The sequence below is a fragment of the Mesoplodon densirostris genome, chromosome 13 (assembly GCF_025265405.1).
Source record: "Mesoplodon densirostris isolate mMesDen1 chromosome 13, mMesDen1 primary haplotype, whole genome shotgun sequence".
Taxonomy (NCBI): domain Eukaryota; kingdom Metazoa; phylum Chordata; class Mammalia; order Artiodactyla; family Ziphiidae; genus Mesoplodon; species Mesoplodon densirostris.
In genome coordinates, this window is record NC_082673.1 from 59,780,295 (window position 1) to 60,068,652 (window position 288,358).

Consider the following 288,358-nt stretch of genomic DNA (forward strand, 5'->3'; position numbering starts at 1 on the left):
AAAGGCTTAAATTCTTTTGTCCTAATGCCTCAGGAATTTTAGATTTTCCTTCAAACCTGTTGCTGTCTAAAAAGGAGCAGACCATTTGAAGGGTGGGAAAAACAAAGATATACAGATTTCACTTCTGTGCTACTCATGTAGATTTCTGCTGAGGAAGAGTTCCTGAGTTGGCTACCAGTTCACTCAACTTAGTTCAAAAATATAATAGCTGGTTACAGGATTAAACTGGCATTCTTGTAGCCCAGCAGCAGCTCTCTTTATCACCAAAAAGCAGTTAGTGACATTCAGCCCTTAGCTTAATCTGCACAAATGCAATTTGGGAATTCTGTGGTATGACGTTAGCATATTTAAATGTAAAATGCACAATTCTGAATATGAAAGAATTTATTTTTTAAATATACAAGTTATTGTGTTTTCTCTATAATTACGTTTTCCATGAACAAATGAAAACCAAAGTGGCAAAAGGAGCTGAAAATTTTGAATGTTCCAAAATGAGAGAACTGGGAAAATTTCATATATAAAGACATGACTGAGGTAAGCTTAAATTGTAAGAATAATTGTTTATTATTGTATGTAATTGAACAGCAAAACAGCCCTGTCTGAAAGCACTGGATCAGTCTTCCTGAGTCCTTCCAAGTCATGATTCTACATGGCTACAAGGAAATATTTTTAATAAATGCAATTTGTCATCAAACAACTAGTTTTTACATTCTTAAATAACCAACTTTGCTATAGCAATGATTTAAATACATGTGCTATTAAAACAAGAGTTATAAACATACTCTGAATTTTTTTCTTTGCCTGTCAGATAATATTAAAAAGAGATTCCACAACTTCTTGATTCCCTAAGAACTAAGAACCAAAACACTAAACATAATAAATAAATATGAAACCTGGAAGCCAGGAAAAGGGGATAGAATACTGAATATAATAAACCAGTGTATTAAAAATCCAGTATTTCAGTATTAAAATGTCATCTCAATACAGTTAGGTTTATTGCTACGATAAATAAGCTTCATATTAAGGCACCTGTAATTACCTGTGAGAAAGATTTGGATTCAAAACAAAGGGAATATGCAATATAAAACTTTTTTCTTGCATTCTGATGTCACTACCGATATTTTATCAATTTTAAGTGTAAGTTTTTGTATGGCAGTAGATGAATGTCTTTGAACATATTTCCTGAATATAGTTAAAATGTTTATGATATTATGATACTTTAATTAATGTATATGGTACCTTAATTAAAGTATGTGATAGTTTAATGGGAAAATAGGGAAAAGCAAGTGAAGATGGATGGCAAAGGACTAAATATCAGAAATATGACAACTTCTAAGAAAAAAAAATACATTGTAGGGACAGTGAGTACAAGCAGATCTTGACCAAGTCATTGAACTTTGCTGAGCCTCACTCTCTCCATCTATAAATTTCAATACTACCTGCTTTGTCAAGCTCATAAGGCTGTTGTGAGATCAAATGAGGTGATGCAAAAACACTTGGCAAACTATGAAGCCTTGAACAAATAAATGGTATTATCATAGGCCAAAATAGCTCAAGTTTCTGATATCCTCTCTAACAGATAAAGTTATGGCCTGTTCCTTTTGCATCCACTTGAAAACTTCCAGTTTTAATCCATTAGATAGTTGTGGAATGAATGGAGCAAAAATGTATGCAAAGGGAAAATTTCTAAACCTTATTAACCAGAATTGTATAAAATAATTTGCTGTGAGTGGGGAACCCCACTGCTTGCTTGGGCTCAGGCTACCTCTTGACAGTTCCCTATGATAGAGGGAGCAGACTTCTCAGATGCTGGCCTTTCCTCAGTCTCCCTAACCATCTGCTATCATGCAGCAGGCATCGTTCCATAAAAGAATTAAATCTCATAACAGCATATAAGAGGTGTAGGAGTATAAGAAATATAGCTGAGGTCAATCATAGGTACATTACTCAGCTTGGCACAAAGTTGAAATGGTTCAATAATCCCTACCAGGTTCTCCCTTGCTTGGTCCACAGGCCCTTCCTCCATGTATAGAATGGTTATCTAGGCCAGATTTTTCCAACCTATGTTCTGAGGAACAATAGTTAGGTGAGATGTTAACAGGTGAAAAACAGACCTTTGTTAAGTAGGTTTGCAATATGCAGGGGGAAATCAGTTTATGTACTACAGAATTTCTCAGTCTTTGAGTCTCAGTCTACTGACTATACATTCTAAAGAGGAATGGAGTGTACAATATTTCCCAAACTCATTTGACCACAGAATCTCTACCCACCACCCCACAAAATATCTAGAGGGGCTAACAGCTTTTACAGTGCTCTTTGGGAAATGCTATTCTAGTTAATTCACCCTGGTTTTAAACATTCCAGGGCTATGTCTGGCTAAAATTACCCTTTTAATTTCTGAAGGAGCAGAAGCGTTTTGCTTACAAGGTCAACTATCATGATAACCTAGATTCCACTCCATAAGTATCCTGCCCAAAGCAACTTAGAACTAAATTTCCTTAACTGAGAAATTCAAAGAAGTTATTCTCATGTTAATGAAAATTATAATCTTTTTAAGGAAATCTTTATGTTCTTCCTAAAACATTAAAAATACAAAGATCTAATTCTAGATCTTAGGACCTAGAATCACAATTACTTTGAGGAGATGGGAGTATTTTATCACATCACTGCAATTAATACTATTACTAACAACAACAATAATAATAATAGGAGGGGGAGATGGAAGGAGGAGGAGGCTGCAACAGCAGTATTGGCTAAGAACTTATTTTGCATCTTAATCCTCATACACACTTTATGAATTTAGGACCTACTATTACATTCCTTTTAAAGATAAGTAAACTGAGGTTTAGAGAGATTAACTGATTTACCAAGGGTCACACAAAGTAGGACAGAATCTCAAACTCTTATCTGACCCTTCACGCCATGCTCTTAACAAATATAATGCCATCTTTTATTTTAGTGATGAAACAAAAGCATTTAGAGGTCATACTCTGACTGTTAAACAGGAAGATTAAAGCATATTTCTATAAATCCAACTTGATTGATATTTGGTTTTGGATTTCCTTTTGAGCAAAATCCTGTGCCCTAAAGAAGATATTTTAGTTTTTTTTTTTTAAGCAGAGAAAAATAGACTGCTATTTACCAATGATAAGTTTAGATATGTATGGGGAGGGTTTTAAAAATCTGCATCTAACGTGAAGACATTATCTGTAGTTTCCGCCATAACTGCAAAACGTTGATACTCTGAAACTCGTTTCTCAAAGAAATTTGTTTTCCCCTCTAAAGAAATGTTTTCCATAAAATCAAAGGGATTTTCTGCTTGAAAAACCTGAAAAGAAAAGAAATATTGTTAGACATTCTGAAGAAGCCAAATTATATCCCACAAGAAGAACAATAGATAACTCAGGTCTCCCAACACCTGTCTAGTCACCTAAAGATCACACTATTCCCTAGGGTCCTGGAAGCACTCAAGGCTGATACATTTTAAGATGACTAAGATCACCTATTAACCTCTTAAAGAAACTATATGAGCATCTCTGGTATTCTAAGAAGCAGAAAGGAGAAAAAGACTATTTTAAAATGGAAATGAAAGATTTAATGCCAAACTAAAATGACTAAAATGTCTTCACTGCGTGAGAAATCTAAAACACCATAGATATTATAGGCATTTTTCACAGGTATTACCATTAGATAGTCACATCTACATGATACTACAAAATATTAAATTACCAACAATGTACTGTGGACATAAATATGTTTCTTAGTTCATAAGAGAACATATAATCATCAAATTGATGTTAAGGAACCATGATTGGGGAAGACAGAATAAATGCTGTCCATAGTAACCCCAAACAAAAAGTGGCACATAAGTTGACAAAACTTTTTTACTGCTTCTGAATTCAAGAGGCAGGCTTGGAGATAAAGCTTGATGGAAATGGAGATATTTCTGTGATCCATGAAGAACAATAAAAGAGGATTTTTTTAAATTAGGAATATTCCAGCAGGAATTATGAATACCACAGATAAGAATATATTCAAATAACCCAATTAAAAATGGGCAAAGGATCTGAATGGACAAACGTTTCTCTAAAAAAAGATATACAAAGGCCAATAAGCACATGAAAAGATGCTCAAAATCATTATCCATTAGGGAAATGAAAACCAAGACTACAATGAGATACCATTTCACACCTACTAGAATGGCTGTAATAAAAAAAGACAACTTATTGTGGTCATCATTTCATGATGTATGTAAGTCAAATCATTATGCTGTACACCTTGAACTTATACAGTACTGTATGTCAATTATATCTCAATAAAACTGGAAGGAAAAAGGATAATAAGTGTTAGTGAGGATGTAGAGAAACTGGAACCCTCATATACTGCTGGTGTTAATGTAAAATGATGCAGTGGCTTTGGAAAACAGTATAGTAGTTCTTCTAATGATTAAAAACAGAGTTACTATATGACCCAGCAATTTCACTTCTAGTTATATATCCAAGGTAAATGAAGACATATGTTCACACAAAAATTTATACATGAATGTTCATAGCAGCATTATTCATAATAGCCAAAAAAGCAAACCACCCAAATCTCCATTGACTGATAAATGGATAAATAAAATTTGGTATAATCATACAATGGAATATTATTTGGCCATAATAAGGAATAAAGCACTGATACATGCTAACATGAACGAAATTTGCAAACATTATACTGGCTTTGTATATACCATATACCAGTATATGGTATGTATCATATATTGTATGATTCCATTTATATGAAATGGGATTTATAGAACAGGAAGATCTAAAGAGACAAAAAATTAATAATGCCTAGGGCTATGGTGGGGATGGAGGAAAGAAAAGGAAATGACTGATTGCTAATGGGTATAGAGTCTCTTTGTGGGGTGATAAAAATATTCTCAAAGTGTTGTGATAGCTGCACAACTCTGCAAATATACTAAAACCATTGAATTGTACATTTATTAATAGGTGAACTGCATGTTCTGTGATTTATATCTTTAAAAAGCTATATGTATTTTTTTTCCAAAAAAAGTTCATATGCTGGGTGTGGTTGAGTTGTGGAACTCTGTGAAATTGCCTGTCAGAAATACTGTTAAGAGGCAGTGAAAAGGTGAGTTATCACTCACAGCAGGATACAGTGGAAAGAGCACAGAACAACAGTCATAGATTCACTGGATTTTAAAACTGGGTACCTTCCAAAAAATCTGATCCAAATAATTCATGTCATGGACAAAGTAACTAAGACCAACCTAAATTAAGTAGCTTGGTTTTGACACATAGAAGTACTCAAATATTTATTGACTAAGCCAAAACTAAAAGAAAAGTTGAAAACAACATTAATGTGGCTTCTATTTAGAATTCTGTATAAATGACAACCATTTGCTAATTTAAATAATCTCTTATTTTACCAAAAACTATCATTATACGAGTAATTCTTTTTGTAGTTCCTTGAGTTCAAAGTTTAGTTCATGTATTTTAAATTGTCTTGCTTTCTTTTTTTTTTTTTTTTTTTTTTTTTTTTTTGCGGTACGCGGGCCTCTCACTGTTGCGGCCTCTCCCGTTGCGGAGCACAGGCTCCAGACGCGCAGGCCCAGCGGCCATGGCTCACGGACCCAGCCACTCCGCGGCATGTGGGATCCTCCCAGGTGGGGGCACGAACCCGTGTCCCCTGCATCGGCAGGCGGACTCCCAACCACTGCGCCACCAGAGAAGCCCTTGCTTTCTTAATAGACATTCAAGGCTACAAATTTTCCTCTGAGGATCTATTTGGCTGCATTCTACAAGTTGTGATATATAGTAATCTTAATGGCATTTAGTTTATATTTTCTATTAGTTTATATTTTCATTTTTACTCCCATTTTAAAGAATATAGTCTCAATTTCTAAGTAGATGGAACTTTTTGGTAATCTTTTATTGTTAATTTCTAATTTTATTGCATTAAATCTAAGAGGTCAGTATAATTTCTGCTTTTTGGAATTTATTGAGATATTTTGAAGGCCTGTGGAGAAATAATGTCTTATACTACATCCAGATTTTCTTCTTAGGAGGCATGTTTTATATATCTACAGTTAGCAAGTTCCCAAAGGAAAAACTAGACCCAGGGGTGTGTAGTTTTCCAATAAGCAGGAGAATGTGGATGAGTGGGTGTGAGGATATGGTGGTGGGTTAAAGGATAGTGAGTTCACTTTAAGGTTTAAGTAAACAAATTAACTTTCCTATAACAAACATATTGTATAACTTAGGAAAAAAAACAATTTCTTTTAATACATAGCTTATAAATTTCAGAGATCATATTAATGTAATTATAATCTTTATTTCTCTCATTAATGATCAGTAAAAAGAGAGGATCTTGCAACTAAAATATATAAATAGTGATATTTTACAGTTTATAATTACAAAAAATCTTTGCCCCATCTGACTTTTTCATCATAGTATTTTTGTAGTTACCAGAAAATAAATGTATTACCAAGAAAGGTAATGATTACCCCAGCATCATGGATTTCATAATTCTTCTCATTAATTTAAACTTCCATTTCCATGCTGAGAAATCAAAACCTATAATTTCTAATTAACATAATAGTACATAGTAAATTTCTGTGAATGTTCCACTTATGATGAATACAACATGACCATTTAGTGTTCATTTACTGTATGTCTGACACTATTTTAAGTGCTTTAAGTATACCAACTCATCAACAATAATTTGTAGTAAGGATTATTATTACCTTCACTTTACAGATGAGGAAACTAAGACAGTGGTTAAGCAACTTGCCTAAGGTCACATTGCTAGAAAGTGGTGGAATCAGGATTAAAACCCAGGTAGTCTGGCTGCAGCCTCCACCCCTTAAGTCATGTGAAAAGCACACATCAAAATTCAGGTACATTATCTCTGATAAACAAAATGACAGAAATAACTTAAAGACAACTGAGTTCAAAGAGTCAAATTATGACAGTTAATGTCTTCCTAATAATGATTTCCTATTTAAAAGCATTAACCCACAAATTATAACATAGACACATGGGGATTTATCTGAGGGTAAACATATATTTGCATATTAAATCCAATTACTTAAAGATAGTCCTGTTAAATAGATACCTACAATTATGTATTACAATGTAATTTATTGAGCTTATTAGTTCTAAGATTTATCAGCATGTACTTCTGTTATGAATTTCATTTAAGTTTCATTTAAGGATTTTATAAAATCAATTTGTTGATGTAAAATAAGGCTGTCGTGGACAATTTTAAAAAATAGACTAGTATGTTACAAAAGCTTTCAGTGAAATATAGTATGTATTTTAGAGGCCTTACCTGACTATAACATTTTAGCTAGCAGTAATACGTTTTAAACACCTTACCTTTGAGAATCCAAGTTCTGAAAGCAATCTGTCAGCTACAAATTCAATATACTGTTTCATCAAAACACAATTCATTCCGATGAGGCCAACTGGCAAGGCTTCTGTTAAAAACTCCTGAGATATAAAGAAAAACAGAATAAAGTAGAAAGAAAGAACAATAAATTGTATGTGTTTTCCAAATAAAAAGAGGGTTCTAATTTTATTAATCTTCTAAGTCACTGATCTTGTTCAAGGAAAGTACACTAGGATAAATTCTTTCAACATGGCAAACAATGCTCATTTGCTTAAAAATGTTTGGGGTGTTACTATTCACATTATTATTTCACATTCTCATATAGCCAAAGTAAATTGAAACTATTACACTACCGGTATTTTTTAAAGTAGCACTTGGAGGACCTGAATTTATATGCTTTCTCAGTAGAAAAAAAGGAGATACTTTGTTCTGAAATACCCAGAAAAAGATTCACCTAAGATGATTGTTGTGGAGAACATGACTATGAAAGGGAACTGGGAAAGAGAGAAAGCTCAATTAATAGAGAAAATGAGAAAGAAATAGAAATGGATCTGGGAACTGGGAGATAAACTGAATGCCAATTATACTCAAACACAGTGGTAAAATTTTAATAAAGAAAAAAAAACATATTAACCATTTGGATTTAGTTCTAAAAGTGATTCAAGATTTCTGCCTTTTCTCTCTTTCCAATATGAAAACTATGGCTGTTAAAGTATGCATTATTAAAAAGAAGTTTAAAAACTTATTTTATTTTTCAACTAGTTCTTTAAAATGATAAAAGTACATTCTAAGTGAAGCATCCAGGTCTTTCTAGTTAGAGATCTTTACATGCCCTAAATCATACTTTAATATTCACTAATTCATTTATTTATTCATTCTGTGAACATTTGATGCATGCTTCAAGCTAGATACACTGCTAGTTTAAGAATACAAAACAAGAAACCATCACTGCTCTCTAGCAGCTAAAAACCTAGAGAGCTAAGATAATTAAAATAGTTTGTTATGGCATGAAATTTGACAGATCAATGAGACAAAAAAATAGTCCTGAAACAAATTATAGTATACATAAGATCTTAATATATAATAAAGACTGACTTATGAAGTTGACATAATAACTGCAATATATCATCTATTGGTACTGCCAGGTTGACCATATAATATTGCTGATACCAATTTTGACCTACAAAATGGCAATTTCATGTGTCAACCTAATGAAATAATGGTACAAACATCAAAGAAAGAGAGATGTGCTAATTATGTAAGCTTTCCTGCTTACCTGCTCAATTTCAACAGCATTAACAATGATCTCCCTAACCCTTTCTTCTGAAGGCTTATTTACTAAGTATTGAAACATCAGGCAAGCAAAGTCACAGTGAAGCCCCTAAAATAGAAGAAAAATATCACTGTCAAAGGACGTTTAATCAGCTATTTTCACACAGTAACGTATCAGGCATTATATAAAGCAGTTAGGAATGCAACACTGAACTTCTGGAAGACAGAAGAAGGATGAACAGGGCCAGGAACTTCTTTTCAAGTCTTATTAAAATGCCAATTATAATAACCTATAATGAAAAATTTTCAATGCCAGCAAATCTCAGTTCATTAACATGAAAGAAGAATTAATTAACAACAACAACAAATCTGCAACCAAAAGCATTTTGGAAAGGAAAACAAAGAAGAACCAAAATGCAAATTTGCTCATTTTTAGTGTTTTTTAAAAAATTAAGAAATGATTGAAAAACAATTAAGTATTTAAAGAACAGGTGAAACTCAGAGATTTCAAAAACACAAGTTATATTAAACAAGAATGGCTCAAGATAAAAATAAATTCAGGGTAATGAAAATAGAAACTGAAGAATTAAGGATACCATCTGAAGCTGTATAAGACAGAAATGACATTGCAGATAACTCAACGACAAAAGAAAGCAAAACTGTGAAATACCTTGAGAACAGAATACTTATGCAAATATATGAAATGATATAGAAATTAAATAATTGGAGAACAGGATAGTTATGCAAATATATGAAATGATATAGAAATTAAATAATTGGAGAACAGAGCAAGGAGGTTCAACCTACAATAATCGGGATTTCAAAACACAGAACAGATGGTATAAAGCTGAAAACAGCAGACGAAAATTTCAAAAAAAAAAAAAAAGAGAAAGGTCAGAGACATAGAAAGATGATGGAGTTCTAAACAAAAGTAACAATTAGAGACTGACAACAAGGCAGAGTCAATTAACATTTCTAAACTACAAAGAAAAAGAAATGAATCTGTAAGCTGACAAGGGAGAAGAAGGTGGAAGGAATACACACTTTAGAGGATTACAGATCAGAGCTGCTTAGCTTTTTCTAAATGAAACAACAAAAACCCAGACAATTGAAAGATAAGACTCAAATCAAGGTTTGTATTCCAAGGATTATTTACTTAGTTAAATTGTCATTCCTAGAAGAAACCATTAGGAAAAAAACCTCTTTAAATAGCTAATCTTAGAAAATTTACTAGTGAAACATACCCCCTCCACTTGACTCAAGAGGATATTTCAAATTACCAAAGGCTGAATTTCAAATGAACTGCTGAAAGGTGACAACGTAGTGTTGATTAGAACCGATAGCTAGCTACCTATTACAGAGATGAGTAAGTCAAAGGCAGGCACTTGTAATTGTTAAATCAATAAGGGAATAAAATTAATTTTGAGGTTTAAAGCGACTCTAATCAAAATCCTAGTGGGTTTTTTTGTTTTTTGTTTTGCGGTACGCGGGCCTCTCACTGTTGTGGCCTTTCCCGTTGCGGAGCACAGGCTCCGGACGCTCACTGTTGTGGCCTCTCCCGTTGCGGAGCACAGGCTCCGGACGCGCAGGCTCAGCGGCCATGGCTCACGGGCCCAGCCGCTCCGCGGCATGTGGGATCTTCACGGACGGGGGCACGAACCCGTGTTCCCTGCATCGGCAGGCGGACTCTCAACCACTGCGCCACCAGGGAAGCCCGTGGGGTTGTTTCTAAGTTTAAAAATTAATCTGGAAGACTAAATGGGCAGAATCTTTTAAGAACACTTTCAAAATAAAAGTTATGAGATTTAGCCTACTAATTATCGAAACACAAAAAACTACAATAATTAAAATAGTTTATTATGGCATGATATTGACATATAGGTTAATGAAAAAGAAAAAGCCTGAAACAGATTTTAGTATACTTGAAGTCTTAATATATAATAAAGAAGACATCACAAGTCAATGGAGGATTACTTAAAGAGAATTGGAAAAACTTCCGAAGAGTGTGTGAAATAAAATTAAGTTACATTCTAACTTATCCTATGCTTTATTTATATTACATTCCGTACTTGTACTAAACAAATTTCAATGGCGTTAAAGAGTTAATGTTCAAAAGCCAAAAACAAACTATTTAACTCATCTCTGAAAGTAGATCCCACAAATTACAGGGTTTTGTACATTAAAAGAACAAACAGGGGACACACAGTTTTTGAGGGCAGGAGCCCACTGTGTCCCCCTTTGCCTGGCAAAGTAATAGAGCTATCCTTTTCGACTTCACCCAAAACTCTGTCCCCTGAGATTCGATTTGGCACCGGTATACAGAGAGGCCAAGCTTTCAGGTAACAATTTTGGTGATCACCAGGGGACCGCCTCGGGGACGGTCCGGGGGGGTGTCCCTAGAAGCCAGATCACCTGGGACCCTTGCCTGGAGGCCGAGCCCCCAGTCATAGCCCGTCTGCCATCCTGGCAGCTGGAACTCTGAGGTGGGAATACACAAAGGAAGAGGGACCATCCTAGCAAGTGCCCGAGGCCATTTTTGCCTTGAGGACATTCCTCTCTTCCTCTCTTCCTCCTGCCTGGACCACTCTGGACTTCCTACTCCTAGGAATTGTTTTGGGGAAGCAGAAAAGATAGCGTCTGATGTCACAACACCTCTGCCAGAATCTGGGTAAGTCCCTGGGAGTGCACTCCCAGGCTCCTTCAATTCTGTCCCTCTGAGGAACTTTTGGTTCCATCTGGGGAACGTTTGGTTCCCATCTGGGGATTTTCTGTTTCAGAAATCCCATCTGTAAGGCGCCACTTAGACTAAGGTCATGGGATAAGTAGGACTTGGAAGCAACCACTCTGAGCTTTATGCTGTTTTTTTCTGGCATAAGGCTTCCATCTGCTGGCGAGGGTCCTGTTTTGTTTTCAGTCCGCTCGTGAGTGTTCTATCAATCAAAGATAGGAAGTGCTCCTTCTCTTTTTCTTCTCTTTCTCCTTTTCCTTCTCCTCCTTCCTTCCCCGCCTTCCCCTCCTCCTCCTCCTCTTTCTCCATCTGATAGCCCCCTGGGGAAAATCTTGGCAGACGCATCGACCTATAGTTCTAAACCTATAACTAGGAAAAAAATGAAATTCTATTGTAATTCTGTTTGGCCAACGTACATTCTTGAAAATGAGGGAAGATGGTCTTTGAATGGTAGCCTAAATTATTATACTATTCTCCAGCTAGAGCCGTTTTGTCACAGGAATAGAAAGACAGGAGAAATTCCATGTTTCAAGCATTCACGCAGTTACATAATAAAAGTGAGCAGCTAGGTAACAAGCTGATGGTACAAAGAGAAAGGAAAGTCATTTTGCCTAGAGCTGGTTGTTTCTGAAGGGAAAGGAAAATAAGGGAGACTCAGAAAAGAGTTGTACATGTTTTGTTTGTGGGACCATGTTTGTTGTATATATGTATGCATGTCAGTACTTACATTGACCGGTTGAGACATCTTTGAATAACAGGGCTCACTAACAGGGCTCACGTGTGACAACACCAGGGAATCCGTCCTATTGTGTCTGGTTTTGCCTGTGGCAGAATGTTGGCTGGGATTTTCCCTTCTGGACTAGCCTTGTTATGGGTGATCAGAGCTCTGTTCCATCTTATAACACCCCACCCAGGGTATTTTTACAAAATTGGGAGATCTTCAGCTATTCCCCCATGAAAAGGAATTGTTATTTCTCTCCCCCTGTGCCTGGGCCTGCCAGAACACTTATTTTATCTAGATCATCTCTAGTTCCTGAGACTAAAGAAAAAGGCAGGGAAAGAAGGCCTTTTTAATCTCAAGCAAAAAAACCTGAGATCTCTGGTTCAGTCTTTATGTAAAAGTTAACTTGTAAATGAGCTCTATCTAATTGACTTAAAAGTAAGCACTTACAAATTATATCTAAATGTCTAGAAAATTGGTCAAGATAAATTTTAGGACCACATGATCTGGGAAATATTCAGTACTGAATTAATATCTCCTATTGAAGGTGGCTTAAGCTTGTTGGTTTGATTAATATAGACATGTCTTTAGAGTCATCAATGTTAAGAAATGCAAGTGAGATAAGAGCTTTTGGGTAAACTCTTTAGGAATAATTCTCCATAAGAAAGCAAATGTTTTTGAAGTTGTGCATGATCAGGATTTTCAAAGATTGGATTAAATCTAGTTGGGTAAATGGATTTTGTTGGGAGTGGGCTAGGGCAAGACCAGATTCCTATTTGCCCTTGAAATCTTTTCACTTTGTATAAAATGAGTAAGTATTGTTTGGCAGTTTCTAAAGGTTCTTTTGACCTCCAGCTAACTTTGAGATTCTTCAGAGGGCCCTTGAGGCATCTCAGAGAGAAAATATTTAACTAGGATTATTTGGTATGTTAAATTAAATGTAATCAGTCAAGTTAAATGTAATCCTGGTAATTGTAACCAAGTTTCTTTACCAGTTACATTGCAGTCAGATGCTTAACTGAGCCCTTTTAAGTCTTTCTGTTGCTGTACTCTGATGCTTTTGCAAAGGTGCTCATCTTCAAGAAGACTTACGTGAAGAACCCCTTTTGACAAATACAGATCTCTGATAAATTTCATATCATACAGCTGAGCTGGTTAAGAAATTTAAAAATCTTAATGGAGAATCTGATGGCTTCATAAAAAGTTAGCAAAAGGATTAGTTACTGACTGGGCTGGTAAATAATGTTTATGGTTCTCCCAGACATAGGGAAGCCCTTCCCCTCAAGCTACTTATGACCTAGAACAACTGGGCAAATTACACCTCTGTAGGAAAAATTGAAATATTCTTTTATCTCTGCCTGGTCCCTCCAGAAATTGGAGACTCTTGGGTTATGAAAATGAGGGTAATTTTAGAGGAAAGGATTAATGTTTAATAGATATGAAATTCTAGTTCTGTTAATTGAAGTTTGAATTTATGAAAGTTATTGTGTTAACCACACTTTTGCCCTGATGTTTAGGAGGAAAGGAAAACTACCCAGTGAAGGTATCAGAGTGTAATTACTCATCATGCACCACTGCTTGTTTTAGGTCTATTGCTGAAAGCACATGTACAATGCTTGTGTGACAATTGGGTATAAATTATAAAATGTATAGCCTATAAAGCATGTCCTCATTAACATACCTCTGTGCTTGTTCACTATACTTGATTAGTTTTCCCCCAATGTGGATTGACTAGGCAAATACAAAGGAGGCCTAGCACCAAGGGACATGATCTACACCTGGGGCAAACAGCTGAATCACCCTGGCACCAAGGGACAGATATTTTGATCATCAATGTCTTCTACTGAAAGACTTGCAATCAAAAGGAGAAATGAAAGAAAAAAATCTGCATATATTGAGGTATGAGGAAGTCACTCTGGCCTATACATGGTTTAACTTTAAAAAGCGGTAAAAAGCGGCCTGTTTTGTGTCCTTTCAGACATGCATTGTACATCTGCTTTACCATTGACAAGGGGAATGCATTTGAGAGTCAAAATGGAGTAATTATGATAAAACTACACGACCATTGTGGATGTGATTTCAGACACATTCATTCCTGTATTGTTGCAAACTTGGAATTTTCTGAGCTATGTCAAACTCAGGGATGCCACAAGGATTTAAAAATTCCCCCACCCTCTTCAATGAGATTTTGGCTAAAGATTTAAGAGGATTACACCTGGATCAAGGTTGAGTAGAAGCCTTTCCAGCCAGAAGGGAAAAAGTAGTAACAGTAAAAAAGAGAAACATCTCTAACACAGGAAGAAAAAAATTAAACAGTATGTACAACTGATTGGTCAATTGTTAACTGTATGCATGGATGAGTTTATGTTCCACAGGTCTCCCCCTCACCTGGAAGCTCTCTTGCATCCCCTCAAAGCAGAAGACAAGGTGCTGCTGAAAGTATGGAAAGAACAAGGACCTAAGCAGCAGCTTAAAGAGAAACAGAAGGGATCCTAGGAAGGGATCCTATGACATTCTTCTTACTACTCACTTCTCTCTAAAATTGGATGGAGTAAAGCCATGGTTACATCACACCAGAGTAAGAAGATTACCAGAGACTGACCAGCCAAGCCTGCTTACAGCCAGCACGAGCAGACTCCCGAGAAGCGGACATCTCACCCTTTGGGAAACTTAAGTATTTGTTCCGACAAGCGGAATGAAAATTCTGTTTTTCCAGCCTTTCTCATACCTTCTACCTACAGATTCATATGCTGATTCTTTTTGATAATTCTAACTGCTAGATATGTGGTCAGCTTCCTATTTCCAGGTCTTCAGGATTGCCTTGATGGGTTTTCCCCATACAAGGAATAGTTTGGAAACAACTGGCTACAACAAGTCTCTCCTAAGTACCAGTTCCAAATTGGCCTTCAGACCTATTCTGAATTCCTAAGGGAATGAGATACATTCTGTCTACTAAAGTTCCAGTCATCACTCTTACCTCTAACCAGAGCAAGGAATTGAGATCTTAATCATGTAAGACTTGGATCCAGGATGTGGAACTCAAACATTTTTAATTCGGTATCTATTCATATAAGATTTGGATACAGGATGTGGAACTCAAATATTTTTAATTCGGCATCTATTCCCCAAAAATTAGGCAGGACTATGCCCCATCTGAGCAGGAAGTAGTCAGAACAGTCATTGCCCACTTCCCTGAAAGATCTGGGGAAAGATAAAAACCGAAGTGAGGATTAAAACCAAGTCTCCCTAAAACAGGGTTCCTCCGTTTATGATTAACATCTCTATCCAAAATGATTGTTCCCTTTCTTGTCCAATATCTGTCCTCAAGATTGAGGAGTATCAAAGAAAAGGGTGGAGTGAAACTGAGTGAGGCCCTGTGGGGCTCCCAGGCTTGGAGGCCCTTTTGTCCCCCATTTCTTGTAGGCAAGACTCCAGCCTCCATGACCTTCCCTGAGTTCCAAAGGGCAGATTCGAACAGAGAAATGTAGTTTTCTTCAAGGTCAGGAGCCCACTGTGTCCCCCTTTGCCTAGCAAAGAAATAAAGCTATCTTCTACTTCACCCCCCCAAAAAAAGGAAAGAAAAAAAGAACAAACAAAATTAAAGGACAAACTGGGAAAATATTTGCACTAAATATAATAAAATTCATATTTTATATTATATTCATGTGATAAATATAACAAACTCAATAAACAAATACTTATTAAAAGAGCCCAATCAGTTACTGTGCATTGGGAATATATACCGACGGGAATAAAAGCAAAAGGCCAGAACAGGTAACTACAGAAAAAAAGACAAATGACTAGTATCACTATGAAAACAATGTTCAATCTAAGCAGTAATCCAAAAAATGCAAGTGAAACTAATAATGAGATACTAACTACTCCTATCAAATTTATCCAATATTTAACAAGTAAATCTGGTAAGGGTATAGTAAGAAAAGACATGTTCATACATTGTTAGGTGGGGCTACAAATTGTTATCAGATTTCTGGAAAGCAATCTGCAAGTGAGTATGATGGCCTTTAAAATGTTCATGCCTTATACTCTAGTAGTTTTATTTCTAGGGAATCTAGCTTAGGAAAATAGTATGAAATTGAGACAAAGCTTATATACAAAGATAGTCATTTTGCATTATAGCAAAACAAACAAACAAAAAACCAGGAAACAACCTAAATTTCTAATTATAGTCAAATAAATGATACATGTACTCATTAGGATCTGTAATATATATCTAACAAAACTGTTTCCAGGGCTTCCCTGGTAGCGCAGTGGTTGAGAGTCCGCCTGCCGATGCAGGGGACACGGGTTCATGCCCCGATCCGGGAAGATCCCACATGCCACGAAGCGGCTGGGCCTGTGAGCCACGGCCCCTGAGCCTGCGTGTCCAGAGCCTGTGCTCCACAACGGGAGAGGCCACAACAGTGAGAGGCCCACATACCAAAAAAAAAAAAAAGAAAAAACTGTTTCCAAAAAATGCTTAATGTCATAGAATAATGCTCATAATATTCTGCTTAGTGAAAAAAGATGATCTTAGCTCAAAAAAATATGAAAAAAGCAGAATATCTCAACTTATAAAAATATGTTTGTATATATTTACATAGGTTTAAATGTAGGAAATTGTCCAGAAGGAAATACAAAATATGGAAGGTGGCTATCTCTGTGTGTTGAGACTGAATGATTTTATTCTCTTAATTCTCTATAATAATCATATATAACGTTAATAATAAAAATTATTAGAAATTTAAAGACACAAAACAACACAAAGTAATTATACAAAGCATTTTTTTTTCTTTTGGCCACGCCACACAGTTTGCAGGACCTTAGTTCCCAACCAGGGATTGAACCCGCTCCCCCTTAGCAGTGAAAGCACAGAGTCCTAACCACTGGACCATGAGGGGATTCCCAAAACGTGCTTTCATACATATTGTTTCATTGCATTTTAACAAAAGCCTGTTAAGGTGTATAACTGAAGAAACTGAGACTCAGAGAAGTTAAGTAACTTGACAAGGTCATTTTAGAAATAAGCTGAGGAGCCAGGATTAGTCAATCAATGTGACCCGAACGGCTATAATGGTCTAACACTGAGAACACAAAGATAAATGACAAGGTTTCTGCACTCAAGAAACTTGAGTCCAGTAGAGGAGAGAGACAAGTAGTGCAATAGAAAAGTACTAGAGCTAATCAATGAATTTGGTAAAGTAGCAGGATACAAAATTAATGCACAGAAATCTCTGGCATTCTTATACACTAATGATGAAAAATCTGAAAGCGAAATTAAGAAAAAACTCCCATTTACCATTGCAACAAAAAGAATAAAATATCTAGGAATAAACCTACCTAAGGAGACAAAAGACCTGTATGCAGAAAATTATAAGACACTGATGAAAGAAATTAAAGATGATACAAATAGATGGAGAGATATACCATGTTCTTGGATTGGAAGAATCAACATTGTGAAAATGACTCTACTACCCAAAGCAATCTACAGATTCAATGCAATCCCTATCAAACTACCACTGGCATTTTTCACAGAACTAGAACAAAAAATTTCACAATTTGTATCTTAACACAAAAGACCCCGAATAGCCAAAGCAATCTTGAGAATGAAAAACGGAGCTGGAAGAATCAAGCTCCCTGACTTCAGACTATACTACAAAGCTACAGTAATCAAGACAGTATGGTACTGGCACAAAAACAGAAATATAGATCAATGGAACAGGATAGAAAGCCCAGAGATAAACCCACACACATATGGTCACCTTATCTTTGATAAAAGAGGCAAGAATATACAGTGGAGAAAAGACAGCCTCTTCAATAAGTGGTGCTGGGAAAACTGGACAGCTACATGTAAAAGTATGAAATTAGAACACTCCCTAACACCATACACAAAAATAAACTCAACATGGATTAAAGACCTAAATGTAAGGCCAGACACTATAAAACTCTTAGAGGAAAACATAGGCAGAACACTCTATGATATAAATCACAGCAAGATCCTTTTTGACCCACCTCCTAGAGAAATGGAAATAAAAACAAAAATAAACAAATGGGACCTAATGAAACTTCAAAGCTTTTGCACAGCAAAGGAAACCATAAACAAGACCAAAAGACAACCCTCAGAATGGGAGAAAATATTTGCAAATGAAGCAACTGACAAAGGATTAATCTCCAAAATTTACAAGCAGCTCATGCAGCTCAGTATCAAAAAAACAAACAACCCAATTCAAAAATGGGTAGAAGACCTAAATAGACATTTCTCCAAAGAAGATATACAGATTGCCAACAAACACATGAAAGAATGCTCAACATCATTAATCATTAGAGAAATGCAAGTGAAAACTACAATGAGATATCATCTCACACCGGTCACAATGGCCATCATCAAAAAATCTAGAAACAATAAATGCTGGAGAGGGTGTGGAGAAAAGGGAACCCTCTTGCACTGTCGGTGCGAATGTAAATTGATACAGCCACTATGGAGAATAGTATGGAGGTTCCTTAAAAAACTACAAATAGAACTACCATATGACCCAGCAATCCCACTATGGGCATATACCCTGAGAAAACCATAATTCAAAAAGAGTCATGTACCACAGTGTTCATTGCAGCTCTATTTACAATAGCCAGGACATGGAAGCAACCTAAGTGTCCATCAACAGATGGATGGATAAAGAAGATGTGGCACATATATACGATGGAATATTACTCAGCCATAAAAAGAAATGAAATTGAGTTATTTGTAGTGAGGTGGATAGACCTAGAGTCTGTCATACAGAGTGAAGTAAGTCAGAAGGAGAAAAACAAATACCGTATGCTAACACATATATATGGAATCTAAGGGGAAAAAAATGTCATGAAGAACCTAGGGGTAAGAAGGGAATAAAGACACAGACCTACTAGAGAATAGACTTGAGGATATGGGGAGGGGGAAGGGTAAGCTGTGACAAAGTGAGAGAGTGGCATGGACAAATATACACTCCCAAATGTAAAATAGATAGCTAGTGGGAAGCAGCCGCATAGCAAAGGGAGATCAGCTAGGTGGTTTGTGACCACCTAGAGGGGTGGGATAGGGAGGGTGGGAGGGAGGGAGATGCCAGAGGGAAGAGATATGGGAACATATGTATATGTATAACTGATACACTTTGTTATAAAGCAGAAACTAACACATCATTATAAAGCAATTATACTCCAATAAAGATGTTAAAAAAAAAAAGAATTGCAATACATGTTATGGGCTCTAAGGTAGGGACAAGTTCGGTTTCAAAGGAATACATAGAGCACAGAGTGGTCAGTTTTACCTAATTGGGGTAGGAAAGTTTTAAGTGGCAACTTGTGAGAAGGTAATCAACAGATGAAAAAAAAAATGGTAGAAAAGATGGAAAGAGTGTTGCAGACAGAGGGAGACAAGATTTAGTTACTGATTGGATATAGCTGAAAAGAAAAAAATAGAAGCAATCAAAAATGACTCCCAGATTTCAAATTCGTATGACTGGGTAGAAGGTAGAGGTACTCAATGAGACAGAGAAAACAGGAAGAAGAACACATTTCAGGAGAAAGATGATGAGCTTGATTTCTGAAATACTAGGTTTGAGATATCTGTGGAGCCTTCCAGGAGAAAACGTCTATCATGCACTTGAATTTATGGGTTTGGAGCTCAGGAAAGAATAACCAGGCTAAAGATAAAGTTTTAGTTGTTATGAGCATCTAGGTGGCAGCTGATTCCATGGGAATAAATAAGATCAGCCAGGAGGTCATGTATAGGGAAGGAGAGCAACCAAAGTGGGAACCCAGGAGTACATTGGTACATAAGGATGGGCAGAGATTGAGGAGGAACAGTAAGAGAGGTAGGAAGAAAACACAGAGTCTTAAAATCCAAGGAAGAAATGACTTCCTGTTTTATTTTAATTAACAGGATATTTGTGTCACCATAAGCATTTTCAGCAGAAGGAAAAATAAATGAACAGCAGCTATGATTACAAATATAACTAGAAGAATACTTCATTCCTTACCTCATCTCTGCTGATGAGTTCATTGGAAAAAGTAAGTCCAGGCATAAGTCCTCTTTTCTTTAGCCAGAATATAGCAGCAAAAGATCCCGAGAAGAAAATTCCTTCTACAGCAGCAAAGGCCACCACCCTTTCCCCTGGGAGACAAAAAATAGTTTCACTTTCTGAAATATCATATACTGCAGACATTTTCAAGCTTATATATGTATAATATATACTTTTACATATATATTTCTTTTTCTTTTTTTTTTTGCAGTATGCGGGCCTCTCACTGTTGTGACCTCTCCCGTTGTGGAGCACAGGCTCCGGACGCACAGGCTCAGCAGCCATGGCTCACGGGCCCAGCCGCTCCGCGGCATGTGGGATCTTCCCGGACCGGGGCACAAACCCGTGTCCCCTGCATCAGCAGGCGGACTCTCAACCACTGTGCCACCAGGGAAGCCCTACATATATTTTTTAATAATAATACCACAACTGTTTTGCCAAGAAACACAATCAACAAGTTAGTGCCACGGCCAAGTCTTCAGAGAAGGAAGTTTGCCACCTCTACCTACTAGAGCAGAAAGGTATGTCAACTTCAGGTCTTATGTCCTTTGTTTTTCTCTAAAGCCAATGTTTCTCAAAATGTGCTTCTCAATCCACTTGTGAGAAAATCAGCTGGGTATAAAATGCAGATCACTCTCTGGTGAGGACCAGGAATCAGCAGGATTTTTCCACAAATTCTCCAGATGATTTTATGCACACTGAGAACCACTGCTTTTCTCATTCTTGAAATGAACTGAAAGCAATGCAGACATATATGTTTCTTCCCTGATACACTACATGCTTGCCCATATCTTACACTACATCACTGGTTCTCGACGTGTGGTCCAGGGATCCCTGGAGATCCACAGACCCAGGAGGTCTGTGAAGTCAAAACTATTTTCATAGTAATAATAAGGCACTATTTATCTTTTTTACCATCATTCTCTCATGAATATACAGTGGTGTTTTCCAGAGGCTACACAACATATTCACAACAATCTGAAAAGCCTGGTAAAATACTTCTCCTTTTTCTAACTACATATCTGAAGGAGGTTGGATTTTCTTTATATACTTCAACCAAAACAACATTCTGCAACAAATTGAACGCAGAAGCAGATATAATCCAGTTATCCTCCTATTAAGTCAGACATTAAAGAGATTTGCAAAAATAAAAAACTAGGCCATTCTCATTCCAGTGAGAATGGAATGGCCAAAACGAGGCCATTCCAATTGTTTGGGAAAATACAGTGTTTCTTTTCATAAATATACATTATTTATTTCAAAATGCAATGGGTTATTACTGTTAATTTAATATGCATTAATAATTAAATATTTTGAAAGTTTCTTGGTTTTAATTTCTAATATGAAAATATCAATAGATATAACCAGTCCTCAATAATTTTTAAGAGTGCAAAGGAGTACTTAGACCAAAAATTTTGAGACCTCTTTCCCCACATGATGAATAAAACCAGAAAGTAAAGACAATCAATTGTGAAATAAATAAGAATAAGAAAGGTACTTAGAGCTATTTAAATTAAATATCTGAATTTTTAATTAAATGTAATAAATAATTATTAACCAACTACTATATTATAAGAGACAATGTTAATCGCTTCTGTAAAAAAATGTTATTGGATCTCAACTCACCCAAAAGTGTGTCTGCGTTTAACTTATCTGTGAAAAATAAGCCTGTTATTGCAAACTGCTTCTTGCCTTAGTTGAGTGCACTAATTTACATATTTGTTCCCTGAAAAATGTTAAGACTTTGACTTGCTTTATTTTAGGGAAAATAAACATTACTGAAAGCATATAGTCTTGCTCTAATATTCTTGTCAGAGTCTATGTGACTGATTCTTATTTACCTGTAATTATGCGCTGACATTTAACCTTTCAACTTTCCGTTTAATAAACAGAAAAATAGCAGATTTAGATGACTTTTTCACCAGTTTCTAATTAATTCTTAGGAATAGTGATACTACACCATATAAAATAGAGTTGTATAACCCAAGGCAAATTTGATCATATATAAATTAAAGCTACATACCAAAAGTAGATTTTCTATCTGCTATCCATCGCAAGGCCCAATCTGCTTTTTTCTTAACATATGGCATTGTTTCAATTGCATTAAATAAAAATTCCCTGTAAAAACAAAAGATTAGAGGCAAAGTTATTCACTTGGTTTTTTGGTTTTTTTTTTTTTTTTTTTTTATCTTTGGCTGCGCCAGATGGCTTGCAGGATCTTAGTTCCTCGACCAGGGATTGAACCCGGGCCCTCGGCAGTGAAAGCACCGAGTCCTAACCACTGGACCACCAGGGAATCTCCAATTCACTTGTTTTTAATCAGACTATATTTGATTCTATGCAATTCTATGGTATGCAACAGACCTGTAGTTTTTCTGTATTTTTGCATGTCCATAAAATATAGAAGTGAAAGTAAAACTCAAATTAGTGCTTTGGATCTGGTCTTATACAAAATTGACTAAATTAGAATATTTAATTTCTAAACAGAATGTGCGAACAGTTTTTTAAGATATACTATCCAAAGATTTACTGGTCCTATACAAGTTTTTTTTTAATCTAACACATTATTAAGCAATAGAAAATATTGTACTCCTAAACTTCCATATTTGAATAATCTTTCCCTAATATTTAGTTCCCTAATATTAATATAATAAAGCAATAGGATAAACCTTTGTAAATAAAATCCCAGCAGTAATACCTTTTCTTAGGATCTCTGATGTAAGTGTCTATTAGCAAACTGTACATCTCTGAGTGAACATTTTCGATGAGAATTTGAAAGCCATAGAAACAGCGAGCCTCTGGAACCTGCACCTCCTGACTAAAGCGCTCCACCTAAGAAGATAAGGGAAAGAAATATATCCAATTCTATGGGCTCTCATTAAACACTGCAAATCAGAATCTGGACATCAGAATTATCACTTAAAAATCACCTGTCATGCCACAGACAGGTCAGAAAGACCTTATGAATTATTTTAAGCAGCATTGCTTAATCCATCAACCCTCCACAATTAGTTGCATACTATATTCTTAAGCAATTAAATAAACTGAACTATTAGGTGGAGATACTGCCTATAAAGCCAAATACATTTTAGAACATCTACCAAAAATAATTATTTTGCTTTGTAGAATTGACCTGAAGTAGATCTACTGAAGCCCCTACAAGCTTATAATGAAAGTTTGCATCTTCCCACTCTTTTTAATAAGAAAGCATGCCTCTAACCAACCATAATAGAAGTTTAAAGATGGGAAGCCAGACCCAGTGCTCTACTGTAGAGCTCTGGAAAGATTATTAAGGTGCAGGTTCTCTATTAGGATTACTATCTAATGGTAAAATCAAACTCATGCTTATGCCTTGTAAGTAGTTTTGATTGGTACAATATGCTTGATTTCATGATATTTTGGGGGGTCAAATAACAGAAATGTATCCTTGCCTCTGACACTTCATCAGAAAAAATTTTTCAAGAGTTAAGTTCATTTCTTAGACATCATTTTTCAGACTCAGTCTGATTATCTTACCACCATTACTATCATTTAACTGCTGAATGAGAACAAAAGTGGAAACAAAAATCTTACCAAATTTTCATTCACAATTCCGTCACTGGCTGCAAAAAAGGCTAAGATGTGAGAGATAAAATACTTCTCTTCTGATTTAAGCTTGTTCCAGTGAGGGAGATCCTTTGATAAATCAACCTGAAATAAAAAGATTTTCAAAAGTTTTAACTTAAATTCTTCTCAAAGTATGGAAAACTGACTTCCATTTCAAAGTTAAGGTGGGACATCTCATTAGCAGTAAAATGTGAAAAAGAAAAAAATTTCATCATTCTTGCTACAGACTGAGTATTTGTGTCCCCGCAAAGTCCATATTGAAAGCAATTCCCAATGTGATGATATTTGGAGGTGGAGCCTTTAGGAAGTGATTAGGTCACCCTCATGAATGGCATTAGTGCCCTTATAAAGAGACCTCAGAGAGCTCCTTTACCCCTTCTGCCATGTGAGGACATAGCAAGAAGACAGCTGTCTATGAAACAGGAAGCAAGCCTTCACCAGATATCAAATCTGCAGGCACCTTGATCTTAGAATCACCAGCCTCCAAAACTGTGAGTTGTTTGCAAGCTATCTACTCTATGATATTATTATAGCAGCTCAAACTAAGACAATTACAAAGGAACAGAACAAAATTAAAACATTATGAAGACATCTATCTTCTAGCTAATTGAGAAGCTGGCCAGGATGTCCTTTCAAAATATTAAAATTAACCTATTCTCACCACAAAAAAGAAATGGTAACTATGTGATGGGATACAGGTGTTAGCTTATACTATGGTGGTAATCATTTTGCCATACATAGTGTAGCAAAGCAATACGTTGTACAATTTATACCTATACAATGTTATATGTCAACTATATCAATAAAGCTGGGGGGAAAGCCAAAATCTGGAGGCAATTAAGGAGGGGGCAAAATGGGAAGAAAGAGTAGAAACAATCAATAAGGAACTGAGGTGAATAAACTAATGCCTTTCAGCAGCCATTTCTTTAACATTTTATACCTATTTACCATTGTGTTAGACAGATAACTAGGACTTGTTAAGCAATTGTAGCTGCTACCTTACTGCTGACTAATCTACTTTTATACCCAGAAGTAATGTCAGGCACGTAACAATCTGGGTTTTAAAACAATTTATAGATATGTCTTCCTCTGGAAATAGAAATATTTTGGAAAATGTTTATTAGAACTAGTCCTTGGAATTAATAGAAATGTACTCTAGAGTTTGGTGAAATTTACAATTGTAAAATAGTCTTTAAATGTACCATGTAGGTATCATTTTTTCTCAGGAAGATCTCTTAAGTATGTTTCATAATAACCTCATAAACATTTGAAATATGTAATTGTCTTTTGTCCTTCTTTTATTTATTCTAACAAAGCCCTAATCTCTTTCACCATTCCAAAAAAAGACTAAAGTTTCATCCTTTCAATCATTTGTGTTCTTTTCCAAAGTCCTTTTTCTCATTACTTTATTTTTTAAATGTTTACTGAGCACCAACTACATGCCAGACACTGTGCTAAATGTTGGGGATACAATGGAGCAGAGAGGAAATATTTGTATACATCTTTTAAAATATGTAAGCTAAAAATCAGGTCCTATTCTATTAAGAGTCCACTCGGGTTTAACTGACATCTTCCTGGTTTTTGTGTATTATACTCCTGATACTAAATTTTAATATTACAATATGCTCTCTTTTAAATATTAAACTTATCTACATTAGTTATTTTCCATTCCTAAAAGGTAAAACTTTTCGCCCAGCTTTATCTCATTTGAATAAATTCTCAATTTTACCATCTAAAGATTGATTACAAACTACTGGTTAACAGAACTGCCTGGGTAGCTTTGAAAAAAAACCCCAAACACCAGAACTTTATCTTCTGAATCAAGGCTTCGATGATCAGACATATTTAGGAATAAAGCTAAATCACTGATAAAACAATGAAATCTAGAGTTGATTAAACTGTAACTTACATAATTTGTTTAAATGAGTAATATGTGGAACTAAAAATGTGTTTGACTTCCCAATTAATTATGTATTTGAATCTTCCTATCAGCTGTCTATAAAACATGTACCAACTTTATATTTTAATTTTTAAAAATTAGTGTTTTTTAAGTCATAGTACTACACATATTACATTTCCTAAAAGATGTAAGAAATTTTTTGATGAATTTTAAAAACCCAGGTATCACAAGTACTTTTTTAACATGATGAATGAAAAAGCCACCTATGTACTCCATTTGTTCTCTTAACCACATCTCACAAAAAACTTTCTAAAAACCACAGTTAGAGACAGTCAGGTATGCCTAGCACTATGGCCCAATTTGAAAATGCTGAGTTTGGGTTTGGGTTGGTTTTTTGCTCTACATGCTAACTACAATATAACAAAGATGTTAATAACGTTAACAAATATAAAATAACAAAGATGCGTAGGTGGGTAAAATCAGTGTAACAGAAGCTTCAAAAATTGGCGCCTTCTGATTTCTAGTATAAATCTCCCCCATTCTGTGTAAAATAATAGCTTACATTTATTTGGTGCTTGCTAAATGCCAAGTAACATTCTACACATCTAATTAATCCTAACAACCAGAACTAGGTACTATTAGCCCAATTTACTGATGAGGATACACAGAGAGGTTTCACAGAGCAACTTTGCCAGTGGCACAGCTAGTACGTGGTAGAGCCAGGATTTGTACCTAGGCAGCCTGGTTCCAGAGTCTGCATTCTCAACAGCATAGGTAAAGAGTCAATTTCTCAAAAAACAGGTAAATAAACAGACAGATCCAAATATATCTAAAAAAATAGATATATCTATCTATATAGATAAACATTCACACACAGAGAACAGAGTGCTATACAGGTATCATCCATCGTATTCAAAAATGAAGACAATGATTATTTGCAGACTATGGAGCAACCGCTTGCATGACCAACTGCCCTTACCAAACCAGCGAGGATCTTCTGATTTGCTGTGTTCAAATCATTTCCTAGGCGGAAATTGCCACACTACAAGAAAACATTCCACAGCTGTCCTGTTGGCACAGCTGTGCCAGGTTTGATGTGGCTGAGGGCAGGGCCAGGCTGGGAGGAGCACTGTGAATTCAGGCCAGCACCATAGAAGTGAGTGCCCTGCCCAGGCAAACTCCCCATGTGACAGCTCCTTCTGCACCATCAGATAAGCCTCTCATCTGAAAGGAGGGTCTCTAAGGCTTTCACTATTTCATGCTTTAGCTATGGCTGCAATTTTATTTATTCCGCTAACCATAAGTAAAGACTAGCCTTATTTGGTCACAGCAAACCAAAACTCTGTTTAAAAATGGAAAATGTTCTGAAATATATTGGAGGTAAAATTCTGGCAGGCTGAGATGACATTTTTGCAGCAGAAAACATGTTTATAGACAGTAATCTAAACACAAAACATTGGAGAACCCTGTATTTAATCTCAGGAATTTCAAACTTTATCTTATACAGCTGATCTTATTCAATGTGCCTTATAATGTAGGTTAAACATTTTTAATGTCCTGCAACAGAAAATGTGAACACTGCACTAGAGAACATGTTTGCCGATGACGGTGCTGCTACTTACCTCTTCTGCTGTCCAGAAGGATGCCTGTGCCTGTTTATACATTTTCCAAATGTCAGGGTACTGGATTGGAAAGATGACAAATCGGCGAGAACTCTTTCTTAGGAGTGGCTCTTCATTTGACTTTGCTTCATTTTCGTTGTTATCTGAAGATAACCTCTTTGAAAAATAAAGTACAAGCACCCATTTTATGGAGAGATTTCCTCTTTATTCACATCTAAACACACATCTGGGGAAGTTCGAGAGACAGCATCGTTTTGGGAGCCAGTGTCCCCAGCTTGAATCCTTACTGTTATGTGGTAGCTGGTTCATGGTGTTTGCTTAGTTGTGTGGCTATAAGAAGTTCCTTAAGTTCTCTGAGCCTTGGTTTCCTCATCAGTAAAATAATACCTACCTTAGAGGTTAATTGTGATGATTAAAAGTGTTTTAAACAGAGCCTGGTGCATAGTAATCTCTCAAAATATTATTGTCATTATTGTTACTTTGAGGATAAGTATAAAATTAGACCCATAAACGTCACAGTGAGCAAATTTCTAAAGTTGTGGACAAAATGCCCCTTCAGTGCCTCTCACAGAGATAGAATGCTGGCATGAATAGGCTACTGTTATGAGCTACTTTTTAAATTTTAATGTTCTCTTTTCTAATATTAACTGAAATTATAATACTTATCTGAAAACTCCTTACCAAAAACTTAGCAGCCTTTGTTTGTCTGACCCTTCCCATGTAACAGTTGGTTTTTGCTAGTTACATGTTAACATTCCTTTACTGCATATGGTCTCACCGGGGCTGTCTCAAAGCTCTATAGGATAAAGTAAGAAACACATACCTAAATACATACTGCTTGGAAAGAGGATGGCACTCTAAAAGGGGACAGTGCCATATACGTGTGTATGTGTGTATGTGTGTGTGTGTGTGTGTGTGTATTTTTTAAAAATAATCAGCAAGAGAGCAGAGACCAGTTTTTATATATTGTGGTGTTCCCAGAGTACTGTGTCGAGTGTAACATCAATAAACATTAGCTAAGTAAGTGAATGGGCTGTTAATTTCTCTTTACCTTGTGCTCAGATTACTGGATACCTTTAAATTTTAAAAAATTTAACATAAGACCACAATACATTAGTGAAATAACCTAATAACCACTCAAAGCAAGCCTCCTCTGAGTGCCCTCACATCTCCTCCTCCCCCCACTACACCAAAGGCCTGGATTAGGTGGCTAACATAGCACAGAGCTCACTGCAATTTAATTCCCTGTTACTTCTCTACAGTCTCTTCTAGACCATGCTTCTTAACAGCAAAAACCAACTTTACACTTGCGGAATCCCTATAGCCTAGCATAGTACCTGGCACTTACTCAATATTCATTCCACAAATATTTAAGCAAATTTTTAAAACGGAAGTGGTCAAGTATTTTGTTTGTTTGTGTTGCCATTGAGGGCTCTGCAATCTCAAAAGAGCCGTAAGATCCTGACACTGCAGTTCCAGGCTCTAGAACAGGAGATACACATAAGAGCATGTCCTCTGGGTCTGGTATTGAGGCTGCTTTTGAACTGTCACCACACAGATGCTTTATATACCTTATTCTGCTTAATCTGTATAAGTCAGTCAAATAGTAACAGTATTCCCATTTTACAGATGGGACAACTAGGTCTTGAAGTACATAAATAACATACCCAGGATCCCACGAGTGGTAAGTGGCAGAAATAAGAGTAGAACTGAGATAGGTCTGAACTCAAAGCCTTGCCTTAAACTACATCTCTTGTATGTATGTATGGCAGCTAGTAGGGCCAGCCTACATCTAAAAACCAGAACTCAAAACAGTGAGATAACTAAAGTTAAAAAGAGTATACACTACAATTAACCCTTGAACAACACAGGTTTGAATTGCACAGGTCCACTTACATGTGAATTTTTTCCAATAAAAACTACAAAACTATTGCATCCACAGTTGGTTGACAATCAGTGGGTGCAGAACCATGGATACAGAGCGCCAACTGAAAAGTTATATGTGGATTTTCCACTGCACTAAGGGTCAGTGCCCCTAACCCCCAGGTTATTCAAGGGCCAACTGCAATATCTCCTACTAAGCAAAATTAATTTAACAAATGGTACTGATGTAACCAGTGAGATGACAGGAGGAGGAAATCACCAAATTTGATTTTAAGAAAAAGCAAGAAAAATAAAAATGATTTCCTTATAAATAAAGTTGAAAGAACCAAAGTGAGCCTTTGGTTCTTACCAGCCAAACTGATAAGGCTCAAAGCAGTGATTTTTAACTGGTGCAAGCTTCAAAATCTCAGAGTAAAACTTTCTCAAAATGCATTCGCCTTCTCCTTTACCAGGTTAAAATCACTATGTATAATGAGATCATGAAGTGTGTTGTTGATGAGGATGTATTTCATAGGTGAATGGTAAGACAGTAAAGATAAGATTGAAAATCAACATTTTGGAAATCGCCGCCTCTATGGCAGAATGTGAAGTGAACCAAATGACCATATTTCACTGTACACTGTCCATTAAAGTACAAAATTGTGTTCACTTACAATAAGCACAGAGTATTATTCATGTCTTTAGGCAAGTCATTTAATCTGATCATCATCACTTGTAAATTAAAGACAGTAACACTTGCCATACTTATTTGAAAGGAATGTTATAAAGATCAGAGGAGCTAATACAAATAAAAGTACTTTGCACACTCTCAAGTGTTATGAACTTTTAAAATTATTACTGTGTTATTATTGACTGCTGGGATATTTCTGGTTGGCCTTTTCTATAGGCTGTCCCTATACTTCAAAGAACTGATAAAAGAACTATTACAGTGGTTAATTATTTGATCAGTCAATATCTTCTATGACTGCTGTCAGGGAACGTTCATTCATGAAATAATTAGAAAACTGCTGGAAAGGCTTAAAAAGTGAGATATTCAAATCCCAATTTAAAAGGTTGAGGTCTGCAGTCGACAAATATTTCAAACTTGCCTTGGCCCACATTGTTCTTCTAGATTGTGCTTGCTTTTATCATTACCATGTAGCACTTTGATATGATTCTACATTTTTCTTTTTGTTATATATTTTGTCCCTCGGGTACAGGTATATATTGAGAGCTGGAATTCTTTACTTTACACTATATTTGCTGTGTGGGCCATCTTGCAAGTTGTGAAGGACATGATAAGCAGCAACCCTTCGGGACCAAGCACCCTTGCCCCAAATGGAGTTTGAAAATGCTGATAAATAACTGACCAACGTCAGGATCTATGAAAACTGCTGCAGAATGAAAGTCACATTTGGATACTTATATTCTTCCTGTCCAATCCTGATAAGATGTGGGTTGTTAAAAAAAAGAAGCTGGGCTTCCCTGGTGGCGCAGTGGTTGAGAGTCCGCCTGCCAATGCAGGGGACATGGGTTCGTGCCCCGGTCAGGGAAGATCCCACATGCCGCGGAGCGGCTAGGCCTGTGAGCCATGGCCGCTGAACCTGCGCGTCCGGAGCCCGTGCTCCGCAACGGGAGAGGCCACACCAGTGAGAGGCCAGCGTACCGCAAAAAAAAAAAAAAGAAAAGAAGCTGAATTAGGAGGGTATTATGAAAGATACTGCCATGTAAAGAGAGGGGCTTTCACGAACGTAGACTTTTGAACTGGGTTAGAGATGACATATTGCTTATTTTCCTGATGCTAAGAAAAATCCACACACATTTTAAAACAATGTCAGGAGAACCACACATCCCAAAGTTCTAGGCTCTGCAGGGTATTCTCTGTGGATGTGGGCTAAGAACCCATATTTTAGGAGAAAAAACAATATGAAAAAAGGCATGATGGCATATGACATTTTTAAGAATTGGAAGTCACTTTCTATATCTGGACTTTATGGTATGTGGAGGACGATAGAAGAAGATAAACCAGAAAGGCAGAAAACACTTCACAATGACTTTTCCAAGTGTGCTCTGAAGAACTATGTGGTCCCTCTAGTGTCACAAACATTAGATTTAAAATTTCACTCTAAAATGTGTTTTTACAAGGACCTACTGTATAGCATAGGGAACTATACTCAATCTCTTGTAATAACCTATAATGGAAAAGAATCTGAAAAAGAATATATATACATGTATAACTGAATCACTTTGTTGTACACTGTAAACTAACACATTGTAAATTAACTATACTTCAATTAAAAAATAATAAATGTTTTAATCATTTAAAACAGTAATAAAAGTAACTGAGAGAAATGTTTTATACCATACAGAAAGGTAACCACTAGTGCATGGACTTGTGTTTCCAGGTTGTCCTTTTTTTTTTTGGATGAACTCAGATGAAAGTTTCTCTAGCTATCTCTGCTTAACTGAAGAATAACACGAGATTAAAGACAGGCAGTTAAAAACAACAACAAAAACCCTGTAAACATTTGTCTCTATTTTTCAGGCGTGACCCAAGATTTTTTTTTCCAAAACCAAACAAAAAGGAGAAAAACAATAATGCTAATAGTAACAGGAACATATAGAAGCTCTCTTGTTCGAAGTTAAGAACTTAGTTGAAAACTGGATAAATTAAGGAATCACAAGAAAAGTATATATGCCTTAAACTATTTGATTTCACTTAAAACATTTACATTTATTTGCTAATCTTCTGCTATAAGGCCAAAACGTTGTCGTTGTCACACTGATTGGAGTCCCAGGACTTTCTGACATTAAGACAGCACAACGCAACACCTATACTTCCTAGTTTTAACACACTTAAGGTAGCACAATCTGAGTGCAAAATCCTTATCTCTTTTATGATTCTCCCCAATCTTTTTATACTTGTTTGCTTACATCTAATTCTATAGAATTTGTTAACAATTCATGTTTATTGAATTTTCCAAAGCTCTCAGTTTAAGTTTTCATAGAAACAACTTTCTTTTCATACTCACATATTACTAGTTTCCACATATTTAATTAAATTACAGTCACTACAGGACTTCCCTGGTGGTCCAGTGGTTAAGAATCCACCTTCCACTGCAAGGGACACTGGTTCGATCCCTGGTCGGGGAACTAAGATCCCACATGCTACGGGGCAACTAAGCCCACGCACCACAACTACTGAGCCTGCATCCAGCAAACTACAGAGCTCAAGGACTGCAACTAGAGAGAAGCCTGCATGCCACAACGAAGAGTCCACGCACCAAAACAAAAGATCCCATGTTCCGCAACTAAGACCAGACGCAGCCAAAAATAAATAAATAAAAATTTTAAAAATGAATAAATTAATTAAAGTCATTACAATACAAGTACTACTGGTATAAACAGCACTGGAAATAAAGACAGCTGATCCTGGTGGCAACAGAAGTACGTGAGTGCATCAGACAGCAGCATACTAGCCATATGCACTTTGAATGCTACAGGTATCCACATATTTTACAGGGTTGATAAATCCACAGAACTGGCCAGTAGTGAATTAAGAGAACTTCTGAAAAATACGCGAGGTAATTCTTTACTAAGTTTGATATAAATCTTCAACTATCATCTATACACCAATTTAAAATGATGGGTTCATCAAAACAGACTTACTATTCCATTGATTTTATAAGTAATGTTATATATATTAACTTAAAAAATTATACTAATAAAATAGACAAAAGTCAATTTTATCAATTAGTGTTGTACTTATGATTTTGTTTGGAAAATTGGCCCAGGTTTTAAACCATGCAAGGGCCTTGAATGTAAATATATATGAATTTTGCCATAGCTATTTTCCTATCGCCATTTGATACAACTATTTTGACAATTTCTTTTTTACTCAGTGTCATCATTTTGATGAAAAGAAACAAACAAAACATTTTTTGACTTTCAGCTTTTAAAATACATACTCCATCTCCAAGCTTTATCTGAGGTTAAGGGGGATGTGCCTATTTTTTGCATTTTAAATGGATATTAAGATGTTGATTTTTTTGAAAATGTTGGAGCAGGTCAAAGTGGTCTGCTTTGATATATAACACTTTGGCATCTGGCCTTAGCATGCAGTCTATTGGGAGCCATTGAAAGTTTTTAATCAGGTAAGGAACAGAATCAGATTTGTTTTATGATCACTTTTGGAGAAATGTGGCTAGATTAGAAGAGAAATTGGAGGTGGAGATAACAATGAAAAGATTATTGCACGGTCCATCTCTTGCCTGAACGAGGATATCAGCTGCAGAAACACAAAAGACTGATTTAAGGGATATTCAAAAGTAGATTTAATAATTCCTGCTAAAATTTGAATTCTGGACAACAGGATAAGGAAGAGTTGAAGATGCCCTTGAGGTTTCCAGCTCCAACAACTGGATGATCAAAATGAGAAATAAGAGACTCAGAAAGTGCTCAGCACCTGGAGAATAACTGAATCAGACAAAAACTCTTACTCCTCACATTAGATGTTTAAAGCTTAATTTGAATTAACTCCCCCCACCAACCCAAGCCATAACAAGTTACAAACACAGAAGCCTTTTAAAAATCACTTTGGTCGGGCTTCCCTGGTGGCGCAGTGGTTGAGAGTCCACCTGCCGGTGCAGGAGACACGGGTTCATGCCCTGGTCCAGAAAGATCCCACATGCTGCGGAGCTGCTCAGCCCGTGAGCCATGGCCGCTGAGCCTGTGGCCACAACAGTGAGAGGCCCGCGTACCGCAAAAAAAAAAAAAAAAAAAACAATTGCAGTCCCAGACCCACCCCAAGAGATTTTGATTCACTACATCTGGGGCATAGGCCCAGTAATTTACATTTTTTACAACGTTTTCCAGGTGATTCTGATGCAGGTGGCCCATGCTGCACCAATATATCTAGAGAAACAAAGTACTTAAGGCACCCTTGCATTTCGAGTTAAAAACTGTGGAACAGGTGCTCACTAAAATTCTTTCTAGATCTAAAGTACTGCCTCTGTCTTTGTGGGTCTGTATCAAGATAGGGATAATAAATAAAAATTAACTTCCAGGTCTTAAATCTCAATAAGTGTTGGTACTACTAGCACAAACAAAAATATCTGAGTTGTCCCATTACAGTGGGGAAATTGGTACTAAATATATTTGTTTCCCGAGGGGAAGAAAAAGTTTGAGGGCTATTTACAATTTGTTAACTAGCTATTAAATGTTTACAAAGTCAAAATAAAATAAAATCCCAAATCTGGAATCTACAACTTTCTGAAGAAATGTAGGGCTAAGCAAGTGTCTTTGTGAACTGAAACTCTATTAAAATAATCAGATACCACACACAGCAACAGGTTTAGAAGTATTTACAGAATAACAGGGTATGAAAATTATAGTGCAACAATTTGAACTACCCTACAACCCTACAATGTAATGAATCCCAGCTTATTTACTGTTGCTATGTAACTCTACTAATATAGAAGCAGAGAAGATGAACACGTTAACTAAGGTTTTTATTAAGCACCCACAACTTCCGTGGCACTTTGCATAAAGTATTTTACTTAATTCTCTGTGAAGGAAGTATCACTTCCACCATATAAACGAAGATAGTGATACCCCAAAGATGCACAGCTAGTTTAGCCGGGTCTGAGAAAACTGGCCTCCTAATCTGATCATTTCATTATTATGAGGATTTCCCGACGCCATTCTACCTATCATCTCCACCCCATCCACCTGTGTCAATTTCCACAGGCATCCTTCCAAGTCCTTTTACCGATCCCAGAGATGGCATGCATTTCTCCAGCAGAGCCACCAGTCCTCGGCCCTTGCCTCAATTTCCCCGGCTAGGGCTCCAGAACAGGGAAGGATGGGAGAGGGGTGCGCCTTGCGCCGGTCTGAAGTCTCAGAGCATTGCCTTTGGGTAGCCCCGGAACAGAGCAGTGGAGCAGAAACCCGGCTCCCTCCTCACTCCTCCCCGGGGACTGCCTCCCGGGCGCTCGAGAAGACGAAACCCGTCTGCAGCGAGGACTCGAAGCCGGGCCTACACCAGGTTTCAGAAGGCAATGAATAAAATTTCCCACAGCGCTCCTGCACCTTGCAGGTCCCCGCCGCAACCCGCAATCTAGAGGCCGGGCATGACTGTGGGGCGGGAGAGGAAGCAGCAACAATGTTTACCTCCTCCTGCTCGGGCCTGGCCGCTTCCGGCCTTTCCGGGTCTCCCATCGCGCAGACTCCGCCAGAGCTACGAGAGCAGAGGGAACCAAGTGCCTCAGGCCACCTCCACCTGGGACAGAACCCAGTGGGCGGCGGGTTCTCTGAGTCGGCCCCGACCCCTCCTACTCCTTCTGGCCCCGCCCCGCTCCACTCTGTCGACCTCACTTTCTCGCCTGCCCATTGAGGGACTGTCCCAGCTCTGGCCTGGCCCCGCCTCCCCGGCCTCAGGGACCCGCCTGCTCCGGCCAGCCCCGCCCCACTCCTCTGCGCTGGCCCCACCTCCCGCCTGTTTAATGCGGGTCCTCCCTGCGCCTGCCGGCCCCGCCTCTCCCGCCTCCGGGCCCCGCCCCGCTGCGCCGGCCCCACCTCCCGCCTGCCCAGTGAGTCCCCCTCTCTGCGCCTGCTGGCCCCGCCTCCCACGCCGCCAGGCCCTGCCTCCTCCGGCAGACCCCGCCCCACGCCGGCCCGCCCCCACGCCGGCCCCGCCCCCCGCTCGCTCCCTGAGGAACTCTCCCAGAGGCCCCCCCCGCCACGCCCCCCCCGCCACGCCCCCCCCGCCACACTCACCAGTCTGTGGCCTGAGGGGTTCGGCTTTCGGCCCCTCCCGCGAGACCGTCCTCTAGTCGCGCGGTGCAGGAGGTGCACGGACCTGCCAGGTCATCTCTCTTGGTCGAGACTCTCCAGCTAGCTCTCGCCGTGCCTCAGGTACACGGTGTGTCGCGGTAACTCGGCCTGAGAGACCGCCAGGTAGCGGTCGGACCACACACAGGAGCTAAAGAGGAGAGAGCGCTCTTCGCGTGTGGAGCGGTAGTGAGGAGAAGCCACGCTCTTGGTGAGAAAAGAGGACCGCACCGTTACACCACTGGTGAAGAGAGAAGGCTGCCCTGCTTTGTCCTTAAGCGACCGAGAAGAGGTCGGCAGAAGGTGTGCGGGAACGGGTCGGTGGGGCGTCGGGGTGAGGAGGGAGGCGAATGACGGAAGGCGGGGACGGGGTTTGAAGGCTCTGTGGAACTGGTTCAGCAAACTAAGCTTGTAGTGATACTTGCACTTAGCAAGTGCCGGGCGCCGTACCGCGCTGTGAACCGAGCCGCGGGGTCCCGGGACGCCCCTGTGCCGTAGACAGCGATGCCCCTCCGCTTACGGACCAGGAACTCGGGCTTGGGATAAACCACTGAGGTTACCCAGCCCGAAGGCAGTAGGCTTCCAGGCTCCCTGCGAGACGCTCTTTTCAAGGCCGAAAGTCAGAGTGTGGAGGGGGGAAAGACTCCTGGGCTGCCGATGGCCCGCCTCTCAGGGGAGCTATCTAAAGATAACTGCCCACAGAAAGAAAAAATAGTTGGGTCCAAAAACTAGGAATGAGGTGAAAGAGAGATTTCCTTAAGTATTTTGAAGCTGGAATATTGAGGGAACCTTGTCATGCCTTGAACAACATGCACCTGTTCTGTGATTAGCTGAGGGAAGTGTGGTTAAAACGGTAGAAAATTAAGCTTTGAAAACGATGAAAGCTGTTTCTCAAACCTGTCCTAGAGTTGGGGGATGAGAGATAGCCTTTCTTACTTAGGCAACTGCTAGGGGCCAAGTGCTGAGTAAAAACTTTTACAAATAGTAACTTTAAATAATAGTTAAATAAGTACTGTGAGGAAACTGAGTTTTAAGTTAGATAATTCATCGTAGGCCATGTGGCAGATAAACTAAGAGCAAGGATTCTACCATTTAATTAAAGTCATCAAACAGTATGTCTGCTGTATGTCAGGCATCATATTCGTATTGAAGATGCAAAAGTGAATGAGACTAGTGGAAAAGAACGTGGATCCTGGAGCCATATCATCGTGGGCCTGAATTCTAGCTCCCTTGTTTATTAGCTGTGCTACTTTGGACAAGCTACTTCGCTTCTCTGAGACTCAGTTTCCTCAATTCCTTCCTCATAAGATTGTTGTGTGGATTTACTAATATATTACTTGTAAAGCACCTACTGGGGTGGAAAATTACAGTGATAGCTTCCAAGTACACTAGTAATCAGGCCATGGAACAGGAAGGCTCAATTGAGTCACTCGAATCACACGTTTTATTAAATTAATTGAAAACATACATTAAGGGGAAAGAGATGGAGTAGCTAACCTATTGAAGATAGATTGTGGGGAGGGGAGGGAGTGGAAGGGCCATACTATTCAAATGTTAATCGGTATTCATATATCCTGTCTTTGTTGCATCAGCCTTCCTGGCTGGTGGTATAGTTACAAAGGCCAGAGTTGAGGATGAGCATGGGGTTCTCAGCAGTGGAGCCAACATACACTTGCTCTTTTGGAGGGATGCAGGAGCAAGTAGGCCTGGTCACAGCTGTAACTTGCCTAAATTAGCCTGCTGAGCAGCAATGAGTTTTATCTGTGTTTCTTGGGAAGCGCTTATGTGAGGCCGGAATAGATGTCACCAATTAGTGGTTGATTTAGGGGTAACACAGTTGTCAATCTGGAAGTGACATGATCCTTAAAGTATGAATGTTTAAGAATTACTTGGTCCTTGCAGCCCTTTCTATCTGTGACACTCTCATTTGTTCCATTATTTTTGTCTATGTTCAGCCCATTTATGTTCTGTTTATTCTATCTTTAACATGCCTCACAGGTTAATAACTTGTTTACTATTTATACTTAACATGTCTTATGAATCTCCTTATGTCTTGCAAGCTATTTGCTCCCATACTTAGTTTCTTTCAATTTTTATATTAGAATTGAATAATCTTAATACAGCAGAAGCACATTTCAGTGCTTATTATATTGCCTGAAGCATAGTAGGCAGTATGTATTAGTTTCCGTCAGATGTTTAAAGTTAACAGGAAGAGCAAATGTAAAATATTAAATGTGCAACTGAAAGATCTCTGGGAGTAGGAGAATTCTACATCTTCATAGATTCTGTGGCATATTATATTTTCCTAATATATTTGGAAACATTTCTCATCCCAAACACTTTTCCCATCAAAAGGTGGAGTCTTTTGTTTTGTTTAATAAATTTATTTATTTATTTTTGGCTGTGTTGGGTTTTCGTTTCTGTGCGCGGGCTTTCTCTACTTGCAGCAACCGGAGGCTACTCTTCATCGTGGTGCGCGGGCTTCTCATTGTAGTGGCTTCTCTTGCTGCGGAGCACAGGCTTTAGACACGCAGACTCAGTAGTTGTGCCTCACAGGCTTAGTTGCTCCGCAGCATGTGGGATCTTCCCAGACCAGGGCTCGAACCCATGTCCCCTACATTGGCAGGCAGATTCTTAACCACTGCGCCACCAGGGAAGCCCAAAAGGTGGAGTCTTATTCCCCTTCTGCTGTGTTATGAACATTTGTGTCCCCCAAAATTCCTGTGTTGAGAACCTAGTGCCCAAGGTGATATTTAGGAGATGAGGCCTTTGAAAGGTGGTTAGGTCATGAGAGTAGAGCCTTCATGAATGAGATTAGTGCCCTTGTATTGGATTGTTTGTTTTTCACTACTGAGTTTGTATGGGTTCTTTATACGTATTTTGGATATTAACCCCTTACCAGGTGTATGATTTGCAAATATTTTCTCCCGTTCAGTAAGTTGCCTTTCCATTTTGTTGATGGATTTCTTTGCTATGCAGAAACTTTTTAGTTTGATATAGTCCCACTTGTTTATTTTTGCTCTTGTCTTTGCTCTTGGTGTGAAATCTAAAAAGTTATTGTCAAGACCAATGTTAAAGATCTTACTGCCGGGCTTCCCTGGTGGCGCAGTGGTTGAGAGTCCGCCTGCTGATGCAGGGGACACAAGTTTGTGCCCCAGTGCGGGAAGATCCCACATGCCGCGGAGTGGCTAGGCCCGTGAGCCATGGCCGCTGAGCCTGCGCTTCCGGAGCCTGTGCTCCGCAACGGAATAGGCCACAGCAGTGAGAGGCCCGCATACCGCAAAAAAAAAAAAAAAGAGCTTACTGCCTCTGTTTATTATGATTTGAAATATATTTCAAAACTCAATATATTTTGAGTTAATTTTTGTATATGATGTAAGATAGTGGTCCAGTTTCATTCTTTTGCATGTGGCTGTCCAGTTTTCCCAACACCGTGTATTGAAGTGACTGTCGTTTCTTCATTAAATATTCTTGGTTCCTTTGTCAAATTAATTGATGAAATATGTGTGGGTTTATCTCTGGGCTCTCTATTCTGTTTCATTGATATGTGTGTCTGTTTTTATGCCATACTACAATGTTTTGATTATAATAGTTTTGTAATGTAGTTTGAAATCAGGGAGCATGATACCTCCAGCTTCATTGTTCTTTCTCAAGATTGCTTTGGCTATTTGGGGTGTTTTGTGGTTTCACATAAATTTAGGATTGTTTATTTTATTTCTCTGAAAAATGCCATTGGAATTTTGATAGGAATTACATTGAATCTGTAGATTGCTTTGGGTAGTATGGACATTTTAACAATATTAATTTTTCCAGTTCATGAGCATGGAATATCTTTCCATTTATTTGTGTTCTCTTCACTTTCTTTCATTAATGTCTTACAGTTTTTAGTGTTCAGGGTTTTTACCTCCTTGGTTAAATGTATTTCTAGATATTTTTCTTTTTGATGCAATTGTAAATGAGATTTTTTTCTTAATTTCTGTTTCTGATAGTTCATTGTTAGTGTATAGAAACACAGATTTTTGTATACTGACTTTGTATCCTGCAAATTTACTGAACTCATTTACTCTAAGGTTTTCTGGTGGAGTCTTTTGGGTTTTCTATATATAATATCATCTGTAAATAGTGACAGTTTTACTTCTTCCTTTCCAATTTGAATGCCTTTTATTTCTTTTTTATTGTCTAATTGCTCTTGCTAGACATTTCAGTATTATGTTGAATAAGAGTGGTGAGAATGGGCATCCTTGTCTTGTTCCTGATCTTAGACAAAAAGCTTTCTGCTTTTCACTGCTGAGTATGATGTTAGCTGTGGGCTTGTCATATATGGTCTTTGTTATGTTGAGGTACATTCCCTCTATACCCATTTTGTTGAGAGTTTTTATCATAAATGGATGTTGAATTTTGTTGAATGCTTTTCCTGGATCTATTGAGCTGATTATGTGGTTTTTATACTTCATTTTGTTAATGTGATATAATCACATTGATTTGCAGATGTTGAGCCATTCTTGCATCCCTGGAATTGATCCCACTTGATCATGGTGTGTGATCCTTTTAATATATTGTTGAATTTGGTTTGCTTATATTTTTTTGTGGATTCTTGCATCTATGTTTATCAGTGATATTGGCCTGTAATTTTCTTTTCTTGTGGCATACTTGCCTGGTTTTGGTATCAAGGTAATGCTGGCCTCATTAAATGATTTTGGAAGCGTTCCCTCCTCTTCTATTTTTGGAAGACTTTGAGAAGTGTTGGTATTAATTCTTCTTCGAATGTTGGGTAGAATTCACCAGTGAAGCCACCTGGTACTGGACTTTTGTTTGTTGAGAGGTTTTTGATTACTGATTCAATTGCCTTACTAGTAATTAGAAATAGATTTTCTATTTCTTCATGATTCAGTCTTGGTAGGTTGTATGTTTCTACATTTATACATTTCTTATAGATTGTCAAATTTGTTGGCATATAATTGTTCATAGCAGTCTCTTCTGATCCTTTATATTTCTCGAGTATTAGTTATATGTCTCCTCTTTTATTTGAGTTTGAATCCTCACTTTTTTTTTTTTTTTTTTTTTTTTTTTTTTTTTTTTTCTTTTTGCGGTATGTGGGCCTCTCACTGTTGTGGCCTCTCCCGTTGCGAAGCACAGGCTCCGGATGCGCAGGCCCAGCGGCCATGGCTCACGGGCCCAGCCGCTCCGCGGCATATGGGATCCTCCCAGACCGGGGCACGAACCCGTATCCCCTGCATCGGCAGGCGGACTCTTAACCACTTGCGCCACCAGGGAGGCCCAATCCTCACTTTTTTTGTCTTGGTGAGCCTAGCTAAAAGTTTGTCAATTTTGTTTATCTTTTAAGAGAACCAGCTTTTAGTTCCATTGATCTTTTCTCTTGCCTTTTTAGTCTCTTTCATTTATTTTCACTCTGATCTTTGTTATTTCCTTCCTTCAACTAATTTTGGGCTTCATCTGTTCCTCTTTTTCTAGTTCCTTGAGGTATAAAGTTAGGTTATTTGAGATTTTTCTTGTGCCTTGAGGTAGGCATTTATTGCTATGAACTTTCCTCTTAAAACTGCTTTTGTTACATCCCATAAGTTTTGGTATTTCCATTTTCATTTGTCTCAAGGTATATTTTTTAAATTTCTCTTTTGATTTCTTCTTTGACCCATTGGTTGTTCAGAAGCATGTTGTTGAATCTCTACATATTCAGAAATTTTCCAGTTTTCTACTTGTAATTCATTTCTAGTTTCACATCATTGTGGTCAGAAAAGGTGCTTAATATAATTTCAGTCTTCTTAAATTTGTTAAAACTTGTTTTGTGGCCTAACATATAATCTGTTCTGGAGAATGTTCCATGTGCACTTGAGGAGAATGTGTATTCTGTTGCTTTTGGATGGAATCTTTTACATATATATATATAAAAGATCTATATATATCATATATAGATCATTTATATATATTTTATATATATTCATCCGTATGATATAATATGCCATTTAAGGCCAATGTTTCCTTATTGACTTTTCTGATCCAATGATCTATCCATTGATGTAAGTAGGGTATTAACATTCTCTACAATTATTTATTTATTATAAATTTATTTATTTATTTTTGGCTGCGTTGGATCTTCGTCGCTGCACGCGGGCTTTCTCTAGTTGTGGCAAGCAGGGGCTACTCTTCGTTGCAGTGCATGGGCTTCTCATTGTGGTGGCTTCTCTTGTTGCAGAGCACGGACTCTAGGCACGCAGGCTTCAGTAGTTGTGGCATGAGGGCTCAGTAGTTGTAGCTCGCAGGCTCTAGAGTGCAGGCTCAGTGTTTGTGGTGTATGAGCTTAGTTGCTCTGTGGCATGTGGGATCCTCCCAGACCACAGCTCGAACCTGTGTCCTCTCCATTGGCAGGTGGATTCTTAACCACTGTACCACCAGGGAAGCCCCCCCCATCATTATTTTATTACTGTCTATTTCTCCCTTTAGGTCTGTTAGTATTTGCTTTATACATTTAGGTGCTCCTATGTGGGAGTGCATAAAAATTTACAAATGTTATATCTTCTTGTTGAATTGACCCCTTTATCATTATGAAATGCCCTTCATTGTCTCTTATTACAGTCTTTGTCTTAAAGTCTATTTTGAAGATGTTAAAAATAGCAATTATACTCCAATAAAGATGTTAAAAAGTTTAAAATAATAAAGTCTACTTTGTCTGGTATAATTAGAGCTATCCCAGCTTTCTTTTGGTTTCCATTTGCTTGGAATATCTTTTTCTATCCCTTCATTTTCAGTCTCTGTGTGTCCTTACATCTGAAGTGATTCTTTTGTAGGTTGCATACAGATGGGTCTTTTTAAAAAAAATCTATTTAGCCATTCTTTGTCTTCTGATTAGAGAATATAGCCTATTAGTGCCCTCATAAAAGGCTCCAAAGAGCTTCCTTGCCCTTTCCGCCATGTGAGGATACAATAAGAAGTCTGTGACTCAGAAGAGGGCCTTCACTTGATCATGCTCAGACCCTGATCCCAGATTTTCAGCCTCCAGAACTGTGAGAAATAAATATTTCTTCTTCATATGCCACCCAGTCTGTGGTAGTTTGATATAGTAACTGCAGTGGACTAAAATACCTCCCTTTGGGGACTTCCCTGGCGATCCAATGCAGACTTCACCTTCCAATGCAGGGGGTGTGGGTTTGATCCCTGGTTGGGGAACTAAGATCCCACATGCCTTGCAGCCAAAAAACCCAAAAAACATAAAACAGAAGCAATATTGTAACAAATTCAATAAAGACTTTAAAAATGGTCCACATCAAAAAAAAAAACTTCCTTTGAATGTGAGCTATCCTTAGTGACTTTTTTTTTTTTTTTTGCGGTACGCGGGCCTCTCACTGTTGTGGCCTCTCCCGTTGCAGAGCACAGGCTCCGGACGTGCAGGCTCAGCAGCCATGGCTCATGGGCCTAGCCACTCTGTGGCATGTGGGATCTTCCCAGACTGGGGCACGAACCCATGTCCCCTGCATCGGCAGGCGGTCTCTTAACCACTGCGCCACCAGGGAAGCCCAGTGACTTACTTTTTTGAAATAATTACTTAATTAATTAATTTTTGTCTGCTTTGGGTCTTCATTGCCATGTGCGGTATCTCTAGTTGCGGCAAGCGGGGGCTACTCTTTGTTGAGGTGCACAGGCTTCTAATTGCGGTGGCTTCCCTTGTTGTGGAGCACAGGTTCTAGGTGTGTGGGCTTCAGTAGTTATGGCACGTGCACTCAGTAGTTGTGGCTCGAGGGTTCTAGAGCGCAGGCTCAGTAGTTGTGGCACACAGGCTTAGTTGCTCCACAGCATGTGGGATCTTCCTGGACCAGGGCTCAAACACGTGTCCCCTGCATTGGTAGATGGATTCTTTAACCACTGTGCCACCAGGGAAGCCCCATGACTTACTTTTCCCCCCAGTTTTATTGAGATATAATAGACATTCAACATAGTATAAGTTTAAGGTGCACAGCAAAATCATTTGACTTATATAAATTGTGAAATGATTACCTCGAGTTTAGTTAACATTATAATCTCACATAGATACCAAGAAAAGAAAAAGAAAACCTTTTTTCTTTGTGATGAGAATTCTTAAGAGTTACTCTCAACTTTCCTATATATCATACAGTAGTGTTAACTGTAGTCATCATGTTGTACATTGCATCCCTAGTATTTTATCTTATAATTAGAAGTTTGTACCTTTTGACCATCTTCATTCAATTCCCTCTTCCCCACTCCCCTGCCTTGGGTAACCACGTATCTGATCTCTTTTTCCATGAGTTTGGTGGTGTTGGGTTTGGGGTGTTTTTTTGTTGCTTTGTTTGTTTTTATTCCACATATAAGTGAGATCATACAGTATTTGTCTTACTCTGTCTGACTTAACTTATTTCAGTTAGCATAATGCCTTCAAGGTCCATACATGTTAAGCAAACTTTTTCTTATGGCTGAATAATTATATGCCACAACTTCTTTATCCATTCATCTGGTAATGGATACTTAGGTTGTTTACATGTCTTGGTTATTGTAAATAATGCTGTTATGAACATGGGGTGCAGGTGTCTCTTCAACAAAATGTTTTCATTTCCTTCATATATATTCCCAGGAGTGAAATTGTTACTGACAGGACTTGGGTCCACTTACTTGATGCACAGCAAAGCCAAACTACTGACACCAGGTTGTGGTGAAGGAAAATACAGCATTTACTACAGGGCACCAAGCAAGGAGGATGGGCATCTCCTGCTCAAAAGACCCAAACTCCTCAATGAATTTTAGGGAAGGGTTTTAAAAAGAGTGTGAGGTAGAAGGTCATGGGGTGTGTGATCAGCTTGTGCACAGTTCTCTGATTGATTGAGGGTAAGGTAACAAGGTGGTACTACAGGGACCTCAATGATCAGTTTTCTGGCTCCAGCCAGTCTTGGGTCTAGTGCTGGTGGTCAACATGTAGTTAACTTCCTCCACCTGGTGGAGATTTTACTATCTGCAGAATAACTAAAGGATATGGCTTAGGATACTATCTATAGCCCTTGAGAGGAATGAAAGGTCCTTGACTTTGTTTTATAGCCAGGCTATTATTATTTTGTCTTGCTTGACTGCTTTCCTTTGTTTCTGCATTTTTTCACATCTCTGATTAAATTTGCTCTTTGGAACTCAGGGAAGGCTTAGGAGGCTAAAGCTTTTCTACAAACAAGAGTCGGGGGTCACAGGGGTTCTGTCCCTGGGAAGACCCTGTAGGGTCCTGCTTGGTTTCAGAATTGCTGGATCACATGGTAGGCCTATTTTTAATTTTTTGAGGAACCTCCATACTGTTTTCCATAGTGGCTGTATCAATTTACAATCCCACCAAAAATAGCACACAAGGGTTCTCTTTTCTCCACATCCTTGCCAACATTTTTAATCTCTTGTCTTTTTGATGCTAGCCATTTTAACAGGCGTGAGTTGATATCTCACTGTGGTTTTGCTTTGCATTACCCTATTGATTAGTGACGTTGAGCATCTTTTCATGTACCTGTTAGAAAACTATCTATTCCAGTCCTTTGCCCAATTAAAAATCATTTATTTAGGCTTCCCTGGTGGCGCAGTGGTTGGGAGTCCGCCTGCCGATGCAGGGGATGCGGGTTCGTGCCCTGGTCCGGGAGGATTCCACGTGCCGCGGAGCGGCTGGGCCCGTGGGCCGTGGCCGCTGGGCCTGCGCGTCCGGAGCCTGTGCTCCGCAGCGGGAGAGGCCGCAATGGTGAGAGGCCCGTGTACCGCAAAAAAAAAAAAAAAAAAAAAATCATTTATTTGCTTTTTGGCTATTATATGAGTTCTTTACATATTTGGGGTGGTTTGCAGATATTGTTTTCACATTCTGTGGGTTATATTTTCATTTTGTTAATGACTTCTTTTGCTATGCAGAGCTTTTTAGTTTGATGTAGTCCCACTGGTTTATTTTTTATTTTTTTGCTTGTGCTTTAGGTGTCATATCTGAAAAATCATTGCCAAGATCCATATCAAGGAGCTTTTTCCCTATGTTTTCTTCTAAGAGTTTGATGGTTTCAGGTCTCATATTTAAGTCTTTACTCCATTTTGAGTTAATTTTTGTGAGTGGTGTAAGATAGGGGTCTAGTTTCATTCTTTTACATGTGAATATCCAATTTTCCCAGCACCATTTATTGAAGAGACTGTCTTTTCTCCATTCAGTATTCTTGGTTCCCTTGTCAGATGTTAGTTGACTGTATATGCATGGGTTTATTTCTGGGCTCTCGATTCTGTTCCATTGGAGTGACTGACTTTTAACAAATAGAATCCATGGCTTTCAAGTCTAGTTCATAAAGGACAATATAGACAGCTTTTGCCTGGTTTTCCTTGTCTCTTTTGGAAAGTTTGCCCTTAGAACTTAGGTACCATTCTACAGGAAGCCAAAAACTAGCCCACAAACATGACATGGAGAAGCCTATGTGGGAAGGAACTGAGGCACCCAGTCAAGAGGTAGTATCAACTTCTTGATGTGTGAATGAACAAACCATCAGAAGATTCCAGCTACCAGCCATCAAGTCTTCCTTCCACTTGAAACCCCCAGACATCATGGAGCAGAGACAAGCCATCATGATTGTGTCCTGTCCAAATTCCTAATCCACAGAATCTATGAGCATAATGAATGATTGTTTTATACCACTAAGCTTGGAGATAATTTGTTATGCAACCGTAGTAACTGGAACAGCCTCCATTCCACTTACATAGATTTGTGTGGTAATGACTGAAGAAGGAAACTTAACCTATGGTACAGAAAACATATAATTTCAAGCTACTGGTGGCTTATTGTGTACCAATAAGATGGATAAATCCTCATTTCTCAAACTTGAATGATGTCACAAACTTTTTTTTTTTTTTTTTTTTTTTGCAGTATGTGGGCCTCTCACTGTTGTGGCCTCTCCCGTTGCGGAGCACAGGCTCCGGACGCGCAGGCTCAGCGGCCATGGCTCACGGGCCCAGCCGCTCCGTGGCATGTGGGATCTTCCCGGACTGGGGCACGAACCCATGTCCCCTGCATCGGCAGGCAGACTCTCAACCACTGCGCCACGAGGGAAGCCCCTCAAACTTTTTTTTTTGGCTGTGTTGGGTCTTCATTGCTGCACATGGGCTTTCTCTAGTTGCGGTGTACAGCTTCTTGCTGTGGTGGCTTCTCGTTGTGGAGCATGGGCTCTAGGTGCACGGGCTTCAGTACTTGCAGCACTCAGGCTCAGTAGTTGTGGCTCATGGGCTCTAGAGCACAGGCTCAGTAGTTGTGGTGCACGGCCTTAGTTGCTCCGCGGCATGTGGGATCGTCCCAGACCAGGGATCAAACCCATGTCCCCTGCACTGGCAGGCAGATTCTCAACCACTGTGCCACTAGGGAAGCCCCTCAAACTCTTTTTTTTTTTTCTTTTTACATCTTTATTGAAGTATAATTGCTTTACAATGGTGTGTTAGTTTCCGCGTTACAACAGAATGAATCAGTTATACATATACATATGTTCCCATATCTCTTCCCTCTTGCGTCTCCCTCCATCCCACCCTCCCTATCCCACCCCTCTAGGTGGTCACAAAGTACCGAGCTGATCTCCCTGTGCTATGCGGCTGCTTCCCACTAGCTATCTATTCTATGTTTGGTAGTGTATATATGTCCATGCCACTCTCTCACATTGTCACAGCTTACCCTTCCCCCTCCCCATATCCTCAAGTCTATTCTCTAGTAGGTCTGTGTCTTTATTCCCGTCTTACCCCTAGGTTCTTCATGACATTTTTTTCCCCTAGATTCCATATATATGTGTTAGCATACAGTATTTGTCTTTCTCTTGCTGACTTACTTCACTCTATATGACAGACTCTAGGTCCATCCACCTCACTACAAATAACTCAATTTCGTTTCTCTTTATGGCTGAGTAATATTCCATTGTATATATGTGCCACATCTTCTTTATCCATTCATCCGATGATGGACACTTAGGTTGCTTCCATCTCCTGGCTATTGTAAATAGAGCTACAATGAACATTTTGGTACATGACTCTTTTTGAATTATGGTTTTCTCAGGGTATATGCCCAGTAGTGGGATTGCTGGGTTGTATGGTAGTTCTATTTGTAGTTTTTTAAGGAACCTCCATACTGTTCTCCATAGTGGCTGTACCAATTCACATTCCCACCAGCAGTGCAAGAGTGTTCCCTTTTCTCCACACCCTCTCCAGCATTTATTGTTTCTAGATTTTTTGATGATGGCCATTCTGACCGGTGTGAGATGATATCTCATTGTAGTTTTCACTTGCATTTCTCTAATGATTAATGATGTTGAGTATTCTTTCATGTGTTTGTTGGCAATCTGTATATCTTCTTTGGAGAAATGTCTATTTAGGTCTTCTGCCCATTTTTGGATTGGGGTGTTTGGTTTTTTGTTATTGAGCTGCATGAGCTTCTTGTAAATTTTGGAGATTAATCCTTTGTCAGTTGCTTCATTTGAAAATATTTTCTCCCATTCTGAGGGTTGTCTTTTGGTCTTGTTTATGGTTTCCTTTGCTGTGCAAAAGCTTTGAAGTTTCATTAGGTCCCATTTGTTTATTTTTGTTTTTATTTCCATTTCTCTAGGAAGTGGGTCAAAAAGGATCTAGCTGTGATTTATGTCATGGAGTGTTCTGCCTATGTTTTCCTCGAAGACTTTGATAGTTTCTGGCCTTATATTTAGGTCTTTAATCAATGTTGAGCTTATTTTTGTGTATGGTGTTAGGGAGTGTTCTAATCTCATACTTTTTTTTTTTTTTTTAATTAGTTTCTGCTTTATAACAAAGTGAATCAGTCATACATATACATCTGTTCCCACATCCCCTCCCTCATGCATCTCCCTCCCTCCCACCCTCCCCATCCCTCCCCTCCAGGCAGTCACAAAGCACCGTGCTGATCTCCCTGTGCTCTGCGGCTGCTTCCCACTATCTATCTACCCTACGTTTGGTAGTGTATATATGTCCATGCCTCTCTTTCGCTTTGTCACAGCTTACCCTTCCCCCTCCTCATATCCTCAAGTCCATTCTCAAGTAGGTCTGTGTCTTTATTCCCGTTTTACCCCTAGGTTCTTCATGACATTTTTTTTTCTTATATTCCATATATATGTGTTAGCATACGGTATTTGTCTTTCTCTTTCTGACTTACTTCACTCTGTATGACAGACTCTAGGTCTATCCACCTCATTACAAATAGCTCAGTTTCGTTTCTTTTTATGGCTGAGTAATATTCCATTGTATATATGTGCCACATCTTCTTTATCCATTCATCCGATGATGGACACTTAGGTTGTTTCCAGCTCCGGGCTATTGTGAATAGAGCTGCAATGAACATTTTGGTACATGTCTCTTTTTGAATTATGGTTTTCTCAGGGTATATGCCTAGTAGTGGGATTGCTGGATCATATGGTAGTTCTATTTTTAGTTTTTTAAGGAACCTCCATACTGTTCTCCATAGTGGCTGTACCAATTCACATTCCCACCAGCAGTGCAAGAGTGTTCCCTTTTCTCCACACCCTCTCCAGCATTTATTGTTTCTAGATTTCTTGATGATGGCCATTCTGACTGGTGTGAGATGATATCTCATTGTAGTTTTGATTTGCATTTCTCTAATGATTAATGATGTTGAGCATTCTTTCATGTGTTTGTTGGCAGTCTGTATATCTTCTTTGGAGAAATGCCTATTTAAGTCTTCTGCCCATTTTTGGATTGGGTTGTTTGTTTTTTTGCTATTGAGCTGCATGAGCTGTTTATAAATTTTGGAGATTAATCCTTTGTCAGTTGCTTCATTTGCAAATATTTTCTCCCATTCTGAGGGTTGTCTTTTGGTCTTGTTTATGGTTTCCTTTGCTGTGCAAAAGCTTTGAAGTTTCATTAGGTCCCATGTGTTTATTTTTGTTTTTATTTCCATTTCTCTAGGAGGTGGGTCCAAAAGGATCTTGCTGTGATTTATGTCATAGAGTGTTCTACCTATGTTTTCCTCTAAGAGTTTGATAGTTTCTGGCCTTACATTTAAGTCTTTAATCCATTTTGAGCTTATTTTTGTGTATGGTGTTAGGGAGTGTTCTAATCTCATACTTTTACATGTAGCTGTCCAGTTTTCCCAGCACCACTTATTGAAGAGGCTGTCCTTTCTGCACTGTATATTCCTGCCTACTTTATCAAAGATAAGGTGACCATATGTGTGTGGGTTTATCTCTGGGCTTTCTATCCTGTTCCATTGATCTATATTTCTGTTTTTGTGCCAGTACCATACTGTCTTGATTACTGTAGCTTTGTAGTATAGTCTGAAGTCAGGGAGCCTGATTCCTCCAGCTCCGTTTTTCATTCTCAAGATTGCATTGGCTCTTCCGGGTCTTTTGTGTTAAGATACAAATTGTGAAATTTTTTGTTCTAGTTCTGTGAAAAATGCCAGTGGTAGTTTGATAGGCATTGCATTGAATTTGTAGATTGCTTTGGGTAGTAGAGTCATTTTCACAGTGTTGATTCTTCCAATCCAAGAACATGGTATATCTCTCCATCTATTTGTATCATCTTTAATTTCTTTCATCAGTGTCTTATAATTTTCTGCATACAGGTCTTTTGTCTCCTTAGGTAGGTTTATTCCTAGATATTTTATTCTTTTTGTTGCAGTGGTAAATGGGAGTGTTTTCTTGATTTCATTTTCAGATTTTTCATCATTAATGTATAGAAATGCCAGAGATTTCTGTGCATTAATTTTGCATACTGCTACTTTACCAAATTCATTGATTAGCTCTAGTAGTTTTCTGGTAGCATCTTTAGGATTCTCTCTGTATAGTATCATGTCATCTGCAAACAGTGACGGCTTTACTTCTTCTTTTCTGATTTCAATTCCTTTTATTTCCTTTTCTTCTCTGATTGCTATGGCTGAAACTTCCAAAACTATATTGAATAAGAGTGTTGAGAGTGGACAACCTTGTCTTGTTCCTGATCTTAGTGGAAATGGTTTCAGTTTTTCACCATTGAGGACAATGTTGGCTGTGGGTTTGTCATATATGGCCTTTATTATGTTGAGGAAAGTTCCCTGTATGCCTACTTTGTGGAGGGTTTTTATCATAAATGGGTGTTGAATTTTGTCGAAAGCTTTTTCTGCATCTATTGAGATGATCATATGGTTTTTCTCCTTCAATTTGTTAATATGGTGTATCACAATGATTGATTTGCATATATTGAAGAATCCTTGCATTCCTGGAATGAACTCCACTTGATCATGGTGTAGGATCCTTTTAATGTGCTGTTGGATTCTAGTTTGCTCATATTTTGTTGAGGATTTTTGCATCTATGTTCATCAGTGATATTGGCCTGTAGTTTTCTTTCTTTGTGACATCCTTGTCTGGTTTTGGTATCAGGGTGATGGTGCCCTCGTAAAATGAGTTTGGGAGTGTTCCTCCCTCTGCTATATTTTGGAAGAGTTTGAGAAGGATAGGTGTTAGCTCTTCTCTAAATGTTTGATAGAATTCTCCTGTGAAGCCATCTGGTCCTGGGCTTTTTTGTTTGTTGGAAGATTTTTAATCACAGTTTCAATTTCAGTGCTTGTGATTGGTCTGTTCATATTTTCTATTTCTTACTGCTTCAGTCTTGGCAGGTTATGCATTTCTAAGAATTTGTCCATTTCTTCCAGGTTGTCCATTTTGTTGGCATAGAGTTGCTTGTAGTAATCTCTCATGATCCTTTATATTTCTGCAGTGTCAGTTGTTACTTCTCCTTTTTCATTTCTAATTCTATTGATTTGAGTCTTCTACCTTTTTTCTCGATGAGTCTGGCTAATGGTTTATCAATTTTGTTTATCTTCCCAAAGGACCAGCTTTTAGTTTTATTGATCTTTGCTATCATTTCTTTCATTTCTTTTTCATTTATTTCTGATCTGATCTTTATGATTTCTTTCCTTCTGCTAATTTTGGGGGTTTTTCGTTCTTCTTTCTCTAATTGCTTTAGGTGCAAGGTTAGGTTGTTTATTCGAGATGTTTCCTGTTTCTTAAGGTAGGATTGTATTGCTATAAACTTCCCTCTTAGAACTGCTTTTGCTGCATCCATAGGTTTTGGGTCATCGTGTCTCCATTGTCATTTGTTTCTAGGTATTTTTTAATTTCCTCTTTGATTTCTTCAGTGATCACTTCGTTATTGAGTAGTGTATTGTTTAGCCTCCATGTGTTTGTGTTTTTTACAGATCTTTTCCTGTAATTGACATCTAGTCTCATAGCATTGTGGTCAGAAAAGATACTTGATACAATTTCAATTTTCTTAAATTTACCAAGGCTTGATTTGTGACCCAAGGTATGATCTATTCTGGAGAATGTTCCATGAGCACTTGAGAAAAATGTGTATTCTGTTGTTTTTGGATGGAATGTCCTATAAATATCAATTAAGTCCATCTTGTTTAATGTATCATTTAAAGCTTGTGTTTCCTTATTTATTTTCATTTTGGATGATCTGTCCATTGGTGAAAGTGGGGTGTTAAAGTCCCCTACTATGAATGTGTTACTTTTGATTTCCCCTTTTATGGCTGTTAGTATTTGCCTTATGTATTGAGGTGCTCCTATGTTGGGTGCATAAATATTTACAATTGTTATATCTTCTTCTTGGATCGATCCCTTGATCAGTATGTAGTGTCCCTCTTTGTCTCTTCTAATAGTCTTTATTTTAAAGTCTATTTTGTCTGATATGAGAATTGCTACTCCAGCTTTCTTTTGGTTTCCATTTGCATGGAATATCTTTTTCCATCCCCTCACTTTCAGTCTGTATGTGTCTCTAGGTCTGAAGAGGGTCTCTTGTAGACAGCATATATATGGGTCTTGTTTTTTTTTTTTTCTTTTTGTGGTACGCGGGCCTCTCACTGTTGTGGCTTCTCCTGTTGTGGAGCACAGGCTCCAGACGTGCAGGCTTAGCGGCCATGGCTCACAGGCCTAGCCGCTCCACGGCATGTGGGATCGACCAGGGCACGAACCCATGTCCCCTGCATCAGCAGACGGACTCCCAACTACTGCGCCACCAGGGAAGCTCTGGGTCTTCTTTTGTATCCATTCAGCCAGTTTGTGTCTTTTGGTGGGAGCATTTAATCCATTTACATTTAAGATAATTATCGATATGTATGTTCCTATTCCCATTTTCTTAATTGTTTTGCGTTTGTTATTGTAGGTCTTTTCCTTCTCTTGTGTTTCTTGCCTAAAGAAGTTCCTTTAGCATTTGTTGTAAAGCTGGTTTGGTGGTGCTGACTTCTCTTAGCTTTTGTTTGTCTATAAAGGTTTTAATTTCTCCATTAAATCTGAATGAGAGGGCTTCCCTGGTGGCACAGTGGTTGAGAGTCCGCCTGCCGATGCAGGGGACACGGGTTCGTGCCCCGGTCCGGGAAGATCCCACATGCTGCGGAGCGGCTGGGCCTGTGAGCCATAGCCGCTGAGCCTGTGTGTCCGGAGCCTGTGCTCCGCAATGGGAGAGGCCACAACAGTGAGAGGCCCACATACCGAAAAAGAAACAAACAAAACAAACAAACAAACAAAATCTGAATGAGATCCTGCTGGGTCGAGTAGTCTTGGTTGTAGGTTTTTCTCATTCATCACTTTAAATATGTCCTGCCACTCCCTTCTGGCTTGAAGAGTTTCTGCTGAAAGATCAGCTGTTAACCTTATATGGATTCCCTTTTGTGTTATTTGTTGTTTTTCCCTTGCTGCTTTTAATATGTGTTCTTTGTATTTAATTTTTTACAGTTTAATTAATGTGTCTTGGCGTGTTTCCTTGGATTTATCCTGTATGGTACTCTCTGTGCGTCCTGGACTTGATTAACTGTTTCCTTTCCCATATTAAGGACATTTTCAACTATAATCTCTTCAAAAATTTTCTCAGTCCCTTTCTTTTTCTCTTCTCCTTCTGGGACCCCTCTAATTTGAATGTTGGTGCCTTTAATGTTGTCCCAGAGGTCTCTGAGACTGTCCTCAGTTCTTTTCATTCTTTTTTCTTTATTCTGCTCTGCAGTAGTTATTTCCACTGTTTTATCTTCCAGGTCACTTATCTGTTCTTCTGCCTCAGTTATTCCACTATTGGTCCCTTCTAGAGTATTTTTAATTTCATTTATTGTGTTGTTCATCCTTGCTTGTTTCCTCTTTAGTTCTTCTAGGTCCTTGCTAAATGTTTCTTACATTTTCTCTATTCTATTTCCAAGATTTTGGATCATCTTTACTATCATTATTCTGAATTCTTTTACAGGTAGACTGCCTATTTCCTCTTCAGTTGTTAGGTCTGGTGGGTTTTTATCTTGCTCCTTCATCTGCTGTGTGTGTTTCTGACTTCTCATTTTGCTTATCTTACTGTGTTTGGGGTCTCCTTTTTGCAGGATGCAGGTTCATAGTTCCCGTTATTTTTGGTGTCTGTCCCCAGTGGCTAAAGTTGGTTCAGTGGGTTGTGTAGGCTTCCTGGTAGAGGGGACTAGTGCCTGTGTTCTGGTGGATGAGGCTGGATCTTGTCTTTCTGGTGGGCAGGTCCACGTCTGGTGTTGTGTTTTGGGGTGTCTTGGTCTTATTATGGTTTTAGGAAGTGTCTCTGCTAATGGGTGGGGTTGTGTTCCTGTCTTGCTAGTTGTTTGTCATAGGGTGTCCAGCACTGTAGCTTGCTGGTCGTTGAGTGAATCTGGGTGCTTGTGTTGAGATGGAGATCTCTGGGAGATTTTTGCCGTTTGATATTATGTGGAGCTGGGAGGTCTCTTGTGGACCAGTGTCTTGAAGTTGGCTCTCCCACCTCAGAGGCACAGCACTGACTCCTGGCTGCAGCACCAAAAGCCTTTCATCTACACGGCTCAGAATAAAAGGGAGAAAAAGTTGAAAGAAAGAAAGAAAGAGGATAAAATAAAGTAAGATAAAATAAAATAAAGTTATTAAAATAAAAATAATTATTAAGAAAAAAAAATTTTTTTTTAAAGGAGTGTTCTGAACCGTCCTCTCATTCATTCCACTCCTTGCTCCTTTTTGCTCCTGAATCCTTAACCTCACTCTTTTTTTTTTTTTAAGATGTTGGGGATAGGAGTTTATTAATTTATTTTTATTTATTTTTGCTGTGTTGGGTCTTCGTTTCTGTGTGAGGGCTTTCTCTAGTTGTGGCAAGTGGGGGCCACTCTTCATCGCGGTGCGCGGGCCTCTCACTATCGCGGCCTCTCTTGTTGCGGAGCACAGGCTCCAGACGCGCAGGCTCAGTAGTTGTGGCTCACGGGCCTAGTTGCTCCGCGGCATGTGGGATTCTCCCAGCCCAGGGCTCGAACCCATGTCCCCTGCATTAGCAGGCAGATTCTCAACCACTGCGCCACCAGGGAAGCCCCGAAAAAAAATTTTTAAGTAAAAATAAATAAATACATCTTGCTCTCAAAGTCCACCTCCTCAATTTGGGATGATTCGTTGTGTATTCATGTATTCCACCAATGCAGTGTACATCAAGTTGATTGTGGAGATTTAATCCGCTGCTCCTGATGCTGCTGGGAGAACTTTCCCTTTGTCTTCTTTGTTCTCACAGCTCCCGGGGCTCAGCTTTGGATTTGGCCCCGCCTCTGTGTGTAGGTCGCAGGAGGGCGTCTGTTCTTCGCTCAGACAGGACGGGGTTAAAGGAGCCGCTGATTCGGGGGCTCTGGCTCACTCAGGCCCGGGGGAGGGAGGGGTACGGATGCGGGGCGAGCCTGCGGCGGCAGAGGCCGGCAGAGGCCGGCGGGACGTTGCACCAGCCTGAGGCGCGCCGTGTGTTCTCCCGGGGAAGTTGTCCCTGGATCCCGGGACCGTGATAGTGGCGGGCTGCACAGACTCCCAGGAGAGGCAGTGTGGATAGTGACCTGTGCTGGCACACAGGCTTCTTGGTGGCGGCAACAGCAGCCTTAGCGTCCCATGCCTGTCTCTGGGGTCCGCACTCATAGCCCCAGCTTGTGCCTGTCTCTGGAGCTCCTTTAAGCAGCGCTGTTAATCCCCTCTCCTTGCGCACCAGGAAACACAGAGGGAAGAAACAGTCTCTTGCCTCTTCGGCAGGTCCAGACTTTTTCCCAGACTCCCTCCCGGCTAGTCGTGGTGCACTAACCCCTTCAGGCTGTGTTCACGCCGCCAGTCCTCTCCCTGCGATCTGAGATCTGATCGAAGCCGAGCCTCAGCTCCCAGCCCCCGCCCGTCCCGGCGGGTGAGCAGACAAGCCTGTCCGGCTGGTGAGTGCTGGTCAGCACCGATCCTCTGTGCGGGAATCTCTCCACTTTGCCCTCTGCACCCCTGTTGCTGCGCTCTCCTCCGTGGCTCCGAAGCTTACCCCCTCCGCCACCCACAGTCTCCGCCCGCGAAGGGGCTTCTAGTGTGTGGAAACCTTTCCGCCTTCACAGCTCCCTCCCACTGGTGCAGGTCCCGTCCCTATTCTTTTGTCCCTGTTTATTCTTTTTTCTTTTGCCCTACGCAGGTACGTGGGGAGTTTCTTGCCTTTTGGGAGGTCTGAGGTCTTCTGCCAGCGTTCAGTAGGTGTTCTGTAGGAGTTGTTCCACGTGTAGATGTATTTCTGATGTATCTGTGGGGAGGAAGGTGATCTCTGCGTCTTACTCTTCCACCATCTTCCCCCCCCCACCTCAAACTCTTTTAAAGAAAAGCAAATTTAGTATTGACTTAAACTGTATATATTGTTACGTAAGTATGCACAAACGTAAGACCAGTTATGAACTCCTTTAGAGCTTTATACAACTAAAAAATAAAAATAAACACAAAGAAGACTATAGAAATAGTAAAATTCTAATTTACGACAGTAAGCAATGGATGATGTTTTGCAAAAACTATATTGCATAGGTGTGAATTTTATAATGACCATTAATGAAGCGTGTCCTTTTGCATTCCAGCCATGGGATAGGTGAGTGTGTTTTCCCAAAACAGCAGCTCTCCTGTAGATCACTTGCCTTTCATGAGGAACAAGTGCATCATTTATATATTAAGTTTGCCTCTTTAGCTTTCAGTCATTTAAAGGAGTATTACTTGACATCAGTGCCATCATAAATGATCATCCTGATAATCCAAGATATATTTATTAAAAATAAAAATAGGGCTTCCCTGGTGGTGCAGTGGCTGAGAGCCCTCCTGCAGATGCAGGGGACCACGGGTTCGTGCCCTGGTCCGGGAAGATCCCACATGCTGCGGAGCGGCTAGGCCCGTGAGCCATGGCCGGTGAGCCTGCGCGTCCAGAGCCTGTGCTCCGCAACGGGAGAGGCCACAACAGTGAGAGGCCCACGTACTGCAAAAAATAAATAAATAAATAAATAAATAAAAATAAAAATAAAACCGTTGCACAAAATTGGCAGATCCTAAACCCTAGTTTGAAAAGCACTTGAGTAGATGCTTCTATATTTGAGGCATTCACTTATCACGCAGGAAGATCTCCAATGTGGGGGAAAAGGGTAAATTTGGAGACAAGAAAATTAAAGCCAGTTGAAATAGGCCAGGTGTAAGATAACACAAGCTTGAAATAAGACAGTAGGGAATGTAAGGAGGAGACATGCATGTGAGTTAAGTAGGTATATTCAAGATGACTTGATCAGTAATTAGATATGGAGTGTGTGTTAGAGGGATGATTCTAGGATGTCTGCAAGTTTCTAGTAGAGAGAGAGATTAGGCAGTTAGCAATGCCTTTCACCAGTGAAGGTTTAGTTGGAAATTTTTCATGTCAGGTTTAGGTACGTTGAGATCATTGTGCCTATGACAAACCCAACCAGAGGTGTGCAGTAATGCAGCCCAGAAGTGACTGGCTCAGCCATAGATCTGATCTAGCTCTGCCACCCTCAGAGCCATACTGAGCTATACGCACATCCACCATAAATAAAGCATTTGTCTCAAAAGAATTGGCAAGCAATGCAGGTTTTTTTTTTTAGGTTTCAAAGTACAGAAAAACGTTTTCTTCCCTTAACTATTTTAGGGTAAGTTGCTGCCATGTCTAAGCTAAATACAGAATAATGGAAGCAAGGCTGCTTTCTTTTACTCATTATAATAAGTGTGAGAGCACTGGAAGGACAGTAGTAGTATTTTGGTCACAGAGTAGCATAGTATGACTTAAAATTTCAGAGGTGCAGAGCTCCAGGTGATGATAAAAATCAACAGTGAGGTTACAACAGTATTTTCCTAAACTGGATTAAAGTTGGTCACTGAAATTCATTTATTTATTCATTTAATAGATATAAACATACTGGGTACTAGAGAGGCAAAGGTAAGTGAGCCATGATCTTACTCTTAAGGACCTTACAGACTAGAGGGGGCAATCAAGCAAGCATATGCTGTTCTGGGAGTATGAAGGAGGAGCATCTAAACCAGCTTTGTCAGGATGGAGGGAGAGCTTCTTGGAGAGGTGGCTAAACCGAATTTTGAAGTATGAGTAGGAATAAACCATTCCAAGATGAAGGGCCATGAAGAGAGGGCAGTAAGGTCAAGCATATCTGTACAGGCCTCAAGGTGACAGAGGACATACCCATAGGGGACTGCAAGTCTTTCAGTATAACAACGGGAGCAAGTAGAGATAAGGCTGTGAAGGGTCTTATCTGTTGTGTTAAGGAGTCCTGGAATTTACCTTAAGGGCCATGGGAAATCAATATATTTTAAACAAGTGAGTGAGTGACAGGATTAATATGCATTTTAGAAAGATTGTTCCCTCTACATATCAAAGTGGAGCAAAACAACAGAGAAACCAGCTAGTAGGCTGTGATGTAGGCAAGATGATGCTGACTTAAAGTTAGACAAGGACCTGGAAAGAAATAGGTGAATTCGGGAGATGAGGGTTTAATAATTAGAGGACTTTATGGCTAACTTGAATGTGGGGGTGAAGAAGAAGAAGTTAAGTATGATTCCATGTTTCCAACTTGGGAACTAGATAATTTATTGATTCATAAATTATTTTTGAGCCAGGCACCATTCTAAGTACTGGGTTTAAAAGAAGTAAACAAGGATACAGTTTCTGATGGTCTCTGCTCTTGAGGTCACTGGAGAAGTTAGACAACAAGCGAGTGAACTAGTTTTAGATAATGCATGGACCAAGAATGGTGGGAATTGCACCTGTGCCTCTGAAGCTTTAAAGGTAAAGTCAAAGCTGTAGGAAAGCAATGGCTAGGAGTTCTTTGTTATTCTCATGAGCTTGTGGTAGCGGAAAAGTGCAGAATGACAAAAATTGTATGAAAATCTTGGTTCTCTCCTTTCACTTTCCCAAATCACTTAAACCTTCAGCTCCTGTACCTTGAAATAATACCAGTAAGTTTTTGCCTCCCTTATTTAATGTTCCAAGGTAGTTCTGCTAAAATTTTATTTAAAAATTAATAGAATAAATCTGTTTTACAATCTTTAAGATGCTTCCAGAAAGTTCATATGATCAAGAAAACTTACCTATCCAATACAAGCTTTTCTCTATCTTGCTTTACTACCTCATTAATTGTAAATAATACAATAGTTCCTTATCTATTAGAAGCCTTTAAGGAATAAATTATTTCTTTCACTCAACACATATATGAGTGCTTACTTTGTTCCAGGCCCTGTATTTTAGGTTACAGAATTTCGTTTGACATCCTAAACCTTACCAACTTTGAATGTATCTTTTAAAACAACATGCATGCTTCTCTGCCTTTTTCCAGTGTATACAGAAGTTTTTAGTGAAATGAATAGTTATCCTGAGCTGAAGCATTGATAAATGTTAGTCTTGGGTGCTGTTTTTGAATTGGATGGGTCTCCTGCCATTTCATCTGTGTAGCAGATACATTGTTTGCAGTATTCAGATTTTCAGACCTGGTACTACCAAATGTTTCTACATTAAATGGCTCCATTCTACTTTTTGAATGTTTGCTAGCTTCCTTGATCCTAATTTGCCATTTCTAATCTGTCATGAAGCAGAAACCCAATGATCAAACATTCTAGGAATCAAAGCCTCTGCTTTCATAATTGTACTTAGATTTTGATGCCTGTTTTCTGACACAACTGTTAGCACTGTTTTTACTCACTCTTCCCCACCCCAATCCATTTCTTGGTAATTGAGAGGATTCTTTTGGTTTTTAGGTGGGCAGAATACTTAATGAAACATAACACAAATTTAGGTATTTGTTATTTAAAGGTACTAAATAAATGTGTAAAAAATGATCACATAAGCCTTCCATTTCTATAAGCAGTAAACAGTACCTTATGATTTCATTACACAATCTGAAAATTTTTATCTGAGAGCTTGACACTTTGTTTACAAAGTTACTTTCCTAGGGCTAAGTTGTAATACTCAAATGTAATCAGAATTATGCCATAATTTTGCAGTAGTGCATTTAATCTTCATAAATAGTCAAATTTCATCTTCCCCTTGAAGAAAGCATTTCAAATAGAAATACACAGCCGGCTCTTTTTCCCGAAGAGTTCCTGCACGTACCTACATGCACTACGTAAAAATACAAACCATTTTTTTTAACATCTTTATTGGAGTATAATTGCTTTACAATGGTGTGTTAGTTTCTGGTTTATAACAAAGTGAATCAGTTATACATATACATATGTTCCCATATCTATTTCCTCTTGCGTCTCCCTGGCTCCCACCCTCCCTATCCCACCCCTCTAGGTGGTCACAAACCACCTAGCTGATCTCCCTGTGCTATGCGGCTGCTTCCCACTAGCTACCTATTTTACATTTGGTAGTGTATATATGTCCATGCCACTCTCTCACTTTGTCCCAGCTTACCCTTCCCCCTCCCCATATCCTCAAGTCCATTCTCTAGTAGGTCTGTGTCTTTTTCCCATCTTACCCCTAGATTCTTCATGACATTTTTTTCCATAAATTCCATATGTATGTGTTAGCATACGGTATTTGTCTTTCTCTTTCTGACTTACTTCACTCTGTATGACAGACTCTAGGTCTATCCACCTCACTACAAATAGCTCAATTTCGTACCTTTTTATGGCTGAGTAATATTCCATTGTATATATGTGCCACATCTTCTTTATCCATTCATCCGATGATGGACAGTTAGGTTGTTCCCATCTCCTGGCTATTGTAAATAGAGCTGCAATGAACATTTTGATACATGACTCTTTTTGAATTATGGTTTTCTCAGGGTATATGTCCAGTAGTGGGATTGCTGGGTCATATTGTAGTTCTATTTGTAGTTTTTTAAGGAACCTCCATACTGTTCTCCATAGTGGCTGTACCAATTCACACTCCCACTGACAGTGCAAGAGTGTTCCCTTTTCTGCACACTCTCTCCAGCATTTATTGTTTGTAGATTTTTTGATGATGGCCATTCTGACCGGTGTGAGATGATATCTCATTGTAGTTTTCACTTGCATTTCTCTAATGATTAATGATGTTGAGCATTCTTTCATGTGTTTGCTGGCAGTCTATATATCTTCTTTGGAGAAATGTCTATTTAGGTTTTCTGCCCATTTTTGGATTGGGTTGTTTTTTTGATATTGAGCTGCATGAGCTTCTTGTAAATTTTGGAGATTAATCCTTTGTCAGTTGCTTCATTTGAAAATATTTTCTCCTATTCTGAGGGTTGTCTTTTGGTCTTGTTTATGGTTTCCTTTGCTGTGCAAAAGCTTTGAAGTTTCATTAGGTCCCATTTGTTTATTTTTGTTTTTATTTCCATTTTCTAGGAGGTGGGTCAAAAAGGATCTTGCTGTGATTTATGTCATGGAGTGTTCTGCCTATGTTTTCCTCGAAGAGTTTGATAGTTTCTGGCCTTACATTTAGGTCTTTAATCAATGTTGAGCTTATTTTTGTGTATGGTGTTAGGGAGTGTTCTAATCTCATACTTTTACATGTACCTGTCCAGTTTTCCCAGCACCACTTATTGAAGAGGCTGTCCTTTCTGCACTGTATATTCCTGCCTCCTTTATCAAAGATAAGGTGACCATATGTGTGTGGGTTTATCTCTGGGCTTTCTATCCTGTTCCATTGATCTATATTTCTGTTTTTGTGCCAGTGCCATACTGTCTTGATTACTGTAGCTTTGTAGTATAGTCTGAAGTCAGGGAGCCTGATTCCTCCAGCTCTGTTTTTCATTCTCAAGATTGCATTGGCTCTTCCGGGTCTTCTGTGTTAAGATACAAATTGTGAAATTTTTGGTTCTAGTTCTGTGAAAAATGCCAGTGGTAGTTTGATAGGCATTGCATTGAATTTGTAGATTGCTTTGGGTAGTAGAGTCATTTTCACAGTGTTGATTCTTCCAATCCAAGAACATGGTATATCTCTCCATCTATTTGTATCATCTTTAATTTCTTTCATCAGTGTCTTATAATTTTCTGCATACAGGTCTTTTGTCTCCTTAGGTAGGTTTATTCCTAGGTATTTTATTCTTTTTGTTGCAATGGTAAATGGGAGTGTTTTCTTAATTTCACTTTCAGATTTTTCATCATTAGTGTATAAGAATGCCAGAGATTTCTGTGCATTAATTTTGCATCCTGCTACTTTACCAAATTCATTGATTAGCTCTAGTAGTTTTCTGGTAGCATCTTTAGGATTCTCTATGTAGAGTATCATGTCATCTGCAAACAGTGACAGCTTTACTTCTTCTTTTCTGATTTGGATTCCTTTTATTTCTTTTTCTTCTCTGATTGCTATGGCTGAAACTTCCAAACCTATGTTGAATAAGAGTGTTGAGAGTGGGCAACCTTGTCTTGGTCCTGATCTTAGTGGAAATGCTTTCAGTTTTTCACCATTGAGGATGATGTTGGCTGTGGGTTTGTCATATATGGCCTTTATTATGTTGAGGAAATTTCCCTCTATGCCTACTTTGTGGAGGGTTTTTATCATAAATGGGTGTTGAATTTTGTTGAAAGCTTTTTCTGCATCTATTGAGATGATCATATGGTTTTTCTCCTTCAATTTGTTAATATGGTATATCACATTGATTGATTTACATATATTGAAGAATCCTTGCATTCCTGGAATAAACCCCACTTGATCATGGTGTATGATCCTTTTAATGTGCTGTTGGATTCTGTTTGCTAGTATTTTGTTGAGGATTTTTGCATCTATGTTCATCAGTGATAGTGGCCTGTAGTTTTCTTTCTTTGTGACATCCGTGTCTGGTTTTCATATCAGGGTGATGGTAGTCTCGTAGAATGAGTTTGGGAGTGTTCCTCCCTCTGCTATATTTTGGAAGAGTTTGAGAAGCATAGGTGTTAGCTCTTCTCTAAATGTTTGACAGAATTCGCCTGTGAAGCCATCTGGTCCTGGGCTTTTGTGTGTTGGAAGATTTTTTTTTTTTTTTTTTTTTTTTTTTGCGGTATGCGGGCCTCTCACTGTTGTGGCCTCTCCCGTTGCGGAGCACAGGCTCCGGACAGGCAGGCTCAGCGGCCATGTTTCCGGGCCTAGCCGCTCCGTGGCATGTGGGATCCTCCTGGACCAGGGCACTAACCTGTGTCCTCTGCATTGGCGGGCGGACTCTCAACCACTGCGCCACCAGGGAAGCCCTGTTGGAAGATTTTTAATCACAGTTTCAATTTCAGTGCTTGTGATTGGTCTGTTCATATTTTCTATTTCTTCCTGATTCAGTCTTGGCAGGCTGTCCATTTCTAAGAATTTGTCCATTTCTTCCAGGTTGTCCATTGTATTGGCATAGAGTTGCTTGTAGTAATCTCTCATGATCTTTTGTATTTCTGCAGTGTCAATTGTTACTTTTCCTTTTTCATTTCTAATTCTATTGATTTGAGTCTTCTACCTTTTTTCTCGATGAGTCTGGCTAATGGTTTATCAATTTTGTTTATCTTCTCAAAGAACCAGTTTTTAGTTTTATTGATCTTTGCTATTGTTTCCTTCATTTCTTTTTCATTTATTTCTGATCTGATCTGTGATTTCTTTCCTTCTGCTAACTTTGGGGATTTTTTGTTCTTCTTTCTGTAATTGCTTTAGGTGCAAGGTTAGGTTGTTTATTCGAGATGTTTCCTGTTTCTTAAGGTAGGATTGTATTGCTATAAACTTCCCTCTTAGAACTGCTTTTGCTGCATTCCATAGGTTTTGGGTAGTCGTGTCTCCGTTGTCATTTGTTTCTAGGTATTTTTTTATTTCCTCTTTGATTTCTTCAGTGATCACTTTGTTATTAAGTAGTGTATTGTTTAGCCTCCATGTGTTTATATTTTTTACAGATCTTTTCCTGTAATTGATGTCTAGTCTCATAGCATTGTGGTCGGAAAAGATACTTGATACAATTTCAATTTTCTTAAATTTACCAAGGCTTGATTTGTGACCCAAGATATGATCTATCCTGGAGAATGTTTCATGAGCACTTGAGAAGAAAGTGTATTCTGTTGTTTTTGGATGGAATGTCCTATAAATATCAATTAAGTCCATCTTGTTTAATGTATCATTTAAAGCTTGTGTTTCCTTATTTATTTTCATTTTGGATGATCTGTCCATTGGTGAAATGGGATGTTAAAGTCCCTTACTCTGAATGTGTTGCTTTCGATTTCCCCTTTTATGGCTGTTAGTATTTGCCTTATGTATTGAGGTGCTGCTATGTTGGGTGCATAAATATTTACAATTGTTAGATCTTCTTCTTGGATCAATCCTTTAATCATTATGTAGTGTCCTTCTTTGTCTCTTCTCATAGTCTTTATTTTAAAGTCTGTTTTGTGTGATATGAGAATTGCTACTCCAGCTTTCTTTTGGTTTCCATTTGCATGGAATATCTTTTTCCATCCCCTCACTTTCAGTCTGTATGTGTCTCTAGGTCTGAAGTGGGTCTCTTGTAGACAGCATATATATGGGTCTTCTTTTTGTATCCATTCAGCCAGTCTGTGTCTGTTGGTGGGAGCATTTAATCCATTTACATTTAAGGTAATTATCGATATGTATGTTCCTATTCCCATTTTCTTAATTGTTTTGCGTTTGTTATTGTAGGTCTTTTCCTTCTCTTGTGTTTCTTGCCTAGAGCAGATCCTTTAGCATTTGTTGTAAAGCTGGTTTGGTGGTGCTGAACTCTCTCAGCTTTTGCTTGTCTGTAAAGGTTTTAATTTCTCCATCAAATCTGAATGAGATCCTGCTGGGTTGAGTCATCTTGGTTGTAGGTTTTTCTCATTCATCACTTTAAATATGTCCTGCCACTCCCTTCTGGCTTGAAGAGTTTCTGCTGAAAGATCAGCTGTTAACCTTATGTGGATTCCCTTTTGTGTTATTTTTTGTTTTTCCCTTGCTGCTTTTAATATGTGTTCTTTGTATTTAATTTTTGATAGTTTAATTACTATGTGTCTTGGCGTGTTTCTCCTTGGATTTATCCTGTATGGGACTCTATGTGCTTCCTGGACTTGATTACTATTTCCTTTCCCATATTAGGGAAGTTTTCAACTATAATCTCTTCAAAATTTTTCTCCATCCCTTTCTTTTTCTCTTCTTCTTCTGGAACCCCTATAATTCGAATGTTGGTGCGTTTAATGTTGTCCCAGAGGTCTCTGAGACTGTCCTCAGTTCTTTTCATTCTTTTTTCTTTATTCTGCTCTGCAGTAGTTATTTCCACTATTTTATCTTCCAGGTCACTTATCCGTTCTTCTGCCTCAGTTATTCTGCTATTGATCCCTTCTAGAGTATTTTTAATTTCATTTATTGTGTTGTTCGTCGTTGCTTGTTTCTTCTTTAGTTCTTCTAGGTCCTTGTTAAATGTTTCTTGCATTTTCTCTATTCTATTTCCAAGATTTTGGATCATCTTATTATCATTATTCTGAATTCTTTTACAGGTAGACTGCCTATTTCCTCTTCATTTGTTAAGTCTGGTGGGTTTTTATCTTGCTTCTTCATCTGCTGTGTGTTTTTCTGTCTTCTCATTTTGCTTATCTTACTGTGTTTGGGGTCTCCTTTTTACAGGATGCAGGTTCGTAGTTCCCGTTGTTTTTGGTGTCTGTCCCCATGGCTAAAGTTGGTTCAGTGGGTTGCGTAGGCTTCCTGGTGGAGGGGACTAGTGCCTGTGTTCTGGTGGATGAGGCTGGATCTTTTCTTTCTGGTGGGCAGGTCCACATTTGGTGGTGTGTTTTGGGGTGTCTGTGGCCTTATTATGATTTTAGGCAGTGTCTCTGCTAATGGGTGGGGTTGTGTTCCTGTCTTGCTAGTTGTTTGTCATAGGGTGTCCAGCACTGTAGCTTGCTGGTCGTTGAGTGAAGCTGGGTGTTGGTGTTGAGATGGAGATCTCTGGGAGATTTTCGCCATTTGATATTACGTGGTGCTGGGAGGTCTCTTGTGGACCAGTGTCCTGAAGTTGGCTCTCCCACCTCAGAGGCACAGCACTGACTCCTGGCTGCAGCACCAAGAGCCTTTCATCCACACGGCTCAGAATAAAAGGAGAAAAAGTATAAAGAAAGAAAGAGGATAAAAGAAAAGAAAATAAAGTAAAATAAATTTATTAAAATAAAAAATAATTATTATGAAAAAAAATTTTTTGAAAAGTTAAAAAAAAAAATGGACGGAAAAAACCCTAGGACAAATGGTGAAAGCAAAGCTATACAGACAAAATCTCACACAGAAGCATACACATACACACTCACAAAAAGAGGAAAGGGGGAAAAATAATAAATCTTGCTCTCAAAATCCACCTCCTCAATTTGGGATGGTTCGTTGTCTATTCAGGTATTCCACAGATGCAGGGTACATCAAGTTGATTGTGGAGATTTAATCTGCTGCTCCTGAGGCTGCTGGGAGAAATTTCCCTTTCTCTTCTTTGTTCGCCCAGCTCCCGGGGCTCAGCTTTGGATTTGGCCCCGCCTCTGCATGTAGGTCGCTGGAGGGCGACTTTTGCTCAGACAGGATGGGGTTAAAGGAGCCGCTGACTCAGGATCTCCGGCTCACTCAGGCCGGGGGGAGGGAGGGGTACGGAAGCGGGGCGAGCCTTTGGCGGCAGAGGCCAGCGTGACATTGCACCAGCCCGAGGCGCGCCGTGCATTCTCCCGGGGAAGTTGTCCCTGGATCCCGGGACCCTGGCAAGTGGCGGGCTGCACAGGCTTCCGGGAGGGGAGGTGCGGACAGTGACCTGTGCTCGCACACAGGCTTCTTGGTGGCGGCAGCAGCAGCCTTAGCGTCTCATGCCCGTCTCTGGGGTCCGCGCTGTTAGTCGCGGCTCGTGCCCGTCTCTGGAGCTCCTTTAAGCAGCGCTGTTAATCCCCTCTCCTCACGCACCAGGAAACAAAGAGGGAAGAAACAGTCTCTTGCCTCTTCGGCAGGTCCAGACTTTTTCCCGGACTCCCTCCCGGCCAGCCGTGGTGCACTAACCCCTTCAAGCCGTGTTCACTCCGCCAGTCCTCCCCGGCGGGTGAGCAGACAAGCCTCTGGGGCTGGTGAGTGCTGGTCGGCACCGATCCTCTCTGCGGAAATCTCTCCGCTTTGCCCTCTGCACCCCTGTTGCTGCGCTCTCCTCCGTGGCTCCAAAGGTGCTCCCCTCCGCCGCCCGCAGTCTCCATCCGCGAAGGGGCTTCCTAGTGTGTGGAAACCTTTCCTCCCTCACGGCTCCCTCCCACTGGTGCAGGTCCCGTCCCTGTTGTTTTGTCCGTTTATTCTTTTTTCTTTTGCCCTACCCAGGTACGTGGGAGATTCCTGCCTTTTGGGAGGTCTGAGGTCTTCTGCCAGCGTTCAGTAGGTGTTCTGTAGGAGTTGTTCCACGTGTAGACTTATTTCTGATGTATATGTGGGGAGGAAGGTGATCTCTGCGTCTTACTCTTCCGCCATCTCCCTGGGCCAAGGGTGCTGCGCAGGCGAGGACAGGACGCTGAAGGCAGCTGTCACGGCTGGGGGCGTGGGTACTCGTACCGGGCCAAAATACAAACTATTGATTGAAAGAATCCAGTTCAGCAAGTAGAGATAATCAAAAATACATTCTGAAAAAGATTCAGAAAATTATTTTACCCATGAAAGACATTTACTTTAGAGCAAGCAGCTCGTTACAACTCATGAGAAAACTTGCAAACAAGAAATTAGTTTTTCATTATGTATGGTACTTTTCATTTTTTAAGACTTAAAAGTAGGTACCATGGTTGATTTTAGAAAATACCCAGATCTTCAGAGTTCTTATTATCCTCAAGGGAAGTTACTAAAAGACAAAAATGTTTTTCTTAGAAATCTTTAGCAAAAAACATATGAATCACTCTGCATTTTCATAATCAGCCAGACTCTCATTGGAGTATTTCATTATTCTATGACTGTGATACTGTGATTTATAATAAGCAATACATATTTGGTCTTTATCCCTGTTTCTGGTGCAGAGCTCCCCAATCCCTCAGAATTTTCTGATGAGAACAATGTTGCTTTTGTTATGTTAATGAGATGACTTTTGGACCACTCATAAGGATGGGGGCTGGTTGTCAGGGGAACCAACCTTGACTGGGTTGGAACTTTCAGTCCCACTCCCGACCTCTATGCAGGGAGAGGGACTGGAGGTTGAATCAATCACCAGTGGTCAATGATTTAATCAATCATACCTGTGAAATGAGGCCTCCATAAAAACCCAGATAGGCAGGGTTCAGAGAGCTTCAGGGTTGGTGAATACATGGAGATGTGGGGAGAGGACATGGAAGCTCCACACCCTTTCCCCATGCTTTGCCCAGTGTTTATCTTCTATCTGGCTGTTCCTGAGTTGCATCATTTTATAATAAACCAGTGACCTAATAAGTAAAATGTTCGAGTTCTGTGAGCCACTTCAGCAAATTATTCAAACCCAAGGAGAGTCATGGGAACCTCTGATTTATATAGCCAGTCAGAAGTATAGTTAACAACTTGGGCTTGCAATTGGCTTCTTAAGTGGAGGGCGGGTCTTGTGGGACTGAGCCCTTTACCTGTGGAATCTGATGCTATCTCCAGGTAGATAGTGTCAGAATTGAGTTGAACTGTGCATTGCTTGGTGGTATGGGGGAACCTCCCTCCATACACACACACCTACATACTGGAATTGGGTGCTCGGGACCTTTAATGACCAACTCAATTATAATCGTATCTTCCACAGAAGAGTGTAGCCCAATGTTCAGGAATGCAAGCTCCAGAATGCCTGGAGACATCTCACTTCAGCACTTACCAGCTGTGTAACCTTGAGCAAAATTTTTAATGTGTCGAGTTTCCTATCTCTGAGGATGGTAATAGTGCCGAGTTTCCTATCTGTGAGGATGGTAATAGTGCCTATCTCATAGAATAAAATGAAATACAGTAAAGCACTTGACAAACTGCCTAGCACATAGTAAGTACTCAATAAAATTAAGAGAAACTTCATGTTTGCAGTGATAACAATCCAGTAATTTTTTTTGAATCTCATGAGGTAACATAAGATTCTTTGCTTCTATTTAATCCAAGGTATTTTGAAATGAGTAAACACGTCACATTTAAAATACATTTCTACATTAATCAAACGATGTTTAGAGAAGAATTAATCTCTATGTTCATACCTACCTACTTAGGTTAATGTAAACATTGAAAATATTTTCAATCACTACCCAGGCACAGGAGGAAGAACCTAATCCAGGAGTAGATGATGAACAGAATTACCTTTCCATAGGTTTTAAGAAGGAAAGGTTTGGTCTGGGGCGTTTACCAACAGGGGGCTTTATATTCATGAAAAAAAGGAATGCTCTTTGGGCAGTGTTTCAGAATCACCTGGGATGCTGTTAAGAATAAAGATTTCTGTTCTCTACTTACGAGCTACTGAATCAGAATGTGATTGAGAGGATGAGCAAAGCTTAGGAATCTCTATTAACCAGCACAGGAGAATCACACAGTCAGAAGCCTAAGAACTACTGCCTCAAGGGGAGACCTCAGCTTGAGTTTAGACCTAGATATTGCTGACTACTCTAAACACACAAAAATAGTATCTTCAGGAGAGAAATCGTATCTTCAGGGGCAAGTATTAAATAGGGAAATTATGCTATTGAAAAATCCTCTCAAGTATGCCCCAGGAAGCCATTTATGCTGGGTTGTCTTGATATTCAGATAATTCAGGGGAAAGAAAGAAAAGTAGCAAAACTTTGAAAGCCTTCAGTAAAGTTCATTCTTGGTCTTCTATTCCTAAATTTGTTTTCAAGTCCATTAGATTTAATCACTAAACAAGACCAAAAGAGAACTTTATTTTACATGACTTTATTTTACATTTAGAACCATTTTATGCTTTACTTTAAAAAAAGGACAAAAACAAAAACAAAACCCTCTGCTTTTAATATTTCTAAAAGCATTTTAACCAAAATTTTGATTTAGGAAGACTTTAAGACATTGTGCATTATTTTAAATACTTTCATTCTTTCAATAACTATTAAAAATAAGTTCATACTTAGGGTTTCAAATGTCCTAATCATATCTAGTTTGTTTTAATATTTTAGCAGTTCCATCATGTGCATCAGGAGTTTTTATCTCTTTCAGACACATCAATGAAAATCAGCTCTTAACTCTAATTACTATTTCATTTATTCAGAAATAGCAATAAGACATAAAAACCAATGTCTCATTTTGTAAGGTAACCTTTGGTTAATTTACACATCTCATACATCTTATGTTGTGTATGTTTTAAGTAATACAATGAATTTCACTACTGTCACTTTAGTTTTTAATATTTATTGTGTCAGCAGGGCTGAAAATATCACATGGTTCAGTCTTCTGATGGAAGTTATATATATATAACTTATATATATATATATATATATATATATATATATATATATATATATATATAAAATAAAGCATAGTGCCTTTGAACGTGAAAAACATTCCAAAGGCCAGGAGTCCTATAAAGGAACTGAAAGGTAGGAAAGACTCCAGAGAATTTCTCTCCTCATTTTCAATATGTAAAGTGACTGGTTTAAGTCACTTTACTGAAGACATGGTGAAGAAAACAGTGTTCCTTATTATGCCATTGAATAAAGCTACTAAAACCACAAGAATGCAGAGATAATGGTCCTAAGCTACACAATTAATAGGTCATCAAAAAGAACCTCTCACTTAGTTATCAAATATAAGTGAAGTAACCTCCTATGCCAAGTAAGGCTCACTTTACTTCCCCCATTTGTAAAAAGAAAAAGTGGCCTGGCCAGTGCCATTCAGGATTCTCTGCTAACTGTAAAATGTGGACTGATTTTCTTCTGTTTCTTATAGTCCATGTGTATTGTACATTCAGTTCTTTAAATCAAAATTTTTATGCACATAACCGTGTTGGTATATTGCCCTTAGTTTAAAACTGTACAACTACATAAATAACTGTTTCTTCAGTATTACTTGACATTTCTTCTGTAATTTCTTTATTTAAAAAAGTAAATGTAACAAGATACTTAAAAAAGGCTAGATACAAAAGTAGTTAAGCTGCTCACGAACATTTAAAATTTTCCAAAATTTATCTTCAATAATCATGATCTTATAAAACATTTTACAGTTATCAGAAAGTGCCCAGGCTGAGTTTACATAACTGAAATGCCTTAGTACAAATGTCTAGTTAGAACTGAAGTGCAGTACACCTGACTGACTGCTCATTGAAATAGGGATAAAGGAAAAAAGTTGACTGTGATAAAGTATTGTGCATTGGCCCCCATCGTATGTACAAAAAAGTGCCCTCACTCAAATGAACAAATTACATGCAAAATATTAGTGATATCATTTAATATCCTAGAGCTCAATGCAGTCAAACCGCAATAAAAGTGGTTTTTATAGGTAAAAGTGATTTCATCTCTAAGATCTGAATGTTCAGAACTTTTTTTTTACAAGTTCCATATACATGATACACAATTGCAGCCAACCACAAATTAAACACCATAAAAAAAGTTAAAACACAGAACATACTTAATTTTTTATTTTGAAATTCCCTATTCCCTCTATACAAGAACCTTTGCTGAAACACTTTCCACAAAGGCAGCAGTGAATTTTCAGAACATTTTACATTTTTTCCCCTCAGCAAAAAGATAAATCACAGTGTAAATTATGTTGTTCTGCTGTCATCTTTGGCTGGGGTTAGACCCAGAAGTTGTTGACTAGCAAACCATTACAGTGAAATGTTGCTAGTGCTCCTCAGGCCTTTAAGCTACAAACTCAGCAAGGAATGTTTACATTTAATCTCTTTAAGGTACCACCACAGGGTGTGACAGCATTAACTTTCATAAACTTTTATAGACAAATGGAAAAAAATCTACAAAATAAGCTAGTAATATTACACAGCAGTACACACTTTTTATACTCTACACAAAACCAAAATTCTTGGTCTTAATGGCGAGTAGCAATTTCTGTTTGAGAATCTGTTTAGAAGAATAGAGTGGGACGTAAAGTCGAGAAATGCAAGTATTTGCAGTAGGAAGATGTTGGTCATCTGGTGGTCTTATTGTGATGGAGGGCATAGGCTGAAATCCTTCTTCACTGGCTGGTAATGATGGACTTGATGTCCAAAAGTAAACCTAAACAGGAGTATAATAATTACAAGTTTGGCTTTTAAAAGATTAACATTCAACCCTTAACTCTGGCAGTATATACATAGAGCCCAATTCTTGTGTTAAAACCTACAAAGGGGTATTATTTTGAACTGGGTTTTTAATTTATTTCTTGTATTAAAAAGGAAAGGTTCAGGGTCAGAAGAGAAAAAAATGTCAGGTATGTGGAAAAGTGACTATGTTTCAATGCCTCAGTTTCTCATCTGTAACATGAGGCTATTGGACCAAATGCTCTCTAAGGACCTTTCCAGTTTCTAAATTCTACAGAGTATCTCTTAGTGGGAATAAGGTACAAGGTCTCCAAAAAAGGTTCAAAATTCACAGAGGTTATCAAAGTTATTTTGCATTTTATCTACTAGCAAAACAACTCAGGGGCTTCCCTGGTGGCACAGTGGTTGAGAGTCTGCCTGCCGATGCAGGGGACATGGGTTCGTGCCCCGGTCCGAGAGGATCCCACGTGCCGCACAGCAGCTGGGCCTGTGAGCCATGGCCGCTGAGCCTGTGTGTCCGGAGCCTGTGCTTCGCAACGGGAGAGGCCACAGCAGTGAGAGGCCCGCGTACCGCAAAAAAAACCCCACAAACAAAACAAAACAAAAAAAACCCCAGTATTTTCAGTGGTCCATTGTGATACATAGTAATTTTATAGTAGTAATTAAGTGTTCGACAGCATCTACTGTACATCAAAATCCATGCAATAAGCCAGGTTAACATATTTGGGGTTTTTTTAGATTTTTTTTTGGTGTGTGTGGGGGAGATGTGGACCATTTTTAAAGTCTTTATTGAATTTGTTACAATATTGCTTCTGCTTTATGTTTTGGTTTTTTGGCCCCGAGGCATGTGGGATCTTAGCTCCCCGACCAGGGATCGAATCCGCACCCCACACACTGGAAGGCAAAATCTTAACCACTGGACCACCAGGGAAGTCCCAACATTGAGTTTTAAAATGCATCTAATTTGTGCAATACAGCATAAATTACTTTTTCTTTAAATTTGATAACCAAAGATATACTTTCCTGAAATATTTTCATTAATACAGACCATTCCTCACTGACAGTAAGACAGTGCCTATCTCTTAAGGTAAAGCTTTTAAAATCTTGCATTTATAGTGTACAACTAAACAGACAAAATATATTCATTATCCCAGAATGACTAGGAAACCTAAACTATTTCCTGAAGCATAGTTTTGTGAGGAATCTAATCTAGAATTCTGTAGAAGGAGGCAGGAAAAAAAAAAAACTCTGTGTCAGGGTCTCCAAAATCTTCAAAGAACTATAAAAGAGCTGGAAGGTACTGTAGAGGTAAAGCTGGCCCAATCTACTCATTTTACAGGTAAAAAAACAAACTTAATGTAAAGTGTTTCTCCAAGGATATGTGATTAACCAGACAGATGACTACATCGCTGGACCTCCAAGAAGTTAGAGGAAGAGAAATAAATACCAGAGGACCTCTCAGAACTTTTACTAGTGACCTGTGACTCTCCAAGAGGGAAATAAACTATGAAGTCTTACCCCACCATCCTGGGACTAATAATTCAAGGGAAAACAGTTTAGGAAACACTGTTATATATTCTGTCCTTGAGACACATAAGGAAAAACCCAACAATATGTGAAGGATAACCTCCCAAAAGGGGAAGGGCAAGAGGAGGAGGTAAAAGACACCTTGGTATAACAGGAGTTTAAAGAGTAAAGCTCACAAATTAAAGCTGCTGCTAAGACATTTTGAGGCCCCTACAGAGGGAGATTCTCTCTCATAAAAGACTGAATAGTTAACAGCTTTCTCTTCCAGTAGAAGGCAGAAATGCAGTGAGACTTAACTTGACCGACTGCACTGAGGTTTTGCTCTGAATCCAAAGATTGACTCAAGAACCCTAATATGCTATCAGGTACTCCTAAAGCCAACAGGGACAGATATGGTATTAGCATTAGTAGGGACTTTGGGGTTGGTCCACAAGATTGGGAAAGTCAAAGTACATGGAATTATATGGAATCAACCTAGAGAGCAACCTAGGAAACTACCATATGGCTAAGCCAAGAACAAAACCCAGCTGACAGCTAGGACTGCTGGACAACCTGTCTTGCTGTAGTGGAGAAATACTGGAAGGCTCTTGGAGCCACGTAAAGATGAAGGAATGCTAAATGCACGACCCCTTCCCCACAAAAAAATATCAATAAGTTACTGCCTGAATTACAGTTTTGTGCTTTCATGCACAAGTAACTTATTTCTCCCTCTCAAATGAAACTGGGGGATATATCTAGAAATTGGATCATTTATACATTCTATAAGAGGTCTGGTTTAGAGTACTGAGAACTAAGGCTGCATCAACAGGAGAAATGTCACAGGGAACTATGAGGAATATGAATAGAAAGGATCTCTGAGATTTTTCTGGGTAAAGAATGTCCCTCAATTTCTACAGGAAAGTCTAGACTGCCTTTCAAGGTTAATGGACAGGTTGACTTGGATATATACTCAAGGTTGGACATAGGTTCCACAGACTCGACAGACTTTTCAATATAATCAAAGTTTATATCATCTAATTTATGCTTCTATGTTAATAATAAGTAATAACATTAAAATCAGAGATGTAGTACTCATAATTAAGCTACTCTATTCATAGTATACAGAGCAATTAAGATACTATTCAAAAATTTTGCAAAGGTTTGCTGCTAGGCAAAAAGATTAAGGATGTACAAAAGAGGCTGCTAGCATATATAAGCACTATAGGGGGAAAAACATGTCTCAACAATAAGCTGGTATTATCTTCTGGGACTAAGGATGGCATTTTAATAGCTAAGATGTATTTCACTCTGCTTACAGTTTTACTCATACTTCTGTTCTAGAGTAGAGAAACAAAATGCTGTCATACATAGTATTTAAGGCTTTTACATTTTCTTCTACAAATCTTGTGAAACTTAACTTACAAGATCTTGTCGTTCTGTCATGCTCATCTTCTCTACAATTGACCAGAACCAACGCTTGAACTGCAAGAGCTTCTCAGCATTTTCTCCTACAAATGAATATAAATTCAATAAACATACTATATCAGTTGTAAAGCAATTATACTCCAATAAAGATGTTAAAAATACATATATATATATATACTATATCAGTTATATTTTTAGAATATTACTTCTTATAAAAGTAGGTATAAAATTAAAATGGGGGGGCGCTAACCCTAACAGAGGAAGTTAGGACCATTTGCATAATGTGAAACCTCTAGAGTTCATTAATCAATCCTAATGACCAAGATGACCAAGACAAGAAAAATGAACCACCAGCCTCAAAAATCACATGACTTTAATCCCATCTGTAAGTCATGAGTTTTCTCATGATCTTAAACCAGTGCTTCTCAAAGTTTAATGAGTTCACAAATCACTTGGATCGAGATCTTTTTAAAATGCAGATTCTCATTCACTAGGCATGGGCGAAGAAAGGGGAAAGGAACCAGAGATTCTGCATTTCTAAAAAGCTTCCAGATGATGCTGATGCTGCTGATCTGAGGATCATACTTGGAGTGTCTTTAGGTATTTTTTTCCCGCTTCTAGGTTTCTGGTTTGTAAATAAGCCAAGCTCTTATCTCACAAGTATTGAAAATTATATTAATAAGTGGCACAAAACCTACTACGCAATGATCTATACATTGCCAAGCATGAAGGAAAAACAGGAAAACGTATCCAAATTTAACTTACTATAATTTGGCTGAAGCTGTTTGCAAAATATGAAAAATAAAGGGGAAAAAACTGGTATCTTCATGTATGCAATAATCTTGGACTAGAGTTATAGTCCTCTCAGGAATTTCTTGGAGCTTCCAGTGTTTTATTGTGTAGTCACAGCTAAAAAGTCTATTCCTAGAATATGGGACTTGAAGAGTTGCAACAAATCAAGCACTAAAGATGAATGTTACTCTAGGATTATCACTACCTCTTGTTATTCTTTCTAGATTCTCCATGTGTTTGTGTGCTCTTATGTCTTTCTAAGTGTGCTTTGGATCCGGTTCTACAAAGCAAACACCATGTAGTCAAATTCTTTAATTAGAGTTCAAGGAACATGAATAGGGGAAGGCCAATAGAACTGTCACATGGATTATTTTTTCTTAATTATTAATAGTATATAAAAGTCCTTTTCACACAGTTGCTCACAAGGAATTTTTACTTGTATCATACTAAACCATGCATTTGTTAAAACAGAGAAAAATTAAACAATAAAAGAATTAAGAATGACCTAATGCTAAGCTATCATAGTTCAAACATATCTTAAAATATATATATAAAAACACCTGAGTAATACAGCATTTCCTAAGCCCCTGTAAATATGTAAGAACCAGAAGCTCAGAAAACTGACTGACTAAATTATCTATGTAGTTTATTCCTTAAATAAACATTAAAAAAATTTCATACCTGATTCATCATTGAAAGAGGTGAAACTGATCAGCATTTGCACATTAACTTCACCACAGCCATTTACCAAAAGCCTAAAATCTTCTGCTGTTAAGTCTTCTAATGAATTTTTTGGAAGCACATCCAGTAGACCTTTCCTCATTGCCTAGAGGATTTCAAAAATAACCTGTTTATTACTATCAATCAGTACTTTATTTTCTACATAGCATTTATTGTTAAAGTCCAATATCTAATTTTAGCAGCCTAAGAATACTAAATAATTCTAAATAATACTAAAAAATTAAGTTCTATATTTTGAGTTTATTAACAGATTCAAAAGAGTGGCAGAGAGAAAAACGGGCTACAGGTTCAAAAGTGAAGGAGTACTGTTACATATCAGGAGTTAACAAAAATAATTTTTTAAATTATGTTAATAACGAAAGTCATTAAGAATAGCTTCAATCTGTCAAACGTGCTATCCTGTCAACATCCTAGGAAGAGTATGATAATGACAAAAACAAACATCCCTGACACAAACCCAAAATCTAGAAGCTTACTGAGAAATTACCATGTGCCAAGAACTGTTCTAAGCAACTTACGTATGTTAATTCATTTAATCCTATCCTCATTTTGCAGAGGAGGGAACTAAGGCACAAAATACTTAAGTAGTTTGCAAATGTCATACAGCTAGAGGGGGCTGCAGCCATGATTTGAACCCTGACAGTATGATTCCAGAGCCCACACAATTATTCCCAGCACAGGGATCAGAAACATTTCATAAACATTCTTCAATAGGAGAAAGAGCGGGCCTGATGTTGCTCTTTAGAAGAGCCTGATTGGAGGAATGGTCCTTGGTTTTTAGAATTTTCCTTACATTACTAACTGATATGGCTATTTTGAATGCCTGGGACAATAAACCCTGCTGTACCAGGTTGCCTAGATTATTTGTGCAAAGAAGGTGATTTATGATGAACACATGTTTTTCCTCTGGGGGTCTGAACTGCTTACAGGAACTGGCCTCCAATAAAAACCCTGGGCACTGACTCTTAAGCAGGCTTCCCTAAACACAAACACTGCACATGCATTGCTTAATTCACTGCTGGAGGAAGACGTATGTTCTTTGTAACAACTCATGCCCCCAGAGAGAGAACTTTGGAGCCTGTATCTGGATTCCTCCAGACTCTGTCTGATGTACTTTTTTCCCCTTGTGAGAGTCCTTTTGCTATAATAAACCATACCGATGAGTACAGCTGCCTCCACGTCCTAGGAGTCCTTCTAGTGAGTCACTAGAGGTATGGGTGGTTGCAGGACCCCCCAAACAGTAGTCATTTCAGTCCCACAAAGCATCCTTACCAAATCTACTTTCTGATGATTACATGGCTTTTCCAAGGAGTTTTACCCAAAAGAAAGGTCTGGATTCATGTGTAATTTACATTGTATGTAAATTCATTTTGGTTTAAAATTTTTGACCTTTTATAAGCAAGCTGAATACACTGTGAGCTAGTTTAAAACACAGAAGACACAAATAGCCTCATCAGATCAAGTAACATTTTCCAGAAAACACTTACATGTAATGGCTGTTCTGCAACTACCAACATTCTGTGTTCAGCATACTTCCGTACATACTCATACACATTCTGAGGAGTGACCGGTATATTTACACCATTAGGAATAAGTTCCACCTGTGAAAAATTTAGCAGTGCCATTTAAAAGCAATTTTGCCAAAGCAGTAATAAGTTAACAGTTCATAAAACAATTTCCTAAAAATTTTAAATCTAAAGACAATTCTGTATCTGACAAGTATTTAAGGGATGCAAACATTCTAGGCCTAAGTAACTATAAACTCTTCGACCTCTCAGTCTGTCTCACTAACTCTCCATACATTCATCTCTTTCGCTCCATCTCCTACTGTGTCTTTTCTCTCTCTCTCTCTCTCTCTCTCTGTCTCTGTGTGTGTGTGTGTGTCTGTCTGTCTTGGTCCCTATTTATCTAAATTGTTTTTCTATATGTCAAGCACAACAGACTAACCAAATTCTCCTGCCAGAATCAGAAAATCACACATTTGCTTTACCTGTCCTCCACCCTCTTCTTTACACAGGTCAATTGCAAATGCCAAATCCATCGCTGAGAAAACAGCATCAGCATCTGAACTCTGAGAAGCAAGTATTAGTTGCCGCAAACTCTCATACATCACAGGGTCAAAAAAAGCAAAATCATGCCAATTGACCTAAGAAAGTAATCATATGAAAATCAATTATGAAAGAAACATCTTAACTGAATTCATTAGTAAGTTGAAATCTATGATAAAGAATTTTATCTAATTTGAAGATTATTCTTTATCTTCCACTAAATATAACTGATCTAAAGAGGTAAAATTTTAATAAGTCTTTGGCTCTGATAAATACATTTAATTTTCAAAGCATGAAAAATATGCATTTTAAAAAAATTTAAAACCAGGAGTATACTAGTTTTTTTTTTAAGTTGTAAAGTAATTTATTTGTAGAAACCAGCACTAATTATTGCAAAATGATTATGCCGAGCAACTGGTCCTAAGCTAAATACACATCCTGTTTAGCCTTGACAATAATCATAAAATACAGATTATTAATTCCAGATGATAAATCTGATGCTAAGAGGAATCCAGTAACTTGCTGAAGGTCACATCATTGGGTTAAACTTGAGTCTATTTGATTCCATAATCTTTTCCATAAACCTTGTTAAAGGCTCAACATTTCTATGTTGCTGAGCTTTGAAGTCCAGTTCTTCTTTCTCTGCACAAGAACATTTTAGCTGGAACACTTTAAGAAGTCAATAGAGTCAGAGTTTAAAAAAAAAAAAAAGAAGAGGAAAAAATATGTATCATAGTATGATATGCTGTAATAGAAAATAATATTCACCAATGGGTTTGAGTAAAGAAAGTTATTAACAGACCACAGCTTTAACAATGCTAATCATATCAGATGTGTGTTGTGCATCACTAGAAAAGTTTGTTGTTTTGTGATTATAATTAGTATTATGCATTAATTTAAAAGGATGTCGTTTCTCTCCCCCAACCCCCTGTCGTAAAGGAATGTACCAGCTGTCAAACTATCAAAACACATAAAGAAAATAAGCTAATTCTGTCACTCAGAGATAGTTATCAAGCATACTATGCTGTATTTTCTTACATCCTTTTGTCCCCTCTACCCACCTACATCTTATGTATATTTTTGAAACTGGGAATGCTCTTTTCAATACAATACTACTTCTATTGCCACTACTTGCTAGAACTTACTGAGCACTTACTATGTGCCAGGCACTATACTGTTTTCTTTACCATTTTATAAATGGGGAAATATGCCATAAATGTCAAGGGATTTGTCTGCAATAGGATCCAGGTCTGTCAAACCCTCCAAACCCACCTGTGTGTCACTCATTCTTCTATGCTCTCTCCTCCATGTATTCAGATTTTCCCCATGTCATTAAATGTTTGAAAATGATTTATAATGGCTCTAATGCTTTAAAATTTAATACTAATTTAATGCTATATATATAATTATTTTATGAAACAAATTTTTTGCAATGTAAAAGCGGTTAGGTTCATTAAAATCACTTACTTTCCTACCAAGCAACACTTTAATCACATGTCTATTCAATGTGATAGGACATAGTTCATTCTGTAATAGACACAGTCCAAGAATCCTAAAAATAAAAAACAGGCAAATAGTATTTAAATTCAAAAGTAACTCTAGAACACATAATGCCCCACACATACGTAATATACATAAAATATGTTGAGAAATTTTTATAGTAGAGCATATACACATTTTACAAACTAATATATTTTAGAAAGTCTCATAAACTGAAATATTAAAAAAATTCAAATACAAGATTATTTTACCTGCCAATGTTTCTGAAACAATTCAACCTTGCTTCTGTGTTTTTGCCAGGCCTTGGAGTGTAAAATCCTCTTTTTCCAGGTTGGTAAAACAAAGGGGCATTGTCATCACCATCATCTGTGTCATCTAAATCCATATCTACTACACTTCGACTAGAACCATGACGCTTTCGGTTTTCCTAATAATAGAGTATCAGAGATTAAGCCCCAAGATTGATTTTATTTATTTGTTTGTTTGTTTATATTTTAGTACATGTGTCTATAAGAAAAGGATTATTTTTTATTAAAAAATGCCATTATAACTCTCTTTAAAATTAACAATAATAATAATCCAGATACCCCCTCCAAAAAAACTAACAGTAATATTTTTGACATTACCCAAGATTGATTTTTAACAGCAAAACATATGAACTGGTTCTCTAAATCACTTAAAGTTCGATAGGTAAAGCCACATTCATATTTAAATGTAAATAAGCTTTAATCATTCTTTCAGAATTGTGATATACAAAGCTTGTGCCGGTTAACTTCTCTATCCATTTAAGTAAAACTATTTAATGAAACTCTGGTAGCTCCTTTCACCTTGATTCCTTAAATATATTTTCCTTGGATATAGAATTCTGGATTGACAATTCTAAAAGCACTTTAAGGATGATGCTCTCTGTTGTCTTCTCGCCTTCACAGTTTCTGATAAGAAATCCACTGCCTTTCAAATCACTGTTTATCTATATGTAAGGCACTATTCTTTGCTTCCTCATTAGTTTTACAGCAGCTTATGTATCTAGACACAGTTTTCTTTCAGTTTATCCTTTTTAGGGTTCACTGACCTCCTTGAATCTATAAATCTATGTCTTGCATCAAATTTGGGAAGTTTTCAGCTATTATTTCTTCAAATATTTTCCTGTAACAATCTCGTTCTCCTCTTCTGGGTACTCCAATGACATGCATGTTTGATATGGTCCAACAGGTCTCTGAAAACTGTTGTTTGTTTGACATCTTTTCTCCTTCTATTCTTCAGAAGGGATAATTTCTATCTATCTTCAAACTGACTGATGAATTTTCCTCTGTCATCTTTGTTCTGCTATTGACCTATTCAGTGAATTTTTTCTTTCATACATTGTACTTTCTAAAATGTTCCCTTGGTTCTCTAGTTTCTATTTCTCGGTTGTGAACCTCTACCTTTCCATTCATTTTTGTTTATTTACCTTTATCTCACAGAACATGAGATAATGTCTTTGATAATTCCAACAAGTGGGTCATCTCAAGGCTAGCAGCTATTGGTTCTTTTCCCAGGAGAATTAGTGAATCTCTGTTGGTTCTTTGTATGTTGAATAATTCTGGAGTGTATCCTGGACATTCTGAATACTAAGTTGTAAAACTCTGGGTCTTGTTAAAATGGTATGGAGAATGTTGTTTTTTTGGCTTTGGTAGGCAATAACCTGGTTACGTTCAGCTTGGAAGTGTCATCTTCTGTGTGCAGTGGTTCCATTACCAATTAAGTTTTCAAAGCCTTTTAATTATACTATTGGGTCTGCCCCACATATGCACCATATGGGATAGTCTGGGACTTGGACAGTGGTTTATACTATAGTTTATTTCTTAAAGCATGTACTACCTTCCAGTTAAGACAGAGTAATGGGGACCAGTTTTACTCTCCTGCCTGAAACAACGCTTCAAAATAAGTTTTTCAAATTTTGACTTCCCTCCAATCGGTGTGCTGTTGTTTACTTTTCAGAATCCTCAAGCAGTTCCTTTTTGTATTTTGTCCAGAGTCTTTAGTTGTAGTCAGTGAAAGAGATAAGATTATATCTTGGCTGGCACTGAAATTCTCAGGTAGCTTACAAACTGAAATACATCATGCCCTTTAAAAAGCCTTCTTACTGCTATACCGTATGTCACATTTTCTCTGGATCTCTGCTGCTTACTTGAGGAAGGAGACCTAGGAATCCATAGGACTGCTCTCCTTCTCTGATATTAATTAACGACATCTCTAATTTAAGCTTAATTCAGCCTGTGCTCAAGTGGAGGCAGCCAGTGAGTGGGGTTACACTGAACCCTAACTCAACCAGTCTTATTACTTGATTCTGTATATGACACCTTTATACTAATCTTTGCTTTTTCCTCTACTGTAATCAAGCATTTTACTTACAAAGACATAGTTTCTTTGTAAATATGCTTTCCTCTCCCTTCTGTAATTTAAATTCCAAGTGCTTATTATTAGCATATGTACAAAACGTCCCTTACCTGTACCTTTTCTGAGGAGTCTAATAACCCAAGATCCAGGATACTATCCGCTCCATTTTCCCTAAAAACAAACAAACAACCTTTCACATTTCAGATTAACTGAAATTCTAGAATTTAGTGTAGAGAAAATCATATGCATTTAAATTTATAAGAATATATAAATACATTTAAGTTTTGAAGTAAATAAATACCTAGGACACTTACTAGTCTTAATGTAGTTCTAGGAACAAAAATGTCAATAACATACACAAAAACACAGGATGCTACATGTATGATCCAAGACAATGAACTAAAGGCTACCTGATTTAAGACAAAATAAATGCAGTCTTCATAGGGGTACTAAAACTTGAGCTCAGGGGAAGCATTGTAAAGAACAGAAAAATGTTCAGAAAGCAACCACAATAGGAATCAAATGCTCTAGGGTATTTAATTATTCTAGAATACTAATAAATCCACTGTTAAATCCATAAAGCCAGGTGAAAGCAGTCAATATTATATTCTTGCATTCAACAGAAAACACTTCTAAAGCAGCAACCCTTACATATATTTACAAATATCTTTTTTATCAAAAACACACATTATTTGCAACTTTTTCTATAATGGGCTAAGCTATATAAGCTATATCAGTGTGTTGATACTTCCAGAAACAGGGAAGAGGAATAAAGACATAGTGCATGAAAGTCAAGAGAAGAAAAATAGAGTAGTAACAGCAAAGAAAATAAACTTCTACCAATAGTCTTTGGCTTGGACCATTCAAAGGCTCTGAGACAGGTAAATAGCTGGAATCAGTAAGTGGCTATTTAGTTTCAGGGCTTAGCCTACCCACTTATCCATCTCTAGGACTATATCTAATCTAAGTTCCTCATTCAATATCATGACTAGGAGAAACATAAACAGACATTTTCGTCTAAAATAACACTTCAAAGCCTTAAACTGGATATCAGAGTAGCCCCAGTAGGGCACAGATTAAGTATGGCATATCTTCCTGTCACTTTTACCTGTCACCTGGGGAAAGGAAGGGTAAGTAATTTAACTGATAGATATTCTTAAGTTTTATATTAAATATACTACACAACAGAAAACAAAAACTTGCATGATTTTTAAGATAAATCAGGAGGTCTAAAAGAAATTTCATGTTTATTGCAAGGACTCAGGGATTACACCCAATTCCTTGAGGTATTTGGCCTCTGCCATTAGGGGTATTCACGTGGAGAATGAGATGTACTTCTTTATAAGTTAGTTTCTAAATAAGGTTCGTAAAAAATCTTCAGAACCTAAAGTGACTGCTAAAATTCTGCCCTTCTAATACATGTGAAAGTCAGCTGTCTCACTCATGCATTTTAAGCCATCTCTTAAAAAGCCATTTAAAGTCTTGTACTATTTAGTATAAATTTTGAGCTATTTTTTTTTTTTAAGGTGTTGGGGGTAGGAGTTTAGTAATTTATTTATTCATTTTTGCTCTGTTAGGTCTTCGTTTCTGTGCGAGGGCTTTCTCTAGTTGTGGCAAGCGGGGGCCACTCTTCATCGCGGTGCGCGGGCCTCTCGCTATCGCGGCCTCTCTTGTGGCGGAGCACAGGCTCCCGACGCGCAGGCTCAGTCGTTGTGGCTCACGGGCCTAGTTGCTCCGCGGCATGTGGGATCCTCCCAGACCAGGGCTCGAACCCGTGTCCCCTGCATTAGCAGGCAGATTCTCAACCACTGCGCCACCAGGGAAGCCCTAGTATAAATTTTAAGATATGGTGACAGCCACATCCTAAAAATAAAGTAGCTGATGTTTAAACTAAAATGTCTTCCCAGTTGTATACATTACCGTCCATGTGCAATAATGAGTTCCATGGCTTCATCCACTCTTGCTCTCAGAGAATCTTCACTTGCTAGAAGAAGAAGAAGCTGAGCTGGGGATAATTCCAACAGCATGCCAGTGATTTTACTTGCAAATGCCTGTAAATGACAAACAAATGTTACTTGCCTCTACTCTCTGAAACCTCTTGTCTAAATCAGCAATCTTTTATCAGAAAAAAAAAAAAAAAGAAAGAAAATGTAAGAAACTTGGATAACAAATAGAAAAAAAAAATTTCTGAACCAGTAACGGATTTTATTAAATTGGAAGCTTAATTATAGAAAACATTTTGGTAGGGAATTAAATAGTCTGTGCACTAGCAGTCTTATTAAAGCTAGTTTAATATTGGTTGACAAGCCTTTTTTAAAGGTTTTTGATACCCATGAGTAAACAGAAAAATACTCAATTTTCATTTTTTTCCCTTCCTCATCAGAGACCTGGAAACATTTTTTTCATTTAGTGTAGCAAAAAAGAGGGAGGTAAGAAGTGAAGGAGGGAGAAGGAGAAAGAAAAAGATGCCTATATTTAATGCTAAGGATTCACTGAAATATAATTGGTTGACTCTGTTTTACTATTCTTTTGCTGTAACATGTATATATAGTTATGTATAAAGACAAAAAAACACAACTAGGTTATGTTTCTTATTCCATGAAAGAAACCTCTGACAGAACATTCAAAATAAAATCTTCCTGTCATACGTATCAGAGTAAAGTACATATAGCTGATTCACTTCATTGTACAGCAGAAACTAACACAACACCGTAAAGCAATTTTACTCCCCCCCCCCAAAAAAGAGTAAAGTACACTATTTGCAATGTGTTCTACCTGCAAAGTAACAATAATTTGTACAAATAAGGGTACAAATAAATACAATGAACAGATAATTCCTTGGCACACAAGGAAATTACTAGGTAGAATGCCAACCTGGCATAGGTAGTAAAAACAACATCAAGCTATATACAATTACTCTCCAGTAAGTCCTGCTTCTTTCCCTCCCTAAGCTTCCTTTTTATTGCAGTCCTCAACCACATGGCTTTCCAGTAGCTGGCAACTTTTTAAAATACCAGCCTTAACTGAAAACCAAAAATGGCACAGCCAGTTAAGAGGTAGCTAAGTACACCATACATACTGGTTGCATTGCTTGTACACGGGGATAAAGTCTCTCTCCGAGCGCCTGACGATGTGCTGGCAGAGGATCAGGATCATCACTAGGATTTCCTTCAGAGGCTGGTCTGAAGGGCCTAGTGTCGATGGAAAGCTGTCTTCTAAAATCCCTGAAAGATGAACAAAGCTATCATGACTTCATTTCCCTTGTCTGCAAAATGAAAATATCAGTGCAACTAGTAACAAAGTTGGAAAACCAGAGCATACAGTTAGCTCCAGTTATGGTACTAGGGTGGAAGAATGCCTAAAGAATGATGGTGGGGAAATAAAGATTATCTAGATTTTGTCACTTGAAAATCTATAAATCTGCAATGCATAGGTTAATTTGATTCTAAGGGAATAGGACCTTAAAATACCAGAAATCAAGAGCCCACCCATATTTACTGGAAATTTTAGTCAAAAGTAAAATGCTACCCCATCCTAACACATGAAAAATTAGAGGTTTAAATAACACAATTGCCACAATTAAAATTTTAAAACAAATTTAGGAAAGCATGATATGAAGTTAATAAAAATTTCAAGAAATTAGGAACTTGAGCGGGATAAATAAAAAGCCAATATAATTTCAACTGCCTCTGGGTTTTTAAAGCAGAATATTTTAATAACAGTTGGTTAGACTTTTTTAGTTACAATACATATATCCAATTATTAAAACTTTCATTTTCTAAAAGTCCATAATTGAGACTCTTACTTACAGGCCTACCTCCAATTCATCCAAAAAGATGGTACTCAATAAAAGACACAAAATTATCTCACCTATCCCGATCTCTCCGAGAACCTGCTCGCAAGCCACTACTCCTCCTCATCTCCCTTTCTCTCTCTCTTTCCCGATCCCTCTCTCCTCTGTTCCTTAATCTCTGCATTAAACCTGGAAAAAAATATGAAATACACTTTGTTTAGATGAATGTAAATGCAGCTACTTTAAATGTTAAAGTCAATGTGAGGACATGAGACAAACACAGTAAGAATATGACAACCGTAGATCATCTTCCTTATCATCTGTGTAAGTGCCTTTCTGTCACTCTCCGTATGGTTTTGAGGGTTGGGGGTGATTCTGTAGAATGAACCTGGTAGGTAATAAATGTTCACTCAGTATTTGTTTAATGAATTTATCCCCCTGTCATGTCAAAGCTGTGAAATAATACATAGCAACTGGGGCTATGTTAGTTCCACCATAAATAATGCTGAGATTTCTTACATATTTGAATATCTTCTCTATTCTTAGTTTCTGGCATTAAAGGCATTATAGCCACCCAGCTATTATTATTCTTAAAACCTTAAGCATAAACCAGGGTATGGTTTCCTAAAGAGTAAGCAGAAAAGTTATTTCTGAAACGTCATGACTTCCCAGGTTTCCTCATTCACACTTGACCATTTCTTTTTATTATAGAACTACAGAAAGTTAAATGGTGAAACTAATGATGAAAGGCTGAGGTACTCGCCCCATCTTTTCATCCTCAATTCTTTCCAGAGCTCATTCAGCTTTTTTCCAGACCTCAGTCAGCTTTTATGGTGGCAGTTTACAGAACCCCAGTAAGGTACAGCTACAGCCTAGGTAAAACACAGGATTTTGTTGGTAACTCCTTCTCCCTCAGTTACTATATCCATCCACCTACAAGACTGACGATCTCCTGCCCCTACCTTACATGAACCCCCAGTTTCAACCTTTTATAGTTTTCACACATTTTTTAATATGCTAATTGTAATCCTGAAAATTAGGTAGAATCCTAACCCCGAAGTGCTGATCCTCCAGGAGGCAGAGCTTACACCAGGATGTTAATACAGAAACCCTTATTACCAAAAAACAAAGTCTTGCTGTAAACAGTGAAGTTGGTGACACAGCCACCTGACATTTGGTTGCAAGCTCCATCTCATGGGAGACTGGAGCGACTCTGCAAATTATACTTTGAAAAGCACTGTTCTAGACCATAGCATTTTCTTCTAAGTATCTCTACTTATTAAATACGGGGATTGGGGAAATCCTGCAGTTTGCTCTTTGAATTTTTATATTACCATAGATCTTAAAACCTCCCACTCCCCAGGCGTTATAATTTGAGATGAAAAAAATAGTACAATCACAACCATTTATGGAAATAAGTGTGGCAGTAAAAGAGCAAACTGGTAAATTGTCAATTATAGTAGTTTATACAAGATTAAATCATTAATCTAGAATAAAATGGTATAAAAGTGTAAATATACATTAACCGTGATTATCATTGTTTCCATTAAACAAGGAAAGAATTTGTATGTGCTTGTTACCTGTAGAGTACTTACTTGTATGAGTGCCTTTGTTGGCATTTTGGATACAATCTAGATTTGGCAGTTTTTCATTGGACAAAAAAGCTTGTGCAATGGCTGTATAAAAACTTCGTGCTACACCACTGCCCTCTCCTGGTTCATCCTTAAATGTAACTTTCACCCTATGTACAGCCATAGGTGTAGTAGCACATCGTCGACCAAAGTGATTGTTAAGTTGCCTCATTGTCTGCTGAATAAGAAGATCTCGATCACGATCAACCTATTAAAACACAACAAAAATTAGTAAATTCAGTGTTGGAAACCACCTTGAAATTTTTCTATGTAAAATCTGAAAATCTAATTTTAGCTTTTCCTTGACAGCTGAAATAGCTACGAAGTATTTGGGTTCTCAAAAGCTTATATTCCAAATAAATCATACAAGAATATCTTACATTAAATCAGGATAATGGAATTTAACTCAATTATAACATTTTCTTAAAAGGTCTACCAATTTGGTAATACAGCAGGATAAACTGCAAGTTGATCAAAGTGTAAATTTTTTTTTTTAATAGTGAATCCTAGAAAAAAATCATAGGATATTCCTTTGGTGGCAGAATACCACAGCAAAGTAAAAGAAAAATGACAAACGGAAAAATATTTGCACCTTCTATTACCGACAAAGATTCATGCACAGTGTATATATACACCTAGCGTTTCTAAAAAAAAATTGAGGAAAAAACACTTTAATAGGAAAAATGGGCAAGAAATATCAACAAACAGTTCCCAGAAAAAGAAGCAGCCATAATATATGAAATATATGAAACAAAGTTTAACTTTGCTCATAATAAGAGGAAATACAAATTTAAATTATACTGCCTATCAGATTGGCAAAAACCTAAAAATTTGACAACTGCTGGCAAGACTTTGGAAAATCAGGCCTTCTTGTGTTGATGTTGAAAGTGCAAAAATATACAGACATTATGTAGAGGTATCTGCCAATATTTGACGAAATTACATATACACATGCCCTTTGACCCATGTCTATCTATCTATCTCAAAGACATGCTAGCCAAATACAGAAACACACATAAGGCTATTCATCACATCTCTATTTGTAACAGCAAAAGACTGGAAACAAACCCAAATGTCTATCAATAGGAAACTGGTGGAAAAAAATTGATACAGCCATAAAATGTGGTGCTAACACTAGGTAGCTGGAAAAAAGGAAGGCAGAACATCTCTCTATGTATAGCCATGGCTTTCTCTCTAGGATATACTGTTAACTTGGAAAAGCAAGATGGAGTAAAATGTATAATAGCATGCTCAGGGTGGGAGTGGGGGAGAGAGATGCGTAATGAATACACACACACAGGATTATATATTTTTTGAAAAGTGGGAGGGAAATTAAATAAAAACAAAAACAAACAAAAACCCGAAAGGGGGAAGGGGGAATACAAAGTAAAAGAGACAGGAATGGAAATTAGATTTCTCTGAATACAACCTTCTTCTGTAGAGTTGACCTTGCAACTGTAGATATTTTATATTAATTATGAAACATAACAAAGTCAAAAAAAGGAGAGAGCAATCCCTAAAAAGTGAAAGCAAAATGAACTGAAAGGCCCTAATTGTGTGGAGATGAGATGGTAGGTAGCAAAACCACACAAAAGGAATTATTTCAAGTGACTTTAAACAATGTAGTTTGACTGTACATCTCCAATTGGATATGCTCTAAGAACAAAAACTGCAAATAAATCTTAAGCTATTTTCAATAATCATTTTGTTGGTAGTGGTGTTGATGTTATGATTCTAAGACTATTGTATACATGCTGTGGGATAAAAGCAAATGAGTAACTTTATCAGTGTTGCTGGGAAGCTGGATATTATTCAGTTCAGAAGAAAGGAAGTAAAGACTAAAAGGTGAAAATAAAACAAACTTGTGGTCCTAAATCTTGAATTTGAATTAGGAATATCAGTATGAACTCATGAGATAATTTTCTTCTTCCTTTTTTAAAGGAGTATTTCCTACTAAAAGGCCTAGAAACAATGACAAACCCAACAGGCAGTGAGCAACCTAGAACCCATATTATAATCTCAAAATACAATTTCCTGCTAAAAGGAAGCAGGGCTTCTTGAAGAAATGGCTGATTTAAGGTCTGTGACAGAAAATAACAGAAAATGAGACATATCAAAACGTAAGGAAGTTGTCAAAGATTGGACTCTCACTAGCCACAGAAAAGATAATTTGAGCATCAATGAAATGAAGCACATCCAAACAGTTTTAATCCATGTGTTCATAATGATGCTTAAACGAACAAACCCATTGCTCATCATTACAGGATGTTAGGAAACCAACTGCCAGAGATAACCATTACTCTAAATTTGATGATTACCATTTATTTTCTTTAAATTTTTAATTACATAGTATATATCCCCTAAACAAAATTGTTATTTGTTTTTAAATTTTATATAAATAGCATACCATATGTATAGGATAAGAAAATCTAAATACCTTTACCTCTAGTGATAAATCTCTTGACTGCTGATTTCTCAGTTTTTCCATTTCTCTACGGAATTTTGATTCCTTTACCTCGAAACCACCCAATTCAGTTAGGATCTTAAAAAACAACAACAACAAAACAAATGCATGACAGAATTATCCTCTGAAATATGTTCGTATAAGGCAGAATAGAATGTAAAGTGCTCAAAATACATACTGATCCAGGTTCTGCTCCAACATCTTCCATGAATACCCGGCCGAACAGTTCTAAAGAAAGGCGCCAACGTCCTAGCAGCATATCATGGGAAATGACCATTCCCATGAAGCTACATTGTGGCCTGTAATAAGTTTAAGGGGAGAGGGGGAAGCAGTTTAGGCAACTCTAAAAATTTCCTGGTTTTTGGTCAATAACAGTAATTACTTGGTCTTTTAATATTCTGAGATCTTAAGTAATTCAAAACCACATCCTCTCTAATGGAGAACTTTTCTATAGCTACTCGTTCCTTGGAGAACTTCTTATTTTTACTCCATTATTCCTTCTGTCCTTTACGTAAGGATACATCCCCAGGCTGGCTTCTATCTTCATCTTTAATTTTACCTCCTCTCCTTGAAGTCCAATGTCTGTCTCCACTAGATGATTCCCAGACCCCTCTTTAGTTCACAATCGACCAGAACTTCATTGTGTGAAATATATCCACTTCAGTCATACTTAACTCATACTCAACATGGTGAAACTGAATATGGCCTCTTCACCACAGTGACAATGCCTCCTGATTTCTTTCAATAGTACCACCTATTTTCCTACTGCACGGACTTGAAAAGATTTTAATTTATTCTTCCCTTGGTCCCTCCAGAGTGATCAAGTCCTTCATAAGTTTTCTTTTCCTAACCATGGTTTCCTTTTCATCCCCAAAGGCAATATTCTACTTCAGCCCCCTTTTTAACAACTAGCCAGAAGGAATAACAGCTTGTCTCTCTACCTCTAATTCTTCTCTCCTTCAATCTATCTGCTTCTACACATTCGAACCATCTCAGCTCAAATCATATTGTCTCTAGGAAGCTTGAGCCATCCCAGTCCCTAATTCTTCCTTGCCTTTTATGGTTGTTAGACTGTGTACACAAGATGTATATAGTTTCCTAAACTAGTTTAACTCCTCCTAAGCAAACCAAAAAGAAAAAAAAATCTGATATTACATAAACAAAAATCATACAGCATAAAGCAGACACTCAACAAATCATTAGGTGATCAGCCATACTGAGTCACAGTATATACTAGGCAAATTTTTACTGGGAAAGCAAAGAACCTACCACTTGCAAGAGATTTACTAAATGTGAACCTGGCAAAGGAGTGAGCCCAAACAAATGTGAAAGTCCCAAATCTATAAAGCTCTTTTTTTCACATGTTCCACTCCCATAGCTGAGCTCCTGCTAACAAGTGTATAATTGGCAATTTGACAGGGATATATACTTTAACTCAGTACTGAATGTTAAAAACAGAGTCAGAATTTCTTCAGTAAAAGGAGGAGAAAATCAGAATGCCAATCAATGACAAAACAGTCACAAAAAACCAAAATCCAGAAAACTCTAATATTTAAATACCTGATTATAAACTAGGAAAACACAAATAATATTTCATCCTAGTATTTATATACAAATAAAATTATAAATTTTCTAAATAAAAACTCTTACAAAAATTATAATAGCCATAAAGTAATAGCATAGAAAAACTATCTTCACTTAGCAAGTACCTGAAAGATGTAAGAGGTGGCCCTTCACTCTCAGTCAGTCCTATTTCTGCGAGTAAACTGCTTTTCAACTGTGCAGCAAGATCGTGAGCAGATGGCCCTGGTTTTGAACTCTCAGCTTCTTCTGGCACCACATTCTGTTCTTCCCCTTCCTTTTTTTGCCGATTTTGCATGTTCGTTACATTTTTCAAATTGGCAGCATAAGACATTTTAGTTGGAAGAACCTATGAATTTTTACATTTACATGTTAGATATTAAAAAACAAACTGACTAGATTTCCTTTTCAACTTACTAGTACTCCACAGAGATCACATGGCAGTTAAATAATTCCCTTCTGGCACTTCAGCTACAAAGATGCAATCTATTTCTTGTCTATCTGACTCCCATGGACGAGCACCAATTCCAGTGCATTTACCAGAGCAGCCTCAGAACTTTTCAAGGTATCTTTATAATATCTATGGTTACTTAAGTGTCTTATGTGCATAAAATTCTCCTTTATCACTTAGATAATAAAGAAAATTCTACTCAAGTACATGTCTTCTATATGCCTGCTCTTAAATGGTGTTATTACTTTTTCACTGGAGAAACAGTACAGTATAATTTCAGGCTCTCAAATCAGACTTTCACCTAAAAACTAGATCTGTCACTTCACTAGTTGTATAACAACAGACATTCCCGCGTGAAATTTATGTAATCTCTCCAAGCCTTACCCATAAAATCAGGATAATAATGTTTTCTACCCAACATGGTTGTGAAGATTAATTGAGACAGTGCCCAGGAGACAGAATTATCCAACAAATGTTAGGTATCATCATTAATATTACTTTATTCCCATTCTAGACTCAAAAAGAAAAGTTACAAGCCAATATTATATATGCTCATATGTATAAAAATTTAAAATATTCAGCAGAATTACAACAATCAACTCCGGAACAGGCAAACACAGCAAGTTAGTCTCAAAGCAGACTAATGACAGTATTAGAATTCCTTTAATTATGTCATAAGGCAAGAATTTCTGATACTTCTGTTATTTGGGTAAATACAATATTCTGAATGCATTTCCAAAAAACGAGATGCTGGGATAAGCGTTCAACTCACAAATATTATATTGCAAAGATTTTTACTGTCTTACCTCAAGGCAGTTTCTATCCACTGTAACTTCCATTAAGCATTTTCCACTACTGGCAGATGAAGAATAAAGACCCTGACTTGGACGGCCAAAAAGATCCTCCTTTCTAGCATTTGGCTGGAATTTTAATAAAAATATTACAGTTACATTGAACACTTTAAAAAAGTAAATTCAACTAAAAAGAAACCTTAAGGCTAGTTTATGTGAATCACCTGCAACAGATGTGGCTGATCAGCCAAGGGGATGGCTTCAGCTAGAGGCACTTCAAATGGATTTGGGGGTATACACCCAAGGAACGTCATGGAGTCAGAGCGTCGGAAAAATGGATGGTTTTGGCCAGTTTCTGCGGGAAGAGAGTCATCATCCTTATCATTCAAAGTAGCACCTAAACATAAAGAGATAAAATGTTTTTTTAAAAAATTAATTATTGGGGAAGGGTAAAAGGATCTACATCTGCTCAATCCAAAATTCTTGTTATTTCTTTATAAAATTTTAATGCCACTCAAAACAAGTTGATAGTCCAAAATTTTGATATTTTAAAGTGGTAATTCAAAATATTGGTTTAAAATGGTTACAATGATAAATTTCATTTATGTGTATTTTAACACAATAAAAACTTGCAAAAAATATTAGCAGTAACCAATACTGTTCCATTTTGTATTGGACAGACACTACCCACATCCACCTCTTCTCTCTCTAGAGATTTAGACCTGAATATAGCTAGTTTCCTGAGCATGTTCAGGACCTGGCTCACTGATGACTCCACAAAAGGGGCTAAAATTTGAGCATCTGCTTACTTTTAAGTTCTGATTCCTCTATAAGAAGATAAACAGAGAAATGTCTGGGCAACTCATGCATCCCAACAGGAAATCAGCACACCAGCACCATCTCCCATTAATGGAATAAAACTTTTGTCAGTGCTTACAGTATGCTGTGAAAACAGCAGTGAGCTATGGCTGGGTTCTCAAAAAATAGCAGTTAAAGTTAAGTTGTCTTTCCCAGGCCTGAATAAAGTACTATGTGATAATAAGAAACAGGCAAGCAGACTATTTGACCCCACTAGAAAAGTATTTTTAATTCTACTTGAAATTATACCTGAAAGCTACAAATAAGAGCTCGGTGCTTTGTGACCGCCTGGAGGGGTGGGATGGGGAGGGTGGGAGGGAGGGAGATGCACGAGGGAAGGGATGTGGGAACAGATGTATATGTATGACTGATTCACTTTGTTATAAAGCAGAAACTAATTAAAAATAAATAAATAAATTTTAAAAAAAAGAGTGGAGAAAATCCCCAAATTTCCTGAATTTGGAATATTTTCTCTTTTTTATTGCATTAACTGTTGAGTTTTGATGAAACAGGGAGTTATAACTGGTATTTTCCATTTTCTTGACTCAAGTCTATTTTGCATCAGTACTAGCAAAGGTTGTGCTAAGATTTTATTCAAATGTATGTAGTACCAACACACTTAAGAATAAAGGTAAACATAAAACTAAAAGAAATGCAAAGGAGAGATACAAAGTCAAAATAGAAAAAATATTAACTGTTGAAAAGTTTATAATATTTAACTCATCCTTATTTATGAAGTAATTAATGCAAGGATATATAAGGAAAAATGGACAGAAAATGCAAGAAACGGGACATAGAGAAGAAAAGAGAAATTCCCACCCAGACAGAAAATAATGAAGTTAAAAAGCTTGAAGGGGAAATACTGAGGCAGCCATTTCTTGAAGTAGATTAGCAGATTTTCTGTACACTAACTTTGATTGGTGTCATCATCATTTTCATGTTCTGAATCTTCATTATCAATACCCAGTTCCAAGAGTTCTCGTGTCCTTTAAAAAGACAAGTGAGTCATTTTACATGAAGTATTTTGTGCTGTATGAACAGGAGCAATGGTGATGCAAAAAATACTGAAAAGGTTAGTTTAGTATCTAACCAATTTCAAACACTGGGATAAAGTTTCAGACTCTGGGAATGGGAGCTTATCAGCCAAATGTACTACAACTACAAAATAGGTTCAACAGAAGCAAAAGGCTAATCACACCAAGAAATAGTGAGTGCTTACACAAACTCTAATAGAAAACATGATAAAACGATCAGGACAAACTACCTCAGGCATAAAGCTTAACTGGATTCTTAGGTTTCATGTTTTAAGTGAGGAGTAGCTATGGAGAGCGGCTGGATGGACTCAAGCCCACCTGCCCACACGAAATGTTCCTGTTTGCAATGTTCTCCTTACTCCAAAAATCAGACAATGTACTAATGGAGACCACAGCAAGTATTTCTTAAAACAATCTCATGGCAAGGTATGGCTACCTTTTGCGTTCCAGCTGAGGTGTATCCAATGTTGTCTGCTGATTCATTGCTTTAATCCAATATATAAGGGCTTGAAAAACATATGCCACATGCTTCAATGAGCAAACATCCAAAACTGGAAGAACGTCAGAATGCTCATCATTATGAGACCGCATTAAAGACAGAGCATAATTTAGGAAGTCGCCTCGAGCAGACATCATTCCTTGACGGGCACTAAGCAACGTGGCACGTCTACAGGAGTAAAAAGAAATGAAGATGTTTACAAAAAGAACACAAATGTGAAATTTACCACTGTTATAAATATGCAAAATTAGGAACTGAGACTATCCGTAAATAAAAACTCATTACGCCTGGGCTCTGCGTTAGAAATATAACCACTGTATATTATTTACAGTACTGTATACATTTATAAAGGAAAGAAATTCCAGTGTCCTCTGGATTGGCAGAAGGTACTCCTTCCCCAGAGACAATGGTTCTCAAACTTCAGTGTCCACCAAAATCACCTGGAGGGCTTGTGAAAACAGGTTGTTGGACCCACCTCTATAGTTTCAGTAAGAATGGGTTAGGGTAGGACCCAAAATTTATATTTCTAACAAGCTCTTAGGTGATCTTGATCCCTGCTATTCTGGGAACCACACTGTGAGAACCTAAAAGTGTGCCTAAAATGACACCAAAGGCACAAGCAACCAATGAAAATACCGAGCACTGGACTTCACCCAAATTAAAAAACCTACGTCCTTCAAAGAACACCTTCAAGAAAATGAAAAGACAATCCACAGAATGGCGCATAATTTCTGCAAATCCTGTATCTGAACGGAACTTGTATCCAGACTATATCAAGAACTCATAAAATTCAATAATAAAAAGAGGCCGATTAAAATGTATAAAACATCTAAATAGACATTTCTCCAAAGATACACAAATGGCCCATAAGCACATGAAAAGATGCTCATTACCATCAGCCATTACAGAAATGTAAATCAAAACCACAATGAGAAACCACTTCATACCCACTAGGATGGCTATAATCCAAAAAACATATAATAACAGGTGTTGGCAAGGATGTGGAGAAATTAGAAACTTTATACTCTGCTATTGGGAATGTAAAATGGTGCAGTCTCACTGGAAAACAGTCTGGCAGTTCCTCAAAAGGTTAAAGAGAGTTACCATATGATCCAGCAATTCCACAACTAGATATATACCCAAGATAATTGAAAACACATTATCTACACAAAAAACTGTACACAATCTGTTCATAGCAGCATTATTCATAATAGTCAAATGGTGTAAACAACCCGAATGTCCATCAACTTATGAATGGAAAAACAAAATGTAACATGGAATACTAGGAAGTAATGTATTGATACATGCTAAACATGGATGAACCTTAAAACCATTATGCTAGGTAAAAGAAACCACATATTGTATGATTCCATTATATGAAATGTCCAGAATAGGCAAATCTATAGAGACAGAGAGTACATCAGTGGTTGCTTAGGATTAGAAAGTAGGGGAAAACGGGAGGTGACTGCTAATAGGTATGGGGCTCCTTGTGGAAACGAATAAAATATTCTAATATTAATTGTGATGATGGTTGTACAGCATACTCAAAACTATGGAACTGTATACTTTAAACGGGTGAACTGTATATGAACTACATCTCAATAAAGCTATTATATCAGAGTGAGAGTGGGAGCAAGAGAGAAAAGGGAACCCTATCTCCAATGAAAACCTATTCTCAGGAATCTGTGTTCTCTGGCGTAGTGACCAGCCTAATGAAGACAAGGCTGGTGTCTACTGGTGGCGCAGGTTTCCTAGGACAGGAAAGCTGCTGCCTCTCAAGTCTTTCTCTCTAATCCAGGTCTCTTTGCCAAGCATACTAAACATTTCCACTAAATCCTCTCCCAGTTCTCAGCATGTTCAAAAGCAGGTATGTCCACTCTACTCCTCTAGATGTTTCGTTTAATTTTCGTATTAGTTATTCAGAATCTAAATTCACAAGATGTCAATTCTGCCTCCTCCCTGCTCCATCCCCCAACACGGCCCTAAGTTCTGTTTGTATGAGTTCAGCGCTCTCTCCTCACTGGCCTTCACTGCCCTACTTCGGTAGCTATTACTTCTCTTGTAGACTCCAACCATAGTCTTGTTAAATTTCCTAAGCAGTCTCCTAGACCCTTGTCTTTCCTCCATTTATGGTCCAACCAAAGTAGCAAGGTTGTTTAGCCTGAGCCAAAGCTAGAACCAAATTCTAGGACTTTGACTTCAGGGATGGGACATTTTCACTAGATAGCACTGCCACTAATCTAGTTTCAATGTTTGGGCTAATTTCTAGTCCTGAAAAAGGTCATTTTATAACTGAATAGAAAGAACACAATAAATACATAAACAAATATACTTTAATTATGATTCAACAGGCTGGAGGAGATAGAAAAAGAAAATTGATTTTAGAAACCAAAGAGCAGCTTAGGTAATTACACAGACTTTCTCCTTCCCAAGTACAAAGTATATTCATATTTAATCATGGTCAAAGTAAGTCTTTCTATGAATATATGCCTTTTAAGGGGGGGATGCCTGGGGAATGAGACAAGGCTGTAGACCAACTACTTCAAAAATGAGAAGAATTTAGTATCAGAATGAGTGAATTTTTAAAAAATAGCTTAGATTATAACTTATTTTGCTTCAACTACACAACAATGTAAAAGAAGTAATGCAAGGCACGTATTTCCTCCTTTACAACAGAGTGAGGTCTTATGTAATAGCAATCAAAAAGCTCTAAACTTCTAGGCTATAAGGGTTCTGTCTAAACATACAAGCATAAACAAAGAATTTCATACCGTCTGCCTTCAAGCGTTCGTAAACTAGCCTCTTCTCGTGCAGTCATCCTTTCTCTGCGAGCTGAGTTCTGAGAAGCATGAAGAGGATGGTTGGGATGTCCCGGATCACCAGCAGATGCTAATGCAGAACCATAACGTAATTGAGCTTCAGTAGAATCCATAATACTGACCATCCAGTTCCAAGTGGGAATAAGCTTTTCTTCTACATAGTTCTATAAAGACCAAACTAAAACAGTTAAAACTATCCAGATAAAGTTAAGTTCGATAGAGTAGTATGATATAGACATTTAAGTACTTGTAACATTAATTCCCATTATACTGGAATTCTCATAACAGACAGCCAAAAAATATATTTGAATGAGTAACTTTGCAGTGGTTTCATACCTGTAAATTTACTGCATCTTGGTAAGTCAATTTCACAGCTGCTGGAATCTGAGAGTATACTAGGTGATTATACTTAGGAATAAGCCCCATCAAATCCGAGATTTGTCTGATGACAATGCTATAAGCCCTGGCTAAACTGCTTGCAGATGTTAAGTAGCTGCTGGCATTGCTAGCTTCCAAAGCAGCTGCTGCAGCTGCAGCACTCGTGCTGATGGTACCACTCCGGCGTAAGTTGGAAGGATCAATATAAATCAAACCTGCTGAACTTGCTATAAGGGAAAAAAAAAAGGACAACCACAATAAGCTAATGTTAGTTGCTAATTGTGTTTCACTAACACTGTATATATTTAAATAAACTAAAAGATCAATTACATTAGTAAATGTGGTAAATGAGCATTTTCTTAAACCACACTAATTTTAGGGAAGGGAATTTTGTATTTGAACTCAGCAAAACAATGAAGAACTATTCTGAAATTATTTTATTTGTTCTCTAGAGGAACATGCATAATTTTTAAACCTTAGGAACACCAAGTTTACAGACTTGCCTGCTGGTGTGGATGTGCTAGAAGGGGCTGTGCTAGCTGCCCGCTGGTGTTGGGTGTTGCGGACAGCCCACTGCATGGAACGGGGAGCTTGGGCAGCACCGTTGGCATGGGAGCTATTCGTGGTTCTCTCCAATGGCTCATCAAGCATAAAGGTCTCCTGTTCTATGTCGTCACTCTGACTACTGCTGCTATCAGAATCACTCGAGTCATTTGATTGCGAATCATCTTCAGAAAAGAAGGCAGGAACACTGCTCGCACCTAAGTTTTTAATTTTTAAAATCAAAGTCATTGTGAGTTTGTTGATATCTAAAATTACAGTGTACCCCCTCATTCAGGAAAATATACATATTAAACAGAATGCCAGACTGTATCCAATAGTCCACAAAACCCATCATTGAAATAGCTTAACTAGAACTCTTAAATGAACCTTAGAAATAATCCACTATTTAAAAACCAGAAAAGCAAAAAAAAAAAAAAAAAAAAGTCATTGAAATAATAATCTTCCTCACTAATATCTATGGAGAAATGGATGAAGTTAATAAAAGGGTTAGCTACCCCTGTGCATATTATACTGAGCACAGTTTAACCAATTCTACACACATAGCCTTAGTATAAGCAAGAAAGTTGCTAAGAGAAGGTAACATACCTGCTTCTGAGCCAGCAGTTGCTGCAGTGACAACACTTCTACGCCCACTAGCGTTATCTTGGTTGCTATGGTTACTTTCACTGTCACTTTCTGTTTCAGCTGCTGCTAACAAGTCCAGCTCCATGTCACTCCCTAGCAAATATATTTAAATAATAAGAAAAGGTACAAACTCACTGGATCAAGTCAGGCTGATAAGCTAGAATATCGTACGTAAGGGGGCGCAGAGAGAAGTGATAACTACTAGAGTATGCACGACTGCCCGCTTAGCAGAAGAATGACTAGGTAAATTATGGTACTGTAGACACAGATTCAAAATCTGGCCTGCATAGCCTTAGGTAAAAAATGTTAGGCAGGAGGGCTCCAGCCAGTGGACAGAGCTCTGGTAGCTCCACTGCTCCATTTTCATCTGTTTTACATATTGGGATTCCAAGAGGGGAAGGTTAAACATGTGTATCCTTTGTACTTCACATACACGTCAAAACATATTAAGTTATACATTTTCAACATGTGCAGTTTATTGTATGTCAATTATATACCTCAATAAAGCTGATCCCCAAAAGTCCATCCTATGGCTACTAATAAGAATGGTTATGATGACTACGTAGCAAAAAGGCCAAAGTCAAAAAACAAAGTAAAAGAAATTTACACATACAATATCTAAAAGACATGCTTGGGAATGGGGCAGTACAGGGGAGGACTGAAAGTAAAAATACAAACTTAGCATCTGGGTGGGATTATGGGTTATTTGTTTTCCTTTTCTCTAATTTTCAAATGTTACGTGGTTATGATTATTTTAATTTCTAAAAGCCTTTTAAGAAGAAAGTGTAAACCAAAAGGTAAAAAGGAAAGAGGATAAATTATTTTCTACATGTAAATATATAAAAGTATACATATTTATGTTTACATATATACATAGCTACCTCCTCAAATTCTGACATACTACAGAATCCCCTGGCAGAAATATGAACATTTCACTACACATCCAATACACTTTTCTATTAATCTCTTAAAAGCACCCGACTTCCTCATACTGATTGATTTCTCAAATAACCTGCATACCGTCTTCATCGTGCTCGTCGTGTTGTCCCTCTGCCTCAGCGTTTTCTTCCCCATGTTCTTCCTGTTCATCATGATGATCCTCTTCTCCAGCCACACCCTCCACCACCTCAACCTAAATCCAGATCTTATTTGTAGACAATCAAAGTACATAATAAACCCACTTCTCTACCAGTACTCCTCCACAGCATTTAGTAAACTAAAATACAAAGATCCCTAACTATAGGGAATTGTAACACTAAGCAGTTTTCAAATTTTTCAGTTGCTAGTGATAATTTGGTACCAAAAATTATGCCCACATATCCCAAAGTTTATGATTACTGTCCACATACAGAACCTTAAAACTAGAACTATAAAAATTATATTGGGAGTATATGTTTTTTTAAACTTCTGCAATTATAAAATTTATATAATAAATATGCAGTACCCTGTCTACCTTCGAATACATTGCACAAAACTACTAAAACCTCTTTTAACATTGAGAATATCTTTTCTATGAACCCTTAAGTAGAACAAGTTTATGTTTCTAATTTTTTATTATCCAGTAAATCAAGGGTTACTAACATATTTTAAGATGTATAACCACAAATGAGAACACATAACAAAAGCCTAAAAGGTGGAAGCATATACATGGAAGCTATTATTACTAGTAGTAGTTTATTAGCTATTAATAAACTTCTTGTGACTACTTTCCCCTTCCCTCCCAAATAAAAGCCTCTCATCTACCACAATTAAAACAATTAAAACCACCTCTTCCACATCTGCCGAAACAATATCGTCCTGTTCTTCATCTCTGCCCCGAACAGGCTGTGACTGGCTGATGCGCCTCTGCTGTGGATTCCGGATGATGTACGACGACTGAGATTGACTGGAGCTGTGAGGAATCAGGTTATGAGCACACTGCTGCCACACCTCTGATATACAGCTCAGACGTTTATGCTTCTCAGTGTTACTCAACGTGATTCACTTGCTAGGATGCCATTTTAAATCTGACCTAAAATTTCTTGGAAACCGACAATAACTAAGCTATGGTATATCAGATAATATGAACCCCAAAGAAATCATTTTACCAGAGATTTAACTTATATATCTCAGAATTGTTTTTACTTTTTAGTAAGTCATTTCAAATCTGTGTTAATGCACATACTTTTATGAGTCCTTCCCACTGAAGTGTTTCTACGGAGGAAATTTTTCCTTTTCCACTGCTAAACCTTTCAACTTCCAAAGGTTCTGATAGCATTCATCCACTAACGAAAGTGTGCTTATTACAAGTGACCTACTCTTTTTAAAAGACTTGACTGACATGACCTACTTTACTTAACCACTGACTTGCTGATGAGTACTGGGAAAAAAATAAGTTCAAAAGTATGATTTTAAAATAGAATCGTAACAGAAGATGATTGGTGGCAAAAGTTTCACTTTCTTAAAAATGTGACTTGGAAACAGCCAAGTATGGACCGATGCCTCCGTTATAAAAGAGGAGAACCAGAAAATGCAGTTTAACATGCAGGTCAGAGATCAGAAGATGGTTGTTTAATAACCCTGTGACCTAACTATTATACTTTATTTACAGATTAAGAAACACAGTCTAAAAGAGATGAAAGGACCTTTAAGTGTTTACACTGATAGTGTTCTTTCCTCACCTCAGTGGCTCTGAGAAATGAAAATCAAACCAGTTACATGTGAAAAGTCAACTTAGACACTCTGCTTTCAAATAAACAGAAATTTGCTGTTTAATACTAGAAATTTAAGTAACTGGTAATTCAGAGACAGTGGACTGAAGAGGCTAAAAGAAAATCTGAAGAGATAACACATGGTAACTGGTCTTAATTCGGTGATCATTTATAAAGTATAAATATATCAAATCACTGTGTTATATGCCCAAAACTAATATATATATTAATATTTTTGAAAAAAGGAAAATATAAATAGATAAGGATATTTCCAAGCACTAAGATTTCAACATTTTCAATATTAAAAAATAAAAGTCAACATTACGTCAAGCCACAGTCAATGAGTATTTCTTCTTTAAGAAAACATCCTGGAACAAACATCCACAAGACCAACAGTATTCTCAAAGTAGTTACTTTAAGAAGTTATGAACTTAGTAGGTAGGATACTGCCAATACACAGAACATATTATAACTCCCCATTTAGAAATGAGCTTCAGTTTTCTTTACACCATGATTTAATTCTTCCCCACTTCCTGGCACAATGAAGCACCACAGTCCTGAAATCCAGTCTAACAGAAGTTGTTAAAATACTTTCAAGTTTTGGGGACTCCTATTTCCAGTAGTTTGCCAGATTGTGCAGAGAAATCCCTCTTGCTACGGAACACCTAAAAATACTAAATAAAATATTTAAACAAAAACAAAGCACAACCATGTGCACCAGAGATATCTGCTGATGTCTCTTAGGCTAGAGTTTCAGGAGCCATAGATTTCACAGGAAAAGGTCTGGGGTCTAAGCAAAATAGAAGTTACGTCATAGAAATGCCCTCTTTTGTCCCCCCCTCACATACATAAAGCCAAATATAAATCAAGAAAGAGCAACAGGTTTCAAGAGATTTACCTACATCAGCCATGGCTAGATGGGGACAGGAAAAAGTCTCTTCAGAAAACTTCTGATTACAAGGCGGCACCCGTGAGAGTTTAGGACTGCAATTTTTGCTATGAAGTAGGGTGGGCTTCGGTGTTGGTTAATCCAATGCATCAACACTATCAGTAAGCACAAAGCAGCGATTTCTCTCTCTACTCTGCCATCTAATATACAGGGATATAGGAAAAAGGAAAATATCTATCTAGAATTACCTCCAAATATCTCTAAACTTTAATAGCTGTGTGACGTTGAGCAAATTATCTAACTGTTCTGAGCCTCAGTTTCCTCACTTCTAAAATTAGGATGATGGTGGGTATCTATTAGTTATTGGGAAAATTAAAAACAGATTTTAGATTAAATATTTAGATTAAATACATATATGATGCTTAAGAAAGTTCCTCGAGTTCGTACTAAAATTTCAGTAACCGCTGTTATTATGAGACATGGTTCTCTTTTTCTTTTTTTTTTTAAAGTTTTCATCTATTTATTAAAACAAGATGTGTCTAGGAGTTTAAAATACACTGGGCACCATTATCCTTTGTGAGTAATGCAGAGAGCCATTTAAAACGAAATCAACCTCACCATATTTTGTAACACTGGTCTATTAAGAGTGAATCCCTACCCAAATTCCTAGACTGTAAACAATGGTAGAACACATTAGGGATCATACATAGTAGACAAAACCCTTAAATTGTCTTATTTGGTTTATACAATAAATGCATATTTAAGCAAAACTGAATTCCTTATTAAGCAAACATTTTTGCATAAGTTACCTTCTCTTTATCTTTCCGTGCCTTTATCTTCTGCTTGACTTTCAGCAATTCTGCCTGGATAGCTTTATCCTCTGGTGCTACCTCCTGAGCTTTCTTAAGATCAGCCAATGCTTGATCATGTTTCTTTTAGTCCTTTCCATCCTTGGGCTCTACAGTACAGTGTTTTGGTATTTGCTGGATCTATTTCAAGGGCCTCCAAACAACTGTCGACTGCTCCCTGCCAATCGGACATCTTCAGTTTGCAAGCCCCGATATTCAGCACACAGCTCAAAGCGACAGGCTGCAGCTTTGCTCTACCTGTGTTCTCAGTAGCAGCCTTCGAGCCTTCCACATACCTTAAAACTTTTGTGTATTTTTTAATGGCCATCTCCCAGTTCTGGGATTTGAAAAAAGTATTTCCAATGTTTTTTAAGTCTTCCATTATTAATAAAATTTTATCTACGTCTTTTAAATCTATGTCTGCATCCTCGAGGAAGTCTGGATGACTGTCACCAGATCCATCCTTTGGAAATATTCCCCAATCATCCCCTCCCTTCAGTTCTCCACATTTTGCAATAACGCACCATTTGGCAGGTAGAGTAGAAACAGATTAATTAATAAGGACAGAAGAGTTTTAAAGAGGTGGAGGGAAGCAACATAAAAAGCAAAGCTATTCAACTCAAGACTTTACACTCAATGGAGTGACATACACCAGTGGTCCCTAACCCCTGGGCCGAGCACCACTCCTGGTCCACGTGGCCTTTTAGGAACCAGGCCCGAACAGCAGGAGTGGGGCAGGGAGTAAGCAAAGCTTCATCTGGGGCTCCCCACTGCTCGAATTACCACCTGAACCATCCCCCCCAACCCCCACTACCAGTCTGTAGAAAAACTGTCTTCCACGAAACCGGTGCCTGGTGCCAGAAAGGTTGGGGACCGCTGATATACACCATCTACCATCCAAGATATGGGAAATCCCAGAGACTGGTCAAGTGTGTACTTTTTAAATACATCCTTGGAACAGTGGTCAGAATACACCCTTATGAGGAGTGATTGTACTTTATTACAATGAAGGACTTCTATATTATATCAACAGTTATAGAAAACATTAGCACTATTATCTCTCGATTATCATGAGACCTTCTGGGAAGACATCAGAGATCGGCCAAAGAACCAACCAAGAAGAATGAAGAGGAAAGTTTAAGAGTGCACAGTATTTTAATAAAACGACTAAGAAGCAGGGCAAGCTGACAAAAAATCTTGAAAACAGTAGGAACAGGCTATGGGCATTGTTTATAGATGAGACGATCCCAAAATCTGTTCAACAGATAGAAATGTTTATGTTCTAGAACAAAACCAAGGGAAGGGTACAAAGAATTCACAAGGTGATACCACATAAGTAATTGGGGGGCTCCTCACAGGGGATCAGGGTCAGAAGCATCCCATGGAACACACAGAGATTCTGCTGGCAGAACCATTGCATAATGAGATGTGTTTGGCAAGTCTGAAAACATATAGCTTGATTTATTACAGTTTTCAGCAAATCCTGGAAGTATATCAGTGACAAGGCTACCACTGGAGAACTTTTATAGACAAACCTGGACTTTAATTCCAGGGTGACCTAGGAGACCAGACAATAAAGGCAAAGTTGGGATACATACTGGGATATGGAGGAATAATGAGAATAATGAGAGAGAGCAGACACTCAACAACAACACAGATGAAAACCAAAGAACAAGTCTTGGGAAATGGCCCAAATACTAAAGAAGGGCTTTATTAACACACAGTTGTTTTCCAGAAAAAAGGAATAAGGGTCTTCAGCTCCAACAGATCCTTATTAAAACACTAGTAACACATGCACACAGTAACAAAATCAGACTTGAGAAAACCAAATAAAATAAACAAATATTTGCGAAAGATCTCTAAAACCTTGCAACTCAGAAGTGTGGCCCCTAAAGCAGAAGTATTGGCACTGTCCTACCTGAAAGTTCCTAAGAAATACAGAATCTCAGGCCCCACACAGACCTCCAGAATCAGCCTCTGCATTTTAATAAGATACCCAAGTGATTTGCATGCATATTAAAATTTGAGAAGCACTGTGATAAAAGGCACCAGAACATTTTAGTTTCTAAACATTCTGACTCAGCAAACTTACAGCCTAGTTAGAGAAACTATCAAACAAATGGAAAAATGAGATTTAAGAATAAGTAATCTTATAACTAGAAACATTTTTATTATTGAATTGTTTTAGCCTTATCCTATATAATATGGTTGTAGAGAATATTTTTAAATGCCACCATTCTGGTTGTTATTTAGATTATATAATAACAAGCTGCCCCCTAACCCAAGGCTTTGGACACAGAGAAAGTTAACAAGGCTTTTCATTCTTCCACTTGGCCTTATAGCAGGCTATATTTAAAGGTAAGAAAAACCAGAAAGTAATGAAGTACAGAAGTCTAAAGCAACCTTTCTTACCAGATTACTTTATTGGCATAATAAAAATAGTGCTTTTCCAAACAAACAAACAAAAACCCCACAACTATAGATCTATTACTTTAGATGTGTAGACACACGTAGTTTTTAAAGTGCTTTTCACATGTTCAAAACTAAGTAAAATCTTTACCATTTGTAACACAAATGATCCTGTACAGGACCTGAGTGCTTATGCAAAGGTTTTAGTAACATTTGTGACATTTCCAGAGAAAGAATTAATCAGAATCTGTTACCAGACAGAAATTTACCTGCTAGACTGGTCAGATGATGGTCGCGGTGGCAGTGGTTCCACTGAAAATAATTCCTCGCTGCCTTGCATGGCATCTATGCTGGTACTTGCCAGAGTAAAAGGTGCAGTTGGACGAGCAATACCCATTCTGACAGGAACAATCAGTGATTCTGCTACATTGCACAATTCTTCTACTGCGTAAGGTAACAGTGCTTGGAATACACGCTTACATTTTCCAATTGGTTGTGGAATAAAGTTGCTAGAGCAAAAAGGGAAATACAGGAATCTTCTGAATCCTTTCATATACAAAATTTTATCACTATCACAAAAAAATGTGAGCAAAATTACACAGAAGCCAAAATAAAAAAGAATGCCTTACTTTTTCTTTTTAGATGAAGCCATTTCCACACTAAGAATGACAAAAACTCTTGCAACTGATCGCAAAAACCTCATTGTCACAGCGATAGCTTCTTCTCTACGTCCCGGTGTGTATTTGTTTTGGAGTTCTTTCACTAGTGTACCTAGTAGAGTATCTAAAAGCTTTAAAAATAGTAATCCACTCTATTAATGCTGAGACATCTCGTAAGATGTTTAGACATTCATAAAGGAAAAAGTTCTAACACTTTTCGATATTAACATTTCATAATAAAAACATCAAAATATATTTAACCAAAACAATTACAATGTCAGTGATTAATTTATGCCACAGGCCCACCACCACTACGCTTGACCTCCAGTGGTTCTCAAATGTCTGATTTCTTGTTTTTTAGTCTCAAACTCCTATGAATATCAATTACTATTTAGCAGAACAATACCTAATATATCAAATCAGAGAAAGAATATATTTCACTCAGTACAGGGTACTTGCCAAAACATCAGAGTAGACTCAAATATTTGTATTAATATATTCATAATCCCAACCCTCTCACTTAACCATTATTACTTTCTAGTAGCATTTCTACACATGGTGTATCATAAAGTTACTAATTACAGAGAACACCCAATTCCACATTGTTTTCCCTGTTGTTTTTTAAATGTTACTTAAAATAACCTCTGTTTTTAAATCACTGCATTACATTTCAGTAAGTGGTTGACTTGAGTCAATAGTCCTCTATTATTGGGTTCATAAGAGTATTTCTGTTTTTCAATTTTGCATTATTCTGTGACACAATCTTTTTCTTTCTCATATTGTAGATTATTTCTTTATGAAAACTTCTGAAGGCAATGTTAGTTTTATGGCTCTTGACACTGACAAGTTGTTTTCCAAAGGAGTACCAAATGCAATGCCACCTCATCAGTGTCCAAGTCTCATCAGCACTGGGTTGTTTTTTTTTTTTTTTTTTTTTTTGCTGTACGCGGGCCTCTCACTGTTGTGGCCTCCCCCATTGCGGAGCACAGGCTCCGGACGCACAGGCCCAGCGGCCATGGCTCACGGGCCCAGCCTCTCCGCGGCATGTGGGATCTTCCCAGACCGGGGCACAAACCCGTATCCCCTGCATCGGCAGGCGGACTCTCAACCACTGCGCCACCAGGGAAGCCCAGCACTGGGTTTTATAGTTTATATTCTTTTCTAATTTCACAGCAAAAAGAGATATTTTTTAAAAATTAGCACTGAGTTACTATTAATCTTGAACACTGCTTCATACATTTTTATACTGTTGTATTTTTAATACACTCTAGGATTTTTATTTAGAATGAAAGAAGGAGCTTTCATTGATTGATCTAAAATGAGAAATTTAAATCACCCCCAAAATTCCATTCCCCTTAATGTACTATTTAATTAGAGCTTACTGGTACTTGGGAGCTTGGATTAGTAAAATTATGGGAAATATGTAAAAACCATCCTTTTCATGTGCTTGTAAATAACTATTCAAAGGACTTACCAAAATATCTGCTGTACACTTGACTATAAGGCAGTGAGTGAAACAGTCCAACCGAATTGTGCCACTTTGCTGATTGAGGTATACTTGCTCTTCTGGCAAAAGATGGCCTATCCTGCTGCTGGCACTGAGACTTGAGGGGAAAGAAAGAATGCACTGTAATCGCCTACACTAATGTGGGAAATAAATAACTCTAAAAAAATTTTAATGAATACATACGGGTCTTTATTCTCCTGTGACCCAAACATAATCATAGATTTCAAAGCATTCCAGTCCTGTAGAACACGCTCCAAGGCAAGCTGGGCAAATCTTGGGGGTTCTAAATCATGATCAGGCATATCTGAATCTAAAAAGAAAAAGAAAAGAAATAGTGGGTAAGGCAGAAATAAACATACCGCTTTTCCTATATGTCATAACTGTCAAATTAACTCACCTTCAGGATTGGCTGTTTTTCGGTTACGATCCTCCCTGATCCGAGGAGGCCTGTACTGGCAATGCTCTACTGTCTGCCTCGCAACTGTCTGCACTAAAAAGAGTAAGAGGTGCTCTCCCCTGCAAAACAGCACATTGTTATGAGGAGGGGGAGAGGCTACTTACCTATGCCGTGCTTTTGCAACTCAATTTATGTCCTAAAAATCCCACTACTTGCCTGCTATTTGGCAGAGTGACCAAATTAGTAGCAGTGAGCAGGCGATAAAGTAGATCAAGCCGAGCAGATTTCTGTCCAGCAATTAGAGTTTTACATTTACACTTCTCCCAGCAATCACAATAGGCTGTTGGTGATGTCCGTTTGAGTCTAGAAAGAATTCATACACAAGTACAAAAACAGAAATTTTTTTTTAAATACAAAGGTCTATATTGAAATTACAGAGGCATAACTCATTAAAACTCAACAGAACCCTTGTTAACTTTTAAAGTGTAACTGTTAATGCAACAAATAGGATTACTTTAGTGGTGTAAAGTCTGTAAAGCAACACATGAGAAGAGGTATCTTAACTGTCTTGTCAAACACCACTGTAGCATCTAGCACAGTGAGTACACCTAGTAAGCATTCAGTAAGTAAGGTGATTCTCACTTTCAGATATTTAAAACAAGGAAGACAAACTTATTAGCCAAAATTCAAGATGGCGGAGGAGTATGACATGGAGATCACCTTCCTCCCCACAAATACATCAGAAATACATCTACATGTGGAACAACTCCTACAGAACACCTACTGAACACTGGCAGAAGACTTCAGACCTCCCAAAAGGCAAGAAACTCCCCATGTACCTGGGTACAGCAAAAGAGAAAAGGAAAAACAGAGACAAAAGAACAGGGACGGGACATGCACCAGTGGAAGGGAGCTGTGAAGGAGGAAGTTTCCACACACTAGGAAGCCCCTTCACGGGCAGAGTCAGGGGGTGGCGGAGGGGGGAAGCTTCAGAGCCACGGAGGAGAGCGCAGCAACAGGGGTGCAGAGGGCAAAGCGGAGAGATTCCCGCACAGAGGATTGGTGGCAACCAGCACTCACCAGCCTGAGAGGCTTGAAAAAAGGAAAAAATCTGTAAAAAATAAAAACACATGGAGGCTAAACAATACACTACTTAATAACCAAGAGATCACTGAGGAAATCAAAAAATACCTAGAAAAAACTGACAATGAAAACACAATGACCCAAAACCTATGGGATGCAGCAAAAGCAGTTCTAAGAGGGAAGCTTATAGCAATACAACCCTACCTCAAGAAACAAGAAACATCTCAAATAAACAACCTAACCTTACACCTAAAGCAATCAGAGAAAGAAGAACAACAACAAAAAAAACCCCCCAAAGTTAGCAGAAGGAAAGAAATCATAAAGATCAGATCAGAAATAAATGAAAAAGGAAGGAAACAATAGCAAAGATGAATAAAACTAAAAGCTGATCCTTTGAGAAGATAAACTTGATAAACCATTAGCCAGACTCATCACGAAAAAACGGGAGAAGACTCAAATCAACAGAATGAGAAATGAAAAAGGAGAAGTAACAACTGACACTGCAGAAATACAAAGGATCGTTAGAGACTACTACAAGCAACTATATGCCAATAAAATGGACAACCTCGAAGAAACGGACATATTCTTAGGAAAGCACAACCTTCCGAGACTGAACCAGGAAGAAATAGAAAATATGAACAGACCAATCACTAGCACTGAAATTGAGACTGTGATCAAAAATCTTCCAACAAACAAAAGTCCAGGACCAGATGGCTTCACAAGCGAATTCTACCAAACATTTAGAGAAGAGCTAACCCCAATCCTTCTCAAAATCTTCCAAAATACAGCAGAGGGAGGAATACTACCCAACTCATTCTACGAGGCCACCATCACCCTAATAACCAAAACCAGACAAAGATGTCACAAAGAAAGAAAACTACAGGCCAATATCACCGATGAACATAGATGCAAATATCCTCAACAAAATACTAGCAAAAAGAATCCATTAAAAGGATCATATACCATGATCAAGTGGGGTTTATCCCACGAATGCAAGGATTCATTATATGCAAACCAATCAATGTGATAAAACATATTAACAGGGCCTCCCTGGTGGCGCAGTGGTTGAGAGTCAGCCTGCCGATGCAGGGGATATGGGTTCGTGCCCCGGTCTGGGAGGATCCCATGTGCCGCGGAGCAGCTGGGCCCGTGAGCCATGGCCACTGAGCCTGCGCGTCCAGAGCCTGTGCTCCGCAACGGGAGAGGCCACAACAGTGAGAGGCCCGCATACCGCAAAAACAAAAAACAAAAAACAAAAAAACAAAAAAAAAACATATTAACAAATTGAAGAATAAAAACCATATGATCATCTCAATAGATGCAGAAAAAGCTTTCGACAAAACTCAACACTCATTTATGATAAAACCCACCCAGAAACTAGGCATAGAGGGAACTTACCTCAACATAATAAAGGCCATATATGACAAACCCACAGCCAACGTTGTTCTCAATGGTGAAAAACTGAAACCGTATCCTCTAAGATCACGAACAAGACAAGGTTGTCCACTCTCACCACTATTATTCAACATAGTTCTGGAAGTTTTAGCCACAGCAATCAGAGAAGAAAAAGAAATAAAAGGAATCCAAATCGGAAAAGAAGTAAAATTGTCACTGCAGACGACATGATACTATACAGAGAGAATCCTAAAGGTGCTATCAGAAAACTACTAGAGCTGATCAATGAATCTGGTAAAGTAGCAGGATAAAAAATTAATGCACAGAAATCTCTGGCATTCCTTTACACTAATGATGAAAAATCTGAAAGAGAAATTAAGGAAACACTCCCATTTACCACTGCAACAGAAAGAATAAAATACCTAGGAATAAAGCTACCTAAGGAGACAAAAAACCTGTATGCAGAAAACTACTAAGACACTGATGAAAGAAATTAAAGGTAATACAAACAGATGGAGAGCTATACCATGCTCTTGGATTGGAAGAATCAACACTGTGAAAATGACTATACTACCCAAAGCAATCTGCAGATTCAATGCAATCCCTATCAAACTACCAATGGCATTTTTCACAGAACTAGAACAAAAAATTTCACAATTTGTATGGAAACACAAAAGACCCCGTATATATAGCCAATGCAATCTTGAGAAAGAAAAACGGAGCTGGAGGAATCAGGCTCCTGGACTTCAGACTATACTACAAAGCTACAGTAATCAAGACAGTATGGTACTGGCACAAAAACAGAAATATAGATCAATGGAACAGGATAGAAAGCCCAGAGATAAACCCACGCACATATGGTCACCTTATTTTTGATAAAGGAGACAAGAATATACAATGGAGAAAAGACAGCCTCTTCAATAAGTGGTGCTGAGAAAACTGGACAGCTACATGTACAAGAATGAAATTAGAACACTCCCTAACACCATACACAAAAATAAACTCAAAATGGATTAAAGACCTAAATGTCAGGCCAGACACAATAAAACTCTTAGAGGAAAACATAGGCAGAACACTCTATGACATAAATCACAGCAAGATCCTTTTTGACCCACCTCCTGGAGAAATGGAAATAAAAACAAAAATAAACAAATGGGACCTAATGAAACTTCAAAGCTTTTGCACAGCAAAGGAAACCATAAACAAGACCAAAAGACAACCCTCACAATGGGAGAAAATATTTGCAAACGAAGCAACTGACAAAGGATTAATCTCCAAAATGTACAAGCAGCTCATGCAGCTCAATATCAACAAAAGAAACAACCCAATCCAAAAATGGGCAGAAGACCTAAATAGACATTTCTCCAAACAAGATATACAGATTGCCAACAAACACATGAAAGGTTGCTCAACATCACTAATCATCAGAGAAATGCAAATCAAAACTACAATGAGGTATCACCTCACACCAGTCAGAATGGCCATCATCAGAACATCTACAAACAATAAATGCTGGAGACGGTGTGGAGAAAAGGGAACCCTCTTGCACTGTTGGTGGGAATGTAAACTGATTCAGCCGCTATGGAGAACAGTATGGAGGTTCCTTACAAAACTAAAAATAGAACTACCATATGACCCAGCAATCCCACTACTGGGCATATACCCTGAGAAAATTCAAATTAATTAATTAAATTAATTAATTCAAAACGAGTCATGTACCACAATGTTCACTGCTGCTCTATTTACAATAGCCAAGACATGGAAGCAACCTAAGTGTCCATCATCGGATGAATGGATAAAGAAGATGTGGTGCATACATACAATGGAATATTACTCAGCCAGAAAAAGAAGTGAAGTTGAGTTGCTTGTAGTAAGGTGGATGGACCTAGAGTCTGCCATACAGAGTGAAGTAAGGCAGAAAGAGAAAAACAAATACCGTATGCTAACACATATATATGGAATCTAAAGGAAAAAAAAAAGGTTCTGAAGAACCTAGGGGCAGGACAGGAATAAAGACACAGACGTAGAGAACAGACTTGAGGACACGGGGAGGGGGAAGGGTAAGCTGGGACGAAGTGAGAGAGTGGCATGGACATATATACACTACCACATGTAAAATAGATAGCTAGTGGGAAGCAGCCGCATAGCACAGGGAGATCAGCTCAGTGCTCTGTGACCACCTAGAGGGGTGGGATAGGGAGGGTGGGAGGGAGACGCAAGAGGGAGGAGATATGGGGTTATATGTATATGTATAGGTGATTCACTTCGTTATAAAGCAGAAACTAACACACCACTGTAAAGCAATTATACTCCAATAAAGATGTTAAAAAGAAAATAAATACAGCACAATATATGATTTTTACAAACCAATTCTCTATTAACTATTTTTACATCTACACACCTGTGGCACAGCTATAGCTGATGTCCCTACTGGGACTCTGAGGCACTGCAAATGTTAGTGCTGGGGTAATTTTATTGCTTCTTAGGTCTGTGAAAACTAAGAAACTAGCCATAACAACTCTATTGCTGGATGAAGGTTATTACATTTAGTTTAAGAAGTAAACAAGGCACGGGCTTCCCTGGTGGCGCAGTGGTTGAGAGTCCACCTGCCGATGCAGGGGACAAGGGTTCGTGCCCCGGTCCGGGAAGATCCCACATGCCACGGAGCGGCTAGGCCTGTGAGCCATGGCCGCTGTCCCTGCGCGTCCGGAGCCTGTGCTCCGCAACGGGAGAGGCCACAACAGTGAGAGGCCCGCATACCACAAAAAAACAAAAACAAAAACAACACCAAGGCACAGGCCAAACCATGATTCCTTTAATGCCTTCAGCGATTTCCTGCTAATACACCCTACTACAGGGGACCTGAGACTTTGGCTGGAGAACACAGACAAAAACATTCTGTATATATGTTTCTTAAAAGACTGATTCTAGTCACAATGTATGATCACATATTTCTTGCATATTAGGCTAGTTTTATGTAAAGAGCAGTACTTAGAACTAGCAAACAAACATTGCAAAGTACTCTTTAAATCAAAAACTACGTTTTAATACATACATTGGCTTAACGTGGGCAACCTGAGAAAATCTCATGCTTTCTGAATTATGAAACAAAGCATGACTCAATACAGATTATTTTAATATGGGAATATGAATCTAAGTAGTTTACAATATTAAAGAAAACTAAAATCACACTCACTTGCAATCATGACCTTTATGACAAACCCTTGCACATTCTGTACAACAACAGAGGGACTCCAGCAAGCCACACGTACGACACTCAAAAATATCCTAAAATTAAAAGGATATACTTTTTAGAAGAATGATATGTATATCTCATCACAATAATTATTTCTGGTATTTTCTAAAACAATTCAATCACAACAACAGCAGAGCAGAATTAATGTGCTCTGGGAAACAGTCACAGATGGGTACACAAATGGGAATCAAATATTACCAGAAGGGCAAAAATAATCTGTATCATCCAAAAAAAGGCATAACAGTTATAAAATCTAAATCAAGAGCTGTGAATCAGATTATACTACCCAGCGAAGATTTCTAATTTTTATGATAGCCCGTAACTGGTGTTAACAGTCAACTCCTTTGCCTCATTTATTTAGGAATTAAATACAAATTAATTTTCTTTGGAGAATTTTATAACTCAGGAGTAAAAGGAAATACCAGACTTGCAATTCCAAAGCTAAGAACTGTAACTCTAGTGATGGTCAAAGGGAAGAAAAGAAAACCTAGATAGCATAAATATAGGGAAATATAAACTAACTTACCTGGTTAATGTGCTCCGCTCCAGTCCATGTAAAACTGCAGGTATCATTACAACATAAGACGTATAAAGGAGAGTCATCAGGGTTGGTACCTGAAGGGCAAACCATGCCCATAAATACATCTTCCTCTTTTTCACTTGAGGACACTTCAGCTAAAAAGATTAAAAACATAACAGTTCATACATCAAGAGGAGACTTACAGCCATCTCCTCCTTTCCTCAAATGGAAAAGCTCTAACATTTACACAGTATAAGTAAGAAACTACTATATATTAATAAAATAAATGGAGATACAAAGTCAACAATGCAAGGAAATCCAGTCAATTCTGGTGCAAAGTAAAGCAAAGCGTAATTATATCATAACCACATATGAGGACAATACAAATACACCAAACATCAGCCTTCTGAGTCGTTAGCTCTATGTCATGCAGTTAAGATTCAAGTTCTAGCTGTACTTAACAAACTATAGACAATCACATAATTTATTCATAGCCAGTATTTTTTAAAAGATAACTCCTAAATCTTTTAAAGGCTGGATGGCAGGAACTGATATTCCTTAATGCTTTCTGTTAGGCAGTAAATCCAAGTCAGAAAGAACAGTAAGACTTCTGGCCTGTTCTTTCCATAAAGTTTTATCACTAACACGAATTAACACGTGGACAGGTTCTAAGAGCAATCCATCTTTACTTTCAAAAGATTAATCATTACACAATCCATTATGGAATTGTTTTTTAAGTTAAGGAAATTTATACCAGCTGCTTTTTGATGGAAAGTTAGAAGGTACAATACGCTTGAAAAAAGTATAAGCATATGAATTTCATACACATAAGCAAAAGAATTATCTTGATAGTTTCTAATCAGTATCATTTCCATATATAGAAATTAGGTTTGAATAATTATAGAAGAGAATCTATTCAAATTGAAAAATAAGCAACCCTTTTAGAATTTGAAATAAATTACCTTTTGCAATTTTCTGGGCCGTTTCTAAAATGGTAATTGCAGCAGGATAAGCTCGGCCACTTACAGCTGACATAAATGGGGTCATACCTCTCGCATCCCTAAAACGAGAAAAATTGTATATAAAAATATTATCAATTATTTTCCTTCCTGATTATGAAAGAAACATATGTTCACGATGAAACAAAAAACAGTTTTGTCTTAGTAAATAATGTCTCACCATTTAAAGAAAACCATCGGTGGTATTTTCTGGCCTCATATTACCTCACTTAAGAAAGCCACTTCGCGGAACCTTTGTCTCTCTAAACCATGCTCTCCCCTTTCTTGGCTTTAGTGACACTAAAGAATAGACCAGCAAGGGCTCTGGAATAAACTAATACTTTCTAGACGTGAGCATAGATAGTAACAGGCTCTATCTCAAGCAACTGTGAGAAAGATTATATGAATTATTACTTAAAAGGTTTCAGCACAGTGCCTAGCAAAAAACAAGTATTCAGTAAGTGTTAGCTGTTGTTATTACGAATTTCCCCTTTACAATGTACTTAAACATTCTTCACTGAATTTCTATTTCCTCCTAGACCCTCGCATTTCCCAGAAGTCAGTCCTCAGCCATTTGTGCCTCTCTCTCTCTTCCGCCCCAGCAACTACCACTTCTCTCACAATAATACGGTTGCCACACCTACACTTGTTTACTTGATAAGCCTACTTGGGATTTCCCAGTGGTATCTTACATTCAACGTGACTAAAACTCAAATCATCTTTCTCCACAAACCTGCCCTCTACCTGACTTATCTATGTCACCCAACAGTATCACTGTCCCAAGTAACTTCAGACAAAAATTTTGGTTCTTCACAAAGTATTCCTTCTAAAGCAATTTTTAAACTTCTGCATCTCATCTCTCTTTTCCATTTTCAACAACTCAATAGTTCAGTTTATTACAACACACATATTAAAGGCTATGACAGACATATAAAACACAGCCTTGACTCTGGTTTCTACTCTTGCCTATTTTCATCTCTTTTATACCACCATCTCATTACTATTCTTATCATCCCACTTTGATACTATTACAATCTAACAAAGGCCATTATTGAGAGGATTCAAGCCCAAAGAACAGAGACCAAAGTAGTGATTTTAACCTATTCTTTTCAGATCCACTGGCTGTTGTTCTCTTCTAATCCTCCACTCTGAATTGGATGAATTACTGTTTCTCATAATATTCGTACTTCTCCATGTTGTTGTTCCCTCTTCTCCCTATTTCTCATGGTTCTACTCAAACTTCATTTTCATGAAGCTGCTTACTGTAGATTAAACACATTTCTCCCTTCTGTTTACTCCAAAACACACTTATGTGTCCCTTTAGCCAGATTCAACCAAGAAAAAATCTCAAATAAATAAAATCAGAATTGAAAGAGAAGTTACAACCAACATCAAACAAATACAAAGGATCATAAGAGATTTACTACGAACAATTACAAACCAATAAAATGGACAACTTAGAAGAAATGGATAAACTCCTAGAAACATACAATCTCCCAAGACTGAATCAGAAAGAAACAGAAAATATGAGCAGAATGATTACCAGTAATAAAATTGAGTCAGTAATTTAAAAACTCCCAACAAACAAAGGTCCATGACCAGACAGCTTCAGAGGTGAATTCTACCAAACATTTAAGGGGTTAGCACCTATCCTTCTCAAACCATTCCCCAAAAAATTAAGAGGAAGAAATGCTTCCAAACTCATCCTACAAGGCCAGCATCGCCTTGATACCAAAACCAAAGACATCACAAAACATTTTAATTAATCAATCAATCACAGGCCAATATCACTGATGAACACAGATGCAAAAATCCTCAACAGGGCTTCCCTGGTGGCGCAGTGGTTGAGAGTCCGCCTGCCGATGCAGAGGACACGGGCTCGTGCCCCAGTCCGGGAAGATCCCACATGCCACATGCCGCAGAGCGGCTGGGCGCTGAGCCTACGCGTCCGGAGCCTGTGCTCCTCAACGGGAGAGGCCACAACAGTGAGAGGCCCGCGTACCGAAAAAAAAAAAAAAAAAAAAAAATCCTCAACAAAATATCAGCAAACCAAATTCAGCAATATATTGAAAGGATGATATACCATGATGAAGCAGGGGATTTATCCCAGGATGCAAGTATGGTTCAATATCCACAAATCAATCAACATGATACACCACATTAACAAACTGAAAAATAAAATTGTATCATCACCTCAGTAGAAGCAGAGAAGGATTCTGACAGAATTCAACATCCACTTATGATAGAAACTCTCCAGAAAGTGGGTACAGAGGGAACATACCTCAACATAATAAATGCCATATATTGGCAGGCCCACAGTTAACATAATAAAAGGTGAAAAGTTGAAAGCATTTCCTCTAAGATCAGGAACAAGAAAAGGATGCCCACTCTCACCACTTTCATTCAACAAAGTATTTTAAGGCCTAGTCACAGCAACTAGATAAGAAAAAGAACAAAAAGGCATCCAAGCTGGAAAGATAGAAGTAGAATTATCACTGTTTGTAGATGACATATACTACATATAGAAAACCCTAAAGATGCCACCCAAAGGCAATTAGAACAAACAAATAAATTGAGTAAAGTTGCAGGAAACAAAATTAATATGCAGAAATCTACTGCATTTGTATACACTAAAAACAAACTATCAGAAAGAGAAATTAAGAAAACAATCCCATTTACAATTGCATCAAAAATAACAAACTACCTAGGAATACATCTAATCATGGAGGTGGAAGACCTGTACTTGGAATATGTGGAATACTGTAAGACATCGATGAAAGAAATTGAAGATGACCAGAAATGGAAAAATAAACCTTGCTCATGGATTGGAAGAATCAGTATTACTGAAATGACCATACTACTTAAAGCAATCTACAGATTTAATACAATCCCTATCAAAATACACATGACAATTTTCTCAGAACTAGAACAAATAATCATCAAATTTATATGGAACCATGAAAGAACCCAAAACAGCAAAAGCAATCTTGAGGGAAAAAACCCCAAAGCTGGAGGCATCATGTTCCCTGATTTCAAACAGTACTACAAACCTATATTAATCAAATGGTATGGTACTGGCATAAAAAAAGACACAGAGATCAATGGAACAGAAGAGAGGGCCCAGAAATGAACCCACACTTGCAAAAATAAAAAACTCAAAACACCTTCTTGTACTAAATAGGGAAGGTGACATAAGGGTCAAGACTGGGAGTCCCCGTTCTGTAATAAAGACACATACCAGGGCTGGAATTCCAGCTATGCCACTCACTAGTTTTGTGAGCCTGGGCAAGTTAACTAACCCTTGACAAAAGAGGCAAGAATATACAATGGGGAAAAAGACAGTCTCTTCAATAAATAGTGCTGACAAAATTGGACAGCTAACTGCAAAGGTATCAAACTGGACTACTTTCTCACACCATATAAAAAAATAAATTCGAAATGGATTAGGGACTTAAGTGTACAACCTGACCCCATAAACCTCCCACAAGAGAATGCGGGCAGCGTGCGCTCTGACACTGGTCTTCTAGGGACTTAAGTGTACGACCTGACCCCATAAACCTCCCACAAGAGAACGCGGGCAGCGTGCGCTCTGACACTGGTCTTCTAGGGACTTAAGTGTACGACCTGACCCCATAAACCTCCTACAAGAGAACACGGGCGGCGTGCGCTCTGACACTGGTCTGCATTGTATTGTGTTTGGATCTGCCCCTCCAGGCAAGGAAAACAAAAGCAAAATCAAACAAAAAGGACTACATCAAACTAAAAAGTTCTTGAGGAAACCACCAACAAAATGAAAAGCCCACCTACTGAACGGGAGAAGATATTTGCCCATGATATATCCAATAAGGGATTAATATCCAAAATAGACAAAGAACTCATACAACTCAACATCAAACAACCCCAATCTGATTAAAAACTGGGCAGGAGACCTGAACAGACATTTTTCCAAAGAAGACATATGACAGACAGATGGCCAACAGACACGTGAATAGTTCAACATCACTAGTCATCAGGGAAATGCAAATCAAAACCACAGTAAGATACTACCTCACATCTGTCAGAACGGCTATTATCAAAAAAGACAACAAATAACAAGTGTTGGCGAGGATGTGGAGAAAAGGGAAGCCTCTTGCAGAAACAGACTCATAGATGCAGAGAACAAACTAGTGGTTGCCAGAGGGCAGGAGGTTAGAATGAGTGAAATAGGTGAGAGAGATTAAGAGGTACAAACTTCCAGTTATAAAATAAATAAGTCATGAGGACAGCATAAGGAATATAATCAATAATATTGTAATAACTTTGTATGGTGACAGATGGTAACTACACTTATCGTGGTGGTCATTTTGTAATGTAAAAAAATATCAAATCAGTATGTTGTACACCTGAAACTAACATAGTAAGTCAATTATACTTCAATAAAAAAAGAAGAAAAAACCCTTTTCTTACTGAGTCATCTCCACGGTAAATAATTTCCAGATACATCACTTAGGAAATTGTGTTAGCAACTCTAGGAAATTCTCCTGTATCTGTAGTATAAAAAAGCAAAAAGGGCCAGTTTGATCATCTCTATACTTATCACCTAAAAGTCAGGCAAAAGAACACTGCCTCTCCTAGTAACATCAGCTTATTAATACAGTGGCATATTGGGTGTTTTCCAGATATTTTATATGTTTTTTAGATAAAGGAGGAAAAAGTCAACCACTGTGAGGGTACTAAAATAAAGCACTAGTGAAATAGAAATGAATTGTAGAAATATAAAATGGATTAACAACAAAGAGAAAGGGAATAAGAACATAAAATAACTTTTTAGACACAACCACGAGGAAATTATACAAAGATAATATGCTTAAAAACACCATAAACGCAAAAAAATGACAATTGAGAAAATAAAAACAGAAAGATATACTGTATGTATCTGTATATAAACCATTTTTATCTATGCCTCAAACCACTAATAAATTATTAAGATGCTTCTGTCGTAATAACTCTGTTTATAATCCAATGACTTATTTTACTAGTGTGGGGCAGCCTTCATTATATCATAATTTCATAAATTTGGTCATTTTCATCCAAAGGGCACTAAGAGTTAAACATGAAAACTCCCTCGCCCTCAAAAATAAAAAACTCATAACAACTTCTTGTACTAAATAGGGAAGGTGACATAAGGGTCAAGGCTGGGAGTCCCAGTTCTGTAATAAAGACACATACCAGGGCTGGAATTCCAGCTATGCCACTCAATAGTTTTATGAGCCTGGCCAAGTTAATTAACCTCTAAGCCCACTGCTGCAAATGTAAAGTGGAGATAATATTATCTACTCCAGACAGTTATACCTAGAATAAGAGTTAATGCAAGTTGAGCTTGGCACAGATTAATAACTATTATAAAAACACTCATCATTATGAGTTTGTAAAGGAAGATAAACAATCAAGCTGCAGGTAGAGATGTAACCTATTGACGGTTAACGAGCACTTAACAACAGAATACTTATCAAAAGCTCTGTATGATCTCATGATGATTCCCTAAGCCAAGATTTCCAAAGAAACCATAAGAATCATCCTTGGATTTTCACAACACAGATTCCAGGCCCCATTTCAGACCTGCTGAGTTTTACTTCTAGTGTAGAGCTTGGGGAAGAATGTGTATAATTTTTAAAGTTCTCCAGGTGACAGTGATGTAACTAATTTATGGACTCAACATTTGAGAGCAACTATACTGTGATCTTTTTAACATATATATATACACACCCTCATCAAGCTAACATAAAATCAAACTCTATTCATTTAGTGTACCCTGTATTATATTCAGAAGGCCTCTTTCACTGAAGAGAGCTTACTTAGTAACACAGAAAATACAATGCTAGATTCCGATAAATTTTAAATTCAATAAAAGTAATTGTTGGGCCTCCCTGGTGGCGCAGTGGTTAAGAGTCCGCCTGCCGATGCAGGGGATACGGGTTCGTGCCCCGGTCTGGGAGGATCCCATATGCCGCGGAGAGGCTGGGCCCATGAGCCATGGCCGCTGGGCCTGCGCATCCGGAGCCTGTGCTCCGCAACGGGAGAGGCCACAACAGTGAGAGGCCCACATACCGCAAAAAGAAAAAAAAAAAAAAAAAAAAGTAATTGTTGTTCCATATGTTGCAAGATCAACTTAACAGTAAAAGGAGTAAAGCTAAATCTTCATATCAAAAGTATATTAAACTTCTTACTTGGCAGAGAGGAGTTCTCGTAGATAGGGCTGTAGAACCACACTGTCACATAACAATTTTAATATAAAATGAGCATTGGCCTTTCGATCCTTGGATTCTACTACAGATGGCTCTGTGGAAGGACCTGTAATTAAGCAGACCCATTTGGTAACAAAAGTGTACAAAACAGAGTGAAAGACTATTCTAGAATAATATACCAAGTATCTATCAAATAAACCACCAGAAAAATATTCGAGTATTGGTAACACATTAATAACTTGATTACAGAGAATTTGAACACATTAACACATTTTATAAATCTCAACTGATGTAATATATGCACATACACACCACAACTTCACTGATATACAGAAGATAAGTCACAGAATTAGATATTTTTCAAGCCAAGAAGTCTCCTTGAGATAAAGTGTAGATCTGTAGAAACCTATATACAAAGTGTTTAGTTTTATCTTCCAAATGCCTAGGTAGATAAAATAGTAGAGATTCTCACCTGGAATGGTGGAGGTGCTTGGTCCTTGACCGGTGCCAGTCGCTGCTGTGGTAAGAGATCCCACAGCAGGGGCCAGGATAAAATCAATGTCACCATCTTTCAGTAAACAGAACAGCAGGATGTACATCATTATAGGCAACATATCCCTAACATGTTCTTTTAACTGGCCTTAACAAGCCAAAGGTCAAATCGGACAGAGGCTTAAGTGGATGCTTCTCTTCCAAACTATAAGAGAAGGAATCCACTAGGCAAATTATTGACTTATCTTGATATATTATTAGCTAGCTTCTTACCAGTACAGAAATATGTATTTCAGTAGAAGAGGAATATCTAACAAGACTTTCTAGAATTTTAATTTTTAAGTTACAAACATCTTAAACCAAATTTATGTAAGCTAGTTATAATACTCATTATGCTAATTTTAACAATTTCAGATTTCTAAATATCCCACTGAAATGTTTATTTCTTTTCTTTCACAACCCTGTCTTTTTGTTAAACACTTAATAAAATAACAGATCTTACCAGGATCCATTGCAGGAGGGTCAGGAACCCAACTAGGGGGAGCTATGGGGGGTGAAACTGGATCTTGGTGGTCACTGGATGAAGCTCCAGCTTCATGTCTACCCAAACCAGCCGCTCTCAATGAACGTCTCATCATTTCCCGTAATCTCAAACTAGAAGAACATGGACAAAATCAGAGCTCACTACCACATCTAAGTGTAAGGATAAGGTGCACAGAACTCATCTGAGATGAAAGTTTGTTCTACAAGCAAATACTCCAAGCAGGAAAGTGAAGTACAAATGCCAATTCTGGAATCACAGAATAAGTCAGCAAGGGATGGAAATGCAACTGGGGGATCCTAGTACCCAGGTTCAGCACTAAAACCACTATATTAAGCTCCCACAGAAACTTAAGCACCGGGAACAAAAGTTGCAGTGAAATTAAGATTAGGAAATAATCTTTCATACAGTTAAGATAAATGAACAGCTGAACATTAAAACAAAAAAAATTCTGTCCCCTGTTTATCATCAGTAAGAATTAAGTTCAATAGTAGACATTAGCGAAACATACTGATTAGCACAAAACCAATACTGTTAGCCCACTAAACCCCTTTTCTGTGATCTCAAAAGCAATGGAACTAATATCCACACAGTAAGTAGTTTTCAAACAAAGACCAATTTAGGTTTATTTTTTATACAAAAAAGTTTTTTTAACAGTACAACTTCATCCCAAGGAAATTAATGAATGAAACTGGAGCTTGTAAAATGTGTTGTTAGATTAATATCTGGGCGTGATTTTTTTTTCTCCTGCTATACAGGTGTGCACATCGCTAAAAAGATAAAGAAATAATCACAAACACAGACCTCATTAGGGGAACTAGTAAACTACCTGTACAAAAATCTATACCTCTGAATAAAAGCTTACAAAAGCTACAAAATTAACACATTAAAAACTAGCAGCAATTAAGAGAGAGCACATAAGGCAAATCCTTTCACTTGGCCACAATTTTAGAGCTTCTAAATGAATTAAGAGTAAGAATTCAATTTTAAGGGCCAGGCAACACATAAGGGACTGCTTTCTCCCAGGCAGATTTAATCCCAAAGACATAACATTTCTGATGTGAAAAACCTAACACCTTACCAGGTGAGCATTGTATGTCTGCAAATAAATAATTCAGAAAGATCTGTATTAATGTTTGAATCTCTAATTATTATTTAATCCGAGGGTAAGTGTGTTTTTCCATAGCAATACATTTTCAGTTTTATGAGTAAAATTTTTTTAAACGCATTTACAAAAATTTCTTTTAGAAGCTACTTTCAGGAACCCGTCTATTTTATAAGGCTTGTGTATGACGATGTACCTTGGGGAAGAGAAACATTTTTTGGAAGATTGTGCAAAGTAAATTTTAATGTCTCAAAAAATATACTAGTTATTATAGTATGCACTATTTAAAAATACCTACAGTTAATTCTTTTATGGTATCGGTGTCTTCTCTCTCCCAATTTAGAAATGTGAGTTCAAGAGTTTTTATAATATGGAGGGAGCAGGGAACAGTGATTATGATTCTTTCAGTCAAGGTCACTTCCCTGTCCAAGGTATCACCCAAAGAGCATAGCAGGCTCCGTACCAGTAACAGCACACACCTGGGTGACTTCACACTGTGATGCTCCTACACAATTTTAAATAAGCTCAACATAGACACTTGGTATCCTAATGTTTCTTACTCAAAACACACAGAGAGAAAAAAATCAGCGGTGGTTGGGAAGCACTGCAAATAACCTGAAAATAAATGCATGTTTTGGGCTTATCAAGAAGAATGCTTACACCAGGGTCGCAAACACAATGGCTACTGGGCCTGGAAAGTAAAATAAACTGAGGAAAGGGCAGTCAGGTGTAAGAAGTAGGGGGTCGTGGCAAACTAGAGGCATACATACTCATCTAAAGGCATTCAAATTTTAAAGAAAAAAAAATTTTTTCAACATTGCACAGGCCAAACAAAACATATATGGGCTATTCTCCAACCTCTAGCCTAGAGCAGATTAAGAATAAGTGAAGATAAATTGAGACCATAGTCTCATCTTGAACTTGCAAACTCCCAACTCTGTTGTTGTGATGTAGTCAATTCAGTATTATATGAGGGGGTCATTCCTTGTCATTTAAAAAAATTGTCCTCTACCTTTTTTCTTCATTAGGTCTTGGGAACATTTTTAAGTACAATGCCCAGCTCCTCATACAGATTCTTTAAAAACAAAAAACAAAAAAAACAAAAAAAAGAAAATTATTCTTCAAGATGTTGTACACAATTCATGAAGATTCACCTGTATCCTCAGTGGCTGAGGACAATACTGAGGAGATACCACCTTGGCTGCTAAGATTCAGAGTTTTGACATTTCTTCGTATAGGCTTGCCTGGAGTCATCGTATTTTCTGACAATATGGAAGAATTCAAGGTTGATGTAATTTCCTCTTTGTAAGCACGTTATATCCATGCTACAGAAGCCTTAGAATCCAGTCATGTTCAAACATACCACTGTGACAAAAAAGCGAAGGTCATGTGTCTTCCAGATTAATAATCTCTAGAGTACATACACCTGCAATCAGATGCATCAATCAAGCTTTCCACTAAATCTGCCCTTTGTACTCAGGCACTATTGAGTCACATAACAAAACTTCTGAGTCAAATCATCATCTGAAGGCATTTAACAGTACTCCATTCAATATTGAAATGGCATCAGTTTTGAGCTTACAGCTCATGAATCCCAGCCTGCATACTCATCAAGGGGTATCGCCTAGAAAATCCATTGTAGGCTAGAGGAGGGTTTCACTTCAATGAAGCAGAGTCTGTGGACTTCCTACTGCCCGGCGTGGATAATAAGACTCCTGTGCTTTCATCTGTTCAACCGGCAGCCCTGAGTTTGAACTGGTTAAGAGCACTGCAGTGAAATCTTCGGCAAATGCCTCAAAGGAGCTTACTCTGCAAATTATTTCTGTGAGCAACACATCACCCACTCTGGAAGCTCCTTTTAGCCTTTGCCTTCAGAATAATCCTTACATGACAAAAGACAGCAGCACTGGCTCTGGGCCAGCCATATCAGAGTCCAACGTGATGTGCACCTGTATCTTCCCTGAGGAAATGAAATACCTGAAGTAATTCAGACACTAAGTTCTTCATGAAGGACTGAAGTTGCTTTCCATTTTAGACCCAACCTTTTGCCTAGTGTAGTCCTAAACAAATGATAATTTCCATTTTGCATCGTCTACAGAACGTTTCTGTACTATTTTAAATTACAGTTTGGTTACCCATAAATAGTTTTTGATAAACCTCACTTCAGGATGTTTTTGAACATGGGAAGCTATCAAGTTGGAACCAATTTTAGAAGAATCGTTTTTAAAGGGAAAGTTGAATATAGAACAGAAAATAAGCAAAAGAGTGTCTTCATTTTAAGTAGACTTTACAACCTATCACATTAGCACAGTGAGCAGTGCTTCCATTAATGATCTGTGAAGTATCCAAGAATTTTGGCTCTCAAAATGTCTAATATAAATGTGTTTTCCTTCGGGGGGGGGAACCTACAAACAGCTGTATCCTGAATTCTTTATAGTCTTCATCTATTCAAACATCTAGTAATTTTTAATGTGTTATAAAGTGTCCATCCCACAACTCAGAAAGCCTGAAAATTTAAAATACCAAACATTTATAATATACATCAGCCTTTCATTTCTTCCCAGATCTTTAGGACGTCTGAGAAACTGAGCTAAGTAAACAATCTGAAAATAAAAGATTGAGGTTCTTTCAATTATTATATTACTTGTTCTCCAACTAAAGAAAATAACTTCCTAGGAAACATGAATGATGAGTTTAAAACACATTCAAAGAATCAGGTTTGAACTACTTGTCTAAGTTACCTCAAATTTTTGAAGGATCCTAGGTCCTACTGTTTTACACCTAAACTCTAACTAGATATTGTCAGGTATTTTTCCCAGGCTGATATTGGGAGGAACAAAAACAAAACAAGAGGACCCACCAATTCATGCATATGATAGGAAAGAGATACATTTCTTTCTGTACTTGGATTATGTTTCCACCAATTAAACTTTCCTGGTAAAAATCACATTACCTTCGGCTACTTGATGATCCAGCCCGACTACCTGGGCCATTACTTGAAACAACTGATATTGCATTTGCGATGGCCTCAACAGCAGAAAGCCTTTCTGCAAAAGTATTTCTTTCAGAGCGCTCTGCTTCTGAAACATAAGAGAAAAAAATTAGGATCAATTTAAACTTCAAAAATAACTAAGAGATGAAGTATGTACAGGCCATTAAATGCTAACTACTAAGTGTTTTAGTATTCTAATTCACATACTAGTGGTAACAGCTTAATTTTCCCTCCTTAGAGCAACACTTAAGCTAGACTGAACTATGACCTTTAATGTGAATTATTTCCTTATTCTGCCTTACTTTTCAACCCCCAAAGATAAAAAATAAGGTTATTCACAAGTAGGCTGAAATTTAGCTTTCACTACCAAGGAAGAAAAGGCCTACATATCGGTACCTCAGTCTTAATTTATACACTACTTATAATCCTTTAGTCAGTCAGTGATAATGAGATAAAGGTCAGAAACTTGCAAACCACTGTTCAAAAACGTAGCTACCAGAATATCATCTGCAGAATTCAAAATAAGGAAAACCATTATGAATTACACAGTTACACTTTAGGTTTTCAGTTTCCCCCTTCACTTAGCCAATTAAAAACTTTATGGCAAAAAGCTTATTTACTTTTCCAAAAACATCTAACAACTCACTAGGTTATTTTTCCCTCTACATTCTGAAAATTGGGATAAAAGTTGCCTCAATATAATTTGACTTAACTTGCTAAATAATTCCCATGGTAATAAAAGTCACCTGCAATTATAAAATCAGTAAAGCTCTTAAGTATCATATATATAGTTTGTACTTAACAGAGAAATTAGAATTTAAGGCAACAGAAACACATTGATAAAAATTTTGTTTATTCATGTTACATGTTCATCCTAACAGGCATTTTTACCTTCTGAGACTCCTAGATCTTACAAAGCAAAGTAAAAGTACATACAAATTCTTTACAGTGATTTTCTTTCTTTTAACAATTTTTATATTTTCAAAATTGCCCAAAATTCCTCTCAAAGATCATGTTACAGTTCTTAATCTCACCTTCTTCTTCTTTAGTTTCCTTATTGCTGGTTGGAAAGCAAACTGATACACAAGCATGCAAAATATTTCGATTTCCATCACATCTGTGGCTGATGAATGTCTGTAGCATCTGTAGATTCTGCTCTAAAACAACCGCTTGCTCAAGATTCATAAGATATTGTCGACAGGCCTCATAGTCACAGCGTAGGATGTGCTGCATTAAGGTTTGTTTCTGTGCTCAGACAAATTAGGAAAAAAACTTCAATGAATTTGTATAGCACATTACACGTCAAAAAGTTCACATGGCCAACACGGTAATATAATCAGCTCTGCAGATACACAGAGTCAATTTAAGGTGGCCTGGCAAAAGAAGCTGAACTTGAAGGTACCCTTAAGCACAGAATACAACTGACAGGAATGGAAGAGTGGGTAAACCTTCTGTAAAGGACCAATAAATATCTTCAGCTTCTGCAACTAACTCAACTCTAACTGTGGCAGGAAGGCAGCCAGATATACAATGCATAAATGGGAGTGGCTGGACTGGACCTATAGATCATAGCTGATACAGCACCCTTATTTACATCATATATAACTATCAAATTAGAACCCTATTAATATTGTTAACCAATTAAGCATAGGGTATACATTTTATTCCAAGCTTAGTCTCACCTTCTTGTGCTCTTTAAGGTTACATTTACATCACACTGTGGTACATGAAAACCAAAACCTTCAACTCCCCCCAGAAATAACGACAGACACAATCCCCAAAGGTGACAACTAATGTACTTCATTGTCAAAGACATGGTAGTAATGATCAAGTATTTATATCATCTTCTACCTGAGAAACAGCATGCTGTGGATGGACTATTTCCCACCCCCCCCACCCATTCATGTTGAAGCCTAATCCCAAATGTGGATGCTATTTGGAGGTAGGGCCTCTGGACAGTCATTAGGTCGTGAGGGTGGAGCCTTCATGAATGTGATCACTGCCCTTAAAGGGGGCTGAGGAGACCAGAGTTCTCCCTTCCCACTGTGTGAGGACACATGGCCATCTGTGAACTAGTGAAAGAGCCCTCATCAGACACCGAATCTGCCCACACCTTGATCTTGAACTTCTCACCTTCCTTAACTATGAGAAGTAAATTTCGGTTGTTTATAAGCCACTCTGTCTTTAGCAGCCTAAACAAACTAAGACACAGCATAAATAGACCAAAGGGTTCAAATGTACTTTTTTCAGAATGTAAACTATAGTTATGGGATATTTAATCGACTGAATGTAAAGCATTAGTTATGGAAAACAAGCATATCTGTTCATTTTAACTAAAATTGGGAACTGGAAGAAAGCAGGTGGGAGATGCTTTTGAACTTGCCAGCTCTCCACAAACTGCCTAGATAACCCATCCCTTCCCCCAACCTTATGGGGATGAGAGGAAGTAACAATGGGGGAAGAAGGGCACAAGAAAATACAGCTACAAAACTGTTTTCAGTACTTGACACACGTGAGATAAGCCCTTCTGACTGTGGAACTAACTATGATCCTGACGTGACCCCATAAATTGCAAGCTCCAGTTCAAGAATGTGAGGTGGGCCACATAAGACTAAATTTGCCAAAGTCTAGTGGCAAATATGCACTCATCAATATGTTGAGAGAATTTGTCAAAGTCTCTCCAAAGAATAAAAAGTGCAGTACATTTAAAAATAACTAAAATTAAGATATTTTGCTGCACACTGCTGTGATATATAGAATGTTTTCAAGCAATCAGCCAGTCATCTGGCTGAAGCAGCTACTCTACAGGGAGCTCTCATCTCCAACCTGCTGGGCAGTACATGGGCTCTCACACTGACAGTATCAATACCACGCTTACTATGTTTATTCTGCATCACTGTATGTTGTCACTTATTCTTATAACACAAAGCAGAGAGTTCAGCAAAAATTTCTTGCACGTCTACTGTGCACCAAGCCCTAGTAAATGAAGGCTATTTAGAAAGATAAATGATGGCACACTTTATCGCTACCCTTGGGATGATGGCACATTTTATCTTTACCCTTGAGATGCTGACAAAGTGCAGGGGTCAGAGCATCAAATGCCTACAGAAGCATATGCAAAAGTATAAGTGAGTGGAGGAGGCTGGCTGTAAGAAAGGTAACACAAACCGTATAATAAATAATTGGTGACTAACATTTGGACTTAGAGCAACAAATTTTAAATAGTGGGAACTGCAATGAACTGGAGATACCATGTATAGCCTCTAAGAGGACTTAATGTTTTTATAATGGCCCAATATCACCAGATCTTCTAATTCTTTAAGAGCACCTGAAAATCTGAGTTTTAAATATAAATCCTGTGATTTTTGAATGTTGGCAACCAATCAAGAATTTTTAAATGATGTGAAGGCTATTTCTAGGGGCCACATTCAGGCCACGGCCACCTCCTTCAACCCCATACCCCTACCAGTTTGGAACCACTAGTCAGTCTAGTAGGTTGACAATTAAAGCTAAACTAAGAATATGAGCACTGTGTCTCTAAACAAAAGCTCATGGGTATCTCTCAGGAGCACCTAGATTCTGATTATTTTAGATGCAGTTCTAATAAGTTTGCTTATCACCTCCAACCTAATGGAGCGTAAATAAGCTCCCATTCTAAGCTCCATTTCTATCTTTTATAGAAAAACTCCTCAAAAGAGTTGTCTAAGTTCCTCAACTCCCATTTTCTCCTTAGCTCACTCTAAATCAGGCCTGCATCCCCACTGTCAACAACGACCTAGATGGAGCCAAACCCAAAAGTATACGCCTTACTGTCCTATGGCATCATTTGATACACTTGAACAACACATTCTGCTTGACACATACATGGTCTTTGCTTAGCTTCCAAGACAACACTCATTTGTTCTCCTCCAATTCCTTCTCAGTCTCCCATGCAGGTTCCTTTTTATCTCCTGGTATTTAAATGCTGAGACTATTTTCATGGCTCAGGCCTTAGATCTTTTTTCTCCTCCAAGACTTTAGTAATCTCATTCAGTATAAGTCCTTTAAATATCACAGATATACTGACAACTCCTAAGTACACTTCTCCAGCTTGGTCCCCTCTCTCCTGGTCTTCCAACTTACACACCTTAACTCTCTATTCACCATCTCCTCTTGGGTATCTGATAAGAATCTTAAACTCCTGATCTCACCCTCCAGAACCTGCTTCAATCCTACAGTCTTCATCTCGATAAACAGCAACTTCATTCTTCAAAACCTTTTGCCCTCTGCTTTCTCTATTTGACACCCTATATTTAGCCATAAGCAAATCCTGTTGGCTCTACTTTAAAACGTATCTAGTATATCTAGAGTCTAATCACTTATTATCCCACCTCCTGGGTCAAGCCAACATCACCTTCCACCTGAATTCTTTTAATAGCCTCCTAACTGGCCTCCCTACTTCCAACCCATCCCCCTTGTATTCTCAGCGTGTCAGCAGTGATCTTTCGAAAATGTAAAGCAAATCAGGTCAATCTCTGCTCAAATTGCTCCAATAACTTCCAGTGGTGTTGCCTCCACATCTAACAAATACAAACACCTCAACCACAATATGTTCAAAACTAAACTCATCCTGTCCCCTTATCCCATTTGTTTTTCCTATTTTTCTGGGGTTTTTTGGCTGCACTGCATGGCATGCGGGATTCTAGTTCCCCGACCAGGGATTGAACCCATGCCCCCTGCAGTGGAAGCAGGGCGCTGCAACCACTGGACCACCAGGGAAGTTCCAGTTTCTCCTATTTTTCGTCTCCCTATCAACCACAGCTAAATCAGAAGCTTTACAACCACTTCTTTTCATTTACTGCTGACATCCTGTCACCAAGCTTTAGAGCTTCTACTTCCTTAAGGTCTCTTAAATCCATCCCCTCAGCCTTATTTCCAAGAGTTCAAGCTTACTTTGTTTCTAACATGGATAATTACAGTAGCTTTTTTATCTGGTCTCTAAACTTCTGTTCTCCATCCACTGCTCATCTTTCTTTAAAAACACACACACACAAAACAGCTTAAAATCCTTCTCTTCCTAGCTTTCAGGGGAATGCTCAGGCCCCTTAGGTTAACACACAAGGCACCCCAGTGCCTTTCTCCCACCTTATCACTTGCCACTCATTGATCCGTATAAGCCCTACCTTCTAGTTATATCAAGAGTGTACATGTTCTCCCAACATGTACATTCTGAGATTCACAAAGGCTGCTCTTTGTGCCTGGGATAACACTTCCTACCTTCATCCTGCATCTAGGAGACCCCTATCTGATTCTTTAAAACTGTATCCAGGCATCACCTCCTCGGAGAAGCCTCTACCCTCACAGTTTGATTTACAGCCCTCCCTTTTGTACTTCTACAACATTATGCATGCCTTACTCAAACGCTTAAATCACACTGTAATCAATGGTATACGCATCTCTCTTGTCCTAATAGACTATTAGTTCCCATTAGGGAAGCGGCAATGAATGATCTATTCAAGGTTGTTTCCCTAGACTCCAGCAGTGCCTTCTGAATTGAAATGCCAAGTAGTTTCAAAAGTCAGATTACCTCTACAGCCATGATGATAATAGCAGCTTTCTTTTTGATTGTTGAATTGGCAGGAAGATTTATTAAAGAATGTACACCCATTCCAAGACTACTAATAGGTGGAAGATCAAGCCAATCAGGATCCCTTATTCCTCCCATGCAATCTTTGGCCATGGGGTAGATAGTGCCATTTCCATCTCGAAGAATAATAGGAGACTCCTGTAAGAGAGGTGAAAATAAAAAAGTATGGCTCCCAATCAAAAATGTTATGTCTGAGTTTTACAATAGTTATATTTATTTTCAAATTAGACTTTATATGTTTGTAATAGTGACCAAATAAGAAACTTAGTATTAAAATATGTTGAATATTCTCAATTCTTCAATGTTTAATAACCAGCAAACTAGAGCCAAACCCTAAGCATCACAAAAATGCCAATGTTGTCATTTAAATTTTCAAAAGCAAAAATAAGCCTCTATACCTGTCCAGCAGTAAAGATGGCTACATTCCTCTCATTCTGACCAAGGAAAGCAATGCTGCTTGTAGGGAAATTATTTTCCTGTTCTGCTTTTCCTGTAGCAAGATCAAAGATACAGTACCGTACCCAATTTCCAGTCTTCAAAACAGCATGCACACCTTCAGAAACACATAAATGTAAAAAAAAAAAAAAAGTTACACATCTTTAGTGAACTCTAGTAAGTACCTACCAAATTTTACATCTCTAGCCACATTTCAAATGTAGATACATTTCATTCCATAATGTTACACACAGGAGACAAAAACTGCCAAATGCCCCAAACCACTTTATCTAATCCCCACTTACTGCACAGGTATTAATAGAACATGGAGTATGCCAGTTAGAAAAGTTACAAAATCTTTACCTTTGGAATCCACATTCACTGCTAATATTTCTGTTTTTTCAGGTATACAAAGCTTTTTAGGAGTCCTTTGGAAACAGTCGGGAACTTTTGGTGTTCCCCCAGTTTTGACAACCTGCATGACAAAAGGAATTTTGCTCTCCAATCTGTAACATACTCAGGGTCCCGGCATTCACCTGCTGAGTGTGTTCTCTACACTTACCTGCAGTTCATCAATTCTAAGTAACCTACAGTCCTGAAGGAGAGAAGAAGGGTCAGCATCTGAACCAGAGTTGTTCTGACAGTTTGTATTACTGGACGTTCCTGGAAATTTTACAGCAACATAGGCTCCATCCACTTTCAGCACCTAGAATACAGGTAAATACGATAAATGTTAACACTAACTCATATGAAATCAATATGCAAGTTAGAGTCACTGAACCAATTTAACACTGAAGGCATTTAATTCCTTAGGAGTATGTTTCTTCAATGATCGTCAAGTTGTAAAATTAACCTGAACACACTCACCAAATATACTGTTGACATCTACTTCCATGACATATTATCCACGGACAACATAGGTAGAGTGAGCAATGCACACAAAGCCAAGCACAGGACTTGAAACCAGAATACTTGAGTCCTACCTCTGCTACTTACTGCTTTTGATTTTAAGCCAATGTGATCGTCTTAGAAAAACATAGCTGCCCGAAAACTACAGTTCTATTTGAAATCAAAAGGCCTTTGTAAACTGCAGGACATGATGTATCTACTCTGCCCTTTAAGTCCAAATGAAAGACCATCCCATTTCAGAAACTAAAGAGCAATCAGGAAGAGTTACTTTGCAGGTATTCTACAGCTATAGTCCCATTTTGTTTTTAAGAATGTGAAAGGACAAAGGTGAAATTAATGGCATTCCAGCTGATGAACTCTACTCACTTGGTTTCTTAGGAGGCAAGACCCTCTCCAGGAAGAAGGAAAGAGAAAGTAGAAGCTTAAAGACAGTAGCAAGATTTTTAAATGTTATGGAAGATCATCTCCATTAAAACTGTGTAAGTCCCAAAGAATGGACTGTATCAAAAAGTAATGTTGGGCCTCCCTGGTGGCGCAAGTGGTTGAGAGTCCGCCTGCCGATGCAGGGGATACGGGTTCGTGCCCCGGTCTGGGAGGATCCCATATGCCGCGGAGCGGCTGGGCCCGTGGGCCTTGGCCGCTGAGCCTGCGCGTCCGGAGCCTGCGCGTCCGGAGCCTGTGCTCCGCAACGGGGGAGGCCACAACAGTGAGAGGCCCGCATACCGCAGAAAAAAAAAAAAAAAAAAAAGTAATGTTATCTCTTTGCAACTTTTCTGTAAATCTAAAATTATTCCAAAATAACACTTTTTAAAAAAAGCAGAATATCACCATAAATGCTCAAGGAGAGGTATAATAATCTTCAGTTCATCTGTCAGAGACAAAGGAGATACATGCATCAGATTGAAGGATGGGACTAAAGAGATCATTAGAGGTGACAAATAAAGCAGCCTTGAGGAAAGGGTTGATGAGCACTCACCAACCATAAGGTCTTCAATAACCAATACCATTATAGTTCAGTTAGTAACTAATTCTTGGATATTCTGAACAAACCTTGCCAACAGGAACATTCTTAACATCTTCCACAAAAACAACTTCCCGAAGAGACCACTGCTCTTCGTTCACCTTTTCCTCCTCTTTGGGGGCAGGGGTGGACCGTCGTCGTTCTTAGACAACAACAAAATGGTAAGTACCAAAAAGAAAATGTGAAAGAGACTTTATAGATTTCATCTAAATATATGAACAAAGATCATTTGTAAAGGGATACATAACTGAGATATCTAAATAAATTTCATGAACTACTGCTTTATGAATTGAGCTTTCATAACTAACTTCCACTTTAAATGAATTCACAGTGAAAAATATCTATGTTTGTTAATGCCTAACGATATTAACACTACTATAAACAACTGCAAAGAAGTATTTAAAAATTTTAAACGTATTCTGGACCCTCAAAATTACGGCTATCGGACCAATGTTTAAAAAGGAGGATCTGCTGGGCTGTTCTTAAAACTAGCACATGACTATTAAAAACTAACTTTCAATTTCCTCAAGTACAAAGCAATGAAAACTAGAAAATAAATGTACTTTGGAAGCTTTTTTTAAAAAGGCTCTTTAAATCCAAGGTGCAGTAGTAAATCTAGGTTTTTAAATTCTACAAATTCTGAGCGAAAGTTGTGACTGAGCCATAACCCATCTATAATAATAGTCCCAACAAAGGTAGGCAGATATTCTAGAGTGGTAATTATTTCCTTCTATTACTGCAATGCACTTTACATATTGCAGAAAATTATAACTCGCAAAAACAACAAGAATACTGAACACTGTAAATACTGTTTTTCTATTTAAATAAAGTTGCACACTGAAAAAAATCAAACTAGTAGGAACACAATTTATATTAAAAGATATTAAAAATGGTCTGAGTTGCCTCAAATCAGAAACAAACTGAACACAGCTCTCTGCCTGGGATCTTACTCTGACCAATGTGTACTACACATAAAACTTACTATATGGCATTGATGCACTGCTGGCAATTGAGGATGCATCACTACACGTGGATGCTGGAGATGGTGGAGGACCCATTTCTGTTTTCACAGGTTCCTGCTTACTTTCAGGCCTGCAATTAGAAATAAGATTCTCCTTATAATTAGGAAAATGACATATTAGGAACTTGTCAAATGGCTTATTTTTAAGACTCAAGTTTATTCTCATTAGGGAATGAAATAGTAAAAACTTATACAAAATGGTATTATTCTTTAGGAGGCAAACTGAAAAAGATACTCATTGCATACTTCAAATTTTTATTAATGTTTTAAAATAGGAAAGAAATATACTATGTGAAGCTATCAACAACTTGGAACAATGGTTCAGATAAGCCTTATCTAGGAATAACAACAAAAGCTACACTCAATTTATCAATATAGCTTTATCATAAGCCTCTTGAGCAAACAAGTTGCACACTTTAGTGAACCCTGACTTGGACACTGCAATTTAACTGAAAAGATGATAAAGGCAAATAAATAAAAAGTCTACTATATCATTAATTTCCTAGAGTTCAAAGAAGGAACTCTCCTTGCAACGGCTTATAAAACTTTACCACCAGATGGTCCAAGAATAATCACCTGCTATAACTGAAATGAGAAATTATAGTATTAATAAACTATCCCTCTTCCTTGTTTCATTAATGCTATACTCGAGAAGATAACTACAGCAACTACATAATATTCTACAGATGGTAAAAATATAATATTTTTATTCATTAAAAGGCAGACGTCAATTTTTAGAGAGAAAAGTCATGAATTACTCAGAAATTTGTTATATATAGATCATGCTGGTATATATTACAATCAGGGCCATCATCTTAACCCCCTCACCTGCTATTAACCCCACCAGGAATTTCACCTGAGTTTAGAAATAGTCCATAGAAAAACAGCGTTATTTTTACCAGCATCTTAGCAAAGTGCTCAGTACAAACGCACATGAATACTCATGGCTGCTCTGCAAATCCTGTGACGGTGGAAGCAAGCCGGTACTGACTCATCACGAGCACGCTTAAAGTCAGCATGTTTCCATGACTAGAAGAGTCTACTGACATGAAAATGATTATCTTCTTAACATTTAATTTCACTTAGCTCTTTTACTAAGTTTATTAATAGAGAAGGCAAATTTCAAGGAAGGTTCTGAAAAACTTAATAAATACCACATCCTATTTTAATCTCGTTTTCTATTTGTGCACATCAAAAAGATTTCAAATGCTCTTTACAAAGTTTCATAAACAATGAAAATGTATTTTGCTACTTTTATTTCTAGGATAAAAACAATCAATGCGGGCTTCCCTGGTGGCGCAGTGGTTGAGAGCCCGCCTGCCAATGCAGGGGACACGGGTTCGTGCCCCAGTCCAGGATGATCCCACATGCCGCGGGGCGGCTAGGCCCGTGAGCCATGGCTACTGAGCCTGCGCATCCAGAGCCTGTGCTCCGCAACAGGAGAGGCCACAACAGTGAGAGGCCTGCGTACCGCAAAAAAAAAAAACACACACAAAAAAAACACAAACAATCAACGCAAGTAGAGGGAAAGTCTATCCACCTATTTTTAAAAACAAGACAATATATGGAATCTAAAAAAAGAAAAAAAATGATCATGAAGAACCTAGAGGCAAGATGGGAATAAAGACACAGACCTACTAGAGAATGGACTTGAGGATATGGGGAGGGGGAAGGGTAAGCTGTGACAAAGTGAGAGAGTGGCATGGACATATATACACTACCAAACGTAAAATAGCTAGCTAATGGGAAGCAGCCACATAGCACAGGGAGATCAGCTTGGTGCTTTGTGACCACCTAGAGGGGTGGGATAGGGAGGGTGGGAGGGAGACACAAGAGGGAGGGGATATGGGGATATATGTATATGTATAGCTGATTCACTTTGTTATAAAGCAGAAACTAACACACCATTGTAAAGCAATTATACTCCAATAAAGATGTTAAAAAAAAAAAAAGATGGCATGTCACATCCTACTCAACACTTTGGTTTCTCCCTTTGAAGAGGCAAAGGAAGAGAGCTGCCAAGTAAGGATCAACTTATGACCCAAGAGAAGTTACGCATCACCAGCCATCAACAGGCATCTCCACCATGGTGCTGAACACCCAGACCAAGAGTATGACCTGCCCTGGGATAAAACGTGGGAGTTTAGGGGAGATGGCAATGTGGTATTTTCACTTATGCCTTTGCCTGCAATGAAGTAAGCCTTTAAAAATCAAGTGTCTAGAGTCTGGTATTGAGAATGCTCAATTCAATCAGCTAATACGGGCTAGATAAGGAAAAGGATTCTAAAAAACCTTTTTCTCTTACACGGGTTCCTCTTAAATCTAGTGCCAGCTGAAATTCATGTGCTTGGAAAATATCCACACCATGTCTTGCACTTTAATATAAAATGTTATAAATCCATTTAATTGAATAAACATACTCTAAAACAAAAAAATAAATTAAAAAAAATAAAAACAAGACAGAGAGCACAAAGCACAAAATAAAGCAAAAAATCTTAATTAGGCATAAATTACAGTAGCTTTGGTTTATTAAAGAATATCTTTAAACTTATTTTAACAGTAATCCTTGTACAATCATTACATTAATTTGAGCAAAAAAATTCAGAACTTTAAAAATCTATATGTATAGTACAGTCCCAATCATTTCTTTTCAATGCTTGTATACATTTAGAATAAAAGAAAATAGTACACCAAAATATTTAAAACGCTAGTTCTAGAATGTGATATTATATTACTCTTCCACGTTTCTATAATGCTCATGTATTTTTACAACATTAAGAAAAAAAGTAATTTTGAAACTTTACTAAAGTGTTTAAGATCATGTACCAAACAACCAAATTATAAAGATGAGTAGATGCTTCTAAAAGTACAGGTGTTAAGATCTGTGTACCTGGCTCCCAAACAGTAAGCCAGCCCCAGAATGTGGGTTATACACAATTCAGTGGTATTTCTGTTCACATATCCCCCCCAACCCAAAAGTTTACAAATCCTTTATAGAATTTCCCTCCCCAGCACATTAACCTGTAAAACCCTTTCAACAATCAAGACGCAGGCAAAATATTTGGCAGAAATTAAGATGATTATACATGGAGAGAGGAGGAAAAAGTCTGCCTAAGACAGTAAGGCTGAACATACTATCACTGCTATACAACACCTTCCAAGGATGAACTCTAATGACAAAACAAAGACATCAAAAGAGAACTCTATGCTGCCATTCTGGCCACCAAACATTAAGAATAACTATAATATACAAATATTAACCAATTTGCAAACAGTAAATTTTACCAATTCCTTTCAAAATTCGTGGGGATCTTAATAAGACCCCCCTCACGTTAACACTTCTCTAAGTCACTGTACACCTCTAAGTCTCCTTGGTTACCCCCCTTCACATACAGAGCAAACTAGAAACTGGTGTTAAATCAAGATTAGTTAGGGCACAGTACTTACTTAGCTTCAGTAGTTTTGCTAGCTTTGTCCATGCTTTTCAAGCTCTCAGGAGATCTAAGCTGAAACCTACAGCTATCATTCATATTCCAAACTGACTCCATTAAGACACCAACTTTAGGAATCCCAGCACTAATTGAAAATGCAACTGCTCCAGCATGATAGAGAGGATTATTTCTTAGGCATACCTAGCAAACAAAAGAAAAATCACCATCAAGATGACATAATTTTAAAACAAACTAGAGGAGTTACGTGTTCCCAAATTATGGAGCAGGAATAATTGGCACATTTGCTAAAAATGAACTTTAAAATTTCATGCAGCAAATATCCTGACCGTTCTGCCACAAGGACACAGAAGAGAAATAGCAGAGAAGAAACTAAAAAGGTTATTATTTAAAAAGTGAAATGTGAACAAAACAATTACATTTTTTGTCTGTTTCTTATAATTTGAAATTATTTTCTTCCTTAATTCATGATGCTATATATAGGCTCCATAACTTCATCTCTACGGATACTTGTTTCCCTCAGAAGACTGTTGTTTCCTACAAGCCAGAATTTTCACTAGATAATATAAGTTTTCTCTTAAATTAGGAAAAGAATATATAGACATTAGTGTTAGAAGTAGTTAACTGAGCTCAGCAGTGAATAACCTATAAATCCTCACTGCATGGAGCACCCCTAGGTCACACTTTTAAAACCAATAACCTCTAAGGTGACACTGCCAAATGCACCAACAGTAACTCTAAATGAGGCATGAACATTATTTCTGGAAATCTCTTTTGATTCTAAAGTAGCCCAATCTTACTTTCTGTTCAGTCATCTAGTGACTAACAATTACGTTATATTTGACAGTGGACTATATGATGATGATGTTTTTTGTCAATTTATAATTAAATATAAGTCACACAGAAGAAGGTGGTACATTTGAGAAGTACAGGAACTGGAAATACTGACACAGAGCAGGAGTTCTATCAAAGAATAGTTGAGTGTCACTAAATATAGCTCTGTGGCATAGAATGAATAGTTCAGAAGAGCCGACTTCTTGAAAAGGGTATGTCCTGCTTAGGTTGACTTAAAGAGAGGTTTCATCCATAAATTTCTGGAAAATACTGGTGAAAGCTTAAATACTGAAAGAGGATCAACAAGAAAGAAGGCTATAATTGTCAAAGAAATGTGGCAAGATATATTAGAAGATAAGTTATCCATTAATACCTTCTTATAAAAATAAATGCACCTTAGAGACAAGGAGGTGTATATCCAGCATATAAGAAGACATGCAACGAGTATCTGCTAAACATACTACTCCCCACAATTACGATCTGTGAGTGCAGGTGCAGCTGCAAGCTCTGAACTGATCAACCATTCCTTCTGATGTTAACATACGAACCATTTCCCCATTATGTGGCCATGACTGTCTTAAACCTCCAGTTTTCTACACTTTAAAACAAAATCTTATTCTATACCAAAGTATTGGAATATGCTGCTGTGTTTCACCAATTTAGTGCCAAGCTATTTTGCTTAAAACTTTTCTTCAGTGCATCTTTAAAGGATTTTTCTACCCTCCCTGTCTATAGTAATGTCATCCTACATGCTAATAAGGCATCTGCCAGGATATCCTGCTAATATGAGTCTAATAAATAAGGAACTTTGAAAACATTAGAAATCAGTATGTGAACTGAATAAGAAAAGGGGAGCTCCTAGAAAAGAGAGATCTGTCCAAACCAACTGACGTAAATAATGAAGACTAAACAACAATATTCAAAATAATGGGTAATTGCTGAAAACTTCCTAGTTGGAAGGCCAACAAAGGAGTCAGAACAAGACAACCACGAATAGGACCAAAAAAAATGGGAGTCCCAAACAAAAATAAGAAGTACATAAGCTGAGTTTTGGAGAAAAGTAACAGCTGAAGTAGTGATTACTTTTTAAAACATACATAATGTAAACATGATACCACCTTATAGTGATGAGAAAAAGCTGAATTGAAAAAAAAGTGCTAGATGAGGAAATTAGTGCCATGTTACGTCACAAAACCCAACATTTGTCTAAGCATTAGGGATTATAAAGTCCTTAAACACTCATTGCACCACTTGCTATAATGAATATAAATGTCAACTTTTAACCCAAAGATAAATTTCTACCAGAATCTAATGAATTAGAAGTATAATGGTAGTTCTCAGACTCTTTTGGTCTCAGGACCATCTCCCCCTATTAAATATTACCAAGGGCCCCAAAATCTTTTGTTTATGTGGGTCATATATAGTTGGTATTTAATGTAACAGTAATTAAAACTGAAAATTTTAAATATTTATTTAATATTAATAAACCCCATGTTAATATAATTTATAAAAATAACTACATTTTTAAAAAAATCAGCAAGAAAAGTGGCATTGTTTACATTTTTGCAAATATCTTAATGTCTAATTTAATGGAAGACAGCTGGAGTCCCTTGTATGCTCCTGCATTCGATTCGCTGTAATATGTTACTTTAGCTGAAGTATATGACAACAACTCAGCCTTACACAGATAGGTAACTGGAAAAAGAAGGATTCTACAGATCCCCCGAAAGGGCTGAGAAGCCAGCAGGAGTCCTTGGACCACACTTTGAGAACCACTGGGGTACTAGAAAATCACATTCCGTAAGATATATATATAAGAGGCTAAAACCATCTCAGAAACTAGTAGAAACACGAGGATTTGAAGAAGACTCCTGCCTCATGCTGACAATACTGCCAGAGAGCAGTATCTTTCAAACTGCTTGGTCGTAAGAATCATCTGCGATGTCTGTGACACATAAGGAAGCCTGTGTCCTACCACCAACCAACTGAAGGAATAATTCAGGCAAGGGGCTCCAGACTCTACATTTTCAAACTCTACATTTAAGTACCAAGTGATTCTTAAAACCAGGCTAATCTGAGATTCCTGTCCCACAAGAAAACCAACTGGTATCAGGGCAGAATGTATGTTACTCAGCTATTGAGTAAAAAGTGATGTGGCACATACATACTACTGGAACCAGGTCCTTCAAATGACATTCATTTATAAAACTGCCTATGGGGGAATTAATTACAGGGGAAGAAATGATTTTGATGAGCAACAATGTCCCTTAGGACAGACTTAATTAGTCTTTTTTTTTTAAAATATGTATATATTTATTTTGCCTGCAGTATGCGGACTTCTTAGTTGAGGTATGTGGACTTCTTAGTTGCAGCGTATGAACTTTTAGTGGCGGCATGCATGTGGGATCTAGTTCCCCAACCAGGGATCAAATCTGGGGCCCCCTGCATTGGGAGCATGGAGACTTACCCAAGGAAGACCACCAGAGAAGTCTCAGGACAGACTTAATTCTAAACACTTACCTGGGTACCAACAGTGATGTTCGGCATTGAAGAAATACCAGCACTAGATTTGGGCTTTTTGTTTTTTGCTCTAGCTTTCTCTAACATTTTTTTCCTTTGACTAAAAGGGACTACACCCCTGAAAAGGAAAAGCAAAAATTGGACAAATAAGCGGCGAAGAAGCCCATTAAATAAATCTGAAATTACACACATTATATTTAAGTATTACTGGTATATTCCTTCTCTAATATTTTTGCCTCAGTATAATATTAGCATGTATAACTTATTAATAATCATAACTTGATCACAGGTTTAATACATAACTGGGTCCACTTTTATTAAACATTTAGGATTAAAAGTCACAGGAAATTCATCATTTGATATTTTCTTACAAATAATTCTGTTTCACTAGTAGATTCCCCTATACATTACTTCTGCCAATGCAAAGTTGCTGATAATTCCCTAAAACACAACAGAAAATACATTTGAAGTCCCTTCCGAACATTAAAGGAATAATTAAATGAGGCACAGAATAGTCATACAATGACATACTTTAATAACCTTTAAAATTATATTTTATGTAACTGTTAAATGAAAAAAGTATGAAAAACACTCTAAGTTTCTAATTAAGTAAAAGCAAAGTACACGTTTATATATAGGAAAAAAAAAAGATTAATAAAATACTCCCAAAATGTTAATAGTAGTTACATTCGGGTTGTAGGATTACAGGTGATTGTTTCTACTTTATACCTTTTAAAAATTTCATAATTATAGTCACTAAGTATGTATTATTTTTATAAGCTTTTCTTTATCTTAAGGGTTTTTTCCAATGTTACTTTGCTCCAAAGTGAAAATTTCCCTCTCTATAAAGCATTAGCGTTTTTTTTTTAATTGAAGTATTGTTGACTTACAATGTTGTGTTAGTTTCTGGTGTACATGAAAGTGATTCATTTATTATATTATACTCTCTCTCTCTCTATATATATATATATAGAATATGAAATATATATGAATATTATATGTGTATGGATATTCTATATATAGAATATGAAAAAGAATATATATACACATATAGAATATAAATAAAAACAAGTAATCTTTTCAAAAGGATTATAGTAAAAATATATATATATTCTTTTTCATATTCTATATATATGTATATTCTTTTTCATATTCTTTACCATTATGGTTTATTACAGGATATTGAATATAGTTCTCTGTGCTAGACAGTAGGACCTTGTTGTGTATGTATTTTCTATAGAGCAGTTTCTATCTGCCAATCCCAGACTCCCAGTTTATCTCTCCCCTACCCCCTTACCCCTTTGGTAACCATATGTTTGTTTTCTGTGAGTCTAAAGCATTATCTTTCAACTGACCTTCTCTATTGGTATTCCACTACTCAAAGCACCTAGCTGTGTACATAAAAGCATCCACCTACATGAAACACCCCCCTCTGTGATACTCACCACCAATATAAATTGTTCTCTAGCTGTGCGCAGGTATAAAGGGCACAGCAATGTAAAGAAACAATCCGTTCTCCTTGAAGTTCTGAGTAAGTCTGTGCGGTGTGCTCTAATTTAGAAGCCACAGAACTTAAAGTTTCATCTACCCATGTAGCAACCTAAAGATAAAACATTAGAGGATTAAATAAAAACAAGTAATCTTCTCAAAAGGATTGTGGTCAAAACAAGGGCAAGGAATACCTACACTGTGGAGGGGAATTCTAAAGGCTAGAAAAACAAGTAATTCAGAAAAGGTTCTTAATAAGACTAGAAACTAAAATACTTTCTTCACGCAAATCAATCAAAATAGTAGTTATTGAAATAAAGGTCTAAAGCCATCTCTAAGGCATTAATTGAAAGTAAATATCTGCTCCAACAATTTTTAAACGAATTTAGTGACTCTGAAGTCACACTGATAATCTGAGGTATAATATCCATACTTCCTCAATCTATCTATTGTAGTTCTTCAATATCTCCTCTTTTGTCAGCACTTAGCTTGAATATTTTTTCCTTCCCTTAAAGTAGAAAGCCATCTCGGAAAAGGAATTATAATACAGAGATAAACCAGCAATAAAAAGATTATACATTGGATTACTGTACTAAGGCTTGAGACCCTTTTGTATTTGCAGATCTAGTTAGAAAGATAGAAATAAGATGGAAAAGGGGCAGGGAGAGGAAAAAAATCAAGAATTTAAGACATGTTTATCACAGTGTATCATACCTTGTTATTTTCTGTAGCTACAGTTGCTCTTATACTATTTGCAGACAGGAGAACTATCTTTTCATTGGTTAGCCCCAAAAATGTTGCTCGTGGATGATGTAAGGAAGGATTCTTTGAAAGCATAAGGAAACTGATTACCATTTTGTATGCTGATTTGAAGAGCTATTTAAAGCAAGATTTAATATAATGAAATACCTGTGCATTTCTGTAAGGCTCAGATTCACTCCACTTCCACTGATAAAGTTCTCCTTTACTGCTGACAGCCAAAAGCTCAGAATACAGAGCCCCAATACAGATGAATTTTGTTCCATCCTGTAAAGTGAAAATAACACAGTGGTATAAATATAACAACTGCCAAACCTAAAGACTCGGATACATAACATTAATTACTACATCAAATTTTGGTTAATTATGTGAACACACAAACCGCTTTAGCAAAGTCTCCAGCACAGCCTGCAATGCCCTCCTTTAAGTGGCCTGGGCGCCCCACCCCCCCCCACCCCCGAACTCACTCTCCTCCAGTCATACTGGCCTTTTTCCTGCTCCTGCCAGGATCCCACCATGTCCTTGTGGTTCTCTTGCCTTGTTTCTCAGGTGACTCACTCCCTCTCCCCAATCTAGTCTGCTCAAACGAGACCTTCCCTGACTGCACTATCTACAAAATCAGCACTCTAATATTCCATCTCCTGACTCTGCTTTCTTTAGTTCACAGCACTTCACAACTTGACATATTGTATTTATTCATTTATAGTCTAGTTCACTCAAATATAAGCTTTGTCTTGTTCACCACTGTATCCCCTGTTCTTAGAACAGTGAACAGAGTAGATACTCAATAAATGTGTTGAATAAATGAAGAAAAAACAGACTAAGGAGTTGAAGTGGGGAAAGTCGAGTATCAACACAAGATTCCTTCCCTGTAGGCTATTCCAAGCTGCTGAAACAAGTGTCTGTGTTGTTTTTTAAGGTAAAAGTTCATTCAGTTTTAAAGCAATGCACATGCAATGAGTTGGAACGCAATTACATTATAAAAAGTGCAGACAATAAATTAAATATAAATGATAAAGTGATAATTTTTTTAACATAAGACCAAAATGATCAGAAATCTCACAGCAAAACTTGCCATTAACAGATTTTACGTTGTATTTTTGCCACTGCAAAACTTCTCTGCTCTCTTTGATATTCTGGCTCGAGTATGCTAAACTAATGGCGTCTTTTTAGGTTTCTGTCAAATTCCAATCTTATTTGGTCAGATGGGTTATGGTGCTCAGCTATAGTCTGTGAAGCCTGCCAAGACTTATAACAACAACAGGTTACGCCTCAGAGCTGTATAGAAAGAACACTAATTTTTTTTTTTTTTTGCAGTTTCATGCTGGTGATTTTTCTTTTTTAAAATGTAAGCCACTAATTGTTTAAGGAAAAATTTTAAACCAAAAGTTGCATAATAATATTACACACGAACCGAAACACAAGTCACTTTTTTTTTTTTTTTTTTTTTTTGGTGGTGCGCGGGCCTCTCACTGTTGTGGCCTCTCCCGTTGCGGAGCACAGGCTCAGCGGCCACGGCTCACGGGCCCAGCCGCTCCGCGGCATGTGGGATCTTCCCGGACCGGGGCACGAACCCACGTCCCCTGCATCGGCAGGTGGACTCTCAACCACTGCGCCATCAGGGAAGCCCAACACAAGTGACTTTTAGCACAGTACATACATGCTTACATAGACTCAAATATTTACACATTTAAAACAATTTCCATTTAACAAATGAAATTTCTGAAATACATAAAAGCATTAATACTTTCCATAAAACTACAATTAAAACATCAATTTGCTACAAGCATATAAAACATCAAGTGCTTTCTTGGAGTTTCAAGATACCTCTTTAAAATAAGATCTTGCCTGCATATATAGTCTTTCTCCAATAATCAGTATGAACTTTTTTTTCCCCAAGAGGTTTATTTTCCAGGTACATTATAAGCTCAAGAAAATGGACCCAACAATTATGCAATGTAATTATGTCATAACAACTTAATTGCACATAATGCTTTAAAGTAGGTTTGGATGAAGTTCTCAAACACTTTGGTATGTGTTCTTCAGGGACTTCTATTAGAAACAACACGAATTGTAAGTCCCTTCAATCCCCATTTTGCTTTAAAATGGACAAGTCTTTGGTTAAAGTTCTACATTTTGGGCATTTATTATTAATTAAAATGGTCCCCAAACCAATAAATGGCACTGATGTATGATTAGTTTACAAGACTTCATTTAACTTGTTTCTGATGCAGCAGGAAGCTATAGATTCATTTATTATAACATGTCATTGACAGTTTCAATCTTTCACTTATAAGCAGACAAATCAGTAGGTTTAGTCAGTATTTCTCTGTTCATTTTCTGTTATAATCTAAACTATACAGTAACTTGCAGTAACTATAGATACTAAAGAACACTAATTTTAATCTTCTACTTTACCAGTGCCAATCAGCTCTATTTTCAAGTCACATCTATGGAGGGATGGGAAAGGGACCAAACTTGAAATTTTCCAACTTAGCAATTCTACTATTCCCTTCACCATGGGTATCTGAAAAACACTGTGTCCTTCCTCCAGGGCTGCGGCATCAAATCTTATCTTAACATTTCTACCTCACACTTCCTTCTTGGCCCCTTGGTTAAAAAGGTGATAGAATCAGACCAAGTGAGTCCAAAACCTGGATCCAACACTTATTAAGTAGGTAACTTCAGATAAGTTATGTAACTTCTCAGAACCCATTTCTTCACTTCTAAAATGGGCATAATAATAACACGATGGGGGGGGGCGGTAAAAACCAAATAAAGTAACATATATTAAAGTACCTGGCACAAATAAGTGGTCAGATTCGACTCTGGTTACTCTGCCCTGACTTCATCTCCTACTCACCCAGAAGGCACAAGCTTCCTGAGTATTTCCATCTCCATCCAGACTTACTGAAAAAACACCATTCTCCCCTCCCCCTCCCCATCTCAGAGAAAGAAGCGTCCCTCTCTACTATCTAAGGACAACTCACCACACACGGTGGATACAATCCTCTCTCATGACCTCAACAACCGTCCAAACCAGTCTGCCCTTCAGCCTCAGGCCCGGGGAAGTGAACTGTCACTTGGCGTCCGTCTCACCTCACCGGCTCGCACTGACAGCCACACCTGCTCTTGCAACAGCCTTATCGATGCCCCGTGCACTGAACCAATCCATCTTCTCTTCAAACTCTTTGAACCGTTGGACCCTGTTCATCACCAGTTCCAGAACCTCTCCTCTCCCCTGTTCACAGGTCACTACTCTCTACTGGCCTTCCTCCTATCTTCATGACTACAGTCATTTCTCCACCTCCCTTGTACCACCCATGTACTCCCTGACCCAGATTCTGTCCTTGTCCCTTTATTCAAATTATGCTCCACCCTCAGCCTAAGTGACTATATCCACTGGGGCACCATGCTTTTAAACATGTAAATCTTCTATCTCCAGACTAACCTGCAGATTAACAACTGCCTGGATGTCTGAAAAGCACCCTACCATCTCCAAAATGAATTCATCATCTCTCCTCCAAAGCTACATGCCCCCTGCAGTCCCTATCTCCATGAATGACATCCACCACCCACCCTGTAATAGGAGGGCAACAAGGGAACCTGGGCCATCTCTTCAACTCTTCCTCTTCTCTTCACCAGATGGTGACTAGCAAACCAATGCTATGTTTTGTCTCCACTTCCTCGCAGAGTCTTCCCTTCATCCGTCCTCACTGCCGTTGCTTTGGTTGAGAGCCTCCCGATTCCCTTCCATAACAATTCTACCCGTCTCTTCACTGACTCTAGGTTTTTACTGGTCCCGTCTTTCTCCCACTGTGACAACAGTGCCCGTCTCCTTAAAACGTATACAAAACCAAACGCCACCAACCTCATCGTGTCATTTCTCTAAGAACTTGGCTGGCAGGACAACATCCTAACGCTGGCAAGTTGTCTGGGGCTCTCTGGTCTCCTCCACCCCGCTCTCCTCCTTCTCCCGCCACAGAGCAGCAATTCTGAACTTCTCACTGTTCCGCAAACACACCCTGACCTTTCCTGACTCTAGGCCCATACTTGATGTGTTTGGAATGCCTCTGCATATTGGTTAATGCCTACTTAACCTTAAAAATACTGCTTAAATGTCATCTCCTCTGTGAAGTCTTTGCCACATCTCTCGGGTGGTGTTAGTCGTTCCCCACTCTGAGCCCCTATAAATACCGTATTAACACCTTCAGTCTAGCACTGGTCATACTGTGAACACATTTCATTGTATGTGAATGTCTGTCTTCCCCAGTGAGTTGCCTATGGGAAGGTCCATAACGAATTCACCTCTACATTCCCACAGTCCAGCTTGGTGCTTGGCACATAGTAGGAACACACTGACAACTGAAGGAACAAATTCATCTCAACTCAAAACTTTTTGAGTAAAAACTCTGCCAGAGCAGTACAACCCTAAACAATTCATCCCTACAGCCACAGCATGGTGTGTGAGGCACTCTCAGAACTGACTTGCCTATATCCTTCAAGGATGGGCCAATGTTCCCCAGCTCATTAGTCCTGAATGAGCTAAGTGAACCCTGAAGGCCCTGAAAATCCATTATGGACAAATGTGGAGGGATGGCAAAACCACCAACCAAAGGAAGATGATGGAAAAATCACCTATTGTCTCTTGCCTGATTTAGATCAGTAGGTGGAGAAATACAAAGCAATCAAATACACATAAAGAAACAGTATTTTAGCTCACACACTTCACAATGTCATAGAAAACAAGGCTTTCATCGTTTTGATGAAATACTAATGGCTGCTTCTGAGCAAGTTGGGCCCTGCTTCAACCCAGCTGGAAAAGGTGGATATGCACATTTCCGTAAAGATCAGTAGTTTGTAGCTCTATTTTTTTTTTAACAAAACGAATCCTTTAGAAGCTGAATCTAATCAATAAATTTGCAACTGTCTGAACATTAAACATCAACCAAATGAGGAATCCCTACCTACACACAGATGGAAAATGTCAGAAATATGATAAAAATTACCTAAAAAAGCCAAAGCTTTAAAAGAAAAAAGAAAAAGGTCATTCAGCATAGCAACATGAACTCCTATTAACTTCATCTAGTTCGTGACTTATATTTTTTAAAAATTGGTCTTATTATTCCTACATTTCTCCCCACAAACCTTGGTTTTCTTTTTTTAAATTTTCCTACCATCAGCAAACACTAGTTTTCCCATTAAGTACCAATTCTAACTGCAATGTGCTGTGTTTTATGGCTGAAATGGATGTTATACAACTACAGGTTACATGGCACAATTTGGTCAACTGTCCTTATTCACACTTCACTTCTCCTTACCTATCTAGGTTTCCATTTTCTCCTTATGACTGGCTTCTCTTCCTCTTTATGACCTCTTCTCCTTTTGCTCTTACTTCATTATTAAAGTACATTTGTGACACACCTAGCCAACTTTTAACAGATACTTCCTGGAAGCTTCCATATGTCGATTAAAAAAAAAAAAAAAAAAAGACCTTCCTCACGCAACTTCCACTTCTAGAACCTTGAAGGCGAAGCAGAATGACCAACAGGTTTGATCAACTGTCCCAACAGTGATGCTGCTTCAAATAATTTAAGGAACCAAATGTCATGCCACTATTTCCTCTCAACACCATTCAAAGAAACTTGAGGATAACATACAACTCTACAATTCAAAAGGCTGGTGGAGAATAAATTTTCTTATTTTCCCTAAACTATACAAAAATAGATCCAGAACAGTAAGGGATACGACTTTAAATTAACAATACTGACTTGCTAAATCAGTTTTGTTTCTTTATCACCCACCACACAACTTTCGTCAAGTTCTTCTCTGGGAGCTTACTGGAAATAATTTGAAAGGGTCTGTTTTGTTACAGGGCACAAAGCAGAAGTTTTTATGTTCAACTTCAGCAGATTTACTTAGTATGGACTCTTCCGTGTAAGTTTTCTCTGCCCTTTCCCTTCAGCATTTACTACTTAGCTCTTACCTTTGCATTCTTACTTTTAACAGTCTTTGTTACTATTGTAGCTGCATTTTTTATTCTCTTATCAGTCACTTTAGATTCTTGTTGGAAGTAGGTTGGTATAAATATCAATATATATAAATATATAAATATATAAAATATATATATATATATAGTTACAATGTAAATGTAGACATTCAGCAACACAGAACTAAATTTCTAATCTGAGAAAAGTAAATTCCAAAAATGACTGAGAAGTGCAAATGGAGCCATGTTAGATAATCACTTAATTGAAAGATTGCACCCTCCCATCAAAGTAACTCTTAGTAATCACTCTGGCCTCCTGTGATTCCCCAAAGCCTCTTATACCTAATTCCATTATGGTACTTACACCAAAGTATTAACATCATTGTTCTGCCTTTCTACAAAACTCTCACCCTAACACCTGAACAAAAGGTCTAACACACAATATGCATTTAATCAAGGCTACTCAATTACTGACCGGATGACCCGCACCTCTGTCTTCATGGAGCTTTCAACATCTCTACAATTATTAATTATGCTTTTTTTTTTTTTAAGATGCTGAAAAGTTAATGAGGGGAAAAATCTTTATGTTTTTTTCTTTCTTTCTTTTTACCTTTTGACCCCTTCACCCATTTTTCCCACTCCCCACCTCCTGGCAACTTCCAGTCTGTTCTCTGTATCTATGAGCTTGGTTCTATTTTTGGTGTTGTTTTTTTTTTTTTTTAAGATTCTACATTTAAGTGAGAGCCTATGGTACCTGTCTTTCTCCGACTAATTTCATTTAGCATAATGCCCTCAAGGGACATCCATATTGTTGAAAACAGGAAAGATTTCATTCTTTTGTTTATGGCTGAATAATACTGGCACGCGCACACATGTGCGTGTGTGTCCCCATCCACTGATGGATGCTTAGGTTGCTTCCATATCTTGGCTATTGTAAACAGTGCTGCAATGGACATGGGGGTACATGTATTTCGAGTTAGTGTTTTCATTTTCTTCAGATAAATACCCAGAAGTGGAACTGCTAAATCATACAGTAGTTCTGTTTTTAATTTTTTAAAGACCCTCCGTACTGTTTTCCATAGTGGCTGAACCAATGTACATTCCCACCAACAGTGCACAAGGGTTCCCAATTATGCTTTTATACTAGTTTTGACATTTAAATCAAAATAATTTATGGAAATAAAGTTTAAAGTTACCTCAAATATTTTCAGTTTAAGATTATACTGTAAAGGCTTAAAGAGAACATTCATTCCACCATTAAAGGAGCTTTATTAGCCTAGAAAATGGTGAAATTTTTAAGAAGTAGCTGTTCCTCAAAATAGGTGGTGGGAAAGTCAAGATTATTCCAGATAATTTAACAATGGAATTTCTCAGGCACTCTAACAAAAGGAAGAATGAAAAATACCATGGATACTAACCAAACTTACAATTTATAAATACTGGATTAGGTCATTTCTGAAATTAAGCTGGGACACCCTCTTCCCACCCCACCAAAAAACAAAAAACAAAAAAGAGAGAGAGAGAGAAAGCAAAAGAGACAGAGAGAGAGAGAGACTACTTCCAAACAGTGCGTGCTGACACCCTATATCTCCCTGCTCTCTCCACCTACCTCTCCATCTCCTATCAAGTTTGCCCCAAAACCCTTTTCTCCTCCTCAGGGATCACCACCCCCAATTGTGGAGGACTAATAAGGCCCCACATAGTGCCTGTTTCTTCATGTGGAATGTATCCTATGCCCCTGTATGATCATTTTGCACACTGTTCTAAAAGCAAGGTCTTTTTTCCCTTTAACAACTCTCTGCATTCTCTTTCTGACTGTAGCATTCAGCCTTGCAAAACAATCATCTAGTGGTTTGTTGATAAGTGGGATAATGCTTAACAGCTTAATTAGGTTTATGCTGTTTTCTTCCCCTGAACTGAAATTTTTGATATCTAAATTTCAATCACAAGCTAATAAAAAGTAGTTCTTCAGTGACATTTTAAATTAGGTTTTTCTTTAATAGGAAAAAAAGGTATAGGTAGGATATACTTTGTTGCACACACTGCTATTTCTCCTTCATTCAATGTCTAAACAAACCAAGGAAATAACACACTAAGTAAGTAAGGCCTGTACAGTGTCAAGATTTTATGATGCACTTAGTAACTGTCTCTGAAAACAAGCTATACCCAAAACCATGCCTATCAGTAAAGGCCAACAAAGACCGGCTAACTCTAACAGAGGGTACACTGGCCAGGGAAAAAGCTTGCTAAACTCATACTGTTCAAAACACTTTCAGATGTGTGACAAAGAAGCCTACACTAATATGTATGCAATGGCACTATTAAAACAAGATTAATGAGTCCTCTATTACTTCCTGCCAATATGACACAGACACAGCTCTAGCATGATCAAGGCAAGAGAAACAGGAAACAAAGAACAATGTAGGGGAAAAGAAAGAAATGAAAAAGAAAAAGCCCAATGGTTTAAATCACCTTCTACCATATGAAGTAAAACTAGAAATTGGAACATTTCTAGTTTTATGGAAATAAGTAAGAGAATGCAATTCAGGGAAAGTCTGTCAGCTGCCAAAGAAAACATAATAACCTTTTGCTTACAAAGAGGCTGATTGAAATTCATGTTCCTTCTTGCATTCAAGCTTTCCACATGAGCTGAATACAGAGGAAAATAAATGAACTACATCAAGACTCACAATAACTATGAAAGATAAACAAATTCAGAACACTAAATAATATTTTTCCTTTAATATCCCAACTTCAAAGAAAGAAAAGAAATCTACATCAGAACCTCCTTATCTGCTAGAGATAACCTTCAAGTTCTTATCTTCTTTTACTTCTACTTTAGAAAATTTCCTTATCCAACTGGCTCTGGAAATAAGAAACAGGCACTCCAAAAAACAGGTGAAAAACCCATGGCTTCCTACAGGAGCCTCTGAAGATAAATTACCAATCACTTAAGACAGTGAAACCTACACACCATCAATAGACTATGTCTATATGGGAAAAGAATCTAAAAAAGAGTGGATATATGTATTTGTATAACAGATTCACTTTGCTGTACACCTGAAACTAACACAACACTGTAAATCAATTACACCCCAATAAAAATAAAAATAAAAGTAAAATAAAAGGATGTATCGACTGTTTCACTTGTAGCAGTGATAGATTTTTACAGATTCAAATCAACTTCAATCCTGCATGCTTTCTAGAAGCTAGTCATTGTACTACCACTCAGGATGCAGAGCATAATTCCCCCAGTCCATTCCTGTTCAGCCTGCTTTGTCTCCCACAGCTTTTAGAGCAAAGGGCCTGTCAGAATTCACTGCCATCAAACGGGAAAGCTAACTAATCAAAGAAACACAGATCCCTAATCTTGCCCTGACATGCATGCCTGTAACAATGACCAGAAACCTGCCCTGCAGAAAATGGGTTACTCCTGACAGTACAAAACAAATTCCTATCAAGAAATATACCCTTCATTACTGGTGTAATTACCACCAGAAAAGAAGTCCTGAAACAGAATGCTGGTGTATTATCTGGAACTACCATCCTCATTTCTCTGATTTACTTCATCAAGTAGAAAAAGAAATAGCACCACTGAACACTTCTCCTTAAAACGACTCCTGTACTGTCAAATAAAGATGATCTACTTATATTTTAAAACAAAACAAAAATATCACTTTATGTCTGCATTTTATTTTTATTTTTTATTTTCTGACTGCACCATGCAGCATGCAGGATCTTAGTTCCCCGACCACGGATCGAACCCATGACCCCTGCAGTGGAAGCATGGAGTCCTAACCACTGTACGGCCAGGGAATTCCTATGTCTGCATTTTAAATGACAGTACGAAAATCTGAAATAAAACAGAAACCTTTTTTGGGGGGTGGGCGGGAGTGTCAGGAATTCAGTTAAAATGGAAAGGATGGGTGGGGATTCTTTTCAAATACCTTATCAGGCCACCACTGCAAATCTTCTCCTAGAGACACTGGACTTTGAACAGGTGTATTCTTCTTATCCAAGTTTGGCTCTCCTTCCTTGCTGGTAGAGCCCCTTTCATTATCAAATGAGGCTCCATCAAGCCACCTCCGTTCACGTAAACGTAAAACAGATTCACGTTCACGCAACAGCTCAGAGTCTCTCTCTAAGGGAAGAAGGAGAACTGGTATGCAATTGGGTCACACCAGTGGGATAAAAGTAAGCCACTCTCTAGTAAAGACCCTTCAGGATGCAACTAACAGCAGTTTATCCACTCACAAGAATTTCATGTAAATGTAAATCTAATAAGCTTGACATGCAACATTCAAAACATTAACTCTTTCAAGTGAATGTATGAAAATTATAAACTAGTATTTTTAAGCACTATGTAGAGGCAGATTTTTCTGAATTCCAACTATATGCTTTTAGAGCAGAACTGCTTTATTTTAAATAGGATTTTGGATTTTTTTAATGGAGTTTTAAATTTTTGGCTTTCATTAAAAATGTTTACCGTAACTTTTAAATTTATTAGAAAATATTCATAAATTAAAATTTTAACACGTTAGATACATAAACCAAAAAAGAGTATTTGTTAGAGAGTCTACACATACAGATTAAAAAAAAAAAAAACAACAAATCTTGAAAAGGGTAAAATAAAAATCCATTAACTATAAAACTTTTGATAATCCAAGCCCTTGTTTAGAGTAATTTTATAGGCTGGATTTTTATGGAAAAGTCTTAAAATTTTTGAGAAACTAGACAGAATTTTTTTTTGGGGGGGGGGCGGTTCGCTGGCCTCTCACTGTTGTGGCCTCTCCCGTTGCGGAGCACAGGCTCTGGACGCGCAGGCTCAGCGGCCATGGCTCACGGGCCCAGCCGCTCCGTGGCATGTGGGATCTTCCCAGACCGGGGCACGAACCCGTGTCCCCTGCATTGGCAGGCGGACTCTCAACCACTGCGCCACCAGGGAAGCCCACGACAGAATTTTTTTTCTTTTGAGAATCTTTATAGAAAGATTACTTTACAAAAAATGCTTCCCCTGAAACTGGCCTACAAACTTTTTAAAACCAGTTTTTTTCAGCTTGCTCACGTCTTATTTTTTAAATAGGCAACCAAAATAAACTTTCCAAGACTTGGATAGTAAGGATTAAAAACAATATTAAGTTGAACCATATAAAACTGCCATCCATGCAGATCTAACATGGTCAAGTACCACCAATTTCATATGGTTCAAAGTAAAACAGATGCCCACATAGAATGACCTAAGAAAAAGCAAAAGGGAGAAATTTAGAAGGAGTTTTGTGTTAGATATTGAATATCTGAAATGCAATACTTGATGCATTTTAGGCAAGGAAATATGCACTTATTTTTTAAAAAATTTTAAGCTGTTACATAATAGGTTCAGTACACTAAAAGATCATCATAAGTCTGTTATTTTAAAACTACTTTCAAGTACTAGGTATTTGCAGAAAGGTCTTAATATAAAACAGCATCCTTTCCAGTTTACTAATGATAAGTAAATAATATATCTGATTCTTGCCTGTTATTTCAATCAAGTAGTTTTACATTCTGGAAAGTAAAAATACTGACTTACAAAAGTTAAAATGCAAGCTAAATCCGTATCAACATACACAGAGAAAGGTTTGTATTTGTATGATTTCAAAATCTTCTTTCTAAACTCTACTGTGTACTATACCTTTTCAAGATTTCAAACTTCCGAAAATATCATTTTAGTACGATAAGCATTTCTATATATTTATTATTGATCAATCTCATTCTAGTAAGTTTTTTCATATTTCACTCTTCCATCTAACCAGGGTTTAAAATGAACAAAATAATCACTTTATTTTAATCAAAGAAACTAAAGAGACTTGTTCTCTGAATGCTGCATGTCACCGTAAAGCAGAATTCTGCTTTTACTTTAGAATCCATATTCCTAATTTTAAAATACAGTTAAGTAAGTTGTAACCCTTTACATATATGCTACTATGTAGATATGATCATCTCTAAAGTTCTACTGTGGCTCTTCAAAATCAAAAGTAACTATTTTAATGCCAAAGCATCCAAAAACACTAACAAGTAATGATTTCATCTACTGTAATATTAAAAGTTCAAATACAATGAATTCTACCACTATCTCTCCATAGAGTCAGCCAATAATCACAAAAAAATAAATGCAAAATTACCTCGAGATGAGCCTAGCCTGGAGAGTGACGAACGACGAAAAGAAGGGTAACCAAAATAGCTAATGTCTTCAGAAAACATGGCATCTGCATCAATAATGACACTTGGGTGGGCAGAATGAATGTCAGCATCAAGAAGAGACATAAGATCCTCTATAAACAGAAACAAATATAAATGAAGCAGATAGAGAGAAAAAAATCTGCAGACCATTGAAAAATCCCTGAAAATTAAAACATTAAAATCAGGGACTGACTACTGACATAACCTGAGAAGAAAAGCAGTAACTACCTAGGAAATAAAGTTAACGGTATTAACACAGATTTTAAGGAACATCAACTGCATGATTGTTGCTTGGGCTAACTACTAAATTACCACAAGAAAAAAAGATCACTATTGAAGATTCCTGTGACATCACAGAAAGTCAAAATCTAAATGCAGTTCAGTTATTCCATATTCAGTAATAAGGGCATCAAAATACAACATTCCAGAGTCATCTGTCAGCCAGTGATAAAGACATGCACATACATCCATGTCTTTATAGGACCAAACACAAGTCCACTGAGCAAAAACATTTTCCCTTAAAGAGAATTTTACCATCAAATCAAACACTACAGTGAGAAATATCTACCACCTTGGAAAGAACAGTCAGTAAATCTATTGCACTTTAAAATTCCATTCCCCAGTCAAAAAAAAAATCTCTCCCTTCAGAGATGAGAAAACCATGATGGTGATCCACCAACCTCCAGGCAAATAAGATTCACTGGCTGTATCATCCCCATCATCTCCATCTTCATCATCCCGGCTAAGTAAATTATTTACAGCAAGGTTTACATCAAGATTTGTTCGCTGAAGTTCTCGAATAATGACACTTCTGGATTTGCCTTGCAAAACGACTTGGGCCTGAAATAAAAAAATAAGGAAGAGTGCTGTGCTAATTATCTTTTTCATAACTTCTTTATTAAAATCAGCTTTCTAGGATCAATACAGAAAATCAGTATTTCACAATTCATGCTATATATCATGACTACAGCCCACTACATTTAGTTAAACCTCACCCTGTCCTGCTATCTTACGTTAAGTGTTCTACAAGATCCATACCTGTGAAATCAGCTCCTCTGGAATCACAGATGCTGGAATAACTGGCTGGGGTTGACTGCCCAAAAGCCCAGACCCTCGATCCCGTCCCGTCCGAATTACTCGAGTCTGTCGGCGAGAATCTCGAGCTCCAGCTGACGACCTACCAGAGGATCCTCCTCCACTTCCACCCACTCCAGAACTCCAGCGACTTCTAAATATTGGAGAATTTAAAGAAACAGCATTTTAAACAATCATTCAGAAAGATCCCTTTGCGTCTCATGTTCATTAACTTAGAATATGATAAACCTATTTTTCTACTTGACATAATATGCTATAGTAGTATTTTGACAGAACAATAGAACTGAACTTTAAAATAACACTGTTCCGGGCCTCCCTGGTGGCGCAAGTGGTTGAGAGTCCGCCTGCCGATGCAGGGGATACGGGTTCGTGCCCCGGTCTGGGAGGATCCCATATGCCGCGGAGCGGCTGGGCCCGTGAGCCATGGCCGCTGGGCCTGCGCGTCCGGAGCCTGCGCGTCCGGAGCCTGTGCTCCGCAACGGGGGAGGCCACAACAGTGAGAGGCCCGCATACCGCAAAAAAAAAAAAAAAAAAAAATAACACTGTTCCAATTTTTTTAAATGCTGAAGTATAAACTCACTTTTGATATATACCATCCTTTTGCATCTTTTAAAACAATTTTTAAAAGAACCACATACCAAGCATTTCTAGTCACAGCTTAAAGTGAGTTATAGAATACATCTCACCTTTGCATGAAAGACCTATCAGATATAACTACTAACAGTCTGCAGCACAAAAAGTAAAATTCAGAGTTTAAAATTTAAAGACACAAATAAATGGAAAGACACCCGTGCCCATGGGTTGGAAAATTTAATATTGTTAAGATGTCCATACTGCTCAAAGCAATCTACAGATTCATCAAAATCCCTATGAAAATCCCAATGGATTTTGTCCCTCAAAGGACATAATCAACAGAGTAAGGAAGCAACCTATAGAATGGAAGAAAATATTTGCAAATCGTTTATTTGAGAGGTTAGTATCCAGAATATATAAAGAGCTCCAACACTCAACAACAAAAAAATCAAATAACCTGATTAAAAATGGGAAAGAATTTGAACATTTCTCCAAAGATAATACACAAATGGCCAAGTAAGCATATGAAAAGATGGTCAACATCACTAATCATGAGAGAAATGCAAATCAAAACCACAATCACCTATCACCTCACACCCATCAGAATGGCTACCATGGGGCTTCCCTGGTGGTGCAGTGGTTGAGAGTCTGCCTGCCGATGCAGGGGACATGGGTTTGTGCCCCAGTCCAGGAAGATCCCACATGCCGCAGAGCGGCTGGGCCCGTGAGCCATGGCCGCTGAGCCTGCACGTCTGGAGCCTGTGCTCCGCAACGGGAGAGGCCACAACAGTGTGAGGCCCGCGTACCACAAAAAAAAAAAAAAAAAAAAAAAAAAAAAAGAATGGCTACCATGAAAAAAAAAAAGAGACAATTACAAGTGTTGGCAAGGATGTATAGAAACTGTAACCCTAGTGCACTGTAGGTAGGACTGTAAAATAGTGCAGTGCTATGAAAAACAGTATGAAGTTTCCTAAAAAATTAAAAATAGAACCACTATATATGACTCAGCAGTTATAATTCTAGGTATATATCCAAAAGAATTGAAAACAGAGTCTCGATGAGATATTTGCATACCCATGTTCATAGCAGCACTATGCGTAAGAGCTGCGTGGTATAACGCTGATTGTTCTCAATTAATGTCTCGATTTGATTGCTATCAACTTCAACTGGTCTACTCAACCGTGGAGCATCATCATCCAAAGAGAATTCTCCAGCACGGAACTTCGCAAACCACTTTTGACATGTTCGATCAGTCACAGTACCTTCCCCACGAACTGCACAATTTTTTTTGGCGTTTCAGTTGTGTTTTTACCTTTCTTGAAATAATAAAGCATAATATGCCGAAAACGTTGTTTTTCTTCCATCTTCAATATTAAAATGGCTACACAAAAATTCACCAATTTTGATAAGTTTTTTTAAATGCGCGCTGATATGACAGCTGTCACAATACAATCTAACAAAATTGTTTCGAATGAAGTTAAAGACAACTAAGCGCCACTAGAGCCATCTTACGGGAAAACCGAACGAACCTTTTGGCCAACCCAATACAACACAGGTGAACCCTGAAGATATTATGCTAAGTGAAATAAGCCAATCACAAGAAGACAAATGCTGTATGATTACAAATATAAAAGGTACCTAACGTAGTCAAATTCACAGAAACAGAAAGTAGAATGGTGGCTGTCAGATGGTGGGGAGAGGGGTAAATGGAGTTGTTTATTGGATATAAAGTTTCAGTTTTACAAGATGAAAAAGTTAAAGTAGAGATTTCTTTCACTGCAATATAAATATACTTAATACTATTGAGATGTGCAGTTATAACCGTAAAGGTAGTAAATTTTATGTTATGTGTTTTTAAACATGATTTTAAAAATATAAAGTCATGTGTTATCAAAGAAAGCAGTACTCTCGAAAACAGACAAGTTTTCTTTTCAACTTATATGCTTGTGACAATTATGCAACAGAAAGTAATATAGGATCAATGAAACATACAAACAGATATTCAAATCAAACATTAAATCAGCACTTCTACTTCATGGTTTCCTGTAAGTTGTCAAAATTAAGTCAGGTGGAACCACTCTTTTGGAAGTTTTTAACAGTCAAAAGCTAAATATATTATTTCAACTTGAAAACAGGAGGAACCACACTAAAGAGTCTTAAAAAGATATAATTAGGGTAACTATGTCCCAGTTTGCCTGAGATAACACCATAATAAGCCTACTGTCTGAGCCTATTATTAATTTCACTCCAAAACGCCCGTCTGGACATTTTATGGCCAAAATAAATATAAGTAATGACTCAATATTTCTACCGAAATATGCTATGATTTTCCCCTTAGGCAAATAATACTGGAAACCTGATCAGATATACTATCCAAGTACACATCTATTCCTGGCAGACCTTACAGGCATCACAAACTCAAATCTCCACGAGAGGTAGATAGGTTACTTATTTCTAAGTAAAGTCAAGACGACAGGGAAGAGTGGAGAATACCAGCATATCCAGAACATTCAAATTCTTTCCTTTAAGCCAATTTGCACTCTCTGCTACACAAACCCTCACCTGAGGTTAGTTGAAAGACAAAGGTCAAAATATCTCTGGCTTGCCCATTCATTAACCCCACCGTTACCATGGAGAATACCACGTTTTCCCACTCACATCCGCAGTGCCGGATTTCTTCTATCAGAATCCAAACAATCTACCAGCCGACCAGCCTCAGCTGCTCCTGGACATTCCTCTAACCAGCTTGCTATCCAGAGAACGAGCAATGTGTTAGACTAAGTATACATTAATAGATGTTTATTAGTGGTCACAAAAGACAGTACTGGAATCCCCTTTTTATCTATAATTACAGTGAGTTATATAATTTTCAATACTAAACTCAAAAATAATGGAAAAACCAGTTTCTTCTATCCATACTTTGCTCATCAAATTAATCGTACAATTTGACCCCATCATATAATACTCAAGGTACACAAAGTGACTCCAGTCAATTGAGAAAAATCACACTGAGTATGGAATTAATCTACCGCGTGAAACCTTAAAGCCCATGGGTCAAGTCTGGTCCATATACTTGATTGGCTGGTTTAAAAAATGTACAGCATCAAAAACAAGAAAAGTCTGAGAAACTGTCACAGTCAAGAGGAGCCTGGGCTTCCCTGGTGGCGCAGTGGTTGAGAGTCCGCCTGCTGACGCAGGGGACATGGGTTCATGCCCTGGTCCGGGAGGATCCCACATGCTGCGGAGCGGCTGGGCCCGTGAGCCATGGCCACTGAGCCTGCGCGTCTGGAGCTAGCCTGTGCTCCACAACGGGAGAGGCCACAATGGTGAGAGGCCCACATACCGCAAAAAAAAAAACTGTACTGCGGTATCCTGGATGAGATCCTGGAACAGAAAAAGGACCTTAAGGAAAAAATAAGGGAATGTGAACAACCTACGGCCTTCAGTTGATGATAACGTTATCAATACACATTAATTATAAAAAATGTACCATTCTAATCTTACATGTTAATAGTGAAAACTGGGCATGGAGTATACAAGAATTGTCAGTACTATCTTTGTAATTTTCTGTAATCTAAAGCTGTTCAAAAATACAAAGTTTGTTTTAAAGAATATACACATGCACAAAGACACACATACACACACTAGATTGGTATGAGTGTCCCTGTGTATTCATGTATATTTATATCCATGGAAATATTAATTCGTTCCAACATTTAAGTCGGGAGATTTCACATAAAAATCCAGATTTGTAGCTTTTCTTAAGATAAAAGGGGAGGGGGATAATGCAAGTTTGCATTTGGCAACAATGGCCCTGCTGTATTGTATTTCTCCTACGGTGACATCAGCTGATCAGCTGCCTCCTTTAAAAACGGGGCATCCACTTACTTTGCCGAAGCCCTACAACCTACTAGCTTACCACCTTTTTTGACTGGGGCCAGCTTCAGCTGTTTACAGTTACAATGGCCTGCTTGGCTTTTACCTTTCAAATCTTGTACTATTAGTTCAAATTAAACTCCAAAGGAAATATGGTAGCTCAAACCAATGAAAAGCAGCTTATACCTATCATCTATTATAGCCAGTGATAACAAACAACGTAATAAAGAGACTTTTGATACTAATATTTCCATTTTAAACACCCTATTAAACATAAACTCTTTTTAAAAAAATATTTATTTATTTTTGGCTGCATTGGGTCTTCGTTGCTGCACACGGGCTTTCTCTAGTTGCGGCGAGTGGGGGGCTACTCTTCGTTGTGGTGCGCGGGCTTCTCATTGCGGTGGCTTCTCTTGTTGTGGAGCATGGGCTCCAGGCGCGTGGGCTTCAGTAGTTGTGGCACTGAATCATTAAATCACTCACTTCAGTAGTCCGGCTTAGTTGCTCCGCAGCATGTGGGATCTTCCCAGACCAGGGATCGAACCCGTGTCCCCTGCATCAGCAGGCGGATTCTTAACCACTGCGCCACCAAGGAAGTCCAACACAAACTCTTTTTTTTTCTCCAAATAAAGTTGGTGCTCTTGCTCTTAACCTGGTCTGAAATAAGTTTAACAAAAATACCCAGGAGATTTTTAAAATATCTCCCAGGATAAATTTCAGTAATTATGAACGGGGGAAAGACAGCAGCTAGAAATCCTTAGCACGTAAACCTGCCAATTTAGTGAAAACACCAAAGGGAAAAATATTCAAAGTCCCAGAAATTTTGACTGCTATGTATTCCTAAGAATGATTAGTTATAATAAATGATCAATTCTCAATTATCCATGCTGATGGAAAAGAAAAACAGTACTAGTCATCCCAGAATCTTTCAAACGCAGCTCTCAAATACAGAGACCACTCACTCCCTAATTCACAACACTCCTCTGAACCCAAAGGGAGCAAGCCAGGACTCCGAAGGTAAGGGGTTGGGGACCAAGGTCTGTGGGGACAGTCTCTTTCACATATGACTGCATTTGGTAAATATGCAGATAAAAATCCCCTCTGGGGACTCAAGATCTATCTGTTCTAGATTCTCTATTACATATAGTAAATTGCAAGCTTCTTTAAAAGCTTATTGTAATCAATACAAATGGGGGAAAAAAACTACACAACTCAAGAAAAAAAATTTTTTATGAAGGATAGTATTTTTGACTCTAAAGTTTCTTAATTTACAGAATAATGGATCACAATTTCACCAGCAACAAACTGAGAAAAATTTCAGAGAGGCCAAGAGAAACAATCAGCCTTTAATAAGTGTTTACATTTTGTGGACATCTGCAAGACCAAATAAAGGTAAACATATGGCTTAGCCAGTGGGACACTGTGACATTTTTCAAAATTGCAATTCAGAAACCCAATGCTAAAGAAAGCTTACACAGAGTCCGCTGTAGGGAGTGGGGGGAGGGGGGAGGGGGGAGGGAGACAGAAATACATGATTCAAACAGGAGTGCAAGCCAGGGTGAGTAAGGGGGACTCAAATTTTAATGATTCTCTCTGCACTTTAAAGTCTTAAAATTAGCCCCAACCTTCTTTGGAGTAGGTCTACTGAGGTTTTATTCAATCTCAAATGTACTACTTTATTATTACATTTGTTACATATGTTATTAGCAAAGTCATAAAATTCCACTACTCTCTTTCAGTCATTCTGTCATGCAGTCTATTATAATTGGTTATATCCAAGTTTTATTTATAAAGAGAAGAGGATTTAAATCTAGGACAATTTGAGCGACATAAACAGCAATGGATTATAAACCATAAAATAAAACAAATATACGAGACCATAATGATACAAATAACTCAATAGAAACAGACATAAGTGGGCAAGGAGGGAAAGTTCTTCCTTACAGTCAAATTTCAGTTAATGAATACAAAAGAAATAATGAAAAAAGTTTAAAAAAATCACTACTTGGGGAGTTCCCTGGTGGTCCAGCAGTTAGGATTTGGTGCTTTCACTGCCATGGCCTGGGTTCAATCCCTGGTCAGGGAACTGAGATCCCACAAGCCACGCAGCATGGCCAAAAACAAAACAAAAAAATCACTACTTGGCCAACAGCACAGTAACAACTAAAGCAAAAAATCATCAATGGATGGTAAGATTAATGAGCAAAAGTATGATGGAAAATAGGATATTTACATAGTCATGAAGTATCTCTCCACAAAACACATACAAATTACAAAGGGGAAAACAGTAACTTCATAGTTCAGAAGCCTGGCAAACACCACCTTAACTAAGTGATCAGAGGTATAACCATCACCAGTGATGAGACATGTCAGTATCATGTGCCTCCTAATATGATGCACTGAGAAGGGTACATCATCACTTCTGTGGTATTCCTGCCAGAAATGCATCACCTGCAATACCAATCAAAATCCCAGCAAGTTTTTTTGTGGGTATCAACAAACTGATTCTAAAATTTATAGGGAGAGGCAAAAGACCTAGAATAGCCAACACAATACTGAAGAAGAACAAAGTTCTTCTGACTAACTGACACTACCCAACTTCAAGACTTACTGTAAAGCGACAGTAATCAAGACAGCGTGCTATTGGAGCAAAAAAAAAACAATGGACAAATAGATCAGCGGAATAGTAAAGAGTCCAGAAATAGACCCCCATAGAGTCAACTGATCTTTGACAAAAGAGCAAAGGCAATACAAAGAAGCAAAGACGGCTGATTCAAAAAATGGTGCTGGAACAACTGGACATCCACGTGGAAAAAAAGACACAGACCTTCACAAAAATTAACTGAAAACTGATCACCGACCTAAATGTAAAATGCAAAACTATGAAACTCCTAGAAGATAACACAGAAGAAAATCTAGACGACCTTGGGTTTGGCAATGACTTTTTAGATATGATACCAAAGGCACAATGAAAGAAATAACTGATAAGCTGGACTTCATTAAAATGAAAAACTTTGGCTCTGTAAAAGACACTGTCAAGATAATGAAAAGACAAGCCACAGACTGGGAGAAAATATCTGCGGGAGACATATCTGATAAAGAAGGCTTATGCAAAATATACAAACAACCTGATGGAAAAATGGGCCAAAGACCTTAAAAGACACCTCACCAGAAAAGATCTACAGCTGGTAAATAAGCATATAGAAAGATACTTCACGTCATATGTCATCAGGCAAATGCAAATTTAAAAAACAAGATACCACCACACACCTATTAGAATGACCAAAATCCAGAACAATGACAATACCAAAGGGTGGTAAGGATATGGGGTAACAACAACTCTCACTCGCTGCTGGTGGGAATGCAAAACGGTACACAGCCACTTTAGAAAACAGTTCAGCAGTTTCTTACAAAACTTAATATATTCTTACCATATGATCCAGCAATCGTGTTCCTTGGTATTTAACCCAAAGGAGTTGAAAACTTACATCCACACAAAAACCAGGACACAGCTTTATTCATAATTGCCAAAACTTGGAAGCAACCAAGATGTCCTTCAGCAGGTGAATGTGTAAATAAACTGTGGTACATCTACACAATGAAATATTATTCAGCACTAAAAAGAAATGAGTTATCAAGCCATGAAAAGACATGGAGGAACCTTAAATGCATACTATTGTACTAAGTGAAAGAAGTCAAGCTGGAAAGGCTACGTACTGTATGAATCCAACTATATGACATTGTGGAAAAGACAAAACTAAGAAGATGGTAAAAAGATCAGTGGATTTTTAGGACAGTGAAAATACTTGATATGATACTATAATGGAAAATGCATGTCATTATAAACTTATCCAAACCCAGAGAACATACAACACCTAGAGTGAACTTTAATGTAAACTATGGACTGTGGGTAATGATGTGTCAATGTAGGTTCATCAATTGTAACAAATGGACCACTCTGGGGCGGGGGGGGGGGGATTGATAACAAGGGAGGCTGTGCATGTGTGGGGACAGGGAGCATATGTAAAATCCCTGAACCACCTTCTCATTTTTGCTGTGAACCTGAAAACTGCTCTTAAAAAATTAAGACTTTAAAAAAAATGCATCACCTGGGTTTAATCATGAGGAACTAATAGACAAATTCAAATATTCCACAAAATAACCAGTCAGTTTTCAAACTCATCAGGGTCTAGAAAGATAAAGATTGAGAAACTGTCCCAGATTGGAGGAAACTACAGAATCATGACAATAAATGCAACATGGGATCCTGGATTGAATCCTGGAGCAGAGAAATGGTACACATGGGACAGGTGGTGAAATCTTTATAAACTCTATAGATTAAGCACTGATCAGTGTTAATTTCCTGGTTTTGATAACTGGACTATGGTTATGTAAAATGTTAAGATTTGGGGACACTGGGTGACATTTCGCAACTTTTTAAAGTCAGATTATTTCAAAATGAAATGTTAAATTTAAAAATAAATAAAGAATACAGGATTAGGAACAAATGCCACTACCTAAATGTATAAACTAAATAAGGAATCAGCAAACTTTTCCTGTAAAGAGCAGAATAGTAAATCATTTATTTATTAGGCTTTGTAGGCTAATCAGTCTTAGTCATGACAACTCATTTCTACCATCTTAGCACAAAAGCAACCACAGACAGTAAATAAAACATCAAGCATGGCCGTGTATCAGTAAAAATAGGAGGTGCCGGATTTAGCCTGTAGGCTGTAATTTGACAACCCCTCAACTAAAAAAAGAACTAAATTTTAATCTCTAAACAGGTAAAGTTTCACGTCATATGATACATAACTTATTCTTTCTTAAATAAATATAAACAAACTTTTTGCAGATTTATCAAATAAAATGAAAATTCCATTTGTTATTACATATTATTTTCAGAATTCTTTATCATACACTGTTGTTATGTTATGTGCGTGCATAGAACCATTAAAAGGAGATACCTATCATTTTAATAAAAACCAGAGCTATGTTTCCTATGAACAGTTCTAGCACAGAATTGAGCTAAAGGATGCACTCAACTAAATGACCTCCCTCTGACCTCAAATTAAATTTAGTTCGGCATAGAAACAAAAAAGAGAAAATAAGTACCTTGGGATCTCAATTTTTAAATGTAACTTTACCTAGAAACTCAGAGTCAAAATAAAATGTTTAAAAACCATCTTCTCCTTAATTATATTTTCAAACAATTTAATTTCCTTCTAGTTATATTTCTCTGATCAGCCTTTGAACACATATGCTGACTTGACTGATTTGGCATTTATCTAACCGTTAAATGAGTAATTTCAGAAAATTTGGCTATTCAAAAATCAAGGTATAAAATGAATAAAATCATCTGGCTTGGAATCCGTACATGATTCCTTTAGTTGACAGCATATCAACTTTAGATAAAATGGAAGAAGAGTTGAGTATCTAGTTTAAAAAGTAAAAATTTTACAAATAATTTTAAAAGTAAAAATAAGGTGCAAAGTTCCAGTTATAAAATAAATAAGTCATGGAGATATAATGTACACAGCATGGTGACTATAGTTAGTAACACTGTACTGCATATTTGAAAGCTGATAAGAGAGTAGATCTTAAAAGTCCTCATCACAAGAAAAAAAATTTGAAACTATATATGGTGATGGATGTTAACTAAATTTCTTGTGGGGATCATTTCACAATACATTTGACCCTTGAACAACACAGACTGAACTGTGTGGATCCACTTATATGTGAATTTTTTTCAATAAATATATTGGAAAAATTTTTGGAGATTTGCAATGATTTGAAAAAGCTCACAGATAAATCATGTAGCCTGGAAATATCAAAAAAATTTAAGAAAAAGTTAGGTAGGTCATGAATGCATAAAATATTTGTAGATACTAGCCTATGCTTACATAGGCATAAGGTGAGTGATATTTAATATAAAATTAATAATGTAAAGGTTAGGCTACCATGAGGTAATCATACTGCTGCTGCTTTGTTATCAATTCATGAATCACTATACCTGTAAATAAATACGATTTTTTCACATTATCTCTTCCTTTTTGATGTCTAGTGTTGGTAATACATATAACATCTAGAGTTTTGCATCATATAGGACAATACTGTCATAGGTAATGACAGAATTCATCTTATAAACAGATGATGTAAACTTACGGTATCAATAAGTACAGTACTGTTAATATATTTTCTCTTCAGGATTTTCTTAATAACATTTTGTTTTCTCTAGCTTACTTTATTATAAGAATACAGTACATAATACATATAACATACAAAATATGTATTAATCACCTGTTTATGTTAATGGTAAGGCTTCCAGTCAACAGGAGGCTATTAGTAGTTAAGTTTTGAGGGAGTCAAAAGTTACAAGTGGGTTTTTGACTGTGCAGGGGGTCAGTGCCCCTAACCCCTAGATTGCTCAAGGGTCACATATATATACAAATACTGAATCGTTATGTTGTACACTTGAAACTAATATAATGTTATGTGTCAAGTATACCACTATAATGTTTTTAAAGTAAAAACTTCATTAAAGGCTGTAAAGTTCAGTTACATAATCGTTTCAAGCCTCACTAAATTAATTCAGAAAGAACTACCGTATTTGGACACTAGAAAGAAAGAAATGTTAGATTTTTTTTTTACCCAAGAATTAGTCACAAACGAGACCAAAGATAGTATCACTGAAAATTTTTAAATAACATAAATGACACGATAAATGCATGCAGCCATTATACATTTTTAGAAGGACAAAAACCTAGGTTAGCTGTGATTAGCTTATGTGGGTTTTTTTTTATCATGGTGGCTCACCATGAGCGACAGGAGCCCCTGCTCAGAGCTCGGGAGTTCCCTCACTGCATCGCTGGATAACACTGAAATGAGCACTCACAGAGCAATAACCCAGACCCGCGGACACCATCTTCTGACCACAACTTACCCCAGGGTGTTGCCTGCCAGCCTGCCCAGAGTCTCGGAACCTGAGAGAAACCACGGGGAGTCACTTGTCCTACCAGGCCTCGATGTCCTCCCTGCCCCCGAATTGCTATTCAACTTTGACCTGGGAAAAAAACAAAAGGTAGAAAAATCACAGAACAGTCCCAAAATCCCTAGGAACAAGCCTGGTATTCCAGGCCTCACTACTCTGGGACTTACTGTGGTAAAATATCAGCCTAACAATTCTCTGATTACTGTTACTGAAATGGATACTTCAGATCAAAGAGCAAACCTAACAATTTCTAGCCTCATAACAATCCAGTTCCTGTTTGAAATTGTTTTCACGGTTTAACTGCAAATGAATTGTTCCTTAGATTTTTAAAAGTAATCATATTTTCCTTAGAAGCAGTCAACTGAAAGTCATCATACATTATCTAGCAACCTTTTTTATATGACGTCACTTATAAAGGCCAAAATTTTAAAGACTCCGTCATTTTCAAATTGAGCTACTTGATCTGGGAATATTAAAAGGGAAAAAACATGATCCGAAAAGTCAGTTCACTCAGAGAGCAGATCTGTCTTGGGCCCTACCACATACACATCATTCTTCTGGTAACCTATTTCTGTTAAGTGATCATTGACTCCTCTGCTACTTTCAATGCAAATATTTTAGCTATAAATCACTGCTTGCCTAAAAATTAAAATCAAACTATAAAGTAACCATTTCACTCTATTTTAAGCATCTCCTTTTCTACAATGCTTTTTTTCTTTTTCAATTTGAGTGTTCCCAAAATCAAAACACAGGTGTAATATAATACCTTTAAGAGCTAAATATTTATTAAATGGAAAGGACATAATGTCTTACCCATCATTATTGTCAGGTTTACCCAATTCCAATCGGTCTGGCTGTACTGAAAAACCGATCCTGCAAACTCTACCATCCTAGAAGCAAAGAAAATAGAAGAAACTTCCAAAGTAAAAATGTGTATTAAAACTTGAATGTATTCAATGAACAAATTATGTACCTATCACTGTCAATTCAGAAGGCAACAAATAAGCTCCCTTCTAGAAGGCACTCTCACCTGAGCTGGGGAAGTATGGTTGGTATACATTATCATAAAACCAGTAAAAATAATTTAAAATATCTCCATCTAACAGAATTCAGAGTAAGGAAATGACTAGATATCAGGAACTTCTCCATTCTTTTACTAACTAGTTTCAACCTCTAGTAAATCATTTAAGCCTTCTCCGGGCCAGAGGATTTATACAATAAGGAAATGGAACTGGGTGGTCTCTGGAAGAACTACTGCAAGAAACTGCTGTTTTCCACGGTTGAAAAGGAAGACACATGATGATGCACAGCTGTATTTTAACATCCATTTTCATTTCCCTACCACAGAGTAAACGGTTTACCTCAAGAAGAAAGGCAGCATGATTTGGGCCCACCACACACTGTTTAATGGTAGCCTGTTCCAACACATTCAAAGGGGGATGGCTGGGAAATAAAGAAAAGTATGCAAACAAAATTATTTTTTAAATGGCAAATGCATCCTAGGGTTTTTTAGAAAATCCAATTAACAAAAGAAAAAAATTGCTAGTAAAGCCTGTTTTTAAAAACTAATATTTACATATTTTAAAGGAATAATTGGAAAAAATTATTATATCTACACAGTCATTATAGCTCTTTGGTATGGCAGAGTTTTTAAAAATCAGTATGAACACCAACTATAATTCAAATGAACGCAACCCATAAAAATTTGACAGTTAGATTAAAATTTTCTTAATAGCTGCTGCCTAAACATGAGTACTTTTTCCTAATTAAAACAAAATCATTCTTTTCAGGAAATGTAAAATATCTTAAATCTTTTACCTGTTTAAATTATATTTGTTCAGTTTCTCTGAAACTTCCCGTAACCTTTAAAAACAAAACAAAACATGAATAAACCACATGTACAAAGCCTTTGTAAGCAAAACAGTTCTGATTTGGTGATCTCTAACAGTAGCATACAAAAATTTTACTAAGCAAGAATGTTTTTTATATTATCTTTGATTTCTGTCCCAAAAAAGATCACAAGTCAACCCTGCAGTTGCCTTCCCTCACCACCTCATTTGCAACTTCAGTCATCATCATCTTAGTATTTTACAGATAAGGAAACTGAAGCTTCTAGAGTTTATTTAAAAAACCAGCAGGAGAACTGGTACTTGAACCAACGCTCAATGGAAAGCCAGTTTTTAAACACCGTATTACATATGCCAAGAGACTCTTGAATGTACACGTACATGATGAAATGAAAATATTTGGGAAGCACATATCTTTTAAGAACTTACTATAAAGAGACAGAAACAATGCAAAAGCCAAATTGACTTAAGGTGAGAACAGTCTCAAAAGTTCTTTACGGACCTTATGACACATAATTGTACAAATTAAAACCTTAGTGCCCCTATCTATAAAATAAGGATAACACCTCACATTTTTAAGAGTATTGAATATGCTTAGAAAAATCTCACAGGGCTGTCTAACAGAAAGATATTAACTCATGTTATCTATTATGATTTTGCTGTTTCTCTCAAAGAAACAGTCTTGAATTAACATAAAATATTGTAATACTCATTTAAATTGGGCACTTTTGTGAACCTAAGGAAGCCATTTTATAATTCAAAGATGTATTCAAATGTAGAGATTTTAAGAGTTCAATTCTATTAAATTACCAAAACAAATGCCTTTGAAAACTTTTCCAGAAATTATTCTCTTAAAAATAAACTGAGCATTTAGGAACAACAGGGGAAAAAATTAGAACAGTAAATCAACAGGAAATTCCGTAAGTTTTGCTTTCTAGAGAGTGACAAAAATACGTGAAATCAAATTTCAATCATTCGTCCTAACAGATGAAAGTGGTATACATACTCAAAATTAATCATGCCTTAAAGCCAGTTTAGGATTTAAAAGCTACCACCAATCATATAACATATGGCCAAATAATCTAATTATTTTGATAAAGAGATTCTAATAGGAGCCAGCTGTCCTTCAATTTTACTTTATCCAGTGAAGTTGTAACCACCGTTCAATGAGTAGTATCTCTCAAACACTAATATATGCATAAGCAAATGTCCAACACTAAATCGTATTTCTAAGCAAAAATAACTTTCAAATGATGCCATACTTAATTTGTCTACCAAGAAGTAAATACTCACTAGTGATTTTATTCTCATTCCCAAAGAATAACATCAGATCATGTGTGACTTGGCCCTCGATAACGTATTTTCATTTTTCTAGCCTTTCATTAACAAAAATGTGTCTTCTTCAGTCCTGTAAAGTCAAGCTTTTTGACCAAATCCCAGTTTGCTCATTTATAAGGCACATATCTGTGTTTCAAGGCAAGATAAAACACCATAAGAATAATGCACTGTGGAACTCATGAGCTCTGAGAGAAGGCTGACTAGAAAATGGGGAGAAGAAAATAGACTAGAAGGCTCCAAACTGAGAGGCTCCATTCTGGGCAATAACAACAGCCCTGAGAAGACCTGGAGCAGAGGCAGGAGTTCTCATTCTCCTCAGCCCACACTGACTATGAGTAATTTTAAAAACTCTTCACCAGACTACAGACTAGAGCCAGACTGTGAGAAAAGACTAAGAAAGGTTTTATTTCCCCAAAGCCATAGTAGTGACACTTTCGAAAGATAACTTGTTCACCAGCATACAACTAAACCCATTCATTTCCATTCCTTTTTTCTTAGCCCAACACTGTCTCTAGCATTTTCACAAAGAATACGGGGTGGGGGGGTGGGGGACAAAACTTGTCAAAACCTTTTCAAAGCTGGGCAATAACTGAGATTAAGAATTAAATGATGCTTTTGTGGCTCCAAATATCATTCCAAGCAAATAATATCTATAAAACTAAAGTAAGGTTTGAGGGTATCAAGATGCTAGAAAATAACAAGTCAAGAACTCAAAAGCAAATTTCAGGTTAGGAAAGGGACAGTGGAAATGTTTACTGACATCACGTTTTTTAATATTAAAAATCATGATGGACTCCATCTGAAATGTACAGCCATTTGTACTGGAAATAATACCCACTGGATAGCAAGAAATCTGGGGTTTACTCCCAGCTCATCTACTACCAACTGGGTTCATTTAAGCCCACTAAGTTTCCGGTCTCATCTACGTGAAGAAAGGCAATAGTCCTCTCTGGTTCTTTTCAGTCCTGAAATTGTTATGAATGTATGAAAAGCAAATATATCAATGGAAGATATTTATGTAATGTTTATATGGAAATAGCACTTACTGTCATATTCAATTTCATTTCACCCATCTGAAACTTTCACACACAAATTAATTTTACATGGACACTTAGAATATTTCCCCAAATATCAAATTTGTTTAATTTCTTAAATTCAATCTGCAAAATTTACAGAAAAAGTATCATTTTTCCAAATCTCTAGATAGTTATCATGACTAAATTGGCCCCATACACATTAGTTTACATGGATCCCAGATAACAGTAACAAAGAAATCGTCAAGCAAAGGGGGGAAAAAAGAGGTACTAACTATAAAATAAGGAGTACTTTGTTCCCCTTTACATTATAGAGTCTTCAGCAGACATGTAAATCCCAGAACCGCAGGCCACTGATCATACTCATTTAAATTTACTGAGTTACTAAATGTCTCTACAAAAGTATCAGGCACTCATCTAATTTAAAGGATCTTCCTCCAAAAGCTTACAATGCTTCAAGTTATTAACTATATTTCCTCTCACTATGATATTAACAAAAGTTTTCCCTGTTTTTAAAGTAAAATGTAAACCACCCTACAGCTCACCAAATTCCATTTCAGAATAAATCTTTACATGTGATTGTGAAGCAAAACAATTTTAAGAACACAGCATAACATTACAAAATAACCTAACTCAGCATTTAATCTCATTTCAGAGACAGGCAGGAAAGCTTTTGTGAGGTGGCTAACACACAATGGATAGGTAAGCAGTGAGCTTCTGACCATCCTTAGTACTCCTACACCAATGATTTATTCTATATTCTGATTCAATAACCGATTTCATTCCTTCAAATTTATAGACATTTTACAGATCGAGAGGCTGGAATTTTTTTTGACCACCAAGGTAAGGTAACAGCAAACTGATGTTAATAGAGAAACGAGTATAACAGTACTTGCTAGAGGGTAACGTATTTCAAAGCTGCCCTTGAAATTCCCTACAATTTCAGTCTCATTTCCCCAAAATTTAACCTTATAATTTCAAAGATTAGTCATCTTTTGATGACCCTCAATTGACAGTAGCACTTAACACAGGTTCTTCAGTTTTACAATTCCCTGCCCTAATCCTAAATCCCCTGCCATCTGTTCAGACACACACACCCCTGAAATGAAACCTGTTAGATTCCTAGCTAAATTTCTAAAAGTAAAAAGTTTAGGTATATCTGGATTCCTAAAAGGCTCCAATTCTCCAGGACATAAAGATATTCCTGACAGCCCACCTTCTACAAGATGATCCTTTTGCTATCCCTGGAACTGTAAGATCAGGCATACCCACCCACGTTTCACGTGTATCAGTACTCACTTTAATGGTAGAAAGTGGCATAATCTGCCCCCAGTACATTTCCTCCAGGAACATTATTATTATTTCAGGCCCAGCTCAAATGCTACCTCCTCCATGTACTTTTCCGGTAGCTCTGATTTTCTTCCTACATAAATCTACAGCTTCTCCCTCACAAAGGACCTTTATTGTCTACTTGACATTCTACCGTCATTTGTGTTTCAAGCTGAGCTAGCTTCAGACTTTAAGCAAAGAAGAGATAAAACTTACCAAGTATTTCCCCACTCTTCCACTTCTTTAGATAACAGTTCCAACAGTGAAAAATGTACAATAATACTTGTTACAATACATTTCAGAGGCAGAAAAGATTCCTGATATTCAACTCAACAAAACTACTCCTTAGGTCTTCCGCCTCAAATTGAAGTTTAGAACATGCAAGAAAAGTGTGAACATACAGATTTCTTTTAGGATAGTCGCCCATATAAATCTTGTAAGCAAACTAGTTAACACAGAGAAAACATTTAATAACTCACCACTCACCAACAATCTTATCAGCAAACTACCTTTAAAGTGACCTCACTCTACTCTCTAAATAACCATCCATGGAATAAAACTTTTACAGATCCATTTTGGAGTATAGGGCTTAATAATCCATACAAAGAAACAACAGCCAGCCAAGGTTACCTACAACACTAAATCATAGACTCCTGCAGAAAATGTCTCCAAGATCACCTCTTGTCATCCATGTCAGAGAAGGCAGGTATTGCCAAAATGCAAAGGTACCCAGATTACCTTCTTGCAGAAGAAGAAATACTGTAGGAATATTTCTGGCCATTTCTCCAAACGCAAACTATCTAAAGTTTAAAACTTAAAACTGAAGAAGCAATCAAAGGGCATTTTTTTTTTTCCCCTCTTGGAGCAAAGACTATGTTACTAGATAGATGGCAGAGAGAGGCGCCAAATCCACCTCCAACCACAGAACATGGTCTTTCCACTATATCGTCGTGCTCTTTCCTGAGTACAGGGAGTCCGTCCACAACACTGTTTTTTTATACAAACTACTGCACCACACTATATAATTGCCCCCTCTGAAATCACTCCTAGCATGCCAACTATCCACATCATCAACAATAACAATAAATTCAAGTTATCACACGATGGTCCTGCCTGGCAACCACTGTAATGTGAGAAAAGGATGTACTTTGGGCATAGTTGCAGAGGGCATTTTGAGATGGTCATTTACTTGTGCCAGGCACATTCCCACCCCCACCAGCAAACTGAAAGCCTGGAGCTAGCTTATTCAATCCACTACAGTGGGCATCCCAACCCCAAATCCCTTTTCACACAGTCCTGGAGCAAGCCACCTAAGATATGCTCAAAGGGGAGGCCCTTGAGGGCGTCTTGGGTGTAAAATGGAAGAAGTCAACTGAGTCTCCTCCTCACGCTGCACTGTGCGTTTGTTTATGTGTGGACGAGATAAAGGCTTTCAGCCCACCTACCCACTCTGTGTTGTGACTTAAAATATTAGCAGCTACCTTGACCCATGGGTCTGACGATGGCTGGGAAGGGTCTGGAGGGATTAGGGTTGCCTTGGCCCAAACAAGAAGCACCAGCAGATTAGGGCTGATTCCCTTCATCTGTGTGATTATGAAAGACTCTCATTGTAGGTCTGAAATTTAACTTCAAGACATTCAATTTTCAGATACATTTTAAAAAATCCATTTTGTACTGCTTCTATGTGAGTTTAACCCTGATCATGGGTTCCCAACTTCAGGATTTCTCAGGAATCGGGGATGGAGGGAGGGTGGCTAATGAGAGAAGCAATACAGTTGTTTAGACAACATGCACAGAGAGGAAAAAAATCACTACACCAAAACTCAGCAAGTGATGGTTTCTAAAAGGTTGGTTAGAATGGAGAATCTGAAACCCTATTAATGAACTCTTAATACTGTTAATACTAAAACCCACTGGTCTGTCTTGCACTCTGAATAAATTTACCCCCATGCATGAGTCTCTTTAGATGTAAAATGGTACAGCAATGTAGCATAACATAGCATAGAGCGTATGAAAAATGTAATCCTGCCTTCCTGATAGTATTAGTACCCATGAGGAACTAAATGTTTATCATTTCAATAGGGGAGGGGGAGGCAGTGGAGGCAAGGATCAGAAGGAACCTCTTTAAGATTTATATGCAAAAGCTACAGTCAATTACTAACAGGGGTGGGGGGGAGCCTTAAGGAGAAGTCACAAACTGCCACGCTACAGATGTACACATGATACTGAATCACATGGCATTTTTAATTTTTAAAAGATTGTTAAAGATTCTTGGCCAACATGTAAAACTGGAAAATTTCAGACAGATTTTCAGATTTCTAGCTTCTCTGGAAAAGTGAGATCTAGCAACCAAGCTTATATTGCCTAGTGGTGACGAGAGGTGCTCTTACCTGCCCAGCACCTCTAGGCATTTGAGTTTGAGACCACTGATACAAAAGATTATTCCTCCCACCCTCTAAAAAAGGATATTTCCTTGGTGAAGAGTAATCTGTTCAGTTTTATAATGCAAATCTCAGCTTGTCAGTTGATCCCTAATATATCTTTGCTTAGACGTAAGTCTTAACCACATTTTATTTCTTTAAATTTGACTTAACAATTTCTCACTTTTTTGCCCACCCAAGAAAAAATGGTGCCAGGTAGCAAACATCTGACTTTACTTTTAAAAGACCCCAAGTCACACAATGATGGCTTTTGTAGAGGAAAAAACCCATCTGTCAGCTTCCTGAATAACCAGTTATAGGCAGGACTTATACATACTTTGTGCTATGGAGAGAACAAATACCAGTTTATAAAATGTGTTCTTTTTACCCTAAATAAATAATACAGGACATTCAGCTTCAAGATACATTCAAGACCAAAAAAATAGAAGTTTCTAAATAAATACTGTAAACTGAGAAAATGATACAAATTTTAAATGGGAAATTCTTTTAATTCTTCCTCCTAAAATGGTTTTCAGTTGAAACTGCTCGAAGATTTCTATAAAACTAAGATGAGAAAATTCATGTTATAGAAACACTCTGAAACTATCATAGAAAAAAGACATTATACTTACAAATAATTTCTTCCCTTAACACAGAAAATATTCTGGTTAGACATTCCTATATAGTGCCATAAATAACATCTTTCATAATAAAATGAAAAAGAGACCAAAATCCCAAACTACTGTGCCATTTGAAAGATAAACACATCTCTGAGAAACTAAATGCTGAACACAAGAAAATGAGTCATTTTCCTTTAAAGCAAAACCAACTGTGTTATTTTCAGCTCCATTCAAAACAGGAAAAGGAAAATACACATGCCAAATGGACAAGAAATTCGGTAGGAAAAGATAAAAGATATGGCCTTTATACATTAATTCTTCTTGATAATTTCCTAAGTATTTCTGTCTCATCTAATTTCAATTGCTTAACAGCAAGTCTATACATACGTACATGACTCAAACTTGGTTAACTTGTGTGCTAACAGGGTGAGAAGACTTCCTTTAGTGCTCCTGTCCAAAAAGTGTAGCATCCAGCTAAAATTTCAAAAGAAAAGTCTTGGTTTTTCTTCACCCTTAGGCCATAGCCACATTCTGAATATGTGCAACATCAAACCCCATTTTAACTCTACATACAAATCAAAGGTCTCATGAGATAACCGACACACTTTGTAATATAAATACTACCATTTGGCAAGGTATTCAGTCCTTGAGATAGAACTCTAAACTGAAAATACCTGTGATGCAATCTGATTTTTCCATAAAACAAGACAATTAGGAGGTTAGGTTCCTGACCAAGGACCTTGATGCCATTAAATTCAGGAAAGCTTCTTTAAATGACACACACTGGGATGGCTTCTTGTTGCCCTTTTAACATCGAAGATGAAACATGGTGGAGTGGGAAAAGAATGGGCTGTGGCGTCGGACTAGCAAACCTGGGTTCAATTCCATCCCTTCCATTAATTGGCTCTGTAACCTTGGGCAAGCTTACTTTAACCTCCCAGAGCTTGGAAGGTATCTTGGTCTGTTAAATGGAGATAAAACCACTTGTCTGGTAGGGCTGCTATAAGGATTAAAGGTAATTTTGTAATGTACCTTGGAAAGAGCCAAGCACTTAAACACTCAATAAATGGCAGCCATTAGCATTATTACTGAACTATATTTTTCATCTTTGGATAGCTTGCTCTATATATTGCTGCTTCCAATCTGCCAAGTTCTAGCTTGAACCGGTTGCCAAACTAAATAGGGCCCAATTTGAATCTGGAGATCTTGTAGGAACTCGAGGAACCAGAGAATGACAGCTAAGTCTGGGAATTCTTGGAACCAGAAATCCGCAGACGCACTCTAACTCTGTGTATTTTGCGCATGGGTTGTTATTTCACAAGAGTGAGAGGTTCCTTCTCTTCTTGCCCCTACTACCTCCAATCTCATCTCCTCACTCTTCCTGGGCACTCTATACCCCAAATATCACTATACTCTCCCAAGTCCTTCACTAGATTATACTCACAAAGTACTCTTTTTTGGGGAGGGGCACACCTCACAGCTTGCTGGATCTTAGTTCCCCAATCAAGGGACTTAACCCAGGCCACAGCAGCAAAAGCACCAAATCCCAACCACTAGACCACCTGGGAGCGCCATATTTTATTTTTTTTGTACACACCTATTCCTTCAGCCTAGAATAAACTATACCCCACTGCCTTCTACACGTCTATAGCTACTAGTCCCTGGCGGGTAGGCTGAAAGAACCTGTTGGAAACGTTAACTCACCTTTCACTCGAGGCTAAACTAGGCATTTCTCTGAGTCCCCTGGGGTATACTTCCTTCCACAGTACTTATGCTGTAACTACTTGTTTGATGAAATATTTGTCTCTTTCATGGCTTGACAAACTCTATGAAGGCAAGAACCGGGTTTTACTAATTTCTAAGTCCCCAGCACCTGACAGCTGATGGATGGGGTGGCTGAACAAATGAATGGGCATTCATGTCCCTGCTCTAAGTCCTACACTGCTTCAAAATGGTGGATTTGCAGCTTTTTTTTCTTTTCATAGTCATTCTAAAGATTTTTAGCTGTTCTGCTATGAGACCAATATTATGAGACTAGGTTTTTTAAAACACACCAAAGGAATATTGTCCTAGAAAATAACCCCACGGAGGTTCTACCTCAAATCAAATGGTCCTACAATACTAAGAAGAATTTTTTACTTTAACTTTTTTTAACTTTCTTTGAGAATCATCCCTAGAAAGAGTTTACCAGACAGACAAGGAAATCACTCGGTACTTTACAGCTGGGGATACTCTCCCAGTCCCTCCACTTAGAGGACAGTCTTGTTCCTCCCTCCATCCCTCCCTCCTCCCCCTCCTCCGTGGCTTAGTCTGGGATGGTGTTAAGGAAATGTACTGAAGGGGCCAAAAGGAAGCTGGAAGCAAAGGGAAGAGAGAAAGCGATGTCATCAGGAAGCAAAAGTACAGATAAAAGTCTGTGTGCAACTCGCCTGTATAAGTGCCTGAAACTGATAACATGAGTCTAACTGGCTAAGCACCTTAAAATGCAAACTAGAGAAAGTCTAATTACTGGACATCTATTGGCAAGTAATGCAATAAAATATTCCAACATTTAATGCTGTGCCAAAATAGGAAGAATTGGATATAAATACCCATAATTAATTTTTTATTTGTTTGGGGTTTCTTTTTTTTCCCCTTCGGTTGTTTAGCCAATCATCAGCATTGTAGCCATGAAAAGGCAAAGTTAGTGCCAACCAGGTTCTACCTAGATACCCAAAAGAACCCTGGGGTTTTTTTGAGTCTCAGCTCCACCATTAAAAAAGGAGCGTGACCTTGAATAGGTCATTTAACATCTCCTGCTCTCATGTTTCCACCTCTGCCAAAAACGGTGCTTACCATATCTGCTTCACAGAGTTGTTTTAAGAATTGGATAGTATGTCACATGCAAAAGTAATGTGTACCATCTGAAATAACAGTGTCTAAACCTGGCTAATCATCCACTGTCTAAGGAATATTTTAAAAGACGTATTACCAGACCCCACCCAAACCTACTAAATCAGAAATCTCCAAATACAAGACTCAGTAATTTATATTCCGGCTAAATAAATTATGGCACATTCATAAAATGTCTCTGGAAGGAATAACATTTAGTCACCTATGAGGAAAGGAAGTAGGCAGCTAGGAAAGAGAGCAGGGAGGGAAGCTTTTCACTGAGTGCCAATGTACACTTTTTTAATTTAAATCACATATTATCAACTCAAAATTAAAAAAAAAAATTTCTAAGCAACCCAAAGTGATGCTGATGATCAACTAAGTTTGGAAATCACTACTCTAAAATACCACGAATACATGTAAGGACTGCTTAAAACAGTCACAAGATTAATAGTCCATTTAGGGAGATATTAATAACCCTACTAGTTCAAGTTTTGGAAATGTTGCTTAGGATAGCCCCCTCTTAGAAATTCACAATCCACATACCTCTATTAGATTCTGCTAAGTCCTAAAATAAAGAAACACGTTTACGCTTAATCCTGTGTTTTTCAAACTGAAGTGAACACTGTTTGGGAAACACTAAACATGGAACACAAACAGGCCATTCTTTCTAGTAAGGTCTTGGGGAACCAGAGGACATTGATCTGAAATCTAAGCTCCAAGAAGTAGTAGCCCCAAACCCTGGAGGGGGCCTAGCACAGAGAAGGCCTCCCCCTCCAAAAGGTAGAGCTCAGTAGTGACAAACTACCTGTCCTCTCTTTTTTCTTTAACTAAACAAAACTGATTTCCCTATTTTCTTACTGGGATTAAAAAGATAAACAGGGATTAAAAAGATAAACAGCATAAACAAACCATCTTACTCTGCCTAAAGTTGTATTGTTAACATATATCTATAGCAATTTTTTTAATCCAAATAACATGGCAACAGCATTTTTATTCCTTTAAGTAGAAAAATTAAAGATCTTTAACTATGATTCAAAGTCATCTGCTTTTAGGAGAAAGCAACGGATTTCAGCACTTCCCTTCTACAGTGGGAGCAGACCTTCCTGGGCATCTGTATTCCCACAAAGCCAGACTAACCACGTGGGCTTTACAATCAAATTGTCCAACAACCTTGCTTATTACCTGGAGTGCGATCATCAGTGTACCCAGAGGGGACCTGAAAGCTGTATCAAATAAATGGCTTCTTTGAAATCTGCGCCTACTGGGGTTCTTAACACTGGGTCTCTAATTCAGAGATCCAAATCGAAGTCATCAAAAAAAGGTCAAACCTACAAACCGCCACAGTCAAATTTAAGGGCTTACCAGATCCCTTTTGTTTTTATCACTATGGCCCACAAAAAAACACAAATGTCTCCCCTCTGGCAAAACAGTTAACAAACCATAGCAAAGGGTTGGCTTCCCCCACCACCAATAAATGGGATCCACCAGTAAATGTTTCCAATTCTTCACCTTACAGGAAGTACTCAACCCAACAGAAGTAGATTCAACAGGCAGTCTCTGATCTACAGATTGACATTACTGATAAAGAGGGCTCTCATCCCATCTCAATCCCCACTCTGTATCGGCTAACCACTTAAACAAAAAACAAACACACACACAAAAAACGTGGTGCTTTTAGATAGCATGTGGATAATGATGTTAGAGAGCTAAGCCTGGGAATGAATATAAAGGATATTAGCCCATCTATCTGCCAATCCCTAATTATCATCCCCAGGCTGCTGGTATTTTCCCCTGGTTCGGGGTTGTTTTGGGCGGGGGGGGGGGGTAACCTGAAAATCACTTCCTAGTCATAGATACAATATGCTCAATATGTCAGCATCAGGCACTAACAAGTTTATTGGTTTAATCCTCTCTTCATAACTAACTTTAACTTCCTGAAAAAGGAAGATGGTGGAGCGGCACTCCTGTAATCACCGCCATCTCAGATTGTCCTAGCAAACGTTAGGTCAGAACAGCAATGCTTGCAAAACTCAGCCACCATCATCATAGCTACAATAAAGCTATGTACAGTGTAGCTCTCCTGGTTCCCTCAAAAAAAAAAATTGGCATCTGTAGTGTTTATAGAGCAAAACAGTTAACAAACCTAACAAAGTGGAACCAGCTTACAATGAGATTACTATCAATAAATATTATCAATTCACAGTAGGACTCTAAAGTTGCTTTGTCCCCGACTAAATTCTCTACACCTCCTTTCTTCTCTTAGCACTGAGCACTCCATCAAGTTCGATGTGGGTAGTTAGTGAAAAAGTCTTCCATAGGTTTGGGTGCGACTGTTCCCTCCACTTTCCTTTCCATCTAAAGCTGAAAAAAGTAAAGTGAGTAAAACTAAAACAGAAGGAACAAGATGCACTGATATAAGATATGTACCAATTAACAAATATTGACTGAGTATTACGTGCAGGTATGTAAATCAGTGGGATGGCGGGATGGAAGAATGGCTGGAGTAGTGTTGGTATACTGTGCTCACTCCGGAAAACCTCGTCCACTCTATATATACAGCCACGAAAGACAACCGTAAAAGAGAAAACCAAAAGACAAAGCTGAGATCAAATAAAAGAGAAACATCTCCACAGAAGGGAAATGATGCTCAAAGTGCTCCCCAGTGGAAGACTGGGTTCATCCTGTAAGGTGGAGTTACGCTCATGGTTTTGTTAGAACACTGTGGCTGAAAAGCTTAATAGTAACCACTAAAAGAACAGAAATACAATCTATGCCTTCCAATCAAAAGAGGAGGAAAAAAGGAAGGAAATGCAGAAAATTAGGAATCTTAACAGAGGGAAAAAAGGCAGCAAAATAAAAGATTCAGAAAATATGAAATTCAGACAGTAGAAATAAATCTACTTACTCAAATGGTTCATTGCACATATTAAAAGTCAAATATTAAGAGTGAAGGAAAAGGAAGTATTAATAGGGATAAGAGAGACACCACATAACATTAAAAGGAATAATCCACCAAGAACATTTAACATGCAAGAATTTGAATGTTCCTAATACCATAACCTCAAAAATATATCTAGTAAAAACTGACCCTTTGAGAAAATGTTAACTCCAATGAGAAATTTAATACACTTCTATCAGAAACTGATAGTTCAAGCAGACAAAATATCAGTAAAGATAGAAACTTTGAAAAGGAACATTAACAAGCTTAGTCTCACAAATAAATATATAGAAACCTGTCCCCCAACTGGGGTGTCACAGGTCTTAAGGCATAAAGCACATTCTGACTCCTAGACTTAACAGATAAATAAAACTTCCTTCAAATTATAAGAATAAACGTAAGGTTGCCAACTTTTCATCTTGCCTAGATTTAGAAAAAGCAACAAACTAGAACTACCAATATTGCATTAAAAGATAAATTTCAAATTTATAAAGTAGAAAAGACAAATCTAAATAAAAAAATTTTCTCCCTAACCCACGGACTGTGAAAACTTTCTTAGAAACTGGCACCAACACAGTACTTAGTTTGGTATTTCTTAACTTTTATTTGATCTCAGAAAAACAATCATACAGAGTTTTTTCATGTAATATCAAGTCCTTGATAAAACAGTCTCTTTGTTTTCCATGAGAAAACAAAAAACTACAAGAGGTTGATTTACCTGTAATTACTCAATTAAGAGGTGACAGAGAGAGGGAGACAAAACCTCTCCAAGCCTCTATTCTTATCATCATATCACACTTGCCATGGGTCCAATTCAATCAACAAATACTTCCTGAATGCCCAGAGTTAAGTATTACAGGAAATAAGCTGCACTATAAAATACACTGGGGAGGGAGGGGAGACGAATGGTGGCACCACCTGAGGGGGTATCTACATACTTGGGAATGCTGCCCCTAATCATGAGCCACAGCTACAGAAAACTGTGTCATCTACCCCTTAGGAAGCCTGAGGAAGAAAGAAAAGCTGATACAATGCACACATCTCAAGTAGTGTACAATCTACTTGTAAAAACAAAGGATATACACAGGAAAACAAAATAAAAAATAAAACACTGAACTAGCTGCCAAGATGAGTGCTGTAACCAAAAATTACTAAGAGAAGGCAGAATTCATTTTGCGTTGGAAGAGTTAGTGAGGCCAGGGCTTCAGGGGAGTCAGGATTTTGAAATGCGCCTTGAAGGGTGTTGAGACTCATCATCTCAAAAAAGGTGGCATCATCCCGCTGAAAACATTTATAAATATTTATCTAGTAAACAAAAAAAAAATGGCTCTTACACAACTAAAAAAGCTAAAGTTCTCCAGAACACCTCGAGAAGCCAAGAAGATTCTAAGATTTTAAATTATTTTTCTTACATATCATCTACACAGTCGATAGTGCTAGAGCAGTCTGCTAGTCAAAATACAACTGCAAAAATAAACTATATACTGCCTTCCTGTGATCAACTATATTCAATATCCTGTAATAAACCATAATGGGAAAGAATTTGAAAAAGAACATGACGTATATAAATGAATCACTTTGCTGTACACCAAAAACTAACACAACATTGTAAATCATACTTCAGAAAAAAATTAAATTAAGTTAAATTAAATTTTAAAAATAAAAAAGGAGAAGAGACAGGACAAGAGAATACAACAGCAAGGCTGTCATCTACAAGTCAAGAAGGAGGCTTTCACCAGAAACCGACCATTATGGCACCCTGATCTCAGACTTCCAGCCTCCAGAATTGTGAAAAATAAATGTACCAGTTTATGGCACTTTGCTACAGCAACCCAAGCAGACTAAGACAACAGGTATGGAGAACCAGTGTATCCAGAATAAACAGAAATAATTTTCTTGTGTAGGACTTCTAGTTAAACATGAGTTATCTCCACCACCTCCTACAACCCCCCTAAAACAATTGAATTTTAAAGTTACAAGGACAAAGAGAAAGAGAGAAGGCTAGAGCGCTCCAGCAAGAGATGCCAACAAAAGTTTTGGAAGCTGGAAAGCATATAGAGCAAGTGGCAAATGACTTAGCAGACAAAAGAAAATTGAAACCTGAAGTCTACAGGGCGGGCAAAGAGGAACAGACCAACTCTTAGAAACTGGAGGCACCAGGTACCTGTGAAGCCTGGGGGTGACCCCAAACAGGAAGTTTGCATAAGGAGCAGTTAAGGTCCCCTATAGACCCTATAGGTCTGAGGCTGCCCCTCCCAGACCCTGACTGAACTGTCCCTTACTTACAGAAATTCAACCAGAATAACAGCCTGGGGACACATGGCCAGGCAGGTACGGGGACACTGGAAGCCGTGAGAGCTGTTTGCTGAAATGAGTCCACCAGCTCCCATCCCAGAATGCTTGCAGCCACACTCTTAACTTCCAGGATTCCTTTCCCGAGAAACTGGCCCAACGGGAGAGAAAAAATCTTCAGCATAATATAAAACAAAAAGTCAAAGTGATAGACAATAAAGGGAGGAAAGATAAGTAAATCAGAGTGGCAACGGAGGTGTCAAACACCCAACTACTAGGAGGTTCCAAAAAAAGAAAAATGAGAAAATGGATGAGAGAAAAATGTGTAACAAAATTTCCTGGATAGGAGCTTCCACAATATAGGCACCTACCAAGTGTTTGGGGCCCAAAATACAATTAATGAGAAAAGAACCTACTACATAAAGGCACATCAACATGAAATTTCTCAGCACCATGGACTGAGGAAAGACTCTCAAAGTGCTTTTTCTTTGGGGGGGGGGGGGGTGGAGGGGGGAAGGTAAGTCAAGTTAAAAGGATCAGGAGTCAAAATGGCACTGAACTCCTTAAAAGAAATACTGGAAGCTATGTGACGATGCAATGCCTTCAAACTTTTGAAGAAAAATTATTCCCAACCAGAAATTTTATACCTAGCAAATAACAATAAGGACAAAATTAAATTTGCTTTCAACTAAATTTAAAAAATGGCACACTAAAGACAGAAAAGGGATAAGCTTTTAAAAGAACTTTTAAAACTATCAAAACTAGATCCGAAATGCCTTAAAATCTCACCAAAACAGTTAACTAAGTTAGAAACAAAAACAAAAAAACTTCCACTCTCCTGCCTTTTGGGATACAGAAAGTATGTAGAGTCACTTGTCCAACAGACCTCACAGCAGTGACTGTCATTTCATCTACAAAACTGATAGAAAAGTAAACATACCATTTGTGTTTAAAACGTATATGTGCAACTTTAAACATCTTAATTCTAAAGATTCCTGAATGTCCACAAAGACACAGCTTGGGATGAGGGAGAAGAGCAAGTACCAGAGCAAAGAGCAAAAGCAAACGAAGAAAAGGAACCAAAAAACGCCTGGGGACAAAAATGTCTTTTAAAAAACTAAGGGAAGCTCTATTGGGCTTGTGAAGGAATTACTTGCACACGCTCCCTGAAACCAGCAAGTCTAAAGGGCCTTGACCCTCCTTCTTCAAACTCTCTTAATAGTGTCTCAAGTTATTGGCTTGGCCATAGTCTATAACGTAGACAAGCCAGAAAAACTCTAACCACAGCAATCAGAACTTAAAAGCCTGACCTTTAAACTAAATCAAGGTTTTTGATCTGAAATACCAAGAAAGGATTGAGTCCCTCAACACATCCAGTAAATAATTTAGACCATAAATTCACTTTTGTGATGGCAAAGTTTACTTACACATTTAACCAACAGCATACAATATGCTTGCATACAATATGCTTAGTACAAAGCCTGGTACAAAACATTAGCGGCTCCTGTTACTGGCGTTACCATTTCTGACTGAATGAAAGAAAAGGAGGTGCTGAATGCTAAGTAGGAACTGGTGAAAAAGGAATTTGGGGGAACCAGAGCTATTATGGGTAGGCAGTACCACTCTGGATGAAGACAGCAAAGAGTGACTCCAAATATCTACCATTATACCCCATTAAAAACCACTGATAGGGCCTCCCTGGTGGCGCAGTGGTTGAGAGTCCGCCTGCCGATGCAGGGGATACGGGTTCGTGCCCCGGTCTGGGAGGATCCCATGTGCCGCGGAGCGGCTGGGCCCGTGAGCCATGGCCGCTGAGCCTGCGCGCCCGGAGCCTGTGCTCCGCAACGGGAGAGGCCACAACAGTGAGAGGCCCGCATACCAAAAAAAAAAAAAAAAAACACTGATAGACATCTGAAACAGATCTCATTACTAACACATAAGACCAACTAGACATAACTGAAGTTCATGAATAAAACTGTACTTCTTAGCTCATGTGTACTGCAAAAATAATGTGAATTGGGCAGTGGTTGAGAGTCCGCCTGCCGATGCAAGGGACACAGGTTCGTGCCCCGGTCCGGGAAGACCCCACATGCCGCGGAGCAGCTGGGCCCCATGAGCCATGGCCGCTGAGCCTGCACGTCCAGAGCCTGTGCTCCGCAACGGGAGAGGCCACAACAGTGAGAGGCCAGCGTACCACAATAAATACATACATACATACATACATACATACATACATACATACATAAATAAAGTGAATCCATAGCATCTATTAAAATCCTGGTTATCTAAACCTTTCCAAATTTCATTTAGAATTACCTCTATCCTTCCCAGTTATATATCAAATATCTACAGAAAGTGTAATAAAGATACTATGGCCCAGTGGACACTTTCTCTTTTGACTTCCTCCAGAACTTCTCATCAATTCTACTCAATTTAGCAATTAATCATTTACTGCTTCGTCTCTATACTGCTATCCTATTTTTTTTTTTTTGCGGTACACGGGCCTCTCACTGTTGTGGCCTCTCCAGTTGCAGAGCACAGGCTCCAGATGCGCAGGCTCAGCGGCCATGGCTCACGGGCCCAGCCGCTCCGCGGCATGTGGGATCTTCCCGGACCGGGGCACGAACCCACGTCCCCTGCATCGGCAGGCAGACTCTCAACCACTGCGCCACCAGGGAAGCCCTGCTATCCTACTTTTTAACATTTCTATTTTATTTTCCTACTACACAGTAAGCTCCTTAAGGATGTAACCATGAGTTAACTTTTTGCACATGTGGGTATTAGTACATTACAGGTACTGCATAGATTGACTAAAGATACTAGAATATCATACAAAGAAGAGACTAACTTCACAACCTTTCTCAGCCAAACGACACACAAAGGATGGAAACAATTTAGCGTCACTATGGTAATGATTCTAATGTGTCCCCAGTCCACCATCTCACACCCTAGCATGTCCAGATGGAGAGTGCAACAAAGGCTTAATCAATAGGAACCAGCATACTGGCTTCAGAAATGAACAGTCCTAGTTTCAACACTCAACTGAGCATGGAGACTATCTGTCACTTTACGGTCCCCATTCCTCCACCAAACCTCAGGCTTTGGTGGGAAGAAAAGACACATGATGATGGGCCTGTCCTCTGCAAACAGATCAAATTTTAAAGCAATAAAAAAAAATTTATTCACGTAGGCACAAGGTAACAGTTAATGTACTGCTTTTAAAGGCGGGAGCACAGTCCTTTACTGAGACATTTTGTTTTTATCTACAAATGTTTAAAACTTCAGTTCACATAACAGTAACCCATGAGCCTCAGCAGCAGACCCTGTTAAATGGGCCTTAATAACTAAGGACCCCGTGCTTAGAGACCTACCACTCCACAGCTGTGCAGCCTGGGAGCCACGCTCAATTGCCTTCACCTCAAATTGCCTCTGCAACAGTGCTGCCAGGCTGCTATGAGATGATGTTTGGGAAACGTAGTGCTTCATATATAGTAAGGAGTAACAATGCTAAAAATGTTTAAAATGAGCAAACCGCATAATTTTCCAGACCAGCCTCTAAACATTATATAATTCTAATCCAGAAAGTTACACTCCTCAATTCCAATAAAGGGGCCTCCACAAAACAAGGACTTCAGCTTTTATCAGTGCTCAGTACAGTCACATAAAGAAAATTTCTGTGTTGACTATAAAACTTACTGTCCGTTGGGCTTTTTTAGTAGCCCTAAATATAAAAAAGATTCAATAAAAATGTATCTCAGAGCATGATTAAGAAAAAGTTTCTCTCTGATATAACATGATAAGTAGTTAATTTTTCAGCCATTGCTTTTTGTCTTGGCTTGCAGAAAGTCCAAAATATGATCCAACTTAAACTGATACTCCACTGACACTTCCTACCATCTTTACCGTCTAGAAATTCTACCCACTCTCTTCCTTGCTTTGAGTATTAGTCCTGGGAAGGCCCTCAGAAACTGTCCAATCCCACATCTTCATTTTATAATGACAACAAAACCTCTTTTGACTAGAAACAGACAAAACAACAAAAGGTATTGCATGTACAAAATAAATACAGGGTCTTTTTCACATTCACACAAAAGACGCTGCAATTTCATCACATATTCCATTTAATAAAAACTGCAAAACACTAAGAAAAATGACACATGACTAATATCACTTTAAAACTGACCACAAATAATACACCACCTTAGGCAAAGCTATGAAATAATAAGGCCTATTTCTAACAAACTTTACATGCAAATAGATATCATCTTCCTATTAACCATACTGGTAAGCTACACATTTATGTCAACAATAATGACCTGCCCAAAAGATTTTCAGAACTCTCCTTTTGGAACTGTCTGTAAGGTTTCTTTTAAATGCCAGCATCTAGCCAGGAGCTAGTACAATGCCTCGCACATAGTAGGTATGCAAATGATTATTAAAATAAATAGATTCTGCAGCAAAACCTAGTCATTTCAAGACAGATGTGTCTCTGGAAATAGAAAACATTCAGTCCTAAAGCTGACTATCAAATGGATGATGAAGCCAAGTACCTCCTGTCCAAAGACAATTCTATTTCGCAGGAAATACACCCTGTGTCTGAGCAGAGTCATAGTGAAGAACTAATCACTGGCCCACATTTCAATCTTTTAAGTCTCAGAACATAGCAAATGTTTCACATTTCCTAAATAATGCACCCAAACAACCACCTGACTGTATGAGTAATACTAGTGATGTCAAAGAAACACATTTACATTGGCTGCTCTTATGATTCTGACCTGGATGCTTCTGGAGGGGGCTCTGTGATATTAAGCTGTTGAACTGCCCAGTACAATACTTCTGTCTGGACATAGTATGTCCATTAACAGTTACTACTGCTACAAAATGCATTATGTCCAGTGCCGTAAATACCAAGCCTTCACTGTTTCTATTTTCAAATACACAGTGTCAATCTTTTCTAAAACTTTCATGGTACCCAAATCTCCTTCTGAACTATTATACTTTACTATTAGTTTATCATCTTTTTTAATGGTCGTGATAGTTTAAAAAAGAAATCCATAAATTCTTTTTTTAAAATATTTATTTATTTGTCTTAGTTGCAGTACGAGGGATCTTTTTTTTTTTTTTTTTTTTTTTTTTTTTTTCCAGTTGAGGCATGCAGGATCTAGTTTCCTGATGACCAGGAATGGAAACTGGGCCCCCTGCATTCGGAGTGCAGCAGAGTCTTAACCACTGGACCACCAGGGAAGTCCCTCCATAAATTCTTTGGCACTCCTCCCATCAAGAGGTGGAGTCTAATTATCCTCCCTTGAATACAGGCCTTATGATTTGCTTCTTGAGAAAAGATCAAGGCTGAAGAAACACTGCATGACTTCTAAGGCTATGTCAGGAAAAGGCATTCCAGCCTGGCTCTCTGTCTCTTGGGACACATACCTTTAAACTTTGAGCTACCTGGTAAGAAGTCTAGCTACCTCGAAGACTCCATTCTGCAGAGACCACACAGAGGTAGAGATGCCTGAGAAACCTCAGCTGTTCCAGATCCTGGCTGTTTGAATCTCCTAGATGACTCTAGCTACCATCTCATGGCAACTGCATAAATCTAGATAAGAACCACCTAGCTGAGTACTGTCAATCGACAGAAGTAATAATAAATGATTACTGTTTTACACCATTACGTTTGGCGTGATTTATTACACAGCAATTAAAAACCAGAATGATGATCAAAGGCAATCTCAGCATTTTCTTCGGTCCTAGTTCCACTGATATATGAATAAAGCCTCATTTACGGTTCATCTCTGGTATCTTCCTTACCCATTTCCTTTAACTGGGCCAAGTTTAAAAAATAAACTCTACATTACTACACCTTAATATGTTTAGTTCCTTAAATGTTTATTTCACATATCTTATTTCCAAATCTATTTAACCTTAGACTCATCTGAATAGTAAATCTTTGCTCAAATAAAAGCCAATCTTTATGTAGCATCAATAGAAAATCTATCTTCCATATAGTCTAGTAACTAATACAACACTGACAGGCCAACTCTCCTCCTGTCAATCACCCAGGTAACATATACTGATAGAATGTTCTCATTTCCTCATCCCTGCAGTCGAGAGACCACATAAGGAAACAAAGGCTGACAAGGCCAAAACCTTCACCAGCCACTGATCTTTTATTAAAAGTCTCCAAAAATCCTTGCAAGTTTAACAAGTGCACAACCCGGCCTATCACTTTCACATCTTTTGAAGTCAAGCTGATGCTGATCACAGGATGTTATCTGACAACAAAATGTAATCCAATGCAAAACATGTGCAAAGTGAAACTTCGAATCTCACAAAAATCCAAGATTCCCTGAGGTCTAGGAAAAGCAACACTGAGAAATTCATTAAAACACACAATGCTGACAAACGAAAGTTAAAAGTTCATAAAAATTGAAAACAATGACACAACTATGCTTTGAAATAGAATGACTTTAGTATTTCAATAATTAAGTGTGGCCCTTGGAAAAACTACAAATATTTTTGTAAAAATGACTCCATGACTAAATTCAAATGAAGCCAAATACAATGTGTAGGCCTTGACTGAATTCTGGTTTGAAAAAACCCAGCTATTGTGTACAGACATTTTAAAGACAAGTGGAGAAAAGTAATGGTATTAAGGAACTCTTGTTAATTTTCTGAAGTGATAATGGTGGTTGTACAGAAGAAGGTCCATATTCTTAGGCAATGCAAGCCCATGTATTTAAAGATTAAAAAAGCATCATGATGACTGCAACTTCTAAACAGCTCAACAAAATCATTTATATATACATGTATATTTTGCAAATTTGGCAAAAACAATTACCAAAATAACAATTACTGAATGGAGAAGGTGGATAACCAAATAACTCACTGTTCATTCTTTCAATTTTTCTGCATGTCTGAAGATGTTTACAATAGAATGTTGGATGGGAAAAAGAATATCAACCTCACCAAAATTACATACAGAGTCAAGGATCACCATTTAAGGAAGGTCTCCTACATGAAATATGGGTGGGGGGGAGGTCAGGTGAAATATTGTGGTATCTTTCAATGTTATTGGAATAGTACATTCCAAAAAAAAAATCCATACACTTAATTCATTCCTTATTCCAGAGACTGGAATATAGTTCTAAGAACTAATTTTTATTACTTTGGAAGTTCAGATTAATTTAATAAACATATGTACTAACATATGTCAAGTACTAGGAATGCAAAGACCACAATGAGCCTGTCTTCAAAGAGGTCACCTCTCAGCTCCCCTAGATGGCACTCACAGGCTCAAACTGAAGGAAGGACAGTTTAAAGAGTGGCCCTGCAGGATAATGAGAATATTTAAGAAACCATTTAGGGATATTACAAAGAATAGTTAATTCAGTGGGCTTTCCCATAATTTCTAACTGATTACATTTTTAATAGGAATACATTTCAGACAGATGTAACATATGGAAATTAAACACCACACATTTCAAAAGAAGTGTTTCATAACTATGAACACACAAAAAGCATGTCACTAGAATGTAAGCTCCTCAAAGGCAGGAATTTTTGCCTCTTTAGTTCACTGATACAGCCCAAGTATCTGGCCCAAAACAAGCCCTCAATAAATATCTGTTGACTAATAATGAATGAATGAATGAAACAAAGTGGAATTTCTTTTAATGTCCATTTATATTTAAGTTATGGTGAAAATTCTGGTCAATTTACTAGGAGGAAAAAAAAGTATTTAAATTTTATCACAATGTTTTTGACAAGCTATCGTCTCCCTGCGTGAACTCTGAATATAAAACGGAAATGATAAATTTTTGTCCAAAATCCAAAAGGCTTTCATCACACAACATTCCTTTGAGGCATGGCTGTGGACAAATATTCTGTAAGCTCAAGTCAGAAATTATGCCCATGTATCTATCTGATCCTAATGGCTTTGTTCAATATCAAAGTTCAAAATAAGTTTTTAAAATAATTATTTGTAGAATTGTCCCTCAATTAGTTTTACACAAAGAATTATACTCCCTGTAAGAAGTCTCTAGAGGGAAAAAAAAAAACTTTAGTGAAATTAAATCAGTATTCTTTATTCAATGCTTTTCATGTTCCTGCTTCAGGTGAATAGCTAACTAAATTCAAACACTTTCCTAAGGATTTATTCTTTTTCTATTATTAAAATAATATAGGGACTTCCCTGGTGGCGCAGTGGTTGGGGGGTCCACCTGCTGGTGCGGGGGACACGGGTTCGAGCCCTGGTCCGGGAGGATCCCACATGCCGCGGAGCAACTAGGCCCGTGCGCCACAACTGCTGAGCATGCGCTCTGGAGCCCGCGAGCCACAACTACTGAAGCCCGTGCGTCTAGAGCCCGTGCTCTGCAACGGGAGAGGCCACCGCAGTTGGAGGTCCGCGCACCGCGGTGGGGAGTGGCCCCCGCTCGCTGCAGCTGGAGGGGGCCCACGCGCAGCGATGAGGACCCAACGCAGCCAAAAATAAATAAATAAATAATAAAAGTAAAATAAAATGTGAACTAACCTGAATTTGAAAAATAATAATATATACTCACATAAAAGTATATAAAATACTAAAACATATTAAGAGACATCAAAAGCAATCACTCAACCCAGAAACAAGCACACTGTCATCACTTCTTATGAAACTTTTATCTTTAACCTGTAAGACCATGAACTGTTTTACACAGAAAAATGGAGTCTTTTTATCTCAGTGATATTATTGGTCTGTTTACAGGATTTGCACTGTTTTCCCAACAGCAATAAGGCATTTGAACTGAACCATCCATCCAAGCTTGTTTGTCTTCATTAACACTAACACACACCAACAACTTGGCTGGATAGAGGTTTAAAGATGCTACTTGTAGCCATGAGATCAAGCAACTGGCCTAAACTAGGATGGAATGCATACCCTTTATTGCACTGGTTCAGTTACTCTAAGTCTAATCCATTAAATTAACTAGTCACAGTCAATATATGACATAACACAACAGATTTATTTTATCATGATAATACCAAGCTCATTACTGAAGATAGTTGAGAGGGTATTCTTTTTTACAAGAGAACTATTCAACTGATTTGAAACCCTATGTAGTTACTCTGAGCATTCTCTCACCTTAGGGTCTTCTCGCGTGCTGCTCCTTCTGCCTAGAAAGCTCTTCTAGTCCTCCAGGCCCTGCCCTACATCACACATCTTCCCCACCAGCTCCTCAGCCTGGTCCTCCTTTTAAACATTACTTCTTCCAATAAGCTGTTCCTTCTTTGCAAGACTGGGGTATGTGCTCTGGTGAAGAATCCTTTACTTCCTCTTTCCCTATGCTCACTATCATACTGCTCTGTAATGGTCTGTCTTTCTCACAGACTAAGCTCTACCATCATACACCTAAGACTAGAACCAACATGTAGCAGAAGCCCCACAAAATGTGCTTAATTAAAGGATAAGATACTATTTAATGGCATACACACTGTGTGTACATATTACTTTTTTTTTCAAATGTGCGTTTCTTTAATTTCAAAGAGAAGGAGAAGCAATGTGTTTTACATAGGAATACACACATTAACAAGGCACTTCTTATAGTTTTCCAAAACTCTATTATATCAGTCTTAGATTTATAAATTAAATATATCAGAACCTTTTAAGTTAAAATGATATCCTTGAAACTACTGGACATACTAGACTTTTCTCAAGATCAAATGAACAGAGAATGGGAATATGGTTTGTGTCAAATAAGGTTTATTGTTAGCTTTATTGCCTATAGTCTATAAGATGAAACTTTACTGTGCCTTTGCAAACAGGATACATTTCTCTAAAAAAACTGATCAGGGCCTCCCTGGTGGCGCAGTGGTTGAGAGTCCGCCTGCCGATGCAGGGGACACGGGTTCGTGCCCCGATCCCGGAGGATCCCACATGCCGCGGAGCGGCTGGGCCCGCGAGCCATGGCCGCGGGGCCTGTGTGTCCGGAGCCTGTGCTCCGCAACGGGAGAGGCCACAGCAGTGAGAGGCCCGCGTACAGCAAAAAAAAAAAAAAAAAAAAAAAAAAAAAAAAAAAAAAAAAAAAAAACTGATCAAAATTTTCCATACAAGTAGCTCCATATGATAGATTGTTTTTTTATTTGGCCACGACTTGCGGCATGCAGGATCTGTTCCCCAACCAGGGATAGAACCCGCGCCCCCTGCAGTGGAAGTGCAGAGTCTTAACCACTGGACCACCAGGGAAGTCCCCATATTAATATTTAATTGCGTGTGTGTGTGTGTATATATATATACATATACACTAACAGGTGTGTATGTATCAGAAAAACAAGTTACTTCCCATGCCCATTCCAAGAAGAAAAGGAAAAATAAAGCTGAATTAATGCAGAGTCTAGTCTTTGCCACTTCACTAATCATCTGGGTACTCCAGCCCTCAATTTCCTAAGCTGTAAAACATGAAAATCCTAAAATCCTCCTTGATGTTAAATTTTGAACATCTCAAAAATGACTTTCTACTCAGGAAAGTCAAGTAGACTTGCGGTCTAGTCAAGTCGAAAGGTAATACCAATTATTACAGTCTACCATACAGCATAATAATAGGTATCCTAGAAAAGAGAAGATAAGTTCTCACTGAGCACTCGACAGTAGGACTGCCAAAACAGCCTCCCGAAAGTGATAAGCTGTCAATGTGCTTTTGCTTTATCACACGTTATTTCAAATAAGCTTTTGCTACCCGGAACCTTCCCCCATTAAATTTATATGGAAAGCATAATGAAAAGATAGCATAATTATACTAAATTTATTTGTGCCAAATCAAATACATGAGGCCTACCAGTTAAAAAATTAACAAAAACAAAAACAAAACACAGAAGAGTTGGGCTGGTTTTGAAGAGCTCCCCTCCAGTTAAACAAACAAGGTATTCAGAGTTTAGAATGTCCACTGCTTCTAGATACCCATTAGAACGAGTACAAAAGAATAGAAGAGCAGGTCTGAGGCAGGAATAAAAATCAAACCTTAGAATGGCAAAGCTGACTAACATATATTAAATACAACTCATAAAACAGCATCTATAGGCCTAAGTCACAGATTCAGAGCTGAGATGAACTTTCAGACGTCACATATACCCCCTCATCTTACAAATGAGTGAACTAAAACTAAGACTCACTGCAAGGAAATGACTTGCCCAAGATTACATGACTGATTAGTAGAAGGACCAAGTCTCCTGACTCCAAATCTAGTATTTTTCCAGTTCTCAGAGCTCCTTCTCCATCAGGGCCTGCCTATGATACACAAATTCTTTCAGATACACAGTAACACTCTTTAACTCTGTAAGAACTATAATACTGGATAATGAATGTCAATATCACAAAACAAACCTGAAGACAGTTAAAATGTATTATAAAATTTAAAGGATTAAGCAGATACATCTAAATTCAGAAAACACATTTTTGAGTATTTCATCTCACCTTGGGGTCTTAAATCCAATATGAAATTCTATATCCATTAAAACAGAGCTATCACATGAATGTCTAGAACCATAAATAATCTTAAAATATTTATCGGCAGTGCACTACATGAAATTTTCATTTCATTTATTTATTTATTTTTTTGCGGTACGCGGGCCTCTCACTGTTGTGGCCTCTCCCGTTGTGGAGCACAGGCTCCGGACGCGCAGGCCCAGAGGCCATGGCTCACGGGCCCAGCCACTCCACGGCATGTGGGATCTTCCCGGCTCCGCGGCATGTGGGATCTTCCCGGACTGGGGCACGAACCCATGTCCCCTGCATCAGCAGGCGGACTCTCAACCACTGCACCACTAGGGAAGCCCTGAAATTTTCATTTTAAACAACGACAATAACAATGAAAGAGTCAGAGAACACTTGGTCTCATTTTTAAGTGTCTCTGTGCTCCAACACTACTCTCCTGTTAGCATTCAAGGCAGCCATAGGGTCAATCCCAGCCTGTGCAGGCAGGAATAGAAAGGAGCACAGACTACCCACATAAGCTCTTCAAGTATCCCCTCCTCCTTGCCAATTCCCAATATCGTCTCTTCCAAAACTAAGTCAAAGCATTAGGATGAAGCAACTTGTTTTTCACACCCCGACAGGCCATTATCCTCTTGTGTTTTTACCCCTAGACAGATCTTTTGCAAACAAAAAGCAAAGGAACAAAAAAAAAAAAAAAACCCTGCCAAGTCTATATGTAAACTGTTCTTACACAATGCAAGAGTTCTGGACTATTATTAAAACTCTGATTATCAATATCAAATAGAGACATCTATGATGAACCTCTAGTTGCTACCAGCATCTTCAATGCCTATAAATGAAAACTCATTAGACTCAAGAGAATGGAAGTAAGAGGATGAACCAGTCCCCACACCCTGAAACCTTGTCTTCAAAGCCCTTTGCAAGCACCAGGTTGAATCATCAGATCCTTCTTCCCTGTGACTTATAGTTTCTATTAGCACTTAATTCTTTATTTTCATGTGTCTCCCCATTAAACTGAAAGCTCCGTGAGGGCAGAGGCCATCATCTTTGCATCCCAATGTATATAATTTAGTTAGCAAACTACTCATTGAGTAAAAGAGTAAAATCTATTTCCCACTTTGCCTGTTTATTTCTTCCACTGATCAACAAAATTTAAGTAAAAGAAACCATGGGCAACCGTAGACTCACAGTCCTTTCTCCCTCTGAGCCATTCTACAATACAAAAACCCTCTTCCCTACCACAATCCTAAGATCACAGAAATTGGAGCAGAAAAATCCTAAACGATCTGGTCCAATTCTTTCATTTTACAAATGAGAGTCATATCATTTATTCATGGTCACATGGCCAATTAGTATCAGACACACAGGAAAAAACAAATCCCCAACCACTGTTTTCCTCCAATTTATATCCCATTACCATCATATCAAAGACAGACTGCCTACTATATATCCCATCAGTTCAAAATCTTCTAATACCAAGTTTTCTTTAAATTTGTGTCTTCCAATCTATGTTATCTTACCAGAAAAATGACCAATTTTCAAAAGCGCATATGGAGAAAATGTACCTTCCCATCTCTAGTACTTTGACAAGGATGTGAAAAATACCTGGCACAATCAAGATATTACCACTGGGGAAAGCTGGGTTATGAGTACACGGGACCTCTCTGCATCATTTTTGCAACTACTTGTGAGTCTGCAATTATTTCAAAGTAAAAAGATTAAAAAATAAATAAACATGGCCCCCCTACCGGACGCCACTCCCTGGGCCCACTAAGTCTATCACCTCGCTCTTCTCCAAACTTCCCCAATGAGCTAGAAAAAGTTCCAACTACTTCTCAACCCAAGTCCCAGGAAGGGTTGGTGCAGCCACCCCAGGCCTAGCACAATGTCTGAGAAGCACACAAACATTTACTGAACAAGGGAAACTAACCTAACGCTGTGCTCAAACTCCGCGCAGGCAGCACATGGCAAATATTTACACAGGTCAAACTCGACTACCTCTTTCACCAGTCTTTCATAGTTTGCTACTGGTCTGTGGATCAGCATCACTCCCCCAACTAAGACTGTGAGCCTATGAGCACTGACATCTGTTTTTAAAAAGCTATCCTCTCAGCGTCTTATAGTTCTGGGACAGACCTAATATTTATGTAAATTAATTCAAATTTTTAAAATTTCATTTGTAAAAACAGAAAAGCAAACAAAAATAAATTACTCTAGCCTCAAAGGGCAGGAAAATACCCCATTCTCAAACAGACAGCTACAGAACCTATAGCCTGAGGGGGAAAGGATGGCTGGGGGCAGTGAGGAACGGCAAGCTTGGCCCTATTTGCTGTCATCACTTAATTTTAAAACAAAGAAATGTGGGTGAGAGCCTTTTATACAGGGGTCCTCACGCTTTTTTGTTCCTGATGATGGTGGTCCGTTTAGACGCTATAAGAAGCACTACTTTATTTATTTATTTATTTATTTTTCTTTTTGTGGTACGCGGGCCTCTCACCGTTGTGGCCTCTCCCGTTGCGGAGCACAGGCTCCGGATGCGCAGGCCCAGCAGCCATGGCTCACGGGCCCAGCCGCTCCGCGGCATATGGGATCCTCCCAGACCGGGGCACGAACCCGTATCCCCTGCATCGGCAGGCGGACTCTTAACCACTGTGCCACCAGGGAGGCCCAGAAGCACTACTTTAAATCCAAGAACCTCTTAATCCGAAAAGGCTACCACAATAAATGTTTTTACTACAATTTGGTTATGTTACTCTTAAAATTTCAACACTATTGCCAGAAAGACTTTCCATTTCCAAAAAAAAAAAAAAAAAAAAAATGGTTTTAAACATATCATGCTCAAAAACAAAAACCCCTCAATGAATGTCCTAGAATTCACCAAAGACTGAATCTTCATGCCAACTGAAGAAGCTTTTTACATTTCCAAAGAGACTTCTGAGGAGTCAAGCGCCCTGGAGAAGGAAAGCAAAAGACCAACTGGCCTAAAGTCCCCACCACTCAACAGAGTTTTTTGAAACCAGAAACATTCTGGATGGTATGGGGTGGCTGCTAACCACATACTGCCGCCTGTCTCTGGATGCAAGTGTTGTACTTATTTTTCGGCATCCTTCGGCTCTCAGAAGTGGCAGAAAGATGAGCAACTGCCAACGAAATCAGCCCCCACGTCACCTCTGACCTGCAGACCATGGGTTGCCAACTTCCCCAAGAGAAGACACCCGTTCCTGGTTTTGCATCCCCTCAGCAGTGACAGAAACCTAACAGAGAATCAGTCGGAACATGTGGCACCAATTTGTATTCATCCCTGCTGGCAACTGCAGGAAGCAAAGAAAAAGCAGTTCCTATACTTCCCCAAACAACAACCAGAGAAAGCAAAGGTGCACTGTCCACAGCATCCAAGGACTCCCTCCTTCTCATTATTCTTTATCTATAATGATCAGAACACCTGATAAGCAGAAAAATGCAATCACTTACTGAAAACACCGAGGGACTTGTGGGAGATGAAGTTTAAATATCACCAGAAACAGAAGCATACTAAGAGAATTTTAAACTGGATTTGCACACAGGAAAAATCACCAGTCTGGTGCTTCCTTTAAAGTTTCCATATGCAGATGATGACACACAGCACCAACTGGACTAGTTCAAATTCCCTTTGGACAGGAAACAAAGTCACTCCCACAACCTAAGAAAATAGATGAACTGCACAAGCCCACATACCCCTCTCCTCAAAGCTTTTCATATAAAACCCTGCTTTCATCATTTAGACATCAAAATAACCCTATATTGTCTCTGCTTCTTTGACTTTCTTCATCAAGTTAACTTACACATCTCAAATTTGGCTTTTTCTTAAAGCTTAGAAAACCCATCCTCCTTGACTTTTCAGGTCACAGAGCAGGCTGTCCCAGGAAAAAACACTCAGGTGGACCTCCACCAGGCCTCTAACAGGGTCTTGGAGCCACTCATGCAAAGCCCATCTCTGGAGTTTCAGACTGTCTGTGAGGAAAACCTGGTATCTGAGTTCACGAAAAGAGCTAGAACACCTTATGGTCTGAATTCTGGAACAGCAGATTCATGCTGGAACAGAGCCAATTTCTTGGCTCTGAAACGGTAGGTTCTCAACACTTTTCTTTCTGTACTACAAAAAATGGGGCCTGAACTGATGAGAATGGAAATAAAATTCTATTGATTTATTCAAGAGAATTCACAGTGCTTCCTAAACTGGACACTGTCATAATCTTTATAACCAGCAATCTAGACTACCACTATTACTACTGAAATTTCAAAACATAATCTCTTTATATATATACCAGTACTTTAATTAACATGAAAATTTGCTATCAGGAAAAATGTACTTTTTAAAATTTTGAGCTTTTTCCTATGAAAAATAACGTAACATTTTAGAGTCAAGAAAAATTTCAAAATACATAAAATTATATCCAGCATAATCACAACTATATTAAAAAAAAAATCCATGTATAGGAAAAAAGGGACCAGAAAGTCACCAAAACATTACGAGTGATGGCAACCTTGCTAGACTTTATAAATTGATCTTTGTTTTCCAGATCTTCTATGTTTTTTATAGGAAGGAATTTTAAAAAAATAAAAACTAAGAAATAGCCAGAAACTTGAAAGCAACCCAAATTCCCATCAGCTAGAAAACAGATTACAAAACTGTATTATATACAAACAATGAAATACTACTACCACAAATACAAAAGAAGAAAAACTGCTACACATGCTAAGGAAAAGACACCAAACACATGATTCCATTTGCATGAAATTCTAAAAAAGGCAAAATTACAGTGAGAGAAAGAATAATTGTTTTCAGGGGCATGATGGTGGGAAGGGACTTTTGGGCACAAAGGAGCACAAGGGAATTTTTGAGGGTCATGAAAATGTTCTGTATCTTGATTGTGGTGGTAGTTACACAACTGTATACATTTGTCAAAACTCATCAAACTGTACACTTAAAAATGGGTGAATTTGGGCTTCCCTGGTGGCGCAGTGGTTGAGAGTCCGCCTGCCGATGCAGGGGACAGGGGTTCGTGCCCCGGTCTGGGAAGATCCCACGTGCCGCGGAGCGGCTGGGCCCGTGAGCCATGGCCGCTGAGCCTGCGTGTCCGGAGCCTGTGCTTCGCAACGGGAGAGGCCACAACAGTGAGAGGCCCACGTACCGCAAAAAAAAAAAAAAAAAAAAAAAAAAGGGTGAATTTTACTGTATGTAAATTATACTTCAATAAAGCTGAGTTACAAAATACATAAGGAGAGAGAAAGTTGAAAACATTTTATTAAGGTGAATGACACCACTGGAAACTGAACAAATAACATTACTTTTGCTGTTTGGGTAAAACAAATTGTATTTTTATTTACATGTGAAATAACATTAATTTTTAATACTTTATTCAATATCCTGACAAAAATGAGACTGTCACAAACCACAGTTATCTAAGAATTTACCATATTTCTCATTCTGAAGGGGTTTATTAGCACTACAGTGATCTATCAAGAAAATATATGTAAAATATGATCCCATTAGAGAATAATTTCTAATAGCCAAGTTCAATTTACCAGTAGTCTTACCTCTATATATTAACTTAGAAGAATGCTGCAAACTTTTCATGACTTATTCTTATTCCTCAATGTGCTCCACAGAAAATCACTTAATTTCAAGAATCTTGTCTTTCCATCAGTACATAACCATTACTACAAGCGACTTGCTAATAAAATGCTATCACACTGGAAGTTAAGAAATGACAGCATCGGCCAACCTGTAAGGAACATGAAGATTACCAGTGTGATGCTGGCTGTCCCTCTAAGGCTATTATCCAAACAAATTTTCTCTTACTCTTAAGAATGTCGAATTTTGTTAACACGTTAAAACTCAGTTTTATTATGTAAAATTTCAAAACTGTCAGTCATCAAAAATAAGCATTTATGTGACAACAGGAAAATCTAAACAGATTGAACTTCGAGATTAAGGTAATTTTTTTTTAAGTTTTCATCTTTGAGATACATAATGAAGGTATATCAATTAAATGATCTGAGGAAAAGGAATAAATAGGGAAGAGGCCTGAAACCAGACTGGCCACGAGTAGATAACTGTTGAAATTGGGTGATAACTCTTGTACATAGGTGTTCACTATACCATCCTCTCTACTTTTGTATATGCTTTAAATTTTCCATAATAAAAAGTTTTTAAATAATTTTCACAGTAAAACTTAAAAATCAATTACAAAAACAAATCAACATTTCATAATTATAGTGACCCAGGAGGGCAGACTGTTGTCATTTGCTCAGAATGCCAAGGTGTCAAAATGACAGAAACACGGACTATAATTGGAGTTTGTTTTCTTAACTAGAAGTAGAGTCGTCCCTCTATCTCCGAGGGGCATGGGTTCCAGGAGCCTCCGCGGATACCAAAATCCTCGGTTCCTTAAGTCCCTTTATAAAATAACCAGTACAATGAATAGCCTGCACTCAATATCTGCAGATGTGAAACCTGTGGATACCAAGGGCCGAGTGTATGTATGATAAAAACGGGGCAAAAAGACACGAGTACATCCTCCTGCAACATAAAATTACTCCCCTCAATACACCCTGCAAGATCTACTTAAGCGTAATTTGACACAGTCTTCAGTGATTCAACTTTCCTTTAGAGACTATTTCCTAAATAACCTAATTGTTAAGGGAAAAATCCTGACCTTTCTAAAGTTCATCCCATTATTCCTAGTTGTACTCCTATGTACTATGTAATTTCCTTCCCAAGTGTCTGTTTACTCCTAAACCTACAATTTAGTCACTCACTGATTTCTTGATTTATAAAACTGATCTTCCCTTGTTTGTTTTGATTTTCAATTTTTTATTTGGCTATTTCATACCCTGTCTTTAATCTTACTTTCCTTAAACAACTTAATCATTTCAGTGAAGTTTGCCTGTACCTTCCCAATAAAGTCACTCTAGCATTGTCGTTTCTAGGTAACAATCTCAACAATCAAATAGTCAGATTTCCCACTGGTTTGGTGACGTGATGCTCTATTGCACCCTAACACTTGTGTTTTTTGGTGCAGCACAATTAAACTTTAGGCAGCTTTCAACTATTACAACCTCCACCCACCATAGCTTTTGTTCATTCGGCTCCACATAATCCCTGGCCTATTTTCTGGCTCCTACTGAGTGGACGAGGATATGCTTGAGTCTTTAAAACCCAACAGTTCCTAATAAAAATAAGGAGCAGGGCTTCCCTGGTGGCGCGGTGGTTGAGAGCCCGCCTGCCGATGCAGGGGACACAGTTCGTGCCCCGGTGCGGGAAGATCCCACATGCCACGGAGCGGCTGGGCCCGTGAGCCATGGCCGCTGAGCCTGTGCGTCCGGAGCCTGTGCTCCGCAATGGGAGAGGCCACAACAGTGAGAGGCCCGCGTACCGCAAAAAAAAAAAAAAAAAAAAGGAGCAATCGTACTTCACTGGTGGTGCAGTGGTTAAGAATCCGCCTGCCGGGCTTCCCTGGTGGCGCAGTGGTTGAGAGTCCGCCTGCCAATGCAGGGGACACGGGTTCGTGCCCCGGTCCGGGAAGATCCCACATGCCGCGGAGTGGCTGGGCCCGTGAGCCATGGCCACTGAGCCTGCGCTCCGCAACAGGAGAGGCCACAGCAGTGAGAGGCCCGCGTACCGCAAAAAAAAAAAAAAAAAAAAAAAAAAGAATCCGCCTGCCAATGCAGGGGACCTGGGTTCGAGTCCTGGTCCAGGAAGATCCCACATGCCATGGAGCAACTAAGCCCGTGTGCCACAACTACTGAGCCTGTGCTCTAGAGCCCGCAAGCCTCAAATACTGAGCCCATGTGCCACAACTAGTGAAGCTCGAGCACCTAGCGCCCACAATGAGAAGCCACCGCAATGAGAAGCCCTCGCACCACAACGAAGAGTAGCCCCCCGTCACCGCAACTAGAGAAAGCCCGAGTGCAGCAATGAAGACCCAACGCAGCCATAAATAAATTACTTAATTAACTAAAAAAAAAAAAAAAAGGAGCACTCACTAAACGCCATGCCTTGTGCAAAAAACACTTTCTGTGTCAACACTGCCCAACAGAATTTGCAGTGATCATGGCACTGTTCTGTATCTGCACTGTCCAATCCGGTGCCACCAGCTACATGTGGGTACAGGGCACTTGAAATGTGGCCACTGATACCATGGAATTGACTTGTTAATTTTACTTCATTTTAATTAATTTCAATTTAAACAAGTCATGTTTTGAGACTAACTTACATTGCTTGAATTTTTCCTCATGAGTTTCCATTTAGTTTTACATCTATGTACATTCAAGATAATCTACGACAGACTTCCGCAACCTCAGCACAACTGACATTTTGGACAGGTCCATACTTTATCGTGGGGCTGTCCTGTTCATTGCAGGGTGTTTAGCAACATCTCTGGTCTCTACCCTCGAGAGACCAGTAACAATGCCCCAACGGGGACAATCAAAAAATGTCTCCAAACACACCCAAATATCCCCTGGGGGGCAAAAACTGCACCTAGTTGAGAATCGCTGATCTAAGACTAACAGTCTGGATGCTGCGTTCAATGCTAAGGATATTCTAGGGCAATTTCTTTGAGTTCCTGCTTTTCTATTTGGAAACCAGACAACACATAAAAGCAGTAAAAATTAACCATCTCTTTATAGTATTTTCCACAGAACTTACATTATAATATTGTGTTTTCCCACCCACTATCTCAACTATTCTTCACCAACCTTGAGGTGTGTACTATACCTGATTTAGAAACTGAGGTGTGAGGGACTTCCCTGGTGGTCCAATGGGTAAGACTCCGCACTCCCAATGGAGGGGGCCTGGGTTTGATCCCTGGTCAGGGAAGTAGATCCCACACGCGTGCCGCGACTAAGAGTTCGCATGCCACAACTAAAGATCCCGTGTGCCGCAACTAAGACACGGTGCAGTCAAAATAAATAAATAAATATTTTTTTTAAAAAAAGAAAGAAACTGAGGTGTGAGGGGGTGGGGAGGAGGAGAGACAGGGAGTGAGGTTGTAAGTAGTTAAATGACTCAATTACCACAACACAGTTAATAAGTAGGGGGGCTGAGACAAACCCAGATTTAGGAATTCCAAATTTCAAACCCCTGTCTACACTATCTTACTGTGCAGCCTTACAGCATCTAAAGGGGGAGCTCCGTGGAGAAAAACCCTTTTGATATGACAATCTCAACCAAGACTGTTTATGTTCACACAACACATTATAATGCCTAAAAGTGAAGCTCACAGGAAAATTCCACATACAGACCAAAAATGAGAACTGGTTTGCAATGTAGCCAACCTGCATCCCGAGGAGTAATTCAAGACAGGGACTAGTCACAGGGACACCATCAACTTAAAAGGCCTCTCCTAACCTAGTACTAGGAAAGGGTTAAGAGGGTCCACCCCCTGACAAAAGGCCTAAATCAATTTGGAGCCCAGGAGGGAAGAGTTGAGGGGAAAGGGAAATCAAAACTCTAAGACAGGTAGGTGGCTGCTCAAAGGCTGGGATGCCTCAGAAAGCAGAGACTTCCCAGAGTACAGGCCATGTGGAATACTGAAAAGAGCCCTGGACTTTAAACATCAGAAGACCCATCATGAGGACCTCATCTGTCAGTACCCTGGATAAAACTCAGGGCCTGACTTTCCAGCTCATCAGTGAAAAAACTGAGCTACATGACTTCTTTGGCACTTTCCAGGGTTTGGTGAGCTGGCACTTCCATCTCTCCCCTTAGTCTCAATGCCTAGAACCATGTTCTTGTTATGGTTTTTGCTAGTTCTCGAGACAATGTTTTAAGCAAGAACATAGCATTAACTTGAGAAATTCACTAGAAAGAAAATCAAAATGTCACACAAGTATCTGAGCACTGAATGGTTTCAACTGGATACAATGAGTGTTTGCTGAGGGCCAGCGCTCTGCACCAGGGACCTTGTAATCACTCTGGAAAGCTACAACCAACACCCTAGGCTCTCTGAATTCCTCTCCTCTGCCCCATCCCCGCCTATATTCATCTACTGCATTATTTGGTCTCCCAGAGCCAATAATTAAAGATTTTAACCCAATATACAAAGACTATCACAGAAATAGCAAGTACGAAAACACAAAGAAAAAAAATATCAGATACAAACGGGTTTTTTTTTTTAAATGCTGAGTACACTTTAAATGTTTGAGCCATCACACTATTACACTAAATAAAATATATGACTTTTAACAGGATGTGGTTATTTTAAAAAGACAACTTATTTGTAGAAGAAAATATTGGTGTTTTGAGACCCCTAAGTTTTCTTTGAGCAATTTATTTGTAGTACCATGCTGCCTATCCAGTCTTACTGCTTTCCGGGTAAAGACTAAAGTCTACCTATTTATAGATCTTTCATCCCGAACTACCATTTATCATTTCACTTGTGACTATCATACATAGAAAATCAACCCATTGTAACATATTAAGTTCTATTACCTTAACTTACTTTAAACCTTGGTAGATTTTTACCTGAAGACAAAAATATTCTGGGCGTATTCTAGTAAGTTTTAAGGTTCCAGAAAACCAACCTCCTTTGGAAACAAATTTCCCCCAAGCAATGCAGCAATAGGTTGATCCTATTACTTTGCAACTAGGTATGCAAACATGAACTTTCTTCTGAAGGGGAGACACAGAACAGCTCCACCACAAGTCAACTACTTTTCAAAACTAAAAAAGCATGACTACCTCAAATGATGCCTTCGTCAGTCTCAACAGACCAGACATTGTTACTGCTACTATATAAAACTAGAGGTTCCTAAGATTTTACCTACAGCCCTCTCCTATTGTTCAAGTATCTGCCACCTTGATGCACACATTTTATGATCTCATCAGATCCACCTCTTTTATTTCTTATGAAATGAAAACTGAAGATGATCCAACTATTCTTAATATTGTATACCGACACTACAGAAGTCAAAAACAAAGCTGATTACTTGTTTACACCAGGAATGGAAAAAGAAAAGGTAGCTTTAAAAAAGATACATGTCAATTTCCAGACTACCTGAAACAAAAGGAATGCTCAAAAATTATTCAAAGTGCCCAACAAAAATGCAAAATAGGTTTTGGTATGCACAGTCAATTGAGTAAGCTAGTCAGGATTCTTCGTATATAAAGTTAGGACTAATATAAAAAACATACCCTACTTCTCTCCTGGTGCAATTTTCTAAGTTACAAGACAAGTTGCACTACAAGCACTACCAACTCGGTTCTATGAATGACAGACAGTACAGCTATCCACACTACTAGCGTGGTTCTAAAATTTACAAAAAACCTTATGTGAAAGTCTTAACAAAAGATCTGTAATGAAACAAAACGGGAGTAAGGATCGCATTACAAAATGTTAAAATGACTTAAAACTTATTTCAGTATTTAAAGGAACTACGTGACAATTCCAAATGGTTAGTATTTTCAGAAAGTATGCCAAAAGTTTTACAAACATGTTAAGTATTATAGGGTTACAGCAAAGATTAGACAAATCCAAACCCAACGCCAGAAACCAAGCCTCCAGCTTCCCGGATTGAAAGGCTGTCCGCCCCACCTGAGGCGGTTAGATACTCCGAGACAGAGGCCAGTATCTTAGCAGCAAGTTAGGCCTCTTCCTGCCGCCGGGAAGCGCATGACAAACAGGGCATCGTGCAATTTATGTCACCCGGTCACTTAGAAAAAATTATATCTAACTTCTAAACTTGGGCCCAGATGGCCTTCCATATTTATAAGGAACAGAGAGCAGCGAAAGTGTTGGGATAGAAAGGGACTTAAAATGTCCCCCTTTCTGACCCTGTAAACATTTAGCCCATCATTAGAGCTCAGTTCTAGATTCTAAGACTTGCTTTAATGGAGGCTTCCCTCAACCTCCTCGGAGTCTCTTTTGCAACAGTGAAGGAACTTTTCCTGCTTTATCTCAGTTCCCTGAGAACATGCGGCCCTGCAATTCAATACCCTAACCTGGCAGGGGACGGTGGAGGAGGGAAGGAGAGGAATCCAGGGCCAAAACAGCCTTCTCATGAAAGGTAAAAAAAAAAATCATAATTCCTCCTCCGCCCATAGCAAAACCCATCCCAGAAATTTTACAGCGTGTTAAGAAAAGCAGCACTGCGAACTGCAAACGTATGAGTTTTCCTTTGACTCCACGCTCGGCTTTCAGCTGTCAAATTACAACTCAGGAAAACACTATCATTAGAATAAAAAAGGAAACAAAAAAGCTCGCACCACAGGGGCCGGGGCAGGAGCTGCGTGCACCATTCCGGGAGTAGCAGAGCCAAGGAAAGCTAATCCACTTCCCCACCCGCGCCTAAATTCATCCCCGCCCCGGACAGGCAAACCTCACTGCAGGGGCACAAATTTAATAATAATAACAATAATCATGGCGCTTCCTCCCTCCCCCCGAGCCGCGATCCGCCGGGAATCAGCTTCTCCCCACCCTCCCCGCTCCCCCGGGATCTCCAGGCCCCGCAGGTCGGACCACCACACCGGACACAGCTCCCAGGGCCCCGGGCGAGCCCAGCCTAACCCGGGGCCCCTCGCCCGGCTTCTCTTCCCTCTCTTTTTACCTCCACCATCCCCCATCCGCATTGTCTGTCTCAATTCAACTTTGACTAATATGGATTCCTCGAGCCTGGGCCGGGCGGTAATTACAGCTCCCCCCCCCACCGGGAGCCGGATTCCTCCCCCATCTCCACCGAGTTCAACGCGGCTCCTTCGTGGAGGGGGGGAGGGACGAGGGTGTGGAGGGTGCAGTGCGCTTTCCCGTCCACATCTCGCTCGCCCCCGCGGCCCCGGGCCCCCGGGACCAGAAGTTTGCCCCGGAAGGGGCCTAGCCGGGTGCAGCGAGGACCCTCCCCCGCCAACCGCCGGACGGCGCGTAAACACCGGCGCCCGCCCCGGCGCGGCCCCGTGGGGGAGGGGAGGGCGGGTAGGCGCCCCTCCCCCAGCCCGCCGGCCCTATTACCTGTCATTGAGCTGGTCCTCGGTGCCCGGCAGCGGGTGAACCACGAAATGGATGGACGTCATGGTGCTTCCTTCTCGTCCTCCTCCTGAGCACGGCCCCCTCCCGCTCTGCTCCCCCCCCAACCCCTTCCCCTCCCCAAAACCCACAGCCGCCGCCGCCGCCCTCCAGTCCCCAAATGGAGAGAAGCAAATGCGCAGGGGCCGCTGCCGCCGCCGCCGCCTCCCCGCCGGGCGTGTGTCCGCGGCGCGGCGGTCCGGCGGGGCGGGCAGGAGGGCGGATCAACACGCCACCCGCTCCCCCGGCGACAGCGCGCAGGAGTGCAAGGCCGGCGGCCGGGACCCGGGGCGCGCCGCCACCACCGGCAGCCAGGCGTCGGGAGAGGGGCCGACTGGGGAGGGACGAGCGGGACGGCCTGTGGGCTGCGGGGCCGGTGTGGTCCCGGTGGCGGACGGGGTCCGGACTAGGGAGGTGGGGAGGGAGATGAGCCCGCACCGCGCGTCACTGGCGAGAAGCCGCCGCCACCGCCAGCACCGCCGCCGCCATCTTCACTTCTGCCCCAGTTTCTCCGTCTCGCAAGCTCCGCTCCCGAGCGGCGGGGGAGGGGCGAACGGGAGGAGGAGGAGGAGGGAGGAGACCGGCGGGCGGGGGCACGGCTGCGAGGGGGCGGGGCTCCGGGAAACGGGCGGTAAGGCCCTTTCGATTGGGCGGCTCAACGTTGTCGGGCCACGACGCTGTAAGGCGCGTACGGATTTGTCCATTCGGCTCCCGAGCCCAGCCCCCGCCCCGGGGGGGTGGGATATCTCCCGAGTGAGTGTTCCGGAGAGCACGTGTTAGGGAAAGAGGAGGCGGGGGGGCTGGGGGGGGGGGGGCGAACCGGCAGGGGCGGGGAGTCCTGGAGGGAGGCTAAGTGTGTGTCCCCGGGGAGGTGGGAAGGAAGAGGGGTCCTTCGTTTTCTCGCTCTGACTTCCCCTAGGGCAGTCCTAATTGTTTTTTGCGGACCCTTAGGGGTTTTTTGTTTTTGTTTCTCGTCCTTCATCCTCAGTTACATTTAAAGTGGAAGTGTAAAATCAGTTAAGGGGAAGAAATACACAGCCTTTTATTGGAGAAGTAAGGTAGTTATGTAAGGGCCTTTCCAGAAGGTCCAATCGTAGGATCATAGAGCTGACTTTGCAGCACCTTCTTTTATCACCCTGATCTCCCCAATTTCCCCAACACCACCACTATTACGTACCCACACGAAGACAAAAAGTGGAAATTTCCACCAATTTCCTGATTTAAATGATTCATGATTTTTTACTCCTTTTAAATGAAAGCTGATACATCTGTTCTACAAAGGTGTTTCGTTCCTCAGCTTATGATCAGTGGGATCGTAAAGGCTAATTCTTGAATAGATCTATTTGCTTTTTTCTAGGGAACCAGTTCATAGCTTTCTTCTCAAAGGCTTCCATGGCACCTTCAAAAAATCAAGTACCTCTTTCAAGAGAAAAAAGTGAAAACATGAAGCCTCTTCTCCAGTATGTTCAGTTAAATCAGGGGTCCTGTGAAACATTCTTAGTTTTCAATATCACTTTTCTTCTGTTAGTGCATTACACACACACACTTTTGCTCAGGAAGTTCTTCTGAACAAAATATATGAAAATTTATTTATAAATCAGGATAGAGTAGGTACCCCTTGAGACAGATAATGGAACACTTTTGTAGGTCACTAGCTCCAAAATGGCCCAGATTACTTTAGACTAAAAAATGATTTCAAGGCCACTATTTATTAGAAATCCGTGGGAGCCACGGGGAAGCAGGGTAGACCAATGGATACTGCTAGTTTTAGAGCCAGACAGACCTGAATTTGTGCCCTGTTTCTGCTACTTAACTATGTGGCCTTGATTAAATCATTTAACCTATCATAGCATCTTTTTTTCTCATTTGTGAACTATTCCATAGTAATAGCTCTACATAGGGTTTTGGTGAGGCCTAAATAAGATAATGTATGTCAAGCATGGAGAGCACTTCATAATACTTAGTAGTCTCAGCAAAGGGAGGCTTTTATTTGTCAAGTTGCTCACTATGTGCCACTTGACAAATGTACCATTTGACTACATACCACTTTACACGCTTATGTCTTTTAATACTCAAATCACACTATGGAGTAAATAATATTATCCCCATTATATAGACGAGGACACTGAGGCTCAAACACCTTAGGTAAGTGCTGAAGCTGAGACTTAAAACCAGGTCATCTAACTCTGATTCCATTGCTCTTTCCACTATACCACAGCTGCCATCTACTTAATAATTTAGAAGGAACAGACTATTCAAAGCCAATGGGAAAATGTGATATGATAAATACAGTAAGAGTGCTATGAAAGTTAAAGGAGGAAGTGGTTCCAACCAAAAGAATTAAGAAGTCATTTAAGCTAAGCTTTCAAGAATGTTCTGGGAAAACAGAACATCTAACTTAAACACAGTCATTTTAGATGTGCCCCTGGACAAACTCCAACCTCCATGCCCATACTTTGCTTCATTTCTCTTTCTTCCACATCTGTCTTTCTTCATCTTGTCATTGTGCTTCCACCCTGCTTCCAGCTTGATTTACCCACTGAGACTTTCTGTCCTGGTCAAAGGCTGGTCTCATCACCCTAGGCAGCCCATTCAAACTGCCCACTTGGTCTTTGACTGACAACTATCTTGGCATCGTCCAGGCTGGCATGTTAGGGAGAACTCTCATCTCCCCACACTTTGGTGGGTCACACTTTGAACAGGGAAAAACAAGAGTAAAGGCACAGAGTTGTGCAAGCCCATCACATGGATGGGGGAGGAGGGAGTACAGATAGGGAATGGAAATAAGCAAGGTTCAAGTAGAACCTTTTTGAAGCGTTAAAGTGCAATACAAATCTAGAAAAGGAGGCTGGAGTGGGCTTCTTTTCTAACAATTTGGGTTAATTCTCCCTTTGAAGACAACTGAAAAGTTAACCAAAAATATTTCTTTAAATCTACTTAAAGGCACAAGAGAGTTAACAAAATAATGATGAATTACCAAACTAGGAACCAAGGGATGAATAAGACCCAAGGAAGTGAGTCCTGTGTTTGGAGCCACTTATCCCCCTGGGATGAATGCCAATTACAGAAAGACCGAGTGAGAAGCCAAGAAGCTGAGCAGTTCTTCTGACAAACACTCAGAGCTAAGACAACAGGGATTAATGTCCAAGGTTCCCCAATGCGGTGGTGAGTGCTAATGAGCCCCTCTTACTTTGTGTGGAGCCCTAAAGGACTGCACCTCTGAAATAAGCCATGTCTTAGGTATGGTTTCCCCCAAAACATACCTTGAGACAAGGATTTGGCTATAAATAGTTTATTTAGGAAGTGATTACAGGAAGCACTGTATGGAAATGGAGAAATGAGACAGCGAATGGAGAAAACCCAATAAAAGATGGGCTGATGAATGTTTTACCAGTGTGGACAACTGGACTTCAATCCCACTGGGGATCATCTGAGAGACTGTGTAGGACATATCTTAGAAGTAGCCCACTGAGTGGGGAGGAAACTGGAGGTATTTATCCATTAATTCCATCTCTCAATAGTTGAAGATTGCTCCTGGGTTGTTTAACTCCCTAACACTTCAAGCTTTTCCCACTTGTGGGCAAAGCACACTCCTAAGGCCAAAAAATAGTGTCAAGAATGAAAGAAACAGGACTTCCCTGGCTGCACAGTGGTTAAGAATCCGCCTGCCAATGCAGGGGACACGGGTTCAAGCCCTGGGCCGGGAAGATCCCACATGCCGCAGAGCAACTAAGCCCATGCGCCACAACTACTGAGCCTGCGCTCTAGAGCCTGCGAGCCACTACTACTGAAGCCCGTGCGCCCTATAGCCCACATGCCGCAACAAGAGAAGCCACCGCAATGAGAAGCCCGCGCACCGCAATGAAGAGTAACCCCCACTTGCCGCAACTAGAGAAAGTCTGTGTGCAGCAACGAAGACCCAACACAGCCAAAAAAAAAAAAAAAAAAAAAAGAATGAAAGAAACATAAAGATACTCAGCGGGTGCGGGGGAAGGGGAGAGAAAGAAAGAAAAAGAAATGTGAGAAATTTTAAGCAGTCAACCCATATTAAAGGGTGTTATTCAAGTAAAAGGAAAATGATTCCCCAGTGTAAGCTCAAAGAGGCATAAATGGATGAAGAATAAAAAGGAAAAATATGTAGGTATATGAATGTTGACTGAATAAACAAACAGGACTCAAAAATCCAAAACTCTGACAATACCAAATGCTGGCAAGGACGCAGAACAACAAGAACTCTCATCCGTTGCTGGTGGGAATGCAAAATGGTACAGCTATCTTAGAAGACAGTTTATGGCTTCTTACAAAACTAAACATACTCTTAACAAGTGATTCAGCAATCAATCTCCTAGGTATTTACCCAAAGGAGTTGAAACTTTATGTCCACACAAAAACCTGCACATAGATGCTCACAGCAACTTTATTCATAATTGCCAAAACTTGGAAGCAACCAAGATGTCCTTCAGTAGGTGAATGTGTAAATAAACTGTGGTACATCCACACAGTGGAATATTATTCAGCACTAAAAGGAAATGAGCTATAAAGCATGAAAAAACATGGAGGAACCTTAAATGCACATTACTAAGTGAAAGAAGCCAATCTAAAAAGGCTAGATACTGTATGATGCCAACTATATGACATTCTGGAAAAGGCAAAACAATGGGGATGGTAAAAAGATCAGTGGTTGCCAGAGGTTAGTGGAGACAGGAAGATGAATAGGCAGAGCAGAGGATTCTTAGGGCGGTAAAACTACTCTATGATCTACAATGGTGAAAACATGTCATGATAAATTTGTCTAAACCAATAGAATGTACAGCACCTACAGTGAACCCTAAAGTAAGCTATGAGCTCTGGGTGATAATGATGTGTCAATGGAGGTTCACCAGTTTTAACAATTGGGTCACTCTGGTGGGAGATGTTGACAATGGGCAAAGCTATGCATGTGTGGGGACAGGGAGTCTATGGGAAATCTCTGTACCTCCCTCTCAATTTTGCTATGAACCTAAAACTGCTCTAAAAAATAAAGTCTGTTAAAAAAATCTTAAATATTAGCAAAACGAATTCAACACGATATAGCAAGAAGTAGATCACAAACAAGTTGGATGATTTGACATATAAAAATCAACAAATGTAATTCACCATATTAACAGAATAAAAGAGAAAAATCATTCAATCATTCTGAGTGAGAGAAAGAATGGAACAAAATTCTATAAGCATTCATGAAGAAACTTTCTTAACAAACTATAAATAGAAGGGGACTTCTTTAATTTGATAAAGAATATTCCTAAAAATCCTAGAGGAAACATCTTTTGTAATGGTGAAATGTTGAAAGCTTTTACCCTAAGATTGAAAACAAGGATGTCTATCCTCACCACTCCTTTTCAACATTGCACAAGGGTTCCAGCTAGTGCAACGAGACAAGAAAAATAATTTTAAAGTATAGGGATTAATTTTCTGAGGCAGCTGCCAAAGTTGTCAGAGGGACAGATCATGCTAGTCAATGGCTGAAACCATCTCCAGGGCTACCTGGAGGCCAGAGTGGCCAGGCGAGTACTGCTCGGCCAGAAAGTGGTGGTCATGTGTTATAAGGACATCAGCATTTCTTGCAAACGTCTACAGAATTAAATGGAGGTAGCGGGCCTTGACCTACAAGCACAGAGACACCAACCCGTGCAATGGTCCTTTCCACTTCTGGGTGCCGAAGCACGTCTTCAGGTGGACTGTGCAAGGCCTGCCGCCACAAGATCACGTATGACCAGGCCACTCTAGAGCACCTCAAGGTGTTTGACCAAAGAAAGCATATGATCATTTCTGTTCAAATGCATGTGTCTTAAGCCCACACATAGTTTTGCCTACCTGGGGCACCTGACTTATGAATTTGGAAAAGAAGAGGTAGGATGAGGCCAAGATTCACTACATGAAGAAGAAGTAGCTCAAATGGGCCAAGAAGAATGTGGGGAACAAAACCAACAAAGAGAGGTCCTCAAGACTCATAGACTCCTGACCTGAGTCCAGTAAAAACTGTTTATCCCTCAAATATATATATATATATATATATATATATATATATATATGTTTTGGAAAGGAAGATATAAAAACATCATTTTCACAGGACATGTTTTAATACATACAAATTACAATTAATAAGCAACTTTGGCAAAATAGCTGGAAATAAGGTTAATGTCCAACAAAAAATCAATTGTTTTTAATATACCAAAAAAACAAAAAGAATTGGAAATGAAATTTAAAATAATATAAAAACTATAGAATGTCTAATATCTAAGAACAAATTCAATGCAAGATGTATAAACTCTCTACACAGAGAACTTTAAAACATTTTTGAGAGAAATCAAAGATGATCTTAATAAATGGAGGAATATAACATGTTTATGGGCTGGTACAACTAATACTGTGAAGTTGTAAAGTCTCCCTAAACTGATCTATAGATTTAGTGCCATCTCAATCAAAATCCTTCCATCTCAGTAGAACTTCACAAGTTGTTTTTCAAACTTATATGGAAATGTAAGAAGAAACAAAGAGATCGTTTAAATAGAATAAAAAGCTCAGACATACACCAAAGGTTAATGAACACATGACTTTGATAACATACGCACCTAAGGGCAATTCAGAAAGGAAGGTGTTTGCAATAAGTTGTTCTGGGATGATTGGATATCATTATTATTTTTTTTTTTTTTCTTTTTGCGGTAGGCGGGCCTCTCACTGTTGTGGCCTCCCCCGTTGCGGAGCACAGGCTCCGGATGCGCAGGCCCAGCGGCCATGGCTCACGGGCCCAGCCGCTCCGCGGCACATGGGATCCTCCCAGACCGGGGCACGAACCCGTATCCCCTGCATCGGCAGGCGGACTCTCAACCACTGCGCCACCAGGGAGGCCCGGATATCATTATTTTTGAAAATTAAACTTAACCCCACCCATACCATACGCAAAGATCCAGGTGGACTGTAGATGTAAATGTAAAAGGCAAATAATAAAATCTCTAAGAAGATAATATAAAAGGATACCTATATGACCTTAGGACAGGGGTAAACTTCTTATACTGCGCATAAAAGCTCTAATCATAAAGAAAAAGGATCATATGTTAGACTATATTATAAATAAAAATTTCTGTTCATCAAAACGACAACATTAAAGCATTGAAAAAAACTATGGTTACCAAAGGGGATAGCAGGGCGAAGGGTAGGGGGGAGGCAAATTAGAAGTTTGGGATTAACATATACACACTATTATATATAAAATAGATAGGGACTTCCCTGGTGGTGCAGTGGTCAAGAATCCACCTGTCAATGCAGAGGACATAGGTTCGATCCCCGGTCCAGGAAGATCCCACATGCCACAGAGCAACTAAGTCTGTGCGCCACAACTACTGAGCCTGTGCTCTAGAGCCTGCAAGCCACAACTACTGAAGCCCACGTGCCTAGAGCCCATGCTCTGCAACAAGAGAAGCCACCTCAGTGAGAAGCCTGCGCACCTCAACAAAGAGTGGCCCCCGCTCACCGCAACTAGAGAAAGCCCAAGTGCAGCAATGAAGACCCAACACAGCCAAAAATAAAATATTAATTATTAATTAATTAAAAATAAAATAAAAAATAAAATAGATAAATAACAAGGTCCCACTTGTAGGACCTATCAATATCTTGTAATAACCTATAATGGAAAGAATCTGAAAAAGAATATATATATATATATATATTTGAAACTGAATTGCTTTGCTATGCACTTGAAACAAACACATTTTAAATTAACTATACTTGAATTTTTTAAAATGGTTAAAAATAAAAACAAACAACAACAAAAAAAGAGATTGAAACAATAAGCCACAGAATGCAAGAAGATATTTGTGACACGTATTACTGAAAAAGGACTCACATTCAGAATATATTTTTAAATTCCTAGAAATTACATATTAAAGAAAAAGAAAATTAATTTTTTGCATTGTTTAATTGAAGTATAGTTGATGTACAATACTATATAAGTTACAGGTGTACAATATAGTGATTCACAATTTTTAAAGGTTATACCCCATTTATAGTTATTATAAAACGTTGGCTATATTTCCCATGTTATACAATGTATTCTTGTAGCTTATTTTATACCTGATAGTTTGTACCTTTTAATCCCCCCTCCCCTCTCCCCACTGGCAACCACTAGTTTGTTCTATCTGTGAGTCTGCTTCTTTTTTATTATATTCACTAGTTTGCTGTATTTTTTTAGATTCCACATATAAGTGATATAGACAGTATTTGTCTTTCTCTGTTTGACTCATTTCACTTAACATAACACCATCCAAGTTCATCCATGTTGCTGCAAATGGCAAAATTTCATTTTTTTATGGCTGAATATATTTTTAAATTCCTAGAAATTACATATTAAAGAAAAAGAAAACCCAAAATTTTGTAATGGGCAAAAGACTAGAATAGGCACTCCATAAAAGAAATACACAAATGACCGATAAACTTATCAACCTCGTTCATCATCGGGGAAAAGCAAATTAAAACCACAATGAGATACCACTACATACCCTCCAGGATGGCTACAATCAAACAGACTGATGATAAAAAGTGTTGGTGAGAGTGTGGAACAAAAACTTATTTACAGCTGGTGAGAGCGTAAGCCAATATAATCACTTTGGAAAACAGTTTGTCATTTTCTCCTAAAGTGAAATATACAATCCCAACAATTTTACTCCAACGTATACACCAAATAGATGTGCATGCACAGTGTACCGAGAGACAAGGAAAAGAATGTCCATTGGGCCTCCCTGGTGGCGCAGTGGTTGAGAGTCCGCCTGCCGATGCAGGGGACGCGGGTTCGTGCCCCGATCCCGGAGGATCCCACATGCCGCGGAGCGGCTGGGCCCGCGAGCCATGGCCGCGGGGCCTGTGTGTCCGGAGCCTGTGCTCCGCAACGGGGGAGGCCACGGCAGTGAGAGGCCCGCATACAGCAAAAAAAAAAAAAAAAAAAAAAAAAGAATGTCCATAGGGCCTCCCTGGTGGCGCAGTGGTTAAGAGTCTGCCTGCCGATGCAGGGGATACGGGTTCGTGCCCCGGTCTGGGAGGATCCCATATGCCGCGGAGCGGCTGGGCCCGTGAGCCATGGCCGCTGGGCCTGCGCATCCGGAGCCTGTGCTCCGCAACGGGAGAGGCCACAACAGTGAGAGGCCCGCATACCGCAAAAAGAAAAAAAAAAAAAAAAGAAAAGAATGTCCATAGAAGCACTATTTATAAAAGCCCCAAAATGTAAACAATTCAAATGACCATCAAAAATAGAATATCATGGTCAGTTCGTGCAAAGTAATGCTGTACAACAATAAATATTAATGAGCTACCTGCAAAACCTAAATGAATGTCAAAAAAGTAATGTTGAATAAAAGGAGTCAGAGATGGTACAATTCCATTGATATGAGCTTCAAAAACCAGTGAAGTGGACTTCCCTGGTGGCACAGTGGTTAAGAATCTGCCTGCCAATGCAGGGGGACATGGGTTTGAGCCCTGGTCCAGGAAGATCCCACATGCCGCGGAGCAACTAAGCCCATGTGCCACAACTACTGAGCCTGCTAGAGCCTGCAAGCCATAACTACTGAGCCTGTGAGCCACAACTACCGAGCCTGTGAGCCACAACTACCAAAGCCTGTGTGCCTAGAGCCAGTGTTCTGCAGCAAGAGAAGTCACCACAATGAGAAGTCTGCGCACCGCAACAAAGAGTAGCCCCCACTCGCCACAACTAGAGAAAGCCCGTGGGCAGCAACGAAGACGCAACACAGCCAAAACTAACTAACTGAATTAATTAATTAATTAAAAAAAAACAGTGAAGTGAAACTATATTGTTAAGGATGCATGTTTAGGTAGTAAAACTAAGGAAAGCAAACCAAGGGGTTACCTTAAACGGTAGCAGATACTTCGTGGGGAGGGAGAGGTGTTGATTGGGAAGTGGAACCAGGGGACCTGCTGAATGCTAATAGTTTTATTTTCTGACATGGGTGTTGTTACAGGTTGTTTTTCTTATGATAATCTGTTTAGCTTAGCTATACTTTTTTTTTTTTTGCGGTTCGCGGGCCTCTCACTGCTGTGGCCTCTCCCACTGCGGAGCACAGGCTCCGGACGCTCAGGCTCAGCGGCCATGGCTCACGGGCCCAGCCACTCCGCGGCATGTGGGATCTTCCCAGACCGGGGCACGAACCCGTGTCCCCTGCATCGGCAGGCCAACTCTCAATCACTGCGCCACCAGGGAAGCCCTATACATTTTAAAAAATATTTATTTATTTATTTATTTATTTGGCTGCATCAGGTCTTAGTTGTGGCATGCAGGACCTTCATTGTGGCACGCGGGCTTCTCTCTAGTTGTGGCACGTGGGCTCAGTAGTTGTGGCGCAGGGGCTCAGTTGCCCCACGGCATGTGGGATCTTAGTTCCCCAACCAGGGATCAAACCCATAATCCCCTGCATTGGAAGGCGGATTCTTAACCAGTGGACCACCAGGGAAGTCCCTAGCTATAAATTTTTATTTTGTGTGCTTTTCTATATGTATTTCACTATAGAAAAATATATTTTTTAAGTGGCTCGATCTCACACCATATAAAAATATTAACTAAAAATGACTTATAGACCTAAATGTTAAAGCTAAAGCTTTAAAATTCTTAGCAGAAAACATAGGAGTCAATTTTTGTAACTTCAGATAAGGCCATTGTTTCTTAGAGACAAAAGCATAAACAACTGAAAAAAATAGATAAATAGGAATTCATCAAAATTTAATACTTCTGTGCTTCAAAGGACACCATCAAGAAAGTAGAAAGGCATCCATCCCATGGAATTGTTACCGAATTGGTCAGCTGGACCCCCTCCAGGGTCCTAACCTGTGCCAAGACCCCTTGTCTTGGCTAGGGAGGTTCTTTTTCCACTAGGACTCACACAGCCAATAAAAAAAACTAATTCAATGGCCAAAGAAGGAACTTAACTTGCAAATCAACTTCTCAACCCAATTCAGCAGAGACACCATATATATAGGAGGACCTATACCATATGTATAGGTAAAAGGGAGGGAACTGGAAAGAGTGGGAAGAATATTCATGACTTATCCCAGAACAGGAGTGTGGTTTGGACCCAGAACTGATGCACCTCTCCTTTTCAGTCCTTGTATGGGCTTTTCTGGCTGTTGTCACGACAACTGTCAACTGTCATGGCGCAAGTGGGTGTATCATTTAGCATGCTAAGGTATTAAAATGAATGTATAATGAAGTTCTAGGTCTAATGGAAGTTAGATCTTCTGCCACCTTGGGTCTAGTTGGTTCTAACCAGCTCTTGTTTTTCTCTTTGCAGCTTCCGCCTGAAACTTAGTTAAGAGCAATTGGTTTCCTTTTGAGGGAGGGGCAGGGGTGTGATTCTGGGGCAATAGTGTTGGTAACAGAATGGGAAATAATATTTGCAAATCATATATCTGATATAGGACTAGCGTCCAGAATATGTAACGAACTCTTACAACTCAATAAAAAGACAAAAGTTCAATTCAAAAATGAGCAAAGAAGAAAGAGGAGGCTGAGAATGAGCTAAAGTTTATGAAAGAAGAATAAGAAAGAGTAAAGTACTTGGTTTGCAAAGCTGTAACATGCTAATGAGTAGCAAAAGGAAGGCAAAATGTTTTACTCCTGCTGCATCAAAGAGTACAGTATGGAAAATATAGGAAAATAAATATTGTGAAGGTGAAAAATTAAAGCTCCTGTTATAAGAAAAGACTATCAGCACTGAGTTGAATTCAGTGAAGTCAAGCCTCCATACCCAGATAAACTATATGCAATAGTGCCATATAAAGTTTAAAAAAATCCTAGGGAAAAAAAAAATTTGACAAAGGATTTGAATGACATTCCTCCAAAGAATATATACAAATGGCCAATAAGCACATGAAGAGATACTCAACATTATTAGGGAAATGCAAATTAAACCCACAATGAGATAATACTTCTCATCCACTGGCATAACTAAAATGAAAAAAACAGATAATAACAAACATTGGAGAGGATGTGGAGAAATTGAAACCTTCATACCTTGTCGATGGGACTGGAAAATGAAACAGCCACTTCAGAAAACAGTTTGACAGTTTTGACAGTTCCCCAAATGTCAGACTACCATAAGACCACACCTAGGTATAAACCCAAGAGAATGGAAAACTTATATCCACACAAAAACTGGTCCACAGGGACTTCTTCCCTGGCGGTCCTGTGGTTAAGGCTCCGTGCTTGCACTGCAGGTGGCCTGGGTTCGATCCCTGGTCAGGGAACTAAGGTCCTGCATGCCACACAGTGCAGCCAAAACAAAAACAAAACTAAACTAAACAAAACTAAAAAAACCTGGTACACAAGCGTTCAAAGTAGCATTATTCACAATAGAGGAAAAAGTGGAGACAACCCAAAGGTCTATAAACTGATAAATAAAATGGAATATTATTTGCCATAAAAAAGAATGAAGCACCAATCCATGCCACAGCATAAATGAACCTTAAAAACAGTAAAATAGGTGAAAGAAGCCAGACACAAAAGGCCAAACATTGTATGTTTCCATTTATATGATGTGTCTAGAATAGGCAAATCCATAGAGACAGAAAATGGATTAGCAGTTGCCAGAGGATGAAAGGATGAGGGAATGAGAAGTGATTGCTAATGGGCATGGGGTGTTTTGGGGGGATGAGGAAATGTTCTGGAATTAGACAGTGGTGATGACTGTGCAATTCTGTGAATATACTAAAAACCACTCAATCATATACTTTAAAAGGATTAATTTTATGGTATGTGAATTATATCTTAATAAATTTGTTACTCAAAAAAAGTAAAGAAAAGTGGTTGTATGACTTCATACTCGCACTAGCAGTGTATTCAGTTCAGATTGATTTATGCAATTTTTGATTAGCTAAGCTAGCTTCTACCTTCTCAGTGCTTTTTAAATTTTTATTTATTTATTTTGGCCATGCTGCGCAGCTTGCGGGATCTTAGTTCTCCAACCAGGGATTGAACCTGGGCCCTCGGCCATGAAAGCACAGAGTCCTAACCAGGGAATTCCCACACTGCATTTTTATTTTAATATTTACTTACTTATTTATGTGGTTGCACAGGGTCTTAGTTGCGGCAGGCGGGCTCCTTAGTTGTGGCACATGGGCTCCTTAGTTGTGGCTCATGGACTCCTTAGTAGTGGCATGAGAACTCTTAGTTATGTCATGCAATGTGGGATCTATTTCCCTGACCAGGGATCAAACCCAGGGCCCCTGCATTGGGAGCACGGAATCTTAACCGCTGTGCCACCAGGGAAGTCCCTCACATTGCATTTTTTAGAATGTCTCTACCATTCATCCAAAGAATGATTTATTGAGTGGCTACTGTCTGCCAAGCACTAAGTATTACAGATAGATGCAATGGGACAGGCAAGGTCTCTGCTCTCACGGAGCTTACAATCCAGTGGCAAGGGGTGAGAAAATAGGGTTGCAGATACTTTTACACAAGGTAAGCCACATGCCCAAAGTCATACAGTTAGTAATTAGTGGAGTCATCATGGAAAGAAAGATCAAGTCTGATAGGACCTTAGTGGTCATTAATCCAGCGCCCTCATTTTACAGAAGAATCTGAGACTCAGAGAGGTTAAATTGCCCAGTGACACATCCAAACAGTGACACGAGTTTGGGAGCCAGGGGGACCCTAGAAAACTCTTCAGCTAGCCCAATGGGCCTCAGGAGTTTAAGATGCCCCTCAAAAATGGGAAAGCCTCCCACATGCATTCAATAACTGTTCATTGCTGATTGCCACATGCTAGGCATTGTGCCACGAACCGGGAGCCTAGCAGTGAACAAGACAGATGATGTCCTTTCCCTGTGGCTTCATGGAGTCTGGAGGTTCCCAAGTGCAAGTTGACAGCTGTTTCAGTGGCTGCCTGAAAGTCCTCATGGGAGGCAAAGGCACCTAGAGATTTTGGAGCCCTTGCCAGATTATGATTCCATTGGTGATTCCATTGGTCTGGAGTGGGCCTTGAAATCTGTATTTTTAACACTCTCCAAAGGCAACTCTGGTGAGCAGCCAGGTTTTGGGACCACTGACCTAGTGTACCTCCAACTTGGCTTTTAGAGCTGAGATAAGTGACACCTGGAGAGACTCATCCAATTCCACAACTAGAGAAAATCTGTCTAATGCCCATCCCTGGGGCAAAGCACTTATTCATTCTTAAGCAAATATTGAGCATCTACCATGTACCATGCAATAGTCTAGGAGCTAGGGATAGAGCAGAGATAAGACAGTACAGTTCCTGCTCTAATGGGCTCACATTTGTCGGGGTGGGGGTGGGAGGCAGGAATAAAGCCAAGAAAGCAAGAAACCAGGTCACTGAAACTCTAATAATGACAAGGGAGATCAAGGGAGTGCCAAGTCAGCACCGAGTCAGCGGAAGAGAATACGTTAGGTTGAACTGTGTAAAATTGTCAATATTTGACCATTTTTGATCTACAGAAACAACAATTTCATGTGGTTCAGCTTTATAAACAGGAGTTAGAGAGAGGTTGAGCCGTCTCTCCCCAGGAAAAAAAAAAAGGGAAGAAGGTCTCAAGATGGATATGATTTGAACATGAGAATGACAGATAAAAGCCTAGAGGAAGGGTTTTGTTTAGAACGAAGTCTCTGAGGAGAAATTGTGGAAGAGAGGCTGGAGAGAAGGGACATTCATTCCATAGCTGTGGAGGGCACTGTGTAGAAATGGCACAGTCACCAAAGAAGTGCAAGGCATGATCACTATTCTTAAGTTACTTACACGTTGATTACAGACACAATCAATAAAAACCATGAATAATTAAAAAAATCAAACACTTCCACACAAAGATTCATGCTATAGCCACTGCTGCAAACATCCTGCCCAGAGCTGCCCGCCCTCGGTCCCTTACTAAATGCCACTTCCTCTGTGATACTATTCATTACCTCCACAGTCAGGGGAGATTGCTCCCTCCCTCAGACCTTCACCATTCACTCTTCATACCTCTCTCTCCATCTACTGTCATCTCCATCTACCATGGTAATTTCCAGGCTCAACTTCCTTCCACTTAGTGGGCTTCTTTAGGGAAAGGGCTATGTCACATTCACCTGGGTTCTTCTGCCAGTGGGTGACTGTGATTAGGACCAGTTCAACGGAGAAGAAATGAATGAATGGACGGATGAATGAGTGAATGAGAACTGTCTCCAAATGTTGTTTGTCTTTAAGGTTATGTACGGCTGCAGTAAACTGTCCCAGGTAACTAATTTAGGGATTAAAGTGCAGTTCAGGTCTGGGGTGAGCTACTTACCAAAGCAAGGTCCCTGTCCCATGGGGACCTTTAAGTTTCATCTCACAAAGATACACCTTTCCATATTAGGGGGCAGTCCACGTTTGCACAAAACGATTAAACCCCACGACAGCGTCTGGCCCCCCTATGGGAGGGGCCGTCTGGCTGAATACATAACCAGGTCACAGCCACTCTGGCTCTGGCCTGCCCCATCGCCCCAGGTACAGAAATCTCCCGTCCTACTGACCCCGACAGAGCCTCATCCTGGCCACCTGCAAATCCTGTTTTCTGTGGAAATGGCACACAGCTGCTGGCCACATTTCCCACAGCCGTCCTGTGTGTACTTGGAAATCATTAGCTTCCCTCCCGTGTATATTTTCTGTAGAGGAAATAACTCCTTCAGCTTCCCCCTAGGCCCCTTTTCCAGCCACTGAAGTGGCCACCAGGGCTCAATATTGGACCTGGCCTGGCCAAGTCTATGTGATTCAGAGGCTGGTTATTCCAGTTTGTGAATTACCCAGGACTTTTGCTTGTTTTCCTTTCTGCTTCTGCTATTTACATGTGAGGAGATTTTACTGCTCAGTATCATCTCCCTCAGTGTCTGGGAAGAATACTAATGCTCACATCTGTTTAGTGCTTTCTAGTCTACAAAATGACATTTACATACACAAACTTATTTTAGCCTCCTAACAGTGCTGCAGAATAGGTTTCATTATTCTCTGTTTGCAGCTAAGCAATGAAAAATGACTTGTCCGCCATCACACAGCCAGAATGTACAAGAATTGGGCCTTGAACCCAGCTTCTGATTCTCTGTCTGGTGTTGTTACTTTTCAACCCTTCAGGGAATGCAAGTTTTCCACTTTGCTATCCATTAGAAGTCACAGCAAGAGCTGAATGGGAGAGTGGTTTCCTGATACTACCATTAGAAGTCTTCCGCAAATGTAATTCTGTTGGCTCCACTGGTTGGAATTTCCACGGTGGCAGAAAGGCCGTGGCATCCACCCTTGAGTGGTCTGCAGCTCCAACAACCACACTGCCTTGGCCCCAGATGGATACACTTTCTGAGAAAGGTATATTCTCAAATTTCCTAGCGTTCCTGTGGGTGATGGTATGTATCCTGTTGACATTCTGTCCGCTGGGTCACAGTGTTCTAATCACTCAAACAAATAAAACCCAGCATTTAGGTTGTGCTTTACAACTTTCAAAGCATTTTGCAACTAACCGTCTGAGCTGTATATGGAAGGAAAATAACACGATTAATATCTCCCCTTTAAAGATGAGAAGGATAAGGCTCAGAGAGCAACTCTGAGCAAATTTTCAAGGTCCCACAGTTGGGTACCCTCAAGGGGGAGGTATCTTCTGACTCCAAATCTTATGCTCTTTCCAGAAAAACTAGTTAGCCACGATATCAATATATGATGATAATAATTAACCTGTGTTGGTCTTCCCTGGTGGCGCAGTGGTTGAGAGCCCATCTGCCGATGCAGGGGACACGGGTTCGTGCCCCGGTCCGGGAAGATCCCACATGCTGCGGAGCCTGCGCATCCGGAGCCTGAGCTCCGCAACGAGAGAGGCCACAACAGTGAGAGGCCCGCGTACCACACACACACACACACACACACAAAATAATAATAATAATTAACCTGTGTGTAGGGCTTTAAGGTTTTACCAGGCATTTTCACAAATATTAGTTCATTTCATCTTCAAAAACCCCTGTAAGTTGATACTGTTATTAATTACCCCCATATTGCTCTTCAATTCTCAGTCGTACTATCATTATACCCTTTCACCTCGGTGCAGTAAATGCAACCCTGAAAAACATTCATTTATGCTTTCAACAGATGTTTTTGATCCCCTGTGTGTAAGAAGGACCCTGCCCTGGCTCCTGTGGTCAGAGCCTGTGATTTCTGCCCTCCTGATTCTCCTGGTACACAGTTACCAAAATTGGAACATCCTTGCTGCAATTAGCTGTGACATGACAGGGGCTGATAGATCAACCAGAAATGGGGTGAAGGGAAGTGACCTACCACAGGGCAAAAAAGGCAGCCTCTCAAATTGCCCCGCGTGCTTCAATTAGTGGCTGTTTCCACTGACTAAAAATTAGATTTTATATGAGCAGCCTAAGAAGGAACATCAGCCTAGCCTTAGTCTATAAGCCACAGCCCCACACAAAGATACCAATCATTAGGAGTAATGTCATCGTCAAATGCTGAGAATACTATTACAGGACATGGTTACTGAATCAACATATGATGAAAGGTTGGCTCTGGAGCCGCCCATTGACCAGTCCCAGCGCTCATGGTCCCGTTCATAGGGCAATCGGTAGTGCATTATTTCAATGATTAAGAGAGAAAGAGGACAAGGGCATACATACGCTCTCTTTTCTTCACTTCCTCCTCCTGCCCTTTTCACTCTCTTTTCTCTGTAGCTACTGGATAAGGAAAGGTCAACGATTAAATGGAGACACAAGAGACTAAATTGGAGAGGGTGTAGTAGACACGGGTGGCCTGGGGAGACTGGATTCTGTGGTCAGAGCCTATGGTTTCTGCACTCCTGATTCTCCCGGACACTGGGGAAATGGCCGGGTTGGTGGAGTTCTAGATTTGCCTTGATATTTTAACCCACGTGAGGGCAATTCACTACTGTTCCTACTGTTCAGTGCCACTCTGATGTCACCAAGGTGCTGAACAACCTGCCAAGGGACAGGCTTGATTTCTGTCATCTTTCCATGAGATGTGGAGCTGGCAGGGGCACGTGAGGAATAGGGAAAGAATTTACACCTCCTGAAGACAGGCTCCAAAACTGGGGCCTTTTCAACAGTCATTAAGGGAGTCTTTTGACACGAAAAGGCATTAGCAGAAGCGGTGTGAAAGCAAGGCTGTGAAACATGAAAAAGAAGGAAGTCAAAGAGTGCTGATGCTCTATGTGTTTCCCCTGCCCCCATGCTAACCCACACGTCCTCCAACCAGCTGTGCTGGACAGTCTCCCTTCCTCTCCGTATCCACTCTCTACCCTTCTCCACAGTGCTCTTGCCCTTGGAGGCACCCCTCTCCCTTGACTGCATCCATGGGACTCCCTTGCCCTCGGTCTCTAGTGATGTTAGGCCAATGGCTGGCACTAGCAGGAGATCAAAGGGTTGCAGGAGAGACAGCCCCCAGCTCCCTCCCAGGGCTTGCATTCCTGGCAGAAGCCTGTCTCCTGTAGCTCCAGCTCTCCCCGGATTCCAGTCACTGTCCCCTCTCCTCCCCTCTCCTCTCCAGGCTGCAGGTGATACAGCTTTAAGCTCTTGCTCACCCCCAGTGCTTCACCAAGTCTTGTTGGTTTTTCTAAATAGTTTCGCCATTAAATGTTATTCAATTGCTCTTCTGGGAGTGCCATGCGAGTGCAGGCAGGCCCCTAACCATTGTACATCCCAAAGCCTGCTGCTCCTAAGGTTTCAGCCTGCCCATCCACCTGCCAGCCCCTTCACTGAAATCCTAACTCATTTCCCTCCTTCTTTCCTCTGTTCCTCACTCAACAGATTCAAAGCTCCTAATCTTTTCCCCTGTCTTTAGTGTTCATCTGGGTCATTCCAATTAATGTAAGTGAAAGTAACACACCCTAAGGCAATGTTTCTTGACCTTAACAATCACAACTACAACAACAACAAAATTCCCTCAAACAAACAGGATTGTCAGGCTCTCTTTTTAAGTGAATTTCACCCTAGGTAAATGTAAGCAAATCAAAGCAGTGTGTCAAAGGGTAGCTTTGTGAACTAGGCCCTTCCACTTATTTTAATATGCCTTCCCACCTCCTGGGAATCTCTAAAATATGGATGAGATTTAACCTTAATAAGGGTCATATGAATTTTTTTTTTAAGATTTTAAAAAATAAATTCTAAACGAACCTGTAAACATTAGAATACAAGAAGTCTTGGGATATTTTCTCTGGAATCTACTCCCTGGGATGGCTTTCGGTGATCTACAGTTAAGTGTAGCTTGCAGACAATATTGAATCCAGGAGATCTGCAGTGGGTTTATTGAGTAAGAAAGATGCCAAACCAAGTTCGGAACTCCTGTCCATATTCTAGACATGGGAGTCTTTGTCTGGTCTGAAAGATCCAATGGAGAAAGAGAAAAAGAAGGAAGAACAGAGAAACTCCATTTCCAGAACTATTGAGGAGGTTAGATAACATAGAAACCTTCCTGTTACAAACTCCTTTAAGTGCTAGATAAAATGCAACAAACATCCTTTTAACTGTGTAGCTGAGCTCCTGAAAAAGCAAGAGAAATCTCCAAAGGCCCAGAGGAAAGATGGAACTGAAAATGAGAGGGAAAGGGCCAAGGCTGCCACTGCAGTAGCTTGGATGGGGGTGTCTGCCCCCATGTAGGTAAACTTGGGATCTTATGGCCACAAGGGGACAGTAGAGTAGGCAGAGAGTTGGAACTGACAGCCCTGCCTGTAGCTACAACCTTGAAGGGTTATGTCCTTGGGGAAGGAAAGAACTAGAAAATACCCACCCACCAGCACAGGGAGATGACAGGAAGCATGTAGGTTTCAGTCCAGGCTCTGGGTGGGGTAAAAAGGTCAGAACTGATCATTTCTCACCAAGGCTTATCTCACCAGGGAGTTTGGAGCTCCAGTGTGTGTATTCTACTTCTGTGATTTGCAAATCTTTAAGCTAAAACATTAATATAGAATGTGGTTCTAGGTCAGTGATACACCTAGGACTCCCCCAGGAGCCCATGCAAGCACAAACACACACACACACACACACACACACACACACACACACACTCTTCCCAAAAACACATCTCTGAAAAATATACTTTCAATTCAGGTTGCACAGGGGGTCTCTTGGTAAAAGCCTGCTGAAGATGAAATTCCAATAGAAAATTCAAGATTCACACTAAGTCCCAAGTGGAATAAATAAAAATTAAATCCACACCTTGACATGTTGTAGGAAATTTCAAAACACCAAAGAGTCTGAGAGAGAGAAAACAGTTTACCTACGAAAGAACAACACTTAGGCTGGTAGCAAAAGCAACAATAGAAACTAGAAACTAATGGAATCATATTTTCAAAGTGCAGAGAGAAAAATAACTGCCAAACTGGTTTACCTATCATGGTAGAGAAACAGTGAAATACAGACATTTCCAGGCATAAGAGAGAGCCCCCCACCAAGGAGCTTTACTGAAGGGACTAGTAAAAAGTTATGATTAGAAGGACACTGAACTCAGAAAGAGAGAGTAGCACTCAAAAAGCAATGGTGGGGCTTCCCTGGTGGTACAGTGGTTAAGAATCCGCCTGTCAATGCAGGGGACACGGGTTCGAGCCCTGGTCCAGGAAGATCCCACATGCTGTGAAGCAACTAAGCCCGTGTGCCACAACTACTGAGCCTGAGCTCTAGAGCCTGCAAGCCACAACTACTGCACCCACGTGCCACAACTACTGAAACCCGCGTGCCTAGAGCCTGTGCTCTGCCACAAGAGAAGCCATGACAATGAAAAGCCCACGCACTGCAACGAAGAGTAGCACTTGCTTGCCGCAACTAGAGAAAGGCCACGGGCAGCAACGAAGACCCAACACAGCCATAAATTAATTAATTAATTAATTTTAAAAAAAATGGTGAACAGAGAAGTCAGTAAACATAGGGGAAAATCCAAATAAGTATATAAAATAAGAACAATAATAGCAACTATTTGGGGAGTATAAAAAAGTGAGACTAAAACATTGGGCAGTATGTAAGCCGAGGGCAGAATGATCAGGGTGAAGTCGCTCTACCGTCCTTATCTGCTTTAGGAGAGGGAGAAAGATGTGGCAGTGTTTATGGACTTAGACTTTGCCAAATTCCATACGCTTAATTAAAAATTTAAGAGTAACCAGGAAAATAATAGAAATTGAACAAATGATTCTTAAACCAGAAGAGAAGAAAATGGATGGTGGTCTCAGAGAGGAGACAGGCAATTCCACCAAAGCAGATATGGAGGGAATTTCCCACCCACATTGGCCAGTACTCATGGAGAAATCCAGGCCCAAGACAAGAGAAAACCTGTTCTTCGATGAGAATGTATCCAGAGTGGGTCTACAAAGAGACCAAGGTCAGTGGAATTCAGGAAATCTGAGAAGCTCAGGGTTTAAGGGTGGGATAAATGAATATTTAGTGAGTAGGTTGTCCAGAAAAGCTGTTTCTCTAAGCTGTTTACATACTTAACTCTTGAATTGTATGTGCTCTATACTGTTTTCTATCAATTAAACTTTAAAAAATAGCATTTATTTCTGATTTTAACACAATATATGTTTAAAATTCAGAAAGTGCAAAGAATTCAACTTCTTAATGCAATTATATGGTTATATGTATCCCTACTACATTTCAGGTGCTATAAATACCAACTCAGCTCGAGGTCCTTGAAAACCTCCCCCTTTTGGAATTTTGTATTCAGCAGCGCTGTGAGAGGAGATTCCTGCCGTAAGTCACAGTATCTCTGAAGTTCCATTCCCCTCTCTTCCACTGTGAGTGGAAATGCAGAAAAAACAGGGTATTAACTCAGAAAAAGAGGCTGGAGCCATCTCCTAAAACCCAAGTATTTGGAACAAGAAATCAAATCCACAAATGCAGAGAGCCCTTTCCATATTCAAATTGCCCAAGGGGGTTTCCCTGGTGGCGCAGTGGTTGGGAGTCCGCCTGCCGATGCAGGGGATACGGGTTCGTGCCCCGGTCTGGGAGGATCCCACATGCTGCGGAGCGGCTGGGCCCGTGGGCCATGGCCGCTGAGCCCGCGCATCCGGAGCGTGTGCTCCGCAACGGGAGAGGCCACAACAGTGAGAGGCCCGTGTACCGCAAAAAAAAAAAAAAATTGCCCAAGGAAGGCTAAGACCTTATTCACACAGTCTTTTATAAGTGTGTGTTCTGTTAAATATACCAGTTTCATGCTTGATTTCCCCCCCTTATTACCGTTGAACAACAGTTATACACTAGGTCATTTGTGGTCCATTTATCCCTTGATTTGTTCATTTTTCCTATTGGACATTTTGCTACCCATGGGAGTGATTATCAATGACATTATTTGCTGAATTAAACATCAAGAGATGTTACATAAAACCCAGATACCCAAAATCGCTTAAAAACGTTTGAAGATCCCATACCCCACATCCCCAGATGTCAACAGTTGCCGCTTGCAGATGGAACACACACTCCCAGGTGGTCCCTCTCCACATTCCCCCTTGTTCTTATACCAGGCCACCCTCATTTACGTGTCCTCTGCCTGGCCTCTGACATTGACACAACTCTAATCTTTTATTTCCTGTCCTGACTTAAACTGCCTAAAACAACTCCTCAACAACCCAATACTTATGGTAAAAGTCTTATTTAAATCCACGCAAGTTGTAAAATGTCAAAAATCTAAAATCCTCTACTATGGGTAACATTTCATTTTCACCTAGTTACCAAGGTTACACTATCAAATGTTTTTATCCTCCAGATGAAAAATCAATCCAGGAATTATACAAGTTGTTAGTTTGCAATTATCCTAACATCTCTTTCTAGATGTTTCTGCCTCTGTTTCTGATTAGTGAAAAAAATCCCTAACCACGTCCTGCCTCAAACCACATAATGTCACAAGACAGCATCTGAAATTATAATTGTTTCAATATCCTTCATCTTCAGCAACTTCAATAACTCTCCAAAATATAATGTAATAAGGGAATTAACTTTCATATCTTTTGCTCAGTTTGCTTTGAACCACGAAGCAGAGGTCTTTCTGGGCTTTTGGTTCTGATGCATTCAGAAAGTTAGTTAGTTAGTTACATAGTTTTAAAATTCTTAACACTACAACTCTGTAATTTTCTTATACAATTATCTACTTACAACAGGTTTCATGCAAAAAGACATGTAACCAGTATCTAGTTTTATACTGCTGGCCTATTTGTTTTAGTCAGAGTTTGGCAGACTTAGTAGAACAAAATGAAACCTCACCCTAAAACTTTTAACACCTAAATAGTCAAAATACACTAGATTTTTGCGCTGCCAAAAATCTCTGTGCTAATGTTCTAATACAGTTGAGCTGTGGGAAAGAATATACGCAACTTTTTCTCAAAGGGATTCAGAAGTGATTTAAAATTGATTTCTCATCAATGATTAGAAAAGAATCTCTCAAGAAGAATTCCTCAAAAGCACATGGAAATTTTTCATGACCCTCTGCAGGGTATAAAACAGTATTTAAAAAGTCATTGAATATAATTGGAATTTACTTTTGAGCAGGCTGTTACCTACAATCTAGAAAACTGTATTTCCAAGTTAGTGATGACAAATTTCAAAGGCCTTTTCCTATTGCCTCAAAATTCTTACTTTGCTCTTCTCTCTCTGTTTTTTTTGTTTGTTTGTTTTGTTTTGTTTTGTTTTTTGTGGTACGCAGGCCTCTCACTGTTGTGGCCTCTCCCGTTGTGCAGCACAGGCTCCGGATGCTCAGGCTCAGCGGCCATGGCTCACGAGCCTAGCCGCTCCGCGCCATGTGGGATCTTCCCAGACCGGGGCACGAACCCGTGTCCCCTGCATCGGCAGGCGGACTCTCAACCACTGCGCCACCAGGGAAGCCCTCAGTTTTTATTTCTACCTTCTTCAACTTCCCCTTAACTTTTCTTTTCTCAACTTTCTCTCTAAAAAATGTGTAGGTCCTCTCAGACCCTCCGGTTCCTTCTCATTGTACAAGAGTACAATAAAATGACAAAATAGCATATCAGTTATTCACCAAAATGTTGCGGAAAACGTTCTGCTATATTACAAAATACAACTTTACTTTAGGAAATTACTTATAATTAATACATCTTTTTGTCATTCATAAAATTGTATATATTTCTGTCAGTTTGTAAAGTGGCCGTTAAAATGAAAATTAGAAAGGAGATCTAAAAGGCAGCTGGTAGTGGGCATGAAATTAGCATCAGCAATCACTAACAGGCACTTTATTTTTTTGGCAACAACTCTGGTTTATCACTGGACTTACCACTCCCTGTTACTTACACCAGCCCATGTCACTCCCTTTCTCACGATTTCCTTATTTAGGTTACCTGCCTCACCCCAAAAGCATTTCAGTTTGCAGCCTCAGAAACAGTAAAAGCCTGAAATGCTGAAGGCAGGAATGTAATTCAAGGACTGTGCAGTGGGGAAATTACTTCAGGTCCTATCCAACTTGGAAATTGAAAATTCTGGTGAAAATTCATAGCATCCAATGAAACTATCTCACATGTACAACATAGGGAGCTGAAGATGGAGAAGCACAGGAAAGGAAAGCTCCCCCCAAAACCCCCGCCCCAGGACAACAGGCATTATTCTGCAGAGAGCTTATAGTGAAAGACAGCACTGCACACACCTAGTATAACCAGTAACAACAGGAGCCTAGAACTTTAGGGAAGCAGTTGATGATTCACTGGTTTACAGGAGAAAATCTCTTAACAGAGGCAATCAGGATTGATAATTTGTCTGTTAATAAAAAATTTGCGGGGGCTTCCCTGGTGGCACAGTGGTTGAGCGTCCGCCTGCCGATGCAGGGGACATGGGTTCGTGCCCCAGTCCCGGAAGATCCCACGTGCCATGGAGCGGCTGGGCCCGTGAGCCATGGCCGCTGAGCCTGTGCGTCCGGAGCCTGTGCTTCGCAACGGGAGAGGCCACAACAGTGAGAGGCCCGCGTACAGCAAAAAAAAAAAAAAAAAAAAAAATTTGCTTAGAGCATGGAATCTTTAAAAAATGACATAGATACCTTATCCATTTTGTTTTAACTTAAAACATATAAACACCAGTCTTCAAATGCAGGGGCAAATTTATATGGCTAACTTAAAACTACATATACTTAACATCAGTCTTTTTTTTTTTAAGTAAATATATATTTTTTTATATTTAACATCAGTCTTTAAATGTAGAGCTAAGTTCTTTTCTTTTAGTATAGATCAATGGATTTCTGAGTTGTCTTTCCTACGTAAGCCATGCCCATCATGTATTGCCCTAAATTTCTAGTTTGGGTGCTGTTAAAGTGGAGTGAAGCCTCTAGGGCATTTGTGAAGCAGATGGAATGTATTTTTCTGCAGATTTTTACCATCTTCTTTCCAATCTTTTACAATTGTCGTGGTCACATCACATTCAAAAACAGCGTTTTTCAGCAACTCATCTTACCAATATTTTTCAAGATAATAAATTTAGTTTTCAATAGTGTATTCGTTTCCTAGTGCTGCTGTAACAAATTACGACCACCTGAGCTGCTTAACACAAGACCCATTTACTATCTCAGCAGTAAGCTCTGCTTAGAGTCCCACAAGGCTGAAATCGAGGTGTTGGCCAGAGCTTCGTTCCTGACTGGAGGCTCTTACGGGAGAATCACTTCCAGACTCATTTGGGTTATTGGCAGAATTTATTTCTGTGCGGTTGCAGGACTGACGTCCCTGTTTCCTGGTGGTCCTTTGGCCAGGATCATTCTCATCTTCTAAAGGCTGCCCACATTCCTCGGCTCTTGACGTCTTTTCTCAGTCTTCAAAGCCAGCAATGGCGGGGGAGTTCTCATACTTCTGATCTTTCTGCTCTCCCCTTATACCTCGTCTCTTCTGCTTTTAAGGGTTCATAGGATTACTTTGGACCTATCTGGAAAATCCAGGATAATCTCCCTATTTTAAGGTCAGCTGATTAATCATTTTAATTCCATCTGTGAAGTCCCTATAAAACAGTACCTAGATTAGTGTTTGAATAGCCAGGGGATGGGAATCTTGGGGGAAATCTCTAGAATTCCGCCTATTCCAAACAGAACCAACAGCTCTTCTGCTTCACACTCAAATCAAGAAATATTTGATTAAATATTTAAAATAACAAGCACAAGTGGCAAAAAGCAATGTGGGGACAAAAAACAACGAAATAACTCAATTTGTGGGAATGGAAGTATGTGATTATACCAGAGAGTAGCCTACTAGCCATGAGCGTGCAGTATATCATAAACATTTGTCAGTAAGTTTTCCTGAGAGATGGTGAGTCAATTGGTCAGTTAAATATAAGTTGGTTAGAAGAGTTCTAGTGTAATAAATGAAAGGAGAAAAGCCATATGATCATTTTGATAGATACTGATTGGAAGCTCGAATGGTTGGGGATTGTTCTGATGGCATTTTCTGAAGAGTAATTGGATGGGGTCCCAGCCTCTTTTTGGCAACCCTCTCAGATTAAAGTGTCTGAAATTTCTTCTTTGTGGCTGATCTCTTTCTCTGGAGGGTAATCTTCCAGAACTGTCTTGAGGTGGAGCTGGTAATAGGAAACAGCCCAATATCCAGTGCTATGAGAGCCAAGCTTGGGAATGGGGCCAGTGGTTCAGAATGTAGACTTTTACATTTTTTCTGCCACTGTTTGCAGCCTGTACTTCATCCTGTGTCCTCATGGCAGTTTCTTGAGTTCTGCTGGTTCGTATTGTGTGTCCTGCCTGAAAGTACCTCTCTCCTCTCTGCTAGGTCTTACACTCCACCATATGCTTTACAGCTTTGAAATTTTTCTTTTCTCTTCTCTCTGTTTCTGCAACATCTGGAACATATGTCCCCTTACTTGGCACTTAGTGCACTTTACAAAATGTCTACACATGATTTGGACATTTTACTAATTTTATCGGGAATGTAACTTAACACTTCCTTCACATCATATTATTAAAACTATTGTACTGGGGACTTCCCTGGTGGCACAGTGGTTAAGAATCCACCCGCCAATACAGAGGACACAGGTTCAAGCCCTGGTCCGGAAAGATCCCACATGCTGTGGAGCAACTAAGCCTGTGCGCCACAACTACTGAGCCTGTGCTCTACAGCCTGCGAGCCACAACTACTGAGCCTGTGTGCCACAACTACGGAAGCCCGCACACCCTAGAGCCTGTGCTCTGCAATGAGAAGCCACTGCAATGAGAAGCCCACGCACCACAACGAAGAATAGCCCTCGCTCACCACAACTAGAGAAAGCCTGCTCACAGCAATGAAGACCCAACATAGCCAAAAATAAATAAATAATATTAAAAAAAATTGTACTTAGTTGGGGGAATGTAAATACAAATTTTTTTCCTACGTAAACATCAGCCTCCAAAAGTCTTTCATCATTATGTACTTATGTATTATGACACTTGGATATTAAAAATCAAGAAGCATTTTATTGATAAAACATTGACTAGAGAGGCATTCTGTAGGACATACTTACTTCATGAGAAGAAAATTTCTTCCACTCAAAGGAAAGCAGGAAAAAAGAGAAGAGAAAAAATGAAAGTAGAAATGCCATGTAAGAAACAAATCCTAATATAATATTAAGTAAAATATATGTAAATGGTAAAGTTACTGTATTAGAGTTCACCAGAGAAACAGAACAAAAAGGATAGATAGATAGATAGATAAACTATCTCTGTATAGAGACTATAGAGAGATGCTAGATAGATTGATTGCAAGGACTTGGCTCACATGATTATGGAGGCTGACAAGTCTCTAGATCTGCAGTCAGCAATCTAGAGACCCAAGAGAGCCGCAACTAGAAAAAGCCCGCAAGCAGCAACGAAGACACAACGCAGCCAAAAATAATGTAAATAAATAAATAAATAAAACAGAAAGGCATAGAAAAGTTAGAAGGATAGAAAAAGATATACCAGGCAAAAATAAAAAATTAAAAGAAAGCTCAGGTAGCAATCTTAATACCTGAAAAACTAAAATTCAAGTAAAAAGTAGAATTAAAGTTAGTAAGGGAGAATATATACTAATAAATACAAAATGATATAACCATGTACACATAAGCACTTAATAAAACAGTCTCAAATATATATTAAATCACAATTGACAGAAACAGATACATTAATTATAGTTGGAGATTTTAACTGACAGATCAAGCAGATAACAAATAATAGAGATGTGGGAATTTCTGAAAATATAATTAATAAGCTTGAGCTGACTGGAAAAAGTAGGAGAATGAGATATTTAGCACAATATCATTTGTATAAATTAAAAAATAAGTTCACACAAAAAAATAAATAAAATAAAAATAAAAATAAAAAATAAGTTCACAGAGAATAATGATACATTATTTTACTGGGATACATACAAATAGAAGGATATACATCACCCCATACAGTAAAATGGTTGCCCAGTGGAAGGAGAGGGAGAGGAGTGAGGAATGGGGATAAATATATTTAAGAAAACAAGACAGAGGGCTTACATGAACCAATAATTACAGAAATATTAGCTCAGGTCTTTAAAAAATTATGACAACACCCCCATACCCATAACTCTTCTTACTCCACCCAAAGGAAACAGCCCTATATATGAAGTCTCAAACAGTTAAAAATGAGTTGAGCTTTCTGTTTCAAAATAGTGAACAATGATGAGAATTTCTAAAATTTTTTCGAGACAAAAACCAGGAAATGGGGTGGTAACTGATGAAGCAGAGTGTAGGAAACTGTTTCTTGACATTCCTAAGAAGTGGCCTGCAATGAGCAGGGAGCTGATTTGCCTATAGCAACTCAGAGAGGCTCAGGACTCAAAGACTCAACAAAGGCAGGTAGTACAGAGGGCAGAAATGAAGTGTGGCAGATAACAGGAGTCTGTATATGGAAGAGTCACCTTACCTGCCCTTGGTCACAGGCTGCCTACTGTTTACTCCCAAGGTTAAAGTAAATAGGGAGGGACTTCTCTAAGGAAATTGACCAACATGCCAGGAGACAACAAGATAACAATGCAGGAGCCCTGCATTTTAATGTCCCCAAGCAAATTGGCTGATCTCCAACTGCTCACCTGAAGACAAAGCCTGTCATTCAACAAGCCCAAACATACAGTCAAGCTCCCAGGAACAGGCTTTACTATTGCCTCATTTTTAAATATAAATGAGCAACCAAGAATCACTAGACAGTGGAGAAAAGACTGTAACAAGGAAAAAGAAAAGGACCAAATTAAACAGAGAAATCAATCCTACAAGAGACAAATGATTCAGAGAGTCATGAACAACTTAAAAAAATACCCTTTTGGGCTTCCCATGTGGCAGCAGCAGTTGGGAGTCCACCTACCAATGCAGGGGACGTGGGTTTGAGCCCTGGTCTGGGAGGATCCCACGTGCCGCTGAGCAGCTAGGCCCGTGCGCCACAGCTGCTGAGCCTGCGGTCTGGAGCCCGCATGCCTGGGGCCCATGCTCCTCGGCAGGAGGGGCCATTGCAATGAGAAGCACGCACACCGCAAGGAAGAGTAGCCCCCGCTCGCTGCAACTATAGAAAGCCCGTGGGTAGCAACAGGGACCCAACGCAGCCAAAAATAAATAAATAAATAATTTTAAAAATACCCTTTTGTATATTCAGAAATATCTGAAAAATTAAAATTCCACCTCTAAAACAAGAAAAGGATGTTGTAAATATGGTAGAATTAGAGAATAAGAAAGAAGTCTTGGAAATTTAAAATGATTGTCAAATTTTAAAAATTCAACAGAAGGAAGATAAAGTTGAAGAAATCTCCCAGAAAGTATAACAAATAAACAGAGAGGTGGAAAATACGAGAGTAATGAGGCCTTGCATTAAATTAATGGAATTAATTAGAATTACAGAAAAAGAGAACAGAAACAAAGGAGTAGAAATGAAGAAATTATGAGAAAAAAATTGATTTTTCCCTATTTCTTATACCAGTGGACAATCTAAGTTTGCAACTAATGACTGTAATTTCAACATGAATGTTGGTTAATATTTTTCTTTATATTAATGAGTAAGACAAAAGTGAAATAATGAAGAGGTATGTCTGAACTTATTTGTCAATGATGTGAGCAACTTCGCTGAACTGGATAATAGTTTTCAAATATTGAAAGATTATTTCCTCATTTTTCTGTTCTATTTACAATGTAATGGCTACAGACGTGATGTACTTTTAAGTTCAATCTGAATTATTAATATTTTCTCCATTACTTTCCTAAGTCTAGAAAAATCAATAAAACTCAAGCCCTGACTTCTAACGTTTCTCCATTTCTGCGGTGCAAATGAAATCATTTCAAACTACCAACATGATGTCACTGAATGCAGAGTTGGGGAGAGACATGTAGTTTTATATATATATATATATATATATACATATGTATATGTTATATATTTCTGTCACACAGATACAATGTGCATAAATAACCTCAAGAGCATGGATAACAGTTAAATATAGTAAAAGAATTAGGAAGTTTTGAGTATCCTTTTTATATAATTTATTTAATCTTAAGTTTCTATAATGTAATTTTTATTGATGGCTGTGTTTAACAACTAGCTCACAAATTCCTGGAAATAAGAACTCGGCTTTCAGAGATGATTTGCACAGACTCCAGCACACGGCTGGAACACACCCACACAACCAGTCCCAGGGGCAAAAGACCTTACTAATACCCCAAAAGGCCTCTCCTACCCTTTCTGGGCACTGCCACCCTTAAGGATAACCACTATTCTGACTTCACAGGGTGTACTTTTGAGGCAAAGAATTTTATTTGCGTAAGTTCTAAAAACGATTTGAATGTTTTTCAGTGTTTCTAAGTGCTATAGCAACAAACAAAAACAACCATAACACTCAATGAACATTTAAAATCCATTTAAAATTTTATTTTAATTGTGTTTTTTATTGCCTTTAATTATGTTTCACAGAATACCTTGCTTCTTTTTCTATTTCGCATCTATTAAAAAGTTTGTTTTAGGGCTTCCCTGGTGGCACAGTGGTTGTGAGTCCGCCTGCCAATGCAGGGGACACAGGTTCGTGCCCCAGTCCGAGAAGATCCCACATGCCGTGGGGCGGCTGGGCCCGTGAGCCATGGCCGCTGAGCCTGCGCGTCCGGAGCCTGTGCTCCGCAACAGGAAAGGCCACAACAGTAAGAGGCCCGTGTACCGCAAAAAAAAAATAATAATAAATTTAAAGTTTGTTTTATACACAACCCAATCAAAAAAGGCAGAAGACCTAAACAGACGTTTCTCCAAAGAAGACATACAGATGGCCAATAGGTATGTAAATAAATGCTCAATATTGCTATTAGAGAAATGCAAATCAAAACAAAAATGAGCTACCACTTCACACTGGTCAGAATGGCCATCACTAAAAAGTCTACAAATAGCAAATGCTGGAAGAGGGTGTAGAGAAAAGGGAACCCTACTACACTTTTGGTGGGAATGTAAGTTGGTGTAGGCACTATGGAAAACAGTATGGAGGTTCCTCAGAAAACTAAAAATAGAGTTGCCATATGATCCAGCAATCCCACTCCTGGGCATATATCCAGACAAAACTATAATTCAGAAAGATACATGCACCCCTATGTTCATAGCAGCTCTATTCACAATAGCCAAGACATGGAAGCAACCTAAATATCCATTAACAGATAAATGGGCAAAGAAGATGTGGTACATATATACAATGGAATATTACTCATCCACAAAAAAGAACGAACTAATGCCATTTGCAGCAACATGGATGGAACTAGAGATGATCTTACTAAGTGAAGTAAGTCAGAAAGAGAAAGACAAATACCATATGGTATCACTTTTATGTAGAATCTAAAATATGGCACAAATGAACCTATCTACAAAACATAAACAGACTCACAGACATAGAGAACAGACTTGTGGTTGCCAAGGGGGCAGGGGGTGGGGAAGGGATGGACTGAGAGTTTGGGGTTAGTAGATGCAAACTATTACATATAAAATGGATAAACAACAAGGTCCTACTGTATAGCACAGGGAACTATATTCAATATCCTGGGATAAACCATAATGAAAAAGAATATAAAAAAGAATGTATATATGTGTATAACTGAGTCACTTTGTTGTACAGCAGAAATTAACATAACATTGTAAATCAACTATACTTTAATAAAAAATAAATTAAAATAAATAAAATAAAATTAGCATGAAGTGTAAAAAAAAATAAAGTTTGTGTTATTCATCTTTGTTTTCCAACATGAATCCTCAGTCTATATTTGAGATATCTGCTTTTCACTTTGGTTACCATGTACATCAGCTATTGGTTAGACTCAGAGTACAACCGTTGTGCAAGAAATGGGCGTCCAGGCCCAAAAGGACATTGAGACTTTATGAAGCAAGGAATAACACCTGTCAGGGAGCTCTTCCTTGGAACCTGGCACCATAAGCCCTAGTGGATATCGCTGTGTTCCCAGTCCTCACTAAAAGGTGTCATTAGCAGACAACAGTGGCCATTTAAGGTGGTTACACTGCCATTCCTCCTCAGTGTTTCTGTAAGGGTAATACACTATCAATTTCATTGGCTTTGAGATTTTGATTTGCACGTGAAATGGTTCATGTTGTCTCAAGCTCATCTCTGAAAGTTCTTTACTCTATAATTGCTTGTGAAACCATTCTCTGGACCCCTGTGATATCCCTGCCACTTATTTGTGGATCTGTGGCAAATAAGGACACTTGATATTTTGCTACTAAGTGTTGCTTTCTTTCTTTCTAGCTCCTTATGTAATCCTGTCATTTCTTCTCTGAAATCATTGCCAAATGCATTTGAAAACATACTTTAAAATCTACTGTCTCCTCAAAGGAGAAAACCATGAACTCCCCTTCTAACTATTGAGTAATAAAATACATAAGCTTCTATAAAAAACTCATACACTAAAACCCAGACTTATCCCTAAGTGGGTATCATTCGGTTTCTGGAAGAACTGTGTAAGTATAATGTAGGGCAAGGATGGGGCAGTGGCGGAGATGGGGGTGCAGTGAGCATGGGCCTACCCAACATTCCAGAGGGAACAATAATTATACCTCTCAAACCAGCTATTTAAATTATGAAATGTAAGTCACGGTCCTATTTGTCTTGTGAAAATGTAAAAATATCCAACTTTTCATGTAGACAAAAAAAAAAAAATCAAAGAAAAACTAGGGACACCTTATGGACTGAATGTTTATGTCCACCCAAAATTAACATGTTGAAACTCTACCTCCCAATGTGATAGTATTAGGAGGTCGGGCCTTTGGGAGGTAATTCGGGTTAGATGGGATCATAAGGGTGAAGACCTCATGAATGGCATTAGTGCCCTTATACAAGTCACAAGAGAGCCTGCTTCCCCTCTCAGCTCTCTGTCAAGTGAGGATACCACGAGAAATTGGCCATCAATGAACCAAGAAGTGTGTTCTCATCAGACACTGAATCGAATGGTACCTTGATCTTGGACTTTCAGCCTTCAGAATTGTGATAAATAAATTTCTGTTGTTTATAGCCATCTATGATATTTTTGTTATAGCAGCCTGAATGGACTCAGATGGCACTATTGAGCATCTCACCTCAAGTGATGGTGAGACCTGGCATCATTCTGCAGTTGATGTTTTGCCTGTGTCCTCATGTGGACTTATTTGTTCCTGTCAACACTGTACAGTCTGCAAGGCTCGGTACACACATTCTGTTGTTGTTATTCTTCTTTAGCAGTGTGATTGTTTCATCTGTGGTCAGTTGTGTGTATGCCTGTGTGAGTTTTGTTTGTTTTGGAACTGTGGTTATTTTAAAACATTGTCAGAACAAAAGTCTGTTATAATCATTTACAAGATGTGCTAATATTCCATTGTAAATTGAAGAACGACACCAAAGACAGCAACATGCAATAGAGGGCTTTATCGTCACCAATAATTAATCAGAGTTCATCTACTGGCCAGAGAATGAGTCAGCTTCCACTTGGGATCCTGCATATAGTTTGAAGTTCATGAAATTACATGATTGGCAGTATCAACACAAATTTACCTTAAGATTACAAAACATCTCAGGTAAACTGCAAAGCTTTAAGAAAATTGTTCAATGGGTGGAATAAGCTGTTACAAAGAATGCAATATTCTGTTACTTATAGTCATTGGTCTCACTTAAAAAAATCAGTCACAAAGAATTTCAGACGGAAAATAGCTTTGAAAAATTTTAGGATGCCCTGAAAAATTTCAGAAAGCATGAAAAAGTTGAAAAAATTTGAAGACATTGTAACTCAAGAGTGAATATTGATTTCTGTGGTAAAACCATTGATAATAGATTACCTTCACTAATTCAAGACAAGTTGAAAAGAGTGTAATGTACCTGACATTCTCAAGTAAAAATATTTTATTTTTCTTGGAAAATCGCACTTACTTTTAGGAGCTTATTTTGTCTGTATATAAAAGCAATTTTTTAGCACTCATGAGTTGATTTCTATAAGTGTACAAATTCACAACCATTGGAATGATAAAGACAGGATAGTTGCAAGACATGATAAAAAGATCATTTTACTCAGCTTGTTCCAATTCTATTTTACAAGAAGACTGTGGTGGAAAGAGAAAACAGCTATTGATTTATGCAAGATGATCACAGGAAACATCAAAGTCTACATTTAAAGAGTTTCATTCACGATAAAGACATGGCCAAGACTAGCTCTCCATGGTTATCAAGTTACTTGCAGTAAATCAGAGTCAGTATGAATAGAATGCAAGATTATGCCTACGATACTGTACGTGGAAGTTTAACCGAATGGAAAGTTAACAGAGAATTGTAGTGAAGTGTAAGTAAGAAAAGCCAAGGCCATTTCCCCATGTGCCTGTGCCATGTTCATCCTCTAGATTAGTCATATGAGTCTGGAGGGAAATGAAAGAACATCACAATTTTCTGAATCCTGTTGATTCTTTGTTTTTTACTACTCACGTATCTGTGAAAATACTGGCAATATAAAAAGACACAAATGCAGAGGAGAGTGTAACACATGGGAAGCTATGTGATTCTTTTTAAACCTGTAGAACTGCATATCATCGTTCATTATCAGTAGTGAGGAAATTCCGGAAATTTCTGGAAGATGAAAAAAGCTTTTGCAATTGGCTCTTTGATTACACAGGTAATCAGTGCATGGAGCAGTTTGCTGGTATAAATTTCCAAATTTTTCCTTCTGCTCGCTTCAACTGTCTTGTCGCATGCTAAGTGAGTATGTGGGTGGGTAACATACCATTGTCACTGTTGCCGTTCTAGGATTTCTAAAATTGTTTACCACTGATGAAAATTAAATAAAATATAATCTATCATTTTGAATAAAAATATCTGCCTTTGCTTTTGTTATGTCTAGCTTAAATTGGAAATGTTGAAAGAAAAAAATCACAGTACGAACAAATATTTGTGCTTTTTGGGTTTACTGTATTGCTGAATTCAATCAGATATCAAGTCTTGGTGTTCTGGATGAGGCAGGATTCTGCCAATGTAAACCTGAGGCCTGCGAAGCTGATGGAGCACCTGACACGTCTACATCATAAAATATATCTCAGATAGTGTGGATTCATGAGAAGAATCCTGTTTTGGAAATACCAGAATCTTATCAAATGGATTCATCTCAAATCAGGAGCCTTATTCTGAAGTATCCTGCAAGACTGCTCATCCAAAGATATTGCTCATGCCAAACCAAAGAATCCCCATGGGACTGGAGAGACCTTGGTAAAGCCACATGCCCTGAAATTGGTCCATCAGGGGGCTTGAAGCTGAGGTGGAATATGTCAGTTGACGACCACACTCCAAAATGTGTAATATTCCTTTCTTGTATTTTGAAGCAGATCTTTGAATAATTGAAAATGATAACATTTCTCTTTGGCATGGAAAAGAATGAACTACAAACATTTCTCTGTGACCTTCTGGCTTTTGTTCATTATTACTGACCAGTACCTTCAGAGGAAAAAAAAATGTTTTCTGAGCCCATTTTTGAAAATATAGATACCACTAACTCCTTTAAAACTGTGAAAAGACTTTGCCAAGCAAACTTGGATGAAAAGAAGACTCCCACCTCAGGTTCTAGGAGGTACCTCAGGAAGCTCAGCTGCCCATTTGGTCACACTGCCTTTTAGAAGAAAGCAGCTCTGCATGTTGGCCAGCAGCTTGGCATCAATGCCAAAGACCCTGCGAACAGCCTTGCCTAAGCTCTGAGTATCTTCATCTTCCTCCAAACCAGGGCCTTGAATCACCATCTTTCCAAGAGATTTTGTCAAATAATAACAGAATATTATAGACCATATAGAATAAGACAGGTCATGAAGTGCTTATTGAACTCGAAGCAGAAGTTGTGTGTGCACTTAAGAGAAAGATAAAAGAAAAGCAAGTTCTCCAAGCAATTCTACTGGGAGGAGTTTGCTCACAATTTGGTTCATTAGGCAGATAGTTTTGGTAAATACAGTGAATGATGTAGATCCTTCCGTTCAAGGTCCTGGAGTCACCAACATCATTCTTCTGAAAAACAAAACAAACAAAAACTACAAGGTCTTTTGGCCAAGCCTATACACTTAGAAGAATAACTTGGAGGGATGAAGTTTCAGACTTTCAGTTATATATATAATATATAACTGAAGCAAATGCTTCTACAGGCTGGCATTGAGAGTGACAAAGGAGAAACTTTTTCAAAAGCTTCAGTCAGAAAACTGTAGTGACCTGAAAGCCCTCAGAATACTTTTGAATGTTACTTCTGCTCAAATTATCTTCAAGTGGAAAGTAAATCTGTAATCCTTTCCTTGTTGACAGATGGCAGTAGGGAAGTAGGCTTTGCCAAAGATGACTTCAATGACTTGGGAACAAAGGAAATGAAGTAACATGAATTCAACTTGAAGAGTGGTAGAAAATCTGGTGTCCGAGATCCCAGCTCATCCTTAACTGGCCACAATTCTATTTGCTACCATAGACTTGAGTGAATCAGGGTTTCAACCTTCCTGTCCATCAAAGCAAAAGTTAAAGTCAATTGTATGATACTGTTTGTCTCATCTTTTTTTTTTTTTTTTTTTTGCGGTACGCGGGCCTCTCACTGTTGTGGCCTCTCCCGTTGAGGAGCACAGGCTCCAGAGGCGCAGGCCCAGTGGCCATGGCTCATGGGCCTACCCGTTCTGCAGCATGTGGGATCTTCGCGGACCAGGGCACGAACCCGTGTCCTCTGCATCGGCAGGCGGACTCTCAACCACGGCGCCACCAGCGAAGCCCTTGTCTCATCTTTTTAAAAAACACACAACTTCTTATTAAACCAAAGAAGCCTCCTTAGAGGCAGTGGTGGGAAAGTAGCTGTGGTAGGCAGAATTCTAAGATGAACGCCAAGTATTCCAGCCCCAGGTGTGTACACAGTTTGTATAATCTCCTCCTCTTGAGTGCAGGGGAGTGACTGTGATGGGATATCACTCCCATGATTAGGCTTCTAATCAGTTGTTTTTGAGTTAATCCAAAGGGAGATGATCCAGCTAGGTCAGACCTTATCAGGTGAGTCTTTAAAAGCGACTGAGCCCTTTAGAATGTCAGAGACACATGCTCCTGCTAATCTGGAAGCAAGCAAACATCCGTGCCAAGAACTGCCTATATAGGCCATGTGGCAAGGAACTGCAGGCAGCAGCCAGGAGCTGAGAATGGTCTCTGGCCGACAGTTATCCAGAAAACAGGGACCTCAATCCTATAATGGAATTCTGTCAACAATCTGAATGGGCCTTGAAGGGTACCCCAAGCCTTAGATGACAACTGCAGCATTCTCAGCTTTACTGTGCCCAGCCTTCTGACCGACAGAAACCTTGAAATAATAAATGGGGGCTGTCTTTTTGGAAAAACAAAGAACAAAATAAACAAACAAAATAAACCAAAGGAGCAGCATCTTATTACAATTACTTTCAAGCAGAATAAACTTATTTTTTATTCTATGTGTGCACAACTTTTATTTATTGTAATTTCTTTCAAGAAGAGGGTATTAAGTCTACTTGAAAACTCAAATTAGAAAAGCTTGGGACTTCCCTACTGGTCCAGTGGTAAAGAAACCGCCTTCCAGTGCAGGGGATGTGGGTTCAATCCCTGGTCGGGGAACTAAGATCCCACATGCTGCAGGGCAACTAAGCCTGTGTGCCACAAACTACAGAGCCCATGCGCTCTGGAGCCCATGGGCCCTCGAGCATGCATGCCACAGTTAAAAAGAAGCTCGCCTGCCACAGTGAAGAACCTGCATGCCGCAACTAAGACCAGGTGCAGCCAAAATTAATAAATGAATAAATAAAATAAAATTAATATATTAAAAAAAGACTTCAGAGACATATCAGACAATTGCAATGTAAAAACAAAAAAGAGACCAGAGGGCAGACAGCAGAAGCAAGAAGAACTACAATCCTGCAGCCTGTGGAACAAAAACCACATTCACAGAAAGATAGACAAGATGAAAAGGCAGAGGGCTATGTCCAGATGAAGGAATGAGATAAAACCCCAGAAAAACAACTAAATGAAGTGGAGATAGGCAACCTTCCAGAAAAAGAATTCAGAATAATGATAGTGAAGATGATTCAGGACCTCAGAAAAAGAATGGAGGCAAAGATCGAGAAGATGCAAGAAATGTTTAACAAAGACCTAGAAGAATTAAAGAACAAACAGAGATGAGCAATACAATAACTGAAATGAAAACTACACTAGAAGGAACCAATAGCAGAATAACTGAGGCAGAAGAATGGATATAAGTGACCTCGAAGACAGAATGGTGGAATTCACTGCTGCAGAACAGAATAAAGAAAAAAGAATGAAAAGAAACAAAGACAGCCTTAGAGACCTCTGGGACAACATTAAACGCAACAACATTCACATTATAGGGGTCCCAGAGGAGAATAGAGAGACAAAGGACCCAAGAAAATACTTGAAGAGATTATAGTCAAAAACTGCCCTAATATGGGAAAGGAAATAGCCACCCAAGTCCAGGAAGAGCAGAGAGTCCCATACAGGATAAACCCAAGAGGAAACACGCCAAGACACATAGTAATCAAACTGGCAAAAATTAAAGACAAAGAAAAATTATTGAAAGCAGCAAAGGAAAAATGACAACATACAAGGGAACTCCCATAAGGTTAACAGCTGATTTCTCAGCAGAAACTCTACAAGCCAGAAAGGAGTGGCACTTAAAGTGATGAAAGGGAAGAACCTACAACCAAGATTACTCTACCCAGCAAGGATCTCATTCAGATTCGATGGAGAAATCAAAAGCTTTACAGACAAGTAAAAGCTAAGAGAATTCAGCACCACCAAACCAGCTCTACAACAAATGCTAAAGGAACTTCTCTAAGTGGGAAACACAAGAGAACAAAAGGACCTACAAAAACAAACCCAAAACAATTAAGAAAATGGTCATAGGAACATACATATTGATAATTACCTTAAATGGGAATGGATTAAATGCTCCAACCAAAAGACAGGCTTGCTGAATGGATACAAAAACAAGACCCATCTATATGCTGTCTACAAGAGACCCACTTCAGACCTAGGGACAAATACAGACTGAAAGTGAGGGGATATTCCATGCCAATGGAAATAAAAGAAACCTGGAGTAGCAATACTCATATCAGATAAAATAGACTTTAAAATAAAGAATGTTACAAGAGACAAGGAAGGACACTACATAATGATCAAGGGATCAAGAAGAAGATATAACAATTATAAATATATATGCACCCAATATAGGAGCACCTCAATACAAAGGGAACTGCTAACAGCTATAAAAGAGGAAATCGACAGTAACACAATAATAGTGGGGGACTTTAACACCTCACTTACAACAATGGACAGAGCATCCAAAATGAAAATAAATAAGGAAACAGAAGTTTTAAATGACACAATAGACCAGATAGATTTAATTGATATTTATAGGACATTCCATCCAGAAACAGCAGATTACACTTTCTTCTCAAGTGTGCATGGAACATTCTCCAGGATAGATCACATCTTGGGTCACAAATCAAGGCACAGTAAATTTAAGAAAATTGGAATCATATCAAGCATCTTTTCTGACCACAATGCTATGAGATTAGAAATGAATTACAGGGAAAAAAACGTAAAAAACACAAACACATGGAGGCTAAACAATACATTACTAAATAACCAAGAGATCACTGAAGAAATCAAAGAGGAAATCAAAAAATACCTAGAGACAAATGACAATGAAAACATGACAATCCAAAACCTATTGGAGCAGCAAAAGCAGTTCTAAGAGGGAAGTTTATAGCTGTACAAGCCTACCTCAAGAAACAAGAAAAATCTCAAATAAACAATCTAACCTTACACCTAAAGGAACTAGAGAAAGAAGAACAAACAAAACCCAAAGTTAGCAGAAGGAAAGAAATCATAAAGATCAGAGCAGAAATAAATGAAATAGAAACAAAGAAAACAATAGCAAAAATCAATAAAACTAAAAGCTGATTCTTTGAGAAGATAAACAAAATTGATAAACCATTAGCCAGACTCATCAAGAAAAAGAGGAAAAGGACTCAAATCAATAAAATTAGAAATGAAAAAGGAGAAGTTACAACAGACACTGCAGAAATACAAAGCATCCTAAGAGACTACTACAAGCAAATCTATGCCAATAAAATGGACAACCTGGAAAAAATGAACAAATTCTTAGAAAGGTATAACCTTCCAAGACTGAACCAGGAAGAAACAGAAAATATGAACAGACCAATCACAAGTAATGAAATTGTAACTGTGATCAAAAATCTTCCAACAAACAGAAGTCCAGGACCAGATGGCTTCACAGGTGAATTCTCTCAAACATTTAGAGAAGAGCTAACACACATCCTTCTCTAACTCTTCCAAAAAACTGTGGAGGAAGGAACACTCCCAAACTCATTCTATGAGGCCACCATCACCCTGATACCAAAACCAGACAAAGATACTGCAAAAAAAGAAAATTACAGACCAATATCATTGATGAATATAGATGCAGAAATCCTTAACGAAATACTAGCAAACAGAATCCAACAACACATTAAAAGGATCATACACCATGATCAAGTGGGATTTATCCTAGGGATGCAAGGATTCTTTAATAAGTGTAAATCAATCAATGTGATACACCATATTAACAAACTGAGGAATAAAAACCATATGATCATCCCAATAGATGCACAAAAAGCTTTTGACAAAATTCAATACCTATTTATGATAAAAACTCTCCAGAAAGTGGGCATAGAGGGAACCTACCTTAACATATTAAAGGCCACATATGACAAACCCACAGCAAACATCATTCTCAATGGTGAAAAACTGAAACCATTTCCTCTAAGATCAGGAACAAGACAAGGATGTCCACTCTCACCACTATTAATTCAACATAGTTTTGGAAATCCTAGCCACGGCAATCAGAGAAGAAAAAGAAGTAAAAGGAATACAAATTGGAAAAGAAGAAGTAAAACTGTCACTGCAGATGACATGATACTATACACAGAAAATCCTAAAGATGCCACCAGAAAACTACTAGAGCTAATCAATGAATTTGGTAAAGTTGCAGGATACAAAATTAATGCACAGAAATCTCTTGCATTCCTATACACTAATGATGAAAAATCTGAAAGAGAAATTAAGAAAACACTCCCATTTACCATTGCAACAAAAAGAATAAAATACCTAGGAATAAACCTACCTAAGGAGACAAAAGACCTGTATGCAGAAAACTATAAGACACTGATGAAAGAAATTAAAGATGAACCCAACAGATGGAGAGATATACCATGTTCTTGGATTGGAAGAAGCAATATTGTGAAAATGATTATACTACACAAAGCAATCTACAGATTCAATGCAATCCCTATCAAATTACCAATGGCATTTTTTAACGGAACTAGAACAAAAAATCTTAAAATTTGTTTGGAGACACAAAAGACGCCAAATAGCCAAAGCAGTCTTGAGGGAAAAAAACGGAGCTGGAGGAATCAGACTCCCTGACTTCAGACTATACTACAAAGCTACAGTAATCAAGACAATATGGTACTGGCACAAAAAGAGAAACATAGATCAATGGAACAAGATAGAAAGCCCAGAGATAAACCCATGCACCTACGGTCGACTAATCTATGACAAAGGAGGCAAGGATATGCAATGGAGAAAAGACAGTCTCTTCAATAAGTGGTGGGAAAACTGGGAAAACTGGACAGCTACATGTAAAAGAATGAAATTAGAACACTCCCTAACACCATACACAAAAATAAACTCAAAATGGATTAGAGACCTAAATGTAAGACCGGACACTATAAAACTCTTAGAGGAAAACATAGGAAGAACACTCTTTGACATAAATCACAGCAAGATCTTTTTTGATCCACCTCCTAGAGTAACGGAAATAAAAACAAAAATAAACACATGAGGCCTAATGAAACTTCAAAGCTTTTGCATAGCAAAGGGAACCATAAACAAGATGAAAAGACAACCCTCAGAATGGGAGAAAATATTTGCAGATGAATCAACGGACAAAGGATTAATCTCCAAAATATATAAAGAGCTCATGCAGCTCAATATTAAAAAAAACAAACAACCCAATCCAAAAATGGGCAGAAGACCTAAATAGACATTTCTCCAAAGAAGACATACAGATGGCCAAGAAGCACATGAAAAGCTGCTCAACATCACTAATTATTAGAGAAATGCAAATCAATACTACAATGAGGTGTCACCTCACACCATTTAGAATGGGCATCATCAGAAAATCTACAAACAACAAATACTGGAGAGGGTGCGGAGAAAAGGGAACCCTCTTGCACTCTTGGTGGGAATGTAAATTGATACAGCCACTATGGAGAACAGTATGGAGGTTCCTTAAAGAGTTAAAAATAGAATTACCATATGAACCAGCAATCCCACTACTGGGCATATATCCAGAGAAAACCATAATTCAAAAAGACACATGCACCCCAATGTTCACTGAAGCACTATTTACAATAGCCAGGTCATGGAAGCAACCTAAATGCCTATCGACAGACGAATTGATAAAGCAGATGTGGTACATATATACAATGGAATATTACTCAGCCATAAAAAGGAATGAAATTGGGTCATTTGTAGAGACGTGGATGGATCTAGAGAATGTCATACAGAGTGAAGTAAGTTAGAAAGAGAAAAACAAGTATCATATGTTAGCGCCTATATGTGGAACCTAGAAAAATGGTACAGATGAACCGGTTTGCAGGGCAGAAATTGAGACACAGATGTAGAGAACAAATGTATGGACACCAAGGGGGGAAAGCGGTGGAGGGGTGGGGTGGTGGTGGTGTGATGAATTGGGCGATTGGGATTGACATGTATACACTGATGTGTATAAAATTGATGACTAATAAGGACCTGCTGTATAAAAAAATAATTTAAATAAAGTTCAAAACTTAAAAAAAAGGAAAAAAACCAACTTTTTTTTGTAATTCTCTAAGGGAAAGAAAAGCATTTTCAAGGCAATAAGGTTAATTATATGCAAAGCCTTATGTATGTGTTTACATGCATTTTTCTGGAGTGAAGTCCATCACTCTCATTAGATTCTCAGAGTGGTCCATGATTCAAAAAATGTTTCAAACCATAGACATAACTAAAAATCACATCCCAGTTTTCAAAATCTAAGTAAGAATCAAGATTCATTTCCTTGGATTCTTTGAGTGGGAACACATTTGCACCCATACACACCTACTTTTCCCAACTCCAAACCATACTCCGTTTCCCCTCCTAGCAACTGGATTTTAATGTTTGGTTTTAGCTTTCATCAGTGGTTGGGGAATGTAGGCCAATTTTGTTTAGATGATCTTAGGTGTCTTTCATCTTTTGTTATTTAAAGGAGTGAGTAGTATTAAGGATAATTTTAATAAGAGGATAATAATTCTATTGATCTATTTGTCTATTATTTCACCAACAGTACGCTTCTTTTTCTTCCATTTTTTTAAGATATAATTGACATTCAGCCTGGTATAAGCTTAAGGTGTACAGTATAATGATTTGACTTACATACATCATGAAATGATTATCACAATATATTTAGGGAAACATCCATCTCATATAGATACAAAATAAAAGAAATAGAAAAAAATATTTTTTCCTTGTGATGAGAACTCAGGATTTACTCTCCTAACTTTCATATGTAACACACAGCAGTGTTAATTACATTTATCATGTACATTACATCCCTAGTACTTATTTATTTTATAACTGGAAGTTTGTATCTTTTGACTGTCTTCATTCAAATCCCTCCTCCCCCCACCCCCTGCCAACAGTACACTGTCTTGATGACCGTAGCTTTATAGTGAGTCTTGAAGTCTTAAGTCCTTCCACTTTGTTCTTCTTCAATACTGTGTTGGTTATTCTGGGTCTTTTGCCTCTCCATATGAACTTTAGAATCAGTTTGTTGATATCCATAGAATAACTTGCTAGGATTGCATTGAATCTACAGATCAAGTTGGGAAGAACTAACATCTTGACAATTTTGAATCTTCCTATCCATAAACATGGAATATCTCTCCATTTATTTAGTTCTCTTTGAATTCATTCATCAGAGCTTTGTAGTTTTCCTCATACAGATCCTGTACATATTTTGTTAGATTTATACTTAAGTATTTAATTTGCAGAGTGCTAATGCAAGTGGTATTGTGGTGTGTTTTTTGTGTTTTCTGTGTTTTTTTGGCGGTACGCGGGCCTCTCACTGTTGTGGCCTCTCCCATTGCAGAGCACAGGCTCCGGACGCGCAGGCTCAGAGGCCATGGCTCACAGGCCCAGCCGCTCTGCGGCATGTGGGATCTTCCCGGACCGGGGCATGAACCCGTGTCCCCTGCATCGGCAGGCGGACTCTCAACCACTGTGCCACCAGGGAAGCCCCCGGTATTGTGTTTTTTTTTTGTTTTTTTTGGTTTTTTTTTGTTTTTTTTCTTTTTTTGCGGTATGCGGGTCTCACTGTTGTGGCCCCTCCCGTTGCGGAGCACAGGCTCCGGATGCGCAGGCCCAGCGGCCATGGCTCACGGGCCCAGCCGCTCCGCAGCATATGGGATCCTCCCAGACCGGGGCACGAACCCGTATCCCCTGCATCGGCAGGCGGACTCTCAACCACTGCGCCACCAGGGAGGCCCGGTATTGTGTTTTTAATTTCAATTTCCACTTGTTTATTGTTGGCATATAGGAAAGCAACTGACTTTTGTATATTTAACCTTGTGTCCTGAAACCTTGCTATAATATCTGGTTACTTACAGAAATTTTTGTTAATTCTTTCAGATTTTCTACACAGATGATCATATAGTCTGTAGACAGTTTTCCAAACTGTGAACAGTTTTTCAAACTGCAAACAGAAAGACAGTTTTATGTCCTCCTTCCCAATCTGTAGACTTTTCCTTTTCTTTTCTTACCTTTTGCACAGGAAGGACTTTCAGTACAATGTTTAAAAGGAGTGAGAGGGACATCTATTGATATGATCATGTGATTTTTCTTTTTTAATTTGTTGATGTGATGGATTACATTAGTTGATTTTTAAATGTTAAACCAGACTAGTATGCCGGGGATAAATCCCACTTGGTTGTGGTATATAATTCTTTTTATATTTTTTTGGATTTGATTTGCTAATATTTTGTTGAGAATTTTTTTTTAGACTTAAAAAATATATATTTATTTATTTATTTTTGGCTGCGTTGGGTCTTCATTGCTGCGCGCAGGCTTTCTATAGTTACGGTGAGCGGGGGCTACTCTTCCTTGTGGTGCACAGGCTTCTTATTGCGGTGGTTTCTCTTGTTGCAGAGAACGGGCTCCAGGCGCGCAGGCTTCAGTAGTTGTGGCGCGCGGGCTTAGTTGCTCTGCAGCTTGTGGGATCTTCCCGTGGAGAACCCGTGTCCCCTGCATTGGCAGGCAGATTCTTAACCACTGCGCCACCAGGGAAGTCCCAAGATCAGCAGGTGATTTTTGATTTTGGTAAATTTCAGATATAGTTACTTAGTTCTGAGTCCCTGGGGGCCACAGCAAGTGGGTACTCTAAAATTATAAAACCTGTGACACTGGCTTTGCAGGTGAGTTTTCACACTATATGCTTACAACTAAGTCAGACTTCAGAATGAATCTCATCATATTCATGGATTTATCTCTCCATGTTTTGGGGGGAAATTAAAAGAAGGGTGGCTTGGACACTTGAATCTCTGCTGGCTTCAGAGAGACTGGAACCTCCTACAGTATTGGCCTGGCTCTCTGGCAAATTGAAGGTTTGTGGGTAAGGTAGTGCTTATTCTGAGTGGCCAAGTGCCCATCTGTTCTGTTAATATTACTGAGAAAGAAAGGGAAAATGAATATTCGGGGCAAATAACAATTTCTGTCACTGGGACTAACAGTGAAAAAAATCTATAATGCTAATTATGGGTCTGTGACAGATTACAGATTTTTCGATCTATAGATTATAGATTTTTTTCATTTTCCCTTTCTTTCTTAGTAATGTTAACAGAACAAACGGGCACTTGGCCACTCAGAATAAGCACTACCTTACTCAGCCTTTCTTGCAACTAACAGCAGCCCTGTGACTTAGATCAGACCAGTGAGAAAGGGTAGTCACGATTTCAGGAAAGTCCCACTATAGGGAAAGGATATGTCCTACTTCTCTCCGAACCATAATGTGAAAGCCATATGTTGAGAATGGAAAAGCAAGAAGATGAAAGGAATTCAGGTCCCTGCTCAGTGCAGAGCCACCATGCCTGTGCTGTACTGCCCTTCCAGACTTTCACGTAAGAGAGAAATAAATTACTATCTTGTTTAAGCTACTGTCACTGTGATTTTTCTGTCACTCGCAGCTGAGTCTAATCCTAATAAAGTCTCCATCTTTAGAATGAATATTCCGGATCAAGCAGAAAGGGATCTTTTCTCTCTCTTTCTAATGCAGAGTCTGGATGCATGTGAATTTGGAATGGGGAGGGTAGACCCAAGGACTTTCAACACCATTGGTGACCTATGGCTGAGATCTACTTAAAATTCTGCCTTTGAAGGTGAAATTCTCTCACCAATTACCAAGGAATTGCTGATAGCCAAAACCAGTTCTACTGGCAGAGTATTCTGGTAAAGATGGCAGACACTCTCCAAATACTTACAATGACAAAGGCTGAGGATATAGACATGATTAAAATATCATCAGATTTGAAGCTTATTATAAATTTCTCAACACCTAATAAAAGTAGGAATTATAAATCCCAGTGGGAGGTTGTGAATCTGGCTGTCAGAGACAGTGATGAGGGTAGATTCTGGGGACAGTTAGCAAAGACATAAACTTGGTGACTTAGGTCATGAAGGCAAAGCTCCCACTTGAGACGTGGGTGACTCCCACCGATTTACAGAACAAGGTCAACTGCTCAGATCTTTCTCTGACTGCAACCTGGTACTTGTGCCTCATTTTATTTTTTTTTTATTTTATTTTTTTTTTCTTTTTGCGGTATGTGGGCCTCTCACTGCTGTGGCCTCTCCCGTTGCGGAGCACAGGCTCCGGATGTGCAGGCCCAGTGGCCATGGCTCACGGGCCCAGCCACTCCGCGGCATATGGGATCCTCCCAGACCGGGGCACGAACCCGTATCCCCTGCATCGGCAGGCGGACTCTTAACCACTGCGCCACCAGGGAGGCCCTTGTGCCTCATTTTAAATAGTTGGTCAAAATTTTCAAGCTGAATAAATGGTTAGAGGAGATTCCCAGCCTCCAAAGTTACTTGGAGGACCACCTAGAACAGCTGACTCAGATGATTATCAACCTAGTCACCTTTATGAATTCCATGGGAATGATGCTGTCTGGTTTGACCCAGAGTGTGGGTTTTGTCCATTTTTCAAAATGGTGAACGAGGGACTTCAGCTGCTGGGAAAATGGAATAGATGTACTTTTTCCTATTCTTCCCACTAAGTACAAGGGAAAACCCTGAACATTATATGCAAAACAATCATAAGAAGACTGAGAGATGGAGAGTAGAAAGCAGACCAGTTAGGGACATTGAGACCCAAAGAGCAGCACAGTGGTGAGTTTCCTGAGTTTCTCTTAGCCTTGTATATCTCAGACTTGGAGCTAAAGAAGCCAGCAGCATAGAAATGCCAACAAGCTGAGGAAAAAAACAAAAGCCCCAACAAAAGCCTGCTCTCTCCAGCCAAAGAACCAGAAAAGAGGCAGCCTGGCAAGAAGAGAAAACTTTTAGTTGAAAACTGCTCTACTGTGGCCAAACATCATAGAAAGAACTATGTCCCCACCCTCACCAATGGTAACAAAGGTTAAACAGGGAGACTAGATGTCCACCCTCATGAGGCTGTAATGTAAACTGTGAATGTAAAATTTAAAAGTCACTGCCAAGGTGATGTGAGAGAGGGCAGAATAGGGGGCAGATCCCTTCATGTGATCAATGGAGACCATGTGGGGAGCCTGGACTTACACCCTTACCCACAGTAATGCAGCACCCCTTTCCTTCCCACTGGAATGATGTCAGGGGAGGCCTGGAGGAGAGTCAGGACTTTCATTACTGCCCAGCTGTAACACGGCCACTCGCCACCCTGTGGTGTCAGTGGGGGCCACATGCGGGGCAGTACTGAGGTACCCCTACCTCTCCAAGCAAAGAGAGGTACCAGTGCAGGCCTGGTGGAAAGCTGGAACTCCTACCCCTGCCCAGCAGAAATGAGGAACACCTCCCACATCGGGTGTCAACAGAGCTGAGTGAGAAATCTGGATTTCTACCCCTACTTGGCTGTAATGAGGTAGCACCCTCACTGTCCCTGACAGAACAATGTCAGAGAAAGCCAGCTAGAACAGAAGGTGTTAATAAGATCCAAAGTCTCATAATACCCAAACATACCAGGTTTAAATTTAAAAAACCACTCGTCATACCAAAACACATGAAGATCACGAATTGAATGGAAAAGGACCATCAATAGATACAAACATCCTGATGACAGAGATGTCAGAATGACCTGGATGTTAAAGGATGTTAAAACAGCCATATAAAAATGCTTCAGTAAGCAACGAAGAACAGACTTGAGATAAAACAAAACAAAACAAAACAGACTCAGCAAAGAAAAAGTCTTATCAAAAAATTGAAGATATACAGAAGAACCAAACAGAAACTTTAGAACTGAAAAATACAAACACAGAAATTAAAAACTCAGTGGATGGGGGACAAAGGAACCAATCTGCGAACTTGAAGACAGAAAAACAGAAATGACCCAATTTGAACTACAGGGAGAAAATAGGCTGGAGAAAAAAAAAAGGATTAAGCCTCAGGGACCTATGAGACTGTAACAAAGGATCTAACATTTGTACTGTCGGATTCCTAGAAGGAAAGGAAAAAGAGGACAGCACTGAAAAAGTATTGGATTTTTTGATAAACAAAAGCAACCTCACCACACCCAGTATGAAACAGATCATCTGAATAACATTATAACCATCAATGAAATTGAATTTTTAATTAAAAGATCCCCCAAAGAAATCTCCAGGCACAGACAGAGTTTCACTGGAGAATTCTACCAAACACTGAAGGAAAAATTAGCATCAATTCTACATGATCTCTTCCAGCATACAGAACACTTCCCAATTCAGTTTATGAAGCTAGTATTACCCTGATGTCCGTAGGGGATGTGAGGGATTTGGGGGATGATCAAGAAAAAAGATATAACCACAAAGGAAGTAACATGCAAGCTTTATTGGGCTGTGCTTGGACAGGGTTGCATGTGAGGGAAAGTTCCTCTCAGTACGCGACCAATCAGAGGCTTATGGCAAGAGGGCCGCCATCCAGAAGAGGAGGGAAGCAAGGGAACTCCCAGAGGAGAGGGTGATCAGAGCGGGGATTACATGTCTATGTGACATCACTCAGCAGCATGGTAGGGAGCCTCTGGGTCAGAGAAGTCTGAACGGCAGCAGCTTGGGGTCTTATATCTTATCAAGAGCCAGCAAACACTAGATGAGGTTTCGTGGGATATGCAAAGCAGGGAGCCCTAAATGGCTAAATATTTGCTTGTTGGGACTATTTTTAAGATAACTGGATGTTGGATGTGTAAAAATTTGAGTTTGGTGCCAGTAGGCTTTTGAGCTAATGGGTCTCAGCCTGCTGTAAAGAAATAAACAACCTAGGGGGCCAACACACAGAGGCCAACTGACTCATTTATACAACAGTACAAAACTAGACAAAGACAGTACAAAAAAGGGAGAAAACTACAATTTAGTATTCTTCATGAATATAGATACAAAAGTCCTTAACAAAATATTAGCAAAGAGAATCCAGCTATGTATAAAAATATTTATATACCATGATCAAATGGGGTTATACAAGGAAAGCAGGGCTGTTCCAATACTCAAAAATCAGTCAGTGTAATCCACCTAGTCAATGGGCTAAAGAGGAAAAATCACATGATCATATAAACTCATGCGAAAAAAGCATCTGACAAAATTCAATATCCTTCATGGTGAAAGCTCTCAGAAAAAACAAAAAGTAGGAATAGAGGGGAACTTTCTCAAACTTACAAAAAACATCAACAAAATACCTACAGCTAACATACTTAATGGTAAAAGACTGAATGCTTTCGCCTTAAGATAAGGAACAAGGCAAAGGTACCTAATTTCACCACTTTTATTTAACAATGCTGGAAGTTCTAGCCAATGTGATAACGCAAGTAAAGGAAATAAAAGGCATACAGATTGAAAGGAAGGAACAAAACTATCTGTAGATAACATAATCATCTATATAGAAAACCCTGAGGGATTTATCCCTGCACCCCAAAAAAACTCCTAGAAATAATGAGTGCATCAAGATTGCCAGACACAAAATAAACATATAAAAATCATCTGTGGGCTTCCCTGGTGACACAGTAGTTACGAGTCCACCTGCCAATGAAGGGAACATGGGTTCAAGCCCTGGTCCGGGAAGATCCCACATGCTGTGGAGCAACTAAGCCCGTGTGCCACAACTACTGAGCCTGCGCTCTAGAGTCCATGAGTCACAACTACTGAGCCCACAAGCCACAACTACTGGAGCCCGCGTGCCTAGAGCCCATGCTGCGCAACAAGAGAAGCCCCCGCAATGAGAAGCCCGCGCACTGCAACGAAGAGTTGCCCCTGCTCACCACAACTAGAAAAAGCCCGCCTGCAGCAACAAAGACCCAACACAGCCAAAAATAAAATAAATTTTAAAAAATTGTATTTCTATATACCAGCAATGAACTTGTGAACACCAAAATTTAAAAATAAAATACCATTTAAAATCACTCAAAACAAGAAATTCTTTTTTTTTTTTTTTTTTTTTTGCGGTACGTGGGCCTCTCACTGCTGTGGCCTCTCCCGTTGCGGAGCACAGGCTCCGGACGCGCAGGCTCAGCGGCCATGGCCCACGGACCTAGCCGCTCCGTGGCATGTGGGATCCTCCCGGACCAGGGCACGAACCCGTGTCCCCTGCATCAGCAGGCGGACTCTCAACCACTGTGCCACCAGGGAAGCCCACAAGAAATTCTTAGGTATAAATCAGATAAAACATGTACAGGACTTGAATGCTGAAAACTAAAAATGCTAATGAAAGAAATCAAAGAAGATCTAATAAATGGAGACATTCTGTGTTCATGGATTGGAAGACTCAATTTATTAAAGATATCAATTCTCAGCAAATTGACACATAGGTTTAATGCAATTCCAATAAAAATCCCAAATAGATTTTGTAGATTTTATTACATTATTATAAAACTTATGTAGAAAGACAGAGGAACTAAAATAGCTAAAGTAATTTTGATAAAGAAGCATCAAGTGGGAAAATCAGTCTACCCAACTTTAAGACTTACTGTATAACAACAGTAATCAAAACTGTGTGGCCTGTGGAGGAATGGATTTAGATCAATGGGACAGTCTAGAGAACCAACAAATAGTACCACACAAATATGCCCAACTGATTTTGACAAAGATGGAAAAGGAATTCGATGGAAGAAAGATTTTAAGCAAATGGTACTAGACTGATTGGACATTATAGGCCAAAAAATAGGCCTCAACTTAAATGTCACACCTTATACAAGAAAATTACTCAAAATGGATCACAGACTTAAACATAAAATGTAAAACTATAAAACTTTTAGAATGAAAATATGAGGTAATCTTCAGAATCTAAAACTAGATAAGAGTATTCAGTCTTGACACCGAAACCAAGATCCATACAAGGGAAAATTAATAATTGGATTTTATCAAAATTAAACATTTTCTCTGTGAAATAATAAGAGGATGAAAAGATAAGCTACGGACTAGGGTAAAATATTTGCAAACCACATATCTGACAAAGGACCAGGATGTAGAACATATAAAGAATTCTCAAAACACAATAGTAAAGAAAACCAAACAAACCAACTAGAAAAAGGGCTAAAGATATGAAGAGACATTTCATTCAAGAGGATATACAAATGGCAAAAAATTATCTGAAAAGATGTTCAACATCATTATCCATCAGAGAAATGCAAATTAAAACCACAAAGATATAACACTAATACCTATCAAAATGTCTAATAAGAAATAGTGACTATACCAAATGTTGGCAAAGATGTGAAGAAACTAGGTCATTGCTGTTGGGAATGCAAAATGGTACAGCCACTCTACAAAACGGTTTGGCAGTTTATTAAAAAACTAAACATGCAACTACCATATGACCCAGCAATTGCACTCCTGGGCGTCTACCCAAGAGAAATGAAAACTTATGTTCATACAAAACCCTACAAACAAATATTTTTACCAGCTTTCTTCGTAACAGTCCAAAACTGGAAACAGCCCATTTGTCCTTTTTCCTTTTTTTAAATAAATTTATTTATTTTATTTTATTTATTTTTGGCTGTGTTGGGTCTTCGTGCTGCACATGGGCTTTCTCTAGTTGCAGCGAGCGGGGGCTACTCTTCGTTGCGGTGTGCGGGCTTCTCTTTGTTGTAGAGCACGGGCTCTAGGCGTGAGGACTTCAGTAATTGTGGCATGCGGGCTCAGTTGTGTGGCATGAGGGCTCTAGAGCGCAGGCTCAGTTAGTTGTGGCATACGGGCTTAGTTGCTCCACGGCATGTGGGATCTTCCCAGAGCAGGGATCAAACCTATGTCCCCTGCATTGGCAGGCAGATTCTTAACCACTGCTCCACCAGGGAGGTCCCAACCCATTTGTTCTTGAACTGGTAAATAGTTCAGCAAAGTGTGATACATCCATACATCCATACCATGGAACACTACTCAGCAATAAAAAGGAACCAACAATTGATAGATGCAACAACTTGGATGACTCTCCAGAGGATTATGTTGAGTGAAAAAAGCCAATCCCCAAAGGTTACATACTGTATGACTCCATTTACATAACATTCCTGAAATAACAAAATTACAGAAATGAAGAATAGATTACTGATTGCCAGGAATTAAGGAGTGATGGGAGTGGGAGGGAAGTGGATGTGGCTATGAAAAGGCTTCTTGACTTATTATCAATGTCAATATCCAGGTTGTGATCTTTCACTATACTTTTACAACACGTTACTGTTGGGAGAAACTGAGGAAAGGGACACAGGATCTCTCTATATTATTTCTTAAAACTGCATATAAATCTACAGCTGTCTCAAAACAAAAAGTTTAATTTTAAAAAAAAAAGGAAAACCCAGGACTTCCCTGGTGGTCCAGTGGTTAAGAATCGGCCTTTCAATGCAGGGGACGTGGATTCGATCCCTGGTCAGGGAACTAAGATCTCACACGCCGCAGGGCAACTAAGCCGGCGCGCGGAAACTACTGATCCCGCGCTCTCTGGCTCTCTCACAGCAAGAGCCCAAACAACCGCAACTAGAGAAGCCTGGGCACTGCAGTGAAGAGCCTGCGTGCCGCAATGAAAGATCCCGCATGCTGCAACGAAGATCTCGTGTGCGGCAACTAAGACCCGATGCAGCCAAAAAAATTAAATAAATATATATTTTTTAAATGGAAAATTCTTTTCTTTGCTTGATTACAGATCTATTAATTTGTTAGATGTTCCAGGCAAAAGGTGACCAGTTTTTACTTTATAAAATGTAAGTCTGGGTTTTTCAGGCCAGTACATAACATGAGGAGCCATGGGTTTAGGTGTAACTATTCCACTATAAGCCACTATTAGATTCTTTGCTACCTTGAAGAGAAATATGTCTATAACAATATAAATGGTGGTTCTTATAGGCTTTTCCTTCGGCTGTGACTTTACGCACCTCAGTTGTGTCCAGACTAAGTTGAAAGATCAGTTAATAATATCTGATAGGATAAAACTGAAATTTGTTTTGGCCTTTCCTCCTTTAGACTTAGATAATAATATGTTTACTCCTTTTGGGTCAGCTGGATGCATAACTTCCTGTTATGCAGAAAGAAAGACACACATTCTCTTATATGCAGACTACACATGTGGACTTATCATGATCCAAGAGTGGCCTTAACAGGCATTTGGTCCAAATGGCTAATTACTGCCAAAAATAACAGTTTCAGATCAATTATTCAAAGCCAAATTCACTGTTTTGAGTAGATATCTCTCAACTCTTTACTAGTTTGTCTCAAGTAATCCCATAAGACCAGTAAGCTCATTTATATAAGGACCAAGATTTACACAGGAAAAAAATGATGGGCATGATCTGCCCTCCTCCCTCCCCCCACCAGAAACAAGTGGGTGTGCCCTTCCAGGGAAGGCAATCAGACTCTTTCTCAGGAGGCCTCAAGTGACACCCGTTACCTTTGGCAATTTTCCATGGTCTGCTGGGTGGTCCTTGGTCTTACCGGCTTGGAAACCTAGGTTTGTCAGTTACACTCACATTAACCAAGTATATGAGATTAGATATAAAACCAAAACACCAATGTGTTGACTGACTAAAAAGCACGTTCCAAACGTGCTTTCATCAATGTTTCGAGGCTACGAAGATGCTATTCTCTAAGAATCAGGAAATGAAGGTGCCCACTGTGACTTAAGATACAAAATCAAAACATGGTGGAGACTATAGACTGGAACACTTAAGTGGGCATGGGCAGCCCATTTTCTCCCTGTAGTCAGCTTGTGTGGGAAGCCAAGTCATAAACTGAATAGCAAGTAAATTCACTCACAATATCAAAAATAATTGTCATCATGGGAATACATGACATCCACATCCTCCGTACAAAATTTCTTCATAGAGACACTGACCTCGGAAGCCAGAGCAAGCAAGAGATTGATATAAACATGCAATAAGAACAAGAGGAGGGGCTTCCCTGGTGGCGCAGTGGTTGAGAATCCACCTGCCAGTGCAGGGCACCCGGGTTCGAGCCCTGGTCCGGGAAGATCCCACATGCCTCAGAACAGACGAGCCCATGTGCCACAGCTGCTGAGCCTTCGCTGTAGACCCTGCGAGCCACAACTACTGAGGCCCGTGCACCTGGAGCCCGTGCTCCGCAACAAGAGAAGCCACCCCAATGAGAAGCCCGTGCACCGCAACGAAGAGCAGCCCCCGCTTGCCGCAACTAGAGAAAGCCTGCACGCAGCAACAAAGACCCAATGCAGCCAAAAATAAATGTTAATTAAAAAAAAAAAAAGAATGTTTCATGCTATTAGGCATACATAGCATAATATATCCTGCTCACATTAGGGAGGTTTTGATCTAGGAATCTGAACATTTATACTCACTTGGTGACAATCTTCTGCTTCTATCCCTACTGGGGAATGTCCTTTCCAGGCAAAAAAAAAAAAAAAGTCATGATTCAAAACCTGTTGGCTAAGATTCCTGTACCCCTAGGCAGTGCCCTTTGGCTGGACACTGTTTGTATTTCCCTCTATGCTTTTTCTATGGTAGCAAAGCCCTGCCTGGGTAGCATTCTCTTTCTTTAAGGTGATTTTGAATATTTCTACTTCAACCCATTATGTTTTGATATTATAGTTTAGCTCTTAAAGGACCATCTTATTCCAAACTCTTGGGATTCAGCTCAGTAGCCTACAAATACTGACAAGCAAATATTTGCAAATTGTTCATCTTGGAATCCACTCCAAGAAGCTGTGTGGCTCAAATCAATAAAGGTTTTTCTTTTATTGACCCAGGTGGTCACTGGTATAACTGCTCTAAAACCCTTCAAGGTCAAAATAATTTCTGTACTGCTATGGGGGTGGAGGCTTGGGGCTTTTTGCCATGGTCTATATTAGACCAGGCTCCAAATTATTTTCTAAGTAATCACTTCTATCCTCAGTATGTTGTAAATAAACAAAATAACACACATGCAGGTCACTAAGCTAAGTGCTACTTCAAAATATTTGTATTTAGTTTCTGTTTTATAAGAACTAACATATGCATACAAAGATAATTTTGTATCCCCCCTTTTGAAGAGTCTGTATTTGTATATTTTCTACCAGTGGTTCTGATGTCTTACTTTTGTCATGGGGTGACACTGGGTGACAAAGCAATTCATCTACCAGAAAGATGTATGAACGCCCTTCTTGTGGCTGGGTTCATAAACATTATCTATTTATGCTCCTCACAAGAATTCCTCTTTTCAGCCATGACACGGCTTGTAAAAAGTGCTTACACTTACTGTGGAATTTTAAGCACAGGATTCCTCTAAGTGGAATGATAATGGATTTCTGTTGTGGTATATCCTTAATTGGCAGGCAGCTTTGCCTGGTTTATTACTGGCGATGATTAGGACACACTGGCTTCTTCACCTGGGTTCCTGGTTCAGATGAGCTTGAATGATGACATACCTTTGCTGCCACATCCTCTATCAGTTGTCATCAGATGAAAGAGCCTGGATGACGGATCCAAGTCTGGGTGTCCCCATCACCAGAAGGCTAAAGCCAGAGGCATCTGAGCCAGGAACTGACTTAGGGAGAGCTTCACAGCAAGTATTTCGGGGTTAGACTCCAGGCATTCAACCACGTAGAGAGTCTGGTGCCCCTGGGCCTTTCATAACATACACATGCCAGGCAGAGACCCCCCCCACTGCAAATAAAAACCCAAGGGGGGGCCTCCCTGGTGGCGCAAGTGGTTGAGAGTCCGCCTGCTGATGCAGGGGATACGGGTTCGTGCCCCGGTCTGGGAGGATCCCATATGCCGCGGAGCGGCTGGGCCCGTGAGCCATGGCCGCTGATCCTGCGCGTCCGGAGCCTGTGCGTCCGGAGCCTGTGCTCCGCAACGGGGGAGGCCACAACGGTGAGAGGCCCGCATACCGCAAAAAAAAAAAAAAAAAAACCCAAGGGGTTAATATACACATTCACCATCCTTCCCAGATTCTTACTGAAGGTTCTGTGTTGATGAAACAGATTGAGTAGCTGCAGGTAGCTGCCTGTGTTGTAAAGGCATTTCATACAGACGTTCTTGTCTCATATGACCTTCATACATTTCTTTGAAATTCATCAACCTGAAAATCACTACATTTTTTCCTGGAAAGTTGTCTCCTAGAAGGTTACCTGACTGAAGCCTTTTTACCCCCTGACACTTAGTTTTACTAGCAAACTAATTGTCAGTTGTACAAACCATTCGGCTCTCGGTGGAAATGTGTCAGTACAATGATGTCTTTCTTTTCAACTATCACTAAGCTGTACCATAGCCTTGTAAAAATAATTTGGCTTTTTGTTCTGGGTAATTCCCATCCTGCTGATGTCATTGCATAATGTGGAGTAATAATAATAAAATGAACACCAACCAGCCCTACCACCAAAATAATAACACTGAGCATTTCAATGTTTTGAGCACTTTTCTAAGTACTTTCGTATATTAACACACTCCATCCTCACAGTCTCATGAGGTAGGAACTATCATTATCTCCATTTTATAATGAAGGAAACTGCGGCACAGAGAAGCTAGCTAATTTGCCTAAGGTTATACTCATGTCGAAAGAGATGTGTGTAACTGCTCTTTAGAAAAATTATTTTTCTGGTTTTAGTCTATAAAAATGATGCATGCTTATGGTTTAAAAAAAAAGTTCTTATAAGACTGAGAATTACAATTTAAAAAGTAAACGACACCAAATTCTGCTACCTAGAGATAACCACTGATCCTTTTTAAGTGAACGTCCTCCAAGTATCTCTTTATCTATTTAGGATCACATTGATTTATGATGATCATAACATAAATGGGACCAAGCACACAATACTTTTCTGTAATTCACTTTTTCCACTCCATTATGTGACCTAGACGTCAGCAGCCCTTTGGAGACGTCTAAGTGCTACGTAAATCTCTCTGGTTATTGGAATGCTCAGGGCTGAGGGGAGCCTCCCAGCCCAATCAGAAGAAAGCACTTGAGATCAGAGAGTTTCCAGTCCCTGAAGGACTCTCGCCTTACTTCATAGCAGGTTTTATTTTTTGTCTGATGTCTAACGTAGTCATCCTTGAGAATGCCACAAAAATCCTTCTAGTACGCAAGCCAAAAAGTACTGCTGGCCACTGACTCGGACTTGAAGGCCTGACCCCCAACTCTCCAGAGAATTAGCCAGGCTCTGGGCTGAGGACGGTTTAATGATGTCTGAGTCATGTGCCAGCTGGCACGAGGGAAGCCCAACGTGTAGACACAGAACCTCAGTGGGGAAGCTGAGCTGAGAGCTGTCACTGGGTTGTTATTATAGCAGTCTGCTGATAAGTGATGGGCTGGGGAGGGAAGAAGTCCAAACCTCTCCAGGAAACCAGATAAGTCTTATGATGAGGGCCGTTCCCACACACCTCACTAGGAGACACTACTCACATCAATCCATGTGAATGACACCCTTGAGTTGCACAGTGTACAACGCGAGTAGCCTTAAGTGACAGCTGCTGTTGGTCAGCTGGGCCTGCAGGAGGCTGGGACTGCAGGACAAAGTTACATCCTGCAGGCAGTTGAAAGGGAACAATCCTAATAGAGTTCCAAGGATGACAGCTGATACCTTGCAGACCACCCCCATACCTCTCATTCTCCTTTAAAAAAATCTTGCTGGGGAATCAAGTTAGGAAAGCAGTAGTTTAAGGGTAGAAGTGCTTACATGTGAAAATGGATTCCCAGGCTGACTGTGACGGAGAGAAACCTCTAGGGCACACACACTCATCTTGCCATTGGAATCCCTTCAGGGGAAGCAGTGTCGGTCCATGTGGGAATGGATCTAGCTTATTGGAAACACTTCTAGCACATTTTAAGAAATGTTTTAAATTCTATCTTAGAACATAAATGAAATAAGGCAAAGTGCAAAAAAGAAAATAAACATCACCCATAATTCTTTCACTCTCACACAAAATAATCATGGTTAATATTTAGGTCTATTTCCTTCTAGCTTTCTCTATTCAGCATTGCTTTTAAAGAGAGCCAAATATCTATCTACACAAGTTCACTTAATATTTTATAACTATATTTCCCATGATCATTAAATTCTACATGAAAATGTAAAGTGTTATGGCTACATAATATTCCACTATCTAAAGTTCTATCCAAAGTTATAGCCACCAAAAAAGTCTTTCAAAGCAATTGTCTTTCTTAAAGAAGCTGTCTGGGAACCAACGCTTAGATCATTTTCCCCCAAAAAGATTCCTTACACATTTCCATAGCATATTATCCAAGTAGCCCCTGTAACCTGGGGGGATGGCATTAGTGAAAGGACATTCCTCTTGCTTTCATTTTTAATTAAAATATTTTATCACTACGAACTTCCCTTTAAAGACCGCTTTTGCTGCATCCCATAGATTTTTGTTTGTTTGTGTTTTCATTGTCATTTTTCTCAAGGTGTTTTTAAATTTCCTCTTTGATTTTGTCATTGACCTATTCGTTTTTTAGTAGCATGTTTTTTAGTCTCCATGTAATTGTTTTTTTCTCATTTCTCTTTCTGTGGTTGATTTCTAGTTTCACGCCACTGTGGTCAGAAAAGATATTTGAAATCATTTCTATCCTCTTAAATTTGTTGGGGCTCGTTTTGTGTCCCAGTATGTGGTCAATCCTAGAGAATGTTCCATGTGTGCTTAAAAAGAATGTGTATTCTGTTTTTTTGGATGTAACATCCTAAAAATATCAATTAAGTCTAACTGCTCTATTGTATCATTTAGGATCTCTGTTGCCTTATTGATTTTATGTCTGGAAAATCTGTCCATTACTGTGAGTGGGGTGTTAAAGTCTCCTACTATTATTGTATTCCCATCAATTCCTCCCTTTATGTCTATTAGTATTTGTTTTATGTATTTGGGTGTTCCCAAATTGGGTGCATTAACTGAAATATTTTAAATTAATTCCTACATATGGTAAACAAACAAATAAGTCCCAGCAAACTTCAAAGTTTTAAAAGAACACATATTAAAGAAAAGATTCACTTCCTTGTCCCTAAATTCTCCTCCCTAGAGGTGACACTATTCTCAGTTTCTTGGGCATTCTTCCAAAAGTGCACAGTGTATTTTTAAGCATGTATGTAATAGTCATCTCCAATTTTTTTTCACACAAATGACAGCATACTCTATGCTTTACTCTCACCTTGCTTTGTACACCTAGTGTAAGAGAGAGAGTGTGGTCTAGTGGCTAAAGGCACAGGATTTGGAAGCCAGATCTCCTGGGTTTAAATTCCAGTACCACCATTAATTAGCCATGTATTCTTGACCAAATTACCTAATCTCTCTTTGCTCTGGTTTCCTCATCTGCAAAGTGGTACTAATAATGGTCCCCACCTCACTGGTCCTTACATGGTGTTATGGGTTGAATTGTGTTCCCCCCAAAAGATAGTTGAAGTCCTACCCCCCAGTATCCAGTGACCTTACTTGGAAATAGGGTATTTACAGAGGTAATCAAATTAAATTGAGGTCATTAGGATGGACCCTAATCTAATATGACTAGTGTTTTTATGAAAAGGGGAAATTTGGACACAGACACAGACATGCACATAGGGAGAATACCATGTGAAGAAGGAAGTTATACTGCCAGAAGCCAAGGAACATCTGGGACTACCAAAAGCTGGAAGAGGCAAGGAGGCATCCTCTTCTACAGGTTTCAGTGGGAGCATGGACCTGCCAACACCTTGACTTCTGACTTCTGGCCTGCAGACAATAAATATCTGTTGTTCTAAGCTACCTAGTTTGTGGTACTTTGTTACAGCAGCTCTAGCAAACAAATACACATACACCCAGAGTTTAGACTATGTCCAATACTCCTCAAATACTATATAAGTGTTAGCTAGCATAATTTTTGTGGTTTATGCAAAATTATTGTTTCAATATTTCTTCTTATTATCAAAGTAATACATTTGTTTAAAAAAAGAGTACTGGGACTTCCCTTGTGGCACAGTGGTGAAGAATCCACCTGCCAGTGCAGGGGACACGGGTTTGAGCCCTGGTCCAGGAAGATCCCACATGCCACGGAACAACTAAGCCCGTGCGCCACAACTACTGAGCCTGTGCTCTAGAGCCCGCGAGCCACAACTACTTAGCCCATGTGCCACAACTACTGAAGCCCATGTGCCTAGAGTCTGTGTTCCACAACGAGAGAAGCCACCACAATGAGAAGACCACACACTGCAACGAAGAGTAGCCCCCGCTTGCTGCAACTAGAGAAAGCCCGCACACAGCAATGAAGACCCAATGCAGACAATAAATAAATAAATTTTTCTTAAAAATTAAAAAAATAGTACTAAAAGGCATATAATGAAAAATAGCAGTATTTTGTCTCCACTTATTTTCAAACCCCCAGCCCCACTCCCCAAAGGCAAGCATTTTCAATTACTTGGATCTTCTTTCTAGTATTTATCTCCATATTTCTAAGCAGTGTGCTTATACTGTTACTTCTTGGTCTATCAGTTTTAGACACACTTGTCTGCCTTCCTGTTATGATCAACGAGGATTTTGGTTTATGACCACCCCTTGCCCTCTACATACACACACAGACTTTCCCTCTTGTCTTCACAACTTAATTATATAACCATTTTTAGTTGTGTAATAGATTGTTAAAATAGATGTCTTAAGTCTCTGAAATCCAATTGAGACTCCAAAGCTAAGAACAATAGGTACAAAACAACCCTACATTGTAAATAGAGATTCTAGATATCCATGCAGGGCTTGCCAATCAGGTGGCCCCAAAGTGATTCTTCCAGCCTTCGCTACTAACTACCTCCAGTCTCCAGAATTAGCCAGGGAGCTGAAGGGGCCTGTGTTGGGCATTGCTTTGGAGAGAGTTAGCAGAGTGTTGTGTTTCCCACCCCATCCCTAGTGCTAGAGGGGAGGAAGACACCTTACACTCATCCTGAATTGAGTGAGGGGGACTTCAAGAGGATCCTCAGAGAGACTGATAGTTTGAAGGGACAGTCACATACTTGGTGACTGACTAACACCTGGAAAAAAAGTCTGAAGCCAGAAGCTGGCTGGAGTAGCCTGCCTGGTAGTAGGACAAAGAGTCAAGGTTGGCCAGCATTTCCAGGGATTGGTGGGGCAAAGATCTGGTTTTCCGTGGGCCAGGCTGGATTCTGTGGAAGAGAGGTGCCAATAGGTTGCTTTCAAAAGTTCCCAACACAACAGTACCATCTGGAAGGATAAAAAATGACCCCAGCAAAGACTGGACAGGCAGGAGCCAGGTGCTGAGTGGACAGCTGTCAGTGGCCAGCCAAATGATGTATCTTCTAGGTCAAGGAAAGTGCAGCAAAAACATCCCAGTGGGGCTTCCCTGGTGGCGCAGTGGTTGAGAGTCCGCCTGCCGATGCAGAGGACACGGGTTCGTGCCCCGGTCCGGGAAGATCCCACATGCCGTGGAGCGGCTGGGCCCATGAGCCACGGCCACTGAGCCTGCGCATCCGGAGCCTGTGCTCCGCAACGGGAGAGGCCACAACAGTGAGAGGCCCGCGTACTGAAAAAAACAAACAAAAAAACCATCCCAGTGATGAAGGGTCTCTCATGAATCAACCTTGGACATATTACTGATACATACAAAGAGGGCACTCATGGCAGATGACAACTCTGCAGTCCAAGAGCTTTTCCTCCTCTTCATTCTACCCTTTCTGTGTCTTCATCTGACCCTAGAGGAGCCAGAGGCAGCACAGTGAGCAAGAAGGAATAAAGTGACATTGACCTTCTACTTAGGGTTGCCAGATTTAGCAAATAAAAGTACAGGAAGTGCAGTTAAGTTTGAATTTTAGATAAAAATGCTTTCCTTTAGTGTTAAGTACCTCCTATGCACTATTTGGGACGAAATTCTACAAAAAGCATTTGTTGCTTTCTGGAACTGACATTTAGCTGGGCGTTCTGTATTTTATTTGGCAACCCTGCCCATACTTCTTGCCCACTGCAGACTTTAAGCCTGTGTCAGGCCCAAGCTGTGAGAGAGCTGTGGGATAAGAGCTTGGTGTTCTGATATAAGAGCTTTGGATAACCTGAAAAAAATGGAGACTATTCATTAATAACCTAAACGTACTTAGAAACATGATAGAAACTGTCTGATGTTCAGCCATGGGGTTGAAAAAGTGAGATAATAGAGTTTTGCAGCTGGAACCTTCCAAGTTCCTCTTGTTCAATAAGCTACTTACAGATATATTAAGTTCAACATTTAGGTTATTATTTCTATGTAAATATTATTTGTTGCTGAGCCAAGTTGTGAACTAAGACTGCATTTTTTATATAACTTTCTATTTTTAATTTGACTTAATAATTGCCTAAAGCATTTTTCATGTTTAAAAGCCATTTATGTTTCTTTCTTTATGAACTGCCTATTCATGTCCTCCGTAGGGTTGTTGAGCTTTCTCCTACTGATTTATTCAAGTTTATTTATATATTAAGAAAATTAACCTAAAAGAACACTCTTCCGTGGGGGAAATTAGAAATGGCTAGCAACAGAGGATAAGTAGATCTTTTCTGACATTTGTGTTGGGAAGCTTATATTTTATCTGTGCCCTGTATCTAGTCTTGCTCTTCCAAAACAAATTTTCTTAAATCAATAGTTCCCTTAAATTCCCTTTAATGCTTACATGTTCAATTCTTGGTTAAACATTTCCCAAGAAAGATGTGTATGATTAAGACACAGCCTATCAGCATTTTTTTCCTTTAGACATGATCATTCATCCTTGAGATTTGTTTCCATGAAATTAACCCACACCAGGAAAATGGCTGCAAATATTACCTCAAAGGAATTAGGAGAAATTTCCCTTGAGATACTATTATAATGTGGTTGGAACCTGGAACACAAAGATTAAAATCTCAAATTTGTTTCTTTCTTTGTTCGTGAGTTTACAATTCTAATCTGATAACAAATCTCATTATTGTTTTCAGTTTCTCATTAGAAAATCAGAGCCTTGCTCTTTAACTGTCCCATGAGATTTAGCCTCTGAGGTATCTCCAAAGTAATGGGAATTGTATGATAAAGTAAAGATTACAGTTTAGACCACCACCACTGCATATAAATTTCCACTGTAAATGGTTGCAAACCACTTGGCTAATTTTTGCATATAATTCTTTCCAAAGAATCCCTTTGTTCTTGAGGGAAATAAAACATTCTAAAACAAATACATTAAAATATGAATTCAAAAATTATTTTAAAGGCTTCCCTGGTGGTGCAGTGGTTGAGAGTCCGCCTGCCGATGCAGGGGACGCGGGTTCATGCCGCGGTCCGGGAGGAGCGGCTGGGCCCGTGAGCCATGGCCGCTGAGCCTGCGCGTCCGGAGTCTGTGCTCCACAACGGGAGAGGCCACAACGGCGAGAGGCCCGCGTATCGCAAATAAATAAATAAATAAATAAATAAATAATTTTAAGAACAGACAGAAAAACTGCATTTCAGATTAGCTGTCAGGAGAGTCCCACATTTGTCAATAATTCCTCAGAAGAGCCCAGGATGTGCTCCATTTTCTAATTTTTATTTATAAATTCAGTTTTAAGATTGCACTGAAGCATGCTGATTCTCCTGTTTCACTGCCTAATTTATTTCTCTAGAATGAATGACAAGTAGGAAGGGCTGGATTCCAGAATCCCTCAGCCCTAGAATAAAAAATCTTTGCATGTCTTACAAATGTGAGCTCTGTATAGTCTCAGAGATATCATCCTCAGCATATGTAATATCTCACATTCCTGTTCTGCTTTATCTCTCTATTCAGTGGAAAACTAGCTTTTAGGGAAGCCCTGTTTTAAAAATTGACAAACATTTCCTTGCCCCTCCGCAGCACACAAGTTCATCTATCAGGTTTTGTGCTTATCTGACAGAGTGACAAGACAGAAATCTGATCTGTGCACAAATCAATCAATCAATCAAATGTAATACGGGATATCCAAAGCACTGCAGAGGAAGACCATGAGTATTTGCTGAGGGACAGTCATGTTCCTGGCACAGTGTTTGGCGTTTCCATTTGTGCCGTCTTACTGAACTCTTGCGACAGCTGCCTCAAGGTAAATGAGAAGTCTGAAGGTCAGAAAGTCAGACTTACTTGCTGAAGCTGGTAAATGTCAGGGTTTTCCCACTGCTCCCTGCCCCATACCCAACACTCCAGCCATACTGAACTACAGGAGGTTCTTCTTAACCTGGTAATCATTATCCAAATGTGTCTGGTTAGTTTGGGACACAAAAGTCATCATAATATGAATAACCCTAATTAATGCAGGGTTTCATGAAACTGATGGAGATGATGTTGAAGAAATGTTAGAATCACAGGCAAACACTGATAAAGTCTTGCAAAATTAGACAAGTTAACAATTAAAGAGGAAAAAATGGACATTAATAGGATCTTCAGGGCTTCCCTGGTGGCGCAGTGGTGGAGAGTCCGCTTGCCGATGCAGGGGACACAGGTTCGTGCCCCAGTCCCGGAAGATCCCACATGCCACGGAGCGGCTGGGCCCGTGAGCCATGGACACTGAGCCTGTGCGTCCGGAGCCTGTGCTCTGCAATGGGAGAGGCCACAACAGTGAGAGGCCCGTGTACCGCAAAAAAAAAAAAAAAAATAGGCTCTTCAAAAGAGGAATATTTGAAAATTATAGATTAAGGGGGGCAGCTGAGAAGAATGAAGGGCTTCAACCTATTTGTCAAATGTGCTACCAGACACATTTTTTTTTTTTTTTTTTTTTTTTGCTGTACGCGGGCCTCTCACTGCCGCGGCCTCTCCCGTTGCGGAGCACAGGCTCCGGACACACAGGCTCCGCGGCCATGGCTCGCGGGCCCAGCCGCTCCGCGGCATGTGGGATCCTCCGGGATCGGGGCACGAACCCGTGTCCCCTGCATCGGCAGGCGGACTCTCAACCACTGCGCCACCAGGGAAGCCCCAGACACATTTTTTAAAAAGTAGATTCCCAAACCCTAAATCAACACTAACTTTGTTTTCTATTCCAAAAATTAGGGAAGACTTACAATTATTACCTAAGTTTTGTTACATATAAATAACAATATGGATTAATTTTATAATTTTTTTTTCACTTTCCAAGATCAAATTCTAATCAATTTTTTCCATATTTTATAGGAAATGTTTGTGTTGGGTTCCCTGTATGTCCTCCTTACACATTAACTGTCCTTGACTGTCAGACCCCCTATACTTTGCCCTGCTGTTTCATGCTTCTGAACTTTTGTCCATGGTGTTCCATCTGCCTGCGGGACCTGTCTCTGTTGTTCTACAGGGAAACCCTCCTTCACTGCTCCTGACCTTCTTCAATATCACCCCCTGTGTGAGAGTTTCCTCTAACCTTTCCTGCTCCCTTAGCCAGATGGATGGAAATATGAGAAAACACACAACCTAACAGAAAAAGGTAAGCTATAATGAAGCAATGAATTATTCGGTGTCAAGAGGCACATATTTCTTGGATTAAAGCACGAGCACAAATAAAGAACATTTCCACTATCATAGAAAGTTCTATTGGACAGCATTGGCACCTACTTGTGAAAACACAAGCAACAGACTAAAAAAAAAATAACAAAGCACTAAGAAAGGAATTCTAGGCTTATTTTCCTTTTAAGTAACGGTGGTACTGCTGGAAAGACTATGTGCTCTGGAAGCACGTTGGAGGGGTCCTTACCAGTGCAGGAGGCTGGATGAGGAAATGATCTTTAAGCTAAGACTTGAGCAGGAATTAACTAGGAACGTGTTGGCGGGGGACGGGGAGGTTGGAGAGAGCTGTGGATTGGTTTGGAACAAGGCACAGTCCCAAGGAGAGGAAACTATGGGCAGGGAGAACCTGAAGAAAGAGTGCACAGGATGCCTTTGGAAGAAGTATAAGATATTCATCAGGCTCTAATTCTGCAAACAAATTCATGGTTGACATTGTGCCTGCATCAAAAAATAAAATATGCCTTAAATGTGACTTAAGTGCCATAGGAAATAAACTCTTCTGGTTATAATAGGTCAGGATGACCAGAAGGGATGATGTGTCAGGAGGTTTCCTATTAATTCCTTATTTTCATTATTTGTTCATTTAACACTTATCACATGTCAAATGGCGGTAAGAATTCTATTAGGAAACTCATTGAGTGCCCCAAATAGACTGGAGATTTTACATAATGAATGGAAGTTCATGATCTTTCTATCTTCAGATTTTTGTTCCAACTGAACTCACAACTTTTTGATAGACATAGCAACTATGAATAGAATATCAGATTTTTGGTTTCCAGTGCAGTGTGTCCAAAATGTGGCATTTGAGAAGCCCTTGCAGCACTTATTAAAATGCATATGTCTAGCCCAGAAATAAACCCACAAATCTATGGTCAATTAATCTACAACAAAGGAGGCAAGAATATACAATGGAGAAAAGATAGTCTCTTCAACAGGTGGTGTTGGGAAAGCTGGACAGCTACATGTAAATCAATAAAATTAGAACACCCCTTCATACCCCTCATACCATATATAAAAATAAACTTAAAATGGTTTAAAGACCTAAATATAAGACATAACACCATAAATCCTAGAAGAAAACAAGGCAAAACATTCTCAGACATATTCTTAGCAATATTTTCTTAGATCAGTCTCCCAAGGCAAAGGAAATAAAAGCAAAAATAAACAAATGGGACCTAATCAAACTTAAAAGTTTTTGCACAGCAAAGAAAACCATCCACAAAATGAAAAGGCAATCTACAGACTAGGAGAAAATATTTGCAAACAATGCAACCGACAAGGGGTTAATATCCAAAATATAAAAAACAGCTCATACAAGTCAATATCGAAAAAAAAAAAACAAACAACCCAATCAAAAAATGGGCAGAAAACCTAAATAGACATTTCTACAAAGAAGACATAAAGATGGCCAAGAAACACATGAAAAGATGCTGAACATCACTAATTATTAGAGAAATGCAAATCAAAACCACAATGAGGTATTACCTCATACTGGTCAGAATGGCTATCATCAAAAAGTCTATGAATAATAAATGCTGGAGAGGGTATGGAGAAAAGGGAATCCTCCTACACTGCTGGTGGGAATGTAAATTTGTGCAGCCACTATGGAGAACAGTATGAGCATTCCTTTAAAAACTGAAAATAGAGCTACCATATGATCCAGCAATCCCACTCTGGGGTATTTATCTGGGCAGCCACTATGGAGAACAGTATGAGCATTCCTTTAAAAACTGAAAATAGAGCTACCATATGATCCAGCAATCCCACTCTGGGGTATTTATCTGGAAAAGATGAAAACTCTAATTTGAAAAGATTCATGCACCCCAATGTTCAGAGCAGCACTATTTACAATAACCAAGACATGGAAACAACCCAAGTGCCCATCAACAGATAACTGTTTTAACAAGATGTGGCATATATATATACAATGGAATATTACTCATCAGTAAAAAAGAATGAAACATTGCCATTTGCAGCAACATGGATGGACCTAGAGAATATCATACTAAGTGAAATAAGTCAGACAGAGAAAGACAAATGTTATATGATATCACTTATATGTAGAATCTAAAAAATAATACAAATGAATCTATATACAAAACAGAAATAGACTCACTGACACAGAAAACAAACTTATGGTTACCAAAGGGGAAAGGGAGGGGAAAAGGAATAAATTAGGAGTATGAAATTAACAAACTACTATACATGAAATAGAAAAGCAACAAGGATTTACTGTATAACACAGGGAACTATATTCAATATCTTGTAATAACCTATAATGGAAAAGCTGAAAATATATATATATATAAAACTGAATCACTTTGCTGTACACCTGAAACTAACACAATATTGTAAATCAACTATACTTCAATAAAAAAATAAAAAATAATTAAAATGCATATCCCATTCCCTGCCATCCCCTGGGCAGAGGCAGGGGCTCAGGGGCATTCAAGATTTGACTCCATAACCCACCACCATAGTATTGCTGCTGGAGGTGTAATGGATGTTAGCACTGCTTTACAAGAGGCACTGAAGCCTGCCTTCTTCCACGATGACCTAGCACATGGAATTTGTGAAGGTGCCAATGTCTTAGTGCCAAGCCCATCTTTGAGTGCATCACATCCAACTGTGATGAGCCTATGTATGTCAAGTAGGTGGAGGCCCTTTATGCTGACAAAACTCAACGTCATTGAGGTTCGTGACAATAAGAAACTAGCAGAACGAGTAGGCCTCTGGAATACTGACAGATGGGGGAAACCCTGTAGAAAGGTTGGTTGCAGATGGGTGGTTTTAGTAAAGGACTATGCAAAGAATCTCAAGGACGTCATCAGGGAGTACTTCAAATGCAAAAATATGAATAAAAATCTTGGCTTTTGTTTTTAAAAAGTGCATATCCCCAAGCCCACCATGGACCTACTGAATCAGAATTGGTGGGACCTACAGGGCTAACAAACTCCCTGGGTAATTCTACTGCACTCTAAAGTTTGAGAACTTCCATCTGATTGAAGTGACTCTCAGGTATATAATGGCAGCCTGGAGTCAAGCTGGCTACATAAGAACCACGTAGAATTCTGTTTTTGTTTTTAATTATTAACTCTATACTTATTTGGATTTCACTAGTTTTTCCACTAATATCCTTTTCCTGTTCCAGGATCCTATCCAGGATACCACATTACATCTAATCATCATGTCTCTTTAGTCCTCTCTGGTCTGTGTCAGTTTCTTAGCGTGTCCTTTTTTTTATGACCTTGATATCTTTGAAGAATGCTGGCCTGGTTATCCTGTAGAATGTTCCTCAATTTGAGTTTGTTTGATGGTTTTCTCATGGTTAGACTAAGGTTATGGGTTTTAGGGGAGAATACTACAGAGGTGAAGTACCATTCTTATTTCACCTTATCAAAGGTACATACTCTCGGCAAGATTTATCACTATTGACGCTAATCTTGATTAGTTGGTCTGGAGGTAGTGTTTGCCAGTTTTCTTCACTGTAAATTACTCCCCTACCCCAACAGTATACTCTTTGGAAGAGAGTCCCCCAAAGCATAACCCAAAGTCAAGGAAGAGGTGGAAATTAAGCTTCCCTTCCTGGAGAGGAGACTATCTACATAAATTATTTGGAATCCCTGGAATTCTTCTGTAAGGGAGATGGGTTTCTTTCTGCCCATTTATTTATTTAATCATTTATGTATACAAATAGGGGCTCATGGATATGTACACTCTGCGTTATAATCCAACGCTATGTTGTTTTATTGCTCGAGTTTTCCAGCTTTGGCCATTGGAAGCTTTTTCAGATTGGCTCCTGGGTCCCTTTGACATGTCCCACTTTTTTTACTTTAGACACTACAAGATGCTCCAAGCCCATCTTGTGTATTCCCCATCCCAGACTAGAACCAGGCATTTCTCCCAGTAGAGTTCTCTTTCTAAAACATGAATTTCTGCCTCCCAACCTTGGAGACGTAAATCCAGTTGGCCTAGAGAGGGAGCCCAAGAATATGATTTTTTTTAAATTAGATGAAACTGGGAGCTCCCTAGTGGTCTAGTGGTTAGGATCCAGCACTTTCACTGCTGTGGCCCAGGTTTAACCCCTGGTAGGGGAACTGAGATCCTGCAAGCCTTGCAGCATGGCCAAAAAAAAAAAAAAAATTAATGAAATAGAACATACTCATAGTAAAAACAAATTCAAACAATGCAAAGGGGATATATATATATATTAAAAGTGAAAGTCTATCAGTCTTCCTTCCCAAAGGCAACCTATTGCCAGTTTCTTATAAATCCTTTCAAAACTAATCTATACATATTTCTGAATATGCATATATGTACATATGTATATATCACCCATATTTTTATGGAAACGATAGTACACTACAACACTCTTGCTCCTTGCTGTTTTCACTTAACAACACATCTTGGAGATTGTTACATGAACACAGATTGACATCATCCTTTTCGAAATGGCAGAGAGCTTCAGTGTATAGCCACGACATAACTTATTTACCCACTGTTTACTGATAAACGTTTAGGTTGTCTCTGAGTTTTGCCATTACAAGCAATGCTACTATGAACTTCCTGTACATACTTTTTCATACATGTCTTAAGACATCACTATGCTAAACTCATAGCAGTGAAATCAATGTGTCAAAGGTATATGCCTGTAACATTTTGATAGATATTGACAAACTGCAATTCAAAAAAGGTTATCGCAATATACAGTCCCACCAACAACATATGAGAATGTCTTTTCTCCACGTTATTGACAATTAAGTATACTATTAAATTCGCCAATCTGATAGGTGAAAATGGTATCCAAAGTTTAAATGTTCATGATTTTAATTATGAGTGATATCAATTGTATTTTCATATGTTGATAAGTATTTAGAACTTTTGTATGTGTATAAACGGCCTATTCATACCTTTTGTCCTTTCTTTTCTATTGGGTTATCAATATTTTTCTTATTGGTTTGTAAGAGCTCTTTATATATTAAGAAAACAAGTACATTCTTGCTTTCTGTGTTGTACATTTTTTTTAGAATACTGTACATTTTTTAAAAAGTCTCCCAGGTGATTCTGATGACAGCCAGGTTGGGAAACTACTGCTAGGGAATTTATTAGTCAGTGTTAATATGTCCCATGTGTGCGCCACCTCCAGGCATAGGTAAGGGTAATTGCTGCCTTCCTGGTGCAGTCTGAGGGTAACAAAAATCCCTGTCTGAAATCATCTCAGCTACTAACAGCAGAGATTCCCAACATTAAACCTACCCTTTGGGGCATAAGGCAGAATTACCAGGAAGATGAGCAGCACACTGACCCATTACTGTGCAACAGCAAGACTGCCCCTCCCCCCACCATGTCCTGTATCCTGGGACAGTGGGAGACTCTTCTAGCATAATATCACAGGACACAGCCATGGCATTGTTAATCAAGCAGTATGAAAGTTCTGATTACCTTATACACAACACATCCTGAGGGCAGACAAGACAGAAGGCTTCTCCCCTTTTCCATCTCCCACTCCCCAGGTCCTGAAGCCATTAAATAGCAAGGTGGAAATGAACAATGCACAGCCCAGCAGAAGGGACCAAAGGAAGGGCTGTGTGGGAAAGGGGCGGGGGGCAGGATGTCTAGGGGAAAAGGCTCTTCTTCCACAGGGAGGGAACTGCCACCTGGATGCCTGAGGGTCACTGTGAAGCCCCTCTTTAGTGAGAGAACTCCAAGAAGGGCAAGCTGGTGGGAAGGGGCAGCTCCAGAATCCCTGCCCCTTAGTGGCCTCTAGAATGGATTGGAATGTTCTGCTGAATGTAAAATGAAAAGGGCTGTTTTATACATAAATTTGGAACCTGTGTCTGGCTAACTATATCTGCATCACACCCTCCCATCCAAGATGTTTGTGTAGAGTTGTGTTGAGGGCTGACCCAAGCTGAGGAATGAGGGGCACCTTATATTAAAGTATAGACCAGTGGAATCTGCCTGCCAATGCAGGGGACACGGGTTTGAGCCCTGGTCCGGGAAGATCCCACGTGTCACGGAGCAACTAAGCCCGTGCGCCCCAACTACTGAGCCTGCGCTCTACAGCTAGTGAGCCACAACTACTGAGCCCATGTGCCACAACTACTGAAGCCTGCACACCTAGAGCCCGTGCTCTGCAACAAGAGAAGCCACCACAATGAAAAGCTTGCGCACCACAACGAAGAGTAACCCCTGCTCGCCGCAACTAGAGAAAGCCTGCGTGCAGCAACAAAGACCCAATGCAGCCAAAAATAAATTAAAAAAAAAAAAAAAAAAAGTACAGACCAGGGCTCTCAAAGTACCGTCCTAGGACCAGAAGCATCAGCATAACCTGGGAACTCATTAGAAATGCAAATTCTGAGATCCCACCCCAGACCCACTAAATCAGAAACTCTGGGGATGGGGCCTAACAGTCCATACTGTAATAAGCCCTGCAGGTGATTCTAAAGCTAAAGTTGGAGAACCACTGCTCTCAGTCGGAGCCACTGCCATCTGCCATGGCAACCAAGGTAGCAGAGTGGAGCCTGTAAGCAGAAAGAATGCACCAAGGGCAGTAGGGGCACTCAGATATTCTCTCCGCAGTAGAGACACACAGTTACAACCACCATTTGGACCCTAAAACTTCCGGGTGAGTGTTTGTTGGGAATCAATGTTTTCCCCAGAGCGTTGGCACCAGAGTGCCGTGTACATTTCCCAGATGAGTTTCTGAACAAGAACCTCCTGAAGGAGGTTCCCAGCCCCGAGAACCAGAACTGTGGCTTGTCTACAGGCAAGGAATTCTTAAAGATCTGCCCCCATCTGCAGAGGTGGAGTTTTTAAGGAGAACTGCATTACTGTAGGGGTAGGGAGGCTATTCTTCTTCTCTGCTTATAAGCAGGGTGAGGGCGCTGCGTGTCACTCCCATGTCACTTCACTTCTTTGAATTTCAGAGTTGAGCTAACAGGGCTTTATTTATGCAATCCCAAAACACTTCGTCTTGGCAAAATTAAAGAACAAGAATATATATATTTTTGATAGATTTTTTTCATGGCTCCAAAATAATTTGGATCCTGGATCATTATTTCAGCTGTCTCTGTCAGCAAGTAACCTTAATGAGTACCATCTTGTAATTTATCGCCAAGTCACATTTTCTGGCAAATATTTTCCTATAAAATATTTAAGGCTCCATCTGACTTTGGGTCTTTTGAAGAGATTATGTTTCCTCTAAATGTCTCATGCATCCTCTAGGGTTTTGGCCACAGCGTTGCTAATGTGAATGCTGCTGACGGAAAGCTCTGCGCTCCGGGGTGCTGGCAGCTTGTCACCCCACTTAACAGACCTTTGTGTCCACTGGAAAAGGTGCAGTGGAGCGAAAATTTTTCAGAATTATTTTTCAATTACATCCCCTCTATTTTTTTTTCCTTTGCTAGAAGTAAAATGAAAAAACTCTAAATACCAACATGATTGTTTTAAGAAATGTTTAGTTTAGGGGACTTCCCTGGCAGTCCAGTGATTAAGACTTCACCTTCCAATGCACAGGGTGTGGGTTCGATCCCTGGTCAAGGAGCTAAGATCCCACATGCCTTGTGGTCAAAAAACCAAAGCATAAAAAACAGAAGCAATATTGTAACAAATTCAATACAGACTTTAAAAATGGTCCACACCAAAAAAAAGAAAAAGAAATGTTTAGTTTAAAAAGCCATTTTAGTCCCAAGCCTGAGGTCAATAGGCAAGAAGAGGCTGTGTGGGCCCTGAATGGGAAGGTTCTGTCCCTTCAGGGATGTTGGGTGAAACCCTGAGGCCTTCCCGCAAGAGGCAACAAAGGCTGGATGTGCAGCAGGCCGGACACTGCATGGTCCCTGAGAGGGGGGAAAACTGACTTCACGGTCCTGTAACACTAAACCGGTTTCTCTAAACTCCCTGCTCCAGGCTGAGGGAAGCTGATTCTGAGGACTGGGATGCGGGCATTTCCACTAGCAGGAGCTGGGCTTCCTAAGTCTCAAGTTTCCCAGAATGATCTGACTTATTGACATTACATTTCAGGAGGCAAACTGAGAGCTCTTGAGAAGCTGTGCTTATTTTTTTAGGGTTTCAGCAGCTTTTACACACACTCACACATACACAAACCTTTCTGCAAAGAGAACATTGTATTTATATATTTTAACAAGTCTCCCTGGTCTCTCTGCCATGCATTTTAAATTTAGATGTTGTGGAGGTTAAAAAAAAAAGTCAACCTCTAGATATCCTGCAGTTGTGCAGACTCTTAACCCGAGGGCTGTAACACCCCTGAAATTACATGCCAATTGTGCACTTTCACCACCAGAGTCGAGAGCACACAGCATTCATCAAAAGGTCAAAGAGTTTGAAGGTGTTTAAGAACCTCAGCAAGTTGTTAAAATTTAGATGCCATGGCAATGATTAATGTCTGTTGCCTGCAATTGAATATTCCTGAAGGACGATGGTCAAAGTTATGCACCAATGTCTCCCCATCCAGAACAATACAACATACACATATATCCAGAATCAGACTCATAAGCCATATTTTTCTTTTCTGAGAAAAAAAGAATCTTTGTAATATGGAATAGTATTCTTATACCCCAACCATCATCCTAAATGCAGTTATTAATATTTTCCCCTTAAGGCTTTAAGGGCTTTTTTTTTAATTAAAAGAGAAAAAACATTAGAGATAGAATTTGGTTCCCAGTCAAATTCCTCTTTCTAAAAGTAACTGCATTGATGAATTTAGCATGTATCCCTTCAGCCCAGTCTTCAAAATTTGTACATCAATATAGCCCTGAACAATACATAGCATTCCTTTTATATTTTAAATGGTATCATCCTGAATGCATCAGTCTGCAACTTATTTTCTTCCCTTAAGACTATACTTTGACATCTATCCATATTGACATATGAAAATCTAGTTCATGCCTTTGCATTTGCTATTTTGTACTTTAACATTTAAATGCACACTTTATTTATTCTTTATTAAATCTTTGATTTAATAAAACAGTGCCCAATGGGTCTCCAAAGTACAGTATAGCAATTTCACTCCTCCAGCAGCCTCTGAGATTGCAGGATGATTTTCCACTGGGCTCAGATAGGAATGTACCTGGTCTGAGACCTCCTGCCCCATTCCACCTTTCTGTGTTCAGGTTTCTCCAGACATGGAGATGACAGCCATCCAAATAAAGGCTTCTGGGGGAAATCTTTCTTAAACAGTTTCTATCCATGAGGCTCTGCTAACTTGCCGTGGCCTATACCATGCGGTTGTGCCCCTCCTTTGTTTGTTTCGATGCTTAGCTTTTATTTCTCCTGACTTGATAAGACAAGTGGAAACTCTTCATCTGCTCATACCTGTGCCCTAAACTGACATGACCCAGGGGCCTGACACTGATGAGAGGGACCCAGTATCACATTAGTTTGACCTTAGGTTACCTAAGGTCAATATT

The 288,358-nt window shown here is 38.9% G+C and overlaps 2 protein-coding genes and 1 pseudogene across 6 annotated transcripts; all 3 read right to left on the reverse strand.

Moving 5' to 3' along the window:
* Positions 1 to 540: 540 nt before the first annotated feature.
* RRM2B (ribonucleotide reductase regulatory TP53 inducible subunit M2B) lies at positions 541 to 35,516 on the reverse strand. The gene is made up of 9 exons (XM_060115642.1): positions 35,333 to 35,516; positions 27,299 to 27,454; positions 23,744 to 23,860; positions 22,869 to 23,002; positions 22,194 to 22,288; positions 20,129 to 20,262; positions 8,675 to 8,779; positions 7,386 to 7,499; positions 541 to 3,328 (listed from the first exon to the last, which is right to left on the reverse strand). The coding sequence occupies exons 1-9, from the start codon at positions 35,378 to 35,380 to the stop codon at positions 3,176 to 3,178; spliced, it is 1,056 nt and encodes a 351-aa protein (XP_059971625.1). The 5' UTR covers positions 35,381 to 35,516; the 3' UTR covers positions 541 to 3,175.
* Positions 35,517 to 71,723: 36,207 nt separating this feature from the next.
* UBR5 (ubiquitin protein ligase E3 component n-recognin 5) lies at positions 71,724 to 212,290 on the reverse strand. Of its 5 annotated transcripts, none has more exons than XM_060116576.1 (59): positions 212,190 to 212,290; positions 172,863 to 172,907; positions 172,406 to 172,487; positions 171,858 to 171,934; positions 170,997 to 171,116; positions 159,548 to 159,737; positions 159,190 to 159,349; positions 158,452 to 158,601; positions 156,238 to 156,431; positions 146,452 to 146,568; positions 146,257 to 146,367; positions 145,500 to 145,654; positions 144,055 to 144,172; positions 140,699 to 140,883; positions 137,213 to 137,322; positions 136,260 to 136,372; positions 134,863 to 135,006; positions 134,664 to 134,775; positions 134,264 to 134,418; positions 133,806 to 134,003; positions 129,274 to 129,484; positions 128,201 to 128,327; positions 124,104 to 124,255; positions 123,582 to 123,677; positions 123,092 to 123,215; positions 116,850 to 116,947; positions 115,894 to 116,042; positions 115,308 to 115,399; positions 109,850 to 109,996; positions 109,634 to 109,752; positions 109,420 to 109,546; positions 109,204 to 109,333; positions 107,700 to 107,860; positions 107,340 to 107,579; positions 102,002 to 102,125; positions 101,255 to 101,366; positions 100,196 to 100,327; positions 99,550 to 99,807; positions 99,005 to 99,273; positions 98,621 to 98,832; positions 95,787 to 96,017; positions 95,229 to 95,302; positions 93,683 to 93,855; positions 93,474 to 93,587; positions 92,345 to 92,565; positions 90,814 to 90,934; positions 90,615 to 90,713; positions 88,136 to 88,379; positions 86,618 to 86,729; positions 85,827 to 85,971; positions 84,668 to 84,798; positions 82,858 to 82,918; positions 80,620 to 80,795; positions 80,336 to 80,420; positions 78,811 to 78,966; positions 78,308 to 78,421; positions 76,761 to 76,905; positions 75,285 to 75,370; positions 71,724 to 72,333 (listed from the first exon to the last, which is right to left on the reverse strand). In XM_060116576.1, the coding sequence occupies exons 1-59, from the start codon at positions 212,249 to 212,251 to the stop codon at positions 72,121 to 72,123; spliced, it is 8,379 nt and encodes a 2,792-aa protein (XP_059972559.1). In that variant the 5' UTR covers positions 212,252 to 212,290; the 3' UTR covers positions 71,724 to 72,120. The 5 variants fall into 5 exon arrangements, with proteins under 5 accessions (XP_059972559.1, XP_059972558.1, XP_059972556.1 ...); XM_060116575.1 differs by having other exon boundaries at positions 90,609 to 90,713; XM_060116573.1 differs by having other exon boundaries at positions 90,609 to 90,713; positions 128,201 to 128,324; positions 156,238 to 156,449.
* Positions 104,439 to 105,199, reverse strand: LOC132501065 (peptidyl-prolyl cis-trans isomerase D-like; annotated as a pseudogene).
* Positions 212,291 to 288,358: the final 76,068 nt, after the last annotated feature.

Excerpts from the sequence above, each read along its gene's own strand:
- UBR5 (XM_060116572.1), bottom strand. The coding sequence starts at position 212,251 with ATGACGTCCATCCATTTCGTGGTTCACCCGCTGCCGGGCACCGAGGAC. Across the intron at positions 116,948-123,091 it reads CGAGAACTCCTCTCTGCCAA|GGATGCGAGAGGTATGACCC; the intron begins GTAAGAAGTTTA and ends TTCTCGTTTTAG. Across the intron at positions 86,730-88,135 it reads CAACAAAGGCACTCATACAA|GTTTAATGCAGAGATTAAGG; the intron begins GTAAGTACTCTA and ends ATTTTTTTCCAG.
- RRM2B (XM_060115642.1), bottom strand. The coding sequence starts at position 35,380 with ATGGGAGACCCGGAAAGGCCGGAAGCGGCCAGGCCCGAGCAGGAGGAG. Across the intron at positions 27,455-35,332 it reads CCAGGCCCGAGCAGGAGGAG|AGGTTATCTTCAGATAACAA; the intron begins GTAAACATTGTT and ends TATTTTTCAAAG. Across the intron at positions 3,329-7,385 it reads CAGAACTTGGATTCTCAAAG|GTTTTTCAAGCAGAAAATCC; the intron begins GTAAGGTGTTTA and ends TTTTCTTTTCAG.